We start from the raw sequence: 284,467 nt of genomic DNA, 5'->3' as shown, positions 1-284,467 counted from the left end.
GGAGGAAAGGGGCATAAAGGGAGGTACCAGGAGATGAAATTGATAAAATTGTGTTTTGTGCATGTAGAAATATGCCACAATGAAATCTACTATTCTGTATAATTTTTATGCACCAAACCAAAAAAAAAAAAAAAAAAAAAAAAAAAGAAAAAAAGAAAAAAGAAAAGTAGAGACTGGTTTTCTTTCTTTTTCTTTTTCTTTTCTTTTCTTTTTTTTTTTTTGCAGTGCTGTGCTGGGGATTGAACCCAGGGCCTATATGCTTGTGAGTCTACAAACTGAGCTGTATCCCCAGCTCTGAGACTGGTTTTCTTAAACTTATAATGTTATTATACTCTGTAGAGAAATCTGTTCTCCAGAATTTAGAAGTACTTGCTACCACTCTGAGAGGAGGTAAAGGGTTGTTTTGTTTCTTCACTGGAGGGGTTAAACTTGAGCATGCACTAGGATCACCTGCATGGCCTACTGAATGCTTTGGAGCCCCACTCTAGAATATCTGCATGTCTAATGAGTTCCTAGTTGATGCTGTACTGCTGACCTAGAGACCACCCTTTGAAATATTCTTTGTAAGAAGGAAAGAACAAATGGTTATTGAACACTTAGTATGTGCTAAGCTTACTCCCCCTCCCCTTTATTTTCTGAGATAAAATTCACATCCCACAAAATTCACCTTTTAAGGTGCACAATTTAGTTGGTTTTTAGTATTTTCACAAGGCTGGGCAACCACTACCACTATCTAATTCCAGAACATATCATTCCAAAGAGAAACCCTACACTCATTAGCAATGAGTTGCTTCCTATGTCTCCCTTCTCTTAGCCCCTGGCAGACACTAATCTGCTTTGCCTGTATGGATTTGCCTATTCTGGACATTCCATATCAATCATACAATATGTGGCCTTCTGTGTCTCGTTTCTTTTACTTACCATAATGTGTTCAAGATTCCTTGATGTTGTGGCATGTGTCAGTGCTTCATTTCTTTCTTAGGACTGAATAATTCCATGGCATGAATTTGCCACATTTTGTTTATTCATTCATCAGTTGATGGACATTTGTTTGAGTTTTTTCCTCCTTTTGGCTATAGCGAATAATGCTGCCATGAACATTTGTGTATAAATTTTGTTCTGTATGTGTTTTAAATTCTCTTGGATATACTATATACTTAAGATGTATTATTGGAACAGGTGTTAAAGATATGTTTGCTGGGTACAGTGGTGCACAAATGTAATCCCAGCAATTTGGGAGGCTGAGGCAGGAGAATCGAGAGTTCAAAGTCAGCCTCAGCAACTTTATGAGGCCCTAAGCAACTCAGGGAGGCTCTAAGTAACTCTGTGAGACCCTGTCTCTAAATAAAATGCAAAAAAGGGCTAGGGATGTGGCTCAGTGATTAGACATCCCTGGGTTCAATCCCCAGTGCCAAAATAAAAACAAAAACAGAACAAAGAAACAAAGATGTTTGATTTTTTGAGTAACCACCAAACTGTTTTCCAAAGCAGAGGTACCATCTTGCACTCCCACCAGCAATGTATGTGAGTTCTAATTTTTCTACATCTCATCACTGTGTTATTGTCCCTTTTATTATATCCAGTTCTAATGACTAATGATGTTGGACATCTTTTCAAGTGCTTGGTTTGTTTTTTTGGGGAGAAATGCCTATTCCTATCTTTTGCCCATTTAAAAATTGGGTTATTTGTTTTGAATTGTAGGAGGTCTTGATATATTCTGGACACTAGAGTGTTAATGGACATATGATGTGAAATTCACTTCTCAAATAACTTTAAATTTGATTCTTATATTAGAGTTGATAAAACTGAAATCTAGGCAGGTGAAATGACTTGCCCAGTTCACACTAGTAATTGGCAGAGATGGTACTGATGTGCAGACCTTTCTGGTTCCAACTCTTTTCTATATATATTGGACACTGGCTGCTTTTGCAATATCCACTTCTCCTTGCTGTGCAGCATAATGATTTTTGTCGTGGGAGCCATTCCTTAGAACTCCCATCTTTTTTCTTTTTTCTTCTTTTTTCCCCTGTGGAGCTGGGGATTGAATCCAGGACCTTGTGCATGCTAGGCAAGTGTTCTACATTGAGTTACATCTCTAGCCTTCAGCTCCTGTCTTGCAGGTGAAGCTGAATGTACTCCTGGGCTGCAGAAGAGGAGCCCATGTTGATTGAGGCAATCAGTACAGCCTATCTCTGGGATTACAGTGGCTGGTTTACAGGGCCCAGGCAATGCCATTCTGGTCTGGGTCACATCAGTGGGGTGCTGATGGAGCTACTGGCGACACACTGAACTTGTACTCGGTAGAGAAATGTACCCTCAAGAATTTGGAAGTCACTTGTATGGCTTACAAAGTTATTTTTGATAGTCTTACTTGAATTGTTCAAAGTACAGTATATTTTAAATTAAAAAAGTAAACTATATGTATTCATTTTATACACTTAAGGTTCAAACTAACAAATAATGCTCTTGTTTATGATTTGAAAACTTTCAAGCAAATTCAGCTTAGAATTTTTCCTTTCCCTAGCAATTACTTTTTTCCAGTGTCAACTTAGTTGCTAATTTTTTGACTTAAAAAATGAAATCATTCACAAACTTTGAGTATGTGATGGAGAATGAAAAACTAGAGTCAGACAGCTTTAATTGACATTGTCAAGACCTCCAGTTATCAGGAATACATTTTTTTACTGCCTTAATCTGTAGTGTGTAGAATATGCATCAATTTCTTGAAGGGGATTCATGTTTTTATAAGAATTTTCATGTAATTATTGCAATTGTGGTCAAATAAGGAACATTTTCTGCTTGAAATATTGATTTAAATGATGTGTGAGATGTTTCATCATTTTCAGGCACTGTGTAATTCTATTGTAACAAACTGGCAGGTATCTTTGTAACTATAAATAGTGCATGCTTGGCCATGTACACTGTAAATAGCCTTTACCAGATGTGTTTGATAAGGACCATAATTAACATCACTTAGTAAATTGTGATAAAGAAAAAAGCCATGATTTATTTGATGTGATTGGCTTGTTTTTATGTGGCACCAAGAATGAAACTGTTTAACAGCTGTAACCAATGGTACTGATCTATCCATTCAATGTTGTCTTTATTATATTTGATTGTGGTTTGATAGTATTGCATTGTCAGTCTAGGAAAGCTAAAGAAACAGTTTGGTTTTAGTTTTGCTTAAGACTGGCCTTATTAATGGACAGCTTTCCTAACAGGCAATTATTAACTTTCATCAGGTGTTTACATCTGTTTCAGGAACATGGCAGTATGTTTACATGTCAGAAGTTTTGTTTAATTCTATGGTATTTCTAAATTGATTTGTTTAAATAAATTCAGCAAATGGAAAAAAAAAAGAATTTGGGAGTACTTGTTACCACAGATGGGGATTTCCTGGAGGAAGCAAAGCTGGCAGATGTGTCCTGCTATCAATGTTTGAGGGTCAAATCACATCATATCTGCCACAGGCTTTAGCTTTTGGAAGCCACTACATTACCATTTTACTTTACCCAGTTTGGGTTGAATTTTCTTTCACCTGCAACCAAGAGTCCTCACTGATATATATTACCACCAACAGTACTCCATGTGGCCAAGAGTTTTTTTCAATAAGCTTTTATTGAAATGGTTATATTAGCAAATTTTGCACATACAGGTATACACTATTGGCATTTAGGTATATACCATACAATTTCACTACTTAATTATAACCATGTGGATCTAAGAGTTGTGCTGCCCAGAACATTTCCAAGGATTGATAAAATCTGATTGTCAAGAAATCAGTTCACATTGTATTTGCAGGTATCTGTGTTCTAGACAAGCTAAATCCCCCACAGTGAACCCCCAAATTAAGCTAATGATCACTTTTGCTTCTTGAATATTTAATGTGTTCTTCCTGATACAAACTATCCAATGGTGAATTAAAAGTCAAGTGCATAGTTTCCCTTTTATCCCTCAAGGTGGAAGATAAGTCATTTGCCATAGTTACATATATCCCAGGCTTCCCCCACCCCAAATTACCTGTGCTATAGTTAGAAAAATAGTTTTGTATGCCATCCTCTGGGATGTTGTGCATAGTTAGCAGGAACCTGGAGTAAGAGGGGCTCTTTGAATGACTCAAATATGAAAGGAGTGACTTAAATATTTTCTGAGTATAAAAGTTACTGAGGGTCAAAACCAATTGTGACATATGTAGTCTAGGATTGGAAGTAGTCCTTCTCTTGTACAGGAACAGGATATTTCTATTAGGCAATGATATTCTCCAAACTTATGTCAATGTATTCTCCTAGCTGGGAGTCTTTTCTTGTGTAGGTAAGCATGCTTGTCTAGTTTTCTTGGACAGAGCCATTGCCACTTTGAAGTCCATCTTGCTTCCCATTCTTGGCTCAAGACACCAGATTCTGGCTTAAGCACCAGCCAAGGGAGCCCCTTCTCCAACTGGGTTAGCAAGACAGGCCTGGGCTGCCAGGAGGATGAAGGGAGACAGTACCCTTTCTGCCTCTCTCCAGGGTTGCATGTAATCATCACAGGCTAGGCCCTGCACAAGGTGCTGGGCTGTGGAACCAGGTCATATCTAGTGACTGGGTCCACAGAACACAGCCAGCAATCAGCAGCCTTCCTATTCTAGGAGGAACTTGCTCACTTGAAGGAAAAGAAATGGCTTGGGATGATATATTCTACCTAGACCCTCCCCACCTTTTAAATAAATATCTTGGTTCAGTATTTCCTAGTCATTAGAAAAGTCCTTTACTATCACACAGTATAAATACACTTGGACTTAATTGTGGAGGAAGGACAATTCCAAAAGCAAATTTGAATTCATGTTATATTGGGCAAATTTTGAAAAAAATAGCTCAGAAAAATCATCTGTAATTCTTGACATTGCTAGTACATGGAAAGAGAGGGTAGAAAAGATGACAGGGATGAGGAACTGATGAAGGCCAAGTCAGTCTTGCCAGGTGACCAACATGCACCTTCCCTGTGCACATGTGCCTACCCCATGAGTGGTGAGTGGACTGGTGAGAAATGAGTTGTTTAAATGTCCCAGGGGATGGAGGGTCCATTGCAGCTGAGAGAAGTGTGCTGATGATGACTTCCTGCTCCCAGCTTTTCCACAGGAGGATGTGTGTGGCTTACAAAAGTGCTCACTGCTGAGCACAGTGACATCCTTGGCTCTGAGGTCTATGACACCTCCAGTTCCAATCCTTCATAACATGTGCATGTGGAGGAGTTAACAGGAGAAGCTCAGAGAACCCAGGGCAGAGGCCTAAGCAACTTCAGCAGCACTGAACCTTTCTGAAGGTTTAATACTCAAGTTGTATGAGATTCAAAGACTTTTTTTTTTTTTTTTTTAACCTTTTGTACTAAAGCTTTTCCCTTCTTCCCCAAGCTTGAGTGAAGAAAACAGAAAAATGGCTGAGGCCTAGGGTGAAGTGAAGGAGGGAAAACCCAGGTGATGGGCCAGGTGGTCCCCAGGGGTCTTCTAGGAATCCTCAGAACCATATCTTGGATGCAAAAGGGTTGTCCTTTCACTGGTTGAAGCTGATGGCTCCCTCCCCCTCCACAGTCACTTTGAACTGGTAGGGTCACAGTTCTGGAAAATGTAGGGAACTGCTTTTATTCCACATCTGCTGGAGGCCCACTCGACCTCTCTTGTTTGAGGTTCAGTTTGCTGGATCACCCGGGACACCCACAAGAAAGAGGAAAACTTCCCAACTCTACGAATGCCTCGGAGGAGGAGTTCCAGGGCTACAGGGGGCCTCCTGAGCCCCCTTCAGCCAGGCTCCAGGAGACTGGTAGAACTTTTCCCAACTCACAGGCTCAGGGGTTCCTTCATAATTTGCTTTCCCTGATGTTTCACAGGATAGTCAGGAAAACAATTACACACAGACAGCAAAATTCAGGCATCTTACCCCCACCAACTTCCTCCTGTCTTTTCTCTGATGTTGCAATGTTTAGAATCCATATGGTGTTTGGCAAGGATCTTAACCACATCCCAGATTATCCTTTCCCCAAAGGACTAACATAATGGTGTATCAAATCTTTGGAATGATGTACCCACAAGGTCAAAATAAAGGATGAAACTCCATGCACCTAACTTGTAACAATTGCCCTTATCAGGATCTGCTGAGGGAAGGCACTTATTTTCAGCTGTGGTGTCAGAACATTCAGCCCTGTGATACTGATCCCTTTCTCTTATCTCCCTATGCTGCCTGAGAATGGGAGCAAAGATTAAATTTAACCACATTAAACTTCTGCTTTGCATGACACTGAAGATGAGAGAGTGAGAGCCAGTCGTTCTGTTTTTCTCAGAGAGGGAAATTACATTCAAGGGTTTTCTAAACTGGTTGCCTTCAGTAGTGCCTTTTGTCCATATTTTAAATGTCAGTGTCCCCAGGGTTTTATCACAAGCCTGGTGCTTGTGTCACTGGGTAATTCCAGCCCATCTGGCTGCCACCATCATCTGAACTGAGTGTACCCTCTAGTGAGGACGTCTGGGTGTGCATGTGTCTAATGTATAAGCTTCTGCATGGGGCAGGGGTGAGGGAAGATGGGGGGCACCTAAGAGATTGTGATTACATGGAGACAATTTTGGTAGGGCTTGGTGGCATGTGTATTTAAAACCTGGCTTCACAGGAATTCTAATGCAGGAGGAGCCACAACTGATCACCATCCCTCAGCAAACCTTTACCTGAGATTAGCTCAGTATCTCCACACCTCCCTCTAGGGACCCTGCCAGCCCCAGACTTAAAGTGACTCAAAAAGGACTCTCCCTGGGTCTAATATCAACCAGGCACTGCGATTGGAAACCTAGGCTTCTACTTCCTCCTATATCTCCCTCCTTTCATTCCTACTTTCAGTTAATCGCAGGTCTGGGGGCTAATTGTGAAAGTCCTTTCCTCTGCCATGACCTTTTAGAGGTAGGCCCCAGTACTCCAGGCCACTCTATTACCCATCTGCCCTCCTTCCCCCAGGCAGCTCATTCATTCCCTTTCCACAGATTGGAGTTTGGACCTCCCCAAGCAAAGACTTGGGGGCCCAGGAAGTGCAACCCCAGCTTCCTGGCCGATGCCTCAGCTCCTCAGCCCTCACCTGGCTCCCACACTCCCTCTTGGCCCTTCTGTTCAGGCCTCTCCAAGGTGGCAGTGCCATCCCCTTCATCTCTGCCCCTCTTTCTCTTCAAGACGCCCTCATTTCACTTGGTCTTTCATCTCATTTGGTTGTTGATCTGCCAGTTTTCTGGAATAATCAAAATTTTACTTATGTTTTGATGCTGGGGACTGAACCCAGGGACTTGTGCATGTTAAGCACAAGCTGTACCATTGAGTTACACCCCCAACCTTCCGAATCTTCATGATCACTGGATCCACCTTAATTCCAAGTATATATGTTAGGCACAGTGAGAATTTAATAAAGGTCTGTGGACCTTTGTAGTTTTACTTTTTTCCTTCTAAATGCTACATTCTTAAAATCAGTGTTTTTGTTTAATAACACCTATGAGCAACAACCACTGGTGAAGGCAACTCCGACTTGAACATGCCTCCTTCCTTTTCTACAGCAGAATCACTGCCCAAGTAAGTAAAAGTTAACAGCAAGAGAACATGTTGATTTTTTTCAGTTAAAACCAGTGTTGTTTAGCATGTGGATCAATGAAAGCACTGGATGTGAGGGGTAATAAAAATAGAAGAAGGGCTTTTAAAGCCCACAGGACATTAGTCAAGTTACTAAAACTCAGCAATCTTATTTTAATATCTTTCCCACTCCATATTTTGGCAGCTGGGACTATTGTGGCATAAGGGAAGCTGTCAAGTGCAGCTTTAGCTACAGGGTTACACCAGTGTTCAGAGAAGTGCCACATGGATGTTCCTCCTGGTCAGGCCTGAAAACCACCAGAGGAACTAGAAGATGGAGCAAAGCAGTAAGGAGATGAAGCCTACCTTCGAAAGAAAAACTCACAAAACCTTATGAGGAGTTTTAATTGCATGACAGTGGATCTTGTCTCCCTGAAAGGGGAGCAGAGGTGGGGCCCTAACTAGAGACTTCAAACCTGGCCTTCCACATCAGCCCCCTCTCCCCTAACGCTGAAATAGGAGGAAAGGAGGGCTTTGAGAAGTTCCTCCCTTAGGATAGTAAAGATTCCCAAACTTATGCCTTTGCATTTTTACTATCATAACCTGATTCCCAGCTGATGATGCTCTGGCTGCTCCTACTCCACGTGCATCATGTGGCACATGCCAGTGTTTCTGCTCTGCTTGGGGATTGGGGTGGAGATGGTACAGGAGGAAGAGGCTGGCAACAGGCCTAGCTCAGAATAGTCCATTGGAGGTATGGAGGGTTTGTGGTGTAAAAAGTTCACTCTTTGGCTCTTTCCCTTTTTCAAACAGGTATCCCCACCACCACCAGAGAAAATGAGAAATTATCACATTTCCTGACTAATAACCACCACTGGTGGTAAGACTTGCAGCAACCAAGATACTCACCTGTCACAGAAGCTGCTCTCTGCTTCCTGAGCTGCTCAGAGGCAGAGGTGCTAGCTGACAAATCTGGCACAGCAAGCAGAAACAGCAGTCTTGGCTCCCTGTCAGGGTCCCCGGAGTGGCTCAGCAAGGAGTCCTGGCAGCACAGCTGCTGGAAGGGAGACTGTTATCTGGGATAAAAAAAATGCCATTCTCTATTCCCAAAGTACATGTCCTTGATGAAGAAGTCAGTGTCCCTCCTGACAAAGACAGGCCATTCTATAGCTGAGCCAGAAGGTGGCCTGGATTTTCAGTAAAAGGGTGTCAAGCTGGGATCTGGAGCACCATTCTGAGTAAATTTCCTTGTAAGAAATACTTCCTTGGCTATTCTATAGCAAACATGTGCTCCAGATTTCTCAGAAATTCAAATATTTAATCAATGGATTTTAGAGGACACAATTTAAAACATTTCTTCTCAAGCAATTTCATTCCTTTTTAGTAAAGAAACTCTTCTGAGTAGAGTTTAGCACACATGCCTTTGTAAGATGTCACAGATCAGAAGAAAATGCTATGTCAGGATCTGAGATGTGATTTTGGGAAAACAAGGTCATGGTACAGACAACATGGCAATACTCAGAACGAAGTTATCTTATCTGTCCAGTGAGCCAAACCAAACACAAATTCAGGTGCACTTCTGGAGCTCTGGCAGACTGAGACACGTTCTCACTGAGAGTCCAATGAGGCAAACCTGTCTTCTGAAAGACACTCTCTTGAAACTGTTTATCAAAAATATTTTTATAGTACAAAGACTATAAAAAGGAAAACAAACAAAAGCCCTTGGTAAACAGTAAAAAGCAAAAGCAGTTTAGACCTTTAAGATCTGCCCTGTTCCAGCCTCAAATTATTAAAACAAAATGTTTCTGCTCACCCTGCTGTGGCATTCTTAAAAACTGTCACCATTCTGATTCTCTGAAGTTCTCTTTTGTTTCAGGTACACCTGGGTCTTGAGTGCCTTAGTGACATGTTACAAGAAAGATGCTGTTAAAAAGAAGCCACATGTGCAAAGATGGCAAGTGTTCATTTCGAACTTACGTTCTACATGACAGCCACTATAAATAACAGGGTGGGGATTTGTGTGTCTGCTTGGTTTGTGGTCAAATGCAAGGAATCTGGAAGTGAAAGGTGCCATTCTCATAACAAGAATCTGAATCCTTTACACCTTCTACACAGCTCATATGAATAAGCAGCAGCAGACTGAACTATGGCGTGACCTTTTGCAAAAAAGGACTTGTAGATTTGTTTTATAAATTTGCTCATCTTGGTTCCGTGCTGGGATTACTTATAGGATACAAGTTTCTCATTGTGTTAACTTGATGTCATCCTGGGTGTGTGGGAACGGCATATGTGTTCATGATGCCCACCATGCTGGCTGCCACATCCTTTTCTGTAGGCCTGCCTGCCGATGCTCCAGTGCCTTCCTCATGCTGGCTCCGAAGCTGGAGGAAAGGTTTGTGCTGGACCAATGAAGACTGAAGAAAAGTCCTCATCTGGGATCTAGCAGCAGGAAGGTGGTTTGATCTTCTTAATAAAACATTCAAAATTGTTCAGATGTTGCAAACACTGGCTGTGCCTCCAAGGTCAGTGTGCCCAAGAGGACTGCTAGACTCTCTGGTGCTATCTCCCCACACCCACACACACCTCAGGGTTGGCAGGTAAACAAGTCCACAGGCTGTGGAGACTAGGGGGCCTTCAATGTTTAGTAGCTACATAAACGCTTGTCACCTTACGTCATGCTCAACACAGATGCTGGAAAATGCCCAAGCAGATGACTGACTGTCACCACCACGCAGAGACCCTGTCCCCATGGCCTGCATCTGCCGAGGCTGAGCTCTGTTGGGAAATGGGTTGGTCAGAGTTTCAGAAGAGGTACAAAACACAAGGCTTTCTCAGTTCCCTACAGAAAGAGGCCCTTTAACAGGAAAACAGGACAAAATAGAGCATGTCAAGGAGCTGTGACTCGTGCTCTGCATCGGTAGGAAGCTTCACTTGCAGGCTTTAGTATGTATTGTAAGTGAGGATCACAAAAAGTATTTTTAAAAAACCCCAATGCCACCCCAACACAGAATAGCATGTGATTATTCAGGGACATGTTTGCAATGCAACCTTAACCCCTGACCCCTGCCTCTTCTCTGGAAATGGCCAGGCCTATTGGGTGCCTATGTTCAGTGGCCAACTTTGGGCAGGCATTCAGTACCACGAGGCTCACCTGGGCAATAATGCTGTTCTCAAAGCCTCACTTTGGGGGAACTTTGCAATTTAACCCTGAACCCCAAACTGTGCTTGGAATCATTCTTCCAAAATGGACACTGAGAAGAATACAAAATAAGAAAGGTGATCATAAAGCAAATCACAAAAGAAGTGACCCCTAATAGCCCATTTTTTAAAAATCAGGTTTTGTTCTCATCATACATGTCCAAAGAAGGTTCAATTGTGGAGAATTCGCTTTCATACACCAGGCTCCGAGGGGACAAGGAATTTCGGTGAAAGAAGTGACCACCTAAAAAAGGAACAATAAAAATAGACTTAGTACAGGTCATCAGCCTCCATTTCTCACACAGCTTACAAGGAAAGAATGTGGATCATCTTTGAAATACCTAATTTTCTCAAATGTCTCCTTCATATTGGCCTCTTACTATTACAGAAAGGAAAAGAATGCATGTATTCTTCAATGTACAGCACTTCATATAACTTCATTTTTTGTGGTGTTGGGATTGAACCCAGGGCCTTGAGTTTACTAAACAAGTGCTCTACCACTGAGACACATCCCCAGCCCTTTAAGCACATTTTAAACATATATGTTCTCATGTTTGGATCCCCCAGTGATTTACTACTATAAATCTTCAAATAAAATCTGCTCTTAAAGATTTCTCTTACACATTTGAACACTTCTTCCTATGGAGAATTCGTACTCTACCCTGCCTACTTACCCTTCTTCTCTAAGCAACTGTTCTCAGCTAACTATGGGGGTTGGGTGAGCAGAGCCCCTCCAACAGCTGGGCTGACTTGGAGATTTGGGTGGTGATTTTGAGGCTCTGATAATAGATTTAAAAGTTTTTAATTATATGGTTTAGTCAATTAAATCCATGCATTTATTTTTTTACATGATTTAAAAAAAATGGAATCCATGCTAGTAAAGTGCTCTACCATTATACAAAAACTACACTAATGGAGCATTATGTATTGAAATTGGGTATTTTAAATTCTGCAACCTTGTTCTTATTTTTCAAATAGTGTAATGGGCAGGGAGGAGAGGAAGCCTGTTGGTTCACATACTAGCACATGAGGGTGTAGGACCCCTATTCTCTATTTTTTCAGCGCTGGGGATTGAACCCAGGATCTTGTGCTTATGAGGCAAGCACTCTACCAACTGAGATATATAACCAGCACCCCCTACTTTCTTGTTCAACTTCATTATGTTAAAAATCTTCTGCTTGTAAAAAAGTAGGATGAATTCAAAGATGTTTGCTGTCTATATAAAGCAGCCGTCAGAGAGTAAGTCCCCAAGTAAAATATGAGATATTTGAACTCTGACAACTGAGTCTCAGCCCTCAGATGGATTTGCATGATCCAACAGCACCAAAGAGGGAAAGGTTTTTTTTTTTTTTTTTTTTTTTTAAAGCTAATTGTTAAGGAGGTTTTTCTCTCTGTAGAAAGAACTAAAGCCATCAGAAGTGGAAATGATCTTTTTCTGGTAGGGTAGTGATCAGATGACAGCAAATCTTTGTCAAGCGCGGCATACCCCTCAACCCCCCCAAACAAACCCTTCAAACACAGTCAGAATGGAGTTTTGGACTCTAGCTCAGTGGTAGAGTGTGTGCTTGGCATGCATGAGGCTCAATTCCTAGCACCAAAATATAAAAGTAAAAAGATTTTAAAAAGGGTCAGAACTTAAACCAGTAACTTAGAGCTATTAACTAGTTTCCTTGTGAAAAATATAACACCAAGAGAAAAATATACAAGCAGCTGAATGTCAGAGAAAGGCATGATGCTAGCTTTGCCAAGGAGAACAACATATTTTTTGATACTTGAAGAAATACCATTTCCTGACCAACTGATTTTTTAAATAGTTGTTGTTATTGACTACACAGAGCTATTAAGTAAACACTTAAGAGAGGTATGACCAATATACAGATAATTGTACAGACTATAAGCTCAATGAATCTCCACAGAGTGCACACCCATGAAATCACAGCTGCATCAAGAAACAGAACATCAACAGCACACCCTCAGGTAACCCCCAATCACATTTTGCCCTCTCCTCTCCCCTGGGAAAACCAGAATCAGATTTCTCATACATAGTTTAAATTTAAAATTTCACGTAATTAGAAATACATTATATACTGTTCTGCCTATATTCTTTGAGATAATACTATGCTGTAACATTCATGGAATGTCATCTATTAGGGAGCTACTTTGAATATAGATGCGGGGAATGTTCTTGTATCTATTTTCTCCCCTTATGGTACTGAGGATTGAACCTAGGAGTGCTTTATCACTGGGTTACATCCCCAGTCCTTTTCATATTTTGAGATAGCGCCTGGCTAAGATGCTGAGGTTGGCTTCAAACTTGTGATCCTCCTGCCTCAGCCTCCTGAGTCTGCTTGGATTACAGGCATGAACCATTACACCAGACTTGTGTGGATCTTCTGCACACATGTGCATGCAGCTTTCTTGGGTTATGCCTAGGAGTGGAATGGCTGGGTTTGGGGGTATGTATATATACAGCTTCAGCACACTGGCAGTTTTCCAAAGTAGCTGTACCAATTTTTACTGCCACCAATAAGTGAGAATTTCATTCATTCTGTATTGGTTCTAATATTTGATGCTTTGTTTTTCATTTTAGCACTTCTTGTGGGTGTATAATGGTATTTCATTGTGGCTTTAATTTACATTACCTTGATAACTAAATAGGATGAACACTTTTCATATATCTTTAGGCTATTTGTATATATGATTCATCCTGAAATGTCCACTTATTTCTTTTCCTCGTTTTCCCATCAGGTTGCCAGACTTTTTCTAAAATCTTTATTCTGAATGAGTTCTTTGAATTATAAATATTGCAGGAATCTTGTTCCAAAATAGTATATTCTGATGCATAGAATTTCTTAATTTTAGTGTAGACCAACTTATCTATCTTATGGTTCATGCATTTTTGAGTCCTATTTAAGAACTCTCTACCTATCTCTTTACCAAAAATGAAAGGGTTTGAAGATACTCTGCTTTATATTTTAGAAGCTTCATTGTTTTACCTTTCACATTTATTTATTTATTTGGTATCAGGAATTGAACCCAGGGGTGCTTAACTACTGAGCCACATACCCAGCCTTTTTTATTTTTCATTTTGAAATAGGCTCTTACTAAGTTGCTTAGGGCCTCGTTGAATTGCTGAGGCTGATCTCGAACTCGTGATCCATCTGTGTTAGCCTCCTGAGTCACTGGGATTACAGGCATATGCACTGTGCCCACCTACCTTTCAAATTTAAATATATAATCTATTTCAAGTTCATTTTTGAGTAGGGTGTAAAGTAGGAATTAGGACTAATTTTTTTTTTTCTGTATAGAAATTAAGATGACCCCAGAAACATCTTTAAAAGACTGTCCTTAGCTAGGCTAGGCCTGTAATCCCAGCTACTTGCAAGGCTGAGGGAGGAGGATTATAGCCTTGGTAACTTAGTAAGACCTTTAACAGTAACTCTGAGACCCTGTCTCAAAAAAAAAAAAAAAAAAAAAGAACTGGGGATATAGCTCAGAGGTAAAGTGCCCCAGACTGAATTCCCAGTAAACAACAACAAAAACAAAAAACAAAACAAAACAAAAAAACTATCCTTATCTCCACTGCCATGCAGTTCTACCTTGACCATGAGTTAAGTATATATAAATATGTGTGGTTTTTTTGAAATATAATCTGTCCTATTAAGTTATTTGTTCCTCCTTGAATCAATACCTCACTGTCTTAATTACTGTAGCTTTATAAACAATCTTGATTTACAGTTCTGTGAGTCCTTCAGCTTTGTTATTCTTCAAGATTGTCTTGTCCCAGTCACACAGGTTGAGGCAGGGGGATTGCAAGTTGGAGGCCAATCTGGGCAATTTAGTAAAACCCTTGTCTCAAAATAAGTAAGATAAAATAGAGCTGGGGATGTAGCTCAGTGGTTTGCTTACCTAGCATGTGGGAGACCCTGAGTTCAATCCCCAGTACCACCGGTGGGGTGGGTGGGGAGAGAAGATTGTTTTGTTATTCTTACCTTTTTCTATATTAATTCTAGAATCTGTTTGAGAAGTTAAACATACACAAAGACTTCCCTACTGGGATATGACTGAATTTGCAGGGAATTTACTGATAAGCTGGGAAAATTAACACATTTACAATTGTGGATTTTCCAATTTGTCACCTTGTTATATAAATTTATTTAGGTGATCTTTAATTTTTCTCAATAATATGTAATAGTTTTCTTACACAAATCTTGTATATCTTAGATATATTCCTCATATGACATTCATTTGATGCTTTTTGAAAATGATGAATTTTTGAATATTTCACTTTTAATTGCTTGTTTTGGTGTATGGAAATACAACTTTCAGTTGCACAGCAGGTATTCTCATTTACAATCTTAAGGAAAATGTTTCCAATATTTTACTGATTAAGTATGATGTTTGCTCTGATTTTGAAAAATACCCATTATTAAGAGAAGAAAGTCCTATTTTTCCTAGTTTGTTAAAAAGGTGTTTTTTTTTTTTTTTAACTGGGAATTGAATGCATGGGTACTTTATCACTGAGCTACACCCAGTCCTTTTTATATTTGTGAGACAGGGTCTTGTTAAGATGCTGTGGTTAGCCTCAAACTTGTGATCCTCCTGCCTCAACCTCCCGAGTAAGGTAAAATTAGAGATGTCCACAGCACATGAACCCAAAAGTTCTTTTTTAAAAAATCAGGAACAGGTGTTGAATTTTTGCAAGTGATTTTTCTATATCTATATGAATTTCCCTTTATTTTGTTAATGTGTTGAATCACACTGATTTTCAACCTTGCATTTTTTTTTTAAGTATAGCAAAATTTATTAGAAGGGGAAAGACACTCTCAAGGGAGAGAGTGTGGTCCTCTGAGAGAGGAAAGTGACCAACCTTACATTTTTTAATACGTTCAATTTGGTTGTAATGTTTTCTCTACTCACACATGCTGTCAGATTTATTCAGCCAATCTTTTGTTTAAAACATTTCCATCTATATTCATAAGCTAAATTAACTTATATTTTTCCTTTCTTGGGGTGTCCTTGTAACAATCTGGTATTAATGCTATGCTAATCTCATAGAAGGATTTGCGCAATTTTCCTCTTTTTCTCTTGTCCGGACAAATTTGTATAAGACTAATGTTATTTTCTTTGAGGGAGTATTTTAAATGATGGGTCCAATGTATTGCCTAGATGTGGGAGAATTCGGATTTCCTATTTCTTCTAAATTTTGATATTTGTGTTTTTTCAAGGAATTTGTCAACTTCATTTAATTTTTAGACTTTACTGACAAAGTTCTCATAACATTCTTTCATTATTTTTTATTGTGGCAAAAGTATATAACAAAATTTGCCATCTTGACCATTTTTAAGTATACAGTTCAGTAATGGTAAATACATTTCACATTGTTATAAAATAAATCTGCAAAACTTTTCAACTTACAAATCTGAAACTCTACACTCATTAAACAACTATCCTTTCCCCTCCCCACAACCTGTGGTAACCACTATTCTACTTTGTTCTTTGTACTTATTATTTTTAATGTGTATATGCTTTGTAGTGATGTGTCCTCTTTTTCATTCCTAATATTGGATTTTTCTTCTTGATCAGCAGATCAAATTAATTAGTCTTCTTAAAGAAACAATTCTGTTTTTTTTAAATTGTGTTTGTTTTCCAAGGAATTAAATTATGATATTTCCTTCATTGGATTTAACTTGTTATGTGAAAGAAACGCTTATAACATTGATTTCTACATTTTCTGCATTTATGGTCACAGATTTCCCTCTAACATGGTTCTAGTTGCTTCAAATTTCAGTATGTCATATTTTATCAACATGCAATCAAATACCTAAAATTTCCACTGCAATTTCTTGACTCATGAGTTCTTTTTTAGAAACTTCCTTCCTTCCTTCCTTCCTTCCTCCCTCCCTCCCTTCCTTCCTTCCTTCCTTTTTTTTGTGGTACTGGGGATTGAACTCTGTGTCTCTTACATGCCAGGCAAGTGCTCTACCACTGAGCTATGTGTCCCCAGCACCACACTGATTAAGTTGAAACATTTGAGGATCACTGTAATTAGTTTCCCCCATTTTAAAATTTGTGCATTATAGTTGTACATATTGATGGGATTTGTTGTTACATATTCAAACATGCACACAATATAACAATATAATTTGACCAATATCACTCCATAGCATTTCCCACCTTTCCCTACCTCCTACTCCTTGCTAATTATCATTTTGTTACTGGTTTGTAACCCAATTCCACTGGTAAAACGATTAGTCTGTATGATTTCAATCCATATATATTTCCATATACATTTGTTGAAATGTGTTTTATGACTCAGCAGCGGTATACCTAAAAATAGCAAATGTCCTTTGATGAGTGTTATATAAAAACATATAACAATTAAATATATATTAAATTAAATATATATAAATATATATTAAACATAATATATATTTAAAACGTCTTGACTGTTAATTGTGGTGTTCAAACCTGAGTATTTGCTCATTATCAAGAGATACATTTAAGTAATAGAGGAATTGTCTATTTCTACTTTTGTATCCATTAAGTTTTACTCCTTACATTTTGAGGATATATTAAGTACATCTATTTAAAACTGTTTTCTTCATGATGGATCAACCTTTTAATCACTATGAAATGTCTTTTATCTTAAAACAGTGTCTGATATTCAGAAAAATTTTCTTTTTATTATCATTTATATGGTATATTTTCCCTATCATTTTACTTTGTCTCCTTATAGCAAGGATATATCACATATACATGTGTGTGTATATAAATTTAAAACTAGTTTATCTTTGTGTCTTTAAACATTCATTTATATTCATTACTAACATATTAGGATTTAAATCTGTAATTTTATTCCTTATTCCATTTGCCCCACCTGTTCTATGTTATTTCTTTTATATTTCTCCTCTCCTTTTAAAAATTTTTTTCTTAATATTTTAGTTGTAGGGCTAGGGATATAGCTCAGTTGGTAGATTGCTTGCCTCACAAGCATAAGACCCTGGGTTCAATCCCCAGCACTGCAAAAAATAAAAAAACAAAAAAAAAAATTAGTTGTAGATGAACACAACAATTTTGTTTAGTTATGTTTTTATGTAGTGCTGAGGATCAAACCCAGTGCTTCAGAAGTGGCAGGCACGTGCTCTACCACTGAGTCACTAGTCTAAAGGTTATTTTACTCAAATTTTAGTTGTTACGATAGATTATGACATGTATCCATGATTTATTAAAATCTACTATAAATTAGTACTTTTACTTATTCCTGGATAATGCCACTATCTTAGAGCACTTTTATTTCATTAATTTCCTTCTATTTTTTGTGCAGTTGATATCAAGTGATCTCTGTAAGACATTATTATTAGTACTGTAGACATCTTTATTAGTACTGTATACATCAATAACCATTTAGATTCACCTACGTATTTACCCTTTCTGCTGCTCTTTATTCTTCCTGCATCTCCATACTGTCATCTGGGATCATTTTCTTTCAGCTTGAACAATTCCCTCTTAATATTTCTGTTTGTTGGAAGACGTTTTATTTCATCTTTAATTGTGGTATTTTTTCCCCTAGGTATTTAGGCTGGCAGGGTTTTTCCCCCCTTTAACAAGTCACTCCACTGTTTTGTGGCTTCCTTCTCTTTCCCTCCCTTCCTGTACTGGGAATTGAATCCAGGGCTCCTGCAACCCTTTTTACTCGAGTTGATCAGGCTGGCCTTGAACTTGTGATCCTTCTGCTTCAGCCTCCTACATGGAGGTTCCTTCTACATGGTTCTCATTGTTTCTGCAAGACACCAACTCTAAATAGTCTGTTGTTAATTTAGAAGTAATGTATCTTTTTTAAAAATAACTTTATTTATTTTTTTAATGTGATGCTGAGGATAAATCCCAGTGCCTCACATATGGTGGGCAAGTGCTTTACCACTGAGCCATAACCCCAGCCCCAGAAGTAATGTATCTTATGTTGGAGAAGAAAAGCAAAACTGGAGGACTCACTTCCTAATTCCAAGATACCACAAAATTACAGTAATCAAGACAATGTGGTACTCATATAAAGATAGGTATAGAGATTAAAGGAATAAAATTGAGAGTCTAGAAATAAAATCATACATCTATGATCAATTCATTCATGAAAAGGATGCCAAAGACCATTTGAAGAGGCAAAGAATAATCTCTTTAACAAATGGTAATTGAGAAAGTATAATTTGTCATAAACAGAAAAAGATGCTCAACATCATTAGTCATTAGAGGAATGCAATGAAACTGGGTTCCTACCTAACATCATATATAAATATTAACTCCAACTTGATCAAACACTTAAGTGTAAGTCTAAAACTACAAAACTATAAAAATCCTAGATGTTTTTGTGATTTGAAATGGATCTTAAAATAGATATCATTTAGAAATGTCATTATTAGGGGCTGGGTCTTTAGCTCAGTGGTAGAGTGCTTGCCTACCATGTGTGAGGCACTGGGTTTGATCTTCAGCATCACATAAAAATAAGTGAATAAAATGAAGGCATTGGGTCCATCTACAACTAAAAATATTTTAAAAAAAGAGAAATGTCATTCTTAGAAATGACACTTAAAGCATAAGCAGCCAAAAGGGAGAAACAGATTAAGTTAGACTTCTTCAAAATAAAGACTTGTTCTTTGAAAGTCACTACCAAGGAACTGAATCAAATGATGATAGGATGGTAGAAAATATTTGCAAATCATGTATATGACAGGCGCCTAATACCTGGAACAAAGAACACAACAACAAAAAAAAAATCCAGAAAAATTTAAAAATGGACAAAGTGCTGGAATAGATATTTCTCCAAAGAAGATACACAAGTGGCCAATATTAAAGGAAAAAGATGCTTGACATCATTATCATTAGGGAAATGCAATCAAAACTAATGAGGTATCATCATACCCATTAGAAAAGGGTACTACTCAGAAAAAGGGGGGAATAGCAAACATAGGTAAAGATGTGGAGAAATTGGAATATTGCTAGTGGGAATGTGAAATGTTTTAGCTAGCATGGAAAATAGTTTGGTGGTTCCTTAAAACACAGAACCAGGGCTGGGGCTGTGTAGCTCAGTAGCAGAGCACTTGCCTAGCAAGTGTGAATCATGGGGTTCGATCCTCAGCACCACATATAAGTAAATAAATAAAATAAAGGCATTCTGTCCATCTATGACTACAAAAGAAAACTTAAAAAAAAAAAAAGAAATATGGGCAGTGTAAGCTATATATATATATAAAAAAAATAGAACCAAATGACCAAGTAATTCTAAGTACATACCTCAAAGAATTGAAAACTGCAATGCAAACATTCTTTTACATTTAAGTTCACAATAACACTATTATTCATTTGGGTTGTTTCCACCCTAAATGTCCCATCAATGAACAGTTGATAAACTGTGGTGTACACACACACACACACACACACACACATGCCACGCACTGGACAATTATTCAGTTACTAAAAGGAATGAAGTACTGATATATGCTACAATGTGATGAATCTTTTTTTGTACTGGGGATTGAACTCAGGAGCACTCGACCACTCACTCAGACACATCCCCAGCCCTATTTTGTATTTTATTTAGAGAAAGGGTCTCACTGAGTTGCTTAGCACCTTGCTGTTGCTGAGACTGGCTTTGATCTCTTGATTCTCCTGCCTCAGCCTCCCAAGCTGCTGGCATATGCCACCATACCTGGTTGGATTAATCTTAAAAATATTATGCTAAGTGAAAGAAGTCAGGCACAAAAGATCATGGAATTTATATAATTCTCTCTATATAAAATGATCCAAATAAGTGTATTTATGGAGACAGCAAAGATTGGTACTTATCAGGGGTTCCTGGGAAGGTGGAATTTAAAGCAAGTGCTTAATGGAAACAGGTTTCCTTTTGGGGAGATGAAAACATTCTGGATCAGATATAGTGTTTGCATTCCACTGTGAATACCAGATACTCCTTGACTCATATAGTAGGGTTATGTCTGGATAAACCTATTGTTAAACATAAAATACTGTTAAGTTGAGAAAGTACTTAATTCTCATAGCCTATTGAACATCATAACTTAGCCCAGCCTATCTTTAATGTGTTCAGAACATTTACATTAGCCTACAGTAGGACAAAACCATCTGAGCTCACTTTAGTAATTAGACTGATTGTACTGGGGATTGAACCCAGAGCCTGATGCATGCTAGACAAGTGCTCTCTCATTGAATAACATCCCTAGTACTTTTTAAATTTTATTTTGAGAAAGTGTCTGGCTAAATTGCTAAGGCTGGTCTTGAACTTGGGATCCTCCTGTCTCAGCCTCCAGAGTAGCTGGGATTACAGATGAGCTCACTGTGCCCAGCTCATAAAGTCTACTTTAAAAGAAAGTGTCAAGTATCTCATGTACAATATGCTGTAGATTATGGGTTGTTCATGCTTGTGATTCTCTGGTTGGCTGGGATTGTGGCTCACTCTCACTGCCCAGCAATTTGAGAGAGTACATATTGCTAGTGTGGGAAAAGGTCAAGATTCAAAGTACAGTTTCTGTTGAGTAAATATTGCTTTCATAAAGTTTGAAAACTGTAAACTGAACCATCCTAATTTAAGGACTGTGTACTAAATGCCACTGAATTATTCACTTTAAAATAGGAACTTTATGTGACTTTCACATTAATTTAAAAAATTGAGATGCAAATAATGCTTCTTTTGACTTCTTTTTTGTCTTAATTTTTTTTTTTTAACTACAGTGTCTTGGTATAGTTTCCTTCTTATTTATTATGCTTAGTGTTCATAATACCTCTTAAGTCTGTAGTTCAAGTCAGTTTTGGAAAAATATCAGCTATTTATCTTTTCAAATATTGCTTCTGCCTCATTCTGTCTCCTCTCATTCTACATCTTGAATTATATGCATATTAAATTTTTTTCATCATGGTCAAAAAACTCTCATGCCCTTGTCTACATTTTTCTACTCTCTTTCTTTTTGTTCTTCAACCAGATATTTTCTCCTGATTTGTATTCCAGTTCAAGAATCCTCTCTTCAGCTATGTTTAAATTTATAAAGCCCTCTATTCAGTTCTTGTTCCCAAAATACATTTTCAAAATGTATTTCCAGTTTTCACATTTCCACTTGATTCTTTGTTTCCCATTATTTCCTGAAATTATCCATCTTATTGTTTTCTATATAAACTCAGTTATTTTACAGTCTTTGATGTTTTTAATAGATTTCTTACAGAACTTTTTTTCTATTTTGTTTTTTCCCCTCCTTTCTTGATAATTTGGCCTTATATTCTTATATGCCTATTTTTAAAAATAGATTACTGAACAGTTTTTGAAAAATGTAGAGATAACCCAAGGCTGCTGCTGCTGCTATCTTTCTGTAGAGGACTTCCTACTACCTCTTTACAATACATCACTTTCAGAGTATGAACATGTCACTTTAATTAGAGATTTAGTAGATCTGAACTTAGGCTCTAGTCTTTGAGAAGGCTGGTCCAATTCCGGTTTAGTCTATAGTTTCAGTGTGTTTCCTTTTTGGGATCCCAATAGGAAGCCCAGGGGTGTTTACCAGGACTCCATCTCCTTGGAGGATTCTGAATTCCAAGTTTTGTTTTACAAGCTCCATAAGACTGCCTGAGCTTTCCTCATCTCAGTCTTTCAGCCACCACTTTCTGGTCACTTTTCAGCCACAGAATATAAATTGGTAAATGCCTCAAGAAGAAAAGTACTGTTGAACACTGGGTTCATATTTCTGCATTTCTTTTCTCTAAGACCTTGGCTCTTCAAGTCCTTACTACATCGATAGCTCTTTGATGTCTTAAGAGAATGTTTAGAAATAATTTTTTCCCCATATTTCTAGCTGTTCATGGTATGATGGTTAGACTATAGCTAGTTTGACATTACTAGAAACAGAAACCTGAAAGTTATTCTCATGGCTTAGTACTCCTTTAAGGTGGTTTAAAGTTCCTTTTAGCCTTTAGAATTCTAAATTGGAATATAAAAATTTAACAGAGCAGAAATTGTTGCATTTTTCTGCAACATGTAAGTACTTGATTATGTGTGTAATCCTATTTGCTAACTATTTCATGTCTTTCTTTCCCAATTAGACTGTAAACTCTCCATAGAGGCAACTCAGATTTACTAGACCACTAATTTGTGTCCAAATAGGTTTTAGGTTTTTTTTTGGGGGGGGCGGCAGCTGGTGCTGAAGATTGAATCTAGGGCCCTGCCCAGATTCAGCAAGAATACTATCACTAACCTATGTTCCTAGCCTGTCCAAGTAGTTCTAATTTAGAACTATCTTAGCATGAAACAGAGGCGGCTTTGGCACTAAGAAACAATCAAGAAGCTAGAAACTACCAGTTGTTATTTCTGTGAATCACTGGTTTTGGTAGTTTTAGAGCTTTAATGAAGATGATAAAGATCATGAATAGCAGAAAATGTCCATCAATTGAGGACTGATTCAATATACAATGCATCTATCAATATTAAAGAGAATGAGGAAGACAAGACTCATGTATACTGATATGGAAAAAATCTCAAAATATTAGGAAAAAAGAATATATAGTCCACATGTTCTATTTTGGGAAATCTATTGTATTCTATATTTTCAGTCTCAATTTTCATTTGTACTTGTTTTTGGATTTAGTTCTAGCGAATAGCAAATGCAAACCCATGAATGCCCTAAAACTGCAAGCTTTAGTGAAGGAATTTTAAATAGTTAAGGGAATTGCTAGTGTAGATCCAAAAGACAACAGAATTCTGCATAGCAGAGCCATTTAGAAGAAACTTCTACCGTTAAGATGGAGATTAAAAACAGTCACAAAGCCTGTCTTAAAACATGCTATCATTGGAGTGCCTAGAGCCAATATTGGTACCGACCCTTTCTGAGACTTCTGAACTGTGATATTTTCCTCAGGGTTATTACTTTTTTTTTTTTTCTGAAAACGCCCTGTGCTGCTGGGTGTGGTGGCACACACCTATAATCCCAGTGACTAGGGAAGTTGAGGCAGGAGGATTGAGTTCAAAGTCAGCTTCAGCAAAAGTGAGGTACTAAGCAACTCGGCAAGACCCTATCTCTAAATAAAACACAAAATAGGGCTGGGGATGTGGTTCAGTGATTGATTGTCCTGAGCTCAATCCCACGGCTGGGAGGGGGGGGGGACGGGGACCCTATGCTAATTTGTTGCTCTGAGTAACCATATTTCCATAATTATCTGTAACTCTTTTGTGAATACAGGTAAGAATTTTTTTTTTTTCTTTGCAGAAGAGCCTCAGAAATGTCTTTTCTTCCTTCGGGTAAGTGAAAATTAAATGGTCATAATCAAGAGATAATATGTTTAAATATATGGGAAGCCAGGCATGGTGATGCACATCTGTAATCCCAGTGACTAAGGAGGCTGAGACAGGAGGATTACAAGTTCAAAGCCAGCCTCAGCAACTTAGTGAAGCACTAAGCAACTTAGCAAGACCCTGCCTCAAAATAAAAAATAAAAAAGGACTGGGGATATGGTTCAGAGCTTAAGCACCCCAGAGTTAAATCCCTGGTACAAAAGACTCTGTATAGGAGAGATTATTCTTGGAGAAGGAATATACATATCCTACTAAAAATGTGTGCATATGTGAAAGAATATGCTTGTTTATCTGCAAAATCTCTGAAAGTATACATATGAGACATGAGTAACAGAGATTGCTGGGCATGGTCCCGGAAAATACAGTCATGGTGGGAATGTACTTTACATCTTCTGACCTTTTTTACTATTTTAATTTTTTTTACTATTTCAATTTTTTTACTATGTACATATATTACTCATTAAAAAATTTTTAAAACAACTTCTAAGTATACAAAAAGGAGGATAAAGGAAAAAACAATATGGGTATGCAAGACAGATATGCTACTCATTTCACAGACAGGAAAAGCAAGGCTCAGGGAAAGAAACTTGCTCAAAATCATAGTCAGAACTAGAATCCGTGTAAAAGCTGAACCCAAAGTCAAATTATCTTTACCTTTAACACATAAATAACTTGGATTGTAGCTATATCAAACTGAAATATCAAATTACAATATTTGTTATTTAAATTCCCTAGTTGCAGTATTATTGACTGATTCAAGAGTTTATGGTGAATAAAGAAAGCAATAGTAAACGAGAAGGTACACTTTTTCTAGGGTGATCAAAATTTAAATGAAATTCCAAATTTCTCAGGGACTTTATAAAGGTCCCATGTTGCTACCACTTCAAGAAATTTTTAAAATATTATACAAATGAAGGCAGACAAGTCTTCAGTGCTCAGTGGTATTCCCAACAGACCAAGTAAAATAACTCAGATGTTACAAATTTTAACAACTACCTTCAGTATGCAAACCTCTTTGTGTTCATGCAATGTAAGTCCATATTTTGTGTCTTTTGTGTTTGTGTGTGTCTTCTTAAAGAAGTTAAATAATGCTCAAGTCTTCTCTCTTACGGTCATCAAGAATTCCATTTTCTTGGTATTATTTCTAGCCTAACCACAGGCCCTGTTTACAAGCAGGTGTGTATGTTTACTCACAAGTGGCAAAGTATTACTATGTGTTAGGCTTAATAGCTGCTGTATCATGGAAAAAGTGATAAATGACTAGAATTTTCACATAAAGTGATCCTCAGGTAACAAAGGGATGGTAGCCAGAGATGAAACTGAGCCTTTCCCATAGTCCTTTCCATGGGTTGCATGTATTCTCATCTGGACTTAGAGACCCTTGTTCTTTCATGATGATGAGCATGGCTCAGCCCCGCCTGTGCACTAGGTGAACATGTGGGTGGGGGAAGGCAGTGGGACTCCATGGGTCTGATGGTGAACAGGTCAGCTGCAAGATCTAAGTGGTGCAAGGTCTTTCCTGGGCTGAATCACACCTGAGAAAAACTTTTCTCTCATCACTAGGAAGGACTTTGCTGGGTCCTTTTCACACAAGAAAGGGGAAAAAGAAAAACACTACTGAGTAATACAGTATGCCAGGCACTTTCACAAACATTATCTAATTCCCACAGCTTTATGTTGCTGTTATAGTAACTTTCATTCCATTATGGAGAAAACTGAGTCTGGAAGAAGTTAAGTAACCAACTTAGTCAGGGAAGGGCTAGACCTGGACTCATACCCACTGCTTTACTGCACATTGTAAAGTTCAGATCAAATTAACATAGATAATGGAAATTCAATTTGCTTTGCCTAAAGCTTAACAGTGCCTATCCTGGACAGAACTTAACATGGTACATGCTGCTACTGCGAACTATTTCACCAGCTCTGGGTTGCTCTTGCATGTTTTCAGATGGGAGAGCATACCTAGTTTACAGCATGGGAACCTGAGCTGCAATACATTTATACCTCACCAATGGTAAGTAGTGCTCTGAAAGAAAGGGGGAAGGAAAAGTGGCAGGGGACAGGAGAAAGAATAAAATAGTGGGTGTGATTCTGCCTGTCCATCCACACAGTGAGCACCTGTCCTGTTGTGAAAGTGACAAGAGGAATTATTTGTTTATACTGTACTATAATCTGTTTGGAATTAACAAATAATTTGGAAGGTAAAAAGTGAAGGAATCTTCAGGATCTTTTTCCAACTGTTTCAAAAGTCTGAAGTTACAGTCCAGCTGGTCAAACTGAAATGAGATTTAATTTCATCAGGTTTTAATGGTTACAGCAACTGTTAAGTCACAGGTGGGATCAGATGAACTGCTTTCCCGTGGAGACTCTTCAGACTACACTCTTATCAACTTTTGGTCTATGTAAACCCCGAGGTTTCCTTGAAATAAAATATTCTTGAAAAATTCTTTGGGGCAAAACCCAAACAACCTTTGCCTTATTTATTACAAAAGTTTGTCCAATTAGAGTTTAAAACTGAAATATCACGTTTCAGCCTACATTTTGGTCACTTTCTAATTTTTAAAATAGCAAACAAATTATTCAGCATAATACATTGTTTCTATTCATATCATGCCTATTAAGAAGTATAACGACTGCATTTTGAAGCCAACTGTCTCTGGTCCTAAGGAATAAAAGTCCATACTTAAAAGATGCACAGGCATGCACACACAGGCAAACACAAAGACAAAATGTACCACTTTCTTGGTTATTGAGACCATGATTAATTAAAACATGAAAACTTTATGTACGTTAGATCTCAACACCACACAGCAGTAGATTCAAATACTAACAGAAGATGACAAATCTTCCCCAGGATTGACAGTTTCATCCTATTAATATACTCATTTCACTTTTTAGATCTTGCAAAAATTCTGTGTCTGATCTTGAACAGCACCTATTGTTTTTTTTTTTAAAGTCTTACTTGATGCTAAGACTTGAAATATGTGAAGAGTAAAAGCACATTAAACTACATTAATTGAAAATAGTAACGATGTCACCGAAAGTCCTACATCTCCTGATGACTGCTGAAAGAAAATGATGACTCATCATAAATAGGAAGAAAAGGAAAATGAAGAACCATTTTGATTTCCACTGGAATAAAACTAGGCAAAAGAGGAACTATATTATTAACTTATGAAAATATGCTGGAAGAAAAACTGTATTGAGAAGGATGTTAATGCAACATGGATCTCTACAGAATACTGTTAAGACACTCAGGTGACCTCTCTAGCATTCTATGTTGGCTGGTATCATCAGGAGGGTCATTGACCCAATGAATCTCAATGGACAGAAATGTTATGAATGTATCTGTAAGATTTTAAAAATTCTTTAACCCTATATGCACCTAACAACAGAGCTCTAAAATACATGAAGCAAAAACTGACAGAATAGAAAGGGAAAATAGACAATTCAACAATAGCCTCTAAAGACATCAATGCCCACTTTGCTTTATAGAGCAACTAGATAGAAGATAAACAAGGAAAGAGAAGATTTGAAAATCACTATTAAGCAACCAGACTTAATAATAGCAAAACACTCCATTCAACAATAGCAAATATATGTTCTTCTCAAAGTGTGCATGGAACATTCTCCAGGACAGACCATATGATAGGTCATAAAACAAGCTCCAGTAAATTTGACATGATTGAAATGATGTCACGTATGTTCTCCAACCAATGAATGAAGTCAGAGTGAATGCTGAAATTTATACAGGAGATTTAGAAAATTCACAAATATGTAGGATTTAAATCACATACTCTTAAATGACCAACAGTCAACGAAATCACAGGGGAAACTAGAGGTGAATGAAGTAAAAACCACAGCATATCAAGTTTACGGACAAGTGAAATAAGACTCAGAGGGAAAATTTAGCTTTAAATGCCTATATTAAAAAAGAAGCTGGGTGTGGTATGTGCCTGTACCCCCAGTTACTTGGGACACTGAAGCAGGATCACTTGAACTCATGAGTATGAGATCAGCCTGGGCAATAATGAGACCCCCCCATCTCAAAAAAAAAAAAAAAAAAAAAGCCTCAAATCAATAACTCAATCTTCCATTTAAAGAAAAACTAAACCTAAAACTTTCCACAAAAAAAAGTCCAGGACCAGATGGCTTCCAAACATGTAAAGAACTAATAATATCAATTCTTCTTAAACTCTTCCAAAACACAGAAAGGAACACTTCATAACTCATTATATGATGTCAGCATTGCAACAATACTAGAGCTAGATAAAGAATAAAGATACCATAATAGGTAAAAAGAATCAGACCGATACTTCTTATGAAAAATAAAGAAAAAAAAACTTCAGCAAAATAATAGTAAACTAAATCCAACAACATATACAAAGGATTAAACACTATGACCAAGTGGGATTTATCCCAGGAATGTAAGGTTGATTCATCATACAAAAACCAATGTAATACACATTATTAATAAAGGACAAAACCCTACAAGATCATTTCAATAGACATAGTTTTTCCACATTTGACAAAATCCAAAACTTGTTTATGATAAGAACACTCAATAAACTAAAGTAGAAGGTAAATCTCTCAACTTGGTAAAGGACATCTAATCTATGAAAACCCTACAGCTAAGATTGTAACAAAACGTGGATATCGGCTTACATCTCTTCTATTCAACAATGTACTATCAGAGGTTCAAGACAGAGACAATTACACAAGAAAATAAAATTTCATACAGATTGGAAAAGATGAACAAAAATTGTCCTTATGTGCAAATGACTTGAGTTTGTACTTAAAATCTTAAGAAATTCACTAAAACAACAGGTGAAACAAGTTCAACAATGTAAGAAAAATGATTAACGTATAAAAATCATCTTTCTAGAGAAATGAGTATTGACATATGCTACAACACAGATTAACCTTGAAGATATTATCCTAAGTAAAAGAAGCCAGATATAAAAGACTACATATTATATGATTCCATTTATATGAAATAACCTAGAACAGGTAAATCCATACAGACACAGAGTAGGTTTTTTTGGTTTTTAGGACTGGCAGGAGTGAGTAGTTACTATTAACAGGTATGAGCTTTCTTTCTTGGGTGATGAAAAATCTGGGAATACCACAGTGGTGGTGGTTGTACAACTTTGTGAAGATACTAAAAACTACTAAATCATATACTTTAAAAGGGTATATTTTGTGGTAAGTGCATTATATTTCAACTTAAAAAAATCCCCTCCAACCTTCTAGTGATTTGGGTATGACTGCTATGGTTAATCAAAAGGATTATGTTCTCCAACGGGGGGTGGCAGGGGGAAGAGAAGAATGAAGGAATTTTGGATGGTGTAGAGGAAAAAGGGGTGGGAGGGGGTGGGAATGGAAAAACAGTAGAATGAAACAGTATTACCCTATATATATGTGTGATTACATGAATGGTGTGAATATACATTGTGTACAACCATAGAAATGAAAAGTTGTACCCCATTTGTGTACAATGAATCAAAATGTGTCTGTATTTATGAGCATTGATCTTGTAACCTGCTACTTTACTGAATTCACTTATGAGTTCTAAAATAGAAGAAAAAGTAGGTCCAAATCTTCAACTTGTTGGCTCAGGATCAGATTTCCTTAACAGGACTCCCATAGCACAAGAAATAAAAGCAAGAATAAACAACTGGGATAGATTCAAACTAAAAAGCTTTCTCTCAGCAAAGGAAACTATCAGAAATGTGAAGAGAGAGCCTACAGAGTGGGAGAATATCTTTGCCAACCATACCTCAGATAGAGCGCTAATTTCCAGAATCTATAAAGAACTCAAAAAACTCTACACGAAGAATACAAATAATCCAATCAACAAATGGGCTAAGGAAATGAACAGACACTTCACAGAAGAAGATGTACAAGTAATCACCAGATATATGAAAAAATGTTCAACATCCCTAGTAATAAGGGAAATGCAAATCAAAACCACCCTAAGATTTCATCTCACCCCAATTAGAATGGCGATTATCAAGAATACAAGCAACAATAGGTGTTGGCGAGGATGTGGTGAAAAAGGAACACTCATACATTGCTGGTGGGGTTGCAAATTAGTGCAACCACTCTGGAAAGCAGTGTGGAGATTCCTCAGAAAGCTTGGAATGGAAACACCATTTGACCCAGCTATCCCACTCCTTGGCCTATACCCAAAGGACTTAAAATCAGCATACTACAGAGATACAGCCACATCAATGTTCATTGCTGCTCAATTCACCATAGCCAGATTGTGGAACCAACCTAGATGCCCTTCAGTTGATGAATGGATAAAGAAACTGTGGCATATTTATACAATGGAATATTACTCCGCAATGAAGAATGATAAAATTATGGCATTTGTAGGCAAATGGTCGAAATTGGAGAATATCATGCTAAGTGAGATAAGCCAATCTCAAAAAACTAAAGGACAAATGATCTCGCTGATAAGCGGATGAGGACATATAATGGGGGGTGGGAGGGGCTAGCATTAGGTTTAGGGTTAGGTTTAGAGTTAGGCTAAGGAGAGCAGTAAGAATGAAGGAAAGAAGGACTGTGTAGAGGGAAAAGAGGGGTGGGAGGGGTGGGAGGGGTGGGAGGGGTGGGGGGGAGGGGAAAAATATAATAAACATCATTACCCTATGTAAACGTAAACAAAATAAATAAATAAAAAAAAAAAAAAAATAAAAATAAGAGTTATAATACATCAATTATTTTTAGACCTTTATAAATTCTATGGCACAATGTTTCTAAATGTTCTCATTCAATCTTCATAACATTCCCCCAGAGTAAAGAATTTGTGTTTTACCAATAAGAGAGAAAATGACCCTCTGTGGGAAATATAGGATACTAGTTTAAAAATAAAATATACTAAGCAGAAAAAAAAAAAAAAAAAAAAAAAAAAAAAAAAAAAATGTGTCTGTAAAAATAAAAAATATTTTAATAAAAAAAGGAAAAAGAAGGATTATGTTATCAATACAAATTTGTTTCTATATCAATAAGAATATGTTCTCATCCCAGGTATTGCTGAGGAGAAGCTTTTTGCTCCTCAAAAAGTTTACAAATACTGGTCATCCTTTAAGCATATAATTTAATACAACAAAGTATTTCAATATTTTCTTCATCAATAAAGCAAATTTCATTTATACATGCAAAACTGCTCATTCAACTCTTTCAAATTTTCTTTTTTAAAATGAATACTAAACTAAGTTAAAAGAATATCAAGACAAATATATTACTAATTAGTGTGTATTTTGTAAACTCTTATACTCATCCTTTCACCCCACAAATATTTATTGAGCACTTACTACATGCAAAGCCCTTTATTACACATGGGAGATACAATGGGGAGTAACATGGTTCAAAATCCTTGCTACCCTGGAGATGCAGCTGAAGTCCTGGTGGAGGCAGATCACCGCCAAACAAAGGAGAAATTATCAGAGTGAATGGCACTTTTGAAGAAAATAATGGAATAATTCAATTTGAGTGCCTGAGGGAGCATTACTATGCAGGATAGTTCTACTCTGCCTTCTATTTGGGCACAGTGGGAGCCAACGTTAAAATACCAACAAAAACAGTGTCACTGTCCTTTCATGGGGAGTCATGAGCACACTGTTTCTGAAACCCATACAAATGAAATTCAGATATGTGACCTCCAAATCAGCCTTTGAAACACAAGTTGGTAAATAATACTCAACAGCACAGTCTTTTTTTATTATTTATTTCTTTTAATACAAAGCTTTGGCATTAGCAATTTTATGAAAAAATAAAATGTACTAAAAATAAATGCTTGTGTGGCATGATTGGTAAATGATGCACAAAAATAGGTTCTTTATTCCTTCAAGGCAATCAGTCAGAAAGCAGTTTTTTTTTTTCCTTCTTCAAAACCATTCTACCCTATGGAATAAAAGGAAAAGAGATGTCATAAATTAGTTAAAGGGTAGATATTGATATTTTAAAACAACAGAGAAATGATTCTATCTAAAGGGTGGCCTAGGATTGTCTGTAGCTGTTTGCTAATCCCTTTTGGTAAAGTAAGCCATTAAACCTGAAATCAGCAGTTCCATATCTGTAGTCAAGTGGCTTGTCATTTTAAAAGTGTTCTAATATTCTTGAAAGGAATGCAGGAAAATGTACTAGGCTGACAGCATCTTGTTTAATATTTAGGGACATTTATCATACAATTTACAACTTCTCCTGGGTCAAATGGTGCTAAATGTCGAGTGTGCTGGAATCATTAAAATATGTTCCTTTAAAATATGCTCCTCTTTCACCCATCAAACAAGAATGTCATTACTTATAATGAAGTAAGGGCCGAAGAGCCCAGATTTGCAGGAATGTAAGGTTCTCTTCTTCAGGAGTTTGCCAGATTTCGGGTACATAAAAGCGGGTGTGTTTCTGTCCCTAAATCAGGAACTAAAAGTTTTAGGACCTAAAGCCTTCTGAAGTTCTCCACACTGGCTCTCCGGCTCATGCTGCCTGAGACTTCCTGGCCCCTTGTATTCTGGTTCATTTCATGAAGCCTCCCTGAACAGTCTGTTTCATTTCCATGGTTTCCAAATCAAGTCTTCAGTTCTGATCTCTTTCCTCTGTACTCAGTTTGAGATCTATGCTTCAAACTACTTAATCTTTGGTTATCATGCACTTTCTTAGCATCTCTTGATTTCATCTCCTCCCCACCATCCTGACATCTTCCTTCAACTTCATATTTTTACTCTGACCTATCTTCTTGCCTCCACTCTCTACTACTTCAAAAAAACTTCTTAGTCACCAGGAATTATCTTTCTGCTGGCAAGTCTTAGATGCTACCCATTATTTATAAGAATAAAGTCCAAATTTTGTAGTCTGCCTGCTGTCACTGCCATCAGTTAGTACCTACAACAGATGCATCAACCACAGCCTCCCTGAACCTGCTTTGCTTTTTCCTCATTTTATGCCCTGATTATGCTCTGCCTGGTACCTAAGTTACTCCCTGCATGAAGCCCTTTTTTTTGTTAACTTGCTCAGTGCAAAAGCAGCAGTTGCTCATTCCTTCTCTCTCTCCCTTACTCTTTCATCACTTCTAACTCTTGCAACGGAATGCCAGGCCTCTACCAGCTCCATACATGAGCCTGGTACCTAATGAGTAGTGGGAAAATGGTCTTCAAAACAAATAAGGAAGAGTCATTCAACTTTTTTTTTTTTTTTTTTTTTGGTACTGGGGATTGAACCCAGGGGCACTCAACTGTTGAGCAACATCCCCAGCCCCTTTTTGGATTTCATTTAAAGATACGGTTTCATTGAGTTGCTTAGGGCCTTACTAAGTTGCTGAGGCTGGCTTTGAACTTGCAATCCTCCTGCCTCAGACTCCCAAGATGCTGGGATTACAGGTGTGTACTATCATGCCCGGCAGTCATTCAACTTTTTGAAAGGATGTTTCCAACTTTGCAAAAAGCCCTTATTATTTATTCTAGTTCATATTTAAGATACTACATTGTTTTTTTAATGTTTCCTTAGAAAAACTGGCTTTTAGAAGTACTTCATAGAGGTTAATCAAGATCTTTAAACACACTTAATTTTGCTACTCTTTTTAGGAAATTATAAAGTAATGTAGCCATAATATTCCTAATGTAACCATAACATTAAAGTACTGTTGAAAAAAAAAAAAAAAGATCACTGCCAAAGACAGAAGTCTAATCAAAGGTCCTGGTTGCCTTTAATATTCTTTTTTTGCAATCATATTTCAAGAAACTAAATTTGTCTTCTTCAGCCACATTATTTGGAGTCCTCAAATGGTTCTCTGGAGTGGCTGAAGAAAGCAGAGTTGGAATCAGAAATATTGGGTTTGAATTCAGTGCTCTTTTCCTAGTAGTTCCTCGCAGGAGTTACTCAATCCTTCTGAGCCTCAGTTTATTTACTTATTTTTAAAATATTTTTAGTTGTTGATGGGCCTTTATTTTATTTATTTATATGCGGTGCTGAGAATTGAATCCATTGCCTTACACGTGCTAGGCAAGCACACTACCACTGAGTTACAGACCCAGCCACAGTTTATTCTTTTATATCTAAATGTCTCATACTCAGAGTGACTAAAAGGAGAAATAATTATTAAGAGAAACAAGAGGACCCAATATTCAGCAACACATCTCAAACACAGGGCAAATTTAAATCTTTGCTAGAATTGCTACAAGAAAGGCATTCTCAGTAAAATAAAAACAAAGACAGTTACCAGAATGAGCAAAAAGTATTTGGCTGAGAATGAAAAATTTAAAATACTTTAGGCCAGTGTTAAACTGGAGGATACCACCTATTTGCTTATAAAGTCAATTTAGAAGTCCATGACTAGCATTAACAAAAACAGTCCTTCTTTCCTTCATTCTTACCACACTCCTTATCCCTAACCCTAAACCTAACTCTAACCCTAATGCTAACCCCTCCCACTCCCCATTATATGTACAAGATAGATTACATTGAAGAATAACATCTGTTTGTGAAATTTGTGTTTTATTTATCTACATGGGAGTACTGGGTCATGATGCAAAATATATCTCTTAATGTGGAAGAGGGTGAAAAAAAAAGTCTGAAAAATTCCATTTTGAATCTTAAGATTCCTTTGAAAGGGGCCAAGAAGGAAACCCAAACCCTGTTCTTGGACTCTGATTCTTCCTAGGAGACAGTTCAAGAGGGAAATCTGCCTCTTACATTTCTAGTCTTGTAGACTTTGTGTGAAAAACCAGGTCCTGGCAAGCTCACTAGCATTCCAAGTATCCCACGTCTTAGACAGACAACTCTGAATAGCAGAAAGTTCTTTATTAAATTTAGTGGAAATCTATTTCCTTGTGACATCTCTAGAGCTCCAGAACTGTAGAGTAAGCCATTACCCTCTGTATGTGCTGGCTGGTCAATATAAGGCTGCTCAATTAAGGAGTATTAAATGAGGGTACATAGGTTTACCAACACAGAAGTAATACCTTGGGGGGCATTCAATGAACAATAGGTATTTTCATCTTTAGGAGTTCTTTGAGTATCTGGAAAGACCTCTTAAATCACACGTTCCCTCTTTACAAAACCAATCATCACCAAGATATTGAATGATTAATGTTTCAGATCCTTTTATATTGAGATGTGCTAATCTGTCAATGTTCCTCTTAAGAGTCCTGAGCAGAATAATTCAGAAATAATCAGTACTGAGTAAAACATCAATTTCTTTTATCTGGTCGATAAATTTTTTAATACCAAATCTAAAAGATGGACAGCTTGGCAGGAATATCAGAAAACTAGAAACCAGTTTTTCTTTTTTGCAGTGCTGGGGATTGAACCCAGGACCTTGACCATACTAAACAAGCACTGTACCACTGAGTTATACCCCCAGCTCAAGTTAGGGTTTCCTGATCTTGGGTTATGACACAGGAATATTTGTTCCAGTTATTTCATCACATTAACCACATCAGATTCATTTTCTTTTGCAGAGAGAATTTTGAATGGTTAGGATGTGATCTCTATGAATTATAATTCTAGGAACTGGAAAAGGGCTCTAGAGGATACCTAGTCAACTTAAAATCTATCCTACATTATCCAAATTTGTTCCTTAAAAACAATAATGAAAATGTGTATCTTTCTTATAGTGAGAAAAAGATAACAGTCACACAAATATAAGCTAGTAGATGTTGAGATTTCACATGGTTTATCCAAATGACAGAAGTAGAGTAAAAAAAGCACCTCTGGTGGGAGCTGAAGTTCAATAATCTTGCTTACATAGGCACAAGAAATAGTGGTCTGAGGAAGCTACTATACATATATATTTACCTTGCACTTATTTGCTTCTTTTACTACCATCCTGTTTATATTTGCAAAGTCCCAAAATTCACTACATTTGTTTGTAGTGTTAAAAAAATTTAAGGCGTGATTACTCACAGTAGAATACTTAAAGATCTTTAACTATGTCTATATATGTCTATCTTATAAATGGATAGTTACCCAGAAAATTAAATCAGGGTAATTAAACGAAAAAAAAGGGATCTCATTTTGGCTTTTTATTTTCTTGGTGGATAAATCAAAAAGAGAGGACAGATTTCAAAGAATTCATAAATGAAGAATAGTTTAAATTTATTTGCCAAATAAGCCTTTTCTCTGAATAAAATCAAGATCTTTGAGACAATGGATAAGAATGACTATTTGTTGTTTTCCATTATCTCCCACAATAAAAATGGCCTTTAAAAAATTAATTCAGCTGGGCTTGGTGGCACATACCTGTAACCCAAGGACTCAGGAGGCTGAGGTAGGAGGATTACAAGTTCAAGGCCAGCTTCAGCAACTTAGTGAGATCCTGTCTCAAAATAAAAAATAATAATAATAAAATAAAAAGGACTGGGGGTATAGCTCAGTTGTACAATGCCCCTGGGTTCAATCCATAGTTTGAAAAAAAGTAAATTCAGCTGGGTGTTGTGGCCCAGGACTGTGGTCCTAGATACTTCGGAGGCCAAGGTAGGAAGATCCCTAGTTGGTCAGTGTAGGCAACTTGGTGAGACCCTGCCTCAAAATAAAATAGCTTGGTGGTACAGTGCTTGTTTAGCATGCATGAAGCCCTGGGTTCAATCCATAGCACTGCAAAAAACAAAACAAAACAAAACAAAAGCCCAAAATTAACTCACTATTACTGTAAAAACAAAAAAGCAAATGCATAAAAGCACAAATTGGAGAGGAAAACATCACCCCAAATTCTAACTTAAGTTAATCACCATTAATATTTTGGTGACCACCCTTTCACACAAGGACATGTGTGCATATACACACAAGTGTACACACACACACACACACACACACACACACACACACACATTCTCAATTTCTCTCTAAATGGGATCATGAATATTGTCCTTCAGAGTGGTTTCGATTGAAGGCACAGAAAAAATAGTCAAATGAACAATTGCAGTATCAAAACTCTACAAAGGCCAAAGGTTGGGCTAAGACATGGATCGAAGATTCATGACTTAGATTCTGAGTCATGCAAGCATTTATGCATGGAACTGAAATAATATGACCCCAATACTTAGATTTCTAATAGGTGCCATATCTCATTGAGCATTCTCTAAAATATCTTATGCATGAAGTGAGCATCTGGCAGATTTTGAGTGGCAGTCAGGTGACCATTAAAGTGCTTAGTGATTCTTTAAAAGTATCCAGAGTCTCACTGTTTGCTTGTTCTGGTTATGACTCATTAGTAAAAATTTTAAGAAGTAGGCTTATATTACTATCTAGCCTGATGGGTCAGCATGGAAGCAAGCAAAAGAGGTGGTTGCAGTTGAAATAAACATTTCCTTTTGAACTGAGGTTTGAATCATAGGCACTCATGGAGCTCCTATGTTTTTGTATCCTCTTTTATGGAAGAAATTAAATGTATTTGCTGAGTGATAAAGTCAGATGGCCACCTTATTCATAGAACTTTGACAGAATTTCAGCAGAACTGGTTTGGTTAACATTTATTGAGCACTTATTATGTACCAGGCACTGTGCTAAGCACTTCATATGCTAATTATCATTAGTGACCTTGTGATGTAGTCTTATAATGATCTGTTTTATGGATGACTAAAATACACTTAAGATAAACTTAACTGACTAGGTCTTACAACTGAGAACTGGAAGAGCTGAGAGTGAAATCCAGGTGTGTATGACTCTAGAGTCGAAGGAATTAACAAGGTGCTCTGCTGAAGAACAGCATCAGAAAGTCCCAACAGAAGCAGACCTAATGGTTGAGGTGGAGACTACTCATCTCAAGGCTGAAGAGTGCCTATGACCATGACATCCTGCCAATATGTAATGGCATCGATGCCAAAAAGTACTTGTAAGTACCCAGCCAACAGATCATGTTAGAGGTAACAAAATGTCACTGGAAGAGGGGGTTACTTGCCCATTGTTTCTAAAGCTGGATAATATTAAATCAAAAGCATGAAATCATTTGGTATTATTAATCACTTAAAATATCAGGATATAACTGAATAGAGAGCACATGAAGTCTACCAGTACCAATTTAGGTTCAAATTTGGACAGTGTCCCAGGGTTTTGCTTCCATCTCTGATTACTTTTCATGAATACTGGTAAGAAAAAAGACTGAATAAAAAATGTTCAAAATTTTAAAAACAAACAAATCCCAAAACACCTTTCCCATATATTATCATGGTGGAAAGTTACTTTTGGAAAATCACTGGACCTTAGCAGTCATCTAGCTCAATCTTTCATCCTTCAGAAAACATCTTACCTACAGCAGTCCCCACAAGCCAATATCTACCTTCTGCCTGCATTCATAGCCTTGGACATTCCCTGAGGCAATTCATCCCACCATTAAGTAGCCAACTGATATTTTTATCTTTATTGAGGTGAAGTCTGCCTTCCTCTAACCTTCCTTTTGGTCTTCTTGAAAATATAGTTTCTGTCCCTTGAAAATATAGTTTACACTGATTTTTTGCTTCCTGACAGTCCTTCCTTAACATTTGGAAATGGCAGGTCCTCTTCCTGATGGTTTCTTTCTTGCAGGTTAACATCTAAGTCACTGTCCTTTATCTCAGGCAAGTTTGGCAGTTTTCCCCCAAAAGCTGAATATCTAAGCCTCCAGATAAAGTCTGATGAACCCACGTAAACTTGAGGCTATTCCTGTTGATGGTTAGGACACTGACATTCTTTACATACAAGACTATGCTGGTTCCCTTAGCATTTGTATTACATGGATAATTCAATTTAAGTTTGTTGATACATGAAAACCTTTAGATCTTTTCTCAAGTGAGCTGTTGTTGAACAAGGTGAACCCCCAATCTGTGTAACTGACTATAAAGATATGTTTATAAAATAAATTATTTTGCTAGCTATGATCCCACTGGGATCAGTATGGAACTGGTGGGAAGCCAATTATCACCACCTGTATGAAAATTACTCTATATTTTCTGGGATCATCTGCACATGCAATCCAAAAAACAATTTGTTACTTACTCATTAGCATTCAAGCTAGCTGTGGCTCTGATGATCATGTAGCAGAGTGTGAGAGCACTGAGGAGGCCAAAACTGGCAATAATAAACCATTCTTCTGTTGACAAAGGAAAGGGAGGAAATCACTCTGGGGAGAAGGTTAAGTCAAATCGATGTCAACATTTCCCTCAAATGCAACGAAGCAGACGTCAACGGAGGTGTAAGCCAAGATTGGCTCAAGGAAGTGAAGCAGGAGGAGGTTTGCCAGAGAGCTACTAACTGGAGAAGGTTAGTGGAAGTACTGGTAAAAGCTGCAAGGGAGAAAGGAAAGCATGGCCCAACCATTTCTTCCAGTTTAGGTTCTGAGGTATGTGAGAAGTATGGCTACCAAAAATTGTGTAGGAAAAATATGTATATAAAAGTGCACATGGACATATATTTTCACTGTTAATTGAAATGACAATAGATTAACCATACTTATAACCATCTTCAAACTTCACTTTGTCATTTCTGCATGGTTATACCACTCATTCTTAGCTAAAGGCTCAGAAATATAGCACAGTGGCTCTCAAAGGTCTTGTGGGCACTTTGAGCAGTCTGCAAGTTGGCCTTCCATGATATCCACATCTACGGTCTTTTATGTGTGGGTTTCCATAGGACATTTACACTTAAAGGATATCTTACTGGGTCTAAAGAAAATGAGTACCATCCTTTATGACCCCATTGCTGGGAAGCAACACTTGTTTTGTTGAAGAGGAGTAGAAAGGGAAAGTGACTGACAAGGTTCTCGGCCCACCAAACAGTTGAAAACCTCTGATATACAGAGATCTAAGGTTATCTGTAGTCTTTCTATGGTCAGTCAGTCAGTCAGTCAGTCACTCTCTCCCTCCCTGTTTCTTCCTCTCTCCATCCAGGAAGTCAGTTACTATTTCCTCTTGACTTTTCAGAGACTTTTACTGTAAAGGTAATATTAAAAAACCATTTATTTGGAACCTCAAAAACAACCTGAGAATCATTATGAACTTTAAAGTCTTTTTTTTTTTTTGTTTTTTTTTTAACCAGGGATTGAAACCAGGGGTATTTAGCTACTGAGCAATATCCCTTTTTATTTTTTATTTTTGAGACAGGGTCCTGTTGAGTTGCTTAGGGCCTTGCTAAATTGCTGATGCTGGCTTTCAACTTGGGACTCTCCTGCCTCAGCTTCCTGGGCTGCTGGGATTATAGGCATGTGCCACCATGCCCACTCCTAAAAGGCTTAAGTACAAAATATTTCTTAAAGTACACACTAACTTGGGCTTGTATTACTCAGTAAAATCCCCTTGATATCTGTAATAAGGCGGAGAAGAAATATTTACCCTTGGAATGCCAACTATTTATATGCAAAAGTTATATATAACATGGTGTTTCTTAATCTGAGTTTATAAATCCTAAAATTGCATGCAAAATTGTGTATGCACTGGCACTTTTCTAGAAAAAGATTACAGTACTTTCATTACATTTTAAAGTTAGTGACCTTGAAAGGTTAAGACAGACTGCTCTTCATGATTTTAGGATGCTGAGTTTGTTCTACATGCATATCTTTGTCCTCATTAGTTTTATTATTAAAATGCTTAGTAAACTCTTTCTAGGTTAACAGTGTAGCCACTGCCTTTTGGATTAGTTTTATTCATCATCAGATTCAAGTTTTTTATTTATATCAAAAGGAATATTTGAGAATCCATATAAAATCCACCAGTTTAAATATGTATTTTAGGTTAGAAATATGTATAATGACTAGACTTTTAAAAATCAAGAGATGAAAGGCTATCAACACCAAAGAGGTTAACACAGCATTCTTTTTGTCTTTTGAGAACTCTTTTTTTCTTTTTTGCCTTTTGGAAGAGCTGGGGATCAAACCCAGGGTCTTGCATGTGTTAAGCATGATCTCTATCACTGAGCTACATCCCTAGCTCATATTCTTAGACTTTTGTATATGACATAAGCAAACTAACATTTATAACTTCCATTATATATTTTTGTCTTTTTGTTGCTGTGAACAGTTCACTTACAAAAACCAGTAAGAAAAGAGGAAGTAAACATCATCTTAATACCCAGCAGGCCCGGGAATACTTAGTAGTGATTCACTGCAGCCAGAGTTTTGGCAGCCTCTGTCCTCCTAACTGCTTATTTAGCACAGTGCCTTGCACACAGTGGGTGCTAGGTGAACGTACTTTAGTTGCTATGGTGCTACAGGACTTTGGAGAGAAAAGAAGAGGTGATTTGGGTCTAGCTTAATTATATGAACTTTACTTATTAGCATGTGTAAATTCTGCTAAAGGCAATTAATTTGGTACATGAAGTAATATTTTATCATCAAAATATAAGATTTTGAGAGGGCATTTCTGCATAAAATAGAACAAGGTCTGTACTTAATGTAGTAGTAGGTGCTCAATAAATGTCTAATAAATGAAGGACTTACAAAATTCAATAAATGACCTTCAACTCCTTTATTATTATTAGATCAATTTTTTAAAATCTAAAAGAAAAATCATAAAACATAAAATAAAATCTAGATCACAAAACTTCAATGTCCAAGTAGGAAAACCATGAAATGCTGTTAAAACAAATCGTTGGACAATGGCAAGAAATTAGCCAAACCATATCAAAGAACAATTTTACTTATTTTAAACTGAATGAAGGATTTTGGAGTTTAGACAACTGATCAAATAAAACCTGAGAAATAATTTTCAAATAATTATCTCTGGTTGGTTCAACGGATCACATGAGTCTTAATATGTAAAGAGAAAACTATTCTGTAACAATTTTTTCCCCATTTTACTGACTCCTAGTAGCAAGCGGAGTCCTATTGGCTTCAGGGCTTGAAGCTCTAGGCAAGCAACAGCATAAATCAGAAAAGGCAGCACCAGAGCAGCGACGAGACATGGGTGAAAGGTTGTTAGATGGAAATTGTGCATAAAGAATGAAATTGAAGAAACGAGCTGGCTTGTTACTGGGTGAATGTCTACAATGCCCATACACACACCATCGGCCCACTCACACCATATGTAGGCATTCCCTTAACACACTTTGTACATTTATTTTCTGCTTGTCAATAGTTCAACAAACAAGATGCTTATAACTAGCTCAAAACATTTCTTTTAAGGCAGATTACTCTTTGGCTTTTCTTCTTTCTTGTGCAATTATACCAAAGGGTTAAGTGCCAAGAGACCACACTTCTGAAAAAACCATAAAGTGAACAATGACATGCCATCTCAATCATACCAGCAGCTGTGAAATTTTAGGTTCGAATAAAGGTTCAGCCTGGGAGATCAAGAGCACCAGTGCTCAGATACAGGACATACCGGCATTGATGCTGCTGGCCTATGTCACAGTCTAATGTATCCTTAAATGCCTGTTTGCAATGTGAAGATTTCAAAACAAGGTTTATGATGCAGCTACTAAGACAAACCTCTGAACAACTATTCAAGTAATGCAACTATTTCTATTAATCAAACACCAATACACAAGCATCTTATTATAAAGTTCATTATTCCAAACATCTGTTTTAAGAAAAGTAATTACCTTCTCAGTTACAAAGTTGCTGGCCCAGGTGAACTCAACTCTCCCCTTGACAGTTACCACATGACCAACACAAGCAGCAACGCTGCCTTGTGCCTGGGTAAAGGGTCCCCACTTACTTGTTACTGCAATGTTGATTTCTCCTGTTCTAGGAGTGAGTTCGCCATCCTGAGGAAGAGGTGATATCCCCGAAGTTCGCAGTGGCTCAAGGCCAAGGGAGGTGTCATTGGCGAGGTCGCCTAGGGCTGATCTTCGGTTAACTGCTTGGGTTCTGGTGAGCCTTTCCATATCAAATGCAACGTTATCAGTACATGGCAGATTTGGCTGCAAAACATTTCCAGATTAAAAATAATTGTAAAAACAAGTTCTTTCACAAAATCCTGAATGTCTGAAACCCTATTGCAAGGACTTCACCAAGTTCTTTCCATATAATTTCTTCTCATTTCACTGTCCATCTGTTTTCTTTCTTTCTTTCTTTATTTTTTATCGTAAACAAATGGGATACATGTTGTTTCTCTGTCTGTACATGGTGTAAAGGCATACTATTTGTGTAATCATAAATTTACATAGGGTAATGTTGTTTGATTCATTCTGTTATTTTTTTCCCTTCCCCCCCACCCCACCCACCCTTCTCTTCCCTCTATACAGTCCTTCCTTCCTCCATTCTTGCCCCTCTCACTAACCCTAACTCTAACCCTAACACCAACCCCTCCCACCCCCCATTATGTGTCATCATCCACTTATTAGCGATATCATTTGTCCTTTGGTTTTTTGAGATTGGCTTATCTCACTTAGCATGATATTCTCCAGTTTCATCCATTTGCTGCAAATGCCATAATTTTATCATTCTTTATGGTTGAGTAATATTCCATTGTATATATATACCACAGTTTCTTTATCCATTCATCAGTTGAAGGACATCTAGGTTGGTTCCACAATCTGGCTATTGTGAACTGAGCAGCTATGAACATTGATGTGGCTGTATCTCTGTAATATGCTGATTTTAAGTCCTTTGGGTATAGGCCAAGGAGTGGGATAGCTGGGTCAAATGGTGGTTCCATTCCAAGTTTTCTAAGGAGTCTCCACACTGCTTTCGAGAGTGGTTGCACTAATTTGCAGCCCCACCAGCAATGTATGAGTGTACCTTTCTCCCCACATCCTCACCAACACCTGTTGTTGCTTGTATTCTTGATAATCGCCATTCTAATTGGGGTGAGATGGAATCTTAGGGTGGTTTTGATTTGCATGTCCATCTGTTTTCTAATCTCATCTAAAAGATTTTTTTCAAAAGGACGAGTTCATCTCCCAAAAATGTCACAAAAGAAAACCAAAATCCACTGCAGAACTGAGAAAACTGGCCAGAACATCTTTGTTTTTTGCTTAATTTTGCTTTTTTTTTTTTAAGATAATCCTTTATGGACATGTCTTGTATGCAGAGGGAATTATAATCATCATCATAAAGCTCATTAAGTTTAATACCTTTATTTTATTTATTTTTATGCGGTGCTGAGGATCAAACCTAGTGGCTCGTATGTGCTAGGCAAGTGCTCTACCACTAAACTACAACGCCAGCCCCCTAACATTCAGTTTAAAAAACAATACACTATATTACTTTGATTTATGTTAAATGTTTTTTTTTTTTTTTTGGGGGGGGTCCTGGGGATCGAACCCAGGGCCTTGAGCTTACAAGGCAAGCACTCTACCGACTGAGCTATCTCCCCAGCCCCCCCATGTTAAATGTTAATGTTAAGGGAAAGCTGGAAACATAAAATACTCCTCTCAACTTATGAATTTCTCTGAAATACCTTATTTCTCTGGTACTCATTCCTAGTATATTCTACCTTTAAACATAAATAAAACATATAACCCAAAGTAGATCAAAGTTGAAAAGACTTTTAAACTGTAAGAAAAATGATCTGTTTCAAAACTTAAGCAACTAATCCTAAAGGACAGGTATACAGGTGCTTGGGGCCAAAGTCTACCAATTAAAAAATAGGTATAAAAGTCTTCTTTTTTTCTTTTTTGGTAGTAGGGATTGAGCTCAGGGGTGCTTAACCCCTGAGCCACATCCTCAGCCCTTTTTAATATTTTATTTAGAGATATGGTCTTCCCAAGTTGCTTAGGGCCTAGCGAAGTTGCCAAGATTGGTTTTGAACTTGGGATCCTCCTACCTCAGACTCCTGAGCTGCCGGGATTCCAGGCATGCTATAATATTATATTTTATAGCTCAGCTATAAAAGTCTTCTGATTTAACAATATGAATTTTCTCTAGCAGTCTTCCCTACATCTTCTTGACTGTAGCAGATAGCATGTAAGAAGCGGAGTTGGGAAAGGCAGCTGAAATAAGTTTATATAGAGAGAATTAACAGTCAACAAAATCCAAAACTGGGCAAAAGAATTCCACTGTAGATCATCCCATAGCCCTATTTAAAAAAAAATAAATACAGTAGAGTATAATAACTGATGCTTATCACAATATCAGTTAGAAGAGGTTTATTATATTTAAAGAATCATGATAGCCTATAACATGTTTTAGAAGAATTTTCAATAAAAATGGGGGAAGTATTAGTACTCGAAAGAATAGACTGGAGGCAATGACAGAGGGTGAAATAATAATTTCCAACCATAGACTATATGCTAGGTAAAATGGCATATACTTTATGTTAAACCAATCTCACATGAGGGTGACTTGGTCCCCAAGGAACATTTGGCAAACTTGGGAGACTTTTTTTCTTTAAAGATGAGTTATTACTATGTAGGGCAGGCTGTCCTCAAACTCCTGCATTCAAGTAATCCTCCTACCTCAGTACTCTGAATAGCTTGGGTCCCAGGCACACACCTCTGTACTCATCTTTCAGGAGACATTTCTGATGATAGTGACTGGGGTATAATGCTACTGGCATTTAGTAGTAGAAGCTAAGGATGCTACTATAGTCTATGATGCACAGGATAGCCCCTACAAGAAGGAATTATCTAGTCCAGAATGTCCGTAATGCCAAGATCGAGAAACCTTGGGTTAATCTATATCATCTCTGGGGACTGATAAATGGGGCATTACTATCCAAATGTACAGCACTTAAACTATGATTTGACAGTATATTTAAAATAGGACTACTTAGATCTTCTTTGGGTTGCAAAGCTAAATGAGGAGTTCCTCTGTTTAGCCCAACTCAGCTTTTTGTTTCACAAGAATATTCATTCATTATATTTCTACACCCAGAAAATATTTTATTTTTCTCTAAAAGCATAATCCTGGATATATACTTCTTTTAAGGAAGTAAAGGAAGTCTCCAAAGTTCTTGGCAAGTCAGTGTTGGTCTTTTTGCAGTCATAGCTGATCTCAATGCAACAGTTCTAGCAAAACTCCTTGCCAGGTTGCTAATGGTTCTTCTGAGTCTTTGGTAATCTGGAAGAAAGGTACTTGTTGGACTAATAAGGTTATTTGTTGGCCAAAAAAGCCTCTGTATTCTTGTAAGACTGTCATGTCTCCTATTATAACAAATGTGTTATATTGTATTACGTTTAGATAAGATACTATGGAAAAGCAATGACAAAATTGGAAACATACCACAATTCCCAGAGCCTTCAAAATATTAAGTTTGCACATAGGACAGGTACAATGTTCACTAAGCCAGGGATCCACACATGATTTGTGGAAAACATGCCTATAAAATAATGGAGAATTATGTCAGAAATCATATATTGAAAAACTATTAGGTCAAAATGGAAAAAATGGAATTTTCAGTTAGTTTTTCCTCCTTTTAGCACATATTTACAAGACCCAAAAGACAAATATTGGGGGTTTATAAAAATAAAATCTACAGAAAATCTGAACCCAATCTCATTTACCAATAGTATTGTGTAATGAAAACTAATGAGTAAGGAGATGACTGGATTTTTTTATTTTGCAGTCTGGGGGATAGAACCCAGGACTCTGTGCATACTAGCTAGGCAAGCATGCCACAACTGAACTACTCCCAGCCCTATCTATCTATCTATCTATCTACCTACCTACCTACCTATCAATTATCTATCTTATCTATCAATCATCTATCTATCTATCTATCTATCTATCTATCTATAAGAGACAGGGTCTCACTATGTTGTCCAGGCTGGTACCAAACTCCTGGGTTCAAGTCATCATCCTCCTGCCTTAGTCTCCTACATAGCTGAGACCACTGCACCCAACTCAGGCTTCTTATTCTTCCAAATTCCAAAAAGACTTGAGGAAATCTAGCAAATTTATTAAAAATAATGATATCACACTTTATAAATCAGTTATTCTTCTCATAATAGCTTATATATAAAAATGGCATTTTGAAAACATACATAAGTCAGGGTTAAATCAAGAGTTTTCTGTGTAATTATTAATTAGTTTCATGGAACTTAACCTATGTTAAATATTTGTAGAAGTCATAGGGCAGTTGGAACTATTTTAAGGAGTAAACTGTGCCTATGAACCAAATAACACTTAGCAATTTTCAGCTGAAATGTTGTGTGTGTGGGAGGGAGGTAGATATAGGTGATTTCCTCTCACATTCAGAACAGAAAATTACATCTTTGGGACAAGAAATAAGTCAGTCACAGAAGGGTCTGCATTCTTAGAAAAGGAATTTGTGCCCTTTAGAAGAAATGATTTTGAGGGAGCTGCAGAGATGATTCTGCAAGCTCAAGAACCCCTGCCCAAGAGCTCTGAGAAGATGTAACAGAGTCTGACAGAAGTTTGGGGTCCTGGAAAAATTGGGAAAGGAGTGGACACCAACACAAACTTTCAGGATTTTTGGAAAACACACTAAAATATAAATTTGGAGTAAGGGGAATTTTGAGAATGATACCAAATTGGACCATGGTATGTCTTTAAAACCCTGATTGTTAATTTATAATTTAAATGTTATCATTGCTATTTGGAAAATGTAGTTTTGGTTTAAAACAGGGTTTTTAAAATTTGGATTTGGAATAAATATCCATGCACATTACAGTTTCAGTCAATAATATATACCACTCTTCCATTACCACCTGATGGCTTTGTATTCATTTAAGGACAAGAATAAAGATCTTGAAGTCTGAATTCATCCATGTAGTCTGAAACTTGCAGATAATGCATTTATCTAGAAACTCATCATCCCTGAAGGCTTTTACCTAAACCTTAAGGTTTTTACTTAATAGCTGGAAAGCCATCAATTTGTATGGAAGACCCAAATTAGTTTAATACATATTAAGTGTTGTGTTTGCTTCTTATTACTTGTATCCACGTATGGGAGTATTCCAGAGTGAGATGAAGGGTTCCTTACAGCAGGGCTCGACCCCAGGGGGCATCCTCACTTTTTAGCAGTTAAGGTTGGCTGCAATCCAAACTAACAGAAGACTGGAATAAAGCTTTATCCCTTTTGGGGGAGACCCCCCCTTTAGGTCTGATGTAAATTATGGAACATCCCCATAAAGTCACAAGGGTGCCTGATATCTTATATATATTTTGGGGGGGCTAATGGACACCTGAGGATTTGGCTAATGGATGGGAGGGAGTGGGGTAGCTGGGAATATGTTCCAAGTCAATTTTGCATAAGGGAGACAATGGGATTTGACTGGATGACAGGTGGTAGAAGAGATAAGGTTATGTGATCTCTGACCTGGGCCACTTTGGTGCTGGATTGGGGTATGCAAGTGGGGTGGAGGCAGCTAATTTGGCCAGCTGTGGATGGAAACCCTGTTTTAAGCAAGCAGCAGCTACCTGGGGTAAACAATGGTTTGGCTCTAGTGCTCCCTGCTCTGGCCAGTGGTATACTGCATTTCTATTACTGGTTATTCACAAAGAACAAAATGGTGTGACTCCCATATTCAATTTCCTAAAGCTACGTGAATTCAGTTTTCTCTACCTACTTGTTCCTTTAAGTGAGCTCATTAAGTGGATCTTTCTTATGTTGTGGTTCTTGAGTAAGTAGAGGTTTGCTGATCTGGAAGAAAAAGTGCCCACTCTCTGTTTTACTAGACAATTATAATCTCTCCTCTATGTTGTGGGGCACTGTAATGAAAGACAACACAGACTAATGGGTTCTCTAGGGACAAATGAAGAAAACCTTCCTTAGCTAGCTCAGAATCTGAAAGAAATATTTCTTCTTTTTAAAAAGGTTCCTTTTAGGTATTTGCACACCCCCTCACTCCAAATAATCACACCCAAACTCTGCTTCTTCTGACCTAGGACTTATCTTTCCAGATTCCCTACCAGCCTAGCTTCTGAGCATCTCACCCCCGACCTTCAGTTTCTAACTCCTACAGCACACTCTTTGCTTCTGGAGACAAAACTGAGTACTTGTTCTTTGTACTCACTGGCCCTCTGACATAGCCCTCCCACTTTCCTTCTGGTCAGTACCATCATCTTTATGAACACGTACCCAGAACTTGGTCCCTTCTCTTTTTCATCACCTACTCTCCTCATCCTCTTGCCTTTGCAAAGCAAACCAACCAGCTATGGCCTTTCCCTCCCTGCTTCTATAACCGTCAGACCCTTAACCAACTACCCTTTCTGCCTCCCCACTGCCTCACCTGAAAGCTGTGGGGTCAGTAATGGGAAAGGTGGATTTGGTCTACCTCATGAGGTTATCTGGAGCAATAAATGAAAAACTAAATATGGAATACTTAGAGAAGTACCAAGGGCTGTGTGCATGAAAGGTATAGTTAAACAGGTAAAGCAATGTTAATATTTTACATGGAATCCTAGTAAATGGTAGAACTCTCTTACAGCACACTTTTGGCCCCAGAACATCTGGTGACGTGGCTTCTCCCTAGCAAGACGTCTAGAGATCTCAGAAGGTGGCACCTAAGGCAAGACAGACCTTAAAAAGAAAGCCACTTCCCACTGTTATAATGAAAGACTTTAACAATAAAAAACACACAAAAGCAGGAAAGGTCCCAGCACATTTAGCGTTGAGTGGTGTACTGGGATGGGAAGCAGGTGATGTGTTGAGGAGCAGTGAAACGTGAAAAGGACAAGTATATCAGAGCTTCAACCGAAAAAGTCCTTTATTCCTGTAAGAAATACTTTGGGATACAGAATGCAAAATGTATAGAACATGAAAGAAGCAAAACCAGTAATACTGAAATACATTGCCCTTCCCCTTTCCTACTTCCCACACAGGCCACACACTAGAGAGGTTAGAAAAACAGCAGGGCTGGAGTGGGGAGTCTACATTGAAGGTGAGTTGTTTTCACAGCTCTGCAGCCTCTGGGTGCCGTGTTAAGGACCTAGCAAACATAAAAGGATCCAAGATTATTAAAGGTCAGAGACAAGTACTCCTTCCCCTAGCCAGGACTGGCAGCAAATGCATAGAAGCAGGCCCTCCCTCCAAGGTGTAGGTGATAGGAGCAATTCCTCAACAGCCAGCAGCCAGTTGACTGACCCATTTTAGCTCCCAAGCTGATATCTTAAATGTGTATTTCTCCAGGATGCAGCACTTTACTTCTAAAAGGGTATTTTTACTTACTAAAAATTTTGTGGTTAATCTTTAAATAAGGTGATTTTTTGTTTCTAAGATATGCTGGCTAACATCCAAAGGATGATCAACTGTAATCAACTGATACAAGCAGGTCCCCAAAGCAAAGCCAACTGCCATCTGTCCACAATAAATTAGTGCAACAGAGGATGAAAAGTAAAGGTCATGTGACAAAAAAAGCCAGCAATCCATGAGAGGTTTGGTATCTATAGATAGAAAGGCTTAGTTCAGTCTCCAGAAAGCCTTTCTTAATAAAAATGAAGGACAGAAAGACAAGGCATCTGGTTTACTTCATACCTTACTGAGGTAAAGGAGAGGCAGCAAGTACAAATTCTTCCAAAGACTGGCAGTGAAGGGGAGTCGCTATAGGCGAGTACATGGAAAGTGATGAATTTGAAAGAGTTTTTAAAACTGGAATAAGAAATGCTTGAGCACATGATTAAATGCTGATGGGCAGAGACAAACAACAAAACTAGAGGGAGCAGCAGAAAGTCAATACAGTAAGGTCTCGGGGAGGGGGGAAGAGTTGGCAGGCAGAGGCTCAGGTAGAAAGAGCCACACTGAACCAGAAGGGGGACTGCCACCTCCATTCTGACAGGAGGTGCAGGTGTGGATGTGGAGGCAAGCACACTGGAAGTAGAGGGAATCCAACCACTATTTCTCTATGGTGAAGTTCACTCTTTCAAAGTGAAGAGTAACGGGGTGAGTTAAGGTTTAAGGAGAATGAATACAACTGGAAGTGCTGCTGTGATGAATAGGGAGGGCCAACTAAAGCAGGAGAAGGGCTCTGGGCAGTAACTGAGGCACAGCTGTGAGAAGAGTCCTGTCTGTCCAATATGTGCAGAGCACTATGGGAAGACAGTGAGGGATAGAGATGCTTGGTGATGTGAAATAGGAAGCCCCGGCAGGCTTGGGTTCAAAGACCATAGAGACAAAAGAGAAAGGAAGGGTATCAGAGGTAGAAGGAGGATAAGCTGGAGCATGAGGTAAGACATAATGCAAAGTAACTTGAGATACATCCACTGGGAAAAAAAAAAAGACTTGGACAAGATTTGAGGTAAAGAACATGTTTATGTTTATGTAGATATCCTCTGCATCAGTGGTTCTCATATGGAAACATCTTTCATTGTCACAGTTGTGTGGTATGGATGCTTTTGGCCTCTAGTAGTGAGAGGCCAAGAATATGCTGAATTTTCTGTCATACACAAGACCACCTTCCTGGATCCCTCCTCCAAACAAAGTATTATCTGATCCTAAATGTCAAAGCTGAGAAAACCCCTTATAGGTCAAAAGTTGTCACAAACTATTGCTTAATGTAGAAAGTTAATTTTTATTGCACCTGAGGATCATACTATGGTTACCATTTCAGTAAGGTAAAATGTTTTGCTGAGCAGGTTGAACGATATAGTTACATGCAGAACCTTTGACACATAGGGCAGCAAACACATCTAGTCAAAAACAAGGGAGACAACTGAACAGAGCTGTTACTATGTGTGCAAAGAAATTCTGTTAAGTTTGCCAAAATTTCTAATCTTCAAAAGCAGACCATAAATATGAAAGTTGAGAACCAGTTTTCTGGTTTCATCCACAGAAACAGTTAATCAACCAAGGCTTTAAACCTTAATGGATGGTGTGGCCTTATTAAAATAAATATGCCTGGGCTCCACTCATGGTGTTTCTGAAAGCTCCCCCAACTGACCCTGATGTATGGTTAGATTTGGAAAACCCTGGGTTAAACTGAGGGAAACAAAAAACTCAATGAAATTTTGGAAAAACAAGGCTTTAGGGATGGAGAGAATGGGAGCAAGCTTCCCAGAAACAACTATTTTAGGCTGAGACTCCCCTGAGGAAGACACTATCGTTTTAGTAATAACTGTGAATGGTTCTTCCACTCTTTGGGGACCAATTGGTTTCAGGGGATCCTAGGATGAGATAATAAGACAGAGAATTTGTAAATCTTGGCTTATTGGTTGAAAGAGGCATTTTGTGACTATGCTTTATAATGTATCCTAATGATATCCTACTAATCCTGATTTGTATTTGCATATGCATTTCCTTTAATTTAGATTGTTAATGACTAGGAATAAGTAATAACTGTCACAATATAATTTTCTATAGAACAGCTTACATTTAGTTTGATAGATTTTCCTTTATGTATAAAGTAGAATGACTTGACTTTCAGAATCTTGAATTTCTATTTTAGTACATAGAATTATTTTCAAGTACTACAATTAAAAGCTAAGCAAAACAAAACAACAACAAAACACCACCCAGATCATCCTAGGTTCAAAAGAGATTACTTTGTGAATAAGTAAAATAAGATCAGTAAGTAGTCTTATGGAAACAACTATTCACCATTATTTTAATCATTCATGTTTTCTATTATTAGAAGGCTGAACTGTGTGGATGTCTTTTAAAGAGAAGGGAGAAGAAAGGAAATGTCTTAGGTTTAAGGCTTATCAGTAGCCTTCTCTTACCCTTTTCCAGGTGATGCTCTGAATTCTGTATCTTGATGTTTCACATTCCCTAATTTGGGACAGGAGCATGGCAGACATCAACATACTTAAGAGAAAGCTCTTTTGGGAGGGAGGTATGTGGTCCCATGTGAGGAGTGCTGGCATTAAAGGTAGACCTTTACCTAAGCTGTATATTTTTTTAATTATTTGGCTTTTGATCTTAGACTTTCTATTTAGTTCCAAAACTGTGAGCTAAATAAACCTCTCTTTCTTCAGAGGCAGATCATGCCTGATATTTGGTTAAGGTAACAAAAAGTTGACTAATACAGATGGGGGAACAATAACCTCTTTGGATTATTGGGAAGATCACAGGAGACAGTAAATGTAACTTGCACAGAGTACATGACCCACAGAAGGCACAAAGAAAGTATCAGTCAGTCCTTCCACTCTGTGTAATCCATGTTCAGAAAAAAAAAAATACAAATCCCCAGGGCAAGATGAACATTCTTGAGGTCTCACTATAGGGCCTAGTGAATTCTATTGAAGATGGAGAGGAACAGGGGGCTGTTTTTGAAACCCACAGGAATCACAGAATAAAAACTCTGTTACAAATGTCTGGAGGTTGTGCCACATATATTCCTTTTATAACACATGTGCAATCAGTTTTTATAAAAAGACCTTTATTTTATTTATTTTTATGTGGTGCTGAGAATGAAACCCAGTGCCTCACATGTGCTAGGCAAGTACTCTACCACTAAGCCACAACCTCAGACCATGCAATCAGTTTTTGTGAGGCAACACTGCTCACTGTAGACCACAACCTCCCAATATGAGCAATGTGCAGCAGGGCCTTGGCCTGCTAGAACAGCCATGGGTTAGGAGGCTCTCAGAAGCAAGTGGACACCCACTCTGAAAGGGAGACATACACAACGCATTAATATCATTCTTTCAAACAAAGTTGACATACTTGCAGGGGAGAATCCGAACAACATCATTCTGCTTATAGCTCTCTATGCAGACCGCACAATGATCAAAGTCTGGGTCTGTTTCCTGAAACGAAAAACAGGATCACAAGTCACATGCTACATGTATACAATTCAGCTAAGTGTGTTCCTTTGGCAACTATGCTAAGCAAGTGGTTATAAAGTGAAAAGTATAGAAAATGTTTCCAACTGCTTAACAACACTGATCCAAATTAGACCTAAGTCAATCTACTTTTTCTTAAAATCATGTTATAATAATCAATACTACTTCTGTCTATGATATGTCTTAGACTAAGTCAGAGTTCTAACTATTTTCAAGATTCACATCAATTGTTACCTTGGATCATCATTATCTCCACCCTTTCCCCATTTCCACTGCACTACTGGTTTGTCTGAACAGGTTTCACAGCTGGGTCACCATCAGGAGAATCACCTCATCAACTCCCTAAGTACAGGCACAAAGATGGTGAGCCCCCAGTAGACTGCTATATAAAGACACACCCCAGTTATGGGAACAACACATCTGGTCACTGAATTGGGGTAGAGAAATAACTGGATCAATTCAGTAATGGGTCTTTATCAAGAGTGAAGGAGTCAGGCATAATGGTATATACCTGTAATCCCAGCTACTTGTGGGGCTGAAGAAAAAGGATCACAAATTTGAGGCTAGCTTGGGCAACTCAGTGAGACCCTACCTCAAAATAAAATTTAAAAAGGGCAGGAGAAGTAGCCCAATGGTAACATGTTTGCCTAGCATGTTCAAGGTCCTGGGTTTAATATCCATTACCACCAAAAGAAAAAAAAAATTAGGAAAAGTGTGGTTGGTTAATAGGATGATTTCTTTCCTCCTCAGAGACGAGGGTTCCATCTTAATTGTCATAAAACAGCATGCCAACAACCCAAGTCTGGAAAGGTGAGACTATATGCTGTGTCACTGCCATGTGAACTGAAACTTGGTGATACAATTCTTGGCAAGTCAAAGAGGTACAAACTAAGATGTGTATGCTATAATAATTAAAGGAAAGATTCTATTCCTACCCAAACCAAGAGCCTCACACATGCTAGGTAAGTGCTCCTGCCTCAGCCTCCAGAGTAGCTGAGATTATTTGTATGCACCACTGCACCTGGCTGGTAAGATTGTTTGGTGCTAGCCTGGGGTACAAAGAAAGGTGGGTACGTTAGAACAGCTCCTGGGTATTTCACAATAATGGCAGCTGAAGGCCAATAGGTCAAGAAAGCATTTATACTGGTTACCACTTTTTGGGGTTAAGTTTTGAAATTGTTTGTATTTTCTGCAAGTGACACTTTCCTTTTTCTTTCCTTAGTGTATAATGAAATCTACTATCTACCTCTGGAGTTGTGCCAAAGGTAACAACATATAGTTATATCAAGGCAGTGGGGATAAAAAAATGAGTAAAGTTAAAAAAAAAAAAGTGGGAAAATTTAGGAAGACAGAATCATCTGAAATTCCTCCTTCCAGGGCTCTGCTAAAATGTTAACACTGGGTATGGAATAGAAGGCAGTTGTTTTATGTCTTTAGATACAGTTTTTTCATTCTTGATAAGCTTGAATGACAGTATATAGAAACTTAACATTAAAGGGCTACTTATAGAGAAGAAGCAAGGCTCCACCATAACTAGAACTCCAATTAAGAAATTCTAGTTGAAAAGTTCAGTGACAGCCTTTTGTCACTGCCTCTCTGATTTGGTCTCCCTCAGAAGCAGGCCTGGTCTGGGGTGGTGGCTCAGTGGTAGAGCCTTGCCTAGAATGTGTGAGGCACTGGGTTCAATCCTCAGCACCACATACAAAAATAAATAAATTAAAATTATGTGTCCATCTACAACTAAAAGTATTTTTTTTAAAACAAAGCAGGCTCAACTCTGAAAGACTCTGCTCTACTTTTTAAAAAATGCTTAGTTAGTACACTGTAAAGAGAGCACCCTGTTAACTAGATACACAGGTCTTTAGTTTTAAGTAGGTGAAGAAACAAAACCTAAAAGAGATGAAAGCAAATTCACAAGAAATACAGGTAGATAACACACGTCTTCTGACTATTCAACGACAAACTATCCCATCAGAATTCTTGGAAAAGCCAGCTGTGGTGGCACAGGCCTGTAGTCCCTGCAATTTGGGAGGCTGAGGCAAGAAGACTGCAAGTTCGAGCACAGCCTCAGCAACTTAGTGAGACTCTGTCTTGAAATGCAAAGTAAATAGGGCTGGAGGGTAGCTCAGTACAGAGCCCCTGGGTTTGATCCCCAGTATGAAAGGAAGGAAGGAAGGAAGGAAAGAAGGGAGGGAGGGAGGGAGGAAGGAAGGAGGAAAATGTATGCTGGGTTTTAGCGAAAATAACCACAATCATCTGTAAGTAGTCTTGTAAAATTACTAATGGCGAGAGCATTTTAAGCCCAGGAAAGTGAGAAGGCTAACTGAAGGGCTTTCAGATGACAGGAACAGTAAAAACAAGATTTCAAAGAGAAGGATGTTCAATGTTAATTCATTACTGTACCTTATCGCCCTTTTTTACTGTTCTGGTTGTCAATTTGCTGATGGCTTTCTTGGCAGCATCTCCAAGACGACGCTATGGAAATTACAAATAAAGACAGAGGTTAAGTGTAAGATCTCCGAATGATGGTCTTTATTTTTTTATAACTAAAGGTATAAAGTCCCTGTTACCCTACACCACTCTTTGTCATATCATGTAAGAGGAATCTAAAAGAGCACTTAAAAATTAGAGATCTGGTAGCTGTTCCATATATTCTGCATTCTGATTGAATAGAAAGTTTATTATAGCTGGGTGACATCACATTTGCATTTTGTATTTAATAAACATGTTAAATATGAACACATTATCACAATCTGATTCTTGTGTACTCCAAAGATACTACTCCTGCTCTCACAGCTTTTCCATTATGCTCTAGGGACAATAACCATCTTAGCAAAAGAAACCTCCAATACTACTTGAAATTCTTATCAGGGGTCACAAGTTCTACTTCTGGTTCTACTACTACTGTGCTCTGTAATTTTAGGAAAGTGAATTTTCCGAACCAGGGTCAAATTATTCTCATTTGAGAGGGTTAACTCAGATAATCTCTAAAACTAGATTTATCCAACATTTTGTCAGATAACTAGCATTGCTAGATACTAATGACCCAAAAGTGAAAAGACAGTAAACCCCTAATCTTGAGAAACTATCTGCATTGGGGAAAAGACCAGTAAACACATTCTAAGCTAATGTACAAGACAGTCCACCCTGGGTGAAATGACAGTAAAAGGAGGCAACCTCATTTAGGTTGGGGACAGAGCAGAGGAGGAATGTCAGGAAAGGTTTTGAGGAAATGATGCCAAAGCTAAGACTTGGAAAACTAAGTAGGATGGAGTTAGATAAGGAAGATCACAGGATCAGGAAGGGGGATTTTAGTCAAAGGAAGTGTCTAAACCTAAAAACAAACAGGTGTGAAGCACAGGTGTGGGAAGGGATGTAGACTTCAATTTAATTACTGTGAGCTGCTATCTGATTGCTCAAATCAGAATGCTCTGTGAGTCAGAGTTCACAGTGGGAGGATGGATACAAACTGAAACTGTCCCAGGCATACTGGGAGAGGTGGTCATCTAGATACAACCATATCTTAAACTGTGAGCAGAGGCAGATGCTGAAGCTAAAGGAGTAAGGTTAGGACTAAAGTAATGGAGTCTTCAGATTCTTTCAGGAGGATTAAAAAAAAATCACTTTTAGACCACACTACAATTTCCCTGCTTATTTATAGAATATCTTTTAATAGCTTGCTTGTTTGAATCAGGATGCAAATTCAAACACTACACTTGGTTCCTACATCTCTAAAATCTCTTATTCAGAGTTCCAACTATCATACTTTCCCCCCCTTTTTAACAGTCCTATGGAGATATGACTTAGAATAATCACATATACTTAATTGACATATATTAAATATTACACTTTGAAACTCGATAAATATGAAGTCTATACTTTTATTTTTCAGGAACTACTTTAGTGTATCCTCTAAATTTTAATATATTTAATTCATTTTCATTCAGTTCAAATGGTTTTCTAATTTCCCTTTTAATTTTTTCTGTATCCCATTAATTGTTTTATTAAAATTTCTTTTAGTTGTCAATGGACCTTTATTTTATTTATTTACATGCGGTGCTGAGAATTGAACCCAGTGCCTCACGCATGCTAGGCAAGAGTTTTACCACAGCCACAACTCCAGACCTTCCCATCAATTGTTTAGATGTTAATTTCCAAATATTTAGGGTATCTCAGAGATATTTGTTATTGACGTCTTATTTAATTTCAAGAGATTAGAGAACATATTTTGTGTGAACCTGAATCCTTTCAGGAATCTACTGAAACTAACTTCAGAGGCTGAGGCAGGAGGAATTCAAGTTTGAGGTCAGTTTGGGCAACTTAAGGAGACCCCATTTAAAAAAAAAAAAAAGAATTAAAGGGACTGGGGATGAAGCTCTGTGATAAAATGTTCCTGAGTTTAATGCCCAGTAAGGGGTGAGGAGTGGGGAATAAAAATCTACTGAGACTTGTTTTACGATCTTGAGTTACTTCAAAAGAATGTATATTTTGCTTTTGCTGGATGGAGTTTTCTATAAATGTCAATCAGATTAAATTTGTTATTTATGTTGTTTATGTTTTATATACTTACCGATTTTTTTTTGTCTACTTATTTTTCCAGTTTTCAAGAGGGGTTTTGAACTTTCCAACTATAATTATAATTTTATTTTATACTGTAGTTCCAAGTCCTCACTTCAAGTTTCTGAAGCACTGTTACCAGACACATACACATTCAGGATTATAATATTCTCTTGTTCAAGTGACCATTTTATTAAGAAGTCAATTCTATCCCTGGCAATAACTGCCCTGAATTCTACTCCAGTATTAACATAGACACTTCAACTTTAATTTGTGTTGGTATGGTATAAATTTTTCATCCTTTTAACCTATTCATATTTTTATACTTATTTATTTATTGTGGTGCTGGGGATCAAATCCCAAGGCCTCATACTGAGTCCTTTGTCCCAATCTCTTAATCTCTGCTTCCAATGGGGGTATTTAGACATATACTTAAGTGTGATTATTGATATGGTTATGTTTAAGTCTATCTACTTGGTACTTGTTTTCTATCCCCTTTTCCCTTGTTTGAACTGAGAATATTTAATGATTTATCTCCTTTGTCAATTAAGTCATAATTCTTTATTGTGTTATTTTAGTGGTTGTTTTAGGGTTAATAGGTACATCTTTTTTTTTTTTTTTTGGTACCAGGGATTAAACCCAGGGGTGCTTAACCACTGAACCTTTTTATCTATTTATAACCTTTTTAACCTTTTTATCTATTTATATTTTAAAATTTTGAGACAAGTTCTTCTCTAAGTTGATTAGGGTCTCACTAAGTTGCTGAGGCTGGCTTTGAACTTGCAATCCTCCTGCCTCAGCCTCCCAAGCCACTGGGATTATACTCATGTACCACCATGCATGGCTTAACCCATACACCTTTAATCACGGTTGAACTTCAAGTAATTGTACTACCTCCTGTACAGTAGGAAAGCCTTACATAGTATACTTTGATTTCCCTCTTGGCTTTTGTTTTTATCCATTTTACTTCTATATATTCTATATATGCTACATTGTTATATTTCAAATTATATTTTTTAAATTTTTTAAGATGTTGATAGACCTTTATTTTATTCATTTGATTTACATGTGGTGCTGAGAATCGAACCTAGTGCCTCACACGTTAGGCAAGAGCTCTATCACTGAGTGACAACCCCAGCCCCTCAAATTATCTTTTTAAGTCATTAAAATATACATAACATTAAATTTGCATCTTAACCATATTTAAGTGTACAGTTCAGTGAGTCAAATAAATTCACTGCTGTACAACTAATCTCTCAAAACTCTTAATCTTACAAAACTGAAACTATATACATGGAATACTCTCCATTCTCCTTTCATCCAGCCCTTGGCAACAATCATTCTACCTTTCTGTCTCTATAATTTTGACTATTCTAGTTAATCTTATAAGAGGAATCATACAGCGTTTTTCTTTGGGATATTTCACATTGCATAAAATCTTCAAGCTTTATCCTTATTATAGCCAAGTCTCAAAATTTTCTTCCCTTTTAAAGACTGATTGATATTCTGTTGTATGCATATATGACATTTTATTTATTCATTTATCTGTAGATGAAATCTTGGGTTGGGCTGCTTCTGCCTTTTGCCTACTATCAATTATGTTTCTGTGAACATGGGTGTAACAAATTATCTGTTTTAGTCTGTTGTCTACTCTTTTGGGTATGAATCCAGAGTGGAATAACTGCATCATATTAAAATTAATGTTGAATGTTTTGAGAAACTGCCATATCATTTTCCACAGCAGACACATCATTTTACATATGTATTGGCAATGCACAGAGTTCTAATTCCTCCAGATCTATGCCAACAGTCGTTATTCCTGTTTTATGTTTTTATATTAGCTGTCCTAATGGGTATCCAGTGATAACTCACTGTGGTTTTGATTTGCATTTCCTTAATGATTACAGATATTAAGCATCTTTTTTTTAAAAAAAATTTATTTATTTATATGTGGTGCTGAGAATCAAACCCAGTGCCTCATGCATGCTAGTCAAGCACTCTACCACTGAGCCACAATCCCAGCCCAAGCATCTTTTTATGTGCTTATTGGGCACTTATATTTTCTTTGGAAGAGTATCTATTTATTCTTTTGTCTACTTTTAAATTAGGTTGCTTGGTTTTTTTGTTACTATGTTCTAAGAGTTCTTTAAATATTCTGGGGCTGGGGTTGTAGCTCAATGGTAGAGTGATTGTCTTGCATGAGTGAGGCACTGGGTTTGATTCTTAGCATCTCATACAAATAAAAATAAAGGTCCATTGACAACTAAAAAAATATTTTTTAAAAAAAGAGTTCTTTAAATATTCTGGATATTAACCCCCTTATATGATTTGCAAATATTTTCTCCCATTCCATGGTTGCATTTTTGTTGATTTTGTCTTTTTATGCATAGATGTTTGTATTTTTTATGTAATTTATTTTTATTTATTTCATTTTTTATTACATTAAAGTTATACATAGAAGTTGGGTTCATTCTGACAAAACCATACATGCGTGGAATTTGATTTACTCCATGTCAGTACCCATTTCTCCCACTTTTCTTCCTCTCCTCCTCCCCCTATTCTCCGTCCTCTAACCTACTGTGTACAGATGTCTTTAACTTTGATGTACGCACTCCACTGTATCAATTCTTCCTCGTTACCTGTGCTTTTAGTGCCATAACCAAGAAATTAATGCCAAATTCAGTGTTACAGAGCTTTCCCCCTATATCTTGTTCTATGGTTTCATAGTTCTGGTTCTTGTGTTTAAGTCTTTGGTCCATTTTGAGTTAATCTTTGTAAACAGTGTAAGAGTTTAACTTTATTCTTTTGCATGCTGACATCCAGTGTTCCTAGCACAATTATTAAAGAATGTCCTAACCCCAATGATTCTGACTTTCTTTTCTATTCTACTGGTCTATAGAACTGTCTTTATGCCAACACCACACTGGCTTGATTTTAACTTTGTAGTACAATTTAAAATTGGGAAGCAGGAGACCTTTAACTTTTTCCTTCTTTTTTGAGATTTTTTTTGGCTATTGGGGATCCCTTGAGATTTCATATAAATTTTAGCGTGGATTTTTCTATTTTGGGGAAAAAGAGCATTTAAGATTCTTTTTTTTTTTTTTTTCATTTAGGATTCTGATAGGGACTACAACAAATCTCTGGATCACTTTAGGTAGAATTGACATCTAAACAATCAGAGTAATTCATGAACACAGGATGTCTTTCCATTTACGTGTTAAGCATTCCCACTCAGAAAATATGAAATCCAAAATACTCTTAAATTAATTATGTGCTCAAAACAGTTTGAAATTTGGAGCATTCTGAATTTCATATTTTTGGATTAGGGATACTCAATCAATAAAATGTATGCAAGTATCCTCGAATCTGGAAAACTCAGAAATCTGAAACACTTTTGGGTCCTGGGCACTTCAGATAAGGGGTACTCAATCTGTATTTGCACCTTCTTTGATTCCCTTTAGCAATTTTTTTGAGTTTTCAGGGTTTAAGTCTTTCACCCCTGTGGTTGTTTATTCTTAAGTGTTTTACACCTTTTAATGTAACTGTAAATGGAATAATATTTTTTATTTTTTGGATTGTTAATGGTTAGTGTATAGAATATATTTTGAAGGTAGGTGCATTACATGTGGGGTGTAAGACAGAGAAGAGGGTGAAGATAACACCATGGTTTGGGGCTTAAGCAGCTTAGAAAACAGAGTCACTATTTTAATGACTTGGGAATGATGTAGGGAGGGGTCTGGAAGTAGAAAGTGAATCTACAGTTACCCTGAACTTGCCCAATCTCATTTGGAAGTAGAAAGTGAAAATTCAGTTTGAATATATACTACTTCCACAAATCGTTTTAGATTTCCCCCATAACCCACAAGCCTTAGGTAGTTTCCACACATATGGGCTGATCATACTCTGGAGAATATGCAAGACAGTTGGATTCTGTTGACCTCAGGGCTTTTCCCCCGTTTTCCATTTCTCTCCTCTTTCGTAATGTGTTCTAAGAATGTTAGTCATCTTGTTCTCCCGAATCTCAGGTCTGTCCCTTCCAAAGAAGATCACTGTACTCTGCTATGGCCCTCTATATAGTCACCTTAAAACTCTATCAAGACATTTAAAATGGACAATCCTAGGGTCTTATTTGTTTCCCATTTCTCAGGAATCTCTGGTTGTTGCTGCTTAATATCTAATGTTTTGAAGTTGTTTCATATTTTGTTAATTTCTTCTTATTAACTGTTTCAGGTAAACAAGTCCATTATTACATCTTAGCCAAAAGCAAATGTCTTTAACCATAATTTTAAATTTAAATACCATTTTTAAGGGACAAAATTTGGTTATTTGTCCTACAGAACATCCCACATTTTAAATTGGCTGATTACTTTTGGTGTTATTTGGTCCATTTCTTACACAACTTTTCTTAGATTCAATTGCTTTAGCAAGAATATCTCCTACTGAGTGATAGCCTGATGATATTAAGCAAGATTAGTGTGTTCAGGTTTTGTCAGCCTGGTTCATCCATTTTAAGTCTCACATGAATATTGTGTCCGATTTTAGCAATCATAGATGATCTCTAACTAAACCCAAGATCTCATTAATAGTTGCAAAATAGTGATTTTCTATTTCTAGCATTCATTACTTGAAATTCTTCTATAAAAAAATTTCCCTCATGAACTAATTATCATTCAATAATCTGTATAGAAAAAACAGATTTTTTTTTTAAAAATGTGATTTTCAGAGTAACAAGCTGGTTCTCTAACAAACTCTAGTTCTAAATCACTGGGAGTTTTTATTCCTTACATGCTGCAACTGCCTCAATTGTGGATATGGAGAAGTCCTTTAAAAGGAAAACTAGATCTTTATAATACCACCAGTATGGTCTTAAAACCTTTGTTTTATGACAGAAGATCTACTTTACACATTTTCAGCCTTAAATTTGTAGTTTTTTTCCCCCAAGGATTGCTAGGTTCCCTTAAGTAGGAAGTGACATTTAAAGACAACCCTAGAGCAACCTAAAGGTGAAATGGGGTGGAGCAGAAATTCATTATTTTATTGAGGATGTACAACAGCAATTTTTGTCTTTCTTTTCTTTTTTTTTGTGGAGCTGGGGCGGGGGTGTCAAATTCAGGACCTCAAATATGCTAGGGAAGTGCTCTGCCACTGTACTGTATCTCCAGACCCCCAAACAGTATTTTCCCAAATTCTGTCATTCCTTCAACATTCATTATCATTCTTCTATAAACAGGTATATTCATTGTTTCTGAATTGTCATGGCCATGGACAGAGGAACTCTTTTTGAAAAAAGAAAAATAAGCTGAGTATTTATACTGTTATTTCCAACTAAAAAATAAAGTTATAGTTATTACTTAATTTCTTTAATTTTAGCTTTTTCTCTTAATCTGAAAATCCTTGGTTTCTAGTATCATTAGACAATTACATTTTTGCTTTAGCCTACAATATATACAATCGTTTCAAAATAATAATCACTATAACTGCTAACAGTAAGACTATTAAATGCAATTTACTTTTTAGAAATTCCTATAGTATATCCCAATAGAAATGTGCCATTAAAAAAAGTTACTGTAAACAATTTCTTTATCTGTGTGTCACCATCTTGAAATATATTCAGATTTATTTCTTTCCATTTATTTTGATGATTAAAAACAAATTACAAAAAACACGTTTCCAAAGTCAAAACTATAAAATTAGGTATAGGGAAATCTCAATTTCAGCTCTATGCTTTCCTCTTGTTCCTTTCCCCTCAAAGTAATAACTTCACATGTTTTGTTTAATGCTTACATTGTTTCTTTTGAAATTAAAAATATGTAAGTATGCATGTATGCAACCACATGTACTGTGTATATTCATACATATAAATACATTTTCCACAATCCCCCTCCTCCTCAAAATAAACTAGTATACCAAAACATTTCCCCCCTCATAAGATACTCTAGAGATCACTACACAGAACATCACACAGAAACCTTTAGAACTCTTTATTTCCCCCCAGCTATAAACTACTCCACTCCATTCAGAGTATTTCATTGAATAGAATACTGTTTTTTACTCAGTTAGACCTCTACTGCTGGACACTTGGGTATTTCAAGTCTTTTGCTATTATAAATAATAGCACAATGATATCTTGAACTAGAATTTCTTTGGGGAAATTGCTAAACTTAAAATTTATTTTTTCATACTCTTTGATTTCTAAATTTACTTTCAGGGATTACTTTTCATTCTCTTTTAAATTAGATCAAAGTTTTTTTATTTTTTTTTTGCTGGACATGGTGGCACATGCCTATAATCCCAGTGGCTTGGGAGGTTGAGGTAGGAAGATCACAAGCTCAAAGCTATGCTCAGCAACTTAGTGAGGTCCTGTCTCAAAACAAAAAATAAAAAGAGCTGAGCTGAGTAGTAAAGCATCCCTGGGTTCAATCCTCAGTACTAAATAAATAAATAAATACAAATTTTTCTGAGCAAAACAAATAATATTACAATGAATAGTCTTATGTATCTTTTTTTTTTCATGGGGGGGGTACTAGGCACTGAACTCAGGGACACTCAACTACGGAGCCACATCCCCAGCCCTATTTTGTATTTTACTCAGATTCAGGGTCTCGCTGAGTTGCTTAGCACCTTGTTTTTGCTGTGGCTGGCTCTGAACTCTTGATCCTTCTGCCTCAGCCTCCCAAGCTGCTCACATTACAGGAGTGCACCACTGGGCCTGGCTGTCATTTTTTATTTTTGTAAATTTGTAAATTTATGATCAGGCTAGATTCCTATAAGTGAGGTTACGAAGACAAAAGAAAACCATATATGCATTTGTGCTAGATGTTATAAACCCCTGTCTCTTTACTCCAAGAGCCCATTATCAACATAGGAGAATGCCTGTTTTCCCCACCACCTTGCCAAGAGTTAAACTTCAGAACATTTTTTTCTCTGTCAGAATGATCAATTAAATATGGTATTTCTGGCCTATACCCAAAGGACTTAAAATCAGCATATTACAGTGATGCAGCCACATCAATGTTCATAGCTGCTCAATTCACAATAGCTAGATTGTGGAACCAACCTAGATGCCCTTAAATTGAAGAATGGATAAAGAAACTGTGGTATATATACACAATGGAATATTACTCAGCCATAAGGAAGAATAAAATTATGGCATTTGCAGGTAAATGGATGCAGTTAGAGAATATCATGCTAAGTGAGATAAGCCAATCTCAAAAAACCAAACGTCGAATGATCTCTCTGATAAGTGAATGATAATATATATTGGGGGGTGGGAGGGAGGCAAGAAGGGAGGATGGATTGTACAGATGAAAAAGAGGGGTGGGGAGAGGGTGGGGGAAGGTAAAATAACAGAATGAGACAAACATCACTACCCTATGTACATGTATGATTACACAAATGGTGCGACTCTACTTTGTGTACAACCAGAGAAACAACAGTTGTACCCCATTTGTGTACAATGAATCAAAATAAAAAATAAATAAATCGTATTTCAGTATGGTTTTAAGTCACATTTAACTCATGAGGCTAAACATCTTGTAACATTTTAAGAAATATTTACATTTCTTTTAGTGATCTATTTGTTATTTTCTCCCACTTTTTTATACCAGGTTTTCAGTATTCTTTATATATCAGCACATTAATCCTTTGAAGTCACAAACACCTTCATCTAGTTTGCTATTCATTTGCCTTTTTATTTTTATTTTAAAAATTGTAACCATCAAGTTTACCAATTAAAAATTTCACTTAATTTTGAGCTGTAATTTAGAAAGTTTTTCAAATTTTCTAGCATAAATGAAAATTTAGCCCATGTTTTCTTCTAACATTTGGAGGCTTATTATTTATTTATATATTTTTTAGTTGTAGATAAACATAATACCTTTATTTTATTTATTTTCATATGGTGCTGAGGATCAAACCCAGTGATTCACACATGCTAGGCAAGCACTCTACCACTGAGCCACAACCCCAGCCCATGTAGGCTTATTATTTATAATCACATCTCTGACTCATTTAAAATCAATCCTTATGTATAGTAAGGAACTGATCTAATTTTCCATTACTGAAAAGTCCATCTTTACCCACTGCTTTGGATGATACTTTTTACTATATACTGTACTAATTTTCATGAGTTATGTCTACTGGGGGATTTTCCATCTTGTTCAATTAGTGGACACTTTCATAGATTGACTTTTAACATACTTTTAAATAAGACACTGCAATACATATCATAAAACTCAGTGTGGCCATCCATCATTGCTTTTCTTTTTCAGAGTTTTCCAGCTATTCTTAACTATTTATTCTTCCATTTTGAATTTTATAATTACATTTTCTAGCTCCCCAAAAATATATGAAGGTGTTTTTATTGTGACCCAGACAAACTTATGAATTAACATAGGAGAAAGTGATATCTTTATTATATTGACTATTTCTACTTGATAGGAAAATGGTGTCTTCTTCACTTGAGTATGCTCCTGTGTCTTTCAGGAATATTTTATAGTTTTCCTCATATAGGTTTTACACAGTTCAACATCCATCCAATCATAAATGGTGTCTTCCCTTTCACTATATCTCCTGATTATTTCTGCTTGTTAATTTTGTATCCTGCTCCTTTACTATATCTTTTTTCTGTTTTTAGTAGTTGATTCTTTTAGGTTTCTTTGCATAGGTAATCACACCACCTGAAAATACAGATGCTTTTCCAAGTCCTATACCACTTACTGTTTCTCTTTATCTAAAAGCAAGGGCTAATACAAGGGGGAAGAAGAGGTACTAAGGTCTGAATTAGAACAAGATATAGTCTATACTCATACAATTATGTCAAAATGGATTCTACTGTCATGTGTAACTAAAATAATCAATAATAAAAAATGTTAAATAGTAGAGCAGATCATGGGTATCTTTGTTTTGTCCTAACTTTAATGGAAATGTCTACGCATTCATCCATAAATCTGCTGGCTTTGAGGATGAGTGTGTGTGTGTTAGTGGTATCACCTCAAGGGTTTAGGCTGCCTGACTACCCTCTGTTTTTTCTGAAGCACCTTCGTGGGTCTTCATGTTTTGTTTTGGTTTTTTCCCCCCATTTTACTTGCTTACAGTCTGTGATACCATCTCTGCTTACTAGTTGTTCTCAGATTTATTTGCTGAAGTTTCTATTCAGCATGAAGCCTTCTCCTTTTTGATGGTACTCATGATTTCTAAGTATTCTGATTCTCAGAATTGACATAACTCTCTCTCTTCTTCCCCTGGCCACCTTCCTTAATGCTGGTAAGAGCAGCAGTTTGGAAGGTTCACGTAAATGCATGTATGGCATATAACTAGATAGCTTCCACCAGTCGGATATATAATCCTTTCCATTTTTGAACATTCAAAATCTGTGGCAAAAGCAAAAAAATCTCTGTTTTATGTTAATTACAAATATCTTCATTGTGATAGTTTTTCTCTGAACTTGGCTTCAGTTTTATTACCTTCCTCTGGATTATCTCTTAAGTTTTAAATATCTCCTTCAATGCTTCCTATCACTGTGTGATGAATATATTTCAGTTACACTGTTTATATACATAAAATTTTTCTCTCTCATTCGAATCTATCTAAAAGTCACCATTTTTTTCCTTCTTGGTTCTAGTACTGCTTGAATCCTGCTGATTCTCAAATACCTACAATGAAGTATAATTTCCTTTCATGAATTTACTTCTAATTAAGGTCTCTCACCTTCACTTAAACACCATGCAATTAAGTCCCTGTTTTTTAAGATGTGATCCATGAGGCAAATGCATTGAATTGAATGAATTGAATTGGGTGCCTAATAATATGAAATAATGATATTTATAGTAAGATTTATTCAGTATATAACACTGCTAGATACTGTTCTAAGTCCTTCACATGTACTGATTCACGTAATCTTTACAATTACTTTATGAGAAACTAACAACATTATCCCCATTTTGTACAGAGAGATTAAGCAATTTCCCCAGATCAAAAGCTGGTTAATTAGAACCTACCCAGACTTGCTGAATCAGACTCTGTGTGTGTGTGTGTGTGTGTGTGTGTGTGTGTGTGTGTGTGTCTTTGTCTGTATCGGGAACTTGCAATTATAAAAAGTGCTTCCTTCCTCCCAAAAAAGAAAAAAAAAAAAAAAAAAAGTGTTCTCGCATGGTTCATCTGAGACTGTGATACTGTGAAATAAATATTCGGTCTATTTTATCATGATATAAAACTCCTAAAATCCTTGGAATCTTCAAAGTGGTGTCTTTTGTATGCTAATGAGCTAAATGATGGCTGGCAAACATAGATAGCAACAGGAAGGTGAATCGTCAAAGGTAAGACTGACAAGCTTTGAGGGGTAAGACTTGTGAGACATGACCTCCAAAGGGGTGAGGGTGGGGTACCTCAAAGGTTAAACTGCTTTACCACGATGGCCAACAATTCAATTAGTCATAGCTATGTAATGAAGCATCCATAAAATCCCAAAAGAACTGGATTTGCAGAGTTTCTGGATGGCAAAGATGTAGAAGGTCAGAGGTAACACACCAGGAGAGGGCTCCACACCAATTCCCATATAATCTTATCCTATGGATCTCTTCATCTATATCCTTTTAATATCCTATATAAAAAACTGTTAAATGTAAGTAAATATTTCTCTGAGTTCTGTTAATAGCTCTAATAAATTAGTTCAACCCCAGGAAGAGGTGAGTCTGACATACAGGTTAAACAATGTGAGGCTTGCAAATGGCATTGGCAATCGGGAGCAGTCTGGTGGATGATAGCATCTCCAGGTAGACAGTGTCAGAACTAAATTAAATTAGAGGACATTCTGTTGGTGTCCACTGAAAAACCGACTTGCTTGGTACGTGGGAAGGCCCTACCATATCTGGTGTCAGAAGTGTGTGACTGGTTGTGAGAGTACAGCAGGAAAAACTCTGCTTTTGGGGGGCTGGGGCAGTATCAACACTCTTATTCTCTGGTAAATAACTTTCCTTTTGGGGGTTAGTTGGGGCTGGGGACTAAACCCAGGGCCTGGCCTATGCTAAGCAAGTGAGTTACATGCCCTAGCTCCATTCTCTGTATTTCCTTCCTCAAGTAATAAAACTTTTCAAGTTTCCACCATGCCATACAAAGGAGGTAGAAATGTCAAAAACACAGAAGTACCTCATTTTACAAAGAAGTAAAATCAAGTCCCAGGGAGAGCTCAGATAGTCTCTATACAATTAGTTAAATATCAGGATTAGACCCCTAGGTCCCCTGGTTCTCTAGCCCAGTCTGTTTTACACTGTAAAATGTTTTAAAAACTTCCTATACGATAGAATCTCAAAAGAATTGATTGCTGGGGGGGGGGGTCAGAATATCTTATTTCACTTGATCAGAATTGACAAATACACCACTGAGAACATTATTCTATATTTGAATGCCAAAGGTAAAAAAATGTCTTAAATTGGTAGAAAACAATTTAAAACAACTGCTTCATCTAACAGGAATAATTTGTTCAAAGCTCACTAAATGCAGAGGACAGGACACTAATGAAACTCATCTTCTTCCCGTAATCAGAATTCTCCCATAGAAACAGCATTAGGTCTTTATCAACATATAGATGAATTTCTCTTTTAAAACTTGGTGAAATCCAGGTGCTGTGAATATATTTTTTTCCTGACTGAGAATGTCTTGTGATCTACCTTCCCCCCTCCTTTTTGTGTCAAAAGAAGTGTCTATAAGCCATCTCCCTGTGCCCCAATCCTTCCCTTTAGCTCTACATATGCTTTTGTTATTATTTGTCTTTGCTTACAGTTCTTCCCTCTTAAGCAGCTGGCTCCCCATGTCCCCAGCAAACCTTGCCCATCAGAAAAAATCTTGTATCACTCTATGGCTAAACTCTTCAGCATGTGATTTAAGCCCTTCATAGCCTGGTGTTAATTTACTCATCTAATATTGGTTCACAGTTCCCAGCCTCCTCCCTACTATTCCTAATGTTCTGCCATTCAACTCTCCTATCTCCTTTTATCTACCCTCAGCTCTGTGGAAAATGATTTCTTTGCCTGGCTTCCCTCCTAATCTCTGTCTGATGAAGGCATATCCTTCTTTGAACCTCATCTCAAATATCACCACCTTCTCTGTGAAGTGTCCCTGACTCACCTAGAGTAACATAATTTTGCCCCAAAAGAGAAACACTTATAGCACACAGAATTTTGACGAGGCCTGTCTGCTTTCCCTATAGAATGTAAGCTCATTCTTTAATTCACTAGTGACATGTCTAGACATATGTGAAAACCCAAGGATCCAGAAATTAACATCTTCAAAACATTTTAATCTTGAGAGGAAACTCTTTGCTAAAATCAATCAATCAATCTTAAGTTCTTGCTGTAGAACATTTAGAAGGCATAAAGTCTCTGCATATGGAAAGTGTATGTTTATTTATGTAAGCTGATTACATAGCAGGACATGAAAAAGAAGTATTTGTAATATTTTAAAAAATTAGTGAAATAATAAACTCAGTTCAAACACCTATTCTAGTTCTTTAGAATTGTTACTCCCTAACAAACAATAAACAAAATTCACTGTATCATGCAATAATGACAAAAATAGTCTGCCTTTTTTGACCATATCTTTTTTCTAGAGAAAAAGTCTACATGATATATATAATACTCCTACTTATCCCCCAACTTGGAAAGAAAAAATTTTTGAACCCATAATTTTTCAAAGATTAAATGTATAAATACAAAGTACTAGCAAGTATTAGCTTTCCTGTGACACAGGGACATTTGGTATACATCTATATTTTGACGCAAGTACATTCTTCTTTTGACTACTCACTGAACTTTTAAAGTGAAAATAGGTAATAAAATTATATTTAATTTCACTAACCTGGGAGATATTTACGAAGTCTAGGATACTGTTATCCACATGTTAAAAAAGTTTTTGTTAAGTTTTAAATATCTTAAAAATTATATGTATTTTTACAGAAAATTTTCATGAGATAGTCTAAACTCAAGAGCCCATTAGGTTATAAAAATTTTTATATCTGCCCTTTTCTTCAACGGTCAAAAAAATTTTTTTATTGTACTGTTTTAGGAATCAGATTTGGGTGCTTTGGGACTAAAAGTGCAACATTAATCATGGAATTGTTAAAAAAAAATAACTATCACTGACTTAACTTAGAAAGTGACATTACACTTAAGTTTACCATTGGCCACCATCTGAGTTATTTGTGCCTAAACATAGAATTCTAATATATATTGTAACACTTTTTCAGGAAGAACAAACCACAGACACTTAAGCAGTAAACTAAAAGCAAAAGCATTAGATTTTCATATCACATGTAAAATGGTCTGAAGTGTTACAATTGTGCTTACATTGTGCTTAGAGAGTTATTTATAATGCATATTCTGTAGAAATCACTGCTTCATTATAACATTTTTTTGGGGAAAATCAGAGTCTCTTTCTAAACTCAGTTTTTCCTTGGTACTAGTTCTGGCCTCTCTTTTAAAATAAACAAAGGTTTCAACCAGTCGAGTTGCTGTCATCTGCTTATTAAAGTTTAATAAGCTAAGCTTTTTAAGCCACATAAAAATTTCATCAAGTATTTCTCAATGTTAGGGAAAACGGAAGGAAGAAAAAAGGTCAGAACATCACTTTCCACTGAAGCACTGTCTGGAGAGGGATGCTTTGAAAGAAGCCACAAAACAAATGCTAGGGAAAAAAGACCTGTTTATGGCCTGTGCCAGATGGTGACTGCATTTACTCCTTCATCACACACAGGCCTCTTACTGGGTGCTAATTAAAGCACTATCTTCAAATAGCAGGCTCCTGGGACAAACATGAGTTTTTTCCAAAGGTCTCTGGAAATGCTACATTCAGTTTATTACTATAGGTTTTCTGTCAAGCAGTTCATCATTTTATTTTTAGTATTTCATATGGCAACATATTTTTTAAAAATATCTTTAATCTGGTTTTTAAAAAGTTATATGGCATATTATAATAAGGAAAGAGGAGGTGGGCTATCCAGGAACCTTAAGACTTGAAGAAGAAACACAGGGTGCTGAGTTCCTTGGGCTTCCTTACTGCCTCCCATATATTCCAGACAATGTGCTACAGAAGCCTCCAAGCTGTAACTGCCAACAGGAACAGATAAAGCTAAGAAAAGCCTAACTCCTCAAGTCAAAGTACCAGGAAAAAGGTGATCTAATGTCAGAAAACTTTCTGGGCAATGCCTACTCTAGCCAATGCCCAGAAGAAAATCACACTACTCTTCCTACCCTAGTTCCATCAGCAGCCAGTGGGAAGGTAATCTCCCAACCCAGCTTCTCATGGGCACAAGCTGATTGCAATGATCCAACATTTATACAATGCTCCACCCAACAGTAGAACACACATTTTTTTAAGTACCCATGAAACCATTCACCAAGACAGACTATATCCTAGATCATAAACCAAATCTTAAGAAACAGAAAAAGAATAGGAATCAAAGTATTTCATAATGATCATAATGGAGTCACTAAGATAATAGTGACAATAACACTAAGATAATAAAAAAAAATCAAGTGGATTTTAAACACATTTCTTTTTGTTTTTTGGGGTACTGGGGATTAAACCCAGGGACACTTAATCACTGAGTCACATCCCTACCCCTTTCTAATGTTTTGTTTAGAGACAGGGGCTTGCTTAAGTTGCTTAGGGCCTTGCTAAATTGCTGAGACTGGCTTTGAACTTGTGATCCTCTTGCCTCAGCCTCCCAAGCCACTGGGATTATAGACATGTGCCATTGTGCCCAGCTGAACACATTTCTTAATAATATATGAGTCAAAGAGGAAATCTCAAAAGAAAAAAATACATAGAACTATTAATTTAAAATGTGTAGGGCACAGATAAAGAAATGCTGAGAAAAATTTATAGCACTAAATGCATATATTAGAAAAGAGAAAAGGTTTCCAATAAATAAACTACAAGCTTAAATCTAAAATGTAAAACTATAAAACTTTTAGCAAAAATAAAAGAAAATCTTTGGGAAACTTAGACCTAGACAGGGTTTTTATTTTTAGATTTGACACCAAACACATCATTCATAAAAGGAAAAATTTATAAATTAAGCTTCATCAAAATTAAAAATTTTTGCTCTTCAAAAGACCCAATAAAGAGGTTGAAAAGACAAACTAGACTGCAAGAAAGTATTTGCAAATCACACATCTGACAAAGGACCTGTATCTAGAATATCTAAAGAACACCTAAAACTGAGCAGTGAAAAACAATCCAGACAGAAAATGGGCAAGAGACATAAATGGACACTTCACTAAAAAAGGATGGCAAATAAGCACACGAAAAGATAATCAACTTTGCTAGTCATTGGAAAAATGAAAAAAACCAAAATTATTAAAACAGAAAAAACTACTGATACACACACGTTGGAAGGACCTCAAGGGAATTATGCTTAATGAAGAATTCTAAATTCTAGAGGTGAAGTACAATATAAATCCATCTACATAACATTCTTGAGATGACAAAGCTGTAGAGATGGGGAACAGATTAGTGGTGGTGAGGGGTTAGGGAAGAAGGTACTATGGCTGTGATGAAACTGTTTTGTATCTTGGCTGTGATGGTCACATGAGTATAAGACTGCACAGACAAACACACAAACACACACACAAATACAAATTAAACTGGAGAAATCTTAAAGAGTACAGTGAATGAAGTAAGATCATTGGATTATGTCCACATCAATTTCTGGGTCGTAATACTTACTATAATTAAGCAATGTTATCACTGGGGAAAAAACAGATCTCTGAATTATTTCTTACAAATGCAAGTGAATCTTCAATTATCTTAAAATAAAGCTTAAAAAACTGCAAAGGGGGCTAGGGTTGGATCTAGAGTTCAGTGGTAGAGTGCTTACCTCACACATGTGAGGCACTGGGTTTGATCCTCAGCACCACATTAAAAAATAAATGAATAAATTAAGATATTAAAAAAATACAAAGGGCTGGTATTTCTGAGAAAGTGCACATAACCTGAACATAATCAGGAAGGAATGTCAGACAAACTCAAACACAAAATCTGACCATCTTTGCAAATGTCAATGTCCTGAAACAGTAAAAGACATGACAATGGAATGCAATGAACAATCTGATCCAATCAATCTGGGTTTTTTTTTTTTTTTCTTTGCTATCAAAATGGACATTATTGAGCAGTTTTACACAACTTAGAAAAAGGTCTATAGATCAGATAGTGTCCTGGATCAATGTTAATTTCCTGATTTTGGTAATCATACTATGGTTATACAAGAGAATGTTTTTGTTTTTACAAAACATGCAATGAAATATTAAAGGTAGGTGCCACCATATCTCAAACTTACTCTCAAATGGTTAAAAAAATACATACATAGAAAAGAAAATAAAGCAAAATTTTAAGAGTTGGATAATCTGCATGAAGGGAATACTTTTGCATTATTCTTGCAACTTTTTTTGTTAAGTTTGTAATCATAAATAATAAAACTTATTAAAATAAAAAAATTCAAGGTGTACTATATACTTCACAGAGCCTGGCATGTATATGTTCAATAAACTGTAGTTTTCAGAAATTTCAAAGGTGGGTATGGCTGAGTGGTAGAGATTTCACTAGTATAAATGTGGCCATGGGTTTAATTCCTAGTACTGCAAAACAAACAAAAAGAAATTTCCTAACTATTTTCAGATGAAGAAACAATTTGAGAAGCTAAATAAATCATCCAGGAAGAAATAAGTAAACTGATAGTAAGGTAGGAATTTGAACTCAGACCTCTTCCATGCCAAAGTCTGTACTCCTTTTGTAAGAATAAGGAGACATGAAAATTCCAACTCCCCGATAGGAATTCATATGCACTGTTAGAACAAGACAGTACTATGCAAAACATGGTTTCTCTCTAAGCAATTTACTTCTTAGGCTCCTACAGCAAAAGCCTAGGAGAGTGACAACCCAAACTCAACTCTTAGGGTATCACACAAACTAACAAACCCAGAGAACCACCGTCTCTCTAGACCCTCCACTCCAGAGAACTGCCTCTACAGAGTCTTTATTCATTTAACCAAAATTCATTGGCCCTGAGGATGGTTAGATTGATAGAATTTCTAAAATGACCATTCAGAGAGATTTCTTCTATTGTTCTTCCCCACCTCACCCTTACCCCATGTCTGAGTTTAGATATGACAGGGAATTTATTTTTTAATTGATTTATTTCCTTCCAAATAGGTAACACATAGTTCAAAATTTATGTGGAAAAAAGATTCACATGGAAAAGGGTACAGAATAAAATCTCTTCAATCCTCCCAGCTCTCCTCTTGTGACAACCAAAGTTACCAGTTCAAAATTGTTACTTTACCTGTGTAACTCTATATCCTGTACAATCAGAAGAATGAGAAGTTATACTCCATTTATGTATGATGTGTCAAAATGCATTCTACTGGCATGTATAACTAATTAGAACAAGTAAGAAAAATAAAAATACAACTTTGTGATATTTCTCCAAATGAATATAATTGGTTGTATCATATCATGACATTAAATATGGCTAATCAGGATATTACCAATGGTAACTATAAATATAACAATTTCCCCTTTTAGGTATTTAAAATATCAGTATAGATATGTTTTCAATGTATTATCATGTCTTAAGGTTACAACTTTGTTTTTAATGAAAAAAAATGTTGCAGATGTGTGATCACAATAGATGACTATGGATTATGGCTGATAAGAACTATGGTGGTAGAGTTATGGCGGTAGAGTTCTGGTAGCTCACCTGGTTCCTGTCACGTGCATTTGTGTACCTGATCTTCTGAATGAAGTAGAATATGAGCCATGCTGAAGAAATAATCATCAAAACAATAAAGGATATTGACACGAAGACTAGAGAACCACGGCTGAAGTTCTTTGGTGGCATTCGAGTTCCAACAGCTATTGTCATTTGTACAGAGATGTTTTTCTCCAGATAACTCAAAATATCCTTACCCCTCAATTCTGTTATCATGACAGCAATAATATCTCCAGTGCCTGTAATGCAAAATAAATATATATACTCAAGTGACATTTGAAATTTTTAGAAAAATCAAATATATAGATATGTCCCTTAGAAAAACTACTATAAATTTTGCTAATCGGAAGAGTTTACAGATTAAGCTTTTCAACTGAAATGAAGCTGCAGTTGTGTATGCAGGCACCAAGTGGGACCAAGTTGTGTAGTACCCAAAACTTAAGACATAAGGTAAAAAACGCTGCAGTGTTAAGAACCATATTAAATTGTCTTAAAGACAACTACATGTTAATACAAACATTAAGCCAGCCAAATGTGACAATAGATAGTAACATAGCATGATACAGAGCCATAGAAATGAGATAAGATCATGGTGGGTTTATATTATAAAACCTTTTCTATCTTAAATGGTCTTCAGAAAAACTTAACATATTAAGAAAAGGAGAAAAGTACTGTTAGATGTAGTACAAGTAGGCATTTCTTGCATTCCTAAAGTTATTATGTGTAAAACTAGCACAAGGGATAGAAAGAAGTACAGACATGGAGCTTTATAACATCATGGAGACTTATGACATATGCCTGATAATAAAACTACAACAACTGTCATACCTTTTACAAGAAACACTTCAAACTTACTTTAGTCCTATATGTAGACCTGGCCAGAGTAAAGTTCCTTTCTAGTTCACTCCAGAACCTTTTTGGAACTCAAGCCCTTCTTGAGTCAGATTCAAGCTTCAATATTCAGGACTAGTTTGGCATCAAAAATCTCCAGCTTCTAATAGCTGTCTAGAGGGCTGTCACAGTCACACATAATGTAAGTTAACTATAACAGTGGTCTTAAGTTGACTTTCTAAGTCACTTAGTCCTTTCCTTCTCAATTTCCAGAAGCTGGAAGACATATGAGGTAAATTAACTACCTCTCCTGTGGATATGCATATCTATGTGGATAGCATAAAATCTCTCTCCCTTTCCTTCTACACAAAGGAAATAGCTTCCCAATTTAAGGAAACAGGGAAGATTGTCTATCACTGATCTGTTAGCAACCAACCTTTTATAAAGCTACTTGTGAGTACATGCAACTTTTACAATCTGATTTCTTTGAAGAACCCCTAAGAGAGACTGAAGTATAGAAGGGGAATCGATATTTTATTTGAGAAAAGGGAAAATTAAAATTACATATTATAATATGAATAAGGTTTGTGTATGTAAATGTAAACTAGAAAACAAAACAACCCTTAACACTTGACTTTCAAAAGTTTCTTTGATGAGTAGTCAAAAGACTACATGTGACAGAAAAAAGTTCAATAAAAGAAAAATGTAATCCAGTGGAACATATATTTATATATTACCTTATTCAAAATTGTTTCAGCCACTTTATCAGAACAGCAGTTTATCAGAATACCGATTAAAAATCCATAAACAAAAAGAAAACTGCAAAATTAAAGCAAGCCATACAATTAACATCTAATTACCTTTCTGAAATGAGTTCCAGTTAGTAAATTAGAAAAAACATAAAATAATGCTAAGTCAGTTTAAATTTCCATCTAGAAACCTTAGGTTTGTGCTTTTAAAATGTTCAACAGGCAAAGATCTGTGGTATAAGATACCAGGTATGGCTATAAAGTAACTGAGACGGATCCCACAAACAACATATGACAATCAGTCTCATTGCTTTATAATCACACCAGGTACAAACAGTTTTAGAAACCAGTTCTGAGGCTCCCTCTTGAAGACTCAAGCTGGAAAAGGAAGAGGGAAAGCTGCACAGGTAGCTGAGGTAATTTCTTTCAAAGAACACTAAACAAATGCATCAACTAATTTCAACAAGAAAGCTGTTTGGGAAAAGAAATGTTTAATTATTTCAACCATCCATTCAATAATATTTATTGAGCACATACTATGATCAAAGATCCTTTCACTTCTTTTTTTTATTTTCCTTTCTCTTCTTAAACAGAGTAGAAAATTACATTTTTCTTTTCTTTTTTGTGGTACTGAAGATTGAACCCAGGGGTGCTCTACCACTGAGTAACACTATACCCCCAGCCCTTTTAAATTAAAATTTTAATTTTTTTCAAGGTCTGACATACATTTTTTTAAATTAGAGCTTTATGGTTATACATAATAGTTGGGTTCATCCCTATAAACTCATACATTTAATTTTTATTTTAAGATAGGTTCTAAGTTGTTGAGGCTGGCTGGCCTTGAATTTGTGATCATCCTGCCTCAGCCTCCTAAGTAGATAGGATTACAGATGTGTTCCACTGTGTCTGGCAAAAATGATCTATTCTTGATGACATGAAAATTGCATCTGCTTTCAGGAGGTCAAAGAAGAATCTTAAAAGGACTAGAAAGAGGAATCAAACATAGGCATAGTTTCATCACCTTAGCACAGAGGAGACTGGGAAGAGTAACGGCAAAGTAGATTGTCAGTACAGATCCAACAAAATGAAAAATAATTGCAATGGGGCATCAGAATACCACTGAAGGACTAGGTTCTTAATTGTGTTAGGTTTTAAAGCCCTTATAATCTGATGAGCTATATAGAGGACTACCCCTCAAAGAAAAGCCCCGTGCTTTTCCATACCTAAAGTCCAATTTAGGATATATCATTTTAAATTAAAAGATTTGGAGAGCCTTGGCTCAGTTTCGAGAAAGACATTGCTGCTAGAAGAAAGTTAACCTTCAGGATGAAACTGGGTTAGATCAAGCAGTGAGTGATTAGTTAAGGGTCAACTAGAGTGTAGTAATGTAAATATTCAAGTAGAGATGTATTAAGACCTTGGTAAACAATGCTTACATAAATCATGGATATGGCTTCAGCAACCCATGCATTTCAACATATCTGACAGTATCCATTAATTTATCAGAGATGATCAATGAAATTGAAAATCTATTTGTGAGCCAAGCAAGGTGGTGCATTCTGTAATCCCAAAGATCAGGAGGCAGAGGCAGGAGGATTAAGAGTTCAAAGCCAGCTTCAGCAAAAGTGAGGCACTAAGCAGCTCAGTGAGACTCTGCTCTAAATAAAATACCAAAAAGGACTGGGGATGTGGCTCAGTAGTTGAGTGCCACTGAACTCAATCCCTTCCCACCCCGCAAAGGAAAAAAACCTATCTGTTATGGTTTGGATTTAAAATGTCCCTAAAAGCTCACATGTTGAAAGCCTGGTCTCCAATGCAGCAAAATTCTGAGGTGGAGTTTAAGGTAATGACTGAATCATGAGGGCTCTGACCCCTTCAGTGGAATGTGATTTAACCCCATGATAGCTGGATGAACTACTGAGAGGTAGCACTTAGCTGGAGGAAGCAGGTCACTGGGGGTGTGCCCTAGAAGAGTTTATCTTCTCCCTGGCCCCTTCTTCTCTCTGCTTCCCAGCTGCCATGAGATGAGCAGCTTTCCTTCACCATACCCTTCCATCATGGTGTTCTGCTTCACACCAAGCCCACAGAAATGGAGCCAGCTGACCATGAGCTGAATCCTCTAAAATTGTGAGTCCAAGTAAACCTTTTCTTCTCTAAGTTGTTATTGTCAGATATTTTAGTCACAACAACAAAAAGCTAACTAACACACTGAGTCTTGTTACTTCAATAAATAATCCTATTCTTTCCTCTTTTATTTAAAATAATTTTCAAACCCACAGAACAGTTTTAATACTATGTGAACATTCATGTGCTTTTTATTTAGATTTTTCAACTAGTAATATTTTGTCCTTTTTATATATATTTAATTTTTGCTGAACCAATGAAGAGTAAGTTGCAAACAATAAAACATTTAATTCTTAAAAACTTCAACAGTATCTCCTAAGAACAAAGGTATTCTAAATGCCCAGAATTTATTTATACTTGAGATATTTAACTCTAACAACACTGTTCTTTTTTTTTTTTTTTTTGGGAAATCACATAAGGGAGTTTATTAAGCAAACAAAGTGTCTCCCTGTAGGGTAAGAGAGAAAATGAGAGGAAAAGAAAGGGAACGAGAAAAGGCACGCGCCAGAGAGTGGAAAAGTGAGGAGGATAGAGAAAGTGAGTAGGAGAGAAGTATGAGATAAGATGGCAGGGTAGCTACCATGAAGCAGTTGAATTCCACTGGGCTAACAGGGGACCAATAATGAAGAAGGATAATTGCAAGCTCACTGATGAACCAACAGCTAGCTAGGATGTTCACAGACTGACAGTAGTTGGGAGGCGGGGAAATGGCTGCAACGGGGGAGCAGCTTTGTACATTACATTCCCCCGTTTCTGTTTTTATAAGAAAATCTTTTTGTTCTTCAGTTTTTTTTTTTTTTTTTTTTTTTTTTTTTTTTTTTTTAAGTCTTCTCTCCCCTTCCTGCCTAAGTGACTGGGGCTGGTTTTGCAGGTGACATGTAAAAAGTCCATTCTCCCAGGGGCAGTCTTCAACTTCCAGACTTCCAGAGGCAGATGGTTTTGATGGACTTTATTTCCTCAGTTTGACTGATCCCCTATTTCTACACTAACTGCCCGTCCCCAATTCTGGCTTCATTCACCCTTCTAATTTTAGGAACTCCTTTGCTGTAGGGAAAGGGGGTCGATGACTGCTCTGGCTTCTTCGAGCTAGAAGGGGGCAGCGTGGGGCAAGCAGTTTGGAGTTCCCTTTATAGAAACTGGGTCAATTGAGGGGTCCATGGTAGAAGTTCGGTTGGGGAAGAGCAGGTTGTAAAGGCAACTGGGGATGGGTGCTTCTATGAGAGAAGAACAAAAAGACATGAGTACAATCTGAAGTCCGGTGTTGCATGCAAAAAGCTGAGAGTCCGGGCAAATGGAAGGTGGGCTGTGTCCGGGGGGCACTGGGGCTCAGATGGGGTTCCACTCGCTTAGGAGACAGTGGAAGAACCCATCCCGAGTCGCGGCAACAATGTAAGGAATCCCACAAAAACCATGCTGGACACGGGAAATCACATAAGGGAGTTTACTAAGCAAACAAAGTGTCTCCCTGCAGGGCAGGAGAGAAAATGAGAGGAAAAGAAAGGGAACGAAAAAGGGCACATGCTAGAGAGAGTGAAAAAATGAGGAGGATAGAGAAAGTGAGTAGGAGAGAGAGAAGCATGAGAAAAGAACAACACTGTTCTTTAATATATAGTTCATATTAAAATATCTCCGAGCTGGTCCTAGTAATTACTTCCACAATTGTTTTGTTGAGTTTTATATCCAGGTTCCAATCAGAGGCTGTGGGCACTGTGCTTAGTTTTCATATTGTATTAGCCTCCTTTGATCTAAAATAATTCTGCAAGTTATTTTGGTCCATTGTTCATGACACTGATCTTTCTGAGGAGTTCAAGCCAGAGGTTTTGAAAATGTTCCTTAAGCTGGATTTGTCTGATTGTTCCTAATGATTATATCTCCAAAGTAAACATTTGGTAAGATAGTTATGAGGTAATACTATGTCCTTATTTCTCAGGACAGCATATCAGGAAGCACATGGCAGGTTTTACTTTTACTGCTGATAGCAAATTTTATGACTTGGTTAATCTTGTAATCACCAGATTTCTCCACTGCAAATGAATGCTTTTCTCTTTTTAATTAATAAGCAATCTGCATGGTGATACTTTCATATTGTGTGAATGGGCAGTTCCTTAATAGGTTTTCACTCAATATTCTTAGTATCTGCTGATCCTCATCTCAATTATTATAATGGCATTTGCAAAAGTGATTTTTCTAATGCTATAATTTCTCCTACATTTTGTAAAATGATTCTGGAATCAGAGCATTAACAACATGTTCTACTTCTCTCTTTTCCTGTTAAAAACACAGAGCTGCTGGAAGGGCAATTTTTCTGTAAACTAGAGCCCCACAATTCCCAGCAAAAACTATTTTTCAATGAGGAAAAAAGACCAGTGGAAAAGTGTAATACTCCTATAATCCTAACTACAAAATCAGTTTTGAAGGGCCAATACAGTAGCCTCAGAATTAACCTCCTTTTGAGCTCTGGAATCAGAAGATCTAGGTTCAAATCTCGACATGATATTCAATCTCTCTGAATTCCATTTTCTTCTTTCAAAGGAGGTACAAAATGCAAAACTTCAAGACAGATGCTCAGTAAATACTAAAGCTTAGTGAGCTATCCAAATTGTGTTGTTATTATTCACAGAAAGCAAAGAAAGGCATTGTGGGAAGGAAAACAAAAACCCCTACCACAGCATTTGGGACTCTGTTCCTTCTCTTCAATTCCCCCTTTGAGCTCTGGTGTCTCAAAGAAACTGTTGGTCAGTGTCTGAAGTAGAGACTTCTGCAGAAAGGAAGGCTAAGCAGAGGCTAAGCAGAAAGGAAGAGTGAAGTCAGGAGGAAAAACATTGGAAAAAGATGGAAAAAGGGTACAATGAACTAAAACTTCAACAGAACAAAAAGGCAGGAGGAGAGGGGGAGAATGGGCAGAGGCAATGACAAGAACAGGACACTGGAGTTCAAGACCTGAGATACGACATTTCAGGGAGATGATGAGGCCCAGATGAGCAGCTTATAAAAGAGAGATTCTGGTCAAAAGAGAGTCACAGAATCTTAAAGTAAAAAGAGTTTGGATGTGTTATCAACCTTCAACATAATATAGGAAGGGCAGGGAATGTAGCTCAGTGTTAGAGTGCTTGCCTAGCAAGTGTAAGGTCCTGAGTTCAATCTCCCAGTTCTGCCAAAAGAGAAAAAGACAAACCTAATGTAGGACCTACTCCCCCACCCCCATAAATTATTAACACTTTTTAGATGGTTCTATCACTTTTAAGACAAGGAGGGTCTTCTTTAAAACTAAAATATTTGTGGAATGGAGTATTTATTTAGTCTCAAAGTACCTCCCCACAGAATTTTTTATTAATTAAAGGGAAAGAGAGTAGTTTCATGGTACAGATGCCTGGAGGACATTCATGGCTTTTGGTCCTATCCTAGGAAAAGCAGCACTGAAAAACTTGTATTTCATCTACTGATGATACAAATATGACCAATTGTAAGGTGCATCATTACTTTATGTATCATGAAGAAAAAAAGTCCCGTCAATAAATTGTAAGGTGTCAATGAATATAAGAAACCATTCCAATCTCAAGTTGTATATTCTGGAAACAATGAAAATTTCTCTTTGTTTACAGTCCTTCAAATAATCAAAGACATCTTCCCTTGGACCCCATTCAAGCTATTTTTTCCCATACTAACTATTCCCAGAGCTTTATCATTAGTTGGAAAAAATGCACACACACTGATGTGTATATATATATATATATATATATATACACACACACACACACACACACACACACACATATATGCACACACATACATACTGGGGATTGAACCTAGGAGTACTCTATCACTGAGTTATTCCCCAACCCTTTTTATTTTTTATTTTGAGACAGTGTCTCCTTAACTTGCCCAGGTTGGCCTCAAACTTGCAATCCTGCCTCAGTCTCCTGAGTTACTAGAATTACAGGAGTGTACCACTGCACCTGACAGAAAAGTTGGAAGTATTATATTAACCTAGAACTTAGAAACTTTGGGAGTGAATTGCTGGCCAGATGTCTCCTCATCCCTGATATTTAGTATGTATTTGCCTACAAATAAAAAAAAATTCATAAACAGAATACTACCTCCCAAATCAAGAAATGATCAGTAATGGATACATTACATTACAATATCTAATTTCAGAATCTACTCGAGCTTTCCTAATTTTTCCAATAATGTCCTTTGTAGCAGTCAGGATCACAATCACCCAGCTGCACTTGACCATGTCTTTTTAGTCTCTGTCAGCCTGGAATAATCACTCAGTCTCTCCTTGAAGTTCACAAACTGAACACTTTTGAAGATCACAGTCTAGTTATTGTGTAGAAGTTATTTCCCCACAGATGGATTCAGGTCATGCACCTTTGGTAGTAACATCACAGAAGTGATGCTGTGCTCTTTGCAGTTTATACTACCAGTGGTGCACAGTTTTGATCCGTGCTACTACTGATGAAGTTCACTTTGATCATTTGGTCAAAGTGATGTTCTCCAGGCATCTGCACCATGAAGCTGCTCACTTCCCCTTTGCAGTTAATAAAAATCTGTGGGGAGGTACTTTGAGACTAGGTAAATACTCCACTTCTCATTGAACTTTCAATGTACCTTTTTACCTTTTAGCTAAATATGAATTCATAGTTTCTATTTTATACAACAGGTTAAAATAGTTACTATCATATTTAATAACTTGAATGCCAAAATTCCAAATAACAATTGATAAACTGTTGACAGAGTTTTTTCATCTTATTCTTTTCTGGACATTAATTTTAAAAAATATTTTTACTACAATAAAATGCTATAAATGAATACAATTTTTCTGATTATAAAGAACAGCATGAGACCAACATCTCCAATAACACATCTGATTATGTGCACAGGGATATAGCCCGAGATTCAAGTATGTTTTAGTAGCCACGTCACACATGAGCCAACAATAAGTTCACAAGATTTAAAGGGTCTCAGGAATTTCTCACTCATATTTTTATTTATACCAGATCTTCAAGAATCCTTGTTACTTTAGTAAAATTCTTCCATTTCTGCATTCTAAGTTTTTTCCCTGCCATGGTACTGGGGATTGAACCCAGTGCCTTACATATACTAGGCCAGTGCTTTACCACTGAGCTACATCTTCAGTCTTTTTTATTTTAAATTTTGAGACAGGGTTCCTCAAGTTGCCTAGGCTAGGCCGGTCTGAAACTTGAACTCCCCCTGCCTCAGACTCCCAAATCTCTGGGATTATAGGCATGCACTACTATGCAGGCTTCTTGTAAAAAAAAAAATTTTTTTTTTTTTGGTATTGGGGGTTGAACCCAGGGCCTCATGCATGCTAGGCAAGTGCTCACAATGAGTTACATCCTCAGTCCTTCTTACAAATTTTTGAATAAAAAATTTTATATGGATTGGGAAAGAATGGTCAAGTACAGTTAAACATTCTAACCAGGGAAGAGATAACTGAGAGGAAAGTAGCCTATATATTAGCTTGCACACCCAGCACACCATAACTCTAAAAAAGACCTTCACGTTTGTTATTATCAGAGTCTACAAAGTCCAAGGACTCAGGGAATGGAATATTAAGTTAATGGACAGAACATTTAGTGGACATAGGATGGGGGAGCCAGGTTTCTCACTTTTGGAGTGATAGTTTTGAGATAAGACAAGGAGGAAAGCTAGAACTATCTATGCAGTAATGGATTAGCATTAGTAACATATGTTATTAACTCATTCTTTGCTTAACATAGATACAGATGCTTAAATATATAAATATTTATGGATACATTTATTTCTATAAATATGTAGGCATATCTATAGGTGTTAGTATAAACAAATGTATTTCTTTGCTCTGTAAGGCCCAGAAGCAACAGATAACCTCGTAGTAATAAGCACACTTAATGCCCAGGTTGGTTTTTTTTTTTTTAAACTGGTTCTTTTTAGTTATACATGTCATTAGGATTCATTTTGATATAATTATACAAGCGTGGAATATAATTTGCTATAATCCAGTCCCCATAACTTCCCCTTTCCTTCTCCTCTTCCCTCCCATGTCCCTTTCCTTCTACTCTACTGATCTGTTATTTACTTACAGATTTTTTGTAAATGGTGAGAGTCACTGTGGTATATTTGTATATGAACATAGGTAAGTTAGGTCAAAGTCATTCCACAGTTCTTTCTTTGTTCCATCCCTCCTCCTTCCCCCCCAATTCCCTTCCTATATTCCACTGAACAAACTGTGGTTTCTAATGCCATCATTCAATAAACAAAAACGAGGTTCTTTGGAGAAAGGACTGATTCTAGAACTGTGACAAGGAAATATGGGTCTAGTGCATCTTACAGTACAGAAAAATGCTCAAAAGACAAAACAAATTTAAAAAAGGACAAGGAAATATGGGTCTGGTGTATCTTATAGCACAGAAAAATGCTCAAAAGACAAAACAAATTACAAAAAAAAGCTACAATAATGAAGGTAAGTCAAAGAACATAGGAGCAAATGGAAAGATCTTCCAATGGCCAAAGTTCAAAGAATTTGAGTAATAAAGTCATGCTGTATTATAATCCAAACTATAAAATACATGAGTCCTTACTGATATAAACACATGATTAACTTAATTTATTAATTTATAAATGGAGAAGAGACAAATCACCCATGCAGAAGACTTCCAAATACTTATACAGATACTTTGCCTTATGCAAATAGTTCATAACCCTCAAGTGTGGGCTATGCATAGAGACTTTCAAAAAGTACCGTACAGAAGGAAAACCAAGAGTTAACCATTAGAAAAACCTGACAAATACTACGTCAGCCAGGTGACCAAGGTCAAAATCAACAGTTGATAATTTACACTAATAGCATATAAACTTGATATGATGCTAAAGATACTTTACCTCTGTGGTCTTCCTCCCAAACACCCAGATCACTAATCTGAGAAAAATATCAACATAACCCAACTGAGGGACATTTTACCAAATACCTGAACAACAGTCCTCAAAATTGTCAAGGTCAGCAAAACAGGGAAAGTCTAAGAAACTATCACAAACCAAAGGGACTAAGGAGACACAATGACCAAATATAATGTGGTATTCTGAATGGATTCAAGAACAGAAAGACATTAGCTAAAAATGAAGGAAATCTAAATAAAGTAAGGTACTTCAGTTTAGAACTATGTAATTATTAGTAAGCCAATACTGGTTCATTAATGACAAACCTACAACAGTAATTTAAAATGTTAATAACAGGGAAAATCTGAGTGCAGAGTTTATGCAATTTTTTTTTACATTTATTTTGTTTATTTATTTATTGTTTTTAACATGGTGCTGGGGATAGAACCCAGTGCCTCATGTGTGCTAGGCAAACACTCTATCACTGAGCCACAACTCCAGTCCCTATGGGAATTTTTTATACTACCCTTGCAATTTTTCTATAAATGTGAAACTGTTATAATAAGGTTTATTTTTAAAATGATCATTATATAAAATTCCAAGTTTGCCCAGCATGTAATACCAAGCTACTTGGAAGACTGAGGCAGGAGAATCACAATTTTGAGGCCAGATGGGGCAATTTAGTAAGACCCATTCTCAAAATAAAAAATAAAAAGGGCTGAGGGTGTAGCTCAGTGGTAGAGCACTTGCCTAGCATGTGTGAGGCCCTGGGTTCAATCCCCAAGGTTGCAGGGAAATAAAAGTCCAAAGTCTTCATCATGTTAACTGCTACCAATTAAAAAATGTATTCCATCCTGTAACCTATGAAATTCATTCCTAAACTGGTATTCTAAACCTATGCAGATCTTTTATATTATTTAACCTCTTTCTTCTTCTGTTGCCAGTGGGGAATGTAAGTACCAGACAGACAAAAAAGTAAATCAAGTGGTGAGCTCCAAGGCAGGATGAGCAGTGGATAAGTAGTCTTAAGTATCTGCCAGATGAAGGGGTTTCTTCAATTCTACTTAGGATGTAGATAAATCAAAGAAAGATCACAAGCTTATGGAAAAGTTTTTAAACAGAATCATAGCACTTGTTTTTTAGAAGCTATTTTTATTTTTTGCGGGGAGGGGGGTAATAGATTGAAACCAGGGGTGTTTTATTATTGAGATTAATTCCCAGACTTTTTTTTCTTTCTGAGCTCTCTAACTTGCTTTAACCTCCCAAGTCACTAGGATTACAGGTGTGCATCACCTCCCTCGTTTATGAATTTTTAAAAAGCATGAATTACATGGAAGAAAAACACTACATGCTAGAGAAACACTAGCAAACCCAGGTAAAAAATTTAAACTCTTCCTGCCACAGTAGTACAAAGTACAGACTCTATCTTTTTTAAGGTAACTAAATCTGTATTCAATCAGAAGCTAAAAGATTCTAAATGATAAAATAATACCATGACTATATTATTCACTTTCTTGATGGACTTTTAGAATAAAGATAACAGATTATATTAAATGGCCCAAATTACTGATATTTAAAGATGTTCTGCAATGTGTGATTTTTTTTTTTTACTAATTTTCATAGAGTATGCTTTTATAGTCAATTTCCCTACATTTTATATAGTATGATATTCTTCTATTCATTTTTAGGTATTAAGTATAGAGCTAAGTTTTCTAAGAAAATATATTAATTGATTCCGTTTAACCAGTCAAAGGAAAAAAGAAGCATTTGATATTTCTGATTGATAAAAGGATTAAAAAGAAATGGCATATTTGGTTAAGAATGTTCACATACTCTGAAGGACATACAAATAAACCTATGCAGCGATTTTCAGTTACATGATGATCTGACATAATTTAAGACTTATTAAACATAATTTTTTTAAAACCAGGAAAACAGATTAATTTTCAGACAAATGTACATTATTTTAAACTATTCAAGATTCCGTGACTTCCTCCTTACTACCACATATCCGCTACATGACAAAGAACTCATTCTGCTAATTAGAAGTAAAAAGTAAAACCACATATTGAGCAGTTTTTCCTGTCAATGATATCATAGATACTGCATTGGGAAAGATGTCCTTCAGTCACCAGATGAAGGGCATTCCTTAGAACAAACACCATCAATCTCTTAAAACACAAGGAAAGAAAAACAAAATAATTATACTTAACAATGTGGAATTTGAAGATTAGTCACAAAATATGTCCTTAAATGAAAAGTAAGATTAATAACAAAAAATAAGTATCTTAATGGAATCAAAGCAACACATTTAATTTGTGGCATTTTGATGACCACTGCAGAGAACAGAAAGGTAAGACATAAACCTCAAATAGGCAAATGACAAAATAAGAGGAAAAGAACAAAGTTGTCAGAGAGGTACAATAATGTTCTCTGAAGTTTATGGGGGGCTTTGGACTGTGAATTCATTATAGTCAATCAAAAAGGTTTATTTTTTACTCCTACCAGTTCATATTCAAAGGTAAAGCTCAGAGAGGTGGTAATTCAATGTTTCTTTACTAAAATGAAGGGTGGACAGAAGTGATATGTGAGCAAGAGGGCTCATCATAGATCTCCAAGTCTATCCCTTAAGGTTTTGAGTTCTAGGTTTAGTGGAGGGTGAAAGATTCTGGAATTAGCATCTTGATTCTCATGCAAGGGTCTTTGAACATCATGTAGAAAAGTGCTACCCTAAAGGGTAAAAAGTCTTTCTGGAGGTAGAGGGCTTAGAACCATTTTAGTGAGCCAGGAAAGCAAGGAGTTGTTGGTGTATAAAATTTTTTTTCTGGAGTACAATCAGAAACAGAAGAATAGAGAGCTAGTATATAGAAAGGATGGAAGAGGATCATAATTTTGGAGACTTAACATCAAGGAATGCCTGGGTGAAAGGATGGGAGTCAGAGTAAGGTTTCAGATGACAAGCATGCTAAGTCTGTGCTATTTGACCTATATTTCTCAACCCATTCTCAGAGGTTAACAGATTTTCATCTAGTGCAACTGGATGGACTGAAATGGGACCTTTCCATAACCCTATCTCTCAATCTTGAACATGAACTTCATTTAAAATGGTACCAGCCAGGCCTTATCTCCTGGGGCTTCCATGTTTCCACTCTTCCTCACAGCACTTTACCTGTGGGAAACTGTGCTTTGTGGGATTTGTTCTGCCATCTTAACCCCATCCAATGCTTCCTTGCTAGATTTTCCAAGCATTCAATTAATAGATGGTAGAGAAGAAGACAGGACACCCTCAGTGGGGCTGCTTAGCTGCCTAATTGCTAGAGATGTGAGGTTTTGTAACTGTAGAAGCCAGAGTACCATGTTGGGACAAAGAAACATTAAATAGGTGGTATCAACCTCACTGACCCAGAGAGTTATACCTCCCTTCTTTAAAAACCTTCACTATGTTACTAACAGTCCTTGCCTTTAAGCATACTTCTTTGAAGATGAGGCTTTTAAGTTTATTTTGCTATTACCCTATACAATCTCTCCCTGTTCAAATTGTTCTCCCCTACTTAAAACACTTCTGCTTTGTTTTTTTCCACTCAAATACTTTACTCATAAGGATCCTTCTGCCTAGAATACTTTGCTCTAACAACCAATCTTCCTATTCAAATGTCAATTACTCAAGGCAATCCTTTCTGACTTCAGTGTAGGTCTTCTTCATAAGACTTCTCACAATCATTATTTCTTATTCAGTGTTTGTTTTCTATGCTTGGTTAGAAGTCAATGAAAAGAAGCGTGTATTGTGTTTATGTCTAGAAGTCTATTAGGTGCTCAAAAATATTAATAAACATAGAATTCAAATCCTTCTCTTTGTTGACAACTGACCTAGCCTGATTAATTCATTCACCCTCATACTCCCTCCACAATAGACTTTGGATTCATTTGGTTTCCCTAAAGAGAGTATTTTTTCTCTGTCAAATTCTAAATCATCCTAATTATTTAGGGCCCAGCACAATGGCTCCTCTATGAAGTCTTCCGTTAAGTCCGTGAAGTTCCGTTAAGTCAGGGGCCTTTTCATAGTAATACCATGGCTTATTCCATTAAGTATCCCCAATCATTTCATGCACATCTGTCTCCCTAATGAAGTAAGGTGTCCCTTGACACTCATCTGTATATATGCTTGGTATATAGCAAATATGACTTAATAGTCATTGATTATTTTTTGTACCAAGTACATTTAAAATGATGAGATCATGTAGAAAAAAAGAAAAAACTTTGTTATCTCAATAAATTTCACAACCATCCTGGTAGATATATAAGGCAAACAGATGCTCTGTTTTACAAATGAGAACACTAGTTTTAAAGACTTATCTACCCAAACTCATAAGGCTAGTAATCAAATGGGTACAGGATTCAAATCCCAATCTTATGATTGTAAATGCCAAATTTTTTTCACTGTTTCAGAGGTGCTATACCATTTGGCAGAAACAATTTCATCCCTAAAAATAATTGTGAATGTCATGGCAAATTATAAATCTGTGATAAAATTTTAAAAATACTTTTTAGTTATAGATGGACACAATAACTTTATTTTATTTATTTTTATGTGATGCTGAGGATCAAACCCAGTACCTCACACATGCTAGGCAAGCGTTCTACCACTGAGCCACAACCGCAATCCTAAACTCTTAAATATGATTTTTAAAGAGGAACAAAAACAGAAGTCTGAGGGCTGTAGCTGTAGTTCAGTGGCACAGTGTTTTCTAAGGAAAACAGGAGATAATAAACTGGAACTACAGGCATGCACCACTGAGTCCAGCTAAGATTTCTTTATATATTGTGAATACTGGTTCTATGTAAAAGCTATACCTAAGCTGGGTGCAATGATACACATCTGTAATCCCAGCTGAGCCAGGAAGATTACAAGTTTGAGACCAACCTCTCTACTTCAGGGAGACCTTGTCTCAAAAAATAAAAAGGGCTGGGGATAGCTCAGTGGTAAAGCACCTCCAGATTCAGTTTCCAGTACTGAAAAAAAGAGAAATAAAAAAAAAAAAAAAAAGACTTTATATTATGATGGAATTGAATCTGGAGGTGCTTTACCACTGGGCTATATCACCAGTCCTTTTTGAGACAGGGTTTCACTAAGTTGCTTAGGGCCTTGCTAAGTTGCTATGGCTGACCTTAAACTTGTGATCCTCCTCCCTCTCCCAATGAAGTTGGTTTTTTTTGTTGTTGTTGTTTGTTGTTGTTTTTGCGTATTTGTTTGTTTTGTTTTGGTGTTGGGGACTGAACCCAGGGCCTTGTGCATGAGAGGCAAGCACTCTACCAACTGAGCTATATCCTCAGCCCTGAAGCTATGTTTTAATGCCCTTATGGACACCTAAATTCTGTTTGTCTTACACAGTTCTATGAATATTACTCTCACATTCTACCCCTGAATTTGTTGTTGTTACATACTAATCTGTGATGAGTTACATGGCAAAATAAGTTTTAGAAAAATTAAGTTAATAAAATAAAACAGGTTCTTTCCTCTAAGAGTTCTCAGAGATCTCAATATGTGAGTAAATACTAGAAACCTCTACAAATAGCACACATTTCAAGCACTTTCCAAAATGTACTTTACCATTCATCCTTTTTTCTTCTATGGGTCATCTATGAACATATCTGAATAAACTAATGCTTTAAAGGACACACAGGATATCTGCATTAATTGATGGAGACTTTCCTCCCTTTTTAAACAAAAACAATCATTTTTTTGCTTTTTTAGTACCAAGGATTGAACCCAAGGGTGTTTAACCACTAGCCATATCTCCAGGGTCTCATTAGGTTGTCTAGAGCCTTGATGAGTTGTTCAGCCTGGCCTCAAACCTGCACGCCTCCTACCTTGGCCTCCTGAACTGTTGGGATTACAAGTATGCACCACCATGCCTGGCAAACAAAAGTAATTTTAAAAACCTTTATAAATATTTTAATTCCTTCTTTATAATTCCCAATATTCCTACATTTGTATTAAAGTACTCTCATTCTACTTACTTCTCTGTGTTTTTGTATATGTAAAATAACATCATTGGGCACAAGGTCCTGGGTTCAATTCCCACCACAGAAAAATAAAAAATACAAAACATCATCACTGGGAAAGAGGATACATTTTGCACAGTTGAACTTCCCCCTGTCCATTTTGCTTTCTGTTTTTGGTAAAGAAGAAATCAGCATGGAATGAAGATAAGCTAGGTGAGGGCCAAAATTTCAAATACTTTTTCTTCCCTCTAAGGCATTTGTGAAAAGCAAATGCACAACTACACATAAGCAGAAAAACTACTGTCTTGAATATAGTGGTCCCGCATACAGACCCAGACCCTCTAGGCTGTTCCTTCACTTCCTTCTGGTTTACCTAAAAGAATTAAGCTATAGAACTCCAGTGATCTCTAGGGAATTTTTAAACACACACACACACACACACACACACACACACACACCCACACACTTTATTTTATTCTTTGTGCTTTTTGATTTTGTTTTTTCTATAATAAACATCTACTTCTGCAATTAGAAAAAACATTAGAGTTCTAAAAGAATTAACTTCAAATGAATAAGTCACAGAACAATAAATTAAACCATCTGTACTATTCTATCAAGATATGCACAAAAGAAGCCAGTTATAGTAGTACATACCTATAATCCCAGCAACTAGGGAAGCTGAGGCAGGAGACTAGCATTGGTAACTTAGTGAGACCTTATCAAAGAAAAAGATAAAAAAAAAAAAAAAAAGGCGGCTGGGGATGTAGGTCAGTGGCAGAATGTGCCTGGGTTCAATTCCCAATACCAAAAAGAGGAGGAGGAAGAAAAAAAAATGATGCACAAAAGAATCAATGACGCTCAATTAAGGTGAGCAAATCTCTGCAAGAAAATTGTCTAAAAATAGATTATGCAAAAATCTGTAAGATGAAAAGTTAATTCCTTCAATAAGACATTATACTCTAAAATCTTTATGAATGTGAAACTAAACTTTGGTTTTCAATTTAAAGAGACAGTCTAGTGAAATTGAATGAACACTAGCCAACTTGGGTCTGAGCTCTCTTCTGATGGCCCTTAATTACTTCAATCTTCTAATCTGAAAAATGGGGAGAAAACCTATATCATACATGGTTACTGTGAGGACCATCTAAGAAACCTAAAAAAACTCACGGCATAGTGCTGGCATGTTATATAGTAAGTGCTCAATAAATTGCAACTACTATGAAAACAGTTACATAGGAAATATCCTAAGTGTTTCCACAGAAATGAACAAATATTGTTAGTACTATAATTATATTAATCACTAAGTCAATGTCAACATTTATCCTGATGAGATTATAAAAATTCTTCCCAGGTAAACCTTAAGAATCCATGATATAATCTAGGTGAATGATTTCAAATCAAACACATTATCTTTCAAAGTTATCAAGCAAAAAGTAAAAATGCGAAACAACTAAGGATTCAGTTACAGTCACTTATTAGTTCAAGTTTTACAATTGTTCCCATCATTTAAGAAAAAAAATCAACTAAAGGAAAAAAGACATGCATCTCCACAAACAAATGGCAATACTGAAAGTAAATATAACCAGACAATTATGTTCAAAATTATATCATTTCACTAGAGGTAGAATGTAGCAAGAAATACTTTCTAAAAGAAAAACAAAATCTAGAAGCCCCCTTTTGTTTACCTGGATGAGTCATGGTAACTGGCTCCTCTTTGGATTTATTATTGTAGATGACTACAGCAACTGCATTGTGGAAAGCAGCCCGTGATATTTTCTCTTTAAATGTGCAATTTCCCCTTTGTAGCAAGGCAATCCACTGCTTGATATTAGGAGGAACAAAGAACCTTGTTTGTGGATCACAGCCCAGATGATCAGCAACTAGGCAAAAGGAAAAAACACACATACACATTAAAGATAAAATAAAATTCATTAAGTCTTTATCAAAATGTTCAACTGTTCTTTGAAAAGGATATACATCTTCAGTACTTCAGGTAACTCTCTGCCAGCAGAGCTATGAATATATCCACTAAGGACAATGCAATGAATCTGAATTGATGTTTGAATTGGGAGAGAGATGTTCATTAAAATGTTACCTGTACTGCAAATAAAGACGAGAACTTTTTAACATTACAGATTGACAAAAATAAAAGAGACTGACAATATCCAGGGTTAGTTGGTAAGAGAAGAAGAAGAAAGGAAAAACACAAAAGAAAACCTCAGAAACCCAGGTGACTCTCTAAACTTGACTTTCTGTCCATTTACTTACACTTACTAGTCTCTCCACACACACCACTACCATGAGGAAACAGGAGATTAATTTTGATTGGGATAAATGGAAAAGTCAAAGTCACCTTCCATTTAGTTATAAAGCAGTCTTACTGAAATCCAAACATGTCTGAATATACTTCTTAATAAATGTCAAAGGAAATTAGGAAAAGTTCAGTGTGTGCCTCTATTGAGAAATTTAAGTAGTTAAAATGACATGTAAGTAGAATAAATATACTCCTCCTCTAATTTATAATTGGTAGAAATTACTCCATAAGTCCACATTAAGATACATATACTGCATCCACCTAACTGAACAAACACCAAGACCATTCCTAGGGACTACCATTACAAGGTCATGTGTCTAGATTTTTGGAGATAGTTTGTTTCAACTATCCCTAAGTGCATTAGAATTTGTCAGACCAAACTCTTCGAATTTTTATTACACACATATGGCCTTCACAGCTTTGGTGGTCTCTGCAAATCTTAAAAAGAAGCCCCTGACTGTTCTTCCCATCTCCCATTTTCACATTCAGAACAGGTTAAAATTAAAGAGAAAGGCAGTTCAGAAAGAGAAAGAGGCCATCAAACATAAGCTGTAGAAGGCCAAGCAATATGCAGTGGCCATCCTCCTACAGTCAGTCACTGCCAGTCCTGTGTGCACTGGGGAGGAAGAGAGGAAACACAGCATACTGACACAAAAGGTAAAAATCAGAAGCAAATAAATTATTAAAAATATCAAGCATTAATTAATAACAAAGTATAATTATAGTATATAAAAAGATTACAACAGTGGGGAAATGTTTGCTTCCCACACAACTGGAAGCACACTGCTTAGCAAAACAAACTAGGGTGTTTATAGTACTTATCTGTAAAATGCAGATATGTCACTAACTTTAGAGAAAAATCACATCTATCATTTCCACTTAAACATCTTTCCCCAAATTTTCTTGTAATTATCATGGACAGGGATAGCACTGAGAGCACATTTGCTACCAAAAAGTCTCTGAATACATAGTAAATAGGAGATGAATGTTTTAAAAATTTTTGGTGATTGATACTGTCACAACATCTGCACTCCAGAACATTAACCCTTTCTTAATAAAATTAAATGGAGGGAATGATGGGGTATAGCTGAGTTGTAAAGCATTTGCCTAGTATATGCAAAGACCTCAACACTGGAGGCAGGTGGAGAGAGGGAGACAGTTATTACATTGTGAAACTTCAAAATCATGGAGCAGATTGTTTACTTATAGTGATTTTCTGCTTTACAGATAATTTATACTGTTTTAAAATACAAACATTTATATCATGTGTTATGGTAACCCCAATGTCTTGAAAATGTCCAATACTGTATCCAAATACAGAGCAAAGAACTAGTTTTAAGTATTTATTTTTCAAAACATATATACTGCTGCATAAACAGCATAAAATGTAGAATCAAGCATACCTAAAGAGGTCTGTATGTTTGTCTTCTTGTGAAACTCATTTGCTTTTCTGTGACTTATCCTTCCTCTGTGGTTTCAAATGCATTTATAAAGTAGTAAAGAGGAAAATATATACTTATGAAATCAGCAAAACTTGAGGTCCAAATTCTAGATCAACTAGATCAACAATTGTGACAGATTACCTAAATTCTCTTATCTTTAATTTTTACTTACTTATAAAGACTGAGACAGTCATTCTTTCTTTTTTTTGGGGGGGGGAATGAGTGGGGTTCCAGGGATTAAATCCAGGTGTGCTTAACACTTGAGCCACATCCCCAGCCTTTTTTATTTTTTATTTTGAGACAGGGTCTCACTAAGTTGCTTAGGATCTTGCTAAGTTGCTGAGGCTGGTCTCAAACTTGCAATCTTCCTGCCTCAGCCTCCCAAATGGCTAGGATTACAGATGTGTGCCACTGTGCCCGGCTAAGACTGACATATTCTTATCTTACAGAGTTGTGTATATGAAAAAGTTTGTAATAAATTCCTTTAGTCTTGAGTACTTTAAAAAGAAAAAAAAATTCCCACTGGGTGTGATGGCAAACCTGTAATTCCAACTACTCAGGAGGCTGGGGCAGGAGGATTACAAATTCAGGGTCAACATGGGTAACTTAGTGAAACTCTATCTCAAAAAATTTTTAAAGAGTTGGGGATGTAGTTCAGTGGTAGAGTGCTCACCTAGCGGTACGTAGGCCTGGGTTCAATCCCCAGTACCACAAAAATAAAATAAAATAAAATAAATAAATAATAAAGTAAATGCCCTTTCTTTTTACTGCTATCCATCCTGAGTTGGCCTCATGATGCAGTCTGGTGCCTTGAGGATTTTCTACACCAATGTATGTGAAATTCCCCCACAATTCTCCAGCAGCTTTGTATCTCATGTCCCTCTGCCCCTAAGTCTCCTCTTCCCCTTTCCTTCTGACAGTATCACAGTCCACTGAGAAGAACAGCAGGCCAGTAATATCCCTAAGATTCTCAAACTGAAAAGACACAGCAAGGGGTGCAACCACAAAGCAAAATACATCAAACCTACTGAAGAGAACTTTAAAATGTCCTAAAGGAATCTCTACTCACTAAGAACAGATTCCATGAACAACTGTACAATCAAAACAAATTCCAATGACAGACTGTATGAGCAAATGAATGTTCCCATTCCCCAAAATTCATCCAAATCATCATCCAGAAAAGGTTTTGAAAATGTTTCTAACAGAAAAACATATAATGGGCAATAAGAAGCAAGAATCAACTAAGCAAGCTCCTATTCCAGGAACTAATTTTTATTCAGGAGAAGAAAACGAGGGGCTGTTATGACCACGTATTACCGTACTACACTCATCTAGTTATCCCTTCCCATAATTAAAAAATAATATGAACAATGAAATAATATTAACAGCTCTAAAACAAGAGCCAAGAGTATTGGCCACAGTGATTAGTGACACTACTTTAAAATTTAATACCAGTTTATACTTAAGGCAATTTATTAAGTGACGACATTAAAACTTAAAAGATATATACAATTATGACCATTAAAATTTGTCAGTGGCAATTCTGCTCAAATTCAGAATCATTTTTCATTTTCTTTATAATTCATTAGTGGATGCTACCTCTAACTTCTTTACTTACAGGGCAGAGAAAAACTTCTAAGTTATAATGAAAATTTGAAACTACAGGTAATACTAGATATCATATTATACAACTAAAAAATGTTTTTATTTATGGCCTTTCCTGTTGAATCCAAAATTAATAAGACGTTTATTTACTTGATAGGAATCAAACAATTATGAGCTCTTCAACTCAATGAATATTTTAACTTACTTAGCAACATACTAAGTGTCAAAGAGAAGTACAATGAAACAAACACCTGGGTCTTAAATCTTAGAGAATCTCTAAAATTATTGGGGTGTTAAGACTAGCACAGAAATATCAACAGGAGAGCAGAAAGTGCAAAAAGTGCTTAGTATGTGCATATATGATTACACAACTGGAGTAACTCTACATCACGTACAACCAGAAGAATGAGAAGTTATATTCCATTTATGTATGATAGGTCAAAATGCATTCTACTGTCATGTATGACTAATTAGAACAACAACAACAAAAAAAGAGTGCTTAGAAATTTAGAAGATGAAGTGAATGGCGTAACGGTAAAAGTTTAGTGGGAATCCTTGAAAAGTACTCTGAAAGAATAGCAGGTACAGAAATCACTAATATAAGAACACAGAACAAAGACTAAGTTCTTCTCTTGAGTTCTTGCGAGTATCAAATAGGATGATACGCAGAAGCTGCAACACTATACAAATTTACAATGATCAAGATCTGAGAAAAATATCTTATCTATACCGGAAAAAGGAGAAGAATATTCTGAAAAGAGGAAAATGTGAAAATTTAAAAGATTTTATGTATGTATGTATGTATGAATGAACAAAGTCTCTTCCCCACTAATGTCTGAAACTCTGATTTTTATAAAACCTCATCTCTTAAAAATGCAAATATCCCAAGTAGTAGTAGTCATACGTGGGTTAATTGTTTCCTTCCTAGCCTTGAAAATCATCAATCTGCTCCAGGCTGTAAATCTCTCAAGGGGGCAGGGTGAGGTAGGGGGGATGACCACACAGAAGCAAAAACCTAGGAAAGCATTTTAATGCAATGATAGTCAAGACAGGTTGTCCTCTTCACTTTAGGCACATTGTATAGCTGCCCAAATAAGCCTTTTGCTCCCAGAGCCTATATGGCTTGTTTCCTTCTCCTGAAATGTTTCTTTGCTGACAACCTTCAGAGCTTCAGGATTCCCTTTAAATGTCTTCTCCAGTTTGCTATCCCTGCATACCAAGACTAACTTGGGTGCTTTTTCAAGTTGCCATGGCACCGAGATTGCATCCGTCTTGGCATTTATCATACTGTATTAGTACTGGCTGTTTATTTCTGAATCTTTCCTTCTAGAATGTGAGATACAGAATCTCTTCCAATATGTCTGGCACATAGTGGATGTTTTACATACTTGAAAGCAGAAAAGGAGGAGTGACTGAGGGAAATTAAGCAAAAACTGACATTAATAAAAAGGTCTTGTGTCAAAGATCTGTTTCATGTGATAATGTTCTAACTGGTGTAATATTCTATTGGTTGTTTCTAACAAAACAGTTTAAAAATAAAAATAAAAATAAATTGTTTCTCCAGATTTAGATGTTTCCATCATCAGATATATTCTGGTTATTCGCTTTCCTATTCTTGAAATAAATTATTCCCTCTTTAATCTTTAGATTTCTTGCTTCTACCTTGTCTTTCCTCATTTTCCTTTTGCTAGATTCTAATTTTATAATTCAAAGGAAAAAATACAATTTATTGTTTCTTTCTGATTTAAATTTTAATTTTAGTGTTTGGTTGCTAGATTTGTGTCTACCTTTCAATCTTTAATTCATTTTTATAGATATAACTTATTCTCTTACTATTTCTACACTTCCACTTAAATGTAACATCTTTTCTTTATTACTTATCTTCATTGGATGTTTAGTTTTGTTGAAAATGTTTTACTCTTCCTTCTCTCTTATTTTTTTGTGAATTTATAAATCAGTTTTCTCCTAACATCATACCTGTAGTCCTCCTGTGTCACTTAACGGAGATATGTTCTGAGAACCGTGTTGGTAGGGATATCCTCATAAAACAAATATCATAGCCTACAATTAGAGAACTAAAAAGGCTACAACATCACTAAGTGATATAATCTTATGGGACTACTGTGTTACATGCAGTACACCATTGAAATGTCATTATCCAGTGCCTGTACTTTATTCCTCTAATTTTTTTTTTAATCCCCTTCCTCTTCCTTCTCCCCCACCCCTCATTACACTTGTTACAATTTTTCTTTTCTGGTAGGATTTTTTTTTTTTTATCATAATGGATGGCAAAAATGATCTGGAGAGCCTATTCCTTCTTGATTTGTCAACAACCTTATATTAATATTTAATTCTGCTTTTTTTCCCTGTTTTAAACTTACAGATCTTTCCCATCTAAAAAATAAAGAAAACAATAGGTAATTCAGAAAGATTCTCCTTTATTGCCATTCTTTTCAAAAGCTATCAGTATCTGCTATTCCCATCTCCTCACTAAGTACTCATTTCTCCTCACATTTCAATTTTAATCTTTCTGCATCTAACCACTTCACTAAAACTGTTCTGACTCAAAATAGTTTCCATGTTGGTGATTCCCACCCTTTGTCCTCCAAACTGATTTCTCAGCAACATCTGTCCCAACTGTGCACTCTCCTCTCTTAGACTGCAAGATATAACTACCTCCTTCTTAGCCCTTCTTTGCTACAGCTGTCTTTACCACCTCTTCTCTTTCCAATTGACCCTTAGATGGGAATTTTCCTGAGTACTCTGACTTTCCTGATGTAGACCTAGGAGTGAGTCTCCAATTACACCAATGGAACCTTATTTTTTTTTTCCTTACCAAAACAATGATGTTTTTACTAATATCTCATGTCAAGAAGCCTTTTTCTCCCAAAAACTATTTTTCATTCTTTTACTTATATGAATCTACAGTATTCAAAATATATAGCTAAATCAGGTCAACAGCATAAGAATTGGGAGAATATTGGAAATTATACACAAGGAAAGGGATCCATTCCCTTCTTTTCCAAACAAAAACTCTAGTCTTGATCTTGATAAATTAAAAGAATTCTCTAATGTTTCCACTGAGTTCCAGAGAAGGAGGCATGAAAGGAAGTCTCAGTAGGCACAATACAGCAAATCATTCTATGTCAAAATTATCTGTTTGTTGGTTATTCTGTCCCACTTTCAGACAGGGCTGTGGAATCAGAATAAGGTTTGAAGTAGACTCTGAGCTGCCTACCAGCAACTGCTTATTTTAAAAAAGAAAACCAAACCAGAAATCTTATTTAATTCAGAGAGCTCTGGATCACTTCCAGAGTTTTATGTGACATCTATCTGAGCTTTTCATATGTTTTATATGACATCTATTTGAATACCAGATCCAGGTGACAAGAGGAGGTAGACAGATGACCTATGATGAGCCACAGAGAAATGAAAAACTTAATTTTTCTGTTTCCCACTGGATATGAATAAGAAAACATGTGACTCAAATTGTTGTGGGTACGCATCCTATGACAAAGAGGGACAATCCCAGGATGAAACTGAAGCTAAACTGCAAATGGAGTCAAAGGAACCATAACCCTGACAACATTACCGCCATCCCTCTGAACTTCCCTTCTTTCCTGTCTTTGAATGCACTGATCAAAATTTCTTTATTCCTTCTCTTCCTCCATCTATATATTCAAAGTTCTATTTTCCAGTAGTTACCCTTAAAATGTTAATATGTATCCCTGATAAAGGGTCTATATATGATTAGCAATGCTATTCTCCTCTTGAATAACCTGACTTAAAAAAATCTTTACTAGTTTCATAGGTTGTCATAACAAAGTACAAAACTTGGTGGTTTAAAAAACAGAAATTTATTCTCAGTTCTGAAGGTCAAAAGCTCAAAATCAAAGTGTTAGCAGGGCCACTCTCCCTTATATATAAATATAGATTTATTATAAGGAATTGGTTTACACAATTATGAAGGTGGTCAAGTCCCAAGATCTGCAGGGTGAGTGGGCAAGCTGGAGATTCTGGAAAAAGTGATGTTTCAGACTTAAGGCAGGAAAAAGTCTTGTGTCCCAGTTTGAAGGCAGGCAGGCAAGAGGAATTCTCTTACTAGGGGGAGGGTCACCTTTTTGTTCTATTCAAGTGTGCAACAAAGTGCATGAGGCTCACTTTCAAGAGGGCAACATGTTTTACTTGGTCTACCAATTCAAATGTCAATCTCATCCAGAAACGTTCTCAAAGAAATGTTAAGAATAATGTTTGGCCAAATATGTTGGCTCCCAGGATCCAAATAAGTTGACACACATTATAAACCATCACCATCCTACTCACATCTCACCTTTTCCTTCTGTGTTCAGTCTCCTTATTATTCTATATCCTTTAGAAATCCTTTCAATGAGGGTTTGTTAGGGTAAACTTCCATTTTTACATTTGAAAACACGTTTCTTTAGTCTTCACTTTTTTGGGGGTGTGGGGTAGCAAGGATGAACCACTGGGCCACATCCCCAGCCCTATTTTATATTTTATTTAAAGTCAGGGTCTCACTAAGTTGCTTAGCACCGTGCTTTTGTTGAGACTGGCTTTGAACTCTCAATCCTCCTGCCTCAGCCTTCTGAGCCACTAGGATTATAGGCATGTGCCTCTGTGCCTGGCTAGTCCTCCTTCTTACATGACAGGTTAAGTAAAAATTTATGGATTCCTAATTTTCCTTCAGCATTTCAAAGTTTTTATTTCACTATCCTCCAGATTCCAGAAAGATTATGATTATGTAGGTGCTCAAATTTTACTCTATCCACTTTTTACTTTTCAGTATAGTATTTTAAAAAGTAAAAGGTGTTTATTTTTCTCCAAAAGTAACTGGCAATTTTTACTTCTTTGGTCGCGTTGTAAGAGAACAAAATCTCATACAAATTATTACCCTTTTGTGTATGTTAAGAAGGTAACAAATATATTCTGTACCCCTAGAGTGATAGATACGTCAATCAACATCGCAAGACAACTCATTCATAGCTGAACTGTCAGCAAGTTTAATTGTCAATAGCTATCCATTACTGTTTGTCTTCTATACTTAGTTACTGTACATCTCAAATGGATTCTGATTGTTTTTCACATCCTTAGAACGCAAATATATCTGTTGGATGTTCTCCATGACATAATAAAAAGCACTGTAAGAGTACTTTTAAATGATGGCTGATACAAATCACTTTACATGAAATATCACGTTCAGAAATAATTTCTATTCCAACAAATACTTCATGTGTGAGAGATGTTATAAATTAAGTGAAAATTATAGATGAGTCCTCATAAAATTTGGTATCGTAGTACCAAATTCAGTTAATTATTTAATCCATATCACTCCCCATTCTACAAAAGGGCTTCATTATTCAGTAAAAGTTTTTGAGGCTTTGTTTTAATACTATTCATCGTGTTTTCCTCCCACCTCTCTGATTATTCTCATTTTCCACTGCTAGTTCCTTACCTGGACATATTTATCAAGGTTTCCTTGAGGCCCTCTTTGCTCAGTGGGCAAATATCTACTCTCAAGACTTAAATTACCACCTACATAAAGATATCTAAAACTTAATCTCCCTCACATGAGTTATAGTATTTAATATTCAACTGCTGGCTAGATATCTCTCCATAAATACTAGGTACTTCAAACTTACTATCTTCTCCTCAAATATGACCTCCTTCCTGTCTGTAGTTCCTGGCCAACAACATTATCATCTACCTAAACACACAAGGCTGAAATCCCTGTTGTAAAACAAGGAAGTTGCCTATGATGAAGAAGACCAAGCTCAGTCAGTACAGTACTTGGGTTTTTTTTGGCTGTCACCATGACAAAGTAAAGCTACTGAATGTAACTCAACACTGATACGAATAGAGATACAAGGATACTAGCAAGAATCCAGAGCAAGCCAGACAAGATGGGATGTCTATAGTTCAAGCAACTGCGGATGCTGAGGAAATAGGATCACTAGAGACCAGAAGTTCCAAGCCAGCTTTGGGCAACACACAGACACCAATTTCATGATTAAAACAAAACAAAAAATCTAGAGCAGTATCTGAAGGCATTATTAATTCACTCATTTCTTTTTAATTCATTTTTATTGTAAACAAATGGGATACATCTTGTTTCTCTCTTTGTACATGAAGTAGAGGTATACTATTTGTATAATCATACATTTACCTAGGGTAATAGTTTTTGATTCATTCTGTTAATTTTTTCTCCCCCCAACCCTTTCTTATCCTTCTATACAGTCCCTTCTTCCTCCATTCTTGCCCCCCTCTCACCCCCCATTATGTGTCATCATCCGCTTATCAGCGAGATCATTCATCCTTTGGTTTTTTGAGATTGGCTTATTTCACTTAGCATGATATTCTCCAATTTCATCCATTTGCCTGCAAATGCCATAATTTTATTATTTTTATGGCTGAGTAATATTCCATTGTATATATATACCACAGTTTCTTTATCCATTCATCAATTGAAGGGCACAATTCACTCATTTCTTGTAGTACTAACATTTCCAGTACTAATTACGCTGACCTAATTACAGTATTGACAAAGACTAGGCTACCTGGGTCATAATTTAAAACACAATGGAAGATGTAATTCACGCTAATAAGGAAGAAGATAACTTGTCCAGAGGTTGAATGACCAGTGATCAAAGGACTTTAAGCAAAACTGCTAAGAAAGGAGGTAGATAAGGGAACCTGGGGTTTAAAAAAAAATCATGAAAATAAGTCTCTATGAAAAGAAAATGGAGTGGGATGAAGTGGGGGGCTGGAAGAGGATTATTCACATGAGAAAAATAAAAACCGATTTAGTTTTCATAATCTGAGATGTCCATATACCACTAAATATAAGCACTAGGAAAAAACGGAAAAAACATAAAAGTTTACTTTAAATATACAAAATAACCAACAAGACTCATGGAGGCAGGTTCAACATTGGTCTATAATGATGGAAAGTATAATTTTACCTCTGCAACTACTATTCAGAGAGGAAAAAAATAAGATATTTTATGTCAAGGGAATATGTCTTTCAAGGAAACTCAAGTAAGTAGAAGCATTCAAGAATATGTATGAGAGATAAGGGAACTAAGACTCTGAAGGGAAAATACATCAAGGGCAATTGGCCAAATCGAGTAATAATATAAAAGTTCTTAACAGGTCACAAAACTAACAGACAAAACAGAGTACTAATATGGATTCCATATCTACTAACAAGGTTTCCATATTTACAGGACTGTGGAGATATCATCCATCTAAATGCAGGAAGACTAACAAGTTCCTCATTTGTTTTATCATTCATTTCATCTCCCACAGGATAATGGCTAGGGATACCTAGGTGAACTGCTAACCTGAACATAACGTAGACCCAGAGTGAAAAGTATCTAGTGACTGGGAAAAAAAGCAACGTATTTAGAGTCTGTAAAATCCAGGGCAAAGAAAAGAAAGCAGGGTAATTACAAATTATCTTGATGAGAAAGAAAATGAGATACTGTATGCAGAAACCTGCAAGAGACACACAACATAAACTAAACTTCAAAGAGGTTGGGCAGAAAAAACAGAAAAATACTCATGCAAAAGCCATCAGGGCAAATGTAGGTTGATAGTGTCACTATAAGGGGGTTCAAGGAGGAGTCTCTAGAGGCAGAGGAGCCTGCTACTTGGGTCTTCAAGGCTCTTGACAGGTTGCAGAAAAGAATTTAAGGATGCAACAGGCTTTAGCAAAGAGGAAGAGCTTTAGTAGAAAGTGAAAGGTGAAGATACACATTTGTGGGCTATCTCTAGTTGTCATAGTGCTTTTGGGCTCTTCTTTCAGAAAAGAAAAAAAAAATTTTTTTTTTTTTGGTGGTTCTAGGGATTGAATTTAGGATCTCACACACACTAGGCAAGTGTTCTATCACTGAGCTATATACCCCAAGAGCCTGGGTTCTTCTTTTTCTTCTTCTTCTTCTTTTTTTTTTTTTTTTTTTTTGGTACCAGGGATTGAACCCAAGGACACTTAACCAGTGAGCCACTTCCTCAACCCTTTTTCATATTTTATTTAGAGACAGGGTCTTCCTAAATTGCTTAGGGCATTGCTAAATTGCTGGGGCTGGCTCATGATCCTCCTGCCTCAGCCTCCCAAACTGCTGGGATGACAGGCATATATATGTCTGACCCCTGGGCTCTTCTTTTAAAGGAATTTTTGTGAGGGGCGGGCAAAAGAATGGCATCAGCCTGAACTCAATTCTTTGATCAAGGATCACAAGACATTTATGGTGGTCTGGTCTTCTTTCAGAATCTTCAGGATGACACAGTGTCTTCTATCTAGACACTTAGAATGTACCTATATTATATGTTTCTGAAAATACATCTCCCTTTGCTTTATCTAACCTGAAAATACATTGGGTAGGCTATAGTATATTTAAGCTTTAATCAAAATGAGATAAATTTTCATAGATGAGAGAATTTACAGTAACTCTAAGATTTGTAGCCTTCAGAAATTTGGGAATAATAGGCATGGAGGAAAAACTAGGTCTGGGGAGTAAGTGTGATCATGGGTCTTTTAGATTTACAGTTACAGTCTTTTCCCTTCCCTTTTGGTCTCCCTTCTACCTATCTTTTTTCCTTTTATCCTACCTCAATAGCACAGATTTATAAAAATTTTTTAAAAAATTAAACAACTCAGGAAGAGCTGAAGGTTGTTGATAATGACAGAAAGAAGCAAAAAAGCTTTTCTCAACTCCTTTCAAAAAGTTCTTTCTTTCTTTCTTTTCCAATATATTCTGAGCAAGAATAAGAAAGAAACAATTTACTGTTCAGGGATAACTAAATAATGGATGAAAACATTTTTCAAAACTTTTTTGTTCTTCTTTATCAAAGAGAACAACCTGAGAACTGAACAGATTACAGCAAGGCTAAAGGACACTAAAAAAGGATAGAGAGGCTGTAAAAATCACAAATAGGATAGGTTTCTCTTATGTTCTCTTATCTCTTCTCTCAGTCAAACTGCAATTTATATCTTGTGTATTCATGTTGTTTTCTTCAAGTAAACTCTCATTTTCTTTCCTATTAAGATGATTGTCATAGCTTTCTTTGCCCTGAGATTTACAAACAAAATGACATGGTTGTTTTCTTTAAAATTCCTAGTCATTTTGCTTTATACCACTAAATGCAAAGATTCTTTCCAACCCTGGGCATACCATCCTTCTCAGCAGTGTTAAATACAGATGAAAATGTAACTTTTGGGAAAATACACATTTTTTTGGTATCTTCATTCTTCTTGACTATCCCAGTCTTCTTTATATCTAGTCATCACAGCACTCTTGGTTGAAAAGAGTGTTCTTTTCCCCAATTTACTACCTTTGTACCTTTGTCAAAAATCAACTGACCATAAACCTAAGGGTCAATCTATCTCTTTGATATGTATTTCTACACCAGCATCATGTCTTATAGTAAGTTCTAAAACCAGGAATGTGCATTCTCTAATTTTGTTCTTTTTTCATGATTTTTTTTTTACTGTTTTGGGCCCCTTTGTTCTTCCATGTGAATTTTAGGACCTGTTTGTTGATTTCTGGGAAAAAAAAACAAAACCAACTGGTATTTTCATACAAGTTGTTTGAATATGTTGATCAATTTGGAGAGTACTGCCATCTTAACAATAAAGTCTTTGGATTTATGAACATGCAAAGTGTCTCCATTTATCTAGATATTCTCCAATTTTTTTTCTTTTTTCTTGGGGGAGGGTGTACTGGGTATTTAACCTAGAGGCACTCTACCACTCAGCTATACCCCCAGCTCTTTACAAAAATTTACCCTTTCCTAAACTTTTTACTTTTGAGACACAGTCTCACTGAGTTTCCCAGATTGGCCTTGAACGTGTAGCTGGGATTACAGGTGTGCAGCTCCACACATGCATCTTCTTTAATTTCATACTAAAATACTTTGTAGTTTACAGTATCAATACTACTTTAAGTAGCGTTTTTAAAAAATTTATTTTCTAATTCATTTTGGCATAAGGATGTACAATCAACATTTTGGTTGTGGTGTACTGATCTTTTATTTGAGTTTTTAAAAAAATCACTATGCTGATTATAAGAAATTAACTGTACTAATATTTAATTATATATTAACAATGGGTGCCTCTCAGATGGTTGGTGCTCTAAATGAAGAGTGGGATCCCACAAATGTAAAGAGGATAGCAGCAACTCCTTCACTCATGTTTGTTTTCAGTATAATGCAAAATGGCATATATTCCTATTTTTGACTAAAATGTCCCTCACTAAATTGACAAATGCCTTTAAAAAATTCCTGCAAAATAAAAGCAAAAAGAAACTGGCGGAGCTGACACTAGTTCTATTCCTGGTATTCCTTAGATACCATCATTTGTTTTAAGGCCAAATTTGGAAAAGAAAGCCAAAAGAGCTAGAAATTAACATGAAGCCATTAGAAATGTAGATTTTTTTCCAGATATCATTATCAACCTATGTGTTGGTCTTAAGATACTAGCTTACACACACACACACACAAATCCGTGTGTGTATATAACATTTGTAAGAATGATGCACATATTGAGGATATATGTTCATGCACAGTTTAAAAAAAAAAAAAAAAGGGTTGTGTCCTATTACTACAGAGAATGGGTTAGAGGAGAGCAACACTTGACATGGAAACCAGCTGGGCACCACAGTCTAAGTTAAGAGACCAAAGATGACTGCCATAGATGTGGAAAGAACTGGACACAATTTAGAGATATTTAGGAGTTTGAATCAACAGGTCCTGGTTATTAATTAGACATGGGATGGGGGTATAAAGAGAGAGATGCCTGAATTTCCACCAAAATACACTGGATGGAGGAGGAACTGTTAACTGAAATAGCAAATGGTAGAAGAGGAACAATATTTTTGGAGGAAAGATTAACTGTCTTGAAAGAAGACTAAAGGAGATGGTCATTCCACTTCTAAGCATTGCTGGAACTCAAAACATTATAATCCTGGCATGCTCAGTACTTTAAACTGAAGGACACTGAAAGGGCCTTTGAAGGTCTCTGACCTCCTCTCCTCTTCCAGTCCATCATTCTCTCCTTAATTAAGCAATTCACAGAAACCAAAATTCCTCTTCTCCAAGGAAGCTGGAGAAACTAAGCCCCTCTCCCGAAGCAAGTCATAAAATCTAAAAAAGTTCACTCTCCTTTCACCCTTTAAGACCCTCATTCCAAGAGGGATCTACCTGGGAGGAAGGAATTTTGTCCAGAGAAATCAAAATAATCTGAACAGGCAGGCCTTGCTGGGTTTCCACCTCCATCTATAACCACTGCCATTAGAGCATGGTCTTTGTTTAATCCCATTTCCACACAGCTGTCCAGTGTTCCCCAAATCTAAGTGTAAAAACAAAATGTTTTGAGCCTTAATTTCTGAAGGTTCCCATGTCACCTAAAACTTGGATTGTTATGGTTTAGATATGAGGTGTCCCCCAAAAGCTCATGTGAAGATCATGTAAGAAAGTTCAAAGGTAAAATGATTGGGTTATGAGAGTCTCATATCCACTTGAATAGATTAACTGGGTGATAACTTTAGGCAGGTAGGGTGTGGCTAGGAGAGTTGTGTGGCTGGGGGCATGACTTTGGGGTGTGTCTTTTGTCCCTGGTGAGCAGAGCATGGTCTCTCTCCAGGCTTCCTGATTGTCCAGTCCCCAGCTACTTTCCTCAGCCATGCCCCTTCTGCCTTACCTTGGGCCCAGAGTAAAGGAGTTTGCTGTGGAAAGAAAGGCCTCTGAAACCACGAGCCAAATACATTTTTCCTCCTCTAAAATTGTTTTTGCCAGGGGCTGGGATTGTGGATCAGTGGTAGAGTGCTTGCCTAGCATGACTGAGGCACTGGGTTCAATTCTCAGCATCACATAAATCAAATGAATAAAATAAAAGTTTATCAACATCAAAAAATGTATTTAAAAAAATTGTTCTTGTCAGGTCTTTTGGTCACAGTGGCAAAAAAATAAAAAGACTATAACAAATAAATTTGTTATATTTTTCTCTTGTTAACCAGTCGTTTGTTATGGGAGTGTTGGCCTTGACCCTTATGAAGGATGAGGAAAAGATATCATACTTTTCTGCCCCTACAGCTTTTATCCGATAAAATGTGTATATGTGTACTAAAAGATATGTACAACATTTATGATTGTACTTCTTCTGGGGGGGTTGTTGGGGAGTGAACACAAGGATTTGCTCATGCTAAGCACAAGCACTACCACTGACCTACATCCCTAGCCCCTGACTGCATTATTTATAACCACCTAAAAGCAGGCAACAGACATGTCCTTCAACAACAGAATGGAAAACTATGGTATTTTCATAGCCTGGATCACTAACCTATTGCTGCGTGTAATAACATGAATTTATCTAATATGAAACTAATCACAAAATGCAAAAAATGTATACCATGATTCCCAAGTAAATTGCAATATAACAGGAAATATATTTATCTTCATCAATAGTTCAAGTAGAGTTCCTAAAACCCCTGTAATTTCCTAAGTAACAGAGGTGAGATGAGCACCTTGTTCTTCATAAAAAGCCCAACCTTACTACAGTTTGTACAAATCATATGACTCTTAAGAGTCTGGGGACTGGTTACCAGAAGAACCAACCATGTCACCAAAGAGTTGGAATAGCTAGGTGCGGTGGCACACACCTGTAATCCCTGCAGCTTGGGAGGCTGAGGCAGGAGGATCATGAGTTCAAAGCCAGCCTCAGCAACTTAGCAAGGCCCTAAGCAACTCAGTGAGACTCTGTCTCTAAATAAAATATAAAAAAGGGCTAGGATGTGGCTCAGTGGTTCATCACGCCTGGGTTCAATCCCTGGTTAAAAAAAAAAAAAAAAAGGGGGTGGGGTGGGGGGGTAGGGTTTGTAACTTTTAGTTGACCCCACTAACCCAACTTCTGGGGAGGGAAAGGTGCTGGCAACTGAGTTAATAACCAATGACCAAAGATTTAATCAAGCATGGCTTTGTAATGAAGCCTCCACTGAAAGCCTAAATAACAGGGTTCAGAGAACTTCAGGTTGTCTAACATATCAACATGGCAGAAGGGTGAACCCAATCCTTACCTCTACAGTAACAGAAGCTTCTGAGCTCAGGACCCTTTCAGACCTCATCCTACATACTTTTTCATGTAGCTATTTACTTGTACCTATAATAAACAGGAATAATAGGTAAAATGCATTCCTGAGTTTTATGAGCCACTGGAGAAAATTATGTAATACAAGGAGGTCACTGTGGGAACCTTCCAAATTGTAGCCAAGACAGATATCCTAGAACCTACTACTTGCAATTTACATGTGAAGTGGGGAGATTTTGTGGGATTAAGCCCTTAACCTATGGGGTCTATGCTGACTCCAGGCAGTTAGTGTCAAAAATCAAATTACAGGTCATCCAGTTAGTGTCAGAGAAGAACTAGAGAACTATTTGGTGTGGAAAACCAACATATTTGGTGTCAAAAGTGTTGTGAATAAAGATAATTTTATAAATACAGTTTAAAAACAGGCATAATCTCTGGTGTTCAAAGTTAGGACTGTATTTACTTTGGAGGGAGGAACAAGGAGTAGAGACAGGAAGGAGAGACAGAGGGAATTATGGAGCTATCAATTCCCTACATTTCCAGTTCAGGTTTATGATCACATCAGTATGTTCACTATGGTAATTCATCAAGCCATAGACTTGGTACATATTACAGCTAGTAAAAATATTAATTTAAAAATAATCTCATCTCATTCCCAGTTTAAAACCCTTTAATACTCTGACACATGGTACAACATGAATTACTCTGAGAACATTATGCTAAATGAGATAAACCAACCAGTCGAAAAACGTCAAATACTGTACAATTTCATTTACATGAGGTTCATAGAGTAATCAAACTTACAGAAAGTAGAGGGCTGGGGATATAGCTTAGCAGTGGAGCATTTGCCTAGCATGAGAAGACCTGGGTTTGATCTACCACTGAACTGGAAGGAAGGAAGGAAGGAAGGAAGGGAGGGAGGGAGGGAGGGAAAAGGAAAAGAAGATAGTTAATAGGGCTGGAGAGAAGAAGTAAAGAATTGCTGTTTAAGAGGTATACAGTTTCAGTTTACAAGATAAAAAGGGTTCTGGAAATTGGTAACATGACCGTGTGAATGTACTTAGTACTACTGAACTGTACACTTGAAAATGGTTAAAATGGTAAATTTTGATCCCATACTTGTGGCTGAACATGATGTGTAGTTATAATGGTCGTGTATTCGTATGTGAGCATAGAAAAGTTATGTCTGATTCATTCTACTGTCTTTCCTATTCTCATCCTCTCTCCCTTCCCTTCATTCCCCTTTGTCTAATCCAATGAACTTCTATACGTCCCCTCCCTCTCCTCCCTTGTTATGGGTTAGTATTCACATATCAGAGTGGATTTAAAATTTCTGATCCAGATGAATTTAGTCTGGTGACACCATGCAAATGAGGAACTGAATGACTGACAGTGATTTGAGGAATCACAGAAGCTAACCTGTATAAAAAGCACTCCAATATTTACAAAATGATAAAGGTGAATTGTGCCAACAATGAACCAGTTAGGGTACTGGTTCCTTAGCAAAATTTCAGAAATGTTATTAAAGAAATAATCTGTAGACATTATGAAGAGAAAGCTGTAACCCAGGGTGTGAGTCCAGGTTCACTATATGAAGGAGGCATGTCTTCTCCAAAGATGTCCACATCCTAGCCCCAGGACCCGTAAATACATTAGGTTAAATGTCAAGGGGGAATTAAGGTTGCAGATGAAAGTAAGGTTGATAATTAGCTGACCTTATGAGGTAGAGAAGACCTTAGACTTGTAGATGGGTGGGTCTTTTAAATGCTTAAGAGAAAGTTAGTCAGAGAGAGATTTAAAGATAGGGAAAGGGTCCATGTGACAAGGAATGCATGGTAGACTTTACAAGCTGTAAAAGGCAAGTAAATAGATTCTCCCTAGAAACAACCTCTTGAAGTAATGCATATCTTGCCACTATCTTGAATTCTACCCTGAGACCCATTTCAAACTTCTTACCTCTAGAACTTTAAAAAAATTAAATTTTTGTTTTTTTAAGCCACCTCATTTATTACAGTGGCAATAGGAAACTAATACATTATGGCTAAGCCATGAATGACTCACTTCTTTTCCTTCTTTGCTATAGTTACTGGTCTACTCAATTAGAAACAGAGTAAATAACATACCTTTATGTTTTTTCCACCAAAGTCTTTGATTATGCCTTTTAAGATATAAGACAAAGAAATACATGCTAAAAGCAATTAATAAATAAGGAAATTCTGTAAAATGTCCCCCAACCAAGAGTACTGATTTATGTCAACCATCCTAGGTTTTTAGCAACACATGACAAACATTTGTTCACTCACACTTTTCAGCATTTTTATCAATAACTTAGAACAGAAGATTCTTAACTCTGGGTCTGTGGACCATTTGGAGCTTCTAGAGAGAACTGAAACTCCTAAACCTTATGACAAGTTTTATGTATATCTATATAAACATGTGTTTTTCTCCAGAAAGGTCCACCAATTTCATCAAAATCCTAAGAGGGATTCATGACATTCAACTAGTGATACAAGACTATTAGAGTAAAGACTAGATGACAATTCATGCTTCAAACAATCTCTTAACAGGCTAAAAGAATAGGCTGAATCCAGTGAAGATAAAATTACATGGCTTTGGAGCAGATCTGTGGAAAAAGGTTCAGAAGTAAGTTCAGTATGAGTCAGTAATCAGGATTACCAAAATAACATGTATGACCTTAGGCAGTTGTCCAGGAAGATGGAAAGAGTTCTGTTCTGTTCTATACTGGCAAAACCAAACCCTGCAATACTGTGTTGAACTCTGAGCTTTCCTTTTTATCATATTTTATTTGATTCCTGTGGCTGTCATAACAAAATAATCACCAACTTGCTGGTTTAACCCATTATGTCCCATCATCCTACATATATGATACCTATAAAACAAATACCTTTTTATTATTTATTTACTTAGGTACTGGGGATCAAATCCAAGAGTGCTTTGTCTGCAATAGGATACCTATAAAAATGCTCAATTTAAGTTTTTATAGGTATCCTATACATAGGATATAGGTAATAATAGGTTAAAGCAACAGAAATTTATTATCTCACAGCTCTAGAAGCCAGGAGTCTGAGATTGAGGTGTTAGTAAGGATGATTCCTTTTCTGAGGGAGACACAGTGTCAAGTCTATCTCCTGGTTTCTGATGGTTGCTGACAATCCTTAGCTCTCCCTGATCGTGTGGCAGAAATCACTACAATCTGTCTACCTCCTTCTTCCTATGGTCGTCTTTTTTGTGTGCCTCTATATTCACTTCTCATAAGACTATCTAGTCACTGGATTTAGTGCTCATTCTAAACTAGACTAAGATGATGTCATCTTGATCCTTAACTAATGACATCTGCAAATACCCTATTTCCAAATAAGGTTGCAATCTGAAGTTCTAGGTGGATATGCATTTTTGCACAACACTACTGAACCTATTTCTCGGTCCATACTGGCTGTGCTATATTAAAATACCTTAGATGGAATAATTTATAAGCAGCATAAATTTATTGCTCTCAGTTCTAGAAGACAGGCTACCCAAGACCAAAGCACCAGTAGATTTGGAATATGGTGTAGGCTGGCTCTGCTTCAATGATGATGCTTCCTCCATGTTTGCACATGGTAGAAAAGGGCAAACACTCCCTACGGCCTCTTTTATCTCTTTTATAAGGGTACTAATCCCACTAGTGAGGGCTCTACCCTCATTACTTAATCACTTCCTAAAGGCCCATACTTTTTTTTTTTTTTTTTTTTTTTGGTGATAGTGGGAATTGAACTTGGGGCTTTGCATGTGTTAGGCAAGTGTTCTACCACTGAGTTACACCTTTTACCCCTAAAAAAAATTTTTTTAAGACAGCGTCTTGCTGAGTCTCCTAGCTAGCCTCAAACTTGTGATTCTCCTGCCTCAGTCTCTGAGTAGCTGGGATTACAGATATGTACTACCACAACTAGCCCTGCTTCTTGATGTTATCACACTGGGGATTAAGTTTCAACACACTAACTTTGGGGGAACACCAACACTCAGATCATAGTAATCCACAATACCCTGAATACTAATAGACAAATGCATTGAGGTTTAAGATATCACATTCCTAAAAATGGTCACCAGAAACAGGGATATGAAGCCTAAAGGTTAAAACACTTGAGTAAGACATAGAAATTAACAATTGTCTACAAATAAGCAAATCAATTTTTCTTTTTGGGTTGTAAAGACATTCTAACATTCAAGTTTTCCAGAGATGAATATGGCAGGTTGCTGTCACTGCATTTGTTCAAGCTTAGTTGTACATTTATCTTTTAGTAATGATGAAGCCTTAGATGGGAGGCTAGATTTGTTGATCACTGATGGCCATTAAGTTCTAAGAGCCTATAATTCCTCTCCTGTGTCTCCATCTGTCCCTTTAAATGGCAATTATACATAACCAAGAACTGTAAAGCTCCACTAATACAGTAAACACTGAGGGCAGGGGGACAGAGGTGAATAGAATGCCAGTTAGAAAGAAAACACAGAAGCCCTAGGAACTGAAAGGATATCAGACTGGTTTAGCAAATGAATGGGGTTAAATGAATGAATGGCATGAGGAAGGAGAAGGGGAAGGCTGGAGTTAAACCAAAGAGTAAGTACTCATATACCACAGTGGAAGTCTAGATTTCCATTCTAGGGGTGATGAAAAACCAATGAAGGGGTTGGAGATAATAAATTCTAAGCAAACTTCGATTATTCTGTCTACTGGAGAGGGAAGAAATTGAAGGAAGTTAAGAAACAGAAAGACCAAGAAAGATAAGAGATGATAGTTCCCTGGACTAAGATGGTAGCTATGAAAATGGCAAGCAACAAATAGATTTGATACATTCTGAAGGTAAATTCTGGATAAATTACATGTAGTATATAAGGAAAAGAAACAAGAGTAACTCCTAAATTTGTTTAAAAACAAGAGTAAACAGTGATGTTATTTACTGAGATAGAGAAGACTGGGAGCAGTGGTAGTAGATTGGGGTAAAAAAAAAAACAATCAAATCTCCACTTGGGGACTTGAGATATTTAAGAGAAGTTACCAAGTAGGCAGTTCAATGTATGAATCTAGAACTCAGGAGACTAGTGTAGGCTAATAAAGCAGATATAGGAAGAGGTGACAAGATGCATGCTGAGAGGGAAAAAAATGTCTCAGAGAGTTATCTTCATTTCTTAACAATAAAGTATTTTTGGACTACTAGAAATTATTAAGATTGCTTAGAATTTATTATTGCCAACCTCAATCAGCTGCATTCTAAGATTTTCTCCAGCAACATTTATATGCTTGGCTATAGGAAACACAGATAATGTTAAAGTACATGGTTCATCCATGATGAAGATGTTGACAAATGTAACACAGGAGAGAGGTAAAAAAGGGGGTAATTAACATGAAAAAGCACATTATTGCATCAAATAAGGTGATCCTCATTTGAATGAGAAGCCAAGAAGAAGCTAAAAGATAACACTTTATCCAAAGAAGGCCACAGGATCACACTATATTTTACCTAATGGTGAGGGCTTAACACAATGGATTTGGGGAAGGAGGCAGTTGCCAGAGAAAAGGGAAACACTAAGAGTCAAGCCATGTAATGGCTACTATAATAGATTATTTTAGACCCATGAGCCTAGAATAAATCACTAGTTAAACAGCATTTCCTGATTTCATAGTTCAAGTAGATCTCCTGAGATATTGCTTAATTTCTACACAATTCTAAACTCCACAGCATGTCACTGGAGTTGGAGAACAGTTCAGATGTTTGAAAAATAGGAAACTTCTTCAAAGGAGAAAAACAACAGGAACAATGAGCAAAGGGGAAAGAGTGGGAATCTTGTATGTATCTATGGAAAAGACAAATTCATCCAATGACTTACAAAGCATCACAGTTGTCCCCTCTCTCCGCCTGTCCACAGGTCCCAGAGGCAACCAACTTTTAACAATTTCTAGTTACATGGCCATCATAATCTTAAAAAGAATAATAGCCATCATTTCTTGGTTTATCAACTCTGGGTATCATCTGTGGATTCCTGATGTCACTAATCAGGATTTTGCTCACTTATTTTTCTCCATCTTCTCTTTCTCTTGACTTCATTATTTCATTAGTTTCCTGTGTCGTTAAATCATTCTAGTTTCTTCAACTGCAGACTACCTCTGAAGTCCTCACCCTGTGAGATAAATATACAGGATCCCTCAGTTACCCATAACATTTCTTTTTTCTCTTCCCTTCTCTATCCTTGTCATTTGTGTCTATAAATTCTTGAAGTTGATAACATTAACTTTATGCTCTGAAACTACAATTAAGCCTATCTTTTAAATAGAGATTAATTCTAAATAGTGAAAAACAACAAAAATAAAAGTGTTAATATCATCATAATGTAAATATTACAGAAAAGCTGAATCTTATGCTAGGATTTCATACCTTCTCCAGAATTCACTTACTGCTCAAAATCACGACACATTTTAACTTGTTTTACATCCAGACCAAGTAATCTTGGTCCTAGTATTGCTCTTACTAGGGAAAAAAGCTTGCCCTTTTCAACATACTCCTAGTACCTTTCAATTTCCTACTCATTTCTAACCAATGCTTAGAATTCTATTTTCCTTGAAGATAGGGAATAAACTTTTTAAAAAAAGGGTGTGTGTGTTTGTGTGTACGTACACGTACACTTATATTCACAGTGGGGGGTATAGCTTAGTGGTAGAGCACCTGAGTACTTGCCTGGTGTGTGCATGGTCCTGCCAATTGATGCCCAGCACCACCAAATAAATAAATAGATAAATAAACCTGTAGATATTTATTTCTAGTTATCCCCTTCAGATAATATGAGGTTTTTTATCCCCCTTTTCTCTCATAAAGACTTTTTTCTCTTTTGTAGTAAAAAGTAACGGAAATAAGTTTTGTGTTAGTGGGGATCAAATTCAGGCCCTTGCACATGCTAAACATGTGCTCCATCACCGAGCTACACACATCCCCAAGCTACACACATCCCCAGTCCTATGGTAATTTTTAAAAAATAGACATATGTCATTGTTGATCTAGTTGATACTAACAACCCTTTTTTATTTCTGCATATTACTTTGAGCCTTTGTTGTAAACAAATTTAACACATAGTTCAATCACCTTGTATTTAGTTTTGTAACATACATAGAGCTTTTACAAAGATCACCTTTTATGGCTGTGTAACATTCCACTGAGTGGATATATCATAATTTATTAAACCCACTTGGGAAGCAGTACAAAAAAGTGGTTAAAGCATGGGCGCTGCCACCAGTCAGGCCTACATCAAGTTCCAGCTCTGCGGAATTCCCAAGGCCACAAAGTGAGTTACTTCAGTCTTTAATTCACACAACACTAATTGCTCAGCACCACCCTACTATACTCCAAACACTACATTAATCACTAAATATACAAGAGTGGACACAAGAGACAGGATCCCTGCCCTCAGAAACAAAGAAAATAGATATATAATTTCCAATCACCGTTAAGTGCTATAAAGAAAAAAAAAGGCACTAAGTCAAAGACTGGAGTGCCCTGAATTCCCCATGCACAAAATAAGGATAATAGTACCACCTAAAGCAGTTACGAGGATTAAATATAATTTGTGTGCACTATTCTTGGTATACCTTGGTATATACATACCAATATGTGTAAACTCCATTACTGCCTGGTATAAAGTGAAAACACTTCTTTTTTCTGTCAACAAACCCTACACATTTTCAAGGCATCACTGCAAAAAGTTTGATCTAGGTCTTTTTTTATATGTTTCCTTTTATCTCCTTGAACACACTGATATAAGGGTTATTTTAACATCCTAATCTGCACTTTTCTTTTTTGTCATTTTGGGGCCTTTTTCTAACAATTGTTTTTATGTTTGTTATGGATTATACTTTCCTGCTTCTTAGAAGGCCTGATAATCTTGGATGGGAGGTTTGAGATTTTATGTTTTTTGGAGGTGGGTTTTCATATATTCCTTTAAATACTACTGTGCTTTGTTATGGGACAAGGTACTTGGAATCAGTCTGATTCTTTTAAGGTTTGCTTTTAAGCTTCCTTAGTGGGGTTCGAATCAGGCTTGGCTCTGAGAACAACTTGAGCACAGAGTAGGTGTTTATTAAGTGCTTCCACTGCATTCCCTGTGCATTAAGAAGTCTTTCTACTCTGATTAGTGAGAATATGAACTATTCTCAGCCTTGTATGAACTCCAATAACTATCCTGCCTACTAACTTCTGGCAGTTCCTCAACCCAGCCTCCAGTGATTTCTTCATGAGATGTATAGAGTGGTGCTAAATCAAAGACTTGAGGGGACATATCTGCAGCAATCCAGAGCTGGCTCTCTGCATAACTCTCTCCTCTGCAGACACTGGAGCTGCCTTAGCCTCCTGGAGCTCTGAATTCTTTATGAACTCAGAAGACTGCCTATGTGGGTTGCCCAGCACTGTACTGCAGCCTGGAAACTCTCCCTAGGCAGTAAGATGGAAGACAATGAGGAAGCTCCCTTATTTATTTCCCTACTCTCAGGGATCACCATTCTATGCTGCTTATTGACCCATATCTAACACTGCTGTTTCAGAACTTTGTTAAGTTTTCTATTCAGTTCAGGTGGGAATGTAAATCAGTGCCTGTTGCTCCACTACGGATGGAAGTAGAAGTTCTCAAATTTGAGTTCAAATTCCACTTTTTCAATAAAACCTTTCTAGACTGCACGTCCAAATAACTTTTCATTTTTTGATCTCTGTGCCATTTACAATCTAGCACAATGGAAGTACAGTCCAACACTGCCCACGCTCCCCCACATCCAAACCTTCCTAAGATGCCTGACATCAGTTTCACTACTAGACCACGCACCACAGGTCTAAATACAATCACATGAATTTGAGTGGCTTGCTACCACCAGACACAGTCCTAGGTGCTTGGCCAAAACAAAGAAGACATGATCTCTAGTTTCCAGGAGTTCACAGTTTGGGATAATTTAGGAGTCAAATACTTATCTACAGTATAGTCTCTAATGGGAAAAATAAGGTATAAATATCCACTTAGAACAGAGATAAAAATTGTTCTCAAAGGACCAAGGAGTGTTTTAGGCTCACAAGTCCTATAGGCTCTTGTCACAACCACTCAACCATGGTGGTATGTCACAAAAACAGCTACAGACACTATGTAAACAAATGGACATAGATGCATTCCAATAACACTCTTTGCAAATCCCTGCTTTAGATCAAAATCCATCTGTAAATTGAAGACAGCCTGTGCAGTCTTTTAGTGACATGTCCTAGTTGTGCTATCCAGATAGGGCTGATCTTGTCAATATGACCAAGTTCTCTTCGACAGGAATTATATACCATGTCATTTGCCACACCACAGGGCTTACATAACAAGTACAGAGTAGGCATTTATTAAGTGCTTGGTGATGCATTTCTTTTTAAAAAAATTTTTTTTAGTTGTTGATGGACCTTTATTTTATTTATTTATTGATTTATTTGTGGTGCTGAGAATCGAACCCAGTGCCTCACGCATGCTAGGCAAGTGCTCTACCACTGAGCCACAACCCCGGCACTGTGACGTGTTTCATTTGATGTCTGAAGGATTCCCCTTGTTTTATTAAAAACTGCCTCCAATAGTAAAGTAAGCTATACTATCAAGTTTATGGAAAATAATGAATGCCTAGTGCATAAAATACTTAAGGATGATAAAATAAAAGTTGATGTTTTAGATAAATTTAATAGTTTCATTATGTAAATAGGTCAAGACTGCTGTATTTTAAAAAACTAGCCCTAAGACTATCCATTCATCCCCCTGATGCAGGTGAACATGGCCCAAAATAGTAAGACTTCCTGTATGAGAATTATGTAAAGAGAGCAACTAGTTCATAAAAATAAGTTTTCTTGGGCTGGGGTTGTGGCTCAGTGGTAGAGCCCTCACCCTGCACATGTGAGGCACTGGGTTCGATCCTCAGCACCGAATAAAAATAAATAAAGTGAAGGTATTGTGTCTACCTACAACTAAAATAAAATATTATTTAAAAAAAAATAATAAGTTTTCTTTATAGTTCCTCTCTTTTAAACAAAATTCTCATTACCTTGCTTAGATAGGCAACTTATTCTCAATGACTTTCAATTGTCAAAATCTAAATCTATCTAGAAAAGAAAAGGATTGGACACACTGCAGATATTTTTAGACTATTCAATGAAAAAGATAAATTCACAAAACTAACAATCACATTATTTTCATCACTGCATAATATGTGCACATATACATTCACATACACTGTGATAGGTTTGAAAAGAACAACACTCTCCTTAATGGGTATATCCTGACAGGTTGATTTTAAATATTTGTCTTCTTACATCACAGTCACACCTTGTTCAAGGTGAGAGGGATGGCTCTTAGAAGCTACCTATTCTTTCCAATGGAGGATTTCCTTTTTATACATTCAAAAGAATGCTCTGTAGTTTGTTCATTTCAGGAGTAAACATAAACTAAAGGTGAGTTTGGCCTTTTTGAAATAGAACTTGAGCTGCCCTAGATCCAGATGCAGTGCAAGATTAGCCTGCACAAAGTGAGGGAGAGCTCGTAGGCTTTGTCATGTGACATGCAGCTAAACCTTATCTCCTCTCAACAACTCTCACTCAAGGTTGTTTTTTTTTTAAACCTAAGGATCATATGTGCATTTCTATTAACTATTTTTCTTGTAACTTCAGCCCATCATTCTATACACTGAGGTCTTAGGAATCCTGAACCTGTTATCCAGTATATTAGGTTTTTATCAAAATCACTGGCACAGCAATCAAAGACCTTCAAAATGTAAAGGGCAGGAAGAAAAAGTTAAAAGTTGAAGGAAGAAAGCATAGAAAACACACATGAAGGGCTCTGGTGTAATAGTAGCAGATTAGAGACTTGGTGGGGAAGTCAAGTGATTTTTTTAAAAAATATTCTAATATTTATACACTAAAGGAAATCATCTAAAGGTGAAGAAAAAACATGGTATATAAAGACATTTTCTAGGCTACAAATTTCAAAACACATACATTCCCCTCCTTTTTCTCCTTAACTAATTATGCTGACATTTAGCTTTTAGAATCTCCAGTTCCTTTTGAATTCTCTTTCTGAATATTCAGAGTCCCTGCTCCCAGGATCATATACACTTCTTCTCCAAATATTTTGAAATCTCTAACTATGTCCAACAGATCCTGCCTCTGACATTATGAATTCCAATACTATGACTCCTTGCATCCAAACTCCCACTTTTACATCAATCTTCTTTGCTGTTTATGAGAATTCTAAAATAAATTTCAGGTTCATTAAAGGAGCCTGTTCATCCAATAAGATCACTCTTTTTTAAACCTAAAAAGAGAATAATTTTTAAAAAATCTTATTGCAGTCCTACAATCAAAAAGTCATTAAAAAAAAAAAGGTTTATTATTTGGTAAAATTGTTCTCTTAAGACTGTAACACTCAATCCAGAAAATTTCTATGCCAGGCAAAAAGTGGCAGATACCAAACTCTTCCCACCAGCACATCTGCATACATAATTACATCATCGACACAGGACTTTCTCCTCTCCCAACCCCCATTCTGGACTCAAACAAAAAGTTAGTGTGCACACACATAAAGCGCATTTACAATGTCTGCTCCACAGTACACACTAGCTGGTCTGCTTTGCAAAGGTATTAAACATTTTGATCCTAGTTCTAAACATTCTGTGTCAGTAAATAGAAAAAAGTAACTATGATCTGTGCATAAAACCAAGACACACTTCTTTAAAACTCCATTTCTAAAAATGAATTATCAGTTAAAATGTGAAATATGTTAGCACTTAACAAATGAATTTCCACTCACCAATGTATTCTATTTAAAGACAAAAATACATATTCAAAGTATGACACTTGTTTATGAAGTATTTTATTAAAAAGTATAATACTTTTTAAAAACACCTAAGGAAAAACATGCCAAATTTTCTTAAAGGTAGAGGAAAAAATAAATCTTATTCAGTAATTCATACAGGTCTAACTTTGTAATTCATACAAGCCTAAGGGTAGCACTGTAAAACATGAAGAAAGATTTCACAAATCAAGACACAGATGTAAAATGAGCCATCATAAGCTTTAGAAAAACTGTAAAAAAAAATCTTTTGTCTTTACATTCATTCCGACCAGTCACTCACCCTCAAAATGAATTTTCATGAATTTCATATCTACTGACCACAGCAGTTTTTGAGCCAGGAATTCTGTCTCATAACTTGAGTATGAGTATAATTTGAAATCATTTTGCTTAGTGTCAACACACTCAATAAACATGTAAAAAAATTCTCTCCAATTCGAAACTTTAAGAGTATAAAGGTTATAAGGAATATAATTTTTTAAAAAATACATAAAATTTTGTAACTCACTAAATCGAGATTATAAAGTTCCCCCAAATCATTCCTACTTTAAATCATTTTCTTAAACATGAGTAATTTGAATAGACTTCTACCACATTCTTTTTTAAAAAGAATGTGTTTTTAAAATACACAAGCAGAACATGCTGGATTTCATATAAACCCATAGATTTAGAAACAATTTACAGGTGGATTAACTTATAAAGATCCCACTAGAATACCAGCTTCAAAGAGATTTCAGTTTATTCACTGCTGTTGCCCTTCTCTCATCACCAGTGCCTTGAATGGTACTTGGCAAACGGTAGGATTCCAATCATATTTGCTGGAGTGAAAGAACATATGCATGAAGACCCTTGGTACAAAGTCAGACTCAAACCACTTGTGGGATCCCACCATTACCACCACCATAAGAAAACCCAGAGGATTTCTCCTGTGATACAAAATGACACCCCTGCCCCCACAATCAAGGAAAGGGAAGATCAAAACTTGCAAAAAGTGACCTCACACTCAATTTTCACACACTACTTCACAAATTTGTTCATTTTTTTTTTCAATGTCTAAAACTTCAAGAATCTGAATTCATATACATAGTTTTAACGGGTCTCCTCCTCAAAGAATTCAAGATGCATCTATACTTCTAAAAAGCCTTAAGAGTTAAAAATACTTCATCATTCCAATTTACAAAGAGACTGAGGCTAAGCAGCAGAATTGCTCTGCCAGTGTCACACAATATATGTACAGCACAGGTCTGACTCAGAACCTTTAATCTTACAATGATACTTTCCCAGTGAGAGGGTAACAAGACTGACCTTCATTCACACATCACCTACATTAATCTCCAAGAGCCTTCTACTGGAACACCTAAAACAAGCTTTCTCAAAGATGGGGTTTTTGTTTGGGGTGACAGAGAAGGAACAAATTGTATAATGACATCAAACACTTTGGGGGCAAGAATCCAAAGTGAGGGCCATAGATCTGGGGTCCCTGAGGGAATCAAGCCTCAAAGACAAACCACAGATTTCAAAACACTGTACAGGGCCAGATCTTACTCCAGAACAGCTTGCCTCTCTCTTCCTCTTCCTACCCTTCCACGTGACCCTCCTGGTTCTCCCCACCAGAAGATAGGCTAAGCATTGTTAGTACCATAGTTTGGCAACATTGTGTGTCCCAACCACAGTGACTGGCACAAAGCAGGCACACAAATATTTACTGAATGGACCAAAAACAAAAGTTGTTTCTAGGGCCAAGCTAGGATCCTAAACGCTGCTTTTAACAAAGCATAAATGAAAAATGCACCTTAAAGTCCCTGATTATTGGCTTAAAATGAATTTTTAAGAGTTCCATCTATGTTGGGGACAGGCTGTACAGGAAAGCCTTACTATGATTCTTTCTCCCCAGTCAGACTGCCTCAAAGAAGAAAACTATTTATTTAGCATGTTACCATACAAATACAGAACTCAGAAGAGTATGATGTTTTAATATTTCAGACTATAAAAGCAAACGCCATTACCTTATTTAGGTTTCCTAGTTTAGATCATTTAAACACGAATAGCAGTTAAAAACAAACAAACAAAAAAACTCCTCTCATATTCTCAGGATGAGAGTGGGGGTGGAGAAGATGGCAGACATTTTCCAGAAAAGTTCACAGTGCGCCAAAAACCCCCCAAATTTCTCCCCAATGTGGGAAACGTTTTCTTTTAAAACACAACTAGTAACTTAGGCAAACACAAGTTTTGCACCAAATTATTAACTAAACAGAGTCCGGGTTTACAGAAAAACATAAAGATAAATCAGATGGCTTCAAAGACAATTCTTGATAATTTACCAGTTTCTCTCTTGGTCGGCACCCCTGACCAGAAGACTTGGCTATTAGTTCCAATTGGTCTAATTCTTCTTAATGTGAAATTTTCCGGAGTCAAATTACAGTAAAACTACTGTGGCAGTACAAGAGCCAAAAGCAACAGGGAAGATTTCCATTTTCCTCTTTCAAACAACTCCCGCCCCAATTTACCACTTAAGAAAAAGGGCACGTTTTGACGTTAGGAAAAGGGCCTCTCATCCTCTTCGAGATCCAATGCAGCGTTAAATCCGTGATTTCAGGAACAAACCTGCCGGTTTAAGATCTCATCCACCATGAATTAGTTTTGCGCTCCTTGCACCACCTCCTTTGTTTAAGCTGTCCCTGCAAAACTCGCAGTTCAATGCCCTCCAGTAAACAAGCTACCTAAACGAAAAAGAGAACGTTCCAAGTCTTAAAAAAAAAAAAAAAAAAAAGGGAGGGGGGAGGCAAAAAGGCTTCTGGAGCCTCATTCCCAGCCGTAAGCAGGCCGGGTTCCACATCGCGGAAACCTCGACCCCGCGGCGGTCCGTCCAGCGTCGCGGAACGGGCGAGCCCGGGCCGGCGATCGAAGACCCCGGCCCCGCCACCTCCGCGCGCCCCAGCTCTCGGCAACCACCGCCCGCCGCCAGACCTCAGGATCCTTTTCCCCCGGCCCTGTCCTCACCTCCGTGGATGGGCAGTGGCGCCAGCACCTGGCCGCGGACCTCGGCCTTGGGCGAGTCGAGCCCGTAGCGCCCGCGGTCTATGCGGAACGTGAGCGGGGCGCCGCGGCCGGGCTCCTGCACCGTCACGTTGATGAGCGCCGTATAGTACTCCTGGCTGGCGTTGTCCGCCCGCGCTGACCATAGGCTGCAGGTCAGCAGTGCGAGCGCGGCGAGCCGGGCCGGGCCCGCCCGCGCCGCGCTGCTCATCGTCCCTCCGGCCGCCGCCGCCGCTCGCGGACCGGGCTCCCAGGCCGGCGCTGAGAGGCGGGGCGGGCGCGGCCGGGGCTGCGGCGGGGGCGCGCGCGCGCGTCCTACGCGGAGCCGAGCACGAGCACAGACCTTTTCGGAGCCGCGGCCCCGCCGCTCGCCACTCTCACGTCCGCTGCCCGCCGGCGGGGACGCGCCCATGAGCTCCTCGCGAGGACCGCAGGTCAGGCCGCGCGCGGTCGTCTCCTCAGGGACCTTCGAAGGCTGAGGGGGTGGTTCCCCTCCATTGCCCCGGTTCGGTCCTGCCGAGTGGGGGCACCCCGGGCGGACACAGCCGGGATTGGGAGAGGTAGCTTCGGGCGAATCAGTCCAAGGAGGGTCAAAGGCGCACAAAGTCTCACTAGTCCAGGCTGCAGCCCCCGGAGCGCGTCCGCCAACCCAGCGGCAACGCGCAGGCCTGAGGCGCAGCCCCGCCCCCGCGCATGCGTGCCAGACGCTGTCCGCTCCCGCCCGCCTGCACGAGGGCCCGGGGAGGTCCGGGCACCTGACAGCCAGTTCCTGGCTGTAGACCCCGCAAGGCTTGATAGCCACCGGGTTTGGGGCCAGGAAGCTTTCTAAGGACCTGTGGAAGCGTTTGAGACAAACGAAAACCACGTGAAACTTTAAAAGTGTGGTTTTAAGTTAAATGTCTTTGAGATTTAAATCTACAAGTCTTATAATTGACATCTTGAGGGTAGGGGTGTCTCTATATATATTAAAGTGTCGAAGGTCTATTAGTCCTGGAAGTACAAGGGCAAAGAGTGGTCGACAAGAGCCACTAAAGACTAGACAAAAACCTCCTTGAGTCCTAGGTAAAAAGATTGTACAGTCCTCTCTAGTATTAGCAAAGGATTGGTTCCAGGACACCCCTACACACACACATCAGGATACCGAAATCCACAGATGCTCAGATGGGTAGTATTTGGATAGAACCTATGCACATTCTCTTGTTTACAAATCTCCAGATTTCTGGTAATACCTAATACAATGGGAAGGTTATGAAAATAGGTGTGATACTGTATTGTTTAGGGAATAATGACAAAGGGAAAATTCTGTACAGGGGCAATTTTTTCTGAATATTTCAGACCTGTGATTGGTTGAGTCTGAAGATGGGGAACCCATGATGAATATAAAGCACTTTCTGTAGTGAGGCCTATTTCCAACACACACACTCATCACATTAAGATAAAATGAAGAGGGCAGAATGAACCTAGCTTCAGGTGCAGCTAAATCAAAAACCTGTAAGATGATTGTGGCGAGGATGAATGACATCTTCTGACCAGTCAGAGGTGGGTCTCCAGCCTTCTACAGTGGGAAGGGGTTGAAGGCAGCTTGGACCAACCAAATGTACTAAGAATCCTGGAGATAAGACAGCATCCTGAGAGAAAACTGAAGTGCACTGCATCCAGGGAAAGGATATGGATGCAGTGCAGACTAAAATATCAGATGTCCATTGGTATTTCTGTGGTCACATCCTTTACAATTTTCACATCCTCCAATTTTCTCCCTTCTGTCTGCCCTGTCATTTCTTCCTCTCTCTAGACCAGACCCTCCTCTTGACACTTGTTTTTACTTACTTATCATGAGGAAGTACAGCTCCTAGATCAAAGCAACTGGGTCCTGGTCTGGGCCAGCACTTAGAGAGGGCTCTGCTCTGCTCCTCCTACTGTTATACCCCTCCTCATAAGGCAAGGATTCCTTAGGACCAAGGTATCCATGCTTAGGTATCAGAGGCCCTGGAATTCTTTGCACAAACAGCCCCAGGCCACTCCTAGGACCTGCCTAAAACTCTTCCCCACTGGGGATCTACTTCCTCTGCCCCTCCCACTTGTTATGTCCTGGCTTGGTCCTATGCATGATGCACATAGCTCCTATTCCCTTGTCCTTACAAGGATCTTGCAAAGAGTGGGGTGCCCATGCTTCCTGACATAAGAGATTATTATAGAGGCCCACAGACATCACCCTTTTAAACCAAGTAGTGAGAAGGCAGTTCCTTTTAAAAGCTCTCTTTTGGCCCCTCTGAAGTTGTCAAGGAGAAAGTTCGAACCAGAGTTTTTAATATTTCCATTGTACTTGCTGATCTCCCCTTTAAATAAAAGTGGAACAAGGTCTGTGTGCACAGAGTTAGCAGGCATCAGCATCTGGAGCAATGTCAACACCAACCTGTTTTGGAGCAGTGTAATTGTATTTAGTTTTTATGGAGATTTTTCCTCTAGGGTGAGTGGTTTTTCTTTTATTATAGTTATATAAATCTACCTTTTTAAAAAATTGTGGTAAAATACACATAACACAAAATTTAGCATCTTCACTATTTTTCAATGTACCACTTATTGGCATTAAGTACACTCTCATTGTTGTGTAACTATCACCATTATTCATCTATAGACCTCTTTTCATCTTTCAAAACTGAAACTCCATACCCATTAAATAGCTCTGCATTCTCCTTGTCCTTAACCCCTAGCAACCACCAACTACTTTCTGTCTCTATGGATTTGACTGTTCTAGGTAACTCGCATACGTAAAATCGTTCAGTATTTGTCCTTTTGTGAGTGGTTTGGTTCACTTAGCATAATATCCTCAAGATTCATTCATGGTTGTAGAATGTGTCAGACTTCTTTTATTAAGACTGAATAATGTCCCATTGTATATCTGTACCATGTTTTGCCTCTATTTATCCACTGGCAGGCACTTGGATCGCCTCCACCTTTTGGCCTTTGCCAATAATGTGAACATGGGTATATCAATTCTTCTGTGTATATACTCAGAAGTAGAATTACTAGAACAAATTACAATTCTATGTTTAATATTTTTTCAGGAACTGCCAAACAGCTGTTCCATTTTACATTCCCTCCAACCGTGCACAAGTGTTTCCGTTTTTCCTCATCCTCACCAACACTGGTTTGCTTTGCTGGTGGAGGGGGAGTGTTTGGTGGGGTGGGGATAGTAGTCATCTTAATGGATGTAAGGATGATGGTATCTCTTTATGGTTTTAATGTCATTTTCCTAATGATTAGTGAGTGATCTTTCCATGTGCTTACCAGCCACTTGTTCATCTTCTGTGCACAAAGTTTCCTCTAAAACACTTATTTAAAATTTTTAAATTTAGTTAATTAAGAGTGTAAGGTAAATAAAAATATAGGGGTTATTTGGAAATGTCAAATCTCCTTGGAGGACATATGCTAAAGTCTGACTCTGGTCCTGTGGTCTTCTCTGGCCTCTGAGTGAGTGCACATGGGCCTGTCTGGGTTTTGTTTTTGTTTGTTTTTTTTTTTTTTTGCAGCGTTGGGGATTGAACCCAGGGCCTTGTGCTTGCAAGGCAAGCACTCAACCAACTGAGCCATGTCCCCAGCCCTGGGTTTTCTGTTTGTTTGTTTTTGGTACCAGGGATTGAACCTTGGGAGGGGGTCATTAACCACTGAGCCACATCTCCAGCCCTTTTTGGCTTTTATTTTGAGATAGGGTCTTGCTCAGTTACTTAGGGCCTCAGTAATTACTGAGGCTTTGAACTTGCAATCCTCCTGCCTCAATGTCCCAAGCCACTGGGATTACACCATACTCAGCTCTCTCCACAATAGACATTTCTCTGTCTCTATCTCAGTAATGTCTCTCACCTCTTCAGGCCAGCTTACCTGCCTCCGTTCTCATTCACTGCCACCAAGACACAACATAATAGAAAAATTTACCATGTATTTGTTTTGCAATCCAAAAAATATACGCTTTCTTATTAAAATTGTCAAATATATGACACAGTTTAAAAAAAACATATCCGTATATCTTCTACCTGGATTCAGTAGAGGTTAACATTTAGTCATAAATGCTTCATCTTTATGTTGCTTCTATTTGTAAAAATACTTTTCTGGGTAGGCATGACAGCACATGCCTATAATTTCAGCTACTTGGGAGACTGAGGCAGGAGGATTGCAGTTCAAGGTCAGCCTGGACAACTTAGACCCTGTCTCAAAATGAAATTTTTAAAAAGGCTTCAGAGGTAGCTCAGAGATAGAGTGCTTACCTAGTATATGCAAGGCCTTGGGTTTGATACCCAGTACCACAAAAATTTATTTTTTCCTGAACCATCTTAGTCCATTTTGTATTGCTATAACAAAAATACCTGAAACTAGGAACTTATAAAACAAAGAGGTTTATTTAACTCATAGTTCTGAAGCATTTTGTTGACATTCTGATAAGGGTCCCCTTGGCTGTGTCATGATCTGACAAAGAAGTAGAAAGGCAATTGGCTTCATGATTGAGCAAGGAAACAAGAAACTAGGAAGGGACCAGACTTGCTCCTTTTGGTAAGAATCCATTCTCTTAGGAACTAACCCTCTCTTTTGAGACCTAGTCTACTCCAAGAGACCAGCATAATTCATTCATTTGGATGCAACTCCTGACAACCTAATTACCTTTGACTAAGTCTCACCTCTTAAGGTTCTACCACGTCAACACTGCCACACTGGGGACTAATCTTCCAGCTGTTGAACATTTGGGAGATGTGCTCAAACTTTGGATAAGTCCCCAAAAAACAGTGTGTTAGAGACTTGGTCTTCCATTTGTGGTGCTAGTGGGAGGCAATGGTACCTTAGGAGGTGAACCCTAATGGAAAGTCTCTGGTCATGGGTGCATGGCTTTGAAGGGGTATGCAATCCCAGCCCTTTTTTCGTCTTCTTTTTTGTATCCCAGCAGTGTGGTGAACACTTTTGCCACACACTGCCACAATAATGTGCTTCCTGCCTTGCTACAGGCCAAAATCAAGGGGCCGAGCAATCATGGACTGAACCTCCAAAATGATGAGCCAAAATAAACTTTTTCTTAATCAATAGAAAGCTGACTAATGGAAAGCTGGCTAATACAATATCTAAACCACAGCAATGGCTCTTTGGGCTACTCTCCTATATTATCATGACCAAGATAGTTAACAGTAATTCCCTAACATAATCCTGTATCACACCTTATGCAAAATGTTTCCAAACATCTAAAAATGTCCCTTCTCCACACACACATTTTTTTCTTTGAATGGAATCCAATAAAGGGTCTGCACTGGATTTTTTGTGTGTGTGTGTGTTATTTTCTAGAAATTCAGACTTTAAGGATCCAACCCAAGCTCCAGTGGCTTAAAAGAAATATATGACCATCTTGAGACTTTAAGCAAGGCAATACATTTACCAGGAAATGTATTGAGTTCTGCAATTATCTTGTCAATAACACAAATATATTGTGTATCTACTTTTTCTGGGTGAACACTGAAATTATACCACAACCACTATAACCTTCCTCATTTTTAGTATACAAGGAACCTCAAAAAATGGAAGTGACCAACCTCCTCTCACCTCTGAGCAGTTCCGCTAACGGAAGGAAGCTACCCTCCCTCCCTTCCTGGTGGGGTCTCATTAGGGAAGCGATGGCAGGGAAAAGGAAGGTCTGCTGTACTGGCATTCCCCACAACCCAGGACCTGTGGGAGGCAGTGGGTTTGGGGTCAGGTGCAGTGACACTGCAAAAACTCCTGTAAACAGAAGGGTGATGACAGACAAAATGCCTCAGATTTGGAATCTGTCATATGCCATAGACCAGAATCTAATGTCCTTGAAGACCCTCAGACATAGGGATTATCGGGTCCATGTTGCAAATAAGGAAACTGAAGCTCAGAGAAGTACCCTCTTTGCCTAGCTGATGAGGAGGAATGAGAGGTGACTCTGGGGCACAAATCTAATCCTGGTTGGCATCAGGACCCTCACTCATTTCACTGCCATGGGTTGGTGCCAGGCTCAGTGTACAGATGACCCTTGGATTTCTTTGCTTTTGGTCAGGTCCAGGAAGCCAGAGACTGGAGGCCAAGCTCTCTCCAGGAACTTAAGTGGGTCCTGGGCCTGATCCTTCCCTTGGGATGCTGAGCAGGCAAGAGCTGCCAGGGTGGCTGCCTTTTAGAAGAATCGAAGGTATTGCTTTGTCCTTTGTCAGGATTTGTTTGGTCAGAGTGATGAATGATTGAGCCACAAAGGGCTGAGAAAGAATGGAGGACAGCTGGCTGGCCCCAGGCCTGGCCCAGCCAGCTCTCATGTCTGAGTGCTGGTGCTCAGGTTGACCTGGAGTGGTCATCCCTAGGGTACAGAGTTATCCAGAAGGGCCTTTTGCTCCCAGTAGGAGAGATGAACTTAGTTCAACGTGTACAAAAAAGATTCTTTTGGAAGGCTGCAGAGCTGCTTGTCTGGTTGAAGGCAAGGTGGCAGGGCTAGGCTCAAAAAAGACAACACCCAGGCAGCTCTGGGGATCTGGTCGTCTGAAATCATGGGGTAGCTTCATTCAGGGTGCTGCAATCCAAGTAAGCAATTTGTTCCTCTAAGAAGAAAGTATCTGATTGGTCTAATTCGAGTCAGGTGCCCACACCTTGGACACAGAAACAGGGCACCAGGCAGGTGCAGTGGTACATGTCTGTAATCCCAGCAACTCAGGAGGCTGAGGCAGGAAGATTGCAAGTTGAGGCCAGCCTCAACATCTTAGCAAGAACCTATCTCAAAATAAAAATAAAAAAGGAAAAAAAAATTAAAAAAAAAATAAAAATAAAAAGGGACTGGGAATATGGCGAAACATCCCTGAATCCAATCCCCAGTAATAAAAACAAACAAACAAACAAACAAATAAGCACAGGGCACCTTGACTATCAGCCTTGCTAAGGAAGGATAGCTCCATCAGGAGCAACATTGCTAAACAAATGGGGCAACCAAAGGCAACCTCTATAAGACACAGGAGGAAGCCCACGTAGATTGCCTGATCCCATATCCTTCTAGGTGAACTCTGGCTGCTTTCTTCTAGAAGTAGAAGTAGGGTTCTGAGTCTCTCTTCAGACATGTCATTTGCTATTATGATCTGAGTGTTTGTCCTCATCCTGAATCTTAATCCCCAAAATCATATGTTAATGGTATTTGGAGGTGGGGCCTTTGGGTAATTAGGATTAGATAAAGTCATGAAGTAGGGCCCCATGATGGCATCAGTAATTTTATAAAGAGAGATCTAAGCTAGCTAGCATGCTTGCTATCTCTTGTCATATGATGTTTTGTGCTGCTTCAGGACTCTGCAGAGTGCTCACCAATAAGAGAACGTTCATTAGATGCTGAGCAGATGCCAGCACCATGCTCTTGGACTTCACAACCTCTAGAACTGTGGGCTAAATTCTATTCTTCACAAATTACCCAAACTGTGGTATTTAGTGATAGAAACAGAAGACAGCCAAAGACATCATCTAGATAAGGGACTGTGCTGCTTCCAGATTATTTGTGTTCAACTGAGAGTCTGATATTAGAGACCCAGCAACTTTCTACAACCAGTAGCCTGGAGATTCAGCAGGATCAGGACAATGTGAGACACCAGTCTTGAACTGACACCTGTGTCTAGGCTGCTTTTAAACCAATATTCAACACAAGAAAAAACAAACTATGTGCATAACTATGATGATTGCAGCATTAGCTACAGGGACAAAAAGTTGTAAATAAACTCATTTATTTGTTAAGCAAATTATGGTGCAACAAATTTGAGGATGATTATACAGCTATTAATACATCAAGCAAGCTGTAGCAACGTGAAGAATGCTTCTGATGTTCTACTGAGTGCAAAAGCAGAATGCGAAATCAATCTCTGGTTACCACTCTGTAAAATAAGTCCACATATGTGAACAAGGACTGGATGAGAATTAACAAAATGAAAATTTTTGAGTTTCTTTGGGAGGGGGGTGAGTGTTTTTAGTTTCTTTAATTTTATGTCTGTGTTCAAAATGTGTTCTTTTTGCAATGATAAAAATGCCATCTTCCAATGATTCATCAAGTGACACTGAGGAACCTATTAGAAGTCATTGTATTGTGGTAAGAGGAACCAAAGATAGGAAGGATGAGGTATCGCTGGAAGTTCAGGGTGCAGAGAGTTGGGGTGTTGGTGCTTAGTTACCCTTGATCAAGTTCTCCTTTATAGACATGTATTAGTCCGCTAGATCACTCTAAAAAAGAATGCTATAAACTGGGTAGCTTAACCAACAGATATTTATTTCTTGTAGTTCTAGAAGTTCAAAATCAAGGTACTGGCCATTTGGGTTCTGGCAAAGACTTTCTGTGAATTGCAGATGATGCTTTGTGCAGTGTCTTCATACAACAAAGAGAGCACAATGTCTCCCTTTCTCACAATGTCTCCCTTTCTCTCCCTATCAATACCCTAATCCCATCATGAGAACCCATTCTCTTGACCCCACTTAATCCTAATTATTTCCTGTAATGATTTAGATATAAGCTCTCCACCAAAAGCTCCTATAGTAATGCAAGAATATTCAGAGATGAAATTATTAGATTATAAGAGCCATAAACTAATCAGTCCATCCTAGTTTCAATGGACTGACTGGATGGCAATGGTAGGCAGGTGGAGCATGGCTGAAGGCAGGTCCATGGGGTGTGCCCTGGAAGGGTTCGCCTTCCCTATGGCCCCCTCCTACCCACACCACTGCTTCCTGGCCACCATGAATGGAGCAGTGCTCCCTCATCAGCCCTTTCACCATGATATTCTGCCTTATCTTAGACCCAGAGCAATGGAGTCAACCCACCATGGATTAAAACTCAGAAACCATGAGCCAAAATAAACGTTTCCTTCTCTAAGTTGTCCTATCAGGATTTTGGTCAAAGCAACAAAACTGACTGACACACTTCCCAAAGGCCCCATTTCCAAATGAGGGTTAGGGATTCAGTATGTGAATTTGGGATGTGGGGAGGAGATGACACAGCGTATAACACTGGTCTGAAGCCTCCTTAATACTCTCCATACATTGGATGATTCTATCTATACCCCTCAGGAGAAAAAGACATAAATTTGGGTTGACTGTAGCCACCTTTGTTCAGATTTACTTCCATTATTGTAGCATGAGTATGAATGTTGGCAATGTTCCTTTTAGAAGTCCTTGTTCAAAAATTGTGCCAGGCCTGAGGGTGTATAGCTCAGTGGTAGAACACTTGCCTAGCATATGCAAGGATTTGATCCCAGCACTGAAAAAAGCATCAGCTTGATGTTTAATGTCATTGCTAAAGTCAGAGGGGGCCAGTTCATGATATCTACTGGAGTCACAATCAGATGTCAATCCTGTTAATCATTTCTACCCCAGGAGAAGTTACAGAAAGTGGAGAACACCTCTCCCCAGTGAACCATATGCCCTGTGGTGGGTAAGAATATCCTAAGGAATTTTAAGGGAGTGAGGTGCTCAGATCTGCTCAGTTATATGGGAAAAAAAAATCTTCCCAAGAGATCCCTTCTGTGGAAGATAAAGGCCCAGAGGGAATGCCAAGAGATCACATGCTGGTATGGGGCATAGGTTGGCAGATGCTGTGAGGAGTCATCAGGTGCTCATTCCAGGCCTTTCTCTCATGCCCAATTCTACTTTACAGGGTATAGGAGGTAAAAAAAAAATTTTTTTTAATTGTTTTGTATGAGCATCTGCTCATTCATTCAGCACATTTTTATGGAGCAGCGATTCTGAATACTTAGATTGCATTAATGAACAATAAAAGATCTCCAGGATTCTAGAAGGGAGTTCTGCTGCTGTCACATCTTTCCCTTCCTCCTGCCCATATGAGATCATGAGGATGGAAGCTATGCACTCAGGGTAGTGGAAAAGCAAGAAAACCCTGCTGATAAGACTATCCTTAGATGCTGAGCATGCCCTCTACATTCTTCCTGCGTTTTATTTCTCTGTTGAAACCCTGGGAAAAATTTCTTCCTGTAAAAGATTTTCTCTTATTTGCATCTATATTGCATCTGCATCTAGAATGTAGTCCTGACTGGTGTGAGTTGATTAAAAAGGGAGGAGGACACAAATACTCTAAGCCTGGGTTCTAGTGTCATGTCATTCTGAACTTTCCCCCATACTGCTTATTTTAAAAGACTCCCAAATTAAGCCTGTCCTAGAGAAGGGAGTCCCTCCTGCCTGAGGAGACCCAAATCTGTGAATGAAGGAGTTGGGATTTTTGGCTACTACTGAGGAGGGCAGTAAGGGAGGGCCTCAAAGCAGGATGTTGACACCACAGGATCAGGGTGATATGTAATCATTTGGGACCATTTTAGCTGTGAGTATCAGAAACCCAACTGATTTGGGAGGAGAATCTACTGGGTCATTTATGAAAAGTCTGGAAATTGGTTTATCCTCAAAAACTGTATCTAGGAGGTTAAATGATAAAGTCAGAGTTGGGCTCTCTTTGACCCTGTCTTGGCCTTGCTCTCTTCTGGATTGCTTTTATATAGTTTCAGATGGGGTTGTCAATCAATCCAAGCTCAGAAACTACAATAGTAAAAAGGACTTTATTTGAGATCTTAGGAACTGCAGTTCAGAAAACACAGGTTCAGATAGCTCCAAATCAGTGTTTCAAAGAAAGCAGAGAAAGTGGGAACTTAAATGGACAAAGAGTACAAAGCAATAAAAAATTCCTTGGTAGGAAATTTCTATTGAAATTGAGGAAAAATAGGTGCTGTGTACTGGGACTATGCAAACATGTTATTGGCTTCCTAGACCTGAGGTCTAACTTTGGGGTTTATAATTAACCAGGTCCAGTCACTTTCCCCCAGAAAACAGCAGCAAAGGTAGTGGTGAAAAGCAGGAAAGACACTTTTGATCAATATTGCCATATTGGGGAGGCAAAGTGAGGTCCAGTATCTCAGCTCTGTCTTCGGGTGCTTTCAGTTTAAATAGAGGAAGAATTGGGGCAAGGTGTGAGAGGTATGGTCAAACTGTGGTCTGATTGATTATTCTTTCATTTCTGGTTCTGCAAGGAGGTAGCTATCACTTGAGGGGACAATTTCCATGGCTGTTCAGGATGTTTGTCTATCAGACCTGTGATCCTGGAAGAGGACAATGACTGACAACTCCTGGGCACCACTCCCAGAGTCTAAAACAGGATACTGTGAATCTTGCCTCAGTCTCCAAGGGGGCGAAGATAGGTCAGGTAAATTAAGGACTAATAAACCTTGTAGTACTAGTTTTCAAATGAGCCCTCTTTTTTTTTTTTCATGACACTTCATGAATTTGCATGCACTGGGACAATGCTAATATTCTCTATCATTCCAGTTTTAGCATATGGACTGCTAAAGCAAGCACAGATGAACACTCCTTAAATGATTAATAGGCCTGTGTAGAGCTAAGTTGGGACCTGACCCAAAGTTTAAGGTAACAAAGGAGATGGGTACAAGATGAAGGCAGAGAGGCCAAACTTTATCCTACTCTCAGTTACCCATAGTGCATCTGCAGGTCTAGGTAAAGAGTTACTACTTTTAGCCAAGGCAGGCTAAGTCCCTGTTACAACCAAAAGAGGATTTAAAAAAAAAAAAAAAAAAAAAGAAAAAAGAAAAAAGAATGTATATATTTAGTAAAAATGTCCAGAAAACAAATTTCTGATAATCTCTTGATATGCATCTTGAGTCTCTGGCATGACATCTATTCTAGATACTTGTGGTCAGGTGACCTTCCTAGGTAGCAGCTGAAATCATGCACAAGTCCTTCTCCCTTGATGGCCTCCCAATTCTGTTTTGAAAGTCTCTTTCAGTATTGTTTTCATCATAATTGTCTTTTTATTTTTATAGGCTCTCCCTATATGGGTGCAAGATGACCCTCAGCAGATCCTGGAGGAACATTCTGTACTATCAGAATCCCAGAAGGGCACAGCAGGAGGGAAATTCCTTCTCTTTTTAATGGACTTTCTAAACCATATTCTGAGTCTAATTGTTGTATCTTACATTATCAGTCCACTATTGAGCCAACTATTGTGACCAAATGAATAGTGTCCAGACCCCACCACATACTTACTCCTAGAGGCAGAGGTGGCAACCTCTTAACCCATCTCTATGGGCTGATAATGGATGGTGTGGTAGAATTAAAAATAAATATTTGGGCTTTGTCCCTAGTTTTTGGCACATAGTCCCTAACTCTCTTCAGTTTTCTGATAATAATGCCTTCTTTTCACAAGTTAGATAACTGGTGATCAGTGACCAATGGCCCCTAGATAGCTTGACAATGGGGATTGGTTGGCAAAGGAACCAACAACAATCGTGTGCTTAGAGGACTGGAACTCTCAGCCCTAATAGCCAAACTCCAGAGACGGGAGAGGGGCTGGAGATGGAGTTAATCACCAATGTTAATGATTTAATAAATCATGCTAATGCAATGAATCCCCCCATAAAACCCCTAAATTACAGACTCACAGAACTTCCAGGCTGGTGAATACATTGAAGTGCTGAGTAGTGTAGGGGTGGGGATACACAGAAAGGGTTGGAAGTTCCATATTCCTTTCCCCATACCTTGCCTTATGCATCTCTTTCATTTGGCTATTTCTAAATTGTAGCCTTTACAATAAACTGGTAATAATAAGTGCTGTGGTTTGAATGTCTCCTCCAAAATTCATGTTCAAGTTTATTTTTCATCGTGATAGTACTGAGAGGTGAGACCTTTAGGAGATGATTAGGGCAGAACCCTCATGAATGGATTAAAGCCATTATCTTTGGAATGGGTTAGTTATTTCAAGAGTGAGTTGTTATAAAAGTGAGTTCAGATTGGTGCAACCATTATGGAAAGCAGTATGGAGATTCCTAAGAACACTTGGAATGGAATCACCATTTGACCCAGTTATCCCACTCCTCAGTTTATACCCAAAGGACTTAAAATTGACATACTACAGTGACACAGCCACATCAATGTTTATAGTGTAGCTAAACTATGGAACCAACCTAGATGCCCTTCAACAGATGAATGGATAAAGAAAATATGGCATATATACATGATGGAATATTACTCAGCTTTAAAGAATGAAATTCTGGTAAATGGATGGAGTTAGAGAATATCATGCTAAGTGAAATAAGCCAAACCCAGAAAACCAAAAGCCGAATGTTTTCTCTAATATGTGGAAGCTAATTCACAATGGTGGGGGGCTGTGGGGAGAAAGGAAGAATAGAGTTACTTATATTAGGTAGAGGGGAGTGAAGGGAGGGGAAGGTGTTAGTTAGATGTAAAGGGGAGCAGTTTTGGTTCGTCGATAACTCCCAGAAAAGACGCTCCGCAGATACAGGTCTCACACGAGGAACTTTTATTCAAGCAGACAAAACGTGTCCGCTCGGGGGAAAGGGGAAAGGGAAAGAGAGAAGGAAGAAGATGGCGCACGGTTCTTTGTATTGGAATTTCGCGGACTGGGAGGAACCAATCACGGAGGAGAATTATTACAGACTGACTGATGGACCAATGACATAGTGGAACGTAATGTGGGAGGCAGGAAGGTTACAGCGACGTAAGCTGGAAATTCCTAACAGAAGGGGTATGGAGGTGGGAATTATAGTAGGGTGAAACAGACATTATTACCTCATATACATGTATGACTGCATGACCTATGTGATCCTGCAACATGTATAATCAGAAAAATGAGAGATTATACTCTATTTATGTATGATCTATCAAAATGTATAAATGCATTCTACTGTCATGTACAACTAATTAGAAAAAATAAAATTTTTAAAAATTTAAAAAGTGAGTTCACGGGTGGGGATGTAGCTCAGTGGTAGAGTGCTTGCCTAGCATATGTGAGGCACCGGGTTTGATCTTCAGCACCACATAAAAACAAATAAATAAAATGAAGGTTAACTTCTTTTGAAAAAAGTGAGTTCAGCTTCCTTGACTTTCTCTTGCTCCTATGCTCTTTCTCTCTTATTATGAGATGCCCTCTACTATATGATGCCCTCTACTATGTTTTGAAGCAGCAAGAAGGCTCTGACCAGGTGCTGGCACCTTGACATTGAACTTTCCATCCTTCAGAACTCTGATAAATTTCTTTTCTTTGCAAAATTATCCAGTCTGTGGTATTCTGTTATAGCAATAGCAACAACAACAACAACAACAGACTAAACCTATATTTTCTGAGTCCTGAATTATTCTAGCAAATGATAAGAAGGGGTGAGGTTGTGGGAACTTCTGACTCTGTAGCCAAGTTGGACAGAAGTGTGGGTAACTTGGGAACCCAATACTTGCAGCTGGTATCTGAAGTGAGGGTATCTTATGGGACTGAGCCCCTACACCTGTTGGAATTGGATGCTAATTGCATAACCAGTGTCAGAAATGAATTGAATTGTAGGAACCAGTTGAATTGTTTGTTACCTGGAGAGTTGGGGAATTGGTTATTTTGGGGGGAAAAAAACAGAGGTGTTTCCCAAGGAAAGTTGAGATGTACTCATAAAGAATGTAGATCTGAGTAGGGACAACAACAGACACACTTTGACTCCCCACCTGTGACTATAGATCACTTGCTTTGATCCTGGGCTCAGAATCAGGAAGTTCTCAGGCATCCATCTGGGGAGGGGTCCCCTGGGACACCCTCTAGGAGCAGCCCAGCCTGGAAGGAGAACAATTAAGGGTCAATTAGGATGCTTTTGAATGTAAGTAACAAAAGCCCTGAATTAAACTGGCTTACTAGAGAAGGAGATTCAGAGGAATAAAAGGTTCCATCTAGGATATCAAGCATCTATTTCATGTACTGACTTTGTCCCCAGGATTCTTTTCTCTCACAACTGTAAGATGAATACCAGCAGCAATAGGAGCTACATATTTTCTTATTCCTTCTATACAGGAAGAGAGAAATATTTCCTTCACTATGTAATAAACATCATCTTTAGCCAATTTTTGTATCTACCCAACCAACCCAAATAAAATGGGTCAACAAGAAAATGCCAGGGCTAGTTAGTTTAAGCCTGGGCCCCAGACTGCAAAGGTGGATAGAATTATTTCATTGATTGAACTGGCTAATTTGTTTACACTAACTTTATGAAGGAATGGGATACATGTAATTGAGATGGGCTCTGGGTAGATAATCTCAGGGAATAATTGTCATTGCCTGGTATTATCCTGACCCATGTGGAAAAGCCTTCTCACCTTTTCTGTTCTCTCCTTCTCTTCCTTTTCTCTCCCTATTTTCCCCTACTACTTTTTTCTTTCATCTCCTGTTTTCTTTTTGTCCTCTTCTGCTTCCTGGGAAAAACAACTATATGACACCACACACACACACACACCTTATACACAGAGAGAAAGACGGGGACATAGAGACAGACACAGAGAAACAGAGGGACTGAGAAACACAGAGAGACAGACAGACAATGGTTCTGAAGGTTCAAGTCTCAAGTCCAAGACCAGGGGACCCCATTTATTTGGCCCCTGGTCAGGGTGGCACATCATGGCAGGAGCACGTATTGGAGCAAGTGCTCAATCTTGAACCAGGAAAAGGAGAGAGAGAGAGAGAGAGAGAGAGAGAGAGAGAGAGAGAGAGAAGGCAGGGTGGAGGGAGGCAGGCTACATTCTCATAAATCCCTCCAGGAAATGTCCCCAGTGAACTAAGTTCCTCCCATAAGGCACTGTCTCTTAAAGGTCAAACCAGCTTACAATGGTTTGATTTACATTTTTTTTTTAACTTTATGATGTTGAAAAAGCATATGCATTCAGTAGAAACTGTCCTTCAAATTTTGAATTTTGATCATTTCCTGAGATAGTGATATGCAGCATGATATTTTCTCCCAGTGCTGGGCAGTGGAGGTAAGCCACAGGTCCCAGTAAACCACATAATCATCAGGGCAAACAACTGGTACTCTACAGTGCACTGTGTTGCTAATGTTTGGAGGGTTCGTTGTATTAAGTGCATTTTTTATCTACAATATTTTCATAATTTATGAAAATTATGAAAGGTTTATCAGGACATAACCCCACTGTAAATTGAGGAGCATCTCTGTCTATCTATCTACCTATCTATCTAGCCTTAGCATTGGCTATATGGCCTTGAGCAGGTGACTATAGCTCTTTAAACCTCATATTCCTTATATTTAAAACAGGAGAATTAATACTGATCTTGCACTGTAATTGAAATGTTAAAAAGTTGCACTTATGAGATTTGATGCTGGCCAAAATGAAATTAAGATTAGTACAATCTATCTATTCCACCCATCATAAGCAAAAATCTCTGGACAAGCTGAATGTGGTAGCACACACCTGTAATCCTAGCTGCTCAGGAGGCTGAGGCAGGAGGATCGCAAGTTCAAGGCCAACCTGGGAAACTTAGACCCTGTCTCATAATAAAAAATAAAAAAGTGTTGGGGTTGTAACTCAGTGGTAGAGCACTACTGAGTTCAATCCCTGCTACTGCAAAACAAACAAACAAAAACAAAACAATTTGTAAGCCCTCTGGACCAAATAAACAAGTAACTAGGTGAGGACCCTAAAATGTTAATAATAGCAGGTGGATTGGAGATAAAAGCCAAGACATGAAGAAGAATGACCCTTTTAAGGGAAAATCTCCTCATGTCTCTTTTCCATTCTTGTCTCCCTTGAATCAAGGTCAATTCCAGTATAGTAATGTACAGTAAGTATCTGCATAAAAAATGCACCAAGAGAAACCATTTCTGTAGCTAGATGCTATAGTTTGGGTCTGGAATGTCCCCCAAAGGCCATGTGTGGAAGGCATGATTGCCTGCCTGTGGTGCTATTGGGAGGTGGTGGAACTTTAAGGAGGCGGGGCCTAGTAGGAGAAAGTTAGGTCACTGGGGGTGTGCCTTTGACTCCATCCCCTTCCCCTCTCTCTCTTTGCTTGCTGGTCACCATGACACGATCAGGTTTCCTCTGCCATGCATTCCCACTGGCCCAAAGGAACATGGTCAAGTGACCATGAACTGAAACATCTGAAACTGAGTCAAAACAAACCTTTCCTCCTTTTACCGCCTTTCTTCCTTTTAAGTTGATTATCTCAGGTATTTTTGGCACAGTGATCAAAAGCTGACTAACATACCAGAAAACTAGAAGGGGGCTTCTGCAAAATGAAGTACATGTGAGAATGAAATCTTTGGGTTCATTTTATTTTCCTGATTTCTTTCCTTCCCCTGCTGATGGCAGCCCCAGGCCGCAAAGCTGCATTGTGGTATTGACAGTATAAGCAAATAAAACTTTAACAGGAAACTCAGGGGAGCCAGAAATGTAGAGTAAATCCTAGGGGAGAGAAAGCAGAAGGGAGTCCCTAATTCTATGAATACACCAACACAAATCCCAGGCCTACTTCTGAGAGCAGAGTCAAAAAAGCACAGCAAAGTCTTTTAAAAGCTTTTTATATATCCACAGGAAGTTGTAAAAATAGTGCTGAAAATTTTGTATACATTTCCTCCAGTTTCCTCCAGTGAGGACAACTTACAAAATGATAAGCAGTCCTTGAGTTACAATAGTTAGGTTTACAATGTTGCAAAGGTGATTCAGATTTACTAGAAACTGTACTTCAAATTTTGAATTTTTATCTTTTCCCTAGTAGCCATATGTGGTATGATGCTCTCTTGTGATACTGGGTAGCAGTAGTGAGTCACAGCTCCCAGTCAAATCACAGGGGAAACAGCTGATACGCTACAATGTACTGTGTTGCTAAACTAGGATGTTCTGTAGATTAGGTGTACTCAATGCAGTTTTGACCTATGATATTTTCAAATTACTATGGATTTATTGGGACATAACCCTATTGTAAACCAAGGAACACCCATATGTAAGATATATTGTAGCACAATATCAAAACCAGGAAATGGACATTAGTACAATACTATTAACTAGACCTCAGATCCTATTCAGTTTTCACAGTTTTCACTACTATTTATATCCATGAGTGTGCACACGTGTTTGTATAGTTCTATGCAATTTTTATATATATTTATGTAACCACCACAACCATCAAGGTGCTGAACTGGGGTTGGGGATGTATCTCAGGGGTAGAGCATGTGCTTAGCATTCTTTCAAGGCCATGGGTTGGATCACTAGCAACACATACATAAAAAGATACTCACCTGGTGGGTGTGATGACCCACACCTGTAATCCCAGCTACTCAGGAGGCTGAGGCAGGAGGATTGTAAATTCAAGGCTGGCCTGGCAATGTAGTGAGAACTTGTCTCAAAATTAAAAAAAAATAAATAAAGATAAAAAGAGATAGGGATGTAGTTCAGTGGTAAAGCACTTTTCTAGTATGCATAAGGTCCTGTATTTGATCCCTAGTACAGCAAAAGAATTGAAAAAATAAAAAGATATTGAACCACTCCAATACCCACAAACTCCTTTCTGCTATCTTTTTTTGGTTGCACCCCCTTGTCCCCCCTTCCCTGTATTCTGGAAACCACTAATCTGTTTTCCATTTCTCTGGTTTCATCATTTTGAGAATGTTATATAAATGGACTATAGTATGTTACCTTCTAAGATTAGCTCTTTTCATAGACCATGTCTATGAGATCCATTCAATCTGTTACATGTATTGATAGCATGTTCCTTTTTATTACTGAGTCTTATTGTTGAGTTTCCATTGTATGGATGTATCAGAGGTCATTTAATCATTTACCTGATGAAGGAAATTTGGGTTGTTACCAGTTTGGGCTACTATAAACAAAGCTACTGTGAAAATTTGTGTACATGTTTTGGGATAAACATGAGTTTTTATTTTTTTGAGTCAGACTCCTGCCTGAGAGTACAATTGCTGTGTCATATGGTAAGTGCATGTCCTGCTTTATAAGAAACTGTTAAACTCTTATTTCAGAACAACTGTGCCACTTTACATCCCTACAAAGGAAACCCTTTAATCTCAGGTGCAATTGGTTTACCACTCAGAAAGTAAAACAGAACTTGTGATCTAAAACTAACCAGGATTGATTGCTTGCTAAAGCCACCACAATATGAAGTCTCCCTCCAGGGAACTTTAATAAGGACCCAGAGTCTCATAAAATGATATTTAAAAGTCTATGGGATAATATCAAAAGTTTTATGGTTCACGTTATTAGAGTCCCAGTAAAAGAAGACAAAGTGATTAGGGCAGAAAGAAATATTAGAGGAGTAATGCCTGAAAATTTCTCAAATTTAATGAAAGACAAACATTTAGAATTAAGAAACCCAGAAAATTTTGAATAGGATAAAAGCTAAGGAAAATCACAAACACATTATAATTAAGTTGATGAAAACTGAAGATAAAGAATAAACTTGGAAGAGAAAAGTGACATGCTGCATATAGTTCAATTAAAATAATTGTGAATTGTTCATCAGACTCCATGGAGCCAAAAGAACTTGGAGCACAATCTTTAAAGTGCTGAAAGGAATTATGTGTCAATATAGTATCTTAGTCCATTTGGGATGCTATAACAATAACATAAATTGTGTGGTGTATAAACAACAGAAATTTATTGAATCTCACAGTTTTGGAGGTTGAGAAGTTAAAAATCAAGGTATCAACAGATTTAGTGTCTGATGAGGGCCCCCTTCTATAGTTGATAGACATCTATCTTCTTTCTGTGACCTCACATGGTAGAAGGGGTTGCTAGGGTCTTTTTTTAAAGGGTGCTTAGTTCTTTTTGCATTACTATAACAAAATAACCGAGGTTGGTTTGTTTAAATGGAAAAAAGATTTATTTAGCTCACATTTTTGGAGGTTGAAAGTCTAAGAAAGGTTGTTTGGTCCCTGGTGAGGGCCTTTTGGCTACATTACAACATGGCAGATGGTATCATGGTGGGAGTACATACAAGGAGAGAGGGTTCATATGGTGAAACAAGAAGCAAGAGACTGAGATAGAACCTAGTTCACTTTTTTTTTTTTAAATAACAACCTGCTTTTCTGAGAAATGATTCAGTCCCATGAGACCTGACCTTGAGAGAGCATTAATCCATTCACCAGGGTGGAGCCTTCCTTCATGACCTAACCACTTTCCACCAGGCCCAACTCCTTAAAGTTTCCACTCTCTCAATACCATGACACTGGGGTCCAAGACTTCAGCAATGAATCTTTAGTGTCGAACAACATCCAAATTCAAACAATTAGCAGATACTAATCCCAATCATGGGGTCTTTGCCCTCCATAATCCAGTCACCTCCCAAAGGCCCCATATGTTAATATGGAGGGACACAAACATTCAGTCTTTAACACCCAGAATTCTCTCTCTGCTGTAAGTGTCTTCAGGGATGACAGTGAAATAAAGACATCTTTAGAGAAAGGGAAATAAAGGGATTTGGTGCCAGCAGACCTGGTAACAGATGTTCTTCAGTTTGAAGAGCAAAGGTAACAGAGGTAAACTTGGGACTTCAGGAGAAAAAGAGCATCAAAAGTGCTAATATCTGGGTAAATGTACTGAATTTTTTCCCTCTTGAATTCCTTAAAACTATGAATGACCATTAAAAAAGAAAATCATGACACTGTTTGGCAGAATTCTTCATATATGTAAATACAAAACACACCACAATATTCATCTAAAGAGGATAAAGGGATACCTATAGTGATAAGGCAAATAATTAAAAGTTTAGGGAAACACTAAATATACTACAACATGGCATCTCTCCTTGCCCTTCTGAGTGGTTTGCAGGTCCTATTTGTACCTCCTATTAAGACCAAAGGTTTTTTTGTTTTGTTTTGTTTTTGGTGGTACTGGGGGATGAACCCAGGGGCACTCTCTGAGCTACATTCCCAGTCCTTTTTTATTTATTTTTTAAAAATTTTGTGACAGAACCTCGCTAGGTTGCTCAGGCTGGCCCCAAACTTATTATAGGCATGTGCCACCATGCCTGGCTAGGACCAAAGGTTTTAACACTCAATGAATATTGACTGGGAAAAAAATGAATGAATTTAGCCCCAGGTCCGTTGTCCAGCCAACATTGTCAGAAAGGGCCTCTGGGTTTTACCCTCAAACTGATGGATCTCTAGGGAGAGAGGTTCTTGCTGTGAGCTCCTTAAGGTCAGAGCTTGATCTCCTCCCTGGCCCCCCATATCTTCACCCCCTGCTCCTGTTTTCCTCTGTTACCCTGGCTCAGATTCAAGCCTGGAGCAGGCAGCATGGATTTAGTAGGGGTGCAAGCTACAGGTGGCTACACCCTCAGCTGTGCCTTGCCTAGGGTCATCGGTGACTTACCTGCATGGGACCTTTTTACATACTACAGACATGTGCCATGTAAGGATATTTCAGTGATGATGGTGCTCCTTCCCATAAAATCATATTGGAAAAATTGCTGTTATCTAGTGGTGGTAATAGGTAACAGAATGTGAAACATTATTCATTTATGGTGAATATCATTTGTGGTGACGCTGGTAGAAGCACCTATCACACTGTCAGTCATATAAATGCTTAGCATACACAATTATATACCTTACATAATAAACAACTATGTTACTGGTTTATGTATGTACTATATACTTTTAATTTTTTTAAAATGTACTCCTACTTATAAAAAAAAAAAAGTTTATAGCCAGGTGTGGTCACATATGCCTGTAATTCCAGCTACTTGGGAGGCTGAGGCAAGAGGATTATAAATTAGAGGCTAGCCTAGGCAAATTAATAAGACCCATCTTGAAAGAAAGAAAGGAAGGAAGGAAGGAAGAAAGAAAAGAAAAAAAGGGAATGGGGCAGGGGTTGTAGCTCAGAAGTAGAATGTGCCTGTGTTCAATCCCCAATACAGAAAAAAACAAAACAAAACAAAAAAGTTTACTGTAGAACAGTATGCCAGCAACCCCATACATCCTGTTTTTATTGTATCTCTTGTATCAAGAGGTCATAATACCATTCACATAGCTTAATTAATCTAGACCACCTAGGTTAAGGTGTAAGTTCAAGCTATAATGTACACACAACAAAGTCACCTAAAGACAGATTTCTCACAACACGTCTTCATCATTAAATCACACACAGCTGTACCTTTTTTGGTTAAAGACTTGATTTTTCTTTGGGAATCCCTTGCTCCCATTCTTGGGTTACCTGGTTTGCATGAACCCTACTTCCTTAGATTCAAGGTTAGCATGTGACCATAGACTGGTCACATAGCAACAGGTGAGTTGTCCCGACAGGCAGTACTGACTTGTCCACTAGGCACAGTAAGGCACAGTGCCTAGGGCCCACCACACTGTTAGAGGTTCATGGAAATGATTTAGGTTGTCTTGAATTTGGTAGGAAAAAAACGACCTTTTAGGGCCAAAGATTATATTTGTCTTTATACCACTGTAATAATAAAATAGATATTTTGATACGTTGTATCATATGTATCCTTAACATTTTTCCATGTATTATGATGTTTTGGTATCATAAAGAAATCTTTCCCACTGAGAGATTGCCCTTCCCAGGGATAGTCAGTTCTTAAGAGAGCAGAGGCTTAGGCAGGAACATGCCTTTGACATGCAAAGTAACCAGCCAGAGTGCAAGGCCAGCCCTCCTCTATCTGCCCTCGCACCCCAGGAGGTAATAAGACAGTTTAAGTGTCACAGGTCCAGGGACCAGGCAACTAAGGACCACCTGTCTTAGTCCCTTTTGTTCTACTATAACAGAATTCTACAAACTGGGTAATTTGTAAATAATAGAAGTTTATTTGTCTTATGGTTCTGGAGGGTAGGAAGTTCTAAAATCGGGGTGGAGACTTTGTGCTGCATTACCCCTGTGGAAAGCAGAAGGGCGAGAGTCTGAGAGAAAGAGTAAGAGAGGTTCAAACTCACTTTTATAAAAAACCCAGTCCCTCAATAACAACCCACGCTGGGGATATCTATATTCATCCATTTCATGTTAAGGAGTCCTCATAACCTAACCATCTCTTATTAGACCCCACCTCCCAACACTGTTGCATTGGGCATCAAGTTTTCAACGCATAAGCTTTGGGGGAAACATTTAAGCCATAATACCACCACATAGCTTAGAGCCTGATGTAAAAATTTTAAACTTGTCAATCCTAAATCTTTAACTCATCCTGCTTTTCCTTTCATGAGGAAACCTCGATAAAGGCTCTGGTTTAAACCTTCCCCTTACTCTTGTCTGCTGCCTTTTGACCACCTGGCTGTCCTTCCTGTGTGGCCCTGTGTGGCATCAAGTGCCTTCTCTGCAGGTACAACACACTTTGTTTTCTGCAGATTTGTCTGTGTCTTTCTTGTGGTTACACTTGACCAGCCAGCACATAAAATAATGCGAAACATATCATTTGTAGGAGGAGGGTCCCATGAAGTGAAAAAGCCAAGGACCCACAAAAGTCAGGTTGCAGCCCTGCCTACAGGTCAGCAAAGAGCTCAGGCTGGGCTGCAGGTGAGGTAAGGATATTCCAAGATGCTTCCTGGAACTCCTGGGGAGGAGGGTTCCAAACTTATGGAGGGCCTGCCTGAGAGGAGAACCAGGACAAGAGGAAAGAGCAAGCTCCCACTAACATCTCAGGTTTAGTGTGCTTCAAGTCAAGTTGAGATTTTTGGTTTCTTGAACCAAGGACTCTGAAATTTTGCTGGGGACAGTTTGCGTTGACTTCCCATTAATCACAAAGGAATTCTGAACTGCTGAAAGCAGAACTGCTGGCTTATTCAGATTTTTAAAAATCAATTATGGGCTTATTCAGATTTCTTATTCCTTCTTATCAGTTTTGATAGTTCTCTTATCCTAGGAAACAGTTACTTTTATCATGTTGGGCTTTTTTCCCCCATAAAGTTCTTGTTAACATCCTCTTAACCTTTAGAGTTTTCTTTATTTCTTAGCCAATTCACTGTTGCAATCCCCTATTGCAGTTGGTAATTTGTTTTATTGTGCTTTTCCTGTTCAGGTCACTCTGTGGTTTCTCTCTTTTAACTGAATTCAGAGTAATACATGTGATAAATTAATTAATTAATTATGGCGCTGGGGATTGAACACATGCTAGACAAGTGCTCTGCCACTGAACTACAGCCCCAGCCCTTACTTTTTTATTTTTGAGAGTCTCATTAAGTTGCCGGGGCTGGCCTTAAAAATCTGGGCTGCTCCTGCCTCAGCCTCCAGAGTAAGTGGGATTACCTGTGTGCACCACCACCTCCTGGCTTTTATATATCAGTGTAGATGGGCTAGTGTTTGTTACATACAATGCCAAAGTCTCACTGACTTTCAAATCTTGTTTATGCTCCATTTCCATTCCCAGTTGTTGGCAGTTTTCTTTTTTCTTTTTTTCTTTTTTTTAAGTGCTGGGGATTGAAACCAGGGCTTTGTATGTGCTAGGCAAGTGCTTTGCCACATCCACAGCCTTTGTTGGCAGTGTTGCTCCATGTAATTCTTCCACAAGGATCTCGGATGACAGAGTCTTTGTTGTTTGAACATTCCTGATCTCTGGGGCAGAAGGAAGAACAGGACATCTATTACTTCTGCTCATATTTAATTGACTAAAACAAGTCACATGACTGCATTTGACTTCCAGGGGATGCAGAAGTGCAATCCAACCATGAGTCTAGGACGAAGAAAACCAGAAATTTCAGTGAGCAACCCTAAAGATGACTAGAACAATATATCCACATGGGATACATCCACACAGGATATCCCCACACAGGATGCATCCATACAGGACATATTCACAGGGAAGACACTCACCTGGGCAACATCCACACAGGATACAACTGCTGCTCAGTGTATGACAGGCTTATGTCCTGATAAACTCACTGTAAGTTGAAAGTATTATTAACCAAAATTGAATAGAATAAACCTAACCTAACAAACACCGCCAGCCATATGGCACACTGGAGAATATTCGTTGTTTACCCATGTGAGCATGTAATCCACCTGAGAGCTGTGGATTGCTGCTGCTGCTGCCCAGCATTGCAAAAGTAGCCTACCTCATAGCATATACTGCTAGCTTGGGAAAAGACCAAAAATCAAAATTTGAAGTATGGTTTTCCTGAATGCATATTGCTTTTGTACTATCATAAAGTAAAAAAATTTTAAGTTGAATCATCCTAAGTCAGGACTAACTGTACACCCACACAGGTGACATTCACATGGGACACATTCACACACAACATAGCCACAAGTTTCAGAGATCAGATCAGTCTTCCCCGCCGTACATTAGCATTTGCACTGGTTTTTGTGTGAAACTAGTTTTCCATTTTTTTGTATTCTTTATGCAAATACAAATAAATGACCATACATTCAAGTTTCCTTTTCCCTCTTTTAACATGGCGGGAAAGATAGTATGCTATATTTCCTGGTTTTTTTTTAGGTTGTTATTTAAAATTAATATCATATTCTGAACACCTTTCATTTTTAGGACACAGCTTCCTCCATCTTCTACACAACAGCACAGCATTCTAGCACACAGATGGAGCATAGTTAATTTAATCAGTACTCTCTAGAGGAACACTTGAGGTGTTACCCACTTTTTTCTATCATACACTATGCTATAAGAAGTAAATTAGTACATGTGAAATTTTGTCCATGAGCTACTGTATTTCTGGAGCTGCAGTAACAAATACCTCAGACTAAGTAGCTTAAAAAACAGAAATTTATTTTCTGACATTCTAGGGACTAGAAGTCTGAGATCAAGGGGTCAGCAGGTTACTTTCACTCTGAAGCTATTTTCTTTGGCTTGCTGATGGACATATTCTTCCTGTGTCCTCACACGGTCTTCTCTCCGTGTGCATCTGTGTCCCAGTTTCCTCTTCTTAGAAAGACACTAGTCGTACCGGATTAGGGTCCACCCTCATGACCTCATTTTACCTTGTTTACTTCTTTCAAGGCCCTGTTTTAGTCAGCTTTTTCGCTGCTGTGACTAAAAGGCCCAACCAGAACAACTGAAGGGGAGGAAAAATTTATCTGGGGGCTCATGTTTCAGAAGTCTCAGTCCATAGGCAACTAACTCCATTCCTCTGGGCTTGAGGTGAGGCAGGACATCATGGCAGAGGAGTTCGACAGAGGGGAGCAGCTCACGTGATGATCAGAAAGCAGAGAGAGAGAGAGACTCCACTCATCAAAATATATACTCCAAAGGCGTGCTCCCAGAGCCCCACCTCCTCTAGACACACCCCACCCGCCTACAGTTACCACTCAGTTAATCCCATCCGGGAATTAATTCACTGATTTGGTTAAGACTCTTATAACCCAATCACTTCTTCCCTAAACCTTCTTGCATGTCTCACACATGAGCTTTTGGGGGACACCACACTTCCAAACCATAACAGGCCCTATCTCCAAATACAGTCACATTCTGGCATATTGATAGTGAGGACTTCAGTATACAAGTTTTGGGGGATACAATTTAGCTCTTCACAACTGCTCTGTCAGGTGGCAGTGGGTTGGCTGGGTTGAAGAGTAAATGCAGTGGAATTTTGATAGATGGAGCATTATGAGGTAATGTTCATATATTTAAGTCCTAACCTCCAATGTGATGACATCTGAAGATGGGAATTTTTTGGATTTAATCAGGGTGAGATGAAAATATGAAAGTGAGGCCCTGGTCTGGTGGAGCTGGTACACTTACAAGAAGCGATATCGAGAATCACAAAAAGAGATCATGTGGGTGTATAGTGAGATTTTTGTAAATGACTGAGACCCTGTGTGTGTTCATATATGGTAAAGATTATACAAAGTTTGGAGAAAACCACAGAAGTGTACAGTTTACCTCAGGGGAGTGGTTGGAGGGGAGGCAAAAAGGGAGAAGTCATATAAGAAAAATAAAAGGAAAAAAATCACACTAAAAAGATCATTAGGATTATGTTAATAGCATTTATGTGGAGGCAACTATCTCAAAACAAATTTTAATAATTTCTGGAAGTAGTCTTATTAAGAGGTTGACAGTGTTTAGGGGTTTCCTTTGTTACTTTTCCAGTATGTTTTAAAGTATCTTAATTAACATTAACAATGATAATGTAAAGGGTTTCCAACTGAATGATGGTTCAATTTTAGATTTTTTTGATTTCATGATGGTGAAAAAGAGCTATGCATTCCATAGAAATTGTACTTCGAATTCTGAGTTTGAATCTTTTCCCAGGCTAGCAATGTGCAATATGATCCTCTCTTGGTTAAGTTAGGTGGATTAAACACATTTTCGGCTTATGATGGATTTATTGAGATGTGGCCCCAATGAAAGTAGAGGAACCACTGTATAAAAATGTATGATTGTGAATAGGGAACATTATTTGACTTGGAAGGAAAGGAAGGAAGAAGGAAGGGAAGAAGGGAGATGAGAGACAAGAAAGAGAGGAGGGAAGGAGGGGTTTCCTTTCGAGCCCAGCTTCTTAGGGTGGAGAGTACTGGAGTGAGTGGTACCCAGCCATATCCTTATTCTCCCTGCTTTCCTCAGCTTCTGCCCTCCTTGGGGTTCCCCAGTGAGCCCCTTTTCTCCCCCATTGCCCAGTGCCTGCCCCTCCCAGCAGATGCCTGGGTCTTCACTGACACGTGCTGCCACCGCCCTGGGTTGCAGCTGGCGGGGCCAGTGGGCCTGCTTCTTCCCAACTGGTAGCACTGACACTGCGGGTGGGTCCTGCTTTCCTGCCCATTGTGGGCAGGGGCTGCTGGGATCATCTGGTTCAGGGTTTTGCACCTGCAAATCTGAGGTTGGTTTTTCTTTTTAGAGCCATTAGAGTTAAACGCCCTCAGCCCCATGACAGTTTGCTTTCTTCTGAATGCTACTCAGGCTGCTGTGCGCATATTCCTGCTGCTTGTGGGGTTTCTGTATTTCTTTCCTATGGTTGCAGTCACAAATGACCACAAACTCAGTGACCTGAAACAACACAAAGGCATGCTCTCATAGTTCTGCAGGTCAGGAGCCCCAGATCAACCTTACTGGGAGAACATTAAGGTGTCAGCAGTCCTTTTGGGATCTCTGGGAGAGTCTGTTTCCTTTTTTTTGTTGTTTTTTTCTGTAGCCGCCTATGCTCCTTCCTCCATCTTCAAAGCAGATCACTCTGCTCTCTGCTTCCATCATCACATCTCCTTCTACTATAATCAAATCTCCCTCTGCCTCTCTTTTTAGAACACTGTGTTTACATTTAGGAATCACGTGGCTGATCCAGGATCATCCTCCCATCTCCATATCTTCAACTTAAACATACCTGTAAAGTCCCTTGTGTCTTTTAGGTAACAGTTAGGGTACCTGGGAAGAGGATGTAGAACACCTTTGGGGGCCACTATTCAGCCTACACAGTCACTGTGGCATTAATTTGCTTATAGTGCATCTGGCTCCTTCTGGCTTTTTTTTTTTTTTTTTTTTTTCTTTTCTTTTCTTCAGAGAGTAACTACTGAAAACACCTTCTTCTGAGGATTCCCATGCTTGTGTGACTTCTCTAAGCTCCAGGTAAGTGCCCCAGTGGCCAGGGTGAAAGGTTCAGTTCATCCTGTCAGGCATGCCCATCTCTCTGGCAGGTTAGAGGCTGCCCCTCTGTCTTTGTCTCAGCACTGACTAAATGCCTGGCATGGGGCAGAATTTCTCAGGTATCTGCTGAACTCAACTGAAGAAACCAGTTCCCCTCTTCCCCCAAAATAGGACTGATCGGCAAAAATTCAGGTCATCCCTCTTCCCACTGGTCCTTTTGTCCTACAGGAGGCATAGATAAAAGTCTGTGCCCTCCTTTCTGGCCTCTTGAAGCCCGGATTCTCCTCCTGGAAGCCCGGATTCTCCTCCTGGATGCTCTCTCAGCCCCGAGGCTTCTCTGGAATGTATACCCAGCAAGTTCAGTTCCAGGGACAGAGAGGAAGTCTGCATTGCTGGGACCTGACCTGACTCACTCCATCTGGCTTGACCAGCAAAAGTTCTAACTTTATTGCTCAGAACTCAGCTATAAGGAACCTCATGACCTCATCTAACCTGAATATGCCTGATATAAGAGCCTGATAGCCTATTCTGGATATTAAAAAAAGAAAAGGGAAAGCAGATATTTATTTATTTTTTTTATTTATTTATGGTGCTAGTAATTGAATCCAGGTCTGGCCTCCAAAACACTGAACTAATAATTTTCTTTTGTTTTAAGTCACCAAATTTGTGGTAATTAGTTGTGGCAGCCCTAGGAAACTGAGATTTTGAGTAACTTGATCTCCAAGTCTGAGTCTTTTTTTTTTTTTTTTTTAAATATTTTTAGTTGTAGAGGGACACTATACCTATATTTATTTATGCGGTGCTGAGGATCGAACCCAGTGCTTCACAGGTGCTAGGCAAGCGCTCTACCATTGAGCCACAACTCCAACCCACAATGCTCAGTCTTAACATCTGTAAAATGGAATGATTATATTCAGCATTCCCTCTTCATAAAGTTATTGAGAGGATTAGAGATAATATATATTAATATTCTTTGTGAGTTGAAAGGGGACTATAAGAAAGCCATAAATCATATTATACTGTTATTAACATGATTTAGTTATGTCTCTTGGAGCTTTTAGTAGTAGCTTATTTTATTTTATTTTTTTGGTAGTACTAGGTCTTGAACCCAGGGCTTGGTGCAAGTTAGGCAAGTATTCTGCTACTGAGTTACACCCCTAGCACCAGTAGTTTAATTTTTAAGTGAGTGGAAAATTAAGCCCAGATCAAATCACACAGCATTTTTGGATGGATGCCATTTGAAAACATGTGGACATCATCCTTAGGATCCTCTTAGGGTCCCAAACCCAACTGCTATAGATTGAATGCTTGTGTTCCCCTTGCCCCCCAATTTATATATTGAAATCTAATCCATAATGTGATAGTAATGTGTTGTAGTTCATTTTGTGTTACTATAATACAACCAACAAATCATACACCAGTTCATGAAGAAAATAAGTTTATTTTTCATACTTCTGGCAGTTGGGAATTCTAATATCAAGGTGTTGGCATCCAGTGAAGAGCTTCCTTCTGTCATGACATGGCCAGGGACATCACATGGCAAGAAAGTAAGTGTGCGAACCCATAAATCCTGCAATGGAACTCCATCTCAGGACCTCGTCTAACCCAATTACCTCCTAAAAGCCTCACCTCCACATACTATGGGATTTTTTTTTAACAGATGAATTCTGGGGAGGCACATTCAATATATTACCAGAAAGGGGTCCTAGGAGGTCCCCAGAAGGGGGAAGGGGACCTCAATTCATCCCTTCTTTTTTATAAAATATATTTTAGTTGTCAATGAACCTTTATTTTATGTATGTGTACGTGGTGCTGAGAATTGAACCCAGGGCTTCACAAATGCCAGGCAAGTGCTCTACCACTGAGTCACAACCCCAGGACCCATCCCGTCTTGATGTTTGCCACAGGAAGGAATTTCAGGATGTATCAAAAGAGGCACAAAGATTTATTGAAGAAGCAAAGATATTTATTTAGGAAATCAAGCAGTAGTACAGGACTCACTCAAGGGAGAGGGATATTTTTGAAATCTTAGACTGTCATTTTTCAAGGGAACTGTAAATAGTGAACAGGAGAAGGACATAGTGGTAATAACATGGGTCTGGTGAGCTCAGTTCTCTTTGGTTTTTTGTTTTGTTTGATGCTGGGAATTGAACCCTGGGTCTTGCTCATGCTAGGCTGGCACTATAGCATGAAGTCATATTCCAAGCCCTCAATTCTCTCCTGGGGCACAGGGCAGGTCACAGTAGTCTGGTTCTTTAGGATCTCTAGGTTGATGTCATTCAATCATCCAATCTTGATGTTTGGAAATACCCATACCATAAATCTCTAACAATTTCTCTTTGCTTTATTTAGTCTAAAGAAAATATGCCAGTGATGTATATAGGCAGTAATCATCTGGACTCATAATACTCTAGGAATCAAGGGCTTTTTAAGAATTTAGACCTGGAGAAAAACAGGCTTGGGAGTAAAGATGAGTGGATTCGTGGAATTTCTCAGATTTGAAGTTATAATTTCTTTCCCCTTCCCTGTTAGTCTCATTTCTACCTATCTCTGTTTCTTCTGTTCTACCTAAAATCCATAACAGATGGTAGTCAGAAATAGGATCTTTGGAAAGTGATTAGGTCATGACAGTGGAGCTCTCATAAATGAGATTAGTGCCTTCATAAAAGAGGCTACAGAGCACTCCCTCACTCCTGTGACATGAGGGTACAGTGAACCAGGAAATGAGCCTTCAATACAAACTGAGTTTGTTGGCACTTGATCTTGGACTTTTGAGCCTCCAGAACTATGAGAAACAAGTTTCTGTTGTTTGTAAGCCACCCAGTTATAGATGCTTGAACAGACTAAGATACCAACAGACCACAACCCAGGTGGGTCACATGCATGTATGAGAAACCACAGGAGATGTGTATAACTGCTGTGAGGATATATGGTCAGAACTGGCAGATGGTGCAGCTTTTCAAGAACACCCAGAAATCCAAATTGTTGCTTATAATCTCCCAATTCTAAATGTTTATCAGCAAATTAACTAAATTGCAACTATCATGGTGGCCAGGTAAGTGGGGTTTTAGACTAGGATCTGGGTCCATTGCTTTGTACTTTTCCGTGGCAAGTGGCTTTAACATTATGCTCTGCAAAGCTCAGGCTGCTGTTTTCTCAATGTGGGGACTGTGGCCACCTATGTCAGCAGCACTTGGGGACACAGGTCACCAAAATGACTCTCAGGTCTATTCCAGATCCCTGAGCCCAAGTCCTAGGGTGGGGTTCAGAACACTGTCTCTGCCAAAGTGTCACAGTGGTGGTACCTTTACCTGCTGGATTTGGCTGGTTGGTGGGGTCCCAGGCATTCCAGACGTCCAGAACTGTCAAGCCCTAATCAGTGTGTTAAACCAAATTTGATCTGAGGATGCCTCTGTATTTGAGTCCTTGCGTATTGAACCATAACCTAACTTAGTATGTAAACTACCTGAAAACCTAGCTAGGAATCCACTCTTGTAATAAACAGCTGAATCTCAGCCAAATCACAGGTGCTGTCAATCACAGATGGCCAATTGATTCAAATAAGGCAAATAGTGAACTGTCACCAATTAAACTGTCTCCAAACCTCACTCCCATTTTCAGTCCAGAGTGCCCTCTGACTATGTTGCCTCTAGGAGTTCTTTGAACCTGTTCTGGTTCTGAGAGCTGCCTGATTCACCCATCATTTTTTTCTCAATTAAGCTCTGTAAAATTTAACTTGTGCAAGGTTTTTTCCTTGTAACAGGTGTCATATCTGGAATTTATATGACACAAGAATTCTTTTAGAGAACAACTCTATCTGATAAATAACATTAGATGCCAATTTGGAAGAGGGAGGCATTGAACCCACAGCAGCCAGAGTGATCTTCATCTTTTTGAGAATGATCCAGTTGTGTCACTTATATTCTTCCATCCTCCAGCAGCTCCCTGTACACCCCAGAGTCCAGTCCCCATCTGAAGATGGCCTGAGGTCCTTGCTCTCTGGGTCCTTCAACATTTCTGCTGTCATTCCCCAACATTCCTCTTTCCCATTTGCTCAAATGTCACTTTCTCAGTAAGGCCTTCCTTGGCCTCCCTGTGTAATGTAGCCCCTCCAAACTCTCTCCTCTCTTTGCTTTATTTTCCTTCCTAGCCCTTATACCAACATTATATCTAGGATATTTTGTCCCTACTGCATCCCTAGTGGACAGTGCCTAGCATAGACTAGACTTTGAATAGCTATTTGTGAACCAAATGAATGATAATATGGCAGTTGTTCTGCCTCAGGGCCTTTGCATGGTTGGTACATTTGCCCAGAATGTCCTTTTCCCTAGTTGAACCTCTGTTTGGTCACTTCTTATCACTCAGGTGTCTTTAACTTCGAAGAGATTTACCTACTATCTCACCTCCCAGTCCTTCTTTATCACTATTTTATTTCCTTTTCTTGTAAATTGAGATATGATAATTCAGATAACATACAAGTTTACATAACATAAAATTCATAATCTTAAAATGTAAAATCAGTGATTTTGAGTTGCACAACCATTATTACTACCAAATTCCATAATATGTCCACAATCCACACACAAAGAAAGTCCATTCTCATCAGCAGTCATTCTTCAGCCTCCTGCCCCAGTCCCTGGCAATCATTAACTAATTCTGTCTCTGAATTTGCTTGTCCTGGTTGTTTCCTATAAATGGAATCATACGATATATAACCTTTTGTGTCTGGCTTCCTTTATTAAGGATAATGTTTCCAAGGTTCATCCATATTGTAGCATGTATTAGAACTTTCCTTTTTATGGCTAAATAATATTCCATTGTATGGCTACAGCACATTTTGTTTACCCATCCACTCATTAATATGCTTTTTGTTGGCTGGAGTTGTGGCTCAGTGGTAGAGCACTTGCCTGGCATGTGTGAGGCCCTGGGTTTGATCCTCAGCACCACATAAAAATAAATAAAATAAAGATATAAAAATATTTTTAAAAATATGCTTTTTGTTTTCATTCCCCATGAAAACATGTCTGTTTTCAACATGTTTCACATGTTGTTATTTGTGTATAAGTTTGTGTGTGAATGTGTATTTTCAGTTTTCTGGCGTGTATACTTGGAGTGGAATTTTTGGATCACAAGGTGATATTTAATTTTCTTTAGCACTTGTATTACATTTTTTTTTTTTTTTTTTTTGTGGATGCTGGGGATAGAACCCAGGGCCTTGTGCTTACAAGGCAAGCACTCTACTGACTGAGCTATCTCCCCAGCCTCTGTATTACTTTTTGAAATTAATACTGGGATTGCTTGTTTATTTCTTACATCTGTTGTGTCTGGGACTAGTGTGAGGTGGCTTGACTCTGATGCAAAATTAAACAGTGCCAAAAATTTCAGTCATCCTTATAAATAATATTTAAAAATTTTAATTCACACATTATAATTGTACATATTTATGGACTACGGTGTGATAATTTGATATACCTATACACTGTGCAATGATCAAAACAGAGTGATTAGCATTTCAAAGACGAGGTCAATGTGCTGGAGTCTGAAGCAAAAGGAAATGTCTAATCCTGACTTTAAAATGTTGATATTTGTTCATGGATTTTTTTTGCTTTAAATTGATTCTTTAAAAATTATTGCATTTAAATGTTATTAATCTTGATGACTGAGTTTTTGACACACCATACTAAATTTTGCACAGAAGGTGAGTAAGGTCCCTTGTCACCCAAATCCCTTTTGGGTTTCATCTCCAGCACACTCAGCAGGCTCTCCAAAGTGCAGCTCTGGCTGATGGCAAGGATTGCTTGTGAAAGGGTACATGGTTAGTTTTGACTTCCTGGCAGCTCTCATGAGACCTGCCCTCAGCCTCAGGGAGGGCTGCATAATGGGAAGAATAGTTTCCAGGGCATCTTGGGGGAATACGGACACAGGTAGGTTGGTGCTGGGTGAGGGAGGAAGAGCTGAGGCAGTGGATGCCATCTAACGCCTAGCATTCGGCCTGGAAAAGCTGACCGTAGTTTTAGAGTCCAGGTGGCCTAAACTGCCCTCCAGGCGTGTTAAAGATTTAATAGGGGGTGACTGAGGGTGAGCGCCCCCTAGTGACTCTGAGTAACACCACCTGGGCCTTGGTGAGCCTCCAAAGTAACCCAGGTGCAGGAGACGACAAAACCGTCAGTAATCAGCATCAATATTTTAATGTAGGATAAATATTTTAAATATTTTAATGGCTGGGCTTCTGTTTTTGCAAATTAATTTTTACTGAAAATTTGGCAAAAGTAGAGAGCAAAAGTCTCTGGTGTCTGTCACAGAAAGATACCACCAAGTGGACTGGGTATTGACATAAACTTCTGGGAAAGTAATTTGTCAACTTTTATTCAAATGTAAAACCTCCTTCTTTGGTGCTATCACTGCATTTAAAAAATCGCACCTACTTTCCATTGAATTAAATATAGAGTGTGGTAGGAGACACATTATATTTTAGTCTTGTTTAGGCGTTTAAATAAACTATCCCCTATCCTGTTATTCTCACCTACCCAACGTATCCCGTCATTAATAGAAGAATGACTGAATACATTGAGGGTTACTCACACTTGGAAAAAAAAAAAAAAACTGAGCTGGATATGGTGGTACACACCCGTAATCCCAGTGGCTCAGGAGCCTGAGGCAGGAAGTTCAAGTTCAAGTTCAGTCACAAGTTCAAGGTCAGTCTCCTCAACCTAGCAAGACCATGTCTCAAATAATAAGTAAAAAGGACTGGGGACATAGCTCGGGGGTAGAGTGCCCCTGGGTTCAATCTGCAGTCCCAGAGGAGGAGGGGAGCTTGAAATAGATCTGTATCTATTACCTTAACAAAAAAGAGCAAGCTGTAATGTGTACTATTTGGTTAAAAACTGCTTTGCCCCTCTGCCTAACTGTCTTCTCATCTGTATACGTTTATGTGAACAAAGAGAAAGATGAAAAAGGATACCATTAGACTGCTAGTACAAATTAGCTAAATGGTACATACAAGGGTAGGAGCAGAGGAGTGGTATCAGTTCTTCTGTGTCAGAGCCTTGGGTTTCAGCGCCAACTTCTTCCTCACTGCCTGCCTTCTTCCCGTTGATCCCCAACCCACTTCTTTAATACATTTCTACCACTTATGCTTTATCCACCCATCCATGAATCCATGAATCAATTCATCCACTCAGACAAGCCTCCTTCCTCACTTGTCCTTTGCTGGCCACCCTGTCCTCAGCTATTCCTTCTCTTTCCCACCTGGCACACTGACCACAGGGTTATCTTTCTGGAAAACAATGTGATCTATCAGGGACCATGACTCTTCAATAGCTCCCAAGGGCTTAGGGGCTCAGAGCCTATTCCTCTACATGTACCAGTCACTTACTTTGCTTCCCATCTTCTCACTCTCTATAGTGGTTTGTTTTTTTTTTGGGTGGTGCTGGGGATCAAACCCAGGGCCTTGTGCTTGCAAGGCAAGCACTCTACCAACTGAGCTATCTCCCCAGCCCAGTGGTTTGTTTCTTAACTGTCTCACAAAGGCCCATATGCTGAAAGTTTGGTTGCCATCATGTGGCACTATGGGAAGAGGCGGAACCTTTAGGAGTTGGGGCTTATTTGGAAGGAACTTGGGTTATTGCCAGGTACCCTTGAAAGGGATACTGGGATTCCTGGGGCCTTCCTCTCTTCTGTTTCCTGGCCACCATGAGGTGAACAGGGTTCCTCTGTCTCATGCTTCCATCATGATATACTACTGCCTTTCCACAAGCCTAAGCAATGGGACCAAGCAACCATGGGCTGAAAACTCTGCAACTGTGAACCAACACACATTTCCTCTTTAAAACTGATTATTTCAGGTATTTCTTCACAGCAATGGAAAGCTGGCTGACATACACATACACCTGCCATTTGGCCATTGGACATTTCCCAGAGCTCTTTGAAAGATAATTTTGCTGGGTATAAGAGTCTAGGTTGACAGGTTTGTTTCTTCTTTTCTGTCTTGCTTTTCCCCTATATAATTGCACTGCTTTCTAGTTCCAATGTCTCCGATGAGAAATCAACTGTTAATGTGATTGGGATTCTCTTATACATAAATCATTTTTATTTTGTTGTTTTCAAACTCTTTTCTCTGATGTCTATATATGAATGTCTTTGAGTCTATCCTAGTAGGAGTTTGTAGAGTTTCTTAAATGTAGAGATTAATAATTTTTATCAAATTTGGGAAGTTTTCAGTTATTATATAAATTTTTTCCTGCTCCTTTCTCTCTTCCCTTTTCTTCCACTATTCCAGAACATTATGCAAATGTAGATGAGATTAATGGTATCAACATTTTTATGAGATGATATTCATTTTTCTTTATTCTTTTTTCTCTTAGTTCTTCAAATAGCATAATCTGTATCGATCTATCTTCAAGTTTGCTGATTCTTCTGCCAGTTCAAACCTGCTGTGTAGCCACTCCAGTAATATTTTTCCATTTTAGTTATTGTATTTTCAACTTCAGATTTCCATTCAATTCTTTTAAAAATAATTTTATCTCTTTATCAGTATTCCATATTTGATGAGACATTCTCATCACTTTGCTTTATTTCTTTAAGCACAATTTCAATTAGTTCTTTAAACATATTTGTAATAACTGCTTCAAAGTCCTTGTATGTTAAATCTGGCATATGAGTCCTCTCACAGGCAGTTTGTGTTGCCTGCTTTCCCCCAATGCATAGTCAGATGTTCCTGTTTCTTTTCATGTCTTGTATTTTTTGGTTGGACACTGGACATTTTAGAAAATTTAGCAACTCTTTGATTGCCCCTTCCCCAGGCTAGTTGTCATTATTTCCTTGTTTATTTGTTGTTTGATGACTTAGCTGGACTATTTTCCTGAAGTCCATTTCTCCTGCAGTGTGAAACTTCTGATGTTGCTCTTTAGGCACAAATGTACACAGTCATTCTGGTAAGACAGTGGTTTGAACAGGGTTCTCTTTGACTCTGTCCCTATCTCTCTGTTAGTTATCTGTTTTTGCTGTTATCATGTCAGTTGTTACATTCCACTGATTGCTAGATGATCTCTCTGCTCTTTACAACAATATCCTGGGACATAAATTGTTGTGAAGTTTGATCCAATTAAATGCAGGCTCCTTTTCAGGATAATTTTCCAGATAAGTCTTTCAAATTCATTCTTCTTATCCAGGAGGGTTCCTTGTGGCTGTTTTTTTTTTTTTTCCCCCTCCATAGTTGTCTTTGGTAAACCAGCTGGCTTATGGCTCAGCTTATTAGTCTTACGAAATTACTGGTTTCCTGTTAATTGCCTACCACCAAAATCTCTAAAGTTTCTGTGAGTCCTCTTAGGCTTGAACTTCCCTATACTTCAAATAAAGTCAGTTCCTTTTGGGGAAAGCTTAGGAACTGTTTGTTCTTATGTCTTGCTTTCTCCTCCCCTTTTGATAAAATCTTTGAGTCTCTTCTCCATAGTAGGTATTAGGGACAGTGACCCTCTTTCTCAGAGGGATACCTTGCTTTCTGAGCGGAGCATTAAGTGGGGATTGTAGCCTCTCATCTTCTTCTCTTTCTTTTCCCAGAACTGTACTTCCACTCTGAGTGAGTTGGGAAGAGAGTGATCAGGGTCCTCATAGTCTCAGAATTAAGTACCTGGGGCACAGCCTCCACTCTGTGAATGGGAACTAAATGGGGGAAGGGAGCCGCTGACCCCTTACTTGTACTTACTTAGAATTTAGTCCTTGCAACACATAGCTGGGGGGTAGGTGATAAATGCCAGCAGCTTGTCTCTCCTGTAGAGGTATGGTGGCCAGCGACTGGTAGCTACGTGTTCAAAGCTATTCCCACCTGGAGCTGGAGCTTCTGTCATTAGTAAGGAAGTGGCCATGGTTCAAATGTAATAATGCTCACTGTTTTTTGAGTTTTAGTAGACTTTCTTAAGTTGATTTTTCTTCATTTGCTCTATGCTTCTAAGACAATTTCCAGGGAAATTTTAAAAAGTAATTTTTACCACTTACCCTTGATTTTTTGAAGAGTTGGTTCATGGAGCTTCTTACACCACCATTCCAGAAGCAGAAGCTACAGACTCTGAGATTTCTGTTTCTGATTCCTAGAGGATATTCTTCATTTTGACTGACCTGAGGAGTCTCACATGGCCCTCCCCTCCAAATCCTCTGTCCTCAGGACATTTCCTCCTCTGTGTGACTGGAATGATATTATTTTTGGAGGGAGATCACATTTGAGAGATAAATCTATCTTTTGCTGTTCCTGTTCTTCCTCTTTCCCATTTCCTTCCTCCTCATTCTGGGCACATAGCTCTGTCACAAGGTCACAGGCCCTCTCATGCTTGGAAGTTTCGTCCCATCTTCTAACATGAATTACTGTGGGTTTGTGTGTGTGTGTGTGTGTGTGTGTGTGTGTGTATGTGTGTGTGTGTGGTGTGTGTGGTGTGTGGTGTTCGTGTTTGAACTCAGGACCTTGTGCATGTTAGGCAAGTGCCCTACTATTAAACTACAGTCCCAGTTCCAAATCACTGTAATTTTGAGGGGTTGAAAATATGCTTGAATTGATTTTTGGATATGATTTAGAGAATCTTTTTAAGATTAAAGTTTTATTGAAGTATTACTTAAAATGATTTATAGTGTTAAAGGCTTTTAACAGAAGCTGCTATCCCTTGTCTCCCCTTCCTTCCTTTTTCTCCCCTCTTAATTGCTCATTCTAACAGCTTTGTATACTACTGCTTCTTATACTTCCTTTTAAAAAATTCTCCATCTAGGGCTGGGGATATAGCTCAGTTGGTAGAGTGCTTGCCTTGCAAGCCCAAGGCCCCGGGTTCAATCCCCAGCACCGCAAAAAAAAAAAAAAAAAAAAAATTCTCCATCTATAGTTACAGGATGGTCACACCTGCCAGCAAACTCTCAGTTCAGGCTTCTGCTGGAATCTCTATCCTCCTACTTCCTCTACTCCACTCTGGGTGTTCTTCTGCTACCATCTAGCTGTCCCCATAGGACTGCCTGTTCTTTCTCCTTGTGTTGGATCCCCATGATTGCTGATCCTCTTCATCTTTCTTGATTCATTTCTCATTTTGGTGGCATGTATCTTGCTGTAGGAACACAATCCTTATACCAAGCATTGGCGAAGTTGTGTGGGATGCTCCTGGACCATGCTGGTGGTAGGCCAGTGCAGCCATCATGGTATCATGGGTACCTTTTTGTATCAGTATATAAAGCATCCTCATTACAGCTGCAGATGGTTTACTTAAATCGGTCCCTATTTATGGACATGTGAGTTGTTTCCAATCTTTTGTTGTCAAACAGTGCTGCAATGAATAGCCTTATGAAGATGGATAAGTATGATGGTTAGATACAGCACTAGAGGTGAAGTAGCCACATCACAGCATTTACGTATTGGTAATTTTGATGGAAATTCTTTGGCTACTGTGTTTTCCCCCAAGTGAAAAACTTGATGCCCAAGGTGGTAGTATTGAGAGGTGCCATAGAACCTTTAAGAGATGGGGTCTAGTGGGAGGCACTTAGGGAGATTCAGGACCCTACTCTCTCTCTCATGTGACCCCTTGGTAGTTCTCACTGGAGATTCCTTTCTCTGGCTAATTGTTTGAAATGTGATTGCTCACTCCCCGACGTGTACTCCCATCATTGCAATCTGCCCTGATGTGACCCAGCCAAGGGGCTCCTTGCCAGAACTGAGTGGATGCAGTGCCATGCCCTTGGGCCTCCAGAACTGTGAGCTAATTAAACCTCTTTACTTAATAAAGTTAACTGCTTCTGGTGTTTTGTATAATGATGAAAAGCTGACTAATAGACTGCCAAATTCATGTCCACAGGTATGTATCAATTTACGTGGCAAACAGCAATGCACAGAGAACTAGAGGTGGCTACCTTCCTGAGATAAGTTGCTGGTCACAGTGGAGATGCTCTGCTATGGTCTGAATGTTGTTGTAACTCCAAAATCTATATATGGAACTTAATCCCCAAGGGGTCTTTTAAAAGAAACAAAAGGGAGTGCCTTTGCCTCTTCTGTGATATGAGGACACATAGAAGGTGGGATGACACTTTCATGAGGAATGAACTCTCATCTGATACTGAACTTGCTGGTGCCTTGGTCTTGAACTTCCCAGCCTCCAGAACTGTGAGCAATAAATTTCTGTTGTTTTTAAATTACTCAATCTAAGATATTTTTCCAGAACAGACTAAGATGCACCTTCTCATAAGGAACTGATAGAGTAGGGAGTTTCTGGTGAGTAGCAATGTTGGGGTGGGGCAGGGGCTTCAGAGGATCCATGGATTAATCATGTGAAAATGAGTTGATTCTGGTCCTCAGCCAGGCCGAGGGCCCTGAAGACAAACCCCAGTGCAGCTCTGATTCTGGAGGCTACTAAGAGAGAGTACTAGGTAACAAAGACAAGACCACAGCTATTATGGTTTAGATATGAGATGTCCCCCTAAAGCTCATGTGTGAGACAATACAAGAAGGTTCAGAGGAGAAATGATTGGGCTGTGAGAGTCTTAACCCTATCTGTGATTTAATCCCCTGATAGGGATTAAGTGAGTGGTAACTGAAGTGGTAGGGTGTGGCTGGAGGAGGTGGGAATTGGGTGTGGCATTGGGTATCTATTTGTACCTAGTAAGTGGAGTCTCTCTCTCTCTCTCTGCTTCCCCAAGATGCAAGCTGCTTCCCTCTGTCACGCTTTCTGTCATGATGTTCTGCCTCACCTTGAGCCCCAAGGAATGGAGCTGGCCTTCTATGGACTAAGACCTCTGTAACCATGAGCCCTCAAATAAACTCTTCCTCCTCTATAATTGTGCTGGTTGGGTCCTTTTAGTCACGGCAGTGAAATAGCTGAATAAATCAACTGCCATGTTCCCTCCCTGGTGCCTGCAGCATGACTGAATTAGGTAGCTCCAAACCCTGAGCTGCGTGTCAATTTGCATCACCTGGCACCGTGCTGGGCCTCAGGACATCATTCTCAGGCACCATTTTTGCTGTTGCCACTTGTCTCAGCATTGCAGCCTCTGCCCCGTGGAGCCCCTGTGGACTCTCCCTTCTGGCTAGACATAAGGACTGGAGCCAGGACGACAGGAGGACAAAGGCGCCTTTGCAGGGAAAGGCCATGAGTCCTGGATGTGGCTAAGGGACAGACCATGTGGCTATGAGCAAGGCCCACCCTTTTTTGGCCTCCAAGGCCGCACCAGGAGAAAGGGTACAATGATCTCCACCTGGGTGGAGGCTCCTGGGTAGATCTTCTTGGTTTTACCAGGGCCTGGCACAAGCAGTTGCTCAGAGAAGTAAACAATTTTGAGGGCCCCTTGGATGGTCCTTAAGTACAAACATACTTAGCCTGAGTTCCCTCAACACTGTGGTTTCTACAGGTCTGGCTGTAGGCTGCCTCCTCTTCCGGCTCTGGACCCTCCTGCAGTTGGGGGTGAGCCCTGGAGAGTCTAGGTCTTACCTTTACATCTTCCCCTGATGCCTGTTCTATGCTAGGTCACTGAGGGGCTGACAGGCATTGATGAGAGGGCTTCTATTGTAGCAGAGATACCAGACCTGATTAAAAAATGAAATTATAAGAACATTATGATCAAGAACCAATGTCTGGGTAAAGGGTTAATTTTAACCCTCCCCTCTGTCAGCCTGGATGCTAGGGCTAATTAACCATGGGTCCCTATCCATTGGATTGTAAATAACTGTCTCTAGGAGTCTCCCTTTCAAAATGTAAAGCCTGTGACAGGTGCCTGTAAAAAGGGTCATTTCATCTTATACTTTGAAACTTTCCAAACTCTTTGGGAATGTAGCTACATCACTTAATTGCTAGGCCAGTTAACTGCTGTCTAAACTACAACCTTGTTGACTTAGTTCTTAGAAATCTCTCTTTGGGAGATAAACTGAAGTCACCTTGAGTCTGTGAAGGTCACTTCACAATATCACTCGTAGATGTTTTACTGTTTGTTTTACACTTGTGAACTATTTATGGTAAAATCTCTGTGTATGGTCTCTGGCCACGTAGACCAAGAATTCAAACCCACCAATGTTGTAATGGTTAAGAAATGATGACAAATTTTCCTATAAAACTCCATGCAACTTCAGCTCGGGCCCAGAACTGCAGAGCACTAGCTCATCTGGGTCTGCCAGCATACATAAACCTGAGTTCTCCAACTCTCCCAGTGATGTCTGGTCCCTTGCTGAGAGTGATTTTCATGACACTATCAGAAACTGTTTCAAGAAGACAGTCCTGCACCTGAAGTTGCAGCTTTGACTAGATTGACAAAGTGGGGAACAGCAGTACCAACAGCGTGTGCAAGACCAGAGGAGTGGAAAAGTGCACACCGTTTCCTTTGAAATGGGGTTGGTGAGAACAGGCCTTATCTTTCACAAATGCTGATAGGATTTGACCTGCCTCTCCATCTAACCCCTGATGTTTCAATCTCAGTGGGCCTGTACTGTTTTCTTATGTTTCCCACAGCTGGGAAGGAGGTTGCTGATGGGGAGGATTGAGTTGGGGCCTTGGTCTCTAGGGCAGGAGTGGAGAAGCAAGGCTGTGGGGAGGCATTTTGAGGTTGGCCTTGGAGAGAGAGCTAAGATGTTAGGCCTGGGTGAGGAACTGCCTGAGGCAGGGAGAGGGCATCTTGGTCAGTTGCCCCCAGGCCTCCCAAGCTCAGGATTCCAGAGTTTCCTCATAGGCCCCTGAACCAACTAACTCAGGAGTAAGGAGGTAGAACCAGGTGATCAGCATGGTCTTGTCTCTTGGGATGGCGGGGGAACCCCCTGTCTCCTATTCCTGCAGCTGGAGCAGGAGACAGTCTCCTCTGGTTGAAGGTAGGCTCTGGGCATTGGTCTTGTACCTGCTAAGCCCACCCTAACTATATACTGCTTACCTCAGATACTGACAGGCAATACTTGGTATGATTAGGAAGCAGGGACGGTCCCTGCGGACATCTGAAGGGAGTCTTTTCTAATGTTGCCCAAGGGATGCCAGGAACTGAGAGATAATTTTGGGTAGGGATAGGGAAATGAGGAGATGACTCTAGATAGCTCATGGAATTCTTAAGACTTCTTGGGTTTGGCCCCAACAGCCCCACTTCAGGCCCCCATTTGGAGTAGGACATCAAGTGTGGAGGGGCAGGGAGCCTGGGCTCAGCTCAAGCCATTTCCTGCTCTGTCACCCAGCCATCTGTACTTCTTGCCCTTTCTGTGGTCTCAGGTGGAAAAGGGGACAGTTGATTGTGCACGGAGCAGGTTCCGATTCAACCCTAATATGTAGCACTGCCACATCTCTGCCAGGGTTCTGGCTCCTGGGTCCTTCTGGGGCCTTATTGAGGTCCTGGTTCATCAGGCACAGTTCCCTGAGTTGGGTGAGGCACTCATAGCTCCTGGCTATCTTTTCCCTGCCTGTCCCCCAGATGGGACCCAAGGCCAAGTCAAGTCTCATTCTGGGTGGGTCCCAGCCATTGAAGGGCCTAACATGGACAGGAACCAGGTAGGGTGGGCCAGTGCATCTCAACACTCCATCTACTTCCCACACCTGCATCCATACCCAGCAGTCCTTGACCAGCAGAGAGGGTGCATATTGCACTCCATGACTTTCTGACTAGGTGAACTCATCACAGGCCAGGTGGGGCCTCAGCTGCTCCACAGCTCATTTGCTTCCTGGTTCAGTATCTGACGGACTAGAAATACAGACTGGGTAAGGATTGTGGGGGAGCCTCAATTGGTTTTATCATCACCCTCTCTGTACAAGAGGCATTTGAACACATACAGGTCAGTTGGTATCCATTCACCAAAGGTTTACTGAGCACCTAATATGCACCAGGCTATGTCAGCATGACATGGGGGTCTATGGATAGGAAATGGCCACCACACCCTACCCTTGAATGTCAGCTACAATATTCTGGGGGTTGAGTTGACCTGTGCCTTGACTGAATACTACCTAAGGCCCAAGGGTCTGTGACTCAGTGTGGACATGGATATCCAGGATTTATGAAAATGTGTTTATACCAACTCTAAAGTTTACAAGGGAACTAGGCAACAGTATTATTGTCAACTTTATGACCCAAGTGTGTCCTGCTGACCTGTTTCACAGCTATGTCCTGCTGACCTGTTTCACAACTGTCACCAGAAAGTTATCCTGATACCAGCAGGATCAAGAAAGGGAAGGGTACGTGGGACTGCAGAGACAAGCCCATTGGGAGGGACAGGGTAGCAGTCCATCAGCAGAATGGCAGGGGCCACTGGTAGGCTCTGAGTTTGTATAGGCATAATTCACATTATGTCACAATGCCTGCTCCCAACCAACTGGCGACAAACTGTATGGACCTGTGTGGTGCATGTCACTCAGCAAGATAATGAGATTGCATTTGCTCCATTCTCTGGGATAGCACCATGTCCTTTTCCAGGATGGACAGACTGACTGGCAACATGGCCTCCACTGTCCTTAAGGCAGGGTGTTGCCAAGGCATGTGACACCCACATGTCTGGGGGCCCTGTCTGGTCTGCCAGGGCTGAAGTCCCACAAAAGGTTTCCAGTGCCCATGTGGCTATTGTGGTGGGCACCGGGCCACAAGGTCTCGGTTTGCAAAGTAGTGAGGCACTGCTTCTGCCTCCGACAACTGGGCCATTTGAGGCGGGGCTATGGATGGCCTCTGCTGGCTCCATCTCTTCCTCCTTCTTCAGCTCAGGGCTTCTCATGTCTTTCCCAAAATAGAAGATCTGTGGATTTAAACATGCCAGAAAGTGATGAGAGTCCCAGCCCTGATTACTCCCCAGCACAGACCACCTTCATAGCACACCAGAGGATGTTTGGCAAATCTTTTTAACTCAGTCCTCACAGTCCATTGCTGTGACTCATTTCTGATCTCCATTCAGTTGTGTTAACAAGCAGAACCAACAGGAGATGGTGTGTATATTTTGCATTCTGGACAGGGAGTTTGGGGCCCTGGACACATATCTTGACTGTCCAAAGAGGCAACCACTAGCTATGAGTGGTCATGGACTTACTCTAACCCTTGAGTTCTGTCCCAAACCCTATGAACTTGGGCTGATTCTGCCTCCTGTGTATGGGCTGGCCAACCCTCCAAGAGGCTGATAATCGGGTATCTCAGAAGCCCCTCAGTCATCTCCCAAGTAGCCCAACCCCTCCCTCCACTCACCCCCCATGCCCCATCCTGGCTCAAAGACTGACCTTAGAGATTTCCACCTTTCTTTTTCTGTTTGGTTTTCTGGGCTCTCACTTTCATAAGAAGCCAAATAAAGACCTAGGCAGAAAAGGAAGTGAAATTATATAATTATGTGCAAATATCCTGTGAACCTTTTACCAATTTCCCCCCAATAGTAACCACTTGCAAAATACAATATAGTATAGTATAGACCATTCCTTGACCATGCTGTGAAAGCAATACACATTCAGTAGAAACTGCACTTTGAATTTCAAATTTGAATCTTTTCCCTGGCTAGTGATAGGTGGGAAGATCTCACTTGAGATACTGGGCAGTATCACAAGGAGAACAATCAATAGTCAATAGTGCATTATAGTCAGTGAATTATACAAGCTATTCCACACTATTATACAACAAGCTTTGTGTTAGATGATCATGCTCCACTGTGTGTCTGAGCACATGTAAGGTAAGCCAGGCTGAGCTATTATGTTCAGTAGGTTAAGTGTATTCAGTGCATTTTAAAAATTTATTTATTTTTATGATGTTTTGTTTAATTTTTAAATTTGTTTTAATTAGTTATACATGACAGTAGAATGCACTTTGATACATCATATACAGTGGAGTATAATTTCTCATTTTTCAGGCTATACAGGATAGCAGACATTATTCAGTGCATTTTTGACTTAAGAATATTTCTAATGTCGACTGGGATATAACTCCATAATAAAATGGGGAGCACCTGTGCAGTATATATCATAACTGGGATATTGACTCTGATACATAACATTTCCATTGCCACCAAAGGATCCCTCCTGTTGACCTTTTACAGCCACATCTACTTCCTTCCTAGCCCCACCCTTTTCTTAATCCCTGCAACCACTGATCTATTTTCATTTCTTTAATTATTTCAAGAATGTTATATAAATTGAGTCATATAGTACGTTACCTTTTGGGATTGGCTTTTTTCCACTCATCATAACTTTGGCACTTTATCCAGCCTATAGCATGTATCAGTAGTTTCTTCCTGTTTGTAGCTGCATAGTACATGGTAAGGATGTATCACAGTTTGTTTAACCATTCACCCACTGAAGGGTATCTGGGTTGTTTCTAGTTTTTAGTCATAACAAATAAAGCTGCTCTACACCTTGGTGTACTGATTTTTGCTTTTATGTGACCATGAGTATTCATATGTCTAGAATAAAAAAAATGGTCAAGAGTGCAATAGCAGGGGCTGGGGTTGTTGCTCAGTGGTAGAGTGCTTGCCTAGCATGTGTGAGGCACTGGGTTTGATCCTTAGCACCACATAAAAATAAATAAAGGTATTGTGTCCATCTACAACTAAAAAATTATTTTAAAAAGTGTTAAGTGCAGGGTCATATAACTTACATATTTAGTCTTATAAAATGTTCTACCTAGCTCTGTACAAATGCTCCTTGATTTAGGATGGGGTTAATCCCAATAAGCCCTTTGTAAGGTGAAATAATTGTAAGTAAAAAGTGCATTGAACATACCTAATCTACTGACCATAAAAGCTAAGCAACACAGCACACTGTAGAGTCTAGGGTGTTTTCCCTCAGGATCACAGGGCTGACTGGAGACTAGGCTTCACTGCCCTGCCTAGCATCTCAAGAGAGTATTGGACTGCATATTGCTAGTCTAGGAGAAGATCCAATTTCAAAATTTGAAGGATAATTTCCATAGAGTGATACTGTTCTCACTGTAAAGTTGAAACCAAATTGTTGTAAGTTGGAGATAGTCTGTATCCTGAAAATTTTCTCTTGCCGCCCTCCCCAAAGTTTTAGAGTTTTACATTTTACATTTAAGTCTGTGATCCATTTTGAGGTTTTTTTTTTTTTGTATAAGGTCTTCGACTTCAGTTATGGTTCATTTTTGGTTTCTGGATGTTCAAATGCTTCAGCACAGTTTGCTGAAGGCCTGTCTTGACTCCATTCAATTATTTTTGCACTTGTCTTAAAAACCACTTGAGTACATGTGTGGGTCTGTTTCTGAGTTCTCTATTCTGCTGCACTGATCCTTATGTCTGTCTCCTCTCCCAATATGACACTGTCTTGATTACTGTAGATATCTAATGTCAGCCTTAATATCAGGTAGATTGATCCCTCTCACTTTATTCTTTTTCAAAATTGTTTTAGTTATTTTAGTTCCTTTGCCTTTCCATATGTATTTTAGGATAGTCGTATCTATATGTTATAAAAAAATCTTGCTGGAATTTTGATAGGATTGCATTAAAACTGTGCTTAAATTTGGGCTGTTATTTTCTTTTCTTGCCTTATTACACTAACTAGGTCATCTGTCACTGTGTTGATTAACTGGGGAACTTGCCTTGTTTTCATCTTAGGAAGAAAGCATTTAGTCTTTCACTATTAAATATGATGTTATAAGGTTATTTGTAGTTGTAATTTATCAAGTTGATAAATTCTACTCTATTACTATTACCTGATAATTTTTTATTTACCGTGAATGGGGGTAGAACTTTGTCAAATGCTTTTCTGCATTGATTGATATAATCATGTAATTTTTCTTCTTTAACCCTTTAATATAATAGATTACATCAATTGACTTTCAAACATTGAACAGTTTTGGTCTTTGAACTCAGGGGCACTCAAACTCTGAGCTATATCCCCAGCCCTGTTTTGTATGTATTTGCTTAGTGCCTCACCATTCCTGAGGTTGGCTTTGAACTCTCAATCCTCTTGCCTCAGACTCCTGAGTCGCTGGGATTACAGGTGTGCACCACTATGCCTGGCCACACGATTATTTTTATATATTTCTGAATCATACTTGCTAAGATTTTGTTACAGATTTTTGTATCTGCAGTCATGGGAGATATTGGTCTACATTTTATTTTTTGCCCTGTCTTTCATTTTAATGTTAGGTGAATATGAAGTATTATAGTTTTTTTTTTATTGTAAACAAATGCGATACATGCTGTTTCTCTGTTTGTACATGGAGTCAAGGCATACCATTTGTGTAATCATAAATTTACATAGGGTAATGTTGTTTGATTCATACTGTTATTTTTTTCCCTTCCCCCCATCCCTCGCACCCCTCTTTTCCCTCTATACAGTCCTTCCTTCCTCCATTCTTACTACCCTCCTTATCCCTAACCCTAAACCTAACCCTAACCCTAACGCTAACCCCTCCCACCCCCCATTATATGTCCTCATCCACTTATCAGTGAGATCATTCGTCTTTTAGTTTTTTGAGATTGGCTTATCTCACTTAGCATGATATTCTCCAGTTTCATCCATTTGCCTGCAAATACCATAATTTTATCATTCTTCATGGCGGAGTAATATTCCATTGTATATATATGCCACAGTTTCTTTATCCATTCATCAACGGAAGGGCATCTAGGTTGGTTCCACAATCTGGCTATGGTGAATTGAGCAGCAATGAACATTGATGTGGCTGTATCTCTGTAGTATGCTGATTTTTTTTATTGTAAACAAATGCGATACATGCTGTTTCTCTGTTTGTACATGGAGTCAAGGCATACCATTTGTGTAATCATAAATTTACATAGGGTAATGTTGTTTGATTCATTCTGTTATTTTTTCCCTTCCCCCCCACCCCTCCCACCCCTCTTTTCCCTCTATACAGTCCTTCCTTCCTCCATTCTTGCCCCCCTCCCTAACCCTAACTCTAACCCTAACACTAACCCCTCCCACCCCCCATTATGTGTCATCATCCACTTAATAGCGATATCATTCGTCCTTTGGTTTTTTGAGATTGGCTTATCTCACTTAGCATGATATTCTCCAATTTCATCCATTTGCCTGCAAATGCCATAATTTTATCAATCTTTATGGCTGAGTAATATTCCATTATATATATATACCACAGTCCTCTTTATCCATTCATCAATTGAAGGACATCTAGGTTGGTTCCACAATCTGGCTATTGTGAATTGAGCAGCTATGAACATTGATGTGGCTGTATCTCTGTAATATGCTGATTTTAAGTCCTTTGGGTATAGGCCAAGGAGTGGGATAGCTGGGTCAAATGGTGGTTCCATTCCAAGTTTTCTAAGGAGTCTCCACACTGCTTTCCAAAGTGGCTGCACTAATTTGCAGCCCCACCAGCAATGTAAGAGTGTACCTTTCTCCCCACATCCTCGCCAACACCTGTTGTTGCTTGTGTAATTGATAATCGTCATTCTAATTGGGGTGAGATGGAATCTTAGGGTGGTTTTGATTTGCATTTCTCTTATTACTAGAGATGTTGAACATTTTTCCATATGTTTGTTGATTGCTTGTAGATCTTCTTCTGTGAAGTATCTATTCATTTCCTTAGCCCATTTGTCGACTGGATTATTTGCATTCTTGGTGTAGAGTTTTTTGAGTTCTTTATAGATTCTGGAGATTAGTGCTCTATCTGAAGTATGATTGGCAAAGATTTTCTCCCACTCTGTAGGCTCTTTCTTTGCATTGCTGATAGTTTCCTTTGCTGAGAGAAAGCTTTTTAGTTTGAATCTTTCCCAGTTATTGATTCTTGCTTTTATTTCTTGTGCTATGGGAGTCCTGTTGAGGAAGTCTGGTCCTAAGCCGACATGTTGAAACTCTGGACCTACTTTTTCTTCTATAAGATGCAAGGTCTCTGGTCTGATTCCGAGGTCCTTAATCCATTTTGAGTTTAGTTTCGTGCATGGTGAGAGATATGGGTTTAGTTTCATTCTGTTGCATATGGTTTTCCAGTTCTCCCAGCACCATTTGTTGAAGAAGTATCTTTTCTCCATTGCATATTTTTGGCCCCTTTGTCTTGTATGAGAAAATTGTATTTATTTGGGTTTGTGTCTGTGTCCTCTATTCTGTACCATTGATCCACCTTTCTATTTTGGTACCAATACCATGCCATTTTTGTTACTATTGCTTTGTAATAGAGTTGAAGATCTGGTATTGCGATACCCCCTGCTTCACTCTTTCTGCCAAGGATTGCTTTAGCTATTCTGGGTTTTTTATTCTTCCAGATGAATTTCGTAATTGCTTGCTCTATTTCTGTAAGGTACATCATTGGGATTTTAATTGGAATTGCATTGAATCTGTATAGCACTTTAGGTAGTATGGCCATTTTGATAATATTAATTCTGCCTATCCAGGAACATGGGAGATCTTTCCATCTTCTAAGGTTTTCTTTAATTTCTTTCTTTAGTGTTCTGTAGTTCTCATTGTAGAGGTCTTTCACCTCTTTTGTGAGATTGATTCCCAAGTATTTTATTTTTTTCAATGCTATTGTGAATGGGGTAGTTTTCCTAATTTCTCTTTCTGAAGATTCATCACTTATGTATAAAAATGCCTTAGATTTATGTGCATTGATCTTATATCCTGCTACTTTACTGAATTCACTTATGAGTTCTAAAAGTTTTCTGGTGGAATTTCCTGGTTCCTCTTAGTATATAATCATATCATCAGCAAATAGGGATAGTTTGAGTTCTTCTTTTCCTATTCGTATCCCTTTAATTTCTTTGGTTTGTCTAATTGCTCTGGCTAGAGTTTCAAGGACGATATTGAAAAGAAGTGGTGAAAGAGGGCATCCCTGCCTTGTTCCAGTTTTTAGGGGGAACGCTTTCAGTTTTTCACCATTTAGAATGATATTATCCATGGGCTTAGCGTGGATGGCCTTAAAAATGTTAAGGAATGTTCCCACTACCCCAATTTTTTCTAGTGTTTTGAGCATGAAGGGGTGCTGTATTTTATCAAATGCTTTTTCTGCATCTATTGAAATAATCATGTGATTCTTGACTTTAAGTCTATTGATATGGTGAATGACATTTATTGATTTCCTGATGTTGAACCAAACTTGCATCCCTGGGATGAAACCCACTTGATCATGGTGCACTATCTTTTTAATATGTTTTTGTATGCGATTTGCTAAAATTTTGTTGAGAATTTTTGCATCGATGTTCATTAAGGATATTGGTCTTAAATTTTCTTTCCTCGATGTGTCTCTGTCTGGTTTAGGTAACAGGGTGATATTGGCTTCATAGAATGAGTTTGGGAGGGTTCCCTCCTCTTCTATTTTATGGAATACTTTGAGGAGTATTGGAATGAGCTCTTCTTTAATGGTTTTGTAGAACTCGGCTGAGAACCCATCTGGTCCTGGACTTTTCTTTGTTGGTAGGCTTTTGATGACTTCTTCTATTTCATTACTTGAAATTGGTCTATTTAAATTGTGTATGTCCTCCTCGTTCAGTTTAGGCAATTCATATGTCTCTAGAAACCTGTTGATGTCTTCGAAATTTTCTATTTTGTTGGAGTATAGATTTTCAAAATAGCTTCTAATTATGTTTTGTATTTCCCTCGTGTCTGTTGTGATATTTCCTTGTTCATTCTGAATTTTAGTGATTTGGGTTTTCTCTCGTCTTCTCTTTGTTAGTGTGGCTAAAGGTTTATCAATTTTGTTTATTTTTCGAAGAACCAACTATTTATTTTGTCAATTTTTTGTATTTCTTTTTTTTCAATTTCGTTGATTTCAGGTCTGAGTTTATTTCCTGTCTTCTACTACTTTTGGTGTTACTCTGTTCTTCTTTTTCTAGGGCTTTGAGCTGTAGTGTTAGGTCATTTATTTGTTGATTTTTTTCTTCTTTTATTGAATGCACTCCATGAAATAAATTTTCCTCTAAGTACTGCTTTCATAGTGTCCCAGAGATTTTGATATGATGGATCTTTGTTCTCATTTACCTGTAAGAATTTTTTTATTTCCCTCCTGATGTCTTCTGTTATCCATTCATCATACAATAGCATATTATTTAATCTCCAGGTGTTGGATAAGTTTCTGTTTTTTATTCTGTCATTTATTTCTAATTTTAATTCATTATGATCTGATAGAATACAAGGTAGTATCTCTATCTTCTTGTATTTACTAACAGTAAAGATACTAAAGTATCTTTATCTTCTTGTATTTAGCTTTGTGGCATAGAATATGGTCTATTTTACAGAAGGATCCATGTGCTGCTGAGAAGAAAGTGTATTCACTCTTGGTTGGATGGTATATTCTATAAATGTCTGTTAAGTCTAAATTATTGATTGTGTTATTGAGATCTATGGTTTCTTTATTCAATTTTTGTTTGGAAGATCTGTCCAGTGGTGAGAGAGGTGTGTTAAAATCACCTAGTATTATTGTTTTATGGTCTATTTGATTTCTGGAATTGAGAAGGATTTGTTTGATGTACATGGATGAGTCAATGTTTGGCGCATAAATATTTATGATTGTTATGTCTTGCTGATTTATGCTTCCCTTAAGCAGTATGTAATGTCCTTCTTTATCCCTTCTGACTAACTTTGGCTTGAAGTCCACATTATCTGAAATGAGGATGGATACTCCAGCTTTTTTGCTGAGTCCATGTGCATGGTATGTTTTTTCCCATCCTTTCACCTTTAGTCTGTGGGTATCTCTTTCTATGAGGTGAGTCTCTTGCAGGCAACATATTGTTGGATCTTTCTTTTTAATCCAATCTGCCAGTCTATGTCTTTTGATTGATGAATTCAGGCCGTTAACATTCAGGGTTATTATTGAGATATGATTTGTATTCCCGGTCATTTGGTTCATTTTTAAAATTTTATTTATTTATTAATTTATTTTTTTGACACAACTTGGTTCCTCCTTTATTTGAGAGTTCCTTTAGGATAATTCCTCCCTTTGCTGATTTGCTTCTTTATTTTTTATCTCTTCCTCATGGAATATTTTGCTGAGAATGTTCTGTAATGCTGGCTTTCTTTTTGTAAATTCTTTTAGCTTTTGTTTATCATGGAATGATTTTATTTCATTGTCAAATTTGAAGGTAAGTTTTGCTGGGTATAAGATTCTTGGTTGGCATCCATTTTCCTTCAGAGCTTGAAAAATGTTGTTCCAGGCCCTTCTAGCTTTTAGGGTCTGGATTGAAAAATCTGCTGATATTCTTGTTGGTTTTCCCCTGAATGTAATTTGGTTCTTTTCTCTCACAGCCTTTAAAATTCTGTCTTTATTTTGTATGTTATGTATTTTCATTATAATGTGCCTTGGTGTGGGTCTGTTGTAATTTTGTGTATTTGGAGTCCTATAAGCCTCTTGAACTTGATTTTCCATTTCATTCTTCAGATTTGGGAAATTTTCTGATATTATGTCATTGAATAGATTATTCATTCCTTTGGTTTGTTTCTCTAAGCTTTCCTCAATCCCAATAATTCTCAAATTTGGCCTTTTCATGATATCCCATAGTTCTTGGAGATTCTTTTCATGATTTCTTACCATCTTCTCTGTTTGTTCAACTTTGTTTTCAAGGTTAAATATTTTGTCTTCAATATCTGAGGTTCTGTCTTCCAGGTGTTCTATCCTATTGGTTATGCTTTCTATGGAGTTCTTAATTTGGTTTATTGTTTCCTTCATTTCAAGGATTTCTGTTTTTTTTTTCAATATCTCTAACTCTTTATTGAAATGATCTTTTGCTTCCTGAATTTGCTCTTTTAACTGTCAATTGGTGCTATCATTCAATGCCTGCATTTGCTCTTTCATCTCATCGTTTGCTTCCCTGATCATTTTAATTATGTACATTCTGAACTCCCTTTCTGTCATTTCTTCTGCCATGCTGTCATTGGATTTTATTGATGTAACATCTAGATTTGTTTGGGGCATTTTCTTCCCTTGTTTTGTCATATTGTTCAGGAATCAGTGGGTCATTAAGATATTGCAGATTTCCTCTATTGACTTATAATGTCCCTGAAGATTGCTAGTATATCCCCTCTTAGCCTTCAGTAGCCTGCAGTCTTGGAGGAAGTTGATAATGTGGTGCTCCACAAGGAAGCTGCCTCTCTAGGGTTGGTGACCCTCAGGTGGGGTATATTCCCTGATAGTGGGCAGAGGTGCCTCCACTTGTTGACCAATGGTCATCCAAAGGGGAACTAGGCTGCAGGCCGAGGCAAGGCCTGTTTGAGCCTGAGTCTCTGGTTTTAACGTCCTTGTGGGAAAACCTCACCCGGCAGGGAAGACTCACCCAGTGGGGAGGTCTCGCTGGTCAGTTCCCCTCTTAGAGGTTCCCCTCAATCTACAACTACTGCCTGGGCTGGGCTGTCTTCCTCTGCAACGTTCCCAGGGGCCTGGACCTACCTCCTGGGCCTGGGAGCCTCACCCTTCGCAGACGAGACTCCTTAGGCTGCCTCTCCTCAGAGAATCTGCCCGCAGTCCTGGAAACTTCGCTCGCCCCTAGGCGTGTCTCTGTGTGGCTCTTCCACCAAGAAGCCGGTCCTGGGACCCTGCTCTGCACATAATCGCCTGGCTATGCGACCCCTCCTCTGAGCCGCCACCTGGAGCCCCGTACAATAGCTCCGAGACCCAGAGACCCGCCACACACCTCTTCCTCCCGACAGCTGCCCGGTTTCCAACACAGTCACTAGGAGTACAAGCAACCACTTCGCGTCACCTCCTCCCACCAACCGCCTGTAGCCCTAGGCAGTCACTCCGAGTCCAAGTGACCCGCCCTGTTCCTCCTCCTCCTCCTCGGGGTAGCCCCCCGGGTGTTCAGGAGCGGTGGCTCCGAGACCAAGTGACCCACCACGCTCCTCCTCCAGGCAGCCCCCCGGTGTTCAGGAGTGGTCGCTTTGAGTCCAAACAACTCACCACTCGCCTCCTCCTCTGGCAACCGCCTGTGGCTCTGATGCAGTCACTCCTAGACCAAGCGACCCGCTGCGCTTCTCCTCTTCCTTCGGGCAACCCCCCGGTGTTCACAAGCGATCGTTCTGAGTTCAAACAGCTCACCACACAGCTCCTCCTCAGGCAGCCGCCCGGAGCCCCAGTGGTTGCTCCGAGTCCAAGCGCTGTGCTGAGCTGCCTCCTCTACGAGGATCCCAGTTGTCCGTGTTTACCGCTCCAGTGGTGGGGAGGGGCGTCTCACCGAGCAACTCTACTTCACAAAGTTCCCTGCATTCCGGGGCTACCGCCCCATCCAGGACGCCTCCCCAATGGGAGAGACTCACCCGGCGGCTTTGAGTTGGTCCCAAGTCTCTCACTATCTCCTCTTTTGAATCCTGCGTCCTGGAGCAACATGAAATGCAGCCGCCCTCTAGTCCGCCATCTTGAAACCCCAGTATGCTGCTTTTAAGTCCTTTGGGTATAGGCCAAGGAGTGGGATAGCTGGATCAAATGGTGGTTCCATTCCAAGCTTTCTGAGGAATCTCCATACTGCTTTCCAGAGTGGCTGCACTAATTTGCAACCCCACCAGCAATATATGAGTGTACCTTTTTCCCCACATCCTCACCAACACCTATTGTTGCTTGTGTTCTTGAAAATCGCCATTCTAATTGGGGTGAGATGAAATCTCTTAATGCTAGAGATGTTGAACATTTTTCATATATCTGTTGATCGCTTGTATATCTTCTTTTGTGAAGTGTCTGTTCATTTCCTTAGCCCATTTGTTGATTGGATTATTTGTATTCTTCGTGTAGAGTTTTTTGAGTTCTTTATAGATTCTGGAAATTAGCGCTCTATCTGAAGTATGAGTGGCAAAGATATTCTCCCACTCTGTAGGCTATCTTTTCACATTACTGATAGTTTCCTTTGCTAAGAGAAAGCTTTTTAGTTTGAATCTATCCCAGTTGTTGATTCTTGCTTTTATTTCTTGTGCTATGGGAGTCCTGTTAAGGAAGTCTGATCCTAAGCCAACAAGTTGAAGATTTGGACCTACTTTTTCTTCTATAAGATGCAGGGTCTCTGGTCTGATTCCAAGATCCTTGATCCATTTTGAGTTGAGTTTTGTGCAGGGTGAGAGATATGGTTTAATTTCATTCTGTTGCATATGGTTTTCCAGTTTTCCCAGCACCATTTGTTGAAGAGGCTATCTTTTCTCCATTGCATATTTTTGGCCCCTTTGTCTAGTATGAGAAAATTGTATTTATTTGAGTTTGTGTCCATGTCCTCTATTCTGTACCATTGATCTACCTGTCTATTTTGGTACCAATACCATGCCATTTTTGTTACTATTGCTTTGTAGTAGAGTTGAAGATCTGGTATTGCGATACCCCCTGCTTCACTCTTTCTACTGAGGATTGCTTTAGCTATTCTGGGTTTTTTATTCTTCCAGATGAATTTCATAATTGCTTGCTCTATTTCTGTAAGGTACATCATTGGGATTTTAATTGGAATTGCATTGAATCTGTATAGCACTTTAGGTAGTATGGCCATTTTGACAATATTAATTCTGCCTATCCAGGAACATGGGAGATCTTTCCATCTTCTAAGGTTTTCTTTAATTTCTTTCTTTAGTGCTCTGTAGTTCTCATTGTAGAGGTCTTTCACCTCTTTTGTGAGATTGATTCCCAAGTATTTTATTTTTTTCAATGCTATTGTGAATGGGGTAGTTTTCCTAATTTCTCTTTCTGAAGATTCATCACTTATGTATAAAAATGCCTTAGATTTATGTGCATTGATCTTATATCCTGCTACTTTACTGAATTCACTTATGAGTTCTAAAAGTTTTCTGGTGGAATTTCCTGGTTCCTCTTAGTATATAATCATATCATCAGCAAATAGGGATAGTTTGAGTTCTTCTTTTCCTATTCGTATCCCTTTAATTTCTTTGGTTTGTCTAATTGCTCTGGCTAGAGTTTCAAGGACGATATTGAAAAGAAGTGGTGAAAGAGGGCATCCCTGCCTTGTTCCAGTTTTTAGGGGGAACGCTTTCAGTTTTTCACCATTTAGAATGATATTATCCATGGGCTTAGCGTGGATGGCCTTAAAAATGTTAAGGAATGTTCCCACTACCCCAATTTTTTCTAGTGTTTTGAGCATGAAGGGGTGCTGTATTTTATCAAATGCTTTTTCTGCATCTATTGAAATAATCATGTGATTCTTGACTTTAAGTCTATTGATATGGTGAATGACATTTATTGATTTCCTGATGTTGAACCAAACTTGCATCCCTGGGATGAAACCCACTTGATCATGGTGCACTATCTTTTTAATATGTTTTTGTATGCGATTTGCTAAAATTTTGTTGAGAATTTTTGCATCGATGTTCATTAAGGATATTGGTCTTAAATTTTCTTTCCTTGATGTGTCTCTGTCTGGTTTAGGTATCAGGGTGATATTGGCTTCATAGAATGAGTTTGGGAGGGCTCCCTCCTCTTCTATTTCATGGAATACTTTGAGGAGTATTGGAATGAGCTCTTCTTTAAAGGTTTTGTAGAACTCAGCTGAGAATCCATCTGGTCCCGGACTTTTCTTTGTTGGTAGGCTTTTGATGACCTCTTCTATTTCATTGCTTGAAATTGATTTATTTAAGTTGTGTATGTCCTCCTCGTTCAGTTTAGGCAATTCATAAGTCTCTAGAAACTTGTTGATGTCTTCGAGGTTTTCTATTTTGTTGGAGTATAGATTTTCAAAATAGCTTCTAATTATGTTTTGTATTTCCCTCGTGTCTGTTGTGATATTTCCTTGTTCATTCCGAATTTTAGTAATTTGAGTTTTCTCCCTCTTTCTCTTTGTTAGTGTGCCTATGGGCTTATCAATTTTGTTTATTTTTTCAAAGAACTAACTATTTATTTTGTTAATTTTTCCGATTGTTTCTTTTGTTTCAATTTTGTTGATTTCGGCTCTGATTTTAAATATTTCCTGTCTTCTACTACTTTTGGTGTTGGTGTGCTCTTCTTTTTCTAGGGCTTTGAGCTGTAGTATTAAGTCATTTATTTGTTGATTTCTATTTCTTTTGTTGAATGCGCCCCATGAAATAAATCTTCCTCTAAGTACTGCTTTCATAGTGTCCCAGAGATTTTGATGTGATGTGTCTTTGTTCTCGTTTACTTCTAAGAATTTTTTTATATCCCTCCTGATGTCTTCTGTTATCCATTCATCATATAATAGTGTATTATTTAATCTCCAGGTATTGGAGAATTTTCTGTTTTTTATTCTGTCATTTATTTCTAATTTCAATCCATTATGATCTGATAGAGTACAAGGTAGTATCTCTATCTTCTTGTATTTGCTAACAGTAGCTTTGTGGCATAAAATATAGTCTATTTTAGAGAAGGATCCATGTGCTGCTGAGAAGAAAGTGTATTCATTCTTTGTTGGATGGTATATTCTATATATGTCTGTTAAGTCTAAATTGTTGATTGTGTTATTGAGATCTATGGTTTCTTTATTCAATTTTTGTTTGGAAGATCTATCCAGTGGTGAGAGAGATGTGTTAAAATCGCCTAGTATTATTGTGTTGTGGTCTATTTGATTTCTGGAATTGAGAAGGATTTGTTTGACGTACATGGATGAACCAATGTTCGGGGCATAGATATTTATGATTGTTATGTCTTGATTTATGCTTCCCTTAAGCAGTATGTAATATCCTTCTTTATCCCTTCTGACTAGTTTTGGCTTGAAGTCCACATTATCTGAAATGAGGATGGATACTCCAGCTTTTTTGCTGTGTCCGTGTGCATGGTATGTTTTTTCCCATCCTTTCACCTTCAGTCTATGGGTATCTCTTTCTATGAGATGAGTCTCTTGCAGGCAGCATATTGTTGGATTTTTCTTTTTAATCCAATCTGCCAGTCTATGTCTTTTGATTGATGAGTTCAGCCCATTAACATTCAGGGTTATTATTGTGATACGATTTGTATTCCCAGTCATTTGACTCATTTTTGTTTTTTGACATGATTTGGTTTCTCCTTTATTTGGCTATTCCTTTAGGCTAGTTCCTCCTGTTGCTGATTTGCATTGTTGTTTTTCATCTCTTCCTCATGGAATATTTTGCTGAGAATGTTCTGTAATGCCGTCTTTCTTTTTGTAAATTCCTTTAGCTTTTGTTTATCATGGAAGGATCTTATTTCGTCATCAAATCTGAAAGTAAGTTTTGCTGGGTATAAGATTCTTGGTTGGCATCCATTTTCTTTCAGGGCTTGGTAAATGTTGTTCCAGGCCCTTCTAGCTTTTAGGGTCTGGATTGAAAAATCTGCTGATATTCTTATTGGTTTTCCCCTGAATGTAATTTGGTTCTTTTCTCTCACAGCCTTTAAAATTCTGTATTTATTTTGTATGTTAGGTATTTTCATAATAATGTGCCTTGGTGTGGGTCTGTTTTAATTTTGTATATTTGGAGTCCTATCAGCCTCTTGTACTTGGTTTTCCATTTCATTCTTTAGATTGGGAAATTTTCTGATATTATGTCATTTAATAGATTGTTCATTCCTTTGGTTTGTTTCTCTAAGCTTTCCTCAATCCCAATAATTCTCAAATTTGGCCTTTTCATGATATCCCATAGTTCTTGGAGATTCTGTTCATGATTTCTTACCATCTTCTCTGTTTGGTCAACTTTGTTTTAAAGATTAAATATTTTGTCCTCAATGTCTGAGGTTCTGTCTTCCAGGTGTTCTATCCTATTGGTTATGCTTTCAATGGAGTTTTTAACTTGGTTTATTGTTTCCTTCATTTCAAGGATTTCTGTTTTTTTTTTTTTTTTTTTTCAGTATCTCTAACTCTTTATTGAAATGATCTCTTGCTTCCCGTATTTGGTCTTTTAACTGTTGATTGGTGCGATCATTTAATGCCTGCATTTGCTCTTTCATCTCCTTGTTTGCTTCCCTGATTGTTTTAATTATGTACATTCTGAACTCCCTTTATGACATTTCTTCTGCTGTGCTGTCATTGGGTTTTATTGATATAGTATCTAGGTTTGTTTGGGACATTTTCTTCCCTTGTTTTCTCATATTGGTCAGATGTCAGAATTCCTCTATTGGCTTATAGTGTCCCTGTAGATTTCCAGTGTATCACCTCCCAGCCTTCAGTAGCCTGAAGTCTTGGAGGAACTTGAAAATGCAGTGCTTCCAAATAAAGCTGCCCCTAGCCCACTACTGGTTCCAGGGCTTGGAGCTGGCTCTATGTGGAAATGCTCTCACTGTGTGGCCTGCTCCAAGAAGCTGGCCCTGTGGGAGGAGCCCACCGCCGGAGTGAGCAGGGCTACCTGGGGAAGACTCTAGCTGCCCTGCCCTACTCTGATATGCCACCCCTATCCATGCCTGCTGCCCAGGCTGAGCTTCACCCGGTGGGGGAGACTCACCCCAAGGCTCTGTTTTAGTCCAAGTCTCTCAATGCCTCCCCTTCTTGAATGCTGGGTTCTGGAGTGACTGGAGATGCAGTCACCCTCTAGTCTGCCATCTTGGATCGCCCCGTTGAAGTATTATAGTTTGACTCTTTGTGTTCCTCCAAAATTCCTGTTGAAACTTAATCCCAATGCAAAAGCATGAAGAGGGGGAGCCCCATGATTAGGCCATGAAGAGTCCACCTTCATGAATGGGACAACTTCCCTTATAAAAGGACTTGAGGAAATGAGTTCAGTCTTTTATCCACTTTCTGCCATGTGAGAAAACAGCATTCATCCCTTCTCTACCTCAGGATGCAGCAAGATGTCACCTTGGAAGCAGAGAGCTAACTCTCACCAGACTGAATCTGTTGGCACCTTAAGCTTGGATATCCTGGCCTCCAGAACTGTATGAAAGAAATTTCTATTCTTTTTAAAGCACCTAGCCTAAGATATTTTGTTATATCAGCCTGAACTAAGAAAACTGGCTTCATAATATGAATTGGAGAGTTCCATTCTGTTCTACTTGCCAGAAGGTATTTTGTAGAATTAGAGTTAATATTTTAAACATTTGGTAGAAGTCTTTAGTATAACCATCTGGGCCTGGAGATTTAATTTTTGGGAGGTTTTAAATTGTGAATTTAATTTCTTTAATAGTTATAAAACTATTCCAATTATCTATTTTATGTCAAGTTGTGGCAGTTTTTTTTTTTTTTTAAGGGATTGGTTCATTTTATCTAAATTATTAAATTTGTGTGTGTGGGATTATTATAGAATTCTTTTTTATCTTTTAGATGTCTGCAGAGTCTTGTGATATCCCATGTCATTCCTTATAATATTAATTTGTGTCTTCTCTTTGCTTTGTCACAAGGTCCTTTGCTAGAGGATGGCAATTTTGTTATTCTTTTTGAAGAACCAGCCATTTGATTAATTTTCTTTTCCTTTTTCTATGTTTGCAGTGTCACTGAGTTCTGTTTTTTTTTTTTCTCTTTCTTCTTTTCTGCTGTCTTTGGATTATTTTGCTCCTCTTTTTCTAAATATTTGGATTAAGACTTAGATTGATTTGAAATTTTTCCTTTTTTCTAATGTGCATATTCAGTGCTATAAAATTCCCTCTCAGTCCTGCTTTAGCTGTCCCCCACAAACTGTGTTTGTATTTTCATTCAGTTCAATTACATTTTTATTTCCCTTGAGTCTCTTTTGATCCATGAATTATTTAGAAGTATGTTTTTATTTTTTAAATATTTATTTATTTAGGTACCAGGGAGTGAACCTAGGGGTACTCAACCACTGAGCCAGATCCTCGGCCCTTTTTTATTTTTTATTTTGAGACGGGGTCTTGCTAACTTGCTTAAGGCCTTGTTAAATTGCTGAGGCTGATTTTGAACTCCTGAACCACTGGGTATAGGTGAGTGACACCACACTCAGCTAGAAGTGTATTGTTTAGTTTCTAAGTGTTGGGAGACTTTCCTGTGGTCTTATGTTACTGATTTCTAATTTGATTCCAACATGGTTGCAGAACATACTATTTATGATTTCAAATACTTGTGGTTTGTTTTATGGCTCAGGATGTAATAAATACTCATTTATATTCTGGGCAATTGAAAAAATATGTGTCCTACTTTAGTGTATTGAGTGTTCCAAAAATGTTGAGTAGATCTTGTTTGATGGTGCTGTTGAGTCCTTTGTCTTTGCTAATTTTCTATCTAGTTGGTCTTGAAGTCTCAATTATACTTTTGGATTTTTTCTCCTTTCAGGTGTAATAGCTTTACTTTGCAAATTTTGTAGCTCTGTTGTTTGGCAGATATATATTTAAGATAGCTATATTTTCTTGAGGGATTGTTCCTTCATTATTTTATAATGTCTTTCTCTGCTTCTGGTAAATTTTTTCTTCTGAGGTATAATTTATCTGATATTAATATTGACACTTGTGTTTTTCCCTTGATTAATGTTTGCAGGTAAGTATTTTTCCATTCTTTTACTTTTTAATATACTATATCATATTCGAAGTGAGTTTCTTGAAGATGACATATAGTTTGGAATTTTAAAAAAATCCTTCCTTGGAAGTTTTTTTAAAATCCACTAAGCCAACTTCTGTCTTTCACTCAGTGTATTTAGACCATTTGCATTTAATGTAATTATTGATATGTTAGGGCTTAAGTTTGCCATTTTATTATTTATTTATTTATTCTGCTTTTTCTGTGTTTTGCTTCTCTGTTTTATTTTTCTTGTCTTCCTATTTGTTACATGAACAACTTTAAGAATTTCATTTTGATTTACCTATAGTAAATTCCTGAAAAATATTTTCACTGTATACAGGATTCTAGGTTGACAGTATTTTTCTTTCAGCTTTTGAAAAATAGGCCACTGTCTTCTGGCCTCCATGGTTTCTGATGAGAGATCTGATATCATTCAACTTGTTTTCCCCCCATTGCTGTTCTTTCTCAGCACTTTCAAAATTAGTTTCTCCCTCCTGCTTTTCCTTCCTTCCTTCCTTCCTTCCTTCCTTCCTTCCTTCCTTCCTTCCTTCCTTCCTGTCTCTGTCTCTTTTTTTTTCTGGTTTTCAGAAGTTTGACTGTGATGTGCCTTGGTATGAGTTTCTTTGGATTGATTCTATTTGTGGTTCATTTGGTCTTTTAAATCTATCTGTAGGTTTTTCTAATTTTGAGAACTTTCTGGTGATTATTTCTTGAGTACTTTTTCAACAGTGCTGGGGTTTTGTCTCTATGTTCACTACTGACTCACTGCCAAGCACAAGCAGGGTCTCAAGAAATACTGTTTACTTAAGGAGTGAAGGAAATGTCCCTCCTCTGCCCTGAGATTTCGCCTGCCTCACTTCTCATGTACCTTTGACACATTTTCTTGCCCAAGTTCCACTAAGAGGTGATTGGCTAATGACCAATCATCATCATAACTAGTATATTAGATTGAGGTTGGATACTTGCTCCCAGAGAAACCCAGGTCCTAACTCCTATGACCAGAATGTTACGTTCTAGGGCAAAAGGAACTTTGTAGATGTGATTAAATTAAGTTTCTGGGGGATGGGGAGATTATCCTGGATCATCTGATTGGTCCCTAAATGTGATAACAAGTATCCCTATAAGAGGGAGATCAAGGGAAACTTGATTATAGGCGAAAGAAGATGATGCAATGTTGGAAGCAGAGATTGGAGTGATGTGCTTTGAAGAAAGAGGAAGGGGCTGCAAGTCAAGAAATACAGGCAGTCACTAGAAAAAGGCCAGGAAATGAACACCCCCCCCCCCCACTGACCCTGTAGCCTGCAGAAGAAACTAGCCCTGCTTGTCCCTTGATTTTAGCTTAGTGAAACTGATTTTAGACTTCTAACCTCCAGAATTGCACAAGAATAAGTTTGTGGTTGTTTTGAGCCACCACCAAATTTGTGGTGATTTGTTTCAGTACCAGTAGGAACCTAATCCAATTGTCCCTCCCTATCTTTGGTTTTTATTTTTTGAAGTTTCAGTTGCTCATGGTCAACCATGATCTGAAAGAATTAAATGGAAAATTCCAGAAACAAACATTTTATAAGTTTCAAATTGCATGCCATTCTGAGTAACATGAGCTCTCATGCCATCCCACTTCATTTCTCCTGGTACATGACTTATTCCTTTTTCCAGTGTATCCATGTTACATATGTTGCCCACCTGTTATTCACTTAGTAGTAGTATGGTTTGGATATGAGGTGTCCCCCCAAATCTCCTGAGTTAATTCAGAAGGTGAAATAATTCAATTATGAGAACCACAACCTAATCAGTATACTAATCCATTTGATGGATTAATCATTTGAATGGACTGACTGGGCATGGTTGGAGGAAAGGGATCACTAGTGGGATGCCCTTGGGGTTTATATTTTGTCTTTGGGTTCTCACTGTTCCTTCTCTGCTTCCTGGATGCTATGATGTGAGCAGTTTTCCTCTACCATGCCCTTCCGCCATGATGTTCTGCTTTGCCTTGGGTCTAAAGCAATGAAGTCAGGCATTGATGAACAGAACCTCTGAAACTGTAAGCCAAAAGAAACTTTTCTCCTCTAAGGTGTTCTTGTTAGGCAATTTGGTCACAGCAACAAAAAGCTGACTAACACAAGTAGCCTTTTTGGTTATCAGATCAACAGTCATGGAATCACAGTGCTTGTGTTCAAGCAATCCTTATTTTACTTAATAATGGCCCTAAATCACAAGAGTAGGGGTGCTGGTAATTTGAATAAGCCAAAGAGAAACTATAAAGTGCTTCCTTTAAGTGCAAAGGGGAAAGTTCTCCACTAAACAAGGAAAGTAAAATAAAATCATATGCTGAGATTGCTAAGGTCTGTAGTAGGAACAAATCTTCCATCTATAAAATTGTGAATGAGGAAAAAGAAATCTGTGCTAGTTTTGCCATGACACTTTGAACTGCAAAAATTATGGCCACAGTGCATGATAAGATGAAAAAGGCATTATATTTGTATATGTATATACAGGAAAAATACTGTACATATAGAGTTTGGATTTATCCACAGTTTCAGGCACCCACTGAGGATCTTAGAACATATACCCTGTGGATAGAGGGAAGTACTGTACACTAGCATTGATTGAGTATGTGGGCTTTACCTCTTCCAACTCAAGTAATTCTCACATTGCCCTAGGAAGAAGGTTCTCTCATTACTCCACTTGATAGAGGAAGCAGGTGAGGCTTAGAGCAGGTGAGACCTGAGTTTACACAGTCCCCTGTGTGAACCAGCCTGGGCTGGTTTATCCATTAGCTGTTCAGCTTCCCTTTTTGGCGGTGGTACTTGGGATTGAATCCCCAGGTACTTAACCACTGAGTCACATCCCCAGTCTTTTTTTTTTTTTTTTTTTTTTTTTTTTGCGGTGCTGGGCATCCCCAGCCTTTTAAAACAATTTTTTTAAAAAAATTTTGAGACTAATTTGCTTAGGGCCTTGCTAATTTGCTGAGGCTGGCCTCTAACTTGCAATCCTCCTGCCTTGGCCTCCCAAGCTGTTGAGATTATAGGTATACCACCATGCCCAGCTTGCTCAGCTTCTTGATGGGGGTTGGTGACTACAGATATAGGTAGAACTCCCTTCAGCAAGTTCCTGGCTCCAAAATATGAAATGTAAAATGGCAAAGTTGAAAGTATTCAAAAGTAAAATCATTAAAAAAGACTTCTCCCTGATTCGCCCCCTCCCCCACTTTGGTGGGGCAGTGAATATTCTCCAGACACAGATATCTGTCCCTTTGTAACACACTTGCTGGTGAGGATGAGCCAGGTCTCCTGCGTGCTGGAGTGGAAGGCAGATCCCAGGGTGAGTTCCTAAGCATGGGCCCACACTGCCCCCACAGGGAGATGGCCACCTGACAGCTGCCTTCTCTAGAGCCTGCGCTCTCAGAAAAGGGGATCTCAGGCTTACTACTTAGCAAATTTGCAAGCAAACTGGTTTGTAACAAATGATTAGGCAGGAATGTGTGTTTACTGGAGGGGATAGACAGACATTAATAGCATTCTGCAGAAAAGACACCTCACATCATGTCAGTGTGCATTACACACCAAACCAGCACACACTCACACACACATACACATGCACCAGCCATGGAAAGACCCAGAGTCAGTCCAGTGCTTAGCCATCACCATGTGAGCCCCAGTTCTTACCCTCACTCCCATTTACTAATAAGAAAATGGGGTAAGATAGACAGATGGTTCAGATTTGTAATACCCAACAGTGTCCAAACTATGTCCAGGGAGAAGCCTGGACCTGGGGGTTTTTGAGGCCCCAGCCCATGGCTCCTGAATCTATCCCGTGTTCCTGAGGGGACAGTTGGCCATTCAGGGTAATGCAGTCTTCTCGGCTCCATTTGGGGCCAGCAAGTATAGATATAGGGCATTCCTGCTCAGAGTAGAAGTTCCTGCATGGTGACTACGAGGCCACCTGAGTCCCATGGCCTGAGGGAGTTAGGAAGGCTTTGGGGGTCACCTTACCGTCCTCACTGAAGATGGGAGCAGTGTACAGGTAATGGGTGATGCTGGGATCTTGCTCAAAAGGACATTCCACTTGTTTCCATGTGATGAACTCTCCAACCTGCTTGGCCAGTTCCAGAAATTTCTGCCAGGGTCACACAGAGACACAAAATGGAGGTAGTACCCACAGTGCTTTAAGTTTCCTGTGAGGGTGAGTGACCAGCCCTGAGAAATCCTCTCTCCTCACCTCCAGTGATCTCAGGGATTTGAGGAGGAACATGGGGCAATAGATGGTAGCATCACCCAGCAAGAAATCTTGCTGTGAGAATCACCCCTCATATCTCCACAGCATCTCTCACCTCATATCAGCAGGAGGCAGTAGCCTTGGCTGACCATCTTTGACTGCATCTAGCAAGAGTGAGCATGATTTTATATGAATTTATTTTCATGGTTATTCCATATTTATGACAAGTGACTACATGTTTGTTGATGTATAGAATGGTGTGAATATATTTAGGTAAATGTATTTAAGTAAAATTAAATTCTTTTAATTATAATTTTAGTTAAGTAAAATTTAAATATAGTAGTCCCTCAGTATCCTGGGGGGATTGTTTCCAGGACCAACCCTGCCCTGGGAATACCAAAATCTGCAGAGGCTCAAGGACCCAGTGTTTACATATAATGTACACATGTCCTCTTCTTAAATGTTAAATCATTTCCAGATTACTTATAATACTTAATACAATGTTAATACTATGCAAATAGTTACTGTTTAAGGAATAATGACCAGAAGACAGTCTACAAATGTTCAGACAGATGCAATTTAAAAAAACACTTTTGATCCACAGTTGTAGAATCCATGGATATGGAAGGCACACTGTAATGTGTATTTAATTTTAAAAAGTGTGCCAACTTTAAGAAGGATTTTAAATAAATAGCAGCACAAAGACAGCTCTGTGATACCCCTTGATTAGCCCTGGCAGCCATGTCTGATCCCTACTACCTGCTTCCCAAATCTGTGGCCACATGAGTTGCAGTCTTACCCCAACCCCCAGCCTTGGTTTTGAGGACCAATTCAAGAAGGGCAAAACAAAAACAAAAACAAAAACAAAAACAGGGGTTCCTATACTGGTTTGTGTGCTAGGGTCATCTGCAGAGTAGGCTCTCTGGGCCCCTACAGTCTCATCCATGTGGCCTCCAGCCTGGGCTGATCCCCAGGGGTGTAGCAGCTAGACTGGACCACCTGCCGGACTGGACTGAATTTTCCCCAAGCTCTGTTGGCCCTCAGGGGTGAGCAGACTGTGGGCAGCATGTGATGGGTCTGCAGGGGTGTCTGTGCAGAGGGCAGCTCCAGGCCAAAGAGCCCAGGCATGTGCTCTGGTACTCATCAGCAGGGGACACTCAGAGCCCTTGGTGGCTCATGTTGCACATCTCCTCCTCCTCCTAGCCTCTCTGTGTGGCCATAGTTATGGTTGAAGCCCCATTTTACAGAGGGAGAGACTGAGGCTCATAAAGAGCAAGCGACTGGCCTAGGACTTACTGCTCCTTAGAGTTGGAGGCTGAGGGCTTTCACATCCATCTGTGTTCCTGCTGAGGTCACTGCTAGGGTGGGGTTGGTTCTCAAGAAGAAGAAAAGTCCCTTTCTTCCTGTCGAGTGGGTGGTAACACAACCACGTGGTGTGCTCTGTCTGTGTGACTCAGTGACCTCCTGCTGCCACCGCCCAGTGTTCCCTAGCCCACCATTCACTCTGATACGTGTGTGGGATGGGCCATCTTGGGACACAGTCATCAGCCTGGCTTTGCTTCTGAGGCAGATACTTGGGTACTGTGACAAAGTGAAGGATGCCTAGTCTGCTGCTCTGCAGGAGCCCTGAAGAGGTCACGAGGAGGGGACACTTGAGCTAACTGTGGTTTCTGTCAAGAAATTTTTCTTCTCTTCTGCCCACTCTGGCCTCTCACCCATGCTGCTCAGGGCCCCTCCTTTGGGGCCTTTCTTGGTCCTTAAGCACTCTGTGTTTGTGTAGCTCCTGTCGCAGCACCTTGTGGTTGTCACCCTGGGTCTATGGGGCTATTTTTCTCACTGCCCTGGTGCTCCCCAAGGGGCAAAAATGATTCTGCTTCACCCGTCCTGGGTATAAGCCCCAGCACAGAGTGCCTATCAACATGTGCATGGGCTTCAGTATCCCCCTCTGGTGGATGTGGGAGTGGGGAGACCCTGAGAACCACTACAATGTCTGCCTCAGGGTCCTGCATTAGTCTGACAGTTGAGGGGCTGGCAGTCCATTTTGGGGCACTTTTACTGGCTGATCTCACTTGGTGGCATTCCCCTCCAAGGATCCTGGGCCCTACCTCAAAGTTGACATGTCCATTGGGAAGGCGGTTGGCACAGCCTTCATTCAGGAAGTAGATGTCTTTGATGAGTAGGCTGAAGAAGGGAATGACGATCTGGAAAGGAGAGGGTTCAGGTCAGCACCCAGGCAGCCTCCCCACAGCCTCGGCTCTAGGGCAGGAGGCAACCTTACCAGCAGACACATGCCCCCAGGGACCTCAGATGCAGCCCCAGGATGCAGAGGACAGGAGAGACTTCTTGGGCAAGCCTGACCAGCCTTGGGGCTTCAAGAATTACAAGAGTATTACTCAGTTTTTCATTGCTATGATAAAACACCTGAGGTAAACAACTTAAAAGAAGGAAAGGTTTATTTTGGCTTATGGTTTCAGAGGTTGCAGCTGATGGTTAGCTGGCTCTGTTGCTTTAGGGCCGCATGGAGGAGCAAAGCAGCTCACCTGATGGCAGCCTGGAAACAAAAAGAAAGGATGGGCTTGGGTTCCAATATTTCCTTCGGGGGCACACCCCCAATGCTAGGTCCCAATTTCTAAAGGTTCCACCATCTCCCAGTAGCACCATGGGTTGGTGACCAAGCCTTTAGCATATAAGCCTTCGGAAGACTTTTAAGATCCAAATCATAACAAAAGCTGATTTTAACTACTAGGTATCATGGGGACAATATGAAAACCACAAAGAAAGGATGTGCAGGCCCCATAATTCTGGGGCCAGATTATGTTTCTTCCCAGGCCCATTAGACACGAGTGCTGATTGAGCTCTGACTGCATGCAGTGCCATTTTCCCTTGTGTTGGCCTGGGTGCAAGATGCAGAGTCACAGTGATCCTTGAATGTTTTTTCCATTACCTGCTGGGAGGGGCTGGTAGGAACCTCACAATATCCCCATCTGGAGCTCTACAGATTGAGGCCTCTCTCTCTCAAGTGAACTGGGAGCTGAGCACACTATTAAATATGCCTGAAACATATGTAAGTCAACTATTCTAAAATTTTGTGACCACTTTTTTTTTTTTTTTTTTTTTTTTTGGCGGTACTGGGGATACGAACCCAGGGCCTCATGCTTGCAAGGCAAGCACTCTACCGACTGAGCCACTTTTCTTTTTTAAAAAGTATTTAGCTATTTGTTATCTTATGTCTTTCTTGATGTTAAAAATCCATCCTGATGGCCTTATGGTAAGACCAAAAGCAAAACACTATTGCCCTGTTTTTTGAGTGGAGAGGCCATGGAGAGGCTTCTCTGGGCTTAGCCTGCAGTCTCCCTGGAAGTTAGAGGAGAATGCAGTTAAAACTAATGCACATTTTAAAGTCATCCATCTACAACACCAGACCTAAATGCACAGTATCCTAGCACCTCAGAGTTTAGGAACACAAAGTCCGCCCTGCTCTATAGCTACCCTGCCTCAGCATGGATCGAAAAAAAAAAAATAGTGGGGACAGCCAGTGATGCAAACTAGAGGCTGCAGTCACAGTGCAGAAGTCAACGCCTATATACCCTTGCTCCACAGTCCAACTCCTGGGTTGTAAGCCAGTAACCTTGAGACTGCCACATATCTCCACCTGTGTCCTGGGAACAGGGAGACAGATAATGACATGTATGCAAAGACCGTGAGATTCAGAGTCAGACAGGTTGGAGTTTAATTCCTGGCTTGGCCCTCTCGTCACAATGTGACTGGACAGTGAGACTTCTTAGTCTTCTAATCTGGGAAATGGCGATGCTGAAGCCCATCCCGTATAGTAGTCATTAGAATGAAATGGGGGAGGGGATGGAGATCAAGTGACCGGCATATGGTAGGTGCTCAAAGAAGTTAAATTTCTGCCCTTGCTATGCCAGCTTTCTGGACTTCTGGCTCCTAGGAGATAGGCTCCCTTGCCCTGGGGTTGGAGGTCTTGTCTCACTCAATGCTCCACCCCATTCCTCAGCCCTCCTGAGACTCATTCACTGAACAGCTCACAGCTTGTAGAAGGACTAGCTGGGTAGCATCAGGGTTGTCAGTGTCTGCTCATGTGACCCCTGCTGTAAGACCCACTAGATGGAGGGCCAGGAAGTCCTGATGGGTGGCACAAGCATATATCTGTCAGCCTGCTTCACAAACTTGACCACTGGTATCCATCCAATACAGTTCCAGAGTGATGTAGAATTTCAAGAAAAGCAATTTTACACCCCTTCAGGATAGAGAAAAGACCTCCATCAACCACAATAGGGACCTGATTCCACCAAGGTTCCCGAAAGACACCAAACTCGGAAGGTAAAACTCTTGGTGTTTCTTTCCCTAAAACCTGATGACAAGTTTTAAGTCAGATGATTGTTGCAAACCTAGGGCCTCAGTACAGTATCTTGTATCAGAGGCTAATCGGAGAATTCAGAGGAGAAATAAAATTGATCAGGGTCAGCAAAGGTCCTCCCAAATGCAAACATATAAGACACTGGTGAAAGGCAGTTTGGGTAAACAAGAAACTTGGATAGTCATTGCCAAAACCATAAATGTGATTTGAGGCCACATACATAGAGGTACTACATTTATAATAAGGCAAAAGTAAAACCCTATGTGTTTGGAACCACAGTTTGATCTGAAACAGAAGGGATTCTGACAGATGGAGCTCTTCAGGGGTCATAGCAGGGAGGGGACTGGAAACCATAGCGTGGCAAGGCCAGGCCTGGGGCTGTCCACTCAGGTAAAGCAATGGAGGAGACACAAGGGCTGTGAAAGGACCAGTAGTTAGAAGAGGGAGTAGTTGATTTTAAGTGGCTCTCTAGAGAGGGTGATCCCAGACGGCCATCCCTGGTTCCACAAGGAAGCACTTATCAAGGAAGTACAAGGAATCAGAGCTCCTTATGTCAAAGGGGAGGGTGACCTGTTTTGGAGGTGGCGAAGTTGTCCACACTGGAGGCCTGCAAGCAAGATGACATGGCTATCTATCACAGATGCTACAGAAGGGCAGGGGTTGGACCAGGTGATCTTTGAGTAAACCTCCTGGTTCCCTGATTGCCGTAGTTTGGATCAGAACTGTCCCCCAAATGTCCATGTGATAAAGGCTTGTACTCCAGGGTAGGTGGTGGTAGAGCCTGTGGGAAGCAGGGGGCCTAGCTGAAGTCATTGGGGCATGATCTAGAAGGGGATTGTGAGGCTTTACTGCTTCATCTTCTCTCTTTAGTTTCCTGGACATGAGATGAGTGGATTTCCTAAACCACTGCCCTAGACTAAAAATGGTGGGGCTAACTTTCGTAGACTGAAACCTCTACAACTGAGACAAAACAAATCTTTTCTCTTTAGAAGTTGATTATCTTAGGTATTTGTTATAGTAACAGAAAGCTGACTAACCCATTGATACGGATCACCTGGGCCAGCAACCAGGATCTCTGAAGACTGGGTAAATGTTTGAGCATTGAGGCTTCTCACGTACCTTCTCCCGGCTGCTGTGCGCAGTCAGGGAGCGGTGGGCTGCCCCTCGCAAGGCTGTCCTGTAGTTGCAGAAATTCCCCGTTGGGTCCATCTGGTGCTGGAAGAAGACAGGAAGGCATTTGGGCAGCTCTTTTCACGGGCTGGCTGGCTGAACCCCTTAGCCCAGCAACCTTGTTTACCTCCAGGATGAAAAACTTGGCTGTCTTCACTTTGGCCCAAGTCTTCTTCAGTCTGGAGACGGGGCTCATGTTCATGCCGGCTGGAAGAGGGAGGGCTGGGCTGGGGAGGGCTCCTCTGGCCTGGACAGTCCCTCTCACTCTCATGCGCAGGGAGACCACTGTGTAGCTGCAGTTGCCCAGTCATTTAGACTGAGCCCTAAGTAGGGCTAAGGTCTGCAGTGGCCTCAGCCTGGGAGACAATAGGGTGTGTAGTAATGGAAATGGGGGCCCAGCAGTGTGTGTGGAAACTCTGACCATGTTCCCCATGATACAGGCCTCCTCCTGGAACCAGTTCCTGGGTTGGCCCTTTCATTGTCTCTGGATCTGGGGATATGTTGCCAAGCCCTCACCACCTCCTAAGGAGGCTGAATTTGCCTCAAAAAGGGGCATTTCCTCCAGGCCTTTGGGGCAGGAAGAAGGGATTACGGGCTGCCTCAGGCTGCACACTACTTAGCTGACACGCACCCTCTGCTTAGAGGACAGTCTGGGCTTGCACTCCACCTGCCTGGCTGTGCCCACTCCAACCTCTCTGAGGATCCTCCCATGCGGGGCGGTGGTTCCTGGAGCAACCCACTCACATATAATGGCCATCAGGGAGTTGAAGTTGCCGATGTTGAAGCACTCTCGGGCCACGTCAATGAAGAACTCGATCACCTGGGCCCTCTGCTTCTTCTTGGCTGGCTGGGGACAGGGCACCAGAGCCTTAGTGATATGTTCCTACCCTGCCTGATCAGACACCCTGCTCACCTGGCCCAGGCCTCTTAACCTTCTTCAAATCCATTTCATATCTGAGGCCCAGGGAAGAGTCTGAACCTGAGGGTCTCAGAGCACTTCGCAGGCAGAGCAGGACATAGTCCACTGCCGGGGAGACTCAGTTGGGGCCTGGTAGAGCTTCTGTGGGGGTACAGGCGCAACCTGCAGCACAGGAGGGGCTGAGGCACCTCTGGGAGCAGCTTGATGACTCTTCCCCAAGGCCCACCACTAGCACCTGTTCTTTCCCAAATCAGAACGATTGCCTCTCGCCTTTCCTCCCAGCACCATGCTTGCTCTCCTCTCACTAGGGTCCACATGCTAATCCTGAGACCCTGTCCCCTAAGCAGCCCCTCCACTGCTTTCTACTGAATGTGATTTCTGACCTCTCTCATGCCTCAGAACCAAATTATGTCCCTTCCTTGAACCATCCTGCACTGTCCTGGATAGCCTGCTGGGTGCCTACGTGGGCTTAATCCACACTTCAAGAAGATAAACCCCCATTTTAACTTCCAGGCCAGTGATGTGACTGTAGGAAGAGGGCTGGGTCCATGGTACCCTATGTTGTATTTTTTCTCACAAGTAGACTTTACTTGCCTATGAAACATGCAGCAATTATCTACTGCCACCAAGAAGTCTGCTGTGACACCTGTGGGGACATGCCACCAAGTCCCCTACAAGATGTGGCTGCATGGTGAGATCAGCATGGACCTACCTTTGGTCCTGTCCTTCAAAAGGCAACCCTCACAGGTAACACTGATCTCAAACCAGTGGGGGGATAAAGGCCAGCCACCTCAGTCTATGTGGGCATTATAGATCAGCTTCTCCCTCAGTGCATCCTGACTCCCCCGTACTCTCTCACATCTGTTCCCCAAGCTCTCTGAGCACTGGCTGCCAGTGGACCCAGCTGGCCTTATAGACTGAGCCTGTCTACTCTGTTCCTGAGACAAGCAGGGTCTTCACCTTATGGTAAGGGAATGGGTCCGGGAGAAGATCCCTTTGCTATAAGGAACAGGATGGCCAGGTAGAACCTCAACTCAGTGACAAGCATGTCCAGCTCCATATTGCCAAGATTCCTTGCCTTCTAGGAGGAGCCAATGACCTGGACTTTTTCTGTACCTTCCTAGTTCTTAGGATTGGACCACTTCTTCTCAATCCTGAGCAAGCCAAACCAAACCTGGCTGCAGGCCAGGCTGCCTGGGGCACACAGGTGTAGGTGGAGGCAGTGGAGCCACTCCGGGGTAGTTGTGACCACCCCTCACTCCTTCAGCAAACATTCTGTCTTCCTTGGTGACAGAGCTCAGTGGGTTCATCCTGGGCTCTAACCAGAGGAGAAATGTCACTGCAAGAAAGTTTGGTGACACTTGGTGCCTAGCCAATCCCCAGGTGGGCTTAGTCCAGACTTCAAAAAGATAACCCCCCTCATTAACTGCCAGGAGAGGACTGGGGCTTAAGGTGCCCTTCTGGTTCCCTCCCTGGTGGGCTCCTCCAGGTCCCAGGCCACTGTTGCTTATGTGAGGGCATGCCCATCCGGCTTTCTACTTACCATGCAGATCTCAGTTGCCACAAGGTAGCACAGTCTGTTGAACCATTTCACATAAGCCTCCAGGTTGTTAGTCTTGTCGTTGAAACAGGGCTAGAAAAGACACATAGGACCCCATGCTGAGTCTCTGTCAGTAACTTATTAGAACATGAAGTCAGTTCATGGTTATAGACAATCTGGAAAATGTGAAAATCTCAAGACCATCTGGAAACACCAATGATTTGGTATGTAGCTTTCCAATCTCTTCTTTTATATGTTTAAGGGTGTAATTCAAAATTTCATGTGACTTGATCCTCAATGTCATGGATTCTGTACTTGCAAATTTGCCTACTCCCTAAGTTTTATTTGTAATTCCAATAGCTTGTGTGGGTTTCATGGTCATTTGTGCACATGTGCAGAGAAGCCAAAATATTTTGTCACTCAACCCTCATAAGTGTTTCCAGTTGAGACTGAACTCAGCTCTGCCTTCTTGTTTCAGCTCTCACTCTGTAAGTAAGTATACTGTTTTCTATTAAAGTCTTCCCCCCATTTTTGTGCATTTTGGGGGGAGATGATTTCAATGTTTAATAAAACTCTCAAGCATGGTACTGAAGTGCCCTCCTACAGAGAAAATACATGTTAGATAAGCCTCATTCAGGCATGAGTTACATTGTGCTATTGGTCATGAGTTCAATGTAAATCAATGATATATGTGAAATAAGGTGTCTTTAAACATGTAAAATAAGGTTATATATTGACGGGTTGACAAAAATGTGACAAGAAGCTCACAGGAACATAACCCTGTATTTGCCCTACAAGCAATGGTTTAGTAAGTGCTGATTCAATGTTTGAGGTGATGTTATAGAACACAACTACTGCAAATAATGAGAATCAACTCTCCATATATATATAGCATGTATCTATAACTATACATATATATTCCCATATGAATCCTTTCCTGGGTCATAAAATATCCTTTGGAGACATAATTTTAAATTTTATGTAGAAAAAAATTGGTGTAGAACATTCACTGTATACATATACCAGAGTTTAACAGTTTAAACTTAAATGTACATGCTAAAACTGTCAGGATAACATTCAATAAATAGAGGGGGAGGATGAAGTGGGGGATCTGTTAATCCAAAAGACGTAAAGAAAGGAGAAAGAAAAATAGGAAAGGTAAAGGAGACAAATAAGTAGTACAACAGAAGACAGTAAGAACAGATCCTTATAGATTAATAATCACAATCACCATAATTTAAAAAAATTCCAGTTTCTTTCCAATTTTAAGAACATGCCCCAAATTCAAGGGTAAAAAAATAGAAAATATACATATGTGATAAATATCACATAGCTATTTAAATGGTTCCTGACTTATGATGATTTGACTTATAATTTCTCAACTTTATCAGGATGCAACTCCATCTCAAGCTAAGCAGCATCTTCATTAATGTCAGATAGAAGAGGTTTTAAGGCAAAAAAGAAAAGGGACTCTAAGGCCAAAAGCATTAGAGGAGATTAAAGACTAACTCCAAGTTTCAATTCATCAGGAATATGTCAGAAGTCTAAACTCGTTTGCACAGAGTAACATAGGGTCAAAATAATCAAAGTAATCAGCAAGGTGACTTCCTTATTAGGAGAAGTTAAGTTCTACTGTCACAATCAAAGATTTTAATAAATATGCCAGAAATTAATAGGTTAGGGAGAATGGAAAATAAAAAGAAAAATAATATGAATATAAATTTGGACAACACAATTTATATAGTTGAGGTAATGGACAAATATGGAAGCTTGAATTCAATTATTTGATAATATGCATTGTTTTCAAACATTTGGAAATCTTAGAATATATTTAAAAATAATTTATGGGTCAAAGATGAAATCATGGAATTAGAATGATAATAAAAATACTAAAATGAAAACTGGAAAACTATAAATAAAAATGTATATAAAGAGAAATGAATAGTTTTTCATGCTTTTAGTAGAATAGAAGAAAGGATAAAATTAATCTGAAATCCAACATTAGAAATTAGAAAAAGAATAACAGAATAAAGCTAAAGAAAGTCAGTGGAAGAAAATGGTCAAGATTAGAGAAGAAATAAATGCAATAGTAAAGAAAGCTGCACCATTCAGAACCAACAGTCAAAAACTCTTTATTTGAAGACTAATAAAATTGATGAACATTTGGAAATACTGATGAAGAAAACGACGAAGGTTTTTTTGTTGTTGTTGTTTCTGGGGATTGAACTCAGGGGCACTTGACCACTGGTCATATCCCCAGCCCTGTTTTGTATTTTATTTAGAGACAGGGTCTCGCCAAGTTGTTTAGTGCCTTGCTTTTGCTGAGGTTGGTTTTGAACTCACAAGCCTCCTGCCTTAGCCTCCAGAGCTGCTGGGATTACAGTTGTGTGTCACTGTGTGGGGTCATAGCAAGAATATTAAAAATAAATCAAGGGGTAGGGTTGTGGCTCAGTGGTAGTGTGCTTTGTACCACATATAAATAAATAAATTAAATAAATAAATAAATATGGATGTGAAGAAATTTAAGAGCTAGCTAAAGAAGTGTTATCTATGTATAGCTTTACGTCTATAAATGTGAAAGGGGAAATGATCAAATTCTTGAAAATATAAATTACAAAACAGACTTAGGAGATACAGAAAACATAAATAGTTCCATGACCACTTAACAACAACCAGAATAAACATAGAAACAAACAAGAAAAATCTTGAATCAGTATATAAAAATTACTCCTCAAAGAACAAATCAGGTTCAGTTGTTTCAGTGGCAAATTCTATAAATGCTCCAACAACAGGTACCCCAACCTTTCACACAGAATAGAGGATAAGAGAAACAGAGTAGCAAAGAATAGTATCAGAAAGGAAAATAACAGATTGATCTCACTCATGAATATAATTGCAGAAATCTTAGCCAAAACATTAGCACACCAAATCTAGGCATGTGTAAAAAAGATAATGGCTTCATTTGTCCAGTTTTGTTTATATTAGAAATGCAAGTTTGATTTAACATTAATTCAAAAAATTAATATGAATAATCACTTAAAAGTTTAAAGGAGAAGAGAACATATGAATAATAGGTCCAGAAAAAGAATTTGATGAAATTCAGTGATCATTCATCTAAGAACTCTTAGTAAACTGCAAAGGAATAGGGTACTTCCTTACACTGATAAGTAAGATAATGGGTATCTAAAAAAATCCAACAGCAAACATCATGTTCTATTGTGACTTGTTAAAAGCATTTCTATTAAAGTCAGAACAAAAGAAGGATGTTAGCTATCAACACTTCTATTTGACCTTGTACCTGAGGTGCTAGTTAGCACAATAAGCAAGAAAAGCAAATTCTACTGGATCAGGCTGGTTATTTTGCAATAACTAACACTCTCAATTATTTCAGAGATTTAAAATGATACACTAAAGTCTATCTACCATTCTTGTCCATCTCAAGTCGGTTTTATTCTATAACTACTATGGAAATAAAAAGAATAATACTTGGAAAGGAGAGAACAAAACTTAATTATTTTCAGACGATGTACTTGCCTACAAGAAATCCTCCAAAGAACAGTCACATTAATATGATTAGTAAGGATTTACAATATTGTCAGATATAAAATTGATACATAAAAGTAAATTAATTTCTTATACCAACAACAAGCAGATAGAAAATATAATGAACACATAGTTGAGATAATGAATAAATATGAAAGCCTGTGCTTATTTATTTGAGAATATGCACTCTTTTTGAACTTTAGAAATCTAAAAATCACATTTTAAAATAATCTGTGCAAATAGACTATTTCATATGCAGTAGTAAAAGCATGCATCAGGCACCTAGGGCAAAAATCTGACAAAATCTGTGTAACACTTTTATGGAGAAAATTATAAGCCAGGTTTGTTATATAATACATACTATAATGGTATATACTATTTTTATGGCTTGAAAGAGTCAATAACATAAACCTGTCAATTCTTCCCAAATTGATCCATATTTAATATAGTCTAACAAAATCTTGATAGGACTTGTCATGTAATTTGACAGATGATTCTAAAATGTAAATGGAAAGGCAAAAGGTCAAGAATAGCCACGTCAGTCCTAAAAAAGAATTTGCTTTACTGGACATCCAGATACATCATCAAGCTAAAGTAAGGAAGACATTGTGTACTGACACAGATAAGAGGAACACAGAGGAAAAGTTTAATAAATTTAGGTGAAGCTTAAGAACGCCTGTTCATTAAAAGCCGTGGTAATGAGAATGAGAAGCCAAGAAAACAACCAGGAGAAGAATATTTGCAGGACCTCTCTAGTACATATTTGAAGTAAGAACAAAACCAAGAAAATTCCTTAAAAGCCTTAAGAAAATAAAATTCACCAGCAGAAAACAGGATAAAAGTCAAAGATAGGGCATATCATAAAAGGAGGAAATGAAAATGGCCAGAATATAGGAAAAGATGTTCCTTTTTCCAAACTTAAGTCTGACAATTTCAAGTGAGTGAAGATGTGGAACAAGTATACCTCCCTCCTGGGAGGTAAGTCGATATATCACCTGGTGGTACCTGGTAAGGCTGCCCACGTGCCTACCCTGTGACATAGTAATTCTCTTCCTTAGGATGTGGAAGAACAATAGTTCTCAATGTGTTGTTCATGGATTTCTGGGGGTCCCTGGTACACTTCTGAGGTTTCACAGGGGAAAGGTATTTTCATAATAATTTGACCATATTCTTTTTCCCACTGTGTTATTTGCCCTGATGGTGCAAAAGCACTGGTGGGTAAAATTGCCCGCTAAAAGGGGAGAGGGAGTGTGACTTACAGTGTCCTTAATGAGGCAGAACTTTCAAGTTCTATTCAATCTCAGCCCTTGAGTACATATTTCTTATTTAGTATGACAAAATGGGGCATCCATATGGAACACTTTTGCCGTATACTCAAGTGTGGGGTTGACTCAAGGGCAGGACTTGGCTTACCCATGCACTGGACTGGCTACTGTTTTCACTGAATTCTGTTTTTACTTGAAGGAAAGATTAACAGACTTTCTTTCCAGACTTCAGTATGTGGCTGATTAAAAAAAAAAAAAAAAAAAAAAGAACAAAATGAACCTGTCACTTAAGGAAACAACTCCCAGTGTTTGCTGCCAGTGATAAAATTAAAGATTTCAAGAGAAAACTGGGAACTTGTAAAACTATCTGCCTCTGTGACTTGACAGCTTCTCAATATTTACATACTCTGTTTTTGGTTTTTAAAGAACCCCAAAATAAAAAACAAAACTTTTTTTTTTTTTTTTTTTTTTTTTTTTTTTGGCAGTGCTGGGGATCAAGCCCAGGATCTTGTGCATGCTTGGCATACATTCTACCACTGAACTGTGTCCCCAGTCCCAGACATTTTAAAATTATGAGATCAGGAGTGTATACATACCCTGTTCGTCACTCTACCCTTTTCTCTTGATATTAATGAATGTGATTTTAAAGTACTATACAATAGAAGATTTGCCTAACCCAGTGTTTCCTCCTTTTCTAAATGATCAGTGTATAATGTTACAAAATCATGCCTTCATGATGCAAGATGAATTAATGGATGTCATAGCATTCAGAAAGTTCATTGATATTTTCAGATGTCACATTATAATTAATCTTTAAAAACTATTACTTGCTGAGTTTTAATGCAGTATCTAACAAGAATATCCAGAATTATCTGAAAAGGCTGTCAAATATTCCTCAATTTTCCAACTACATATCTGTGTGAGATTAGATTTTCTTAAACCAAATAGTGTATGTCAAGAGACTGAACACAGAAGCAGATGAAAGAAATCAGTTGTCTTCTATGAAGTCAGTCATTACAGAGATTTGTAAAAATATAAAACATCACACTTTTCAGGAATTTTCTATTTCAGAAAATGCAATTATTTTTTATAAAACATGTTACTTATGTAAACACGCAATGGGTTATTATTGTATTTGTAAGTAAATATTTCAACAAGTTATCAGTTTAGGGGTTGGGAGTCTGGCTCAGTAATCATGTCTATCATGTACAAGGTCCTGGGTTTGATTGACAGCATGACAAAAAAAATAATCAGTTTTAATTGCTAATATGAGAGTGATAGAAAGAATCAATTAACCAAAAGTTCTTTGGGGTCTTCAATAATTTTTAAGAATATAAAGGGATCCTGACACCAAAACATTTGAGAAGTGGTGCCCCAGAGAAAATGTTCACTGGCGTATCCAGGGAAACATGTATGAGTGCTCACAGCAGTGTAATTTATAAAAGCAAAAAGAAGGAAACAACACAAATGTTTATCTACAATTGGGTGGGATAAATAAATGTCGAGCGTAATCTTGATGTATTTCAAAATAAAAAGAAAATACTTGTAAATGGTCAAATAACACACACACACACACACACACACACACACACACACAACAAACAACCCTCTAAGAGTAGCCATGTCTCCTTCCTGTTCCTATGCTCCCAGTTCCATGATTGTCCTCCCTGGAGCAACCGATATTTTTGGAGGTTATTTATGCATACGTTGTTAGCTTTGATGTATCACACAGTCTTATTTTTTGTTGTTACACAAATGGTCACATACCCTGTTTGTCACTCTACACTTTTCTCTTGGTGATTGGCTAGATGGATCTTGATGACTGTACACTTAAGGGCAGACTTATTCTTTTTAATAATTGCATAGCAACTGATGGATGTACTATACGTTTTTATACTTTTTAAGCCAGTCTCCATGGGTGATAAGGTAAATATTTGCTTCCAGTCTTTGACCATAACAAACACTGTGTATCCCAAATACCTTTGTATATGTGCATCTTTGTGTATATGAATGTGTAGATAAATTACTAGATATAGAAAGTTGGACCGAGGATGTACATTTATTTATTTGGTGCTGGGGTTCTAACCCAGGGTCTCATGTATGCTAGACAAGTGCTGTACAACTCAGCTACATTTCCAGGTCAAGGAAGTACTTTTTTTTAGTGTCTGCTATTGAACCCAGGGGCACTTAACCACTGAGCCACACTCCAGCCCTCTTTTTAAAAATATTTTATTTAAAGACAGGTTCTTAACTGAATTGCTTAGGGCCTCGCTAAGTTGCTAGTTGCTGAGACTGGCTTTGAACTCTCCATCCTCCTGCCTCAGCCTCCTGAGTCGCAGGGTTTACAGGAGTGCACCACCGCATCTGGCGCGAAATACATTTAAAGATTTGATCTACTATTGTCTATCTGCTCTCTAAAGCGGTGTGACAATTTCACGCTCTACCATTGGTGTAGGAGAATGTCGTTTTCCTACGTACCCCACAAAAGTCTATCCTACTATGTGATCTTTGGTTATCTGAAAGGTGAAGACGCAATCACAAACTACAGTATTTAGTTTGCACTTCTTTTATTAGGCGTGAGCGTACAGGGCAGAATGTTTCCGGTTTTGGTTCGTATTTAACCAGTTTGTAAGCACCACGCACCCTGCTGGTTGGGCTCAAAATCCGGGTGTGTGGGCCGATGTCCTGAGCGCCTTCTTCCCTTCCTTTTCTCTCAGCACCTACCAGCTCGTGCTTCCCCGACTGGCCGCAGGAGGGCATCAGCGCCCACTGAAACGCATAGCGAGGGTCCGCAGGGTCCCGAAGCGCATGGGTTCCCTCCGTTGTCCTCCCTCCTCCCTACCCAGGGCACATCTAACCTTCTAGGCTTCCCCCAGAGGCTGGACTGTCAGTCTCAGCTGGAAGTGCGTGAGTGAGTGAGAGGGTAGGACTCCTTCAAGCCCCTCCATCCCGCTCTGGGTCTGCCCCTACAGTGGCCGCCACAGGATGGGGGTCGGGGCGCGGGGAGTGTCACTGCTGGGACAGCTTGTCCAAGAGCTTTCTTTCTACCTTTGTACTGGCCAGAGGGTCCTTGTTCACAAAAGCCTGGACAAACTCCTCAGGTCCAATGTGTCGCAGTCGTTCCTGCATTGGAAGAGAGAAGAGTTGGAAAAACATGAAAGATTTGGAGAAGAGGTGCTTGCTGGGGACTGGCATGGTGCTCCTGCCTGGCTCCCTGACCTGCCACCCTTCACACGGGGACTTACAGATCCTGTTTTGAGTTGTCACAGAATTCAGCACCATCCCTGGGAGAGAGCCCCTCCTTTCCCAGTTCATGGAGGTCGTGGGAGAAGGAAGCAATGCTTACAGGTTGTGATACCAGGCTCAAAATCAGGTCACTGAAATGGGAGGGAGGGAGATCTGGTGGCCAGGCATGGTATCTGGGTCAGAACTGAATCCAGGCTCTGTGCCTTATGCTTGTGAACTCTGGCAAGTCACTTAACCTTCTCAACCCTGCAATGCAATGGGAAGTGCTGTTTTGAATACAAGGTGCCATAAATGGTGTAGGTGTAGAAGGGAGGAAATCCAATTCCCTTGTTCCTCTCTCTCTGGATGGTGCTTGGCCTCTGCATCCAAGGAGTCCCGTGTGCTCTGGCTGAGCTGGGCATTCCCTTTACAAGTAGGTAAAAAGTTAGTTCGTGGATCTGCTCTGGAAAGCTGGGCAGGGAGCAATAAGTCTGTGTGAGCCCTGAATGGGGAAGTCACTAGTTCTGGAAGTACTAGTATCAGAGCTAATATCAGCCCAGTGCTTTCATTCCAGAGCTAGATCCTCAGGCCAGAGGCTGACACCTCCAGCCCTCCGGTTCCCTGCTCCAAGAATGTAGGGAAGCTGACTGCTCCAGCATGGTCTCAGATGCTGACTGTCTCTGCTGCCTGAGACCAAGTAGGGAGGGCAGAGTGGGGAGTGGTGGCCCATCAGTTGGGTAGGATTCCCAGTTGTTGTTCCCTACCCTGGGTTTGTGTAAAGGGTAGCACTGTCTGCTTACCAGCTCCACGTGGGTCAGCTGCTGGGCCAGTGTGTAGGGATCACTGCAGATGCCAAGGAGCTCCCTATGGATGGAGGCTGGTGGCTTGGTTCTGTAGGAGATGGGCTTGTCAGCACCTGCGAGGCCTTCAGACCCCTGGCCCAAAACCGCCAGCTTCTGGTGCAGGGCCTGTAGGAGTTGATGCATCCTCTTTCTGTAGGCCTGGTGGGGCGTGGGAGGAGGGGAAGAAAAGGTGCTCAGGTCTGAATACCCATTTTTACCTTTGAGGTGGGCAGGGTTCATTAGGGCCAGATATTAGCAAGTGTGCTGGGACCTGCCCCCACCCTGAAATAGGATCTACCCCAAGCTTGTGGGAGCTAGGATCAAGTGAATGCCAGATGGGGAGAAGTCTCCAGGATTACTGGTAGGAGCTAAGAGCACATATCAGGGAGGCCATCTGGGGTTCAAAGCACCCTCACTGTCTGGGGAGCTGGGAAGAGTGGGATATGTGCTTCCAGGGAGCTGGAGGAAGGAAGGAAGAGAGGAAGGAAGACGTGGAGCAGGTCCTCCCCTGGATACCTGTCCTTTGGCTTTGTTTTAAGTGAGGCCCCTTCTGAATCTCAGATGGAACTTCCTGACCAGACCCCCTGCTGCCCTCTACCCTGGCAGTATTCTGTGTCACCCTATGTGACTTCTTTTATAAGACCACTGTCAGGGATGATCAGGTTTGTTTACACTCTATCCTGTTCCCCGTACCCCAGAATGGCAGTTCCACAGGGGCAGGGAATTCTGTGTTGCCTCCTCTGTGTTACCAGAGTCTGGCCCAATTCTGGGCATGTAGTGGGTGCTCAATAAACACTGCACCAACAAAGTCCCCTTACCATTTAGCTCAGATGGATGGATTTCTGTTTTGGATCATGCCCTAGGCTGGATGGAAGGATGAAAGGACATGACCCTGCCTCCAGGGGTATCTACCCTTTTACCCCCAAGGAAAACCTATTTGCTCCCTCCAGAGACCCCTGTTTAGAAGAAAGATGCCAACAACCCAAGGGTTTTTGTAAGTAACCCATAGAACAGGACCCTGAGCTCATCAGCCTGCAGTGAATGTCACCCCTAGAGAGAGATTCAATTCCCCATGAACCAAGGAGTTGGGTCAGAAAATAATGGGCTGGTGAATAGTTGGTATAGTCAGATAATTTAAGAAAGTAAAAGTGAATTTTTTTTTGCTATTTTGAAATGCACAAACCCAGTGACATTTTGTAGATGTGGTGTCTGACTTGCTGGGCTGTGAGTGGCTTTGGGCCTCAACAGTTCTTCGGAGTCTCTTGGGGCTCAAGGAGTGCTGCTGATGGCAGAGGTTTGTTGGTGCTCAGTGCTGTGGTGATGGTCATGCTGTCCTCTCTGGTCCCTGGAACTGCTTCTTTGTGAAGCCACCATGGGGTGGCTGTGGCAGAGCCTCAGGATACGAGCCCACTTAACCCTAATCCTAAGCCTAACCCTAAGCCTAACCCGAACTAGAGTTACGGGGGTCAGACCCAGGTGTTCACTGGTTATCTGGGAAATGAGTGAGTTCATTTCTGGTTCTGGTTATTCTGTCTGTTGCTCACGGAAGGAATGGTCTCTCTCAGCAATGCTCCACCAAAAGCGTGGTCGAATGCTGCCTTCCAGGTTCTATCTGAGTGCTAAGAAGATGGTAAGTGTGATGCAGCACAACCAGCCCTGGTAACAGTCTCCTGTGAGCCCTCACACCTCCACAAACCCTCCAGTCTCCAAAGCACAGCCAGGTTCTCCTGAGTGGCTCACTGGTCATTTGGTCTCTTGACTTCCTGGTTGCACCCCTCTGTGCCATCTCTAACCCTCCTGTCTCCTCTACAACCCTGAGCTCCTTTGTTCTCATCGTCCCATAAGGGGGGAATTATCATTCTTCCTTTTTTAAAAAAATTATTTTTGTAGTTATAGATGGACAATATGCCTTTATTATTATTATTTTTATTATTATTATTATTTTTTTTAATGTGGTGCTAAGGATCAAACCCAGTGCCTCACATGTGCTAGGCAAGTGCTCTGCCACTGAGCTATAGCCCCACACCCTCACTCTTCCTTTTGTAGAAAGAAACATAAGGTTCAGAGAGGTTAAGTAACTTGCCCAAAAATACATAGCTCTGAAAATACCCATGTTCATCTCATGACCTTGTACACAGCACTTTATATCATTTGATTCCATCCCTCTGTGAGAAATCTTTTAAAAACATAATGCTAGGGCTGGGGGTGTAGCTCAGTGGTAGAGCGTGTGCTTAGCATGCATGGAGGCCCTGAGTTTGATCTCCAGCACACATACGCAAAACAATAATGCTCATATTTTTTGGAACAAAATATATAATAGCTTTGATTTTCTTTCAAGTAATTCATAGAGAGGTGGAAGTGTATGAAGGCACAGAGGAAACAAGTTTGGCCAAGTGTTGGTAACTGTTGAAGCTAAGTGATGAGTACAGAGGAATTCATGGTGACTATTCTTTATGTTTGGGTATGTTTGAAATGTTTCATGGAAGTTAAAAAATAATCCTCACGTGCCTGAATTTGGGGAACAATTTGTTTCTCATTGTAGTTCACATTTACTAAGTGATGAAACATGAGTATGTGTAACTTCAGGCCTCCATGCTAGCAAGCTGCATAGTGGAAATAGTGACTGTCTCTGGTTTACTGATGAGGAAACTGAAGCTCAGAGAGGCAAAGTACCTTGCCCAAAGTCACACAGCTGTGGTTTCTGAGACTGGATCTGGGCTCAGGTGGTATGATCTAAATCCCATGCTCTGAGGCCTAGGGGACTGCCTCTTCAGTCTGCTCACTGCTTTTCCCATCCCGGCCTATTCAGTGCTAGGAGGGGAACAATCTGCAGCCCACCAGTGGAGAACCAATGCAGAGAGGACATCTGCTTTAGATTGCATCCCTGGCTTGGGCCTGGGGGTATGGGATAGAGATCAGGGAATTCCCATTCTGGTCCACATCACATAACCTTGGTGATAGGCCTGGCAGTCTCTCAAAATACTAAATGGCGATGGCTTCCCAAGGAAAACCAGCCTTGTCCCCCAGCACCTGAGACATGGCTCCACCAATGTCAGGCAAGTCAGATAAGGGCAAATAATCTTGCTTCATCTTGATTTAGATCTCACAGCTGCCAAAGAACTCTTGGAGGGAGTGGGGATGAAGCAGGAGATTGGGCTCTACTCCATCCATCTCTCACCATCCCTGTACCACCTATTTTCTATCCCTGTGCTGTCATCCACCTTCCCTTTCAAACAGGTACCCATTGCACCCACAGGTCCATCATTTCACTCATCTATCCTTCCCACTTTTTAACATTCACTCACTCATCCATCTACCCACCCACCCACCCACCCAACCAACCATCCATCTGCCCATCCATCCATCCACCACTCACCATCACTTATCCATCCATCTTTACCTGTACTCATCTCTTCTCCACCCATGTGCAATCACCTACCTCCCACTTTATAGTTACCCACAGATCCACCAATTCACTTATCAATTCTTCCTCCTCCCTTTCTATGTTTACCCATTCCCCCACCAATTAGTTCACCTTTCTATTCATCTATCCCCTCACCTACCCATATATCCTTCCTCCCTTTTCACCTCCCTTCCTTCCATCAATCTTTCCACATCCATTCACTCCATTAATCCATCTGCCTAGAAAAATTACCCACCACTTATCCTCCCCTATATTCATTCATAAAAGTGTCTAACTGTCCATCAAGTTAGCCAGCATCCCTCTTTCCTGCTTCCATTCTCTCCTTTCCACATCCATTCAATCATCAACTCTTCCCTGACCCTATTCTGTTCTACTTCCTAAGCCAAGTCCCTTATTCCTGAGATGGATGAGGGGCAGAGGCAGGAGGGAGAACAAGTACCTATATGTAGGTCTTCCCTCCTTGGCCACCTGATGCTATCAATGAGAGCAGGGCACAGAAACCAGTCCTGGAACCAGAGGCCTGGATTCCCTCATAGTGCCCTGGTGCCTGATTCCTTGATGGGTCACAAAAGGCCTGGTTTTAGAGCATGCTGTATGCAATGCTAGGAGATCAGGGCACCTAGGAGGCTGTGGCAAACAGGCACAGACCCTGAATATGAGGGTGCAGAGCGGGCAAAGTGACTTCCGCTCAGGTTTGCTCACCTCGTCACAGGGGGCTATGCGGCCCACTACATCCTTCAGATGTCCGATGGTCGACTCCTCCTGGAAATCCCGTGGGAAGGTCTCTGTCCACTCGGCCAACAATTGGAGCAATTTGGGGCCAAACTTTCGAACCCGGGCCTGCAAGGCAAGCAGAGGGGCGACAGGGATAGGGCACTGGGATTGGCAGCGGGGAGTCCTAGACTGCTCCATGGGTGAGCAAGAGGGAAACAGACACATATTTTGGGGTCAGATTATATCTTGATTTTGCTTTCCTGGCATCTTTCTCCCTTTTTATGGGGACAACATCTCAATTTTCCTTTGGGGACTTCCTCTCATTTCTGGCACACTGGGTTCAGGAACAGCTGACTCCCCCCCAAGGATGGAACCAGATCAGCACTGACCAATCAGAGCACAGAAAACATCATCTTGGGTAATGACTGGCTTACACGTGGGCATGTTACCTAAGCTAGGCCAATGAAATTGGGGCTTTTACTTGATGGGTGAAGAAAAGGACTCGTTCTTTCCACAAGATGGGAGAGAATATGAGTTGTACCTGCTGATAGAGGCCACTTGTCACCATGCAGGAGAACCTGCAAGAGCTAGAATGAAGCTGGTAGATCCAAAGAAAACCACCAAGTCAGCAGGACCCAAGACTTGGCAGTTACAAGAACCAGCCATGTCCCCTTGCCTTAGGCCAGTTGAAGTTGAGTTTTTGTTGCCTTAATAGTACAACTGACTGACATGCATATAGTCACAATGTGCAGAATCAGGCCAGTAATGAGGAATGATGTGAAGAACCATGGGAAGGCAGAGCTGTCAGCAGACACCATAGAGAAGGGAAGAGAGAAAGGACGGTGGAACCAAGTGTACTGGGTGAGGGAAGTCTAGTGGAGGCTGTAGGGCCATCCCAGTCCACAGATGGCAGGAATATTATTGACTGGGCTTTGGAAACCCAGGACTGGGCTCGAAGTGAGCTCAAGGGTTTCCACAGAACCCTGGGAAACTGCACAGTGGAAAAGGCACTGGCTCTGTGCTTTTAGGTCCTGTACTTCAGACAAGTGGGAAATCCTACTAGGCTTCTTGTCAGGAGAATAGGGACAATCACTGCCTCCCTGAGGGGTTGATCTCAGAGTCTCCTTGGTCTTTCAGCCCCTCACCTTGTCCAGCACCGGCTTGTCCAGCTGCTGCTGCTCGATGCAAAGGTGGCAGACCCTGGCCAGAAGCTCCCGGGGCTCAATGAAGAGGCGAGAGCTCAGCAGGAAGGTGAAGATATAAGCTTTCTGCAAGAATGATGGCACAAAAACACAAGGACATGGTGGGAGGACATCTTTCCAGCCTGCTCCCCCTCCCCAGGCCCAAGGTCACTCCCAGCCCTGCTGCCTGCTCCATGCCTTCTTCCTTCCCTTTTCCCTCTCCTCCAGACAGAGTGGCTCACTCACCTCTGGATAGTAGTCAGCTGTGGGTACCAGGTGCTGAATCAGGGTGTCCAGAGAGGCTGAGGATGGTGCTCCATCTAGGAAGAGCTGCCCGGCCTGCTCGCCATCTGTAGGCTCTGTAGGGGGCGGGCTGAGTCTGCCTGGGGTGACCATGTTGGAGGTGCTCAGTGTCCGGGGCATGCCTGCCTGCAATGGCAAGGAGCAATTGGGGTACACCTGAGCTGGAGCCTACTGGTTCCCTGGGTTCCAGGCTGGGAGGACTCTGCCTTCCACATTCACCTCTGTGTGAATCTCCTAAATCCAGTGATCACTTCCTGGGTGGGCTGCCAGGGCATCCCTACCTCACAGCACAGCATCTGTTCTCCTTCCTGTTACACCTTCCACCTCTCCCCCAGGAACCAAGCACCTCTTTTCTACTCCTGTTTCTCCCCCGAAGATTGTTTTTGACAAGTCCTGTATAATCAGTCTATTCTCTCCTGCTGTGAAGATTGGTACAGGGCCTGAACCAAATTTTGGGACTCAGGCACAACCCCAGAACTTCTTTGGAACTTGAAAGTGCTCTTTCCTCTGGGACCTCTGAGCTGGTGGGATATAAGCCCAATGTTTTAGGGGTCATCTTGTCACTATGAAGGTCTAGGAAGGTGGGACAGCATTGGAAACCCTGGATTCAATTATGCCTGAAGCTGCTCTGTGGACTTTTCCATTATGTGCTCCTATTTAAGGTGGAGTTCTCTCAGGTACATTCAAAACTACTGCCTTTGTGTCCTGGTATTCCAGAATTTTCGTGATTTGAACCAGCTGACCTGTCCAGCATCACCTCCTACCACCCTCCATTGCATGCTGCTGGCACCAGTCTCTTCCAATGCTTTCTCCAACTCTGAGCCAGCAGACATGGCTGAAATGCTCCCTCTTCAGTTGGGTCTTCTCTGCTTTCCCATAGTGTCCCCTGTCCCAGGGCGATTCCTGACCTCTGAAGGACATCAGGGGACTCTTGTTAGCTTTGTCGGGTGCTTCAGGCACTGCTTTTCTGTACCTGGCCTGGAGATAGGCCAGCTGTGGCTGTTATGCTGTCATCTTCATCCAAACCTCTTTTAGACAAAGACCAGAGCATATCTCCTATGACCTGGCGCTGAGTCGAAGACCTGGCTAACAGCAGACTTCCCTATATTCCATGTCCAGTGAGCCTGTGTTTTCTCTCCAACGCTCTTCCACACACCCCTGTAGATTGGTCTTCCTCGAAAGGGAAGGGACTCTCATGGTGACATGTCTTGACCAAGCCTGTGACTGTTCAACCAGTCCTCACCCTCGGTGTTTGGGTCACTCACATTCTCAATCACAGAGTCCTGTGAGCTCACCACAGGACTCAGCATGTCCCCTGCTTGTCCTATCTCTTCTGCCTCCATGCAGACCCTAATGCATTTGTCTTTTTTAGCCCTCTAAGTGACTCTGCCCTGAAGGTAGAGACAGAAGGACATGGAAAGCCAGGGCTGATACAGGGGATCAAAGGGAACCCCTCAGAGGACTGTCCCTGGGCCTGTGGTGATGGGAGGTACTGGGACTGGGTTACAGCATGGAGAGAGCATGGCATCAGTGTGATGGCATTCTGCACAATCCTGACCCTGGTGACAATCACAGCTTTATTTTCACATCCCTGACTAAGCTGTAAGCATTCAATTTCCAGCTGGTGAAACTAACATTTCACAAAATCACCTCCTATCTTTCCTAGTAGGGAGGTTGCTGCGTACGTGGGCACATAGGGAGCTGCTGATGCTCAGTGGGGAGTGTGATCAGCTCTGCCTCATGTCCAGGGCTCAGTGCCTGAGTAATTCCACAGGACAGATAACTCGTGAGCTGGCAAGTTCTCCTACCTCCCACCAGCTGTCTCACACCTCTTTCTACTGCGGCATCTAGCCTTCCCCAGATCCCAGTCCAGTTTTCTCAAAGATGGATCAGTCAGGGCTGGGGCTGGAAGTGACATTGGGAACTTCTCTGCAAGACAGGGCAGATTGTGGGAGGAGCTAGAGTCCTTCAAGAGGTGACCCTGGAAGTTTTGAGTACCTTGGTGACTGGCTTGGTGCAGGGTACTGTGCACACGAATGGGGTTGGGTCGGTGAGGATGGTTCTCAGGCCCAGTTGTGCTCTGGAGCAGCTAACTCAACCTGGGGACTGGGGTTGGGTGTTGCAAAACCCCCATGACCCACAGGAATGCCTGGAGAGGGGATGGGCTGCCAGGAGCCCTCTGACCTTCAAATACCCATTGTGTCCCCCAGCTGGTGCCAGGCCTGGGTCTTGGTGAACGGGTTTGTCCTCCTGCTATCTCTGGTTTCTTCTGCTATGGCCAAGGGCCATGCAGACTTGCATGGAGTGACTCCTGGCACTGATCTAGGCACTGGGGTCAAAGCACAACCTCATGTAGCTGGTGAAGGAAAACTAACAATATACAGGCAAAGCTGTGTACAGAGACTGTTCACTGGGGCACATGCTGTTCCAGGAGTGGCAACTCTCTGGTTGTGGTTGGATGCTCTCAGGAGACCACTTAAAAGAGAATGAGATAAGAGCTGCCACCATGGAAGATCAGGGAGAATGCAGAATGGTGGGGTGCATCATGTTCCTGTGTGCAAAAACACAGCCAAAGAGGCCCATGAAGGTGGAAATCCTAGCCCAAACCCCCTCATTCCTTCCCTGTAAGTAACTGCTTTCATTAGTTTCTCATGGACAAGGAAATATAAATATCGAGTCCCCCTCTTCTGTCTTTTTTATATAAAAAATAGCACAGCATCCACACTGTCCTGTGTTGGTTTCTTTCCACTAACAATGCATTTTGGAGATCTTTCCATGGCAGGACAGGGTTTCTTCCTACTTTTTTTCTACTTAATAATATTCCATTGTTTAAATATCCAGGAGTAATTTTTTAATTTTTGTGGTACAAGGGACTGAACCACTGAACTACATCCCCAGTCCTTTTTATTTATTTATTTTTTAAATTTTCAGACAGGGTCTTGCTAAGTTTCCCAGGCAGCCTTGAACTTGCATTCCTTCTGCTTCATACTCCCAAGTAGCTGAAATTACAGATGTGTACCACCATGCCAGTTATCTGGGAGTAATTTTAAAAGCCAATGATGAATTCTGGGGATATGGTTCAATGTTAGAGCACTTGCTTAGCATGCTTAAAGCTCTGGGTTTGATCAATAGAACTTAAAAAAAAAAAAAAAAAACAACAAGCCAATGATAAAGCAGTTCAAGTGTCTCCTGATGGATAAATAAAATGTATTCCACAAATGGAATAGTATTCGGTCTTTTTGGAGGAGATAAAAGGAATTGAACCAAGGGGTGCTTAATCACTGAGTCACATCCCAGCCCTTTTTGTTTTGAGACAAGGTCTTGCTAAGTTGCTTAGGGCCTTGCCAATTTGCTGAGGTTTGCTTTGAACTCACGATCCTCCTGCCTTAGCCTCCCAAACTGCACCACTGTACCTGGCAAACAAAAATAATTTTAAAAAATTTCTACCCCTTCCCAATAGCACAATTCTGGGGACCAAACCTTTTACACATGGACCTTTGGGGAATACTTAACATCCAAACTATGGCAATACCTGTGAAATAAATAAGACTATAAAATAAGCAATACTGGCAGGCATGTTAGAGTAGTCCCTGAAACATTACTGGAGGTGGGGTATACAGTGTCACACTCCCTTTAAATTGTTCCAAGATTTGGCTTAATGTGCCAAGATTCTTATGTTCTTAGATCTTTTCACCCTAATCAAATTCTCAGCAATTTATTCTATGAGATTAACCTAGAAGAGAAAAGCACTGAAAGAAAGGTGTTTGCTTCATATTAATTATAAACAGTGCACTCTGTCTAGAATGCTGTAAGGTGATGAACAAGAGAACAGACAAGGAGATAATCACATACCCTTCCGGGGATTTTCTGTTGCTATTGAAATAATGGTTATGAACATCCAGTAATAACACAGAAAATGATTATGGCATAATGAAATTAAGACAGCAGGAGAGAAAATCACACATGATACAAATGATAATGTTTTGTGGGCAAAGACTATAATGGGGCACTGACAAATGCATCATTGACATGCCCTCTGCTTGTCCTGTTACTATTTTAGTGTCATTCATTCAAGTTGAATGTAAAGCTCATTCCTCAGATGCAGCCTCAGGGATGAAAGGCCCCAGGAACACCTGGACATATTTTGGGGCTATGAAAATGGTGGGTAATGTTGGGGGTGCATGGCCACCCTGTGACAAGGATACCAAGGGGACTTTCACTAAGAGACAATGCCTTGCTCTGGCTCACAACTGAAGTGGCTGAGCCAAGGTTTGACCTGCAAACTCTACTTTCTAACCACCCCTGGTGAGGGCACCCTGTGACCAGGGTGAATTCCTTACCAAGCTCAAAGGTGCACAGGATGGTCTTGCCCAGGCTGCCCTCTTGTGACTCCCAGGTTTCTGACTCCCCATTCCCCAAGGTCCCACACTGGCCTTGATCTTCCTGAAGTGTATCCTCTCTAGAAGGAGAGTAGCTTGCTCACTGTTGCACTCCCAAGGCCTGACCCCTGTGCCCAGAATATAGCGTGCTCAGTAAAGATGTGTTGTGTTTAAGTGACTCCAGTGATACAGGTAAGAGTTACTGAAGACAAATTAGACAGTGCAGATGGAGATGAAAAGCTGACAGACAAGGCAGGCAAGTCATAGGGCCAATGGGAGGGAGGAACTGGGCTAATGCTTGGGGACCTGGCCAGGGCCATTCCTCTTTGCCTGACCTCCAAATCATCCTGTAGGGCTCCCATTTCACATGTAAGGAAACTGAGACTTAGAGAGTGAAAGGCAGGTGGCCAGCTCACATGCTAAGCATACCTGGCAGACCTGCAATTTGATGATAGACAGGTGAGGCCCACTGAGGCCCACTCCTTGTTCCTGCCAATTGACCCACCTGGACATTGATGCTTCTGTCCCCAAGCCACAGAGCTAAGAGGACACAGACTCCTGAGTGTGACCAGTGGTACCCTGGACATGAAAAAAGAAGCTTGGGGCTGGGGTTGTGGCTCAGTGGTAGAGCACTTGCCTATCACATATGAGGCACTGGGTTAGATTCTCAGCACCACATTAAAAATAAATAAAATAAATTTATAAAAAAATTTTAAAAAGAAATTTAAAAAAGAAAAAAAGAAAGAAAAAGAAAAAAGGAGTATGTATTAACTGGCCCTTCTGGTCACAACAGTCCTCCTGGGACATGACAGTTCCCCTAAGCATTGCATTTGGTCCCCCAGGGTCCCTGCACCAAGGTTCTCCCACACATCACTCTTCACAAATGCTTCACTAATTTGCATGCCATCCTTGTGCAGGGGCCATGGTAATCTTCTCTGTATCGTTCCAACTTTAGTATATGTGCTGCCGAAGCAAGCACCACATGTTACTCTTGAGCCTCCTATAGCCCCTCCAAGGGTCCTGTTCTCTTTCCCAGGCCAGACCCAAGCTTGGACCCAAATTCACCCCTCCTGGAGCTTCTGTCTGAATTGTCTTCTTAGCATCCAATTCTTTATCCTCTTGCTAGACCCTTAGAGTTTTGCTTTGGGAAATAACACCATTCTCTGATGAAAAATCAACAGTCCTGCTGGGATAATTAATGGAGGCTCCATCCTGCCCTGGTCAAGAAGCAGGCACCAGCCAAGGCTGGGTCAATGAGATGCCTTCCTGGAATATCCACCTGGTGGAGACCTGAGGTGAGAGCTGAACCTGTGGCAGGCCAGGTGTGGGAGGGGGTTGGAAGAGCTTCTGAGTCAGTTTCCTTATTTTTGCCTTTGGTCTAGGCATGCACTTCTGCCTGTTTCCTTGCTCACATCTGTTCTCATTGCCCAGGTACATGTAGGTCTCCTTGTTCTGCATCAGGTCCACATCTAGAGGTCCTGGGACTCCTGCACCAGTTAAGCGGACAACTAGCATGGGTTGTCTGGGATTTGGTCACAGGGAGGCAGGTGGACAGAGGGGAGAGGACCCCCACAAGTTGCCCTGAAATGAGGGACACCCTGACATCCACTAGTGCCCAACTGGGATGCTTCCTTCTCCAGGCCATGCTGACAGGTCCAGAGCCCACCCTGCTCTTGGACTCTGGAACTAGCAAAGTTTCTGGGACAGGATGACCTAAGCCTAACTTCTGGGAGACTTGAAGATGTCTGCAGGGACAAGAGTATGATGGGTCTGGGGACTGATGATAAGGAAGGCACAGCCCAGAGGAGAGCTGGATTTTCATTCCCCTGCTTTTGCCAGAGATGTAGGTACTAGGAATGTACCTTTCATCTTCATCTGACCATACACAAATACTGGGCAAGAGAGTGCTGAAGGCTCTGTCTCTTCTCAGTGTGGGCTCCAAGAGTGATCAGGGATGTGGTGATGAAAAAACAGGCTCTGCTGGACTCCCAAGGGACTGATCACATGTTCAGACCTTCCATGTTTAAGGGACACCAGGACTCAACTCTTACATTTCTATTCTGACTTTCAGGGTGACAGTTACAGTCCCTTGATAGCCACAGGAAGTGGTCCCAAGATCCCTGTGGATACCAAAATCCACAGATGTTCAAGTCCCTTTTATGAAAAAATGTAGTATTAGCTGGGCGCTGGTGCATACCTATAATCCAAGTTACTTGGGAGGCTGAGATAGGAGGATGGTAAGTTTGAGGCTAGCAAGACCCTGTCTCAAAATTAAAAAATAAAAATGGGAGGGTGGGCCAAGATGGTGGACTAGAGGGCGGCTGCATTTCACGCTGCTCCAGGATGCAAGATTCAAAAGAGGAGATAGTGAGAGACTTGGGACCAACTCAAAGCTGCCGGGTGAGTCTCTCCTGTTGGGGATTTGTGAAGTGGAGTTGCTCGGCTAGACGCCCCTCCCCCCGCTGGAGCGGTAAACACGGACAACTGGGATCATCGTAGAGGAGGCGGCTCAGCATAGCGCTTGGACTCGAGCAGCCGCTGGGGCTCCGGGTGGCTGCCTGGGGAGGAGCTGCGTGGCGAGCTGTTTGGACCCAGAACAACTGCTTCTGAACACCGGGGGGTTGCCCGGAGGAAGAGGAGTAGCGCGGCGGGACGCTTGGTCTAGGAGTGACTGCATCAGAGCCACGGGCGGTTGCCAGAGGAGGAGCTGCGTGGTGAGCTGTTTGAACTCAGAGTGGGCGCTCCTGAGCGCCGGGGGACTGCCCGGAGGAAGAGGAGGAGCGCGGCGGGACGCTTGGTCCGGGAGTGACTGCATCAGAACCACAGGCGGTTGCCAGAGGAGGAGCTGCGTGGTGAACTGTTTGAACTCAGCGCGAGCGCCCCTGAGTGCCGGGAGGTTGCCCGGAGGAGGAGGAGGAGCGCGGCGTGTTGCTTGACCTGGGAGTGACTGCATCAGAGCCACGGGCGGTTGCCGGAGGAGGGGCTGCGTGACGAGCTGTTTGAACTCGGAGCAGCTGCTCCAGAACACTGGTGGCCTGCCTGGAGGAGGAGAGCGGTGGGACGCTTAGTCTGGGAGTGACTGCATCAGAACCACAGGCGGTTGCCAGAGGAGGAGGCGAGTGGTGAGTTGATTGGACTAAAAGCGACCGCTCCTGAACACCGGTGGCCTGCCTGGAGGAGGAGCGTGGTGAGTCACCTGGTATCGGAGCCACCGCTCCTGAACACACGGGGGGCTACCCCAAGGCGGAGGAGGAGGAACAGGGCGGGTCACTTGGACTTGGAGTGACTGCCTAGGGCTATGGGTGGTTGGTGGGAGGAGGAGACCCGAAGTGAGTTGCTTGGACTACTAGTGACTGTGTCGGAAACCGGGCGGCTGTCCGGAGGAGGAGGTGTGTGGCGGGTCTCTGGGTCTCGGAGCTATTGTACGGGGCTCCAGGTGGTGGCTCAGGGGAGGGGCTGCATAGCCAGGTGATTGGTGCAGAGCAGGGTCCCAGGAGCTAGGTGGCTTCTTGCTGGAAGAGCCGCACAGAGACACGCCTAGGGGCGGAGCGAAGTTTCCAGGGCAGCGGGCAGATTCTCTGGGAGAGGCAGCCTAAGGAGACTCGCCTGCGAAGGGTGAGGCTCCCAGGTCCAGGACGTAGGTCCAGGCCCCTGGGATCATTGCAGAGGAAGACAACCCAGCCCAGGTGGTAGTTGTAGATTGAGGGGAACCTCTAGGAGGGCAACTGACCAGCGAGACGTCCCCACCGAGTGAGTCTTCCCGGCCAGGGGAGGTTTTCCCACAGGGACGGTAAAGCCAGAGACATAGGCACAAACAGGCCTAGCCTCAGCCCACAGTCTAGTTCCCCATTGGATGACCATTGGTCAACAAGTGGAGGCACCTCTGCCCACTAGCAGGGAATATACGCCACCTGAGGGTTACCACACCTAGAGAGGCAGCTTCTTCGTGGAGCTCTGCATTATCAACCTCCTCCAAGACTTCAGGCTACTGAAGGATAAGAGGGGATATACTAGCAATCTTCAGGGACATTATAAGTTGATAGAGGAAATCTGCAATATCTTAATGACCCACTGATTCCTGAACAATATGAGAAAACAAGGGAAGAAAATGCCCCAAACAAATCTAGATGTTACATCAATAAAATCCAACGACAGCATGGCAGAAGAAATGACAGAAAGGGAGTTCAGAATGTACATAATTAAAATGATTAGGGAAGCAAACGATGAGATGAAAGAGCAAATGCAGGCATTGAATGATCGCACCAATTGACAGTTAACAGAGCAAATTCAGGAAGCAAAAGATCATTTCAATAAAGAGTTAGAGATATTGAAAAAAAAACAAACAGAAATCCTTGAAATGAAGGAAACAATAAATCAAATTAAGAACTCCATAGAAAGCATAACCAATAGGATAGAACAGCTGGAAGACAGAACTTCAGATATTGAAGACAAAATATTTAACCTCGAAAACAAAGTTGAACAAACAGAGAAGATGGTGAGAAATCATGAACAGAATCTCCAAGAACTATGGGATATCATGAAAAGGCCAAATTTGAGAATTATTGGGATTGAGGAAGGCTTAGAGAAACAAACCAAAGGAATGAACAATCTATTTGAAGAAATAATATCAGAAAATTTCCCAAATCTGAAGAATGAAATGGAAAATCAAGTCCAAGAGGCTTATAGGACTCCAAATACACAAAATTACAACAGACCCACACCAAGGCACATTATAATGAAAATACCTAACTTTCAAAATAAAGACAGAATTTTAAAGGCTGTGAGAGAAAAGAACCAAATTACATTCAGGGGGAAGTCAATACGGATATCAGCAGATTTTTCAATCCAGACCCTAAAAGCTAGAAGGGCCTGGAACAACATTTTTCAAGCTCTGAAAGAAAATGGATGCCAACCAAGAATCTTATACCCAGCAAAACTTACCTTCAAATTTGACGATGAAATAAGATCATTCCATGATAAACAAAAGCTAAAAGAATTTACAAAAAGAAAGCCAGCATTACAGAACATTCTCAGCAAAATATTTCATGAGGAAGAGATAAAAAACAAAGAAGCAAATCAGCAAAGGGAGGAATTATCCTAAAGGAACTGTCAAATAAAGGAGGAACCAAGATGTGTCAAAAATTTTAAATATGAACCAAATGACTGGGAATACAAATCGTATCTCAATAATAACCCTGAATGTTAATGGCCTGAATTCATCAATCAAAAGACATTGACTGGCAGATTGGATTAAAAAGAAAGATCCAACAATATGTTGCCTGCAAGAGACTCACCTCATGGAAAGAGATACCCATAGACTAAAGGTGAAAGGATGGGGAAAAACATACCATGCACATGGGCTCAGCAAAAAAGCTGGAGTATCCATCCTCATTTCAGATAATGTGGACTTCAAGCCAATGTTAGTTAGAAGGGATAAAGAAGGACATTTCATACTGCTTAAGGGAAGCATAAATCAGCAAGATATAACAATCATAAACATCTATGCCCCAAACAGTGGCTCATCCATGTATGTTAAACAAATCCTTCTCAATTTTAGAAACCAAATAGACCATAACACAATAATACTAGGTGATTTTAACACGCCTCTTTCACCACTGGACAGATCTTCCAAACAAAAATTGAACAAAGAAACCATAGATCTCAATAACACAATCAATAATTTAGACTTAACAGACATTTATAGAATATACCATCCAACCAAGAGCGAATACACTTTCTTCTCAGCAGCACATGGATCCTTCTCTAAAATAGACCATATATTATGCCACAAAGCTAATGTCAGCAAATACAAGAAGATAGAGACACTACCTTGTATTCTATCACATCATAATGGATTGAAGTTACAAATTAATGAAAGAGTTAAAAACAGAAACTACTCCAACACCTGGAGATTAAACAATATGCTACCATATGATGAATGGATAACAGAAGATACTAGGAAGGAAATTAAAAAATTCTTAGAGGTAAATGAGAACAAAGAAACATCATATCAAAATCTCTGGGACACTATGAAAGCGGTACTTAGAGGAAGATTTATTTCATGGAGCGCATTTAATAAAAGAAGTAAAACTCAAAAAATAAATGACCTAACACTACAGCTCAAAGCCCTAGAAAAAGAAGAACAGACCAACACCAAAAGTAGTAGAAGACAGGAAATAGTTAAACTGAGAGCTGAAATCAACGAAATTGAAACAAAAGAAACAATACAAAAAATTGACAAAATAGTTGGTTCTTCGAAAAAATAAACAAAATTGATAAACCTTTAGCCACACTAACAAAGAGAAGACGAGAGAAAACCCAAATCACTAAAATTCGGAATGAACAAGGAAATATCACAACAGACACAACTGAAATACAAAACATAATTAGAAGCTATTTTGAAAATCTATACTCCAACAAAATAGAAAATTTCGAAGAGATCAACAGGTTTCTAGAGACATATGAATTGCCTAAACTGAACGAGGAGGACATACACAAATTAAATAGACCAATTTCAAGTAATGAAATAGAAGAAGTCATCAAAAGCCTTCCAACAAAGAAAAGTCCAGGACCAGATGGGTTCTCAGCCGAGTTCTACAAAACTTTTAAAGAAGAACTCATTCCAATACTTCTCAAAGTATTCCAGAAAATAGAAGAGGAGGGAACTCTCCCAAACTCATTCTATGAAGCCAATATTACCCTGATTCCTAAACCAGACAGAGACACATCGAGGAAAGAAAATTTCAGACCAATATCCTTAATGAACATCGATGCAAAAATCCTAAACAAAATTTTAGCAAATCGCATACAAAAACATATTAAAAAGATAGTGCACCATGATCAAGTGGGTTTCATCCCAGGGATGCAAGGTTGGTTCAACATCAGGAAATCAATAAATGTCATTCACCATATCAATAGACTTAAAGTCAAGAATCACATGATTATTTCGATAGATGCAGAAAAAGCATTTGATAAAATACAGCACCCCTTCATGCTCAAAACACTAGAAAAAATAGGGATAGTGGGAAAATTCCTTAACATTGTAAAGGCCATCTACGCTAAACCCATGGCTAATATCATTCTAAATGGTGAAAAACTGAAAGCATTCCCTCTAAAAACTGGAACAAGGCAGGGATGCCCTCTTTCACCACTTCTATTCAATATCGTCCTTGAAACTCTAGCCAGAGCAATTAGACAGACCAAAGAAATTAAAGGGATACGAATAGGAAAAGAAGAACTCAAACTATCCCTATTTGCTGATGATATGATGGTATACTTAGAGGAACCAGGAAATTCCACCAGAAAACTTTTAGATCTCATAAGTGAATTCAGTAAAGTAGCGGGATATAAGATCAATGCACATAAATCTAAGGCATTTTTATATATAAGCGATGAATCTTCAGAAAGAGAAATTAGGAAAACTACCCCATTCACAATAGCTTCGAAAAAAATAAAGTATTTGGGAATCAATCTCACAAAAGAGGTGAAAGACCTCTACAATGAGAACTACAGAACACTAAAGAAAGAAATTCAAGAAAACCTTAGAAGATGGAAAGATCTCCCATGTTCTTGGATAGGAAGAATTAATATTGTCAAAATGGCCATACTACCAAAAGTGCTATACAGATTCAATGCAATTCCAATTAAAATCCCAATGATGTACCTTACAGAAATAGAGCAAGCAATTATGAAATTCATCTGGAAGAATAAAAAACCCAGAATAGCTAAAGCAATCCTTGGCAGAAAGAGTGAAGCAGGGGGTATCGCAATACCAGATCTTCAACTCTACTACAAAGCAATAGTAACAAAAACGGCATGGTATTGGTACCAAAATAGAAAGGTGGATCAATGGTACAGAATAGAGGACACGGACACAAACCCAAATAAATACAATTTTCTCATACTACACAAAGGGGCCAAAAATATGCAATGGAGAAAAGATAGCCTCTTCAACAAATGGTGCTGGGAGAATTGGAAATCCATATGCAAGAGAATGAAACTAAACCCATATCTCTCACCATGCACGAAACTAAACTCAAAATGGATTAAGTATCTCGGAATCAGACCAGAGACCTTGCATCTTATAGAAGAAAAAGTAGGTCCAGAGCTTCAACATGTCGGCTTAGGACCAGACTTCCTCAACAGGACTCCCATAGCACAAGAAATAAAAGCAAGAATTAATAACTGGGATAGATTCAAACTAAAAAGCTTTCTCTCAGCAAAGGAAACTATCAGCAATGCAAAGAAAGAGCCTACAGAGTGGGAGAAAATCTTTGCCAATCATACTTCAGATAGAGCACTAATCTCCAGAATCTATAAAGAACTCAAAAAACTCTACACCAAGAATGTAAATAATCCAACTGACAAATGGGCTAAGGAAATGAATAGACACTTCACAGAAGAAGATATACAAGCAATCAACAAACATATGGAAAAATGTTCAACATCTCTAGTAAAAGAGAAATGCAAATCAAAACCACCCTAAGATTCCATCTCACCCCAATTAGAATGGTGATTATCAAGAATACAAGCAACAACAGGTGTTGGCGAGGATGTGGGGAGAAAGGTACACTCATACATTGCTGGTGGGGCTGCAAATTAGTGCAGCCACTCTGGAAAGCAGTGTGGAGACTCCTTAGAAAACTTGGAATGGAAACACCATTTGACCCAGCTATCCCACTCCTTGGACTATACCCAAAGGACTTAAAATCAGCATATTACAGAGATACAGCCACATCAATGTTCATAGCTGCTCAGTTCACAATAGCCAGATTGTGGAACCAACCTAGATGTCCTTCAATTGATGAATGGATAAAGAAAATGTGGTATATATATACAATGGAATATTACTCAGCCATAAAGAACAATAAAATTATGGCATTTGCAGGCAAATGGATGAAACTGGAGAATATCATGCTAAGTGAGATAAGCCAATCTCAAAAAACCAAAGGAAGAATGATATCGCTAATAAGTGGATGATGACACATAATGGGGGTTGGGAAGGGTTAGTGTTGGGGTTGGAGTTGGGTTTAGGGAGGGGGGCAGGAATGGAGGAAGGAAGGACTGTATAGATGGAGGGGAAGGGTGGGAGGGGAGGGGGGGAAGGGAAAAAATGGCAGAATGAATCAAACAACATTACCCTATGTAAATTTATGATTACACAAATGGTATGCCTTTACGCCATGTACAGACAGAGAAACAACATGTATCCCATTTATATCCCATTTGTTTACAATAAAAAAAAAAAATGATTGAGGATATAATTCAGTGGTAGAGCACCCAGGGTTCAATTTTCAGTATTGGAAAGAGAAAAGGAAAGATACAACCTACACACATCCTCCTGTATACTTTAAACCATCTCTCATAAATATGGTATATATTATAACAATCCCTAATAATACATAATACAAAAGGTAAGTGCTATGTAAATAGTGATTTTACTGTTTTGTTTAGGGAAAAAATTAGAAAAATATTTGTATGTATTCTGAACAGACACAATATTTTTTCTAACTATTTTCTATCTGTAGTTGGTGGGATCCATGGATGCAGAACCTGCAAAGGCTGACTGTAATTCTACTTTTTAAAAAAGTGACCTGGGAGGCCATGCTGTGAGTCAGAAATACATTTAGAAATGACATCTCTAATTCCCTTGTGGCCAGTTTATAATCCCTACCTTGAAGGCTGATCAAGGCAATGTTGTTCTCATTATTTCTTGGGGCATATTCTCCAGGCAAACTTTCTTGGGAAGGCACTGGGCTAAGCAGGTGGAAGGGACAGAGGCAAAGGATGCTGCAGGAGGAGGGCCCTGTGAGGACTGCAGTCAAACTAGGAAGATGCTCCTCTGAGTTCTGACAATTGTCTTCACCTACTCAGAACAGGGAGAAGAGCCAATGAGATCGAATGACAAAGCCAACATCACACCGCCTGCCATAGAGAAGACAGGGCCTCCATGGTCAGTTCTCCCCTTGGGAACTCACTACCTTCCAGGGGCTGGAACCACAATACAGGTGGTCACTGTATTACCTGCTATCTGAGGCTCTGTGTCCAGAAGACACTTGCTGACTATGCTCCCCTGGTCCACCAGAGCTTCCATGCTGGCTGTGGTCTGGACAACCCACTGTCCTGCTCATCTAGCCTGCTAGCTGGACCTTCTGCAACCAGGTATCAACAGCTGCTGGGAATTATCCCTACTGAGCTGGCCTTGAAGGCAGTAGTAAGACTCATGCTATGGTTTGAATATTGTTTGTTCTCTCTGCAACTTGATTGCCATTATGGCCATGCTGATGGTGGGGCCTTTAGGCTGATTAGATAGTTAAAAGGTATTAATGCATTTCTCATGGAACTGGATTGGTTACCTGGAGAGTGCATTGTTACATAATGTGGTTTCTCCTCTTCCACACATACTCATTTGCCCTTTGGCTTGCTACCAGGAGTTGAAGCAGCATGAGGTCCTTGTAAGCACCATGATCTTAGTCTACCCAGCTTCCAGAACCATGAGCCAAAATAATTTTAAAATAAATTATCCAGTTTCAGGTTCTGGTATAGCAACCATAAAAGAAGACAACCCACAACTCCAAATCAGAGCCACTCTCCTCTCGCCATAGTATATGTAGAATTTTACATATTCTTGCCCAATAATTCATTATATCTTTGTAAAATTTTCATGATAGTGCTGGGAGCATAGCTCAGTGGTAGTGTACAATGATGGCCTTACAGCTCCTCAAGTGTCTGGAAGCCCCAGGATCATATAGCCTCTTCCTTCCCTTGTCAAGAGAAAGATCAGAGCAGCCTGGCCTCCTCTGAGCTCCTGTTTCAGTCTCCATTCAGTTTTAATTTTTCTCTGTAGGGTCCCCAGAAGCTCTCAGAAGAGGCCTGCATTCCTAGCTTTATCACAGTAGTGTGGGAAGTAGTGCCCCCTGGGTATGTATCTGAATCCTCAGATGGCTCAGGGCATCATTGAGGGCGTCACAGAGGCTTCTTTGCTTGGAACTGATTCTGCTGCTCCTTCAGGAACAAGAACCATCCCTTTTTTTCTTAGGGGATAAGGAAATGATATCAGGTCTATTTTTAAGGGTCCTGGGTGAAGTACCTGTCCCTCTTCCCCCAGACAGGTTCTGACCTCCAGGGGTTTCAATTCAATGAAGAAAGACTCTGTATCATGCTTCATGTGTCTTTTGGTCTCCTGTCACATAGTACTTAAAACAACCTTATGGAAATGATTGCTCACTTCATAGAGGAACATACTAGACTCCTGGGAGGTAATGTGGGTGGACAAGGTTACTAGCAGGTGACTAGTGGACTTCCCTGGATGCCTGGTCTCCCAGCTCTAGGTCCATCTCCTGGCTGTGATCTTGTGAAGAGGAATTGGTCAAGATTAAGTAGAGGACAGATATAGCCCTCTACTTAGAGATTTAGCAGGGGAGCTGGGCTAAGGGTCTGGGAGCTGGGGAGGGCCGCCTGAATTGTAGGAAGCCTCAAAGGGGCCCAGTCTTCAGGGGTTGTGGAGCTCCCTGTGCTTGCCCTGTTGGACTCAGATGAAAGGGAAGCTCCAGCCCACAGCTCAGCCCTTCTCCCACTTTGCATCAGAACATCAGGGGAAGAAACCTTTGACCTGCCCACCCCTACATTTGGACCTGGATCATGACAGTTCATACACAGCTGCTCTGAGCCGTGCAGAGCCCAACAAACTATGTGGTCCTCCTCTTTCCCTTCTGGCAAGCCTGGAGCTGAGACACATCTCATTCCAGTTTGGGTCCTGTAATGGTTAATTTGAATTGTCAACTTGATTGGATTAAGAGATGCTGATGATTAAAAGGCTTCTGGGTGTGTTGATGAGGGCGTGTCTAGGAATGATTGGAATGTGGGATAGGAACTGAAGTGGGGCCCCTCCCTAAGCATGGGCAGCACCACCCAATAGGATAGAATCAAAGCTGGAAGAACAAAGAAGCAGATGCAGATGCAAGCTTGACTCTTCTTGAAAGGGTTCTTGATTGCTGCTTTTATTGTCTGAGGATATCAGACTCTTGCTTCTTCACTCTTGCAAAGCAGACTAAGCCAGTGATTCTCCAGGTAGTTTCCAGAAGCCTTGGTCTCAGACAAGGGTAGCACTGTTGATCTTTCTTGTTCTGGGGCTTCTGCGTCTTGGACTGCACAGCTACTGGTTCTTCTAGCTCTCCAGCTGCAGACTGCCATTGTGGACTATTCAGTTTCTGGTTGTGTAAGCCAATCTAATAAATTTCCTTTTTATAATCATACTTCCTGTTGATTCTGTTCCTCTAGAGAACCCTGACTAATACAGTTCTCCTGAAAGTTTCCACCCTGTTCCTTGGTGTCTGAAGGGATGCTATGGGAGTACTGGGACTTACCTCTAAGCTCACAGACCATGCTTGCCAAGACTAGGAATGCACCTGGCTTTGCCTGTAGTAGGCCACCTGACAGACTTGGTGGGGAGTCGAGCACTGGACTGAGTTATTTTGGGGTCCAGATGGCCCTTGGTTGCCATTGATAGATGTTTCCACACTTCCAGAAGCAGTTTCTGAGAGCTCAGGACCTGACTTGAAGATAATCTGTCAGGTACTGGTGGGCTGCATCAAAGACCCACAGAAGATTGGCAATTGAAAATAGAGTTCTCCACAGACTAAAAATGTCTTCCTCTTCCTTGGGCAACATTCTCAATTATTTCCCAAGACACTTCTAGAAGGAGAGGCACTGGGTCAAAGGATACCATCCCTTTTAAGGAGGTTGAGATATACCATCCAATTGTGTCCTTAAACCATAGTGAAGAGGTGTTATTTCAAATTCCCAACCACCATGCTTTCTCACTTCCAGGAACCATTTTTCAGTTAGGGGAGTTAGAGAGGCAGGATGGGTGTAAGTAGACCTGGCCAAAGAGTGCAGCATCCCCTCCTCCCCCTGAGCAGATGGTGCAGGTTATACAATTAGAGTAAATCCTGGGCCTTGTTTGGAGACTACCATGGAGAAATGTCCTCTCGATATTTCCCCCTCATTAATTAAAAAAAAAATAAACACAAAAGAGTCTAGAAGCACATTTATAATTTAAATAATAGTAAATTATTATTATAACAACCTGGACATTTGGGACTTACTAACCAGGCTAATAAAATGAGCTTTAAAAATCCCTTTTGAAACCAGGTATCCCATAGAAGGTGGACATGGATGTGTCAGTGAGAGTATCTCTAAATGCCATTTCTTTACTAACTTGGAGAGTTTCTGTAAATCTCTGTTTTTGGTGACTCAGGTCAGCACTTCTCACTGCCCCCCAGGGCCCTGCTGCAAGAAGCCATTTGGCTCCAACTAGGCCAGAAGAGCAGATAAAGGTCAGCAAAGCCTCCATGGTCCAACAAAGCAACGACTGCCTTCTGTCTTTGTTTTCTGCTGCTAATAATACAACATCACACACTGGGAAAGTTAAAAAGAAAAGAGGTTAATTTCGGCTCATGATTCTGGAATAAGACCAAGGGGTTGCATCTGGTGATGCCCTTCTTGCTGGTAGAGTGAGTCCCAAGATTGTGCAGGGCATCACATGGTGAAAGACAGGGAGCATGTGAGAGTCCTAGCATGACTGGCTTTCACAGCAGACCCACTCTCAAGATAACCCATTAGCCCATGAATCCATTCATCTATGTTGCACAAATGGACTAATCCATTCATGAGGTCAGAGACTTACTCACTTCTTAAAGGTCTCACTCCTCAACATCTCATAATGGGGGTTATATTTCGACAAGAGTTTCAGAGGGTACTAACCATATCTAAATCATAACACCTTCCATGTGAAGTTGTTCTCTGGAGCCTCCAGACTGACTACCCCCTCCTCCTGGGCACCAGGGTATGTGGCTCTCTGAGTGTAGAGGTTTTTCTAAGGCTGTGGGCAAGGGGTAGGCTCCACACTAGTGAGAAATCTCCTATGTTAGTGACCTACTTTGACCATTGTCTCACCATCTGGGTTATTCCACCTGACCCCCTGAAGTGGGGAGACCTCTGATCTGCTCATATCTAGACTTCTATCCCAATACAATTCCAGCATCCCTATCCACACCTCTTGGAAGAAAAAAACTATTCTTCTTTTCAGTTAGTCATATACAATGTACCTATCTCCACTGATTGCAGTATAGAAAGCTTTAAAATGTTTTGGAAGCTAAGAAATACAAAATGAACCTCTAGATAGAAAAGTGAGAGAAAAAATGAGTAGAAGAACATCTGTAACAGTAAGGTCCTACACCAGCAACAATCCTTAGCTTAAGAGCCTGCCAGTAAAGGTCAAGCAGATCTCTAGTGTAGGGTCATAAATGTTTCCTACAAGTGTGTCAAGACATTTTCCTTGAGAGGCTGATATTCATATTATATTATCTGTATTTACAATATAACACAGTGTGGTGATATTCAGGAAATTTGTCAATAGGACAGATGACAGAAAATGAGGAAGAGGTACATGACAGCATTTGGTGTGTCCTGGAAAGTTGTGGATATTAAAGGGAGGTAAAGAGGAACAGCACTTAAAAGAGTGACAACTAATAAAATAAAATAAAATACTAATAGCAAAAAAAAAAAAAATAGTGACAACTTCCCACCAGCATTCCTTTTCCCTGTCACACAGCCAACCTGTCCCAGAGCACTGGGGAGAAAGTAACTGTAAAGAACAGAGGAAAAAAAATAACCCTTCTTTTGGGTTTTTAACTTTTATAAGTGTGGGAAAGTCATTATGGATAAAGGCAAAGTTCCTCCAGTATAATTAGCAGTTTTTTTTTGTATACTGGAAATTGACTAAGACTATATTTTAGGTGTCTTAACCACCAAACAGCAACAACAAAAAAATACGTAAGATGATGGACAGATGCATTTGTTTGATTCTAACAATCAATACACATATTTATGTCTATCAAAACATCATGTTGTATACCTTAAATATATACAATTAAAAAGAAAAAGACAAAATTCCTTTACAGTTCCTAGACTAGAAAAATGCTTCCCAGGCTTGGGGGAGAGAAAATTGAAGGGAGGTCCTGAAAATTAGGGATTGGCAGTAGGTGGGAGAGGGTCCTCCCTCTGCCTTGCTCAGTGCATCTTTTGGGAGGCAGACACTGGCCAGATGGGTCAGCGGTTCTGAAGGCAGAGGACATGGTTTCCAAGGGCAAGAACTGGCCATGGGAATGATATGCCTCCATGAGGTCCTGGATGATGCTGTAGCCCTGGTGGCACCAGGAGCAAGAGCAGCCAGATGGGAATTGCCCCCACAGAGACTCAGGGCTGCGAATGAATGATGGGGCTATGAGCATCCGGGTGGGCCTCTTGAGGACCTGTGACATTAAGTACCTCATCACAGCTCTGCAGTCTTGGATTGATCTGTAGTTTCCTTGTATTGTCTTTCTGTCTTGCTTTGACTTCAAAGTACTTTTGGTCACATGAAATATGTTCCCTTCTCTTGTATTTAATGGAAGAGATGGCACAGAATTTCTTCACTAAATGATTGGTAAAATTTGCCCAAACCATCTGGGCCTGAAGATATCTTTTTAACAGGTTTTAAACTATGAATTCAATTTCTTTAATGGTTATGGTTTGGTGAGTGTTAGTAGACAGTTGTTTTCAAGGAATTGGTCATTTACATAAGTTGTCCAATTTATTTGTGTTGATTTGTTATCCTTTAACAATCTGCAGACCTCTAGTCTTTCATTCCTGATATTTGTCTCATCTCTCTTTTTTTCTTTGTCAGACTTGCCAGAAGTTTGTAAATTTTGGTGCTTTCCAAAGATCCAGTTTTTGCTTTCATTGCTCATCTCTATCATTTTTCTGTTTTCAGGGTCATTAATTTCTACACTGATCTTCATTGTTTCCTTTCTCTTTGACTTGTCTTGGGTTTATCTTGTTCTTTTTCTAGTTTCTTAAGGTAACAATTTCAATTATTGATTAGGGAACTTTCTTCCTTTCTAATGTAAGAATTTAGTATTTTTAGGCACTATTTTAGGTGTTTCCCACAAATTTTGAAATGATGTATTTTCATTTTCATTTAAAGTATTTTCAAATTTCTTTTTTTTTGGTGTTGGTGCTGGGGATTGAACCCAGGGCCCTTTTCATGCTACACAACTGAGCTATATCCCCCAGCCCAAATTTCTCTTTTTCTTACCTGTAAATTTTGTAAGTTAGTGTTTTCAGATTTTTCTGTTATTCTATATTTGAATGTAATCAAATTGCATTATTATCAGAAAATATTTGCATGAATTTGGTGATTTTATAATTGTTAAAGTATATTTTATGTTCCTAGATATGATTTTATTTTGGTGAATATTTTGCATGCACTTAAAAAGAATATGTGCTCTGCTGTTGTTGGGAGGACTGCTCTATAAATGTTGACTGGATCCAGTTGATTGTTCAGTTCTTCTCTATCCTTGATGATTTCTATTAATTCTAACAATGAGAGAGGAGTGTTAAAGTCTCTATATTTGTGAATTGGTCTATTTTGCTTCATGCATTTTGAAGGTCTGTTGTTAGGCATGTGCACTTTTGGGATTATTATGTCCTCTTCATAAATGTCTCTTTGGTTGCTATGAATTGTTCATATTTATCTTTAGAATATTCTTGGCTTTGAAGTCTACTTTGCCTATTGTTAAAATAGCCTTCCTAGGATGATGATGGTGATCATAATAATGATGATTTTGAATGTTTTGGTATGCTTTACCATTCCTGATTTATATGTAGGTTTCTTATGTGTTATAACCACATCTACTGAAAACATCACCTGACAATGTAATGTCATCTTTGTTTCCAACTGTCAAACATTTTAAGAATTCCGGGAAGATGACTCTCATATTTACACGGGTATTCATTCATTTCTGTTGCTCTTACTTCATTCCTCATATGCAAGTGGCCTTCTAGTTTCATTTCCTTTCTGCTAGAATTTCTTCGGCAACACTTTCAGAGCAGGTCTGTTGGCAATAAAGTCTCTTAGTTTCCCTTCATCTGAGCATATATCCTGAAGGATACATACATTCTGAAGAATATTTTAATAGATACAGAATTATAGGTTGCTAGTTAGAAGTTAAAAATGTTGTTCAGTTCTGGTTGCTAAGGTTTATAAAGAGAAGTTCACAGTCATTTGAATCATTCTTTTAAATAAAACATTTTTTTCTGCCTGCCTCACATTTTTTCCCTTTGGTTTTCAGCTTGATTATGGTGTATCTGGTCATGAATTTGTGTTTTATTCTGTTGGGATTCATCTTGTTTTGGGGGTTCTTGAATATGTGGGTTCACGTCTTTGGGAAGTTTTCAGCTATCATTTCTTCAAATCCTTTTTCTTCTTTTAAAATTTATTTATTTTTATTTTTACAGACTGCATTTTAATTCATTGTGCACAAATGGGGTACAATTTTTCATTTCTATGGTGGTACTCAATGTCGATTCACACCATTCATGAAATCATACATGTATATACGGTAATGATGTCTGTCTCATTCCACTATCTTTCCTTCCCTTGCCCCCCATTTCCCTCTACACAATCCAAAGTTCTTCCATTCCTAGCACGATATTCTCCAACTCCATCCATTTACCTGCAAATGCCATAATTTTATTTTTCTTTATGCCTGAATAATATTCCATTGTGTATATAAACCCCAATTTCTTTATCCATTCATCTATTGAAGGGCATCTAGGTTGGTTCCATGATCTAGCTGCATAAAATTCAACTCAAAATGGATAAAGGACCTAGGAATTAGAGCAGAGACCCTGCACCAAACAGAAGAAAAAGTAGGCCTGAATTTTCATCATGTTGGCTTAGGACCGGACTTCCTTAACAAGACTCCCAGAGCGGAAAATATGAAAGCAAGAATCAATAAATGGAATGGTTCAAACTAAAAAGCTTTTTCTCAGCAAAGGAAACAATCAATAATGTGATAAGATAGCCTACAGAGGGGGAGAAAATCTTTTCCACACACACTTCAGATGGAGCACTAATCTCCAAAATTTATTAAGAACTTTAAAAGTTTTACACCAAAAATACAAAGAACTCAATCAATAAATGGGCTAAGGAATTGGGCAGATACTTCACAGAAGAAGATATATAGGCAATCAACAAATATATGAAAAAGTGTTCAGCATCTCTAGTAATTAGAGAAATGCAAATCAAAACCACCCTAAGACTTCATCTCACTCCAATCAGAATGGCAATTATCAAGAATGCAAGCAACAATAAAGGTTGGTGAGGATGTGGGGAAAAAGGCACACTCATACACTGATGGTGGAGTTGCAAATTGGTGCACCCACTCTGGAAAACAGTATGGAGATTCCTCAGAAAACTTAGAATGGACCCACCATTTGACCCAGCTATCCCACTCCTCGGTTTATACCCAAAGGACTTAAAATCAGCATACTACAGTAACGCAGACACATTAAATCCTTTTTCTTTACAGCACTCTTTCTCCTGCCCTTCTTGAAGTCTGGTGACACAAATGTTCCACCTTTTGCTACTGTCCCATGGGTACCTGAAGCTCCATTAACTTTTCTTTCATTGTCTCTCTGTTGTTCAGAGCGTATAATTTCTATTGAACTATTAGTAATATCCCCGATCCTTTCCCCTGTCATTTTGATTGTCTCTGAAGACTAACCAGTGAGTTTTACTTATTTATTTTTTGCACCAGAATTTGAAGCCAGGGGTGCTTAACCACTGAGCCATTTTTATATTTCATTTTGAGGCAGGGTCTCTCTAAGTTGCTTAGGGCCTCATTAAGTTGCTGAGGCTGGCTTTGCACCTGTGATCCTCCTGCCTCAGCCTCCGGAGCTGCTGGGATTACAAGCGTGTGCTACTGAGCAAGTTTCAAATTTTTGGTTAGTGTGTTTTTCAGTTCTAAGTTGTTCATTTGCTTCTTCCTTATGTCTTATTTCTTTGCTGAGGCTGTCTAGCTTTCCATTTGTTTCAAGAGCATTTTCCCTTACTTGATGGAGAATTTTTATAATAGCTACTTTAAAATCCAAATAATTTCAACATTTGCTTCATCTTAGTTTGGTATCTGTTCATTATATTTTCCTGTGTAAATAGAGATTTTCATACTTTTTTGATGTTCTGCACATTATGAATGCAAATTTGGGGCCTTATTTAAATCCTGTGGAGAACATTTAGCAGGTAATTGATCTAGTTAAACTCAGTCTGAAAGACGTGACCAGGCTTCTGTGGGGTTTCAGTGTTACCTCCATTCTCAATGCCATTGAATTGGTATTCAAATATATGTTCTACCTAATGACCAGTGTGAGAACCAGACAGTGATTTATTATGTACTTTAGGTATCAAAGCCTATGGTGTGCTGTTTAGGGTCAGATTCATGTTCATGTAGCTTGAGGATAAGTCTAGGAATTAATAAATAACTTCATGGGGTTGCTTTCCCAGTTCTTCCCTTTGTGCAATCGCTATTTTTTTTCCAGTTTCCTGGGGCTTCCTCTTTTGGTCTTCTGGTGATAAAATAGGGCTTTACTTACCCTATTCTACTGTGCACTTCCCTGAATCCAGGTTCAAGAGTTGGGAGGATAGAAATAAAAACAGTGGATTCACCCTACCTTCTTTGGGACAGTAGCTTCTCTATTCAGAAGGGGAGGTTTTCCTTCACTCTGAGTTCGAAGTTCTTAAAGGGATACTTGTGGGCTAGGGAGTGAGGAAACAGAGGAAAAAAATTTTAAATGGATTTTTTTCCTACTCTCTCTGAATAATAAGAGGACCTCTTTCCTGTTCCTTGAGCCATAACCAAGAGGGTTTCTCTTGGAAGTCTCTGTGAGTCTTGATGTCCCTTCCATGTTTCAGGCTTCCTGAGTTCAGGCTGGGCAATGTGAGGTTAGCAAAGATTGTAAAGTCACTTCCAGGTTGGTGGTACTTCAAATTCTGCTTTTCTTTCCCAATCTGCCTAATATATCATTTTTAATTCCTCACGTAGCTGTTCCATGCATTCTGTCAGATTTAAAGCTGTATTCAGTGGGAGAGAGTGAAATGTGCTTACAACAGGCTAGACCAGAATGCTGGTGTTCATATTTGCTATAATTTTAATCTTTTTAAGTGAAGAATATTTGTATTTATTACATTAACTTTTATGGTTGTTTTCTATTTATGGGAAGTCATTCTGGTGATTTAGGTAGGAATGTAAAATTTCATTTTAAATGTATTAATTTTAATAATTGTGTTGATTTTATGAGAAATGGTAAATGAGATGACACCAGGACTAACTACCTGCTAGCATGCAGTGCCCCAAACATGTCATTCATCACCTTTGGATCAGGATGCTATGGTTTGAATGTGTCTCCCCAAAGTTCATGTGTTTGAAACTTATTCCCCCAAGTTATGTTAATGGTGTCTGGAGGTGAATGGTGTCTGGAGGTGGGACCTTTGGGAGGTAATTAGATATTGTACAAGAGACCTACGCCAATTGACTTTCATAGCAGACATACCCTCAAGACAATCCATCAATCCATTCATCCATCACTGCATCAATGTGTTAATCCATTCATGAGGGCAAAACCCTAATCACTTCTTGAAGGTCCCTTGTGGTCCTACCTCTTAACATCTCATAATGGGGACTAAATTTCAATGTAAATTTCAGAGGGGGCAAGCCATATTCAAATTATAGCACCTTCCATGTGCAGTTGGCTTCTGGGGCCCCCAGAATGGATACCCCTGTGCCCAAGGACCTGGTATTTAAAGAAGTCATAAGGGTGGAGCCCCCATGAAGGCATTAGTGGCTTTAAAAGAGGAGGAAGAGAGACTTGATCTAGCAAGCTTGCTATGTCTCACCATGTGATGCCCTCCACCATGTCAGGATGCAGTAAGGAGGCCCTTACAGATGCTGGCACCATGCTCTTGGCCTCTAGAACTGTGAGCCAGATAAACTTCTACGCTTATAAATTACTTGGTCTCAGGTATTTTATTAGAGAAACAAAACAGATGAAGATACAGGCTTTTCACTGCTTCCCTCTTGGAACACCTTCTTCCTTATTCCCCTTGAAGGCCCAGCTTCAGTGTCTCTTCCTAGAAGAAGCTTTTGAAAATGCAATAACAAGGTGCAGGTAATCCATGCATTTTGGATGTAGTACAGGAAGAAAGTGAAGAAAGGCTCTTCTACGCATTGGGGGTGATAAAGTAAGAACTGGCAAGGGTTGGTCAGCTGGGAAAGGGAGAGTGGGAGGCAGGTGGACATGAAAAGCATTTGCATATGGGCTGGTTCCTCTCTGAGCATCAGTTTTCCCCATGCACATCAAGGATGATAAGCCCGTGTAAGTATGGACAGGCTGTGAGCAAATGTGCCCAGCACAGGCCTGGGACTTGCTCAGCACCATCTTTGGCTGTATCTCATGATCTGCCCTGGCCCTTCTGCTGTCCCAGAAGGGACATATGGGATATGATTGGGCTCCAAGCCCACATTTCTGACCTGGTCCCCAAATTCTCCTTTTTCTCTCTTCTTGCATCCATGTAGGATAGTCTCACAGTCCTAATTATTAGGAATTAGTGTAACATATTTGCTTAGGGTTTCGTGCTCATTCCTGCCTCAGGGCTCCAGGCTCGCTGTTCTCCCACTGGAAACACCCTTCCCCAGGTCTTCCCTAGGCCGCCCCCTCACCTTCTCTCAGAGGACTTTCTCACTTTTCGTCCACACACGCTTGCTGTCCAGTCCCTCTTTATCCTGGACCTCGTTTTATTTTTCTGGTGGCATTTATCCAGGTCTCAATTATATGTCCTCTTCATGGGTCTGAGAGTTCCTCTGGGGGACTTCCTTACCTACTCCTGCTGATGGTTGTAGCCTGACACCTAGAACAGTGCTTGGCAAATGCTTGCTGGATCAAAGAATGAATGAGTAAAAGAATGACAGAGAGAGGGAACTGGAGGCAGCGGCAGATGGAGGAAGCAGGGGAGAAAGGAGAAAGCTCAGTGGGTGCCTGGCTAGCAGCCGAGTGTGACAGCAATGTCCTGGCTGCTTCCACATCGTTGGCCAGCTGGACAGCAGCTGTGGGAGAGGGGAGCAGGCCTATTTGGTAAGGCAAAAACAAGTGCCTTATTTACCTCAGAGAATGAATATCAGACTGTGCAAAAAGTACATGTGCCACTGAGACCCGTGAAGTGACAAGTGCCCAGGGATGAAAGTTCTAACTGTCCTCAGTGGAGACTCTCTTTGAGCTCCTCCACCCCCAGCTAAAAGGCACAGCTCTTCCAGTCCTGCCACCGTGTTCAGGCACAGCCTCCTGGGTGTCTACTGGGCTACTGCCCATGGCCAGGCTCACCACCTTGCCATGACCTTCCTAAGTCAGACCACCCCAGGTTCCTCTCCATTATAACTTCCAAAGATTCCTGTAGCCCCCAAGACTGCAGCCAGAGCCTCTATCCATAGCCAGCTCTTGTGTTTTCCCTCACACTCTGTCATGCCCTAGGGCTCCCCAGACCTTCCTGAACCTTGACCTGCCTTGCCAACATGACCACCTGCCTTCTGCTACTTCATACCCTCTCTGTGCTACACATAAGAGACTTCTCTGGCATGTGAGGCCACATCTCTCTCCTGTTCCCCTAGACCTTAGGGCCAAGGTTAGAACATGGTGGCCACTTTGGATCTGTTCCTTAGGCTGAGCTCCCTGCTTTTGACCTGCTGCCTTGCCTGGAGGCCTTTCTCTGCCTCTGCACAGGTTGAGATATGTGTGAGGTCAGCATGTCCCCTCTGGGGCTCCTGCCCAGTGAAGGCCTGGAAAGGAGGAACACTGCAGAGCCACTCCAAAGTGGGGTACTTAAATCCTAGAGAGAAGGGATACAGCCAAGGCAGAAGGCTATGGCCCCAAGTTCCAGGATGTGGGTACTACACTGTAAGACAGACAATGGGGGGCAATGCCTCCCCCATTCTAGGAACACTGTGGCCTTTCCCCAAGCCAGGAATGGGACTCTGGAGAAAAGGAGGACCCCAGTGGAGTATGAGGGCAGGGGAAAGTATTCTAAGGCTTTGAGACTTCTGAGCTGCAAGAGCCTGGGACATTCAGCTTCCAATGGTGAGTGCTGAAAGACAGACTTGGGGGAATCAGGAAAAAAGTGATAGCCATCTCTGGGGGTAGGGAATGGGGCAGCTGATGCAGTGGTCTCATGTTCAGGCCCTGAAGTCTGATAGGAAGGGAATGTCAGCAATGACCACGGTACTCTCTCTCCATAGCCCTGGGACCACAACATAATCTGTGAGAGGATCAGAGACCCTGCAGTTGATGAGCACCCCAGGAGCCTGAGAGCCCTATGCCTCTCAGCCCTATGGATTTGTCTGCAACCTCATTTACAATGTGGAATGTCTGTTCCACCAAGGAAACATTGCATCAGTGTTCACTGCCCAGGCCTTGGGCCTGTCCTGCTGCAGGTCACTTTGAACCATCCTGAGCACCTGCATCCCTGTGATGGGCACCCTGTCCCCCATCCCTACCTCCTCAGATTCTGGGGTAAAAATAGCCAGCTCTGTCTTGAAGTGTCTGCATGAGTCACCCACACCTCCTGACAAACACCTCTCAGGCACTTTCAAAACAGGGAACATTTGGCAAAAATAAAACACTTGGCTCCTCAGCAGACTATGAGAGTCATTTCTAAGACTGGTCTTAGGAGGTAAGCCTGGGAGGCTCAGGGGCCTGCTTTGTGCCCAGGCTGGGCAGGGAGGTGTCTTCCCCACGGACTGGCTAGGGAATGGCCCCTCACCTTTCAGATCCTATCAGACCCACCTAGTGGGTCAGTGCTCCATTGGTGTGGTCCTGCCTTGTCCACTCCACCCAAAGGTGGACTGAGGAGCCATAGTGGGGCCACCATCTCTATGATGAGAGACACAGTGGGGAAAAGTGACCACTGATGTTCCGAGTTCTTACATCAGGCACTCAAGCCCTCCATCACACCCAGATGGCTGGACGGTCATCCCGGTCTGCTTTCCTGTCTCTTAACATGGCATCTCCAGGAAGTCTCCCTGTCTTGGGTTTCCTGTCCCTCCATTACTGCTTGTGCTGTCCTGGTCTCTGTCCTGAGCTGACTTGGGGACTTGACTGAATGTGACTGTGGCCTGGGGATCATGAAGTGCTAAGGAAAGGCCTGGAGAGCAGAGATGCAGAGCTCTCCAGCAGTTTGGACACAGAATCTGTGGCATATATATCTCCCAGATGCTGCCTGCTTACCAACTCTACTCACTCTCCCCTGAAGCCACACCACGGTAGTGCTGTCTGCCAGGGCCTCTCAGTCAGCACAGAGCCTGGTCCACACCCTTCTTTTCTCTAGAATCCCGCCTAAGACTTCACCCCAGAGCAGAAGCCCACCCAGCCCTTGCTCCCATGCCCAGTTCCCTGGTGTGGGCCTCTACTTTTAGCTGTTCCACTTGCCCATGTTCACTTCTGGCCTCTGCACTCTTCCTACCACTATACCTTGCATGTGCTGAACCCCTCTTCCTGGGTGGCTCTTTCCTGCCAGTCTGCCTCAAAGAGGCCTCCAAGGTTCAGCTCATGTCCTTTCCTTTGGGAAGCCTGTCCCCTCCCTCACCCTGGCTGTCAGAGCTCCTTTTCTGGGCTCCTGCATCCTTTGCATAGCCCTCGAGGCAAGTTCATCCCCTGGCAGGTCCTGCGTTCCCTGGCTGGCTCTCTTGCCTGCTGGCTTGCTCATAAGCAGGGATGGTTCAGTTCATGCTTTGGTTTCCTGCATCAGTTCTGGTGGGCACCTGCCAAGTACATGGTGATGGTCTCTTCAGGTGAGTTACCTGAGGTTGATGTGCAGTGGCCTAGGTGTCCTGCTTGGTTTGTGTAATGCCCTTTTAAACAGTGAATTTTCTCACCTTATTTACCCACTGAGGGCTTTCACAGCAATCAGTATGTCTATCTTCCCTGGACAGTTCAGAAGAAATGGCCCTATTGGCTTGCATTTAGTTTCTGGTACTTTCCATTGACTGGAGCTGAGAGGTGCATCCCTTGGAGATGTCACTAGTTCACTGTCTCTAACACCTGCTCACCCCTTCTCTACCTGAGTTGGTCAACCCGCCTCCTCATAAAATTCTCCAAGGTTGCCTGGGGTTTGGGGTATGAGGAGAACACTGAGGCTGGGGTTGTAGTGCCTCAGAACACCCTGAAGACTAGGCTCTCACACTGACCACAGCTGTTAAAGTAGAAGTGGTCATCTGGACAACACTTCCTGGGGTCATTTTCTTTCATGCAGAGATGCCTGTCAAGGGTCTGGAAGACCTTAAATGACTGAGAAGTAAGAATTTAATTTTTTTTTCATTTTTCCCCTAAATATAGAAATTTGGGGAAATGAGTTTAAAACCTGTGCAGTTTCTCATTGATGGTGATCCATGATACACAGGTGTGGGGAGCCTAGACACATGGGTGGTCTCAGGAAGTTGGGGAGACATAGCCTTGTTGTATCTGCTGTGGAGAGTCTGGAAAGTCCCCCCCTGTGAGTGACCCAGGGCAGGTGCCCCACAGACTGTGGGAATTAGAGAAACATCAAGTGCCAGCATATGGTGAGCTTCACAAGTGCTGAGTGACACCTGCCAAGGGACACCAAACAGGACCTGAAAACATCTGAAAATAACTCTGAAAAGCAAGACGCTGCTTTGGATAGTTCTCATTCTTGCTATAAGAGGAGGCTCTCACAGCTGAACTTTAACAAATTTGTCATCGTCTTTTCTGGGAAGAACAAGGAAGATGAAGTCATCAGCGTTAGGATAAAACAAAGAAACATACTGTTTTCTCTGACTTCTCTCAGAAATGTTGAGCAGACAGAGAAAGGGCCCTTGTCAGAAAAACTAGGAAGATGTGTGTGTGCATGTGTGTATGTGTGTGAACCCCAAGCCCAGAGGTTCCACATGGAATTCTAGGCTCAGTCCCTTTCCTGGGCTACAGTCTCTGGGACAGAGGGGCTTTTATTTACAGTTAAAATCCAGACAGTGTGCATACAAACATACAATCACAAATCTGGTTCCTCTAAATTTGCTGCAAAGTATTTTTTAAAAATATAGACTTATTGAGATGTAATTAATATTCTATTCTACCCATTTGAAACATACAACTCCATAACTTTTAGCATATGCACAGATTCATTTCTGAATTCTCAGTTGCATTCCTTTAGGGTATATGTCTATCCTATGGCAAAACCACCATGTCTTGATTACTGTAGGTTTGTAGTAAGTCTTCAAATTTTAATTCCAATTTTGCCCTCATTTAAGATTATGTTAGTTATTCTGGAACCCTTGAATTTTCATACAAAATGGATCACCTTGTCAAAATTGGCAAAGAAATCAGCAAAGATTTTTACCAAGGGCTGTGCTAAATTTATAAATGATTTTGGGGAATATTGCTTTCTTAACAACTTGTCTGACAGTCCATGAACTTAGGATGTTTTACCATTTCTTTAAATTCTTCTTGGATTTCTTTCAACAATGAATTGTAGTTTTTACAGTATAAGTTTTACATTTCATTATCTCTATGTATTTTATTATTGTTGTTATTTTTTAAAAATATCTTTAGTTGTAGATGGACGCAATGTTATCTATCTCTCTATCTCTCTATCTATTTATTTATTTATATGTGGTGCTGAGGATCAAACCCAGTGCCTCCCACATGCTAGGCAAGTGCTCTACCACTGAGCCATAATCCCAGCCCTGTTATTTGAGTGAGATGTTATCATAGTGAGATGAGGTCTCACTATGTTGCCCAAGTTGGTCTTCAAACCCTGGGCTCAAATGATCCTCCTACCTCAATTTCCTAAGTGCTAATATTATTTTTGATTCATAAAATAGTTGTATCTACTTAGGTGTGCAGTGTGATGTTTTGATACGTGTATACATTGTGTAATGATCAAACGAAGGTAGTTGGCATATCTATCACCTTAAACATTTATCATTTCTTGATGATGAAAATATTCAAAACCTCTTACAAAGCAGCTTTATATCATGACATAAGGGGAAATTTAGGTTTGGAGAGAAAGACTGACCTGTATGATGAGACTGCTCACCCCATCCTGTGAACTTAAACTGACATTGGGCTTTGATCATCATTTGAAGATAGGCTTGGGAATGCATGGAGACAGGTCTCTTTTTCTGACTTAGGGGTTCTCCAAAGAGAGACTTTAGACAGGGAAAGGTCCAGGCTGAAAGCAGGATACTCATACCATAGGCCTGAGAAGCTAGCTCCTGCTGCATAGGCCTCAACCCTCGGGACTCAGCAAAGTGGAGTCTCCTAGACAGCCCTCCTGAAAGATGTCCAAGACAATCAGACCAGGATCAGACAGCCTAAAACATGTCCTCTCTAAAAGGCTGAGGCCTTGCCTGAGTCTGGAGCCTCCCACCTTTGGAGGCAGGCCCTTCCTGATCAGATGCAGGCACTGGGCACCTGTCTTCACTTTCAGCATCCTGGTGAGGCTGGTCAGATGCTGAAGTAGCTCCCAGAAAATGCAGGTACCTGGGCCTCAATCCAGTTTCCAGCAGCCCTGATGGTTTCTTTAAAAAATATTTTATTAGTTGTTGATGAATCTTTATTTAATTCATTTATTTACATGTGGTGTTAAGGATCGAACCCAGTGCCTCACACATGCTAGGAAAGTGCTGTACCACTGAGCCACAACCCCAGCCCCCCTGATAATTTTGAGGCTCAACTTGGACAGGTCCTGCAACCAGAAGGAGTATTGGATTTGGGACCCCTGGCATATCAACCCTGTGGAGTGCCCCTGGGTACCCCTGTAAAGTACAGGCCCCCTGAGTCTTGCCAAGGGTGTGGCCTTTGGCTCAGGACCTCCAGGCCATGACCCCTTCATTTCAGTGCCTGTTGAAAATCATTCCAAACATGACACAGAGGCCAATTCCCAGGCCTGAGCACTTGCTGTGTCATTCACTTACCTGCCTCATGTCAGTTCACATTTTGAAATTAGCATCTCTCCTTTCCATGATATCTGCAAGCTCATGGGTTTAATGTGCCAACTATATAAACACATAATAATGACTAAAGATAGTGATAAATGTTGTATAAGTAGTCAATTTTCAGCCCAACCCTAGAGGTGGCCTAGGTGGCGTGGGAAACACCTGGCTGTTGGGTGGAGTAGGTTTTAGGATTTCCCTGGGCCTCAGAGGCCACTCCCTCCCAGGCAGCAGAAAGGTTCTGGAGACAGAGGCCAAGGCTAAGGAGGCAGCCACCCTCCTCCCTGCAGGCTTCTGGCAGACAAAGTGGCCCCAGGAGGGCACTTGATCCATCCACGCTAAGTGCCCACTTTAATCTTGCAAAGACTGCCTCACCCAGGCCCATCAATCCTGTCATCAGAATAATGACTTCCGGCCACTCTGGGCTTGGCAGGGGCCTCTGGGCAGCTCAGACGCCATCTATCACAACCTCCTGGCCCTGCTAGCACAGGGAGGCAGGGAGGAAATGCTACTTGTGCCGTCAGCTGTGCTGCATGGATGACAGAGGGGCCTGGCTTTCCAAGGCTAACACTTTTTTTTTTTTCCAAAAAACAATGGAGAGCACAGACACATCAATGCTCTGGTGATGCCAGCTGTTGGGGCTGGGAAGGTGCCAGTCCTATCTGTGTTCTCTTCTGGCTTTTGTGTGGTCCAAGGCTCAACCTCTGATTCCTGCCCCGCCTTGGTTAACCTGGTCTCCTAGAGGAGGAGGCTGCAGACAAAAGGGCTTCCGAGAGATGGCAACTTTGGACAGGGGTGGGAAGTGAGACACTCAGAGGGAGAGGAAGGGGCTCCCTGACTGCAGCGAGGGGCAGACTGGCTGGAGCTATTTCCAGAAACATCCTTCCCAGAATAGGACGCACGCAGGGCCATCTGCACATCAGACCCCAGGCCCAGCAGCCCTATCTGATCCTTTCTTCTTCCTCCGTCTGGCCTTAGTCACTTATTATTCAAGCTGAATTCACTGAGTGCTTATGTTTTCTCCTCCAGCAGCTTCCCCAAGGAAACAGATTGTTAATCGGTTCCACTTTCAATCTCCCCTAAGCTCCAGCAGTCCCAGTAAGAACTTGGTTCTGCTTCATCTCATGATGGAAAAGCAGAAAGGGAAGCAGGTACGTGTGAAAGAGAGGAAACATGAGGACCTGCCTGGCTTTATAACAACACCTGCTCCTGTGGTAACTGATCCAGTCCTGAGTTTACTCAGTCCCATTAGAGCATCATTAATCCTTCCAAGAGAGTGGGGCCCTCATAACCCAAACACTCTTCAAGGTCCTACCATCTTGTGACACCATTACCCTGGGAATCAAATTTCAACATAATTTTTGAGGGGACAAACCATATTTAAACCATAGCAGAACTGCACTGTCTTCAGACATAGGCTGACCAGAGAGCAGATGTGGGCTTGGTCCTTGTTGGCTTTGAGACCTTGGGGAGGTCACTTTCCTCACATTCTCTTCTGTTGATGGGCCTTATGGCCCTGCCTCACAGGGTGATGTATGGAGACACTATCTGGTCTGAAATTCAAGAGCAGGAAGGACCAGCCACGGGAAGAACATCCCAGGAGCTGGGCAGGGTATCTGTGTGTGTGTGTGTGTATGTGTGTGTGTGTGTGTGTGTGTGTTGTGGGTCAGAGACTCCAAGGGCCAGAAGAGAGAGCAAACTGAGAAGAGCAAGGTCATCATGGCTGGAGTCATGCATGGGTCAAGGTCACACAATGGCTCTGGAGTGAAGAATGGGCTGAGAATGGAGGGAGAGTTGTGGGTATGGAATGAACTGGGATTAAGTGGGTGGGAGAAGGGGCTGCATTCTGGACACAGTGGGAAAGTGACACCTACAGGCCATGTTTGGATGGAGGTGAAGATCCCTGATGACAAGGGAGTACTGGACTTGTAGGATCTGTGCTTGACCCATCGGGTGACTTCACTGACATAAGGGACACTACAGGGAGAAGAGGTTGAGGGGTAGGTCCTGCAGAGGAGGTGGCTTTCAGAAGCAATGAAGAAAGGGCTCAAGGATTTGAGACAGAAGGGTTGGTCAGCGGGCCAAGAATACAGTCGGAGGAGGAGTACAAGGGTGCAGTGAGCCCAGGTGTGGCTTTGGGGACCCTCGGCAGAGCAACCCTGGAGGACATATGAAGCAGAATGCAGACTGAGCCAACACCTGCGAGCAGCAATTACTCTGAGAACCTAATCCAGAAAGAACAAGAAGATGAACACAGCAACTGCTAAGTGGGGAAGGCTCACTGAGCTCCTAGTAGCCCGGAGTGAGAGGTACCTAGCAGCAGGACACAGGAAGCAAAGTGGTCCTTCTATTCAAGGAATACCACACAGCTGTCAAAGGAATCAAGAGATTTGGGGGAAGAATGTTCATGAGTTGTTCAGTGAGAGAAGCCAAACAATACAGGCTATGCTTGGTAGGAAGAAGTCTTAGCAAAAGAAAAATTTACATCTCCACACACCCAGAGAAAAGGTCCAGGTACACTACATGACAAGAGGAGATGTCATCTGGAAGAGGGGAAGTGAAAGGGTTCAGTTTTCTCCTTTATTCCTTTCTGTATTTCTGACTATTTGTTTTCCTGCAATGATCTTGTATCACTTTTATAAACAGAAAAGCAGAAAGGGCTTTTCAGTTTGAAAAAAAAGAAAGGAAAGAAAGAAGATGGAGGTGGAGCAACTGTGCCACTGGTGAGGCCAGGGTCCCCTGGCTGCCACCAGAAGGAGGCAGCCTGCCTGTGCTGTGACTGGTCTGCAGCTCTGGGGAAAGCCAGCTAGCAATGACACTAAAAGGCAGCAGACAGTCTCGTCTCCCCCAAGCCACTTTTTAGTCTGAGGAGGTAATAACACATCAAAGCATTTAGGGCATGTTTGAGTTTGACAAAGAGTAGGGATGACTGATTGCAAGTCATTTGTCAAAGCAGGGGTTGGCATTAAAGAATGGCTTGGCTGCCGCCTGCAGATACATGACAGTCACAAGGCTACCTCTTTTCTAAAGCCAGCACCCCACTACAGCTGCTTTTTGATATGCACTCCAAGACCCAAAAGTAGTCTGAAGACAAACTGACAGGTGCACTGCAGAGTCAGACTGGCATGTGCACCAAGCCACAGTTTTGCAGAGTTCATTCAGAGACCATCACTCAACAGTCCCAGGTCCTTGCCTCCAAACTCAGGTCACTGGGCAGTTTGACCACTTGGGCTTCTACAAGGGACAGCCAAACCCATGCCCCTGGTGCCTCTAGCTCCTCTCTTAGCCTTAGTTGTCTTGTATTTAACTTTTTATTGAAGTACAACCTACATCCTGAAAGGACATAGTTTGAAGGGTGCAGCAAGGTGAGTTCTCCCAAAGCAAACACACTCAGGCCACCAGCACCCAGACTAAGAAACAAAACACTTCCAGCTGCCTAGAAATCACCTGGTTTCCCCTTCCATTCACTAACCCCTTAATTTCAATCATCAGGAAACATGAAGGGAGACCACCACACCCCCAACTATTACTGTTCAGACAAAACTTTCAAGTTTCAATATGTTGTGCCCAGGCGGGCATGTGCACTGAGTGAAAGAGAAAACAGAGGAAGGGAAGTCCTGCAAGCCAGGCCTAGCATGACCCCTGTGGGTTGGACACTGAGCCGGGGGCCCTGCTCTGTCCTTCCCATCACTGACAGTCAGGAGGCATCTGCCCAGGAGATGTGACCAGCCTGCTAGACTGCATCATCCCTGGTCTACACAAAGGAATCAAGAACACTGAAAATGGCAGCTACATGGGTAAATATAAAGACTATCAAAATATAGGTTGAGCATCCGTAATCCAAAAATCTGTAATGTTCCAAAATCTGAAACTGTTTGAACATCAACATGAAGTCACAAAAGGAAATTTCTATTCTATAAAACTTTGTTTCATGCACAAAATTATTTAAAATATAAAATTATCTTCAGGCTATGTGCATACATATTATATGAAACAGTGAATTCCATGTTTGGACTTGGGCCCCACCCCCAAGATGTCTCATTAAGTAAATGCAAATATTCTAACATCCAACAAAAAAAATCTGAAATCTAAATACTTCTTTGTCCTAGAATTTTGGTAAGGGATACTCAACCAGTATGTTTAAAATAGAATTGATTATTTTAAGCAAAAAAAAAAAAATAAAGTAGTGTTGGGGCAGGGGACTTACAGATACATGGAATAAAATATATGACAATAATAGCATTGGTAAAGATTGGATTATGTCCCTTCCAAAAAAGACTTGCTGAAGTCCTAACCCCTAGTACCACAAAACATGATCTTATGTGGAAATAAGGTAATTGCAGATAAAATTTATTAGGATGAGGCCATATTGGAAGAGAGCAGAGTGGATCCTAGTTCAATATAAGTGGTGCCTTATGAGAAAAGGTCCATTTTAAGATACAAGCCCACTGGGAGGACACTATATGCCAACTGAAAGCAGAGACTGAAGTTGTGCAGCTTCAAGGCAACAAAAGCAAAAGATTTCTGGTAACCACTGGAAGCTAGGAAGAGGCAGGGATAGCTTCCTCTGTTGATTTCAGAGGGAGCATGGCTCTGCAGACACCTTGATTTTGGATTTCTATCTTCCAGGACTGTGAGGGAATAGATTTCTGTTTTTTTAAGCCATCCCAGTTTATTATGTTTTATTAGGGTAGCCCTAAGAAACAGATATAAGTGCAAAGGCTGAGAGAGGAGGATGGAAGCATATTGGTCTAGGACTTTACATTATATGTGAAGTAATCTAATATCAGTTGAAGGTCAACAGTGATAAATTAATGATATTGACAAGGGAAAAATTCTAAAATGGTCCCCAAATTCTTACTCTCGAGTGTATACATCTTGATTAATTCCCTCTCCTTGAGTGCTGGCAGGACCTGTGAATATGATTAACATAATATGATTAGGTTCTCTGGCAAAATGAAAGGATTTTGAAAACTTAATTAATACTCTTAATTACTTGACTGGAGTTAATCCAGAAGGAGATTGTCCTAGATGAGCCTCCTCTTAACATGTAACCTTTTAAAAGAAGGTCTAGAGCCCAGACTCACATCTTGAGGAAACAAGCCACCATGTTTCCTCAAGGAAATGAAATCTGCTACCAGTCATGAGTTTGGATGGAGACCCTAGCCTCTGATGAGACTCCAGATACAGATTTGTGAGACCCTGAGGGGAGAATCCAGATAAGCTGTTCAGGACACTTGAAAAGTTTTAAATAACAAATATGCCTTTTATTTTGCCAAGACTGTATTAATGTTTTAGGAAGAAACAAAAAAGTATATTATGACACTTAAATACTAAAACAGCATAACAAAAGCATACAGCTAACAAGACAATAAAGGAGATAAAACAGAATCATTAAAATACCTAATTAATACAAAAGAAGTCATAAAAATAAGATAAAAGGATAAAATAGCATGTGGGATAAATAAAATTATTAAGATAGTTGATTTAAATTCAACAATATCAATAATCTCATTAAAGGTAAACAGCCTAAACAACTCAACTAAGAGGCAGAGATATTCAGATTGGCTACAAAAGCAAGAACCACATAAATTTTGTCTACAAGAACCCTAGTTTAAATTTAAAATGAATGAGAATGGGAAAGAAAGTCTGTTATAATTACTATGTCTATATTATTATCAGAATAGATTTCAGGTCAAGGAATATAACTATAGATAAAGAAAAAAAGAAGAAGGAGCAGGGATCCACTATCTTCTTCAAGGGCAAAACCCCAATGCCTGGAAGACCTCCTACTAGTAGGCTCTACCTCTTAAAGTTTCCATCACCTCCCAACAGCATCAACCTGGGGAGCAAGACTTTAACACGGGCCTTTGGAGCAATTCAACATCCGAACTACAGCAACATTTAATAATACAGAACATCTTCTGGGTCATAAAACAAGTCTCAGTACTTTAAAAGGATTCAACTTATAGAAAATATGTTCTTTGACCAAAGGAGTTAAAGTAGATATCATTTACAAAGATATCTAGAAAATTACCAAATATTTAGAAAGTAAGTATTAATTAAGGCTAAATGTAAGAAAATATGTACAAGAGCTGCATGTGGAAAACTATAAACATTACTGAGAGAAATTAAATACCTAGACAAATATCTGTTCTGGGTCAGAAACTCAGTATTATTAAGAAGTCAAATCTCCCAAACTGATCTATATATGCTAGAAATTGAAAAACTGTAAAATGCATTTCAAAAGGCAAAGGAACTGGAATAACCAAAGCTACTTGTAATACAGAACAAAGCTGGAGCATTTGTATAACACTACCTGTCTTCAAGACTTATTTTAAACCTACTTATTTTAACACCTATAGTGTTAGCATAAAGATATATAAAGAGATGAACTGAATAGACAGTCTAGAAATAGAGCCACAAATACATTGACAGTAGTCATTTTAAGAAGTTACAAATGCAATTCAGTGTAGAAAGATGGTCATTTCAACAAATGAGGTTGGAACAATTCATTAACTGATGCAAAAAAATTGATACTGATCCACTTTTCCTACCAAAGACGAAAATTAACTAAAAATGTATCACAGAACAGCAAAGTTGATGGCAATAAGACTTTCAGAGAAAAAAAATACAGGATAAAATCTTTGTAACACAGGTTATGTAAAAATTTCTTACACTAAATATTTTTAAAAAATCAAATAGAAAAATTGACAAATATACTTTATCAAAATTAAGGTCAATGCTTTCTGGGGGAGTGGTGGTACTAGGATTGAACCCAGGGTCTTGGGCATGCTATGTAAGTACTCTACCACTGGGCTACATCCCCCGTCCTTTTTATTTTATTTTGAGACAACAAGGTCTTGTTAAATTGCCCAACCTCACCTCAAATTTTTATTCTCCTACCTCCTACCAAGTAGCTGTTATTACAGGCATGAGCCACTGTACCCAACATCCATCAAAATTAAGATCTTGTGTTCTTCAAAAGACACTATGAAGCCCGGCATAGTGGTACACACCTATAATCTCAGCGGCTCAGGAGCCTAAGGTAAGAGGATCATGAGTTCAAAGCCAGCCACTGCAACTTAGTGAGGCCCTAAGCAACTCAGTGAGACTCTGTCTCTAAATAAAAGTACAAAAAAGGGTTGGGGATGTGGCTCAGTGGTTAAGTGCCCTTAGGTTCAATCCCTAGTACACCCATACACCCACACACACAGACACTATGAAGAGAATAAAATGACAGCCACATAGTGGGGGAGAAGGACTTATAAATCACTTATGTGACAAAGAGCTATATAAAGACCCAGACTATATAAAAAACCCTCAAAACAATAAAAATACAACTAAAAATGTGCAAAATATTTGAATTGATGCTTATCAAAGAAGATTTACATGTGGTAGCAAAAGAAAAGATTCTTAATATTATTAGCCATTAAGGAAATGAGAATTGAAGTCACTATGCACCTATTAGAACAGCTAAAATATAAAGGACTGACAATATCAAATGTAGCAAGGATGTACAGCAACTGGAATTTATTTTCACATGTTGTTAGAGGGAATATATAATTATTCAACCACTTTGGAAAAGAATTTGGCAGTTGTTTTGAAAAGTTAAACATGAATTTACCATATAACTTAGGCATTTCACTTATAAGTATTTATCCAAGAAAAATAAAATCATATATCCACTAGCATATAAATTTTCATAGTACCTTTATTTATAATAGTCCCAAAGCATAAATAATTCAAATGTTCATCAACAGATACAATGGATACATTTCTTATGTATAATAAATTGCCACACACTTAATGATTTAAAACAACCAAAATTTATTATTTCTCACTTCCTACAGGCCAGGATTCTGGAACATTCTAGTTGAGTCCTTTGCTCAGGCATTCACTAGACCGAGATAATGGTATTATGGTTTTTAGGTGCAGTTTGTTACCTCCAATATTCATGTTGAAACTTGGTTCCCAGCCTGATAGCATTGAGAGATGGTGGAGTCTTTGAGAAATGATTAGGCCATTAAGTAGACTAATGCCTTTCTTCAGGGAGTGAGTTCAACCTTTTATGGAACTGGATTAGTTATCAGAACGGTGGGTTCTTATAAAGTAAGTTTCCCCCCCTAGGTTTTGTCTTCTATATATACCCTTCCAATTTCTGCCTTGAGTTGATGCGGCTTCTAGCTCCATCACAAGCTGAACAGATGATGGAGTCCCATCCTGAACTTCCCAGCTTCCAGACCTCTGAACCCAAATAAACCTCCGCTATTTAGAAATTGCTCAGTCTCAGCTATTCTGTTGTAGCAACAGAAAATGGACAAAGATACCTGTTATAAGTAGGAGCTGCTGTCTTGTCTGAACTCTGGGGTCCTCCTTTAAGCTCACTGGTTGACAGAATTTATTTCCTTATGGTTGTAAGTCTAAGGCCCTCAGTTCTAAGAGGCCACTAGCCTTCTCCACACATGGCAGTTTGCTTCTTCAAGACCAGGAAGAGAATTTCTCTGAGCTTCAAATAAGTCTGACTTTAGGAATGACTCTGTTCTTATTTAATGGTTTGCCTGATTTAGTCAAGACCATCTGGAATTTATCCTTCTTGTTAACTCAAATTCAACTGCCTTGTGAACTTAACTACATCTGCAAAATCCCTTCTGCCATGTAACATATCTGACAACCAAATATCTCATCACATTCAGATGTACCTGTCACACTCATGGGAATAACATTTGTGGCATGAGGCAGGAATCTTGGGGCCATCTTAAATGCTGCCTGTCACTATAAACAAACTGTGGCATATCCTTACAATGAAATACTGCTCAGCAATGAAAAGGAAGAAACTCTGGATACATAGAGTAACACGAACACAGTGGTCCCTCCTCGTATGCATTTTTGTTTTTCCCTATTTGAGTTATCCATAGGCAATATGTTATGACAATATGAACTGGAGAATTCTAGAAATAAGTAATTCATAAATTTTACTTTGTAGGCCATTCTGAGTAGCCCGATGAAATCTTGTGCTGTTTCACTCTCTCTTGCCTGGGACATGAATTATGCCTTTGTCTAGTGTGTTCATGCTGTCAATGCTACCCTCCCATCATCTACTTAATAGTCATCACATTTATCAGTTCAACTGTTATGGTATCACCACTTGTATATCCTCAGTTTCAGGTATCCACTGGGTGTCTTGGAACATATCCCCTGTGGATAATAGGGGATGACTGTATTCTAAAATAATTTTGCTGAGTGAAAGCAATTGGATGGATACATTCAATATTTTGATTATAGTGATGTTTTATGAGCATTTACATATATCTATACATTATGAGTGTTTCTTATTTATTAATTATACAACTTAAAAAAGAGGTTTATAAGTCTACCACAGTTACTGAGAAACTTTTAAGTGTGTTTTTGAAATGCAATTTTCGTGAAATCTAAATTCAGATCAGTTATTTCTGATGAAAACAATATCAGAACTGATATATGCTGTAAACACAAAACCACATCTGGTTTTGAAGAGTGAAACATAAATCCTTAGTAACTTTTGTATTGGTTACACTATATTGGAATGATAATATTTTTGATAGAGTCAGTTGAATAAAACATGTTAATGTTGATTTTACCTTTTGTAATGTGGCTACTAGAGATTTCAAATTACTTTTGGGGCTTGTACTGGTCAGTGCTTGTACTACTATAGATGTAACCACTATTTTGGAGAAGAGTAAGAGATAGACAAACAAGTTAAATGACACCCAAAGGATACAAAAAGCAAATTCAGAACACAGGATTCTCTGCAGGACAAATGTCCCCATTAATCTAGCAATGAATGGGGTGAAGACCAAACGGAAGAAAATTTAAAAAGGAGGAATGAAGAACTATTGCAAAATATAAGAAGCTCAAGAGGTACAAAAGGTAAATGCAACATGTAGAATTTGGATCTTTCCTGATTTGTAAAAATAACTGCAAAAAGATTTTAAGTAGTGGGAGCATATGATTATGGACCGAATATTATATGATTGCTATGGTTTGAGTGTGTTTGTCAGAAGTTCATGTGTTGGAAACTTGATTCTCAAATTCATATGTTAGCAATATTTATAAATGGGGCTTTTTTTTGAGATAATTAAGATTAGATGAGGTCATAAGGGTGGGGTTCTCATGATGGCATTTGTGACTTTAAAAGAAGAGGAAGAGGGACCCAAACTAGCATGCTTGCTCTGTCTCGCATGTGATTCCCTCCACCATGTTATCATGTAGCAAGTATGCCCTCACCAGATGCTAGGCAGGGGCCAGTAGCTTGCTCTTGGACTTTACACAGAAGTGTGAGTCATATAAACCTCTATTCTTTATAAATTACCTGATCTTAGATATTTTGTTATAGAAACAGAAAATAGACTAAGGCAACAATATTAAGAAATTATTAATTTAATGAGATGTGTCAATGGCATGATGGTTCTGCAAATAAAATCCCTATCAGATCCAAGATGCATATCAAAGTCATGAGAGAAATTGATTTCATGTCTTAGTTTTGCTTTAAGAACCTAACAGGGTGGGAGTAATAGCTCAAGGAAGATGAACTGAGAGTTAACAGCAATGGGAGCTGGAAGATGGGTATCGGATGATTCATGTTCATTACATTCTTCATGTTTTTGGAAATTTCTATAAGAAAATTTTTGTTAGGAAAAAAAAGAGAAAGGCTTGTGACTTTCTCCATGAAAGTCCTACCTAGCCTGCTGGTGACCTTGGGCTTTGGGAGGGCAGTCCGGCTGGGCCCTCCTCCCTGTCTGAGCTGGGAATAAAGACAGCAGCAGGAAGGGATGCTGGGCTCTGCGTGTCTCTCTCTCTCCTCATTAAGGTAAGTGGCAGCATCACTGATCACGTTTATTATATGAAATGTGCATCTGTCAACGACTCCGCTCACGAAATTCGTTATAGCACCATAACCTAATTTGTTCCTCCTTCTTATACTCGCTGTTTGCAAAATAGAAGTACATTTTACCCAGCAAACATTTCAGAACTGCAACACGCAGGCACTTAAAGCCCTTTTCATCATCCAAAGTGCTAATACAATTTGGCTGCGTTCATGCAGAAACATCTGTTTTCAAACCGCAGGCCACTGGGGGCCTGCAATTCACATCCCCAGAGCAGCTGTCACATGCTCTGTCATCTTAGCCTCTTTAAGCCTCTTCCACAATCTGTCTTGCACACATTCACAAAAAACACTGAATGTGCAATTTTTTACTCTTAAGGGGCTTGTCAGAACAGCCTGCTTGTCAGAAGTTCTAAGCTGGGGGAAAGCTCTGGTGTGGTGGGGATACAGCCATTTCCCAGGTGACTGATGGGTGCTACGGATGGTCAAACAGTAAAGTACCGGGAAGTTAAACCATTTTTGATGAAAATTTGTCACAAGTAGATTACAACTCCCTACAGGGCCCTGGCATGTGATTAATTTCTGAGGATTCAGTCAACCCACTGTCCCCAATCCACATGCAAACTGTTTAAGGTCAAGTAGCTGAGTGTGCAGAGTTAGTGGCCCCTCCAAGAATGCCCCCAGTCTGCTCCTGTTCTGTTCTGGCCTGGTCTCTCCACTCCTCTGCCTTTTTCTCTGGTGCGTGATGCCAAAATACAATAAGGAAGTAGTTCTAAATTTCTATAATGGCAGTAACTATGTCTACAACGATTAGTTGCACGTTTCTAAATAACTAAAGGGTAACTGTTTGATGGTTCCCAACATATTAGAAATGATAATATTTGAAGAGATGGAAATGCAAATTACCCTGATTTGATCATTATACATTATACAAGCATAAAATTATAATACCATGCCCTATAAATAATTTTTTTTTGGTACCGGGAATTGAACCAGGGGTGCTTAACCACTGAGACACACACACACACATATATATGAGCCCATATATATATATATATATATATATACACTCTCTCTCTCTCTATATATATATATATATACATACATATATATATATATATATATTTTTTTTTTTTTTTTTCCAGACAAGTTCTCACTGAGTTGTTTAGGGCCTTGCTAACTTGCTGAGGCTGGCTTTGAACTTGTGATCCTCCTGTCTTAGCCTCTTATATGTCAATTAAAAATAAAAATTTTAAATGAAAAGGAAAAGAAAGAAAGTAGGTCCAGAGCTCTCCTGCAAGTCGGGCTGTCCTCCCTCCCCCGGCCATATAGTGACAATGGAGTAGTCCATGACTGGCTTTGGAGAGCAGGCACTGAGCTACCAGGGTCTCTCATGCTGGGAGCCTTGACGCTTGCTCTTCCCTCCTCTCTCCAGCCACAAGCATTTTGCCTGACTCCTGTTTGACCTTCAAGAGCATTTGGGCATCCCATCGTCCTGAAAGCTCCCTTTGAGTTGACCTCAACTGCAGTCCTCACACACATGAATTCAGGGTCACAATGGGCCCTGGGGACTATGTGGCTTGATTAATTAGTGGTCTCCCAAGTGATAACAGACCAACAAGAGGAGGATGGGAGGATCTTGGTGGGCTGTCCTCTCAATCTTTTATTACAGGTTGAGCATCTGTAATCTGAAAACCCCAAATCCCTATGTGTGTAAATTGTACATAAAACATAAATGGATTTCATGTTTAGACTTGAGTGCCATGCCCAAGATATTTCATTATGTATAATGTGCGAATATTTCAAAATCTGAAGAAATCAGAAACCAGAAACACATCTCGTCTCAAGCATTTTAGACAAAGGCAATTCAACTTGTATTTGTTGAAAAGGATTGTGTTATGCAATATTTGCTACATAAAAGACCTGTAGCATATATAAGTCATGAAGCATGATAACAAATTAGATACCTGGAGGTTGTCCAGCCAATTAGGCACTAGAACACCATTAATCATCTGTATCTTTCTCCCTCCCTACTCCCCTCTCATTTAGCTGGATCCACATTATCTGGAATAAATTTAAAATTTGTTTTTAACTAATTAAAATGTATATTTGACCAATAAAAACTGCATATATTCATGGTGAGTAACAAGATGTTTCAATAGATGTAAACATTGTGAAATGTCTAAATCAAGATAATTAAAATATTAATCAATTCACATACTTAATCATTGAATGTGGAACTTTTTTTACCCTTATTCTATTTATTTATTCTTATGTGGTGCCAAGGATCAAACCCTATGTCTCACAAGCACCAGGAAAGCACTCTGCCACTAAGCCACAACACCAACCCCAAGTGTGGAAGTTTAAAAAAAAAAATTGTAGTTATAGATGACAGCATGCCTTAATCTTGCTTGTTAATTAATTAATTAATTTTATGCAGTGCCAAGGATCAAACCCAGTGCCTCATACATGCTAGGCAAGCACTCTGCCACAGCTACAGCCCCAGCCCCTGCTTCGTGGAACTTTAAAAAACCCATTTGCAAAACATTTTTATCTCAGAAATAAGTATCTCTAAACAACATGTTATATAGCTTGCTTGCTTTTATGTTTTATGAAAATGACATCATCCTGTGTACATTTCTCTTTTACTTTCCATGATGTTTCGGAGATTTCTGCAGTGTGATGGTCCATCATGTGAGGCTGTCACAATTTCCTTTTCCATTTTCCTGTCAATGGAATTTAGGTTGGTTCCAGTTGTTCCTACTGAGAGCAGAGTCTCAGAGCTCATGTACATAAAATTCTCTTAGTGACACCCCAGGGTGGAGCTGCTCCCTTATAAGATATGTGGCAAGTATCGACTTCACTAGACAATTCTATAAGTAGTTTGAAAACTGGTCGTACCAATTCATACTCCCATATAAAGATGATAAGTGTTTCTATTGACTTTCATCCTCTCTAATGTTTGTTATTGTCAGACATATTAATTTTTACTAACTGAATGAGTGTTCCATAGTATTTGTGTGTGTGTGTGTGCGTGTGTGTGTGTGGTGTTGGGGATTGAACCCAGGGTCTTAGTGCACGGGAGGCAAACATTCTACCAACTGAGCTATATCCCCAGCTCTTCATGGTATTTCTTCCTGGAATATTTGATAGATCTACTGGGAAAGCCTCCCAGGCCTGAGACTTTCTGTCTGGGAAAGTTTTTGAACTATAAATTCAATTTATTTAACAGAAATAGTATTGTTAAGATTTTCCATTTCTTCTTATATCAATTTGGTAAGCTGTATCTTTCAGAGCATTTGTTCATTTTATCTAAAGTATCAAATGTATTGGTACTTCATAAAAATTCCTTGCTATCCTTTTCATGTGTGTGGAATTTTCAGTGCTGTTTCCTTTTACATTCCTGAGATTGGTCACTTGTGTGTCTTTCTGTCTGTCTGTCTCTCTCTCTCTATTAGTCAGTGTTGCAAGGAGTTGATCAATATTGTTAACTCTTTCCAAAGGTTTTTTCCTCTATCGTTTGTTCTCTATTTTGTTTATGTCCAGTCTCAGGAGATAATGTTCATAAAGAACTTGTCCTACCCTGCTGGGTAGATAATAAGTAATAAATAATATGTATTACAAAGCAACATTTAACCACAAGTATTTCTGAGTAACATCAGGGTGATGATACCCAAAGAATTTGAAGCTTCCCAAGATCTAACATCAACCCCAAATATAGAGCCAGGTGTTTAGCCCCTCAAACCTACACCAGCATGGCAGATCATGCTCACTGATGGAGCACCTGTGGCCAGCCCTGTATCCAATGTCCTGCTAACCCTCTTTGGTCTAAGGTATTTTTGTCACAGTGACAGAGAACTGACTCACAACAAATAAACCAAGTAAATATTTACTCATCAGGGGCATTATTTTACTGATTCAAAGAGGCTGCACTACTTCCTGGCCTTTAGCTATAACATTGCATGGAAAGTAGGAATTTTCCAATCAGAAAGATCCTTGGTGTCCCATGCAAAGGCCTTTACCTGGTAACACTGGAGCCTGGGTTGGCTTTCTTCAAAAATAGTGAAATTGAGCACTCCCTACCCCAACTCATGGGTCTTTCTCAGGTAAGTTGACAGGGCTCTTCCTGAGCAAATTATGGGTTTAGTAGTTTGGGGCATCCTTGGCAGTTGGATACTAATGCCCTAAGGAAACTATGGAAGTCAACAGGACACTAGTATCTTTTGGCAGAGCACATGAGGACTTCCTTCTGTAGGCCATGACCCCAGGGAGCTCTTCTGGGCAGAGGAATATAAGGTTATCATTTCTGAAAGTGAGGGACACATGTTGGGTCTCCCAAGAAAGGGAAGGAAATGAATGCATAGTGGATAATTGCTCTGTCCCAACCATTGGCATTATTAGCCCCATTTAGTGTCTTAGGCCCAGAGCTATACTGGGGGTATGAGAGTCACCAGTGAGGAAGTGGTATGTGTTAGTCCATTCTTATGGCTATCACAAAATACTTAGACTGAGTAATTTATAAATAATAGAAGTTTATTTCCCATAGTTCCAGAGCCAGGAGGTCTAAGATCAGTAGAATTGATGTCTGGTGTCTGCACCATAGACGGTGTACTGTTGCTGCTTCCTCATGTGGCAGAAGGTGCAAACAACTCCCTGTACCTCTTATAAAGTCACTAATCCCATCATGAGGGTTCCATCCTCATGAGTTAATCACTTCTTAAAGAACCTACCTCTTAATGTTATCATCTTGGTGCTTGAGTTTCAGCATATGAATTTGAGGGTACACATTCTGATCATAGCAGTGACTTGGGTGCTTTCTACTGCATTTAGTTGCTCATGGAATCCTTCAGGGTGACTCGCGTGCAATGAAATGGCAGGCACTTTTGCTGAAAGAGGAAACCCAGTGAGGCAGAGCTGGACCACAGGGCCAGGTCCACAATGTGGGGGAATAAGGAGGCAGTCCTCTGGGAGGACAGAGTGATAGTAAGAGGACTGGGAAGGACACCCAGGTGGTGGGAAGGGAAACCGAAGTAGAATCCCCAAGGTACCACAGGACATCCTTGTACAGCCTTTGGCCCAAGGCCCTCCCCAGTGGCTACTTACCCAAAGGACTACACCTCTCCTCTCCCCACCACTCTCCACATACTTGCTGACAGAAATCACAGACCCCAGAGGGACACAAGATGGGAAGGCAGAAGTATCACATTCTGTAATCATATTCTGTAATTTTAACAAAGTATCACATTCTGTAATTTTAAAATGAGTTTGACCTGAAACAACTTTTATAATTTTTCAAGGAGTCTGACAAATCGAGATCATGCAAGAAAATTTGATATAGAGCTTTCAAAATGGGAAAGATGGGGAAAAAATAGAGAGATTATTGCAGATTAGAAGAATCCAAAAGACATGACAAACCAATGTAGTGTTTGATCACTGATTAGATTCTTCATTTTAAAAATAAAGCCAAAAAGGACATTATTGGGGCAACTGAAGAAATCTGAATATGGACTATAGGAGAAAAAAATTGTATTATTGTTTAATTTCTTGAGTGTGATATCTGAGTTATTTTGAGATGTTGCTAATGTCATGATCCCTGCAACTTACTCTTTAATGGTTTACCAAAATATGAGCAGTGAGATACTGCAAATGTTCCACAGTGTGAAAAACTGATGAATTTTGACAAAGAGTAACACCATTCTTTATGAAACTTTTGCAAGTAACAAAGTTGGTGACATTTCCAAGTCCCCAGGGTAATGTCAGCCACCTATCTAAATCTCTTCATGATAAAAGCCAACACAGATCAACTAAGAGAGCAAATATAACCACTCATACCCTCACTCCCTGCATGAATAGGAGACAGGACATTTCATGCTTCCAACTGGTGTGAGTGAGGAAAGAAAACTCCAACCTTCAGAACTGTTTCCAGATACCACACTGGTATTGGAGGAGTAGGTGCCATGTGAAAAACAGGAGAGGACAGCTGGGGTAAAAAGTTAAAATGAAATATCCCCAGAAGAAGTCCCTCCCCAGATGGGGAAATACAGAGAAGCGGCAAAGACCAGTGGTTCAGAGCACTGTTCTGCTAAGGAAATCAAAGGGGACAGAAAGTATATTTAGCCTGAGATGGCTGTCTTGGCAAGGCCCTGCTTCTAGGGGACAGACCTGTGGCTCAGAAGTAGAGATGGCCTTGAAGGCTTAGTGGTAAATGCACAGAAGACGCAAGCAAGGAAATTTGAGGACCTATGGAAGCAAAAGTGAGTTATGAACTCAGAGGCGTGGAATGGCTCCCAATTCCCAAAAGACTCCAAGACTCTGTACCTCACTGTATCAAAGTAAGAGGGAACTCTAAACCAAGAGGTCTAGTGTGATCCCCAAATCTCCAACTCCTGCCTCCAGTCATCCGTTATTACCAGTTCAAGAAAGACATTTCTAAGTTAACGATGACAGATAATATCCATACAAAGCCAACATAATTCCCACAAACCAGTTTATAAATGAAAAAATGTAACCCAAAACCCTGACTTAAATTGCCTTGTGCTATTGACTGAATGTTTGTGTTCCCCCCAAAATTCATATATTGAAACATAGTGCCCAGTGTGATAGTATTTGGAGATGGGGCCTTTGAATAGTGATTAAGTCGTAAGAGGGAAGCCCTCATTAATAAGTTAATGCCCTTATTTAAAAAAAAGACCCCAGAGAGATCTCTTCCCTCAGGGGAGGTTGCAGTAAGAACATGATTTATCAACCAAAAAGTGGGCCCTCACCGGACTGCTAATATTCTGGTGACTTGATATTGGACTCCCCAGTCTCTAGAACTGTGAGAAATAAATTTCTGTCATTTAAAAACCACCTAGTTACCGTGTTTTGTTATAGTAGCCTGTATGGACTAAGACACCCTAAGAAAACAATCATACATACATATGAAAAAATCCCAAATTATAAATTCATAACCTCAACAGAAATGGACAAAAATAAGTGAACATGAAATTATAGAGTTGTCTGGACTGGGCAAAGAAAATAATATCATTCAGAAATTAACACTAAATTAAAAAATCTCTTAAGGAGAATAGATTTGACTAAGAATTTAAGAATGGTCATTAAGGAAATGAATGAAATCACCCATAAAACAAATGAAATAAAATAGTGCAAAGAATCATAGAAGAAAGTGTTAGATATAGGAAGGGGAGAAAGGATCTAAAACATGTATTATTGGAAGCTCGAAAGAAGAAAAACAAAATAATGCGACACAAGTTACATTTAAAACTATGATAGAAGAAAACTTTCTGGAAATAAAAGGAGATTTGAATCTGCATATTCAAAATGTCTGCCAAGCACCTAAGAAAATCCATCCTCAATGAGATCAATTCCAAAGATAATGCCTAATGGAATGATTAGACTTTGAGAGTAAAGGAAAACAGCAGGCAAACAAAAAAAGTCCTTTTGAACTCCAGGAAAATGATGAGGTCAATTGCAAAGGAAATAAAAGTGTGCATTCATCACACTTCTTGACAACAACCTGTAGGTCATATAATCCATGGAAAGAAAGTGTGAGCCAAGGATTTTATAACCAGCTAACCCATTCTTAAAATATTAAGGGTAGAGAAAGAAAGAAATCAAGGAATAGTGTACTCATGAGCTCTTAAGGAACCTATCAAGTGCTAAACTTTGTCAAGTCAAGGAATGACTAAACAAGTATAGCAACCAGAATCCAACTCTGTTGCCGTGGATGGTCCTGTAGCACCCACCCATACAATGCCTGACTCTTGCTATTCATACCTTGAGTACTGGTGGAATCTGACTTTTCTCCAACCAGTGGGATATGGCAAAAATGATGGGATAGCATGATTATGTTATGTCATAATTTTATGATGTTATGTTTTGTTGTACTATATTATGACTCTGATTTGCTAATAGATTTGCTCTAGAGTTTCTCTTTCCTGGTTTAATCAAGTAAGCAGCCACACTGGGGAAGCCCACCTGACAAGGAACTGGAGGTGGTCCTTAGGAACCACCTCTAAAAGTTGAAAGTGACTTCTGGTCAACAACTAGCAAAAATTTAAGCTCTCAGTCCTATACCCTCAAAGAACTAAATGCTGCAACAAAAAACAAAAAACAAACAACAACAACAAAACAAAACAGTGGGAGTAGAAAAGCAAATTCTTCTCTAGTTGATGGGAACCTAGTCTTGGCTAATACCAGCAAAAACCCAGCTGAACCATGTGTAGACTCCTGAGCCATAGAAAGTATGAGATAATAAACTTGAACTGCTTTTGGTCACTCAGTTGATGATAATTTGTGCTGCAGCAATAGATAACTAACATAATTATACTAAAAATAATATAATCGTACTAAAAATAATCATGACTAAATCATGCTCAAGTGGTTTGGCTTCAGGAATGCAAGGGTGGCTTAGTATTTTTGCATATTTTTTTATATATTTTTCTTATTGTTTGTTTCACCCTAGTCCCAGACCTGACATTAGGAAATCCACTAATATTATTCACTATGTTAATAGTGTTAAGGAGAAATAACATTATTATTTCCATATATGGCTTCAACAAATATTAATTTCCACTAAAATGGGAATCAATGGATACTCCCTGATATGGCTTGAATGTGTCCTCTAAAAAAATGTATTGGAAACTTCATCCCCAATGTGACAGTGTTGAGGTAGGGCCTAATAACAGGTGATTAGGTCATGAGGGCTTTGCCCTCAGGAATAGATTAGTCATTGTGACACTGGGTTAGTTATCTTGAGAGTGGGTTATTATAAAAGGAAGTTTGCACCCTCTTGTGCTCTTGCTTTCTACGTCTCTTGCCCTTCTTCCTTCTGCCATGGGATGATGAAGATCAAAGGCCCTCATAGATATTACCCCTTGATCTTGGACTTTACAACCTCTAGAACCATGAACCAAATAAACTATTGTTTATAAATTATTAAGTCTAGTATTCTGTTAAAGCAGCAGAAAATGGACTAAGACACTCCCTTAATATTCTATCCATTCATCCATCCCTTCCCAACCTCAAGACATCATCTTTCTTAATGGGGAAAGTGCCAGTGACCTTTTTACTAAGGTCAAGAACAAGGTAAATTTGCCTGTTGCATCCAATATTTAACATTGAAAGAATTTAGCCAATTTAATTAGATAAAAGAAAGCAATGAATGCATTAAAATCAGTAAAGAAAAAGATTTGAATTTTCAGGTGACAGAATACCTGATCTAAGAATCAATAGAACTCATGACAAATAAATTCAGTAAGGTGGGAAGACAAAAAATTACATATATAGAAACAATGTCCAGTTACAAATTACAGCTTAAGAAACACAATCACAAACAACAAGGCAAAATACTCATCAGTAAACTTGACAAGTGAAAAACCTATGAGAGGAAAGCTTTAAAACACTCCCCAAAGCAGTTTTGAACAAATAGAAAGACATTCTCCTGTTTCTGGATGAAATGACTCAACTTCTTGATGATGTCAATTTTCCTGAAGTTAACACATAAACTTAATATGATTCTTTGCAAATACTAGCAACACAAACAGGTAGGAAATCCTTGAAATAAAAAGCAATGTAAGAAATCAACACTGTCAGGTATCAAAATACAACAAGATTATTGCAATAGTCTTGAATAAAGTCTTCCTTGCCTTTAAATACAAAAATGTTTTGGAGTGCACACATGCACACACATGTATACACACACCCACACCCACACACATACACACACAGTAATGCTTTCACCGGTGCACAAATAGACGCACCTGTGAGACAGACTAGAAACAGGTTCACTGCTGTTCAGCACATGATAAAGGTACATTTTTAATCACTAGAGAGAAGATGAACTTTTTAATAAATGGGAGTTGGAATAGAGGGACAGACACATGGAAAACCATTAGATTGGATCCATATATTAAATTCAAAACAAAACAAGTATTAGAAGTCATGAATGAATTTCTTTAAGTTGAGCTGGGAAATCTTTCCAACTCTGATTCAAAATCTAGATCTAATAAGAGGAAAGTGTGATTAAATCAACTGCACTTCCTCCCCCACTGGGCATAGGGAGGTCAGAGAGTGGTAGTGATGCATTCTGGTGAATGCAGGGAATGGGGCAGTGCTTGAATTCAAACCAGCCCCCCTATACTTTATAGGTTGTAATTAATAGAAAACCACACTCTCCTCATGCTGCAGGTCCTTCCAGGACCCAGGTCTCCTTGTGGCTGTGGCTCAGGAGTGTGGACTGCATATCAAGTAACCTATTGGCTCCCCCTCACAAATACCTATCCATCTCCTGATCACACCACCCAGTCCCATCCCTGCCAGGTTGACTCCAATAGCCTCCTCCCTCTCCCGCCCCCTGGAGACCTCTCCACAGTCATTAGGAACATCCTTTCAATACTCAAAACTCCAAACCTTCTGAGGTCTGCCATTGCACACAGATGAAAATCCAAACTCCACCAGCTCCTCTCACTGGCTCTGTTGGGTTCAGTTCCTGCTGTCCACCTTGAGGGACCTTGAACCTGCTGTTCCCTTAGAACTTTTCCATGGATCTTTCATTCACAGCATGGTTAGAGGTCACTGTTTAGGGTCATCCTTTCTGAACAGGCTAAGTATGAACCCCATCCCCATCTTTCTTAACACCAACTACCTTGTTTTATTGTCTTTCTTCCCAGCACTTATCCTCTGACATGAGCTTGGATTTCCCTTTTATTTTTTTCCTTTGGTACTGGGGATTGAACGTAGGGGCAATCTACCACTGAGCTCCAGCTCCAGCCCTTATTAAAATTTTGTCTTTTTAGGTATACATGACAGTAGAGTATGTTTTGACATATTATATACACATGGAGTTTAACTTACTCTAATTAGGATTCCATTCTTGCAGTTGTACATGATGTGGAGTTTCACTTGTTGTGTATTCATATATGAACATAGAAAAGTTATGTCCAATTCATTCTGTGTTTCCTATTCCACTCCCTTCCTTTCCCTTCATTCCCCTTTGTTTAATCCAGTGAACTTCTGTGTCCCATCCTCCTCCTCCCCTACCATTGTGTGTCAGTATCCACCCATCGGAGAGAACATTCAGCCTTTGGTTTTTTGGGGGGGATTGGCTCATTTCACTGAGCATGATAGTCTCCAGGTTCATCCATTTACCAACAAATGCCATAATTTCATACTTCTTTATGGCTGAGTAATATTCCATTGTGTATATATACCACATTTTCTTTATTGATCTGTTGAAGTGCACCTTGGTTGGTTCCATAGCTTAGCTATTGTGAATTGAGCTGCTATAAACATTGATGTGGCTGCATCACTGTAGTATGTCCCCAGTCCTTTTTTACTGTTTACTTTGAAACAGGGTCTTACTAAGTTGTGGAGGCTGACCTTGAACTTGCAATTCTCCCACCTCAGCTTTCCAAGTAGCTGGGATTACAGGTATGTACCATCACAGCTGGTGGATTTTTCATTCGATAACTGTAATTGAATGGCCTCCTATCTCCCACACCAGATGGACAGCACTTACTGGGGCAGAAAATAGGCAGCACACAATAGGTACTCAATGAATACCCTGGGCAAGTGAGTAGAAAACCCCAGGCCTAGCCAGGTTGCTAGGCACAGTGGCCAAAATATCTAGGTTGGACCCTCACCTTTGCCACTTCATGGCCCAAGACTGAACAATCCTGTCATCTCTCTAAGTCTCAGTTATTTCAGCTGTGAAATGGAAACACAGCACATATCTAACAGGTCTTTCCAAGACCCTCTCTGGCTCTCAGCAGAACTTCTGCCTCATAGTCCCAGGTAGCAGGAGGTAAGGGCTGGGGAGAGCCCCACTGCCACTGCCACAAGTTGGTCTTTTTCCACGCTGAGCATGAAGCATATCTGAGGCTGCCCTTTCCTACACCCCCCGCACCTGTAGCCCTCCTTTTCCCAATCTAAACAGAAGAAACGAGGTGGTCACTTGATCGTGCCTGCTCCCACGGCGCGGGGGACACACCCAGAGCCCCCATGCAGATCCCACCATCCTGCAGGCCCTCTGACGGATACATTCCTCAAAGCTGATTTCAGTTTCTGTGATAACACCCTCTTCTTCCAAGGACAAGGCCCTTTTTCCTTCTTCACAAGCACCCCACTAGTAAGCTGTGCCACCCCATTTCATAGGCGGGGAAACTGAGGTCCAGGTAGGGTGAAGACTGGCTTTTCCTGCCACCCGAGTAGCTGAAAGAATCTCGCTCTTCACGCATAGTAGGGCAGCGGGGGACCCACAGAAACCGGTCTCCCTCAGCGGGCTAGGGGGGGTGTGCCCTTCGCCGGTCCCCTCCTCAATCCCTTCTTGTATCTCCAGTCCCAGCGACCCGGCCGCTGCTGACCCCGCCGCACCAACCGTGTCCCTCCGGGCACACTCCCACGCAGCACGCAGCCCCCTCCACGGTCCACCACCCCTCGCCGAGCGGGCAGCACACTCGCGCGCGCCGCGGTTACCGGCCCCGCCGCCCCACAGGCCACGCGCACTGTCACCCGTGCGCGCACCTGTGCCCTGGGTCAGACCAGAGCGTCCCCGCCAGCTGCCTGGATGTCCGCCATCCACGCCCAGATCGCCGCCCCTCATCTAAGCGTCCAGACTTGTCCCGTACCCGGCGCCCCACCGCCGCTCGCAGCCCCTCCCATACGCCCGCGAACCTCGCGCCCTTGTCCGCAGCACCAGGTGTCCTGCCTGGCCGCGCTACCACTCACCGGCTCCCGGCACGCCTGAAGCCCGGGCCCGGCCCATGGGCAGCACCCCCAGCGCCGGCTGCGAGGTGCGGCGCCGCAGACCCGGGGCGCTGCCCGTTGCCCGCAGCCCGTTCAGATCCCCCGATGCAGCCCGCCCGTGCGCCTGGTGGTCGGCCCCGAAGGAGCGCTGCTCTGCGCCCCCTCGCGGCCGCACGGGGGAGTGCTGAGCGGGAGGGGCGCGGGGTGGAGCCCAGGGAGTCCCCGCAGAGCAACTCTATTCCCGCTGCCTTGCAAGCGGCTTCCTGGGTACCGGAGGCGGCTCTGTCCACCAGGCCTCTCCTCTGCTCCCAGGTCTCAGGATCAATCCTGAGACATCCAATCCTGCCTTCAGGACCCTCCGTTACGGCTCGCTTCCCACCCCCGTTGCATGTTCACACCAGTCAGAAGTGCCCTGCTGAGCATTGTTTCTGGGGACCGCTGCACTTGAACTCCTCTCCCCACCGTCATCTCTTCACTAGGCCAACTGCTTGCACTCTGAAACCCAGTTTACCCTCTTTCTTCAAGGCTGACCGCTCTTCTGTGCTCTCCTTCTCTGTTGACCATGGAACTTGGTTGTCTGTGTCCCTGAGTCCTGTGGCACTGGGTGAACATTGAAGTGGGCAGGGAGATTGCACACAACCACCCCTCTTCCCAGTGAGGAAGATCGAGGGAATCAACCCACAGGGAGAGTGGAGTGCTGCTCTGAAGACACTAGGGTGCAAGGAGGATAAAGATGTGTTATCTCACTTTCAGGACTAATGCAGGTTGAGTGGGTTGAACAAGGAGGCAGCAGGCCCTGAGGCAGGAGCAAGGCCAGAGGCTGGTCAAAGTGAGGGTGATGTCTGAGACCAATGCCAAGGGCCAGGTGGGGGAAGAAGAGGGGAAGGAACAGAGGCAGGCGCACTGAGTTGGGTGTGTGTGACTTCCAGCAGATAGATATAGCTTGGGGAGTAGGCGTTGGATCCAGTCCTCAGGCTAGTGTTCCTCAGAGTCCCTAAATCTTCTCTAATAGTTACTTCAAAACCTAGCCCTAAGGTCAGTGCTGGTGCATCTCCTGGAGGCCTGTAGGGTTTTAGGGAAAGAGAAGTCTACAAGAGAACTCCAATGTACTGACCTACTCAGCTGTGATATCATGGGGCCTGAGTAGCACTGTGGCATCCTCCCCACCCAGTGCACCTGAGAGGAGCAGGGGCCAGTCTCTCCACACCCTACCCTTCTTTGTGAGAAAAAGCTTGGACATCCTGAAAGCATCTTCCTCCTGGAGCCACCAGGCACAGTTGCCATGCTGAGAGTAGAATCAGGGATACTTAGAACAGGGCAGTGCCTGACAGAGCAGCTGAAATATAAGGATGGACTTGCCTGTGTTCATAGTTCAATGTCCCACATGACTGATAGAGGTAGGGCCATGGTATTTGACAAGAGGGAGGAAGCCTGTGTCCCTCAGGTCTCTTAAGACCTCTCCCTGCCTGGATAGATCTCTGCTGAGGATGTAGCAATGCAACTCTTTGAGCCTCAAGACCAACCTAGAATCCTGCTCTGGGTGATCTCCAGCTTTGGAGGACACTAGCTGCAGTTGCTATGGTCAAGCCTTGAGAGACCTTTTTCCCCCCACAATGTCCATCCAAGATCACATGATCCAGCAGGGTTCCTCGGATGCTCCATCCACTTGCCTTGTCCCAGCTTTCCTTCCAATTCCAGATCATGCCCAGAGTCTCATCCTTGGAGTGTGGTATGGGCATTTGAACAGAGGGTGAGCCATCTAGAGATGTCAGCTCGGCCTACCCCACTCCCTTCCAACCCTGAGGCATCCTTCTGGTGGATATTTACCTAGGGTCTATGTGTGCCCAAGGGCTGGGCATACAGTAGTGAGTGAGCAGGACATGGGTTCTTGTCCCCCTCAGAGCTCCAGGTTTAGAGAGAGGAGATTGATTGGAGATTAAAGAGTCTCAGGAGGGGTTTCTCATGCCCGCAGATTTAGACTCTGCTGCATGCAGTCCCCCAGGACTCAGTAAAGTTCTTCTGAGCCTAAATCTGTGCTCCAGGACACTTGGGGCTCTTCATGCCAGTGAGCCAACAATGAAAGGAGTCACTTTGCACACAGGGGTGATCAGCTGCCCACTGGGGGTGATGGGGCTGCTATCCATACAAACAAAAGAATAAACACAATTACTTCAGAGAGCATTGAGTACCATAAAGTAACCAATATAGGGAGGTGGTCGAGTGTGGCTGGGACTACTGTAGACAGGACGACCTTAGTAAAGGCCTCTCTGGGACATGGCATTGAAATGAGACTTGAATGATGAAGAGCCTGGGAGGCCTGTTCTGGGCAGAGAGGAGATCAGGAGTAAAGGCCTATGAGCAGTGTAGACTTTGCATCTTTGCAAGGCAAGTGGGCTATGAAGGAGGCTGAAGAGTCTGGAAACCAAGGAGGAAGAGGGAAGGGCCAGGTGGCCTCCAGGATAGGATGAGGAGGTGTATTCTGTCCCTTGGGTGTGGCCATAAGGGCAGGTTTAGCCCCAGCTTTGCTAGGGAAGAGCTGATACTGTCCCCAGCTGTACTCGTCCTGGTTCCCATAAAGGTTTTCCCAGCATCTCCCTGGGTCCCCTGCCTTGGTTGCCCAGGTGACATCTCCACTCACGTGCAATTCTGGGTCACCCAGGTTTGCTCTACCACCTGCACGCAGGGTGGGTGGGGCTTGGGTCCTTATCCATTGCAAGTGGACCTGAGGGAGGAGGAACAGGCAGAAGCTCATGGAGGTGGTAGTGGCAGGGAACAGCTGATGAGTACGTACAGCAGGCAAGGGCAAGAGATGGGGACAGACCCAAGTGAGGGGTATTCCTGGGTAAGAAGTTGCAGGGCAGGGTAATGGGAAGACAAGGAGAATGTGTGAGAAGTGACAAAAGCTGCTGGGGCATGACCAGGGAGAATGGGGACATTTTTTCCCAAGAAGGGGGAGGAGCCCCTTCACAGAAGACACGGATCGGCTGAGATCCCTGCCATGGGGAATTTGGGAGACACCTGGAGGTAGCTGGACTTGTGGGTGCAGAAGTTGGGGGAGACCTTTGGGGTGAAGGAACCCTTGAGGTTTCAACAGCTGCAGATGCTCAGTGCCAAGAGCCTGCATGGCCTCCACATCATGTCTGCCCCCAACTCCTGGCACAGTCACAGCAGGTGACTCAGGAAGGAGTCTGACAGCAAGTAAGGCTGCTGAGCAGAATTACCAATAAAATCCAAGAACAATGAGGACAGAACTTTGGGCTGTGGCCAGTGTATTTTATTAGCGTAACCCATAAGCCAGCGTCCATTCTTGGGTCTGGCGAAAGCTCTCCAAAGTTATTACAAGGGCAAAACTACAGGAAGTCGTTATATAGCTAGCTACTGGGGTGTATGTGTGTCACATTCTACTACTGTTTATAGACCAGGGCCCTGCCTATCTGAGGAGTCTGGGTGGGGATCAGGGAGGAGTGAGAGAGAATATGTGTGTATGCCTGTGCATGTGTGTGCAAATGGTATGTGTTGGCAGAGTGTGCATGTGAATGTGCATGTGAGATGGTATTCAATGCATATGAATGGTACATGTTTATACAGCACATGTGAGTGATGTGAGTGCAAATAGTGTGTGGTGTGTGTATGTTTGGTGGATATGTGGTGTGTATGTGGTGAGCATGTGTGTGGGGTGAGTGTGCACAGAGCCAAGCTCCTGGCTATGCTGAACATGAAGGCAGGTGAGATTATAGGGGAGGGTGAAAAACTTTCCTGCTAAAATTCACCCCTCAAGACTTGGATTTCCTCAGGACCCTCATTAAGTCCCAAGATAGTTAAACGTCAGTGTGCATAGGAATCAACTGGAACATGTGAAGAAAATGCACCACCCTAAGACCCTCCATTGAGACCCAGGTTCAGGGGTCTGGGTGGCCCCACACTGTGTATTTGTAACAGGTGACTCAGGTGATGCTGATACCAGAGGGAAGATGGAGCAAATTTCAAGAATTGCTAATTTAAAGCAATATGGAATTGTCATTCTGTCTGTGGTAGGCAGAATAATGACCTCCGAAGTTGTGTATGTCCTAATCCCCAGAACCTGTGACTATGTTGCCTTCCATGACTTTGCATGTATGTGAAGATTATCTTGGATTATCCAGGTGAGTCCAGTGTAATTACACGGGTCCTTAAAAGTGGACATTGAGGCAAGAGGATGGCAAGTTCAAAGCCAACCTATGCAACTTAGGGAGATTCTGTCTCAAAATAAAATGTAAAAAAGGGTTGGGCATATAACTCAGTAGCATGCATGAGGCCCTGGGTTCCATCCCCAATACCAGGAAGAAAAAAATCAGAAGGGGGAGGCAGAAGAGAACCAAAGATATAACAATGGAAGTCTGGTTAGAGAAATGCTGAGCTTCTAGCTTTGAAAATGGAGGAAGAAGCCGTGAATGGCGAGGAGTGCAGGCAGTCCCTAGAAATGGAAAAGGCAAGAAAATCTGACTCTCCCCTACAGCCTCTGAAAGGAGCCACCCTGTCTGACAACTTGTTTTAAACCCAGTGAAACCCATGTTGGACTTCTGACCTGCAGAGCTGTAAGATACAATTGTGTGGTTTGGAGCCACCATGTGGTAACGTGCACAGCAGCAACAGGGAACTAACAGATCATTTCACAAGAGGGGATAAGAGAGGACAGGTGACTTGGGCAGGTGGCCCAGCAGAGATAGAGCCCACAGTCTACCTGTCTAATGCCCAAACCCTCCATGCTTCTCATTGGCTGGGCAGAATGGATGAAGTAGTACTGACTCTTTCTGGGAGTTTGTTCACAACATAGATGCCCAAGACCCCTGTGAGACCTCTGAATCAGAGGGTTTGGAGCCCAGGAAATCAAATCTTTTAGCAGATACTCTGTAGTTCTAAGTTTGAGATCCTGTGCCTCAGCCATTTCTATACTGTACATTACAGTCACATGTGTCCCTCCTTGCAGAGAGCCTAGAGATAATTTAAGTGTACAGAGGACTATAAAGGAGTAATGTTGCCCACATTCTCGTGGGAAAATACCAGGGGTGTCCAATCCACATGGGTGAATCAGGCACTTATTGTGGATCCAGGTGGCTAAAGTCCAACCTGGTACCAGAGTGTCTTCCCTGGAAACAGATCCTCAAAGATGTGAGAGCTCAAATTCCTCTCATGATGGACCAATCAAATGTAGAACTTTCCTGTCCACCCTCATCCCCTGGCTCCCCACTTTGACCTTACTTAGTAGGCTAAAACAAACAAACCAACAAACAAAGCCTACTACCACCACCACCAATGACAAAGTTGAGTTAGGAAGAAGAAAAGGAGGGATAGATGCAAAATATCAGGAAGAAGAGTATTATCTTATGCTCCCTTCTCTGCCTTCCAATCTCCTGAATATCCCAGGCAGGTATGGCAAAGTTAACTCTGAATTTGGCAAGTGTGAATGACATGGCACTGGCCATTTTTTTTTTTTTTTAATGAACTGAGACTGAATTTTTGACTTAGGTTGAACATAAAGTGGTTTTTTTTTGTTCCTTATGAGTGACCAGAGAAATCATGAAATCTGTCAATGTTTTCAATCTTTGCTCCCCACAATAACTGTAACAGGGTAGGAGGACAAAAATAAAGCTGCATACTAATTATGTCACATAAGACCTGCTTTTTAGCATACTGGCTATATTGGATTTTATGTCCAAACACATTTAAGAGTATAATATAAATAATTGAAAGCAACACTGGAATTCCGTGCAACTTTCTTTCAAAAGGGTTCTGTAGCTTAGGAAATTTAAATATGGAGTTTGCTTTAGTTTTTAAACAATGCATACTGGAAAATTTAGGGATGAAGTTTCATGATGTCAATAAATTACTTAAATCATAAATTAATTAGTCAACCCAGGATAACATACCAAAATAACAGATTTGATGGTTTAAACAACAGAAATTAATTTTCCTCCAGTTTTGGAGGCTGGAAATGTGAGATGAGGGTGCTGGCATGCTCTGGCTCTGGTGTGGGCCCTCTCCCTGGCCTGCAGGGAGTTTGCCTTCTTGTGTGTGTACATGGAAAGATCCACCGATCTCTCTTCCATTTCTTAGAAAGTTTCCCACCTATTAGATTAGGGACACTAACCTTATGACCTCATTTAATCTTAATTACCTTCTAAAAGCCTTGTCTCCAAATACTGACACACTGGGGGTTAGGACTTCAACTTATGAATTTTGTGAAGATACAATTCAGTGTTTCACAACAGGAAGGGTGCACACGCATGCGTGTGTGTACACACACACACACACACACACACAGAGTTAAATCAAGGAAATCAGGGCTAAGAATTTTGATTACTTTCTTCTGTATGAGAATATTCGCATGATAAAAAGACAAAGGGGCTTTTGCTTCTGGTTAGTAGGTTATGGCAGAGCAATGTTTTTCTTCTGACAACCAGAAGTTAGATACACTTTTTAAAAAGTCATATTTTTAAACATACCAGAGAGTTATGAAAGCACAAAGACAAGATGGACTAAAATTCCAGACAGGAGAGAACTCTTCTGAACTGAGTCCATTGAAGGGCAGTTTTATTTCCCTTGGGCATTGGCTGTTTCTGGGTTTAGAGAAGGTAGAGGGCTACTGCTGAGGAAAGGTGAGCAAGCAAAATTTTAGTAATTGCACAAGATTGGAAATGAGGCTAATTTTTCCCTGAAGCACTTGTTGAATTCTGAGGCTGTGGGTAGGGGTAGATGACTTCTTGGATATTCTGAGAGCCAGAGTTAAATTCTCCAGTTTCACAGTGCTGGAGAAGAGGGCCTGAAAACAAAACTGGCAACAGGTGAAAGCACAGAAGGGCAGTGAGTTGACCCTGAGGAGCCAAGTGCAGTTTTTACCTAGGGGCGCTTAACAAGCCTGAGCCTGGTTAGAGTCCAAGAATCCATGTTAGGTCCTGACAGGGAGCCACTGCCATGCAGGCAGGCAGATCACCCGAGACTTTGGTGTTTCTACAGGGTTAGAGTGACAAAGTTGAAGGCTATAGGTAAGCAGATGTCAACGTAAGACTTGTCACCCCAAGAAGACACCAAATTTTGAAGGTATGTGGTTGAAACGTGAGCAGCTCTGAGGGGTAAAGCTCTATTTCCAGCAGTCCCAGGGATCCAGAAGTTTCTAGGAAGGGGAGGCTCAAACTTTTCCAAGTTGGCACCCAGTCTGAACCTTGCTCAGTGTTCATTGGTTTGAGGTAGTAAGTTCCCTGAACATGTCAAAAAGAAGAAGGGACCCTTTCTGGTGAGAGTCTCTTGAACCTTCTTTTAAAAAATCACAATGTCCAGCATACTATAAAAAATTTACATAAAGATGAAAGGTCATGTAACAATAGACATAGACCCACAAGTGATCCAGATATTGGAATGATCAATAAGGCCTTCAAAATAACAATGAAAATAAAACTATTGTTCAAGAAATTAGAGGAAAAGATAGACAAAATTGATAAAAGGTTAGGAAGTTCGACAGAATTGGAATCTGTGAAAAAGAATGGGTAAAGGATTTGGGCAAGAACTTCACAAAAGAAGGTATTTGTATGTCAATAAAAACATGAGAAAGTGCTTAACTTGAATAGTTATTATGTTAGTAAGCTTTGCATTACTGTGACAAAATACTTGAGATAATGATCTTATAATGAGGAAAAGTTTATTTTGGCTCCTGCTTTTAGTCCGTGGTTGCTTGGCACCTGGTGGGGAACACATGGTGGAGGAAATTGCTTACCTCATGGTGGCCAGAGAACAAAAAGAGAAAGACAGGAAGGGGTTGGGGTCCCAACATCCTCTCAGACAGTATGCCCCAGTGACCTAACTTCCTTCCATCAGACTCCATCTACTAAAGGTTCTATCTCCCAATAGCACCATGGGCTAGTAACCAAGCGTTTAACACATAAGCTTTTGGGAGACATTGCAGATTCAGTCATTATGCCACTATGCATCCACCAGAATGGATGAACAAAGAATAAGATAGGTTATTTTATTAGTTATCTTACAGCCAGAAAGAAGACATCAAGGGTCATAGAGGATATATACAATCTAAATTGTCATCCACCATTGTTGGGAATATAAATGGGAACAATGATTTTGGAAATTATTGGGCAATACCTACTTCTGGTAGGTTGAATAATAACCTCTTTAAGATGTTCATGTCACAATCCCTGGGACCTGTGAATATGTTTTATTAAACGGCTAAGAGGACTACAAAGATGTGAGGTTATAAACCCTAAAATTGAGAGATTAGTCTGGATTGTCTTCATGGGCCCAATCTAATATCATGAGCCCTGAAAAGTAGAGAAAGTTCTCTGGCTGGAGAAATTAGGCAGCAGATTACATTGTTGCTAGTTCTGAGGTATAGGGACTACATGTAAAGAAGGGTGGACTCTCTTAACTAACAGTCAGAAAAGAGAGAGAGACATCCCCCTCATCCTACAATAGCAAGGGACTGAATTTAACCAACCAAAAGAAACTTAGAAGGAAGCAGATTTTTCCCAGAGTCTCCCCATAAGATCTCAGCTAGCTGAACCTTTGTCTCATGAGACCTAGAATACAGAAACTATTTGAGCCAACCTGGACTTTTGAGACATAGAAATGTGAGATGATAAATCCCTGTTGTTTTAACCATTACATTTGTTATAATTTGTTACAGTAGCCACAGAAAAGTAATACACTACTAAAGTTGAATATATCCCTTGGCTCAGCAATTCCATTCCCACTAGAAAAGTATCCAGACATGCACGAAAATGCTCATAGCAGCACAATTTTGTAATAGCACTAAACTGGAAACTACCCAAATACCTATTTGGTAGTAGAAAGGATGAGTAAATTATGGTATCCTATACAGCAATGAGAGGAAATGAATTAACAACTCTAGTAACTGGGGAGATTTATAGACATGAGAATACCTACTTCTTCATTCCAATAACCTAAGTATAAAACAGGTGAAAATTAATTGATGTAATCAGAGATCAGAGAATGGTTATCCTTGGAATTTTGAGGCTGGAAAGGGCATAAGGAGGTTTGGGGATGAGGGTAATGTTTCATTTCTGGATCTGAGTGGTGCCGTCTATACAGGTGTGTTCAGCCTGTAAAAATTCATTGAGCCATCTAATTCAAATTGGTCCTGTTTTTTTTGTATGCATATTACATTTCAGAGAAAAGTTTAAAAAAGTTTCCCTCCATTCATAGCAGGCATTTGACATAATGCAGTTTGTAATCAGTTGAAACTAGTGTATAATTCTTACCATGTGTGGATCTAAATATTTCTTCTTGAGGTTCTGGGGATCATATCCATGTCCTTGTACATGCTAGGCAAGTTATCTACTGCTGAGTTATGCCCCCAGACCCCTAAATGTTTCTTTGACTTGGAAAGGGATCTTTGTCTGTGAAAGAGATGGGTGATCATTCTCACCATAAACATAAAACTCATGAACATAAAACTGCAAATAAACTTATGAAAATGAAAGTAAAAAATAAAAATGAAAGTCTGTTAAGAGAAACTCTAAGAAAAGCAAAAAGATATGTAAAGATGGGAGATGGAATCCAAGGACTCCACTTGCATTGAGAGTGGTAGCTTCATTGGGTCAACAGGATTTATTGACCTACTTTTTAAAATCCACTAGTAGAAAAAGTGCAGAAGATGGTTTTGGGACATTTCAGTTTCCTATGACAACTGTTAACCTCAGTAGTACAGAAGTAAAGGTGTGTGTATGACAAGTATGACAAGGGGAAGTTCAAATTTGAGAAACGAACTGGAATCCATAGTGGTTTTAAGTGGGACAACATGGTCAGTGGGACAACAATAAGGAATCTTGTTCCAGAATGGATTGAAAGATGGGGGAGCAGCTGGACTAGAGTGAAAACCAGGACATTGGCTGTCCCTATGTATGAGGGCTGGAACGACAGTGATGATGGAGATAGGGAGGAGGAGCCAAGCTGAGCTATCTTTTAGAGATGAAGTCAACAGGATTCACCATGCAACTTTTTCTTATCCTTCACTGTGAGTTTAGCTACTGCTTCCTCAGGGAAGCTTCCCTCACCTTACCAACCAGATATGTCCCTTGTGTTACAAAGATTCCCTGCACCAACCTACTTAGCACACATCCCCCAGTGAAGCTGTAGATAAATTGATGTGATTATTTGATTATACCCATTGATGAATTATTTGATTGTAGCCATGGAGTAATAAGGTCTCCAAAGGCAGAGACTGTCTTCTGTACAGCTCGTCTCCAGTTCATGATCTGGAAGAGGAAATGCTACAAATGAATAAATAAAGGTATGCAATGGGGTGAAGGGGTAGGCAGAGGTCTTAGAAGTTGGGGGCTCAGAAAGACATCATTGCTCTGGTGGAGTTATGGACATGGTCCTTCAAGAGTCCATTTTGATTTGGGTAGAGAAGGCAAGGATTTCCTTAGGAAATCACTCCTCTTTGCCTCCAGCTGGGTTGCTGGCTATTTCTAGGTTTGAGGAATTGGTAGATTGAAGGGCCTTTCCTTTAGATGAGTGATCTGGTCAAATCCTCTGCCCTCTTTTTTTAATACTTATGTCTCGTTAGTTTATACATACACATACATGCATATACACACATATGTATATATGCAGAGAAACCGTGACAGTCTTCTCTCCTTACTATTAAGTTTTACCCTCTTTCAGGATGACCTGTTATGTTAGATAAAGAAGGGATGGAGAGTGTTCTTACCCACTCTGCTACCCAGGGGGAATGTCTGACATTTGCTGCCTCTTCCTGCCTTTCTTTAACAAGTCCTGCCACTCCCCAAAGAAAGCTCTTTTTTGTGTAGTTTTCTGATAGTTTTTAAAAAATGAAAATAGTCCATCTATTGGAACTGTTGAGTCACTCCTGCATTCTGGCATACAGCACACAATGCTGTGTTCAGTTGCATCTATGAAAAGGATTCCAGATGAGACTAGCTTAGTAAGAGAACTAACAGAGAAATGTTTTTGCCTTTCAATTTGAAAACGCTTGTGAATACTGACTGAAATCATGACACTTCAACACTTACCCATGTTCATGTTAAGTCTGTAATCAGAGATGGTGATGCAGAAAGATAACTGTCACTTAAAAACACAAAAGAATTAAACATGCTATAAATTTCTCTTTTAAAATGTAGTCTGTATTATTTTTCACCAATCATAACACACATAATATATTTTATTATAAAACATTAGGCAATGTTACTTTTGAGATATGCAATCTGAAAGGTCACACCTGTATTTACTACCAGTATGAAATACCAGAGGAGTTACATCAGAAATCAACCAGACGAACGCATACACTGTTATCATGACTTACACAACATTCAGTCTGGATTAAACCAGTGTTCCATTCAGTGTTTCAGATATGGACCTGGATGTCAGCAAGAGACCCTGCAGTGGGTTTTCTTCTTTCAGCCCTGGGGTTCTGAGTTTCATGTCCCAAAGATAAGAGCAGAGCCTGGTTCCATCTGCAGGGCCAAAGCTGTTGGACTTGTGCAGCCAGTGTTTCCAGACCTCTCTCCTACCCTGACAGGACTCTGCCTGCCCTCCCGTACCTGCGCTTGAAATTGAGACCCAGACCTAGGGGAGGCAGTCACTTCTGTATTGACTGAAAACTAAGCCAGCAAAAGAAACAAACCTAGTCCAAACATTCCAGGATAATCATAAATTACCTGGTTTATAAAAATACATGTCCAAAATAGTTACTTCCAGGGTTGTGTACAATATAAATTACAAAAATAAAATAGAAAAGATGAAAAAGTTGAGCACAATTTTCAGTTCTTTATCCAACATCAGCATTTATCCAGAGATCAGTTTGAAACCATTTGCATTGCACCAGGACCCTGGCAAATCTAGGCTCAGGAGGGAGGACCCTGAAACTGGGGTGAGGTATTACTATGGAACTCTGTTACCTACTCTCTGCCTGATGGAAAAGGATCTTGGTAGGAAACCTGTCCACACCAGCATGTTCCATCTGTGACAACAGGCTCACAGGACATGCAGTGGAATGGATGAACAGAAAGCCACTCTGTGGGGCACCTCACTCCACTTACATATATTTCCTTGTAAGTGGGACCTGGATGAGCCCTTATCATTGGTGTGCTGCCTTTATATAGCATAAGGCAGATAATGCAGTTTTAAAACTCCCTTTTCTTTGTTTTTTCATTAAAAGATAGATTTAGAGAAGTCTTTTAAAAGAGCAAGTATCAGAGAGAAGACCATTGTAAGATGTTTATATGTGGACAGTGATAACTTTCTTATCTGGAACATCAGGCCTCCAGGACTAAATAATCCCAAGCCATAGAATAGATATTTCTGCTACAATCCGAGTTAGCCTTTCCATTTTGTACTTCAAAGTGTCCAAATGACACAATATAAAACTATTTATTTCAAGATTAATTTTGCTCATCAAGGGATCTAGTTTCCAGTGATAAGACCAACCATTAAGATACAACTGGTGCAGACAGAATCATATCTTTCAGATAATACTTAGGATAAACTTTCTTATCAAAGTTCTTCCTCAGAACACATTCTATAGAATGTTGACCAAATAGTTTTCAAAGTAACTGAACACAAGATATGAATCAGTAACAAAATAAGCTCAAGGGACAAAACATTCTGAGCACAAGTAGCCAAAATGTGATCATTATAACTCCATTTCTGCAGTGACACGTAAGTACTCAGTATCTTAATAAATTTTGAATAATTACATATCAGGAAGTCTGAAAGTATCAATTTCAGGTGAGCAGTTTTAAATCAGAAAATACTCAATAGTGAATCACTATTCTCTAAGGTATTTCCTCCATATCCCTCTGAAGAGTTTTCCCAGAACATTCATGGATTTCCCTTATGAAAAGGAAATGCCTCTTCAAAATGGAAAACAGCAACAAACAGGCATCTGAGTCAGCTGGGCCTCCTAAAACAAACAAGGATTGACCTGGTTTCTTTCAATGTAGAAAGAAACCTGAGTTAAAATGTGGTGTTGGCAAAAGGAAACCCTGACCTGTTTAAAACACCTTGTATTTTATCTTGAATGACAGGAGTTGAGTAAAGGACCCAGGTTGGGCTCTGGCAAAGGAAGCACTTAGTAAATGACTACAATGATCCTGAGAGACCATTTGTAAAAGCTCTACTCTGATGTTAGGCAATGGGTTCAGGAATCTATTTGCCAGCATGTTATGGAGATGGAGTGTTATGTGTCTGACAAAGAAGGTGAAGTTCTAGGTAACATTTTAAATTAATAAGAAGTCCAGAAGATCAAGGAAAAAGTGGTAAGGTAGACAGGATTTCAAAGGTATACATGTCTTAAGCAGCACAAAGCAAAACTCAAAAAAGTTTTATCATGCAGTAGAGCTGAATGGACAATCAACCTGCACCAGTTTAGAGAAAACACAGTGTGCATATAAGTGTCTTGGTTTT

General features: G+C 39.9%; 2 protein-coding genes and 1 non-coding gene across 7 annotated transcripts; all 3 read right to left on the bottom strand.

Moving 5' to 3' along the window:
- Window positions 1-31,915: 31,915 nt before the first annotated feature.
- Window positions 31,916-126,601, bottom strand: Rnf130 (ring finger protein 130). 2 transcript variants are annotated; one of them, XM_047555007.1, is made up of 9 exons: window positions 125,901-126,601; window positions 94,240-94,434; window positions 75,957-76,207; window positions 56,051-56,122; window positions 53,529-53,611; window positions 46,187-46,283; window positions 42,738-42,942; window positions 39,085-39,178; window positions 31,916-32,022 (listed from the first exon to the last, which is right to left on the bottom strand). In XM_047555007.1, exons 1-9 carry the CDS (start codon window positions 126,346-126,348, stop codon window positions 32,007-32,009), a joined length of 1,461 nt encoding a protein of 486 aa, XP_047410963.1. In that variant the 5' UTR covers window positions 126,349-126,601; the 3' UTR covers window positions 31,916-32,006. The 2 variants fall into 2 exon arrangements, with proteins under 2 accessions (XP_047410963.1, XP_047410964.1); XM_047555008.1 differs by lacking the exon at window positions 39,085-39,178.
- A 43,365-nt stretch (window positions 126,602-169,966) lies between these two features.
- Window positions 169,967-271,161, bottom strand: Rasgef1c (RasGEF domain family member 1C). 4 transcript variants are annotated; one of them, XM_047555956.1, is made up of 14 exons: window positions 271,019-271,161; window positions 215,118-215,300; window positions 214,836-214,958; window positions 213,679-213,816; window positions 209,511-209,711; window positions 208,534-208,608; window positions 200,681-200,770; window positions 198,963-199,065; window positions 198,346-198,425; window positions 198,168-198,263; window positions 194,776-194,871; window positions 192,448-192,571; window positions 171,444-171,516; window positions 169,967-170,971 (listed from the first exon to the last, which is right to left on the bottom strand). In XM_047555956.1, exons 2-14 carry the CDS (start codon window positions 215,292-215,294, stop codon window positions 170,947-170,949), a joined length of 1,401 nt encoding a protein of 466 aa, XP_047411912.1. In that variant the 5' UTR covers window positions 215,295-215,300; window positions 271,019-271,161; the 3' UTR covers window positions 169,967-170,946. The 4 variants fall into 4 exon arrangements, with proteins under 4 accessions (XP_047411912.1, XP_047411913.1, XP_047411914.1 ...); XM_047555957.1 differs by having other exon boundaries at window positions 198,168-198,257; XM_047555958.1 differs by lacking the exon at window positions 194,776-194,871.
- LOC124987804 (U6 spliceosomal RNA) lies at window positions 220,426-220,532 on the bottom strand. Its single transcript, XR_007109313.1, has one exon. It is a non-coding gene; the product is annotated as a U6 spliceosomal RNA (small nuclear RNA).
- Window positions 271,162-284,467: the final 13,306 nt, after the last annotated feature.

Source organism: Sciurus carolinensis, chromosome 6 (genome assembly GCF_902686445.1).
Source record: "Sciurus carolinensis chromosome 6, mSciCar1.2, whole genome shotgun sequence".
In the NCBI taxonomy this organism is placed as follows: Eukaryota; Metazoa; Chordata; class Mammalia; order Rodentia; family Sciuridae; genus Sciurus; species Sciurus carolinensis.
The sequence above is the reverse complement of the archived record's forward strand: the minus strand, read 5'-3'. Positions and strand labels throughout refer to the sequence as shown.

Bases quoted from the DNA above. Each gene is read 5' to 3' on its own strand.
- Rnf130 (XM_047555007.1), bottom strand. From the start codon at position 126,348: ATGGGCGCGTCCCCGCCGGCGGGCAGCGGACGTGAGAGTGGCGAGCGG. The intron at 76,208-94,239 runs GTAAACAAAAGG...TTTGCATTACAG, and splicing joins AGTTACCATGACTCATCCAG to GCACTGGAGATATTATTGCT. The intron at 46,284-53,528 runs GTATGTCAACTT...ATTATTTTATAG, and splicing joins GTTCGGATTCTCCCCTGCAA to GCATGTTTTCCACAAATCAT.
- Rasgef1c (XM_047555956.1), bottom strand. From the start codon at position 215,294: ATGCCCCGGACACTGAGCACCTCCAACATGGTCACCCCAGGCAGACTC. The intron at 208,609-209,510 runs GTAAGCAGACAG...CTTCCAATGCAG, and splicing joins AGCTGACCCACGTGGAGCTG to GAACGACTGCGACACATTGG. The intron at 192,572-194,775 runs GTAGGGCCCAGG...TGACCCTGGCAG, and splicing joins ATGGACATGTCAACTTTGAG to AAATTTCTGGAACTGGCCAA.